At 36.4% G+C, this 246,434-nt stretch overlaps 29 protein-coding genes and 1 pseudogene across 59 annotated transcripts; 14 read left to right on the plus strand and 16 right to left on the minus strand.

Moving 5' to 3' along the window:
- The first annotated feature begins 3,127 nt into the window (after nucleotides 1-3,127).
- Nucleotides 3,128-6,721, plus strand: LOC113700130 (WUSCHEL-related homeobox 8). 2 transcript variants are annotated; one of them, XM_027220618.2, is made up of 3 exons: nucleotides 3,128-3,542; nucleotides 5,158-5,670; nucleotides 6,353-6,721. In XM_027220618.2, the coding sequence occupies exons 1-3, from the start codon at nucleotides 3,320-3,322 to the stop codon at nucleotides 6,436-6,438; spliced, it is 822 nt and encodes a 273-aa protein (XP_027076419.1). In that variant the 5' UTR covers nucleotides 3,128-3,319; the 3' UTR covers nucleotides 6,439-6,721. The 2 variants fall into 2 exon arrangements, with proteins under 2 accessions (XP_027076419.1, XP_027076418.1); XM_027220617.2 differs by having other exon boundaries at nucleotides 3,130-3,542; nucleotides 5,158-5,688.
- A 610-nt stretch (nucleotides 6,722-7,331) lies between these two features.
- Nucleotides 7,332-9,701, plus strand: LOC113698223 (uncharacterized). The gene is made up of 5 exons (XM_027217963.2): nucleotides 7,332-7,765; nucleotides 8,202-8,286; nucleotides 8,498-8,552; nucleotides 9,136-9,274; nucleotides 9,379-9,701. The coding sequence occupies exons 1-5, from the start codon at nucleotides 7,562-7,564 to the stop codon at nucleotides 9,454-9,456; spliced, it is 561 nt and encodes a 186-aa protein (XP_027073764.1). The 5' UTR covers nucleotides 7,332-7,561; the 3' UTR covers nucleotides 9,457-9,701.
- A 695-nt stretch (nucleotides 9,702-10,396) lies between these two features.
- Nucleotides 10,397-20,175, minus strand: LOC113698157 (DNA mismatch repair protein MLH3-like; annotated as a pseudogene).
- Nucleotides 20,176-23,809: 3,634 nt separating this feature from the next.
- Nucleotides 23,810-25,971, plus strand: LOC113699395 (uncharacterized). Its single transcript, XM_027219743.2, has 2 exons — nucleotides 23,810-24,128; nucleotides 24,583-25,971. Exon 2 carries the CDS (start codon nucleotides 24,633-24,635, stop codon nucleotides 25,773-25,775), a length of 1,143 nt encoding a protein of 380 aa, XP_027075544.1. The 5' UTR covers nucleotides 23,810-24,128; nucleotides 24,583-24,632; the 3' UTR covers nucleotides 25,776-25,971.
- Nucleotides 25,972-29,726: 3,755 nt separating this feature from the next.
- LOC113699158 (uncharacterized) lies at nucleotides 29,727-33,864 on the minus strand. Its single transcript, XM_027219300.2, has 4 exons — nucleotides 33,372-33,864; nucleotides 31,538-32,326; nucleotides 30,986-31,033; nucleotides 29,727-30,886 (listed from the first exon to the last, which is right to left on the minus strand). The coding sequence occupies exons 1-4, from the start codon at nucleotides 33,552-33,554 to the stop codon at nucleotides 30,566-30,568; spliced, it is 1,341 nt and encodes a 446-aa protein (XP_027075101.1). The 5' UTR covers nucleotides 33,555-33,864; the 3' UTR covers nucleotides 29,727-30,565.
- Nucleotides 33,865-39,039: 5,175 nt separating this feature from the next.
- On the plus strand, nucleotides 39,040-49,187 carry LOC113699322 (uncharacterized). Its single transcript, XM_027219608.2, has 13 exons — nucleotides 39,040-39,599; nucleotides 42,000-43,152; nucleotides 43,961-44,179; nucleotides 44,274-44,479; nucleotides 44,861-44,935; nucleotides 45,182-45,253; nucleotides 45,334-45,432; nucleotides 45,590-45,658; nucleotides 45,735-45,849; nucleotides 46,691-46,759; nucleotides 46,930-47,266; nucleotides 47,546-47,666; nucleotides 47,940-49,187. Exons 1-13 carry the CDS (start codon nucleotides 39,450-39,452, stop codon nucleotides 48,855-48,857), a joined length of 3,603 nt encoding a protein of 1,200 aa, XP_027075409.1. The 5' UTR covers nucleotides 39,040-39,449; the 3' UTR covers nucleotides 48,858-49,187.
- Nucleotides 49,188-49,525: 338 nt separating this feature from the next.
- LOC113699323 (pentatricopeptide repeat-containing protein At2g17525, mitochondrial-like) lies at nucleotides 49,526-53,105 on the minus strand. The gene has a single exon (XM_027219609.2). It carries the CDS (start codon nucleotides 52,781-52,783, stop codon nucleotides 50,837-50,839), a length of 1,947 nt encoding a protein of 648 aa, XP_027075410.1. The 5' UTR covers nucleotides 52,784-53,105; the 3' UTR covers nucleotides 49,526-50,836.
- Nucleotides 53,106-53,218: 113 nt separating this feature from the next.
- Nucleotides 53,219-56,928, minus strand: LOC113698247 (probable protein phosphatase 2C 47). The gene is made up of 5 exons (XM_027217997.2): nucleotides 56,800-56,928; nucleotides 56,139-56,340; nucleotides 55,333-55,527; nucleotides 54,717-54,922; nucleotides 53,219-54,273 (listed from the first exon to the last, which is right to left on the minus strand). Exons 2-5 carry the CDS (start codon nucleotides 56,331-56,333, stop codon nucleotides 53,715-53,717), a joined length of 1,155 nt encoding a protein of 384 aa, XP_027073798.1. The 5' UTR covers nucleotides 56,334-56,340; nucleotides 56,800-56,928; the 3' UTR covers nucleotides 53,219-53,714.
- A 1,739-nt stretch (nucleotides 56,929-58,667) lies between these two features.
- On the plus strand, nucleotides 58,668-64,646 carry LOC113700040 (glutamate receptor 3.6-like). The gene is made up of 7 exons (XM_027220459.2): nucleotides 58,668-59,908; nucleotides 60,444-60,742; nucleotides 60,891-62,242; nucleotides 62,329-62,606; nucleotides 62,903-62,934; nucleotides 63,022-63,428; nucleotides 63,954-64,646. Coding segments are annotated over exons 1-7 (2,859 nt in total). The 5' UTR covers nucleotides 58,668-59,906; the 3' UTR covers nucleotides 64,443-64,646.
- Nucleotides 64,647-65,063: 417 nt separating this feature from the next.
- On the minus strand, nucleotides 65,064-71,937 carry LOC113701877 (serine/threonine-protein kinase/endoribonuclease IRE1a-like). Of its 2 annotated transcripts, none has more exons than XM_027222758.2 (7): nucleotides 71,437-71,937; nucleotides 70,535-70,760; nucleotides 68,218-69,698; nucleotides 67,522-67,694; nucleotides 67,005-67,251; nucleotides 66,040-66,343; nucleotides 65,064-65,359 (listed from the first exon to the last, which is right to left on the minus strand). In XM_027222758.2, the coding sequence occupies exons 1-7, from the start codon at nucleotides 71,586-71,588 to the stop codon at nucleotides 65,213-65,215; spliced, it is 2,730 nt and encodes a 909-aa protein (XP_027078559.2). In that variant the 5' UTR covers nucleotides 71,589-71,937; the 3' UTR covers nucleotides 65,064-65,212. The 2 variants fall into 2 exon arrangements, with proteins under 2 accessions (XP_027078559.2, XP_027078558.2); XM_027222757.2 differs by having other exon boundaries at nucleotides 71,416-71,937.
- A 1,652-nt stretch (nucleotides 71,938-73,589) lies between these two features.
- LOC113702104 (exosome complex exonuclease RRP44 homolog A-like) lies at nucleotides 73,590-86,071 on the plus strand. Of its 2 annotated transcripts, none has more exons than XM_027223092.2 (24): nucleotides 73,590-73,864; nucleotides 74,058-74,180; nucleotides 74,314-74,471; nucleotides 74,926-74,981; nucleotides 76,049-76,171; nucleotides 76,378-76,508; nucleotides 76,597-76,837; nucleotides 77,982-78,135; nucleotides 78,802-79,042; nucleotides 79,298-79,454; nucleotides 79,631-79,699; nucleotides 79,939-80,064; nucleotides 80,171-80,223; nucleotides 80,888-80,994; nucleotides 81,286-81,340; nucleotides 81,431-81,530; nucleotides 82,055-82,166; nucleotides 82,872-82,992; nucleotides 83,701-83,760; nucleotides 83,857-83,962; nucleotides 84,042-84,137; nucleotides 85,046-85,127; nucleotides 85,254-85,319; nucleotides 85,699-86,071. In XM_027223092.2, the coding sequence occupies exons 1-24, from the start codon at nucleotides 73,811-73,813 to the stop codon at nucleotides 85,904-85,906; spliced, it is 2,799 nt and encodes a 932-aa protein (XP_027078893.1). In that variant the 5' UTR covers nucleotides 73,590-73,810; the 3' UTR covers nucleotides 85,907-86,071. The 2 variants fall into 2 exon arrangements, with proteins under 2 accessions (XP_027078893.1, XP_027078892.1); XM_027223091.2 differs by having other exon boundaries at nucleotides 73,591-73,864; nucleotides 74,058-74,195.
- Nucleotides 86,072-87,969: 1,898 nt separating this feature from the next.
- On the plus strand, nucleotides 87,970-93,166 carry LOC113699205 (vacuolar protein-sorting-associated protein 11 homolog). Its single transcript, XM_027219399.2, has 4 exons — nucleotides 87,970-88,362; nucleotides 88,491-88,676; nucleotides 89,002-91,050; nucleotides 92,544-93,166. Exons 1-4 carry the CDS (start codon nucleotides 88,141-88,143, stop codon nucleotides 92,895-92,897), a joined length of 2,811 nt encoding a protein of 936 aa, XP_027075200.2. The 5' UTR covers nucleotides 87,970-88,140; the 3' UTR covers nucleotides 92,898-93,166.
- Nucleotides 93,167-93,548: 382 nt separating this feature from the next.
- On the minus strand, nucleotides 93,549-97,856 carry LOC113701965 (protein PIN-LIKES 7-like). Its single transcript, XM_027222888.2, has 11 exons — nucleotides 97,717-97,856; nucleotides 96,390-96,694; nucleotides 96,199-96,278; nucleotides 95,892-96,016; nucleotides 95,675-95,796; nucleotides 95,217-95,438; nucleotides 94,984-95,103; nucleotides 94,787-94,887; nucleotides 94,562-94,614; nucleotides 94,287-94,472; nucleotides 93,549-94,020 (listed from the first exon to the last, which is right to left on the minus strand). The coding sequence occupies exons 2-11, from the start codon at nucleotides 96,522-96,524 to the stop codon at nucleotides 93,896-93,898; spliced, it is 1,269 nt and encodes a 422-aa protein (XP_027078689.2). The 5' UTR covers nucleotides 96,525-96,694; nucleotides 97,717-97,856; the 3' UTR covers nucleotides 93,549-93,895.
- A 5,777-nt stretch (nucleotides 97,857-103,633) lies between these two features.
- On the minus strand, nucleotides 103,634-107,711 carry LOC140010469 (uncharacterized). The gene is made up of 5 exons (XM_072057576.1): nucleotides 107,529-107,711; nucleotides 106,179-106,293; nucleotides 105,353-105,452; nucleotides 104,749-104,835; nucleotides 103,634-103,966 (listed from the first exon to the last, which is right to left on the minus strand). The coding sequence occupies exons 1-5, from the start codon at nucleotides 107,587-107,589 to the stop codon at nucleotides 103,832-103,834; spliced, it is 498 nt and encodes a 165-aa protein (XP_071913677.1). The 5' UTR covers nucleotides 107,590-107,711; the 3' UTR covers nucleotides 103,634-103,831.
- Nucleotides 107,712-109,508: 1,797 nt separating this feature from the next.
- Nucleotides 109,509-113,143, plus strand: LOC113698474 (MLO protein homolog 1). Its single transcript, XM_027218304.2, has 14 exons — nucleotides 109,509-109,747; nucleotides 109,862-109,919; nucleotides 110,046-110,299; nucleotides 110,383-110,499; nucleotides 110,594-110,654; nucleotides 110,727-110,812; nucleotides 111,001-111,075; nucleotides 111,266-111,354; nucleotides 111,503-111,552; nucleotides 111,647-111,687; nucleotides 111,812-111,985; nucleotides 112,079-112,114; nucleotides 112,213-112,341; nucleotides 112,510-113,143. The coding sequence occupies exons 1-14, from the start codon at nucleotides 109,625-109,627 to the stop codon at nucleotides 112,897-112,899; spliced, it is 1,683 nt and encodes a 560-aa protein (XP_027074105.1). The 5' UTR covers nucleotides 109,509-109,624; the 3' UTR covers nucleotides 112,900-113,143.
- Nucleotides 113,144-117,207: 4,064 nt separating this feature from the next.
- LOC113698052 (RING-H2 finger protein ATL80-like) lies at nucleotides 117,208-118,706 on the plus strand. The gene has a single exon (XM_027217721.2). The coding sequence runs from the start codon at nucleotides 117,585-117,587 to the stop codon at nucleotides 118,248-118,250; it is 666 nt and encodes a 221-aa protein (XP_027073522.1). The 5' UTR covers nucleotides 117,208-117,584; the 3' UTR covers nucleotides 118,251-118,706.
- A 5,122-nt stretch (nucleotides 118,707-123,828) lies between these two features.
- Nucleotides 123,829-127,177, minus strand: LOC113697822 (uncharacterized). Its single transcript, XM_027217410.2, has 6 exons — nucleotides 126,720-127,177; nucleotides 126,425-126,491; nucleotides 126,167-126,302; nucleotides 125,726-126,050; nucleotides 124,946-125,074; nucleotides 123,829-124,806 (listed from the first exon to the last, which is right to left on the minus strand). The coding sequence occupies exons 1-6, from the start codon at nucleotides 126,838-126,840 to the stop codon at nucleotides 124,340-124,342; spliced, it is 1,245 nt and encodes a 414-aa protein (XP_027073211.1). The 5' UTR covers nucleotides 126,841-127,177; the 3' UTR covers nucleotides 123,829-124,339.
- Nucleotides 127,178-128,923: 1,746 nt separating this feature from the next.
- Nucleotides 128,924-134,946, minus strand: LOC113698107 (monosaccharide-sensing protein 2). 3 transcript variants are annotated; one of them, XM_027217797.2, is made up of 6 exons: nucleotides 134,710-134,946; nucleotides 133,946-134,116; nucleotides 133,161-133,727; nucleotides 131,630-132,528; nucleotides 130,070-130,257; nucleotides 128,924-129,736 (listed from the first exon to the last, which is right to left on the minus strand). In XM_027217797.2, exons 2-6 carry the CDS (start codon nucleotides 134,022-134,024, stop codon nucleotides 129,295-129,297), a joined length of 2,175 nt encoding a protein of 724 aa, XP_027073598.2. In that variant the 5' UTR covers nucleotides 134,025-134,116; nucleotides 134,710-134,946; the 3' UTR covers nucleotides 128,924-129,294. The 3 variants fall into 3 exon arrangements, with proteins under 3 accessions (XP_027073598.2, XP_027073597.2, XP_027073596.2); XM_027217796.2 differs by having other exon boundaries at nucleotides 134,665-134,790; XM_027217795.2 differs by having other exon boundaries at nucleotides 134,499-134,734.
- A 4,218-nt stretch (nucleotides 134,947-139,164) lies between these two features.
- Nucleotides 139,165-141,433, plus strand: LOC113699480 (transcription factor DIVARICATA-like). Its single transcript, XM_027219849.1, has 3 exons — nucleotides 139,165-139,550; nucleotides 140,044-140,107; nucleotides 141,269-141,433. The coding sequence occupies exons 1-3, from the start codon at nucleotides 139,165-139,167 to the stop codon at nucleotides 141,431-141,433; spliced, it is 615 nt and encodes a 204-aa protein (XP_027075650.1).
- Nucleotides 141,434-145,053: 3,620 nt separating this feature from the next.
- On the plus strand, nucleotides 145,054-146,813 carry LOC113699481 (transcription factor DIVARICATA). The gene is made up of 2 exons (XM_027219850.1): nucleotides 145,054-145,394; nucleotides 146,336-146,813. The coding sequence occupies exons 1-2, from the start codon at nucleotides 145,054-145,056 to the stop codon at nucleotides 146,811-146,813; spliced, it is 819 nt and encodes a 272-aa protein (XP_027075651.1).
- Nucleotides 146,814-146,921: 108 nt separating this feature from the next.
- On the minus strand, nucleotides 146,922-148,761 carry LOC113699482 (serine/threonine-protein kinase 54-like). The gene is made up of 2 exons (XM_027219851.2): nucleotides 147,885-148,761; nucleotides 146,922-147,060 (listed from the first exon to the last, which is right to left on the minus strand). Exons 1-2 carry the CDS (start codon nucleotides 148,751-148,753, stop codon nucleotides 146,922-146,924), a joined length of 1,008 nt encoding a protein of 335 aa, XP_027075652.1. The 5' UTR covers nucleotides 148,754-148,761.
- A 708-nt stretch (nucleotides 148,762-149,469) lies between these two features.
- Nucleotides 149,470-153,219, plus strand: LOC113699483 (mitochondrial phosphate carrier protein 1, mitochondrial-like). 2 transcript variants are annotated; one of them, XR_011817759.1, is made up of 7 exons: nucleotides 149,470-149,826; nucleotides 150,930-151,279; nucleotides 151,389-151,432; nucleotides 151,854-152,068; nucleotides 152,153-152,277; nucleotides 152,695-152,830; nucleotides 152,985-153,219. XR_011817759.1 is itself a non-coding variant. In XM_027219852.2 (6 exons), exons 1-6 carry the CDS (start codon nucleotides 149,683-149,685, stop codon nucleotides 152,765-152,767), a joined length of 951 nt encoding a protein of 316 aa, XP_027075653.2. In that variant the 5' UTR covers nucleotides 149,471-149,682; the 3' UTR covers nucleotides 152,768-153,219. The 2 variants fall into 2 exon arrangements, 1 of the variants encoding a protein (XP_027075653.2); XM_027219852.2 differs by having other exon boundaries at nucleotides 149,471-149,826; nucleotides 152,695-153,219.
- Nucleotides 153,220-154,103: 884 nt separating this feature from the next.
- On the minus strand, nucleotides 154,104-156,804 carry LOC113698597 (eukaryotic translation initiation factor 6-2). 2 transcript variants are annotated; one of them, XM_027218467.2, is made up of 8 exons: nucleotides 156,516-156,804; nucleotides 156,355-156,411; nucleotides 156,140-156,236; nucleotides 155,959-156,044; nucleotides 155,802-155,846; nucleotides 155,334-155,464; nucleotides 154,667-154,777; nucleotides 154,104-154,531 (listed from the first exon to the last, which is right to left on the minus strand). In XM_027218467.2, exons 2-8 carry the CDS (start codon nucleotides 156,362-156,364, stop codon nucleotides 154,274-154,276), a joined length of 738 nt encoding a protein of 245 aa, XP_027074268.2. In that variant the 5' UTR covers nucleotides 156,365-156,411; nucleotides 156,516-156,804; the 3' UTR covers nucleotides 154,104-154,273. The 2 variants fall into 2 exon arrangements, with proteins under 2 accessions (XP_027074268.2, XP_027074266.2); XM_027218465.2 differs by having other exon boundaries at nucleotides 156,556-156,803.
- Nucleotides 156,805-160,396: 3,592 nt separating this feature from the next.
- LOC113698598 (eukaryotic translation initiation factor 6-2) lies at nucleotides 160,397-163,006 on the minus strand. Its single transcript, XM_027218468.2, has 8 exons — nucleotides 162,911-163,006; nucleotides 162,710-162,766; nucleotides 162,495-162,591; nucleotides 162,314-162,399; nucleotides 162,155-162,199; nucleotides 161,687-161,817; nucleotides 161,036-161,146; nucleotides 160,397-160,900 (listed from the first exon to the last, which is right to left on the minus strand). The coding sequence occupies exons 2-8, from the start codon at nucleotides 162,717-162,719 to the stop codon at nucleotides 160,643-160,645; spliced, it is 738 nt and encodes a 245-aa protein (XP_027074269.2). The 5' UTR covers nucleotides 162,720-162,766; nucleotides 162,911-163,006; the 3' UTR covers nucleotides 160,397-160,642.
- An 11,991-nt stretch (nucleotides 163,007-174,997) lies between these two features.
- LOC113699997 (plant intracellular Ras-group-related LRR protein 4) lies at nucleotides 174,998-178,296 on the minus strand. Of its 2 annotated transcripts, none has more exons than XM_027220388.2 (5): nucleotides 178,091-178,296; nucleotides 177,009-177,731; nucleotides 175,875-176,788; nucleotides 175,639-175,799; nucleotides 174,998-175,274 (listed from the first exon to the last, which is right to left on the minus strand). In XM_027220388.2, the coding sequence occupies exons 2-4, from the start codon at nucleotides 177,706-177,708 to the stop codon at nucleotides 175,653-175,655; spliced, it is 1,761 nt and encodes a 586-aa protein (XP_027076189.1). In that variant the 5' UTR covers nucleotides 177,709-177,731; nucleotides 178,091-178,296; the 3' UTR covers nucleotides 174,998-175,274; nucleotides 175,639-175,652. The 2 variants fall into 2 exon arrangements, with proteins under 2 accessions (XP_027076189.1, XP_027076188.1); XM_027220387.2 differs by having other exon boundaries at nucleotides 175,629-175,799; nucleotides 178,091-178,278.
- A 6,779-nt stretch (nucleotides 178,297-185,075) lies between these two features.
- On the plus strand, nucleotides 185,076-192,574 carry LOC113699056 (uncharacterized). Of its 3 annotated transcripts, none has more exons than XM_027219104.2 (16): nucleotides 185,076-185,333; nucleotides 185,460-185,644; nucleotides 185,941-186,024; nucleotides 186,126-186,197; nucleotides 186,294-186,365; nucleotides 186,499-186,735; nucleotides 187,614-187,724; nucleotides 187,810-187,914; nucleotides 189,539-189,664; nucleotides 189,746-189,814; nucleotides 190,000-190,103; nucleotides 190,346-190,429; nucleotides 190,597-190,684; nucleotides 191,256-191,375; nucleotides 191,528-191,712; nucleotides 191,890-192,574. In XM_027219104.2, exons 2-16 carry the CDS (start codon nucleotides 185,525-185,527, stop codon nucleotides 192,221-192,223), a joined length of 1,911 nt encoding a protein of 636 aa, XP_027074905.2. In that variant the 5' UTR covers nucleotides 185,076-185,333; nucleotides 185,460-185,524; the 3' UTR covers nucleotides 192,224-192,574. The 3 variants fall into 3 exon arrangements, with proteins under 3 accessions (XP_027074905.2, XP_071913681.1, XP_071913682.1); XM_072057580.1 differs by having other exon boundaries at nucleotides 185,093-185,333; nucleotides 186,499-186,543; XM_072057581.1 differs by lacking the exon at nucleotides 185,076-185,333 and having other exon boundaries at nucleotides 185,588-185,644; nucleotides 186,278-186,365.
- Nucleotides 192,575-193,028: 454 nt separating this feature from the next.
- Nucleotides 193,029-207,580, minus strand: LOC113699108 (uncharacterized). 5 transcript variants are annotated; one of them, XR_011817760.1, is made up of 17 exons: nucleotides 207,356-207,579; nucleotides 205,932-205,980; nucleotides 204,057-204,138; nucleotides 203,424-203,577; nucleotides 202,598-202,736; nucleotides 201,954-202,326; nucleotides 201,611-201,794; nucleotides 200,112-200,213; nucleotides 199,689-200,018; nucleotides 199,527-199,610; nucleotides 199,271-199,429; nucleotides 197,728-197,811; nucleotides 195,809-195,946; nucleotides 194,860-194,972; nucleotides 194,411-194,562; nucleotides 193,447-193,730; nucleotides 193,029-193,332 (listed from the first exon to the last, which is right to left on the minus strand). XR_011817760.1 is itself a non-coding variant. In XM_027219216.2 (17 exons), exons 1-16 carry the CDS (start codon nucleotides 207,518-207,520, stop codon nucleotides 193,624-193,626), a joined length of 2,415 nt encoding a protein of 804 aa, XP_027075017.1. In that variant the 5' UTR covers nucleotides 207,521-207,579; the 3' UTR covers nucleotides 193,029-193,446; nucleotides 193,599-193,623. The 5 variants fall into 5 exon arrangements, 4 of the variants coding, with proteins under 4 accessions (XP_027075017.1, XP_071913680.1, XP_071913678.1 ...); XM_027219216.2 differs by having other exon boundaries at nucleotides 193,029-193,446; nucleotides 193,599-193,730; XM_072057579.1 differs by adding an exon at nucleotides 205,542-205,635 and having other exon boundaries at nucleotides 193,029-193,730; nucleotides 207,356-207,446.
- Nucleotides 207,581-209,855: 2,275 nt separating this feature from the next.
- On the plus strand, nucleotides 209,856-214,669 carry LOC113700133 (WD repeat-containing protein 55-like). Of its 4 annotated transcripts, none has more exons than XM_072057584.1 (15): nucleotides 209,856-210,136; nucleotides 210,235-210,267; nucleotides 210,380-210,444; nucleotides 210,568-210,655; nucleotides 210,865-210,937; nucleotides 211,558-211,664; nucleotides 212,004-212,046; nucleotides 212,135-212,191; nucleotides 212,642-212,718; nucleotides 212,878-212,926; nucleotides 213,036-213,082; nucleotides 213,173-213,246; nucleotides 213,325-213,373; nucleotides 213,499-213,554; nucleotides 213,710-213,817. In XM_072057584.1, exons 1-14 carry the CDS (start codon nucleotides 210,042-210,044, stop codon nucleotides 213,509-213,511), a joined length of 870 nt encoding a protein of 289 aa, XP_071913685.1. In that variant the 5' UTR covers nucleotides 209,856-210,041; the 3' UTR covers nucleotides 213,512-213,554; nucleotides 213,710-213,817. The 4 variants fall into 4 exon arrangements, with proteins under 4 accessions (XP_071913685.1, XP_071913684.1, XP_071913683.1 ...); XM_027220626.2 differs by lacking the exon at nucleotides 213,325-213,373 and adding an exon at nucleotides 214,094-214,669 and having other exon boundaries at nucleotides 209,857-210,136; nucleotides 213,710-213,827; XM_072057583.1 differs by lacking the exons at nucleotides 210,380-210,444; nucleotides 213,325-213,373 and adding an exon at nucleotides 214,094-214,669 and having other exon boundaries at nucleotides 213,710-213,827.
- Nucleotides 214,670-215,508: 839 nt separating this feature from the next.
- On the minus strand, nucleotides 215,509-224,216 carry LOC113699096 (uncharacterized). Of its 2 annotated transcripts, none has more exons than XM_027219191.2 (9): nucleotides 223,633-224,216; nucleotides 223,422-223,486; nucleotides 223,173-223,287; nucleotides 222,960-223,083; nucleotides 221,898-221,978; nucleotides 220,765-221,103; nucleotides 219,909-220,078; nucleotides 218,953-219,785; nucleotides 215,509-217,368 (listed from the first exon to the last, which is right to left on the minus strand). In XM_027219191.2, the coding sequence occupies exons 1-9, from the start codon at nucleotides 223,971-223,973 to the stop codon at nucleotides 215,897-215,899; spliced, it is 3,540 nt and encodes a 1,179-aa protein (XP_027074992.2). In that variant the 5' UTR covers nucleotides 223,974-224,216; the 3' UTR covers nucleotides 215,509-215,896. The 2 variants fall into 2 exon arrangements, with proteins under 2 accessions (XP_027074992.2, XP_027074991.2); XM_027219190.2 differs by having other exon boundaries at nucleotides 218,953-219,788.
- Nucleotides 224,217-224,868: 652 nt separating this feature from the next.
- LOC113699192 (uncharacterized) lies at nucleotides 224,869-230,780 on the minus strand. 13 transcript variants are annotated; one of them, XM_072057588.1, is made up of 7 exons: nucleotides 230,600-230,780; nucleotides 230,279-230,494; nucleotides 229,542-229,665; nucleotides 228,723-228,858; nucleotides 228,617-228,647; nucleotides 226,616-226,699; nucleotides 224,869-225,685 (listed from the first exon to the last, which is right to left on the minus strand). In XM_072057588.1, the coding sequence occupies exons 2-6, from the start codon at nucleotides 230,480-230,482 to the stop codon at nucleotides 226,676-226,678; spliced, it is 519 nt and encodes a 172-aa protein (XP_071913689.1). In that variant the 5' UTR covers nucleotides 230,483-230,494; nucleotides 230,600-230,780; the 3' UTR covers nucleotides 224,869-225,685; nucleotides 226,616-226,675. The 13 variants fall into 13 exon arrangements, with proteins under 13 accessions (XP_071913689.1, XP_071913687.1, XP_027075155.1 ...); XM_072057586.1 differs by adding an exon at nucleotides 226,353-226,429 and having other exon boundaries at nucleotides 228,509-228,647; nucleotides 230,279-230,780; XM_027219354.2 differs by adding an exon at nucleotides 226,353-226,429 and having other exon boundaries at nucleotides 230,279-230,779.
- Between the last annotated feature and the right edge of the window lie 15,654 nt (nucleotides 230,781-246,434).

Genomic DNA, 246,434 nt, shown 5'->3' on the forward strand with positions numbered 1-246,434 from the left:
TAGTACAGTATAGCAGGCAAGTTGAACGTTGATGGCTGCTTCCATTGCAGCCCCGAATCCACACCAGTGTTGACTGGATTGAATTCGTGAGAAAGGGAAGAAAAATGAAAAATAGTGGGGACAAACGGAGAATTATAAACGTAGAAGTAGCCTGCCTCTTAATTTTTCGCCATAACGGGCGATAGATGCGCTCCTGCTTTTTGATACTGTGATGGCAACGCTGTGGTCGTCAAAAACACTCGTCAACACAGCCCAACACTGAATGAATGAGTACTCCCGGTCTCCTACTCCAATCCGACCAAACATTTCATTTTCTTCATTCTTCTAGCTAGAAGGTTTTCTAAGGGCTATTTTTGTTTTAGGATAATAAGAACGCCACACACGCTATAATTTTAAGAGTTAGAAATAATTTTCAACGATTAATTCGTTCTTCTCAAATCTATACCTATCTTCTTTTTTTGGGATAATTTCAGAAACCTCCCCTGAGGTTTCCATTAATTACAAATAGCTCCCCTCAAATATTCAAAATTACACTTACTACCCTTACTTTTACTATTTAGGTAACCATGTAGCCCCAATAACCTAGATTCTTTTTCAGTAATCCTAAACTACCCTTCTACTAAAATTGTGAAAATAAAAAGGAAAATAATTTAGTCATCACCTTCCACCTATACACTTTTGCAACTAATCAAGCATTCCCAACTCAATCCCTCCCTACAAATATGATAGAGTCTCAAATTCACTCCAACTCAGTCCCCAAAATTTGGGCAGTTACAAAATCCCCAACCTCTACTCAAATGCTTTCAATGCAAATCAATTATAACAATCACCTCAAATATCCAAATGTTTCTACAATTCATCTATTTCATTCCTTGCTCAAAATTAACCAATCTCAAATTCCAAACTGTGATTTCATTGGCTGTCATCTTGCCAAACATAAAACAATATCCTAGCCTACGACCACCAATACCAAAGAGCAATGCTTTTACATAGCAAAGCATGTAGTTTAGTAATATTCCATCAACATCTAGGGATCTATACCAACTTTGATATCCATAGCAAACTACTATCAACTATTGCAAATCAATTAAAGAAACCCAAATGCAGCTGTTAATATACAAGAAAATTTATCTTTATGGAAGTCAAAATTGTATGCCCCTCATCTAGACCTCTTTCCCTTTCAACCATTAGTTTCTTTTTTTTTTTCTTTTCAAATCTATCACTAGTATCCTTTTCGTATTTATCTATTTCGACAATAAAATTGACTCACCTCAATTTATTATTTGGCAATTTCAAGTCATTAGCATCAGCAAAGCATAAGAAAAGTTGGAAAATCAAAAGGTTCTAATTACTGAGAATGAGAGAGGCGGACGTAGCTTTGCTGTCATTATGGTCAGTGCGAACAGGTTATGGGAAAAACAAGAAAAGAGATAGGACTCAAGAGAGATGGGAAAAACAAAGAACTATAAGTAGTTGGTGAATTTGTGGCAAGATAGATAGTAGTGACAATTTTTTTTTTTCCGTTTCACCATTTTGTTTCATCGCATGGTATAGATTATCTATTTAATAAAGGACATTGTTGTCATTTCACTGCATCAATGGAGGGTGGTGTAATTTTCTAAACCTAAGGGGAGCTATGTGCAAATGCAAGTAACCTCAGGGGAGGTTTCTGAAATTATCCCTATTTTTTTTTTTATCAACAATTGCCAAGCACATGAATTGAATTCTCATTTTCTTAGCGTCTTACATGCATGTTAATGTCGTGTTGGGATAATTTGATTGATTTTCACATGGAGTCCTCACTCCAAAGTCTCTAATTCGAGTTCCAATTGTTATTGTTTTGGGTATTGGCCGGACCTGCTCAACCCGGGTACTGTGAAATTAGTCGAGTGTCGATCCGGATATCCAGAAAAAGAAAAAACATGCATGTTAATGAATAATTTGGTAAATTAGGCTTCTTCTTTGTACGGCGCACGGTACACCGTATACGAAACTAAGCTCTGCTAATCAGAATCTTCCTGAGATCACACGTGCCACATTGGATGTGATCTTGACGTGATCAGGACGGTGTGTGTAGCACGGTCACGGTGTTCCTCGAAGTAGCTGAATATCCTTCTATTTTATTAATGCTAAACATCAGCGTTTGTGACTTGTCAGTTGTCCAGAGGCGGGAACCTCACCCGCCCGGCGCGCTAGGCTGCTGCCAGAATTATTGCCCGGGCAAATAGAAGAGTATTATTATAATACAGTAGCAGTAACTAGTAATTATTTTTGTTATAGTGAAGTTTAATCTGGTTGAGAATTGATTAAAAATGTTTACCACGATCGAACAAAATGTCACACAAGACAAAACAAAGCAAGTATGTGAGGGAAAAAGGTAATAGGGATTGCATTTTCCGTCATTTTTCATGGAAAAATTACTGTAACGATTTGATGTATGTGAGGGAAAAAGGTAATAGGGAAATGTGATCACCGAAAACGACGTAATTTTCTGGCAGAAAATGGCAATCCAAACAGGGCCATTTTGGAGTGCATTAATTTGGACGACTTCTCCTCACTATTTTCTTTTTTTTTTTTGTTTCAACTAACGAATGAATGCTTGCGTGACAACTTTACGTGCACTTCTTTTCAATTTCCTAAAATATAAGGAGACTTTCAAATTTTATTAATGTATTGCTATGCAAAATTCATGACCAAGACTAAAAAATTAACCCATATAGAGCGCGAGGGAAAAAATTATAGAATTTTTAAATAAGTGCTTAATAGCAGTCATTAATACATTTATTTTAAATATAATTTATCATTTAAATACACATATTTACTTTTTTTTATACCAAACACATTTTTAATTGAAAAATAATATTAACACTCCTTAAAAAAACGTTATAGTACGAGGTGTTTTGAAGAGTGCTTGTATCATTTCCTTTCAATTTTATTTCACTTACTTCAATTCAAAGCCAACATGTGAGGGCCTTTTCAACCAGTGCCAATTGGCACAGTTTGACAAATGCGAAACTATATCCCAAAACAAGAAATGGAAACATATTCAAATACAGGAGAGACGTGCAGAAGAATTAAATAAAGAAAAGATAATTGGAAATACGTCCAACTCTTGTCTTTATTATGGTCCAAATTTCTTGCCTTTACTTTCTCGCTACCTTTTCTCTCTGCCTGCCCCCCTTACTGACTTTAGTCTCTTCTTTACTTCATTCAAGAAAGATAAAAGCCTCAGATTGCAGAGAGACATAGATTTTGTCTGTACAATTTGTAATGAGAGTACATAACTGAAGTCATCAAACCAAGCAAAGTAGCATTCTTTATGGAGTGGGATAAACAACCACCTCAGCAGCCACAAGCAACAACAGCTGCTGCTGCAGCAGCAGCAGCAGCAGCAGAGGAACTCAATAATGGAGGAATGTTTGTTAAAGTTATGACTGATGAACAAATGGAAGTTCTCAGGAAGCAAATTGCTGTTTATGCTACCATCTGTGAACAGCTTGTTGATTTGCACAAATCTCTCACTTCCCATCATGATCTTGCAGGTTTTCTAGCAGCCCTTTCTCTCTTTTTGTCTGCTTATCATCTTTACTGTGTGAATGTGTGTAAGTTTGTGTTCATGTTTGATCGCAATTTTGTTTTATGTTCATTGAAATTAGAAAATAATGCGACCTTTTAACAGGTTTGGTAAATCTTGGTAAAGGGTGTTGTTGGGATCATATCTTGCTTGTTGAATTTCGAGACTTGTCTTTTACTGCTGCTACTTTACCATTTCTTGCTATTCAATTGATAAAAGTGCTGTTTTTGGTTTTTACAAATGTATATATTGTCTTAGTTTTCTCACTTTTCTTCAATGGGTTGGGTGTGAGAAGCCACCTCAAAGGGGTATAAGCAAATATTTTGACAATTGTACTTCGTCTAGAGTTCAAAGCGTTCACATTCCTTGGTATCTTTCAATATGTCTGGTCAAAGTTTTTTAAATTCGTTCATTGGGTTTGTTTATATACATAGTGTACGTTTTAATAAAATTTTGAAAAATTATTTATGATTTGATGGGGATTCCAAAGTGGAGAAACCTATTTCTTAAAGATTCCCGGCAAGCTAATGGCAGCAGCAGAATTAAAGTATCAATATTTATTTAATTTTGAGAACAAGTACAATATCAATTTTCATGTAAATAACTCGGATTATTTGTGCTCTTCCAAAGTCCTACCTCTGACTCTTTGATTTTAACTAGCAGCGATTCCTCATCTCTTATTTCTCGGCAAGTTATTGAAGAGTATTCCACTTGTGAAGCCATTACAACCTTAGTCTTCCTTATGCTTCTGTGATTTTAACTACCTTCTTGATCGCCATTTCTTCCAGAAACACGGTTTTTGACTACTTTACATGTTAGCCAAATTTGTTTTAATGGCCTGGTCATTGCAAACTTTGGCTTTCAAAACGTTCATCTAGATGAAGCGGACTGACTTGGCTGTATTTGTAGCATTAGACTGCAGTCAATGAAAGGTAGTCTGCATCTTCTATGCACTTTTTTCCAGCCCAGTAGTCTTCTTGTCCACAAAACTGTAAGCAGAGAAGATGTTTCTTGAATTCCAACAGTATGTGAAGGTTCTATCATATCTATACTCAGCCTATTTAATTTAATTTGGCACATTTAGAGGGACTCTTGAAACTGTGATGTTTTCTTCTAAGGTCCCATCTGCAAACAAACCATGCGATATTCTGAAATTATAGTGAGGATAAATAACCAACACAGTTGACTGCATGACTGGATAACCTGAAATCTTTGTGCACTGAGTAGATCTCGTGGCGATTACAATTTTCAGAGTGTGATCTTTCTTTGATGTATGTGAAACAGAAGACGTTTCATATCTTTGCATTCCTCATTATCTGGAATGAATCTGCCCTTAAAATGGGCAAACTGATTTTCTTTTTGCCGTAAGTTGAGCTCTGCATGTAGCAGTTATCTGTTAACAAAGTATACTTTGTTGATGACAGTGGCAAACACCAGAGGATTTGTAATAATTCAAAACTTGTCATAATCTCTTCTTCCTTGCATTGAATGTTGAAGAGGACGAAGTCCAATTCCTGTTTAACAAGCCCCTTCATCTTGATTCTACTTTTTGTTGAAGGAAGATTGAGTTCCTGTTGTTTCAGGTGCCAGACTTGGAAATCTGTACTGTGACCCACTAGTGACATCTGCTGGTCATAAAATTACTGGTAGACAACGTTGGACCCCTACACCTGTCCAGCTTCAGATTCTTGAGCGTATATTTGATCAAGGGAATGGAGCTCCATCCAAGCAGAAGATCAAAGAGATAACTAATGAATTGTTACAACACGGTCAAATATCTGAAACAAATGTCTACAATTGGTTTCAGAACAGGCGTGCTCGATCAAAGAGGAAGCAACAAGCAGCTGCATCAAACAACATTGAATCGGAAGTGGAGACAGAGGTTGAATCACCCAATGACAAGAAGACAAAGCCAGAGGATTTGCAGTCTCCACACATTCCAACTTCAAGGAACGAGGAACTCTGCTTTCAGAACACTGATGTAAGCTCAGGGATGCTTTCCATTGACCCACGTAGCAGTAAACCAGAGCCGATGTTCCCTTCAGATGGCAGTTCAAAGTCAGCTGGGAGTTTTGGCCAGATGTCCTTCTATGGAAGTATGTTATCAAACCCAAGTATGTATTTCCTTTTAACATCCTACCTCCGTTTAGTCACTGAAACGAACACTTGTCATAACCTAGTTAAATTGGTTGACTACATTCTCAAACTTGAGATCGTCAACTGGTTGTATTTTGATGATCCAACATATCTATCCTACCGAGAATATTTTTCATAGCACTTCTTAGCAAGAAGCATGTTAGCTATATTCACATTCTTAGATGTACATGCTTGCTATCAGAGATCTGAGCACCATTTACGAGCGTAACTCAAACTCCAAGTTAGCTAAAGGCCAATCTCCTACTTGGAGATGGTAGAACTATATATTTGACCCCAGCTAGGATTACAAATTCGATTCATTTGCAAGGCTTTCTGATAATTTCACTTTCCATTTGTACTTTCTACAAAATGAGTTGCCTCAACCCAAATAAATTGTCAGTCGAATTGAAATCACGATCTATAAGGAAGATTTAGCTTCTATAATACATTCAATAGTCGAATTGAGAGGGCTGATGTTGAGGTTCTTACAGAAGGTGCACCTATTTCGAGAAGTCATAAAATGTTGTATCTAATTGAGCACGTATGCTTGCATATTATGATCTTGATAACCCTGGATAACGGATATCTTTGTTCTGCATTTGTTGTGCATTCGATAACACCAAGCATATTCAATGGGTGTAGGAATGGACCAGTTGCTTGGGAAGATGGAGGTGCCGGAAAGCTACAGCCCTTATCTGCATGCAGAAGATTACAACATGACAGGCTGATTTATTGTGTTTCCACTTGTTCCTCGTTTGTGTTTAGCAAAGAAAAATATGGAGGGTTGTAACTGAAGACATTGTACGCAGTCCCAAACACAAAGTGAAATGTTCGAGAGTTGTAACTGAAGACTTTATAGGCAGTCCCTCCTCTTTGCAACCTGATGCTGATTATTTTCAGTGATGGATGTTAGAAGCACATTTGATCATGTCTAGAATATATGCTCAGAGCTGAACAATATGGTTAGTTGGTTGGCTTTATATATCTATATATATATTTCAGGATTGTGGATTTCTGATCTTCTCTATCTGGTGCCAACCTACTCTATTCTAATCTAGGGGGAAGGAGGAGCCTAAGGAGGCTGTGGTTGGGGGGAGTGCTATGACACAACTCTTAGATTTTTTTTACTACAGGTGAGGTTTGAACCCTCACCTACAGTTCACCGGTCGAGATTAGCCCAGTGGTTTGTACAGGGAATTAGCCCAGTGGTTTACATTTTCTTTTACTCTACATCAAAAATATAGTCACGTTTCTTTAAATCATAAGAATCAAGAAGACTACACCTGGTACTGGACTACTGTAAATTTTAATCACCTTTTGGCTAACAAGACTTTAGTCTTCTAGTAAAAACAATCAAGATTCATGTTTCAAAGTTATAAATTGTACGTACTTGGTATACGTTCCTTCAATTGTGGATTGAATTGTTGTGACCAAAAAAAAAAAAAAAAGAAACGCACGCACAAACACCTTTGGCTTTTTTTTTTTACATGCTTTAATTTTTTTTTTTTTGATACTTAAATCACATGTAACAAACAAGAAAATACAGTTTTAACTACTGGAATCAACATGAATTAGGAATTTGTGCAATTGTCATGCCCAAAACCATATATATACTACTGTTGCCCAAACCCCGTGTTTTGTAAAACATTGAGCGTGAAATGTGGAACGTGATAAACCTAATTAATGAGCCATAGAAAACCTTTAAAACAAAATGATGAAGTGGTCATTTTAAGACGGATTTCAACATTAGTCATTTTATGCTTGCTTCACTATTCATGGAGCAGAATTTGTTAACTCCCCAGAAAGATTCCTCCCGAAGCCCACCTCCTAACTTCCGAGTGAGGAGTTGAAATGGGTGAATCCTCTGCAGCGGCTGATGCGTACGAGAATGGCAGATACAAATACATACACGATATTCACAAGGGCCCACCTGAAGCCATAGACGTTCATCACATTGTTCTCCAAAGAAGCAGTCAAAAGAAGCTCTTAATTTTCTGCTTCCTTACTTTGCTTCTCTTCGCAAGTTCTCCCTTCTTCTTCTTCTTTCTTCAACAGGTATTTATTTCTTTTGGGCCAACTTCAGTCTTTAATTCCTTTTTTCTTTTTGCTTTCCAAATTTTTTTCTTCTGGGTTTTGATTATATGGCAAGAGACATTTAAAAAAAAATTCCGTTCTTATTGTTTGTTGGAATGTCAATTATGTTTCGAATTTTGTTCATTTGGGATTCGGAATATCAGAAGTGTCATATGACTTTAGAGATTGATGATTATGCAATTTTAGTGCAAAGATTTGTTGGAGGAACCAATATTCAGAACGTTAATGGAAAAATCTCTGCTGTCAATGAACGATTTCATGGCTTTGCTCAGAATTCTTGCTGATTTCCTTGTTCTTGAAACGTCATTGACCAAAATGCGGTGTATCTAAACTGTAATTTATTGAGTACAGAGTTGATGGTTTATTGTGTCTAACATGATGGGAATATGAAATGCAGCTTAATTTACTTACCACACTTCCATGGAGTCTGCTTTTGGGTGGATTGTTTGTCAGACTGTTATCGCAGAAACTGGTTAAGAAAGGTAAAAAGCTGCAAAACTGGCCTATTAGCACTCACCTTGCAACCTCTATGGAGCAAAACAAACCAAGCATGAAAGTTGCGTAGGAAAAAAATGATAAGTGCGCTTTGTATTTACGGCTGTGAATGATGCAGCTGCTAGTTTTCATTTCACGCGTGTAAGGCATCAGGTGCCATCAGTTATTCAGAAATTCTTTTTATTCTGCTTACTGCAGAGTCTGTTATCATCCTGCCAGCTTTTGGGGTTCAGCTTGAGACTCAATATGGAAGGTACCTTTCAATCTTGCACACGGATGTGATCTTTCATTTCTTGCTAGGTTATTCAAAACAAACCTCTTTCCTGTGGTTCCATGAGTGGGAATGTAGATATGCAATTCACAATCTGTTCTAAAATTTGAAACGCTTAATTTAGGACTTCTTAGACCACAAAAGCTGTGTTGTTGGAAGAAGTTTTAATGGCATGATTTTTCTTAAATGAAAGTAAATCTTCTGGTAAATATATCTTCCACAAAACTCGAAGTCATAATATATAGGCATACAATTAGCTTATATATTGAAGGCAGACGAGTACTTAAATATTTCATCAAAGAGTTTGCTTTTGAGCATTGCTATTCATTATAACATGTTTGACTGAAAAGTTTTTGACTTTTTAATGAATATAATCGGGTTGGATTATATAGTGAATTCTGATGGAAGAAACATCACGATCATTAAGTACAATGGCTGCTATGCATGAGGCCATGTACCTAGGAGCAGTCTTGGCCGACCTCTTGTGATCAACATCGAATGTGAGCATATTTTACCCTTAAATCCTCATCCGACAATTTTTTGACTAGGCATTCTTTTTTGGCAGTGGAAGAACCATTCGCCGCTTTGTTCCCATTAACAAGATCTTGAAACCTGTGCTGAATGAGTGTGTGACCCCAGTTACTTGTTACTGGAGCCTAGCCCTGATTATACGTGGAGAAGAAGAACTCATGTTGGTATTTAAGGTGAAGGAGACTCCAAGACTCTTCAAATGGTCACTGTTAACTTGCACTTTCCATACCCCTACAAAACCTGCTCACTAACTATTTTAAATGAAATTATTTTGCAGGAACTCTATCCACCTGTAAAAATGTTAGTGCCCATCTGGAAGGCTGTCTGTGCTGCTATTGATGTTGAGGAAACATGACAGCAGTCCCATTACACTTTGGGAACTCCAGAAACAGCTCTTAACTCTCTAATTTATATGTATTTTTGGTCTAGAGTAAACTATGAATACCTTTTCAGTTGTTTACTCCCCTTCGGTGGACAGAATATGCTAATCATGTTCTTTGGTATGCATAGAATATGTTTCCTGTGAAGGAAAGGAATGGCTGCGTTAATTTTTATGCCTCTTCAAGGCAATTAATGCATCGAGTATCTGCTTCCTCTGAACTAGTGAACTTTATAGTTGGTAATTTTTTTTTTTTGCCTGGTTTTCTTGTGGCTACACCTTTTAGGACTTCAACACCCACAACTTGGCATGAATTTGTTCTTTTTCGGGTCAATCGGCAACTCTGCTCCTACTCTAACCTTTATTAGGGGGGGACCCAATTGGGCCAAGGGAGGCGAGAGGATCCCGCCTTTGATCTGCTGATTTTGTTGCTCGTTTTCTGTTAAAGATGTTTATTTGATGATGAAGTTGAGTTTGTTATGATCTATCATACGCCCAGTTAGCTTTTCTTGAAAAGACACCAGAGACGCTTGCAGCATGGGTGATCTAAATGGAAATCAGTAGATTCCAAATGAAGCATTTGGTTTATTATATCCTAACACCCCTATCTAACAAAATGCACATTTTAAATGAGGCCGGAATTATGCATCTTATTCAAGCGAATTGTTGGGCAGCACCCGGGGCACCTTTAAAAGCACTCAACTCCAATCTCAGTATTCCCCACAATAAGATTGCAGCATATGTCTCGGCACCGGTTGAAAAGAATTTCAGTTCCCTATATTTTTGGGGTTTAATTATGTTAATATCAATGAAGAGAATCTAATTTTATTTGTACAGTAATTGAAGGACAAATGTACATTTTCTTCCTGTATTAGGAGCCAACGGACAGCAACCGTACAGCTCTAACCCTATGCAATTCAAAGAATGGTATCATTTTACATTTTGAAGGTATTGATGTACAACATGTACAATATTTGTACTGAGTCTGGAAGTTGGCTGGAATTTTCATATTCAGCATCTCTATCACTTTCTAGACTATTTATGTCGACTTACAGCAAATAACAGCAAACAGCTATTGCTATCATATCCCAGATTTAGCTAGCAGAGGGATGTCGACTGCGGAAGCAGTCTCAATTCTCTGACATAAATTCTGATAGACCAGAACAGAGGTAGATAACATTTCAACTTAATCCCCGAAGCAGCAGTTCAAAAACCATATGGGAAACCAGTTCCAGCCATCTTGAAACTACTCCATGGCTGAGGTTAACCGACTTGCAGCACGCTCTAGGCTGATTTCTTGCCTGCACAAACCTTGCCACAACTCACATGTACCACTGCTGCGTAGTCCAAGTTTATCAATTTGCTTATGCAAGATGTCCAAGTTGACAAGGGGAACTGTTGTTGGTCGCCCATGAGCACACTGCAGATTAAACCATGATTAGCATTCATGCAAAAGTCAAGCACACTAAAATTGAATTTTGGGCAATGCATATCATATTATATCTACTACTTTTAACTCACTTGAAAACACAATGAAGCCTGCTTCAGCTCTTCAACAATGAGTGAACATTCTGAAGGCAGTAATGTGTCACCAAACATAATTGCACCTAGAGTTCACAATTTGACAAAAAAGATCAGTCCGGAAAAGATTGCCTGACTATTTTTTTAATCCACGCCCAGTATTCAGTCTAACTGGAACCAAAAGGTCAGGAAGCTAAGATGCAATAAACCTATAAAAGTAAGCACCCATTGAGGAGCAGCATTTAGCAACTTTCTGCTCTTCCAACTTCTTTTATAGTGTTTCACATTCATCCATCCATCCATCTAGAGCAGAACTTCATTAGCATTTTAAGTCACAAGATTGTACCTCTGCATGCCTTGCTGTTAAGGACTCGATGAACTGAAGGTGGTATTGTGGATGATCCGTCTGTATCAGCAAGCTATATTTTGCAATGGAATCAAGTTGAACGAAATTTTAGTTTTTGAAAGAAATACAGTTAAACCCCCCCCCCCTCCTCGTTTGTTGAATGAAAAGCAAGCGACAATTGAGAACCAGGTCAAAATCACTATCAGGATAGGGCAATAATAACTGAATTACCTGTTGAAGAAATTCTAACAGATCAATATCTGTTAACTTAACCCCCAAAATACATGGCACCTGCAGATTAAAATAAAATAATTTTAAAAAATCAGGTTTCTTAATGAAAGCCAGTGGAGGAAATGCTGCTGACTTGCATGGCAACAATAGAAGTTTCCAGTAAATTCAATTTTTAACACTTAATGAACTTTAATGGAAATCAACAAAATCAAAGGATAGGGCATGTCAGAACTTTACCGCAACGAGTTTAGCAACAGTTGGCTGCCTGCATAGCACATTCAAGTTCCTGCCCGATAAAAAAAGAAAATTTGAATGTGCATAGCACATTCAAGTTCCATTTTGCATTCTGGTCAAAAGCTGAACCAGGCATCAGAAGCCAACATGAAATGAAACCAGAAACTGAAAATGTAGCAGCTTTGAGCTATCTTATGAGCAATGACACAGATTAGTGCTGCGTAAGTCATAGAGATAAACTGCTTGATAGAAAAAAGAGGATCATTACTTTCCAAAGGAGCTTGCGCCTCGACCACTGATGTTGCAGATCCAACCCCAATTTTCAATTAGACTGACATAATTGTGCAGTAACTGATAACCAATTTCAGGCAGGACCTGCAGCATTGTGGTTGGAAACCATAATAATATGCAAAAAGTGAGAAATTTTCTGATTAAAATCAGCCAATCATCCGCAGAGAAATGAACATTAAGAAAGAAAGTACCAATTCTTGCTCAGCTTCTAGATAGGCAACTTGTTTCATTTCTCCATCTAGAACCTAACATTTACTGAATCAGTTAGCTGCAGTTCAGATAGCAATAGATGCTGAGCAACTCGAAAACAATTTTACCTTCTGACGCAGTTCTTCTAATCGGATCCTTTCATCTGCAGCATGCTGTAGGAAAGCATCAGTGAGGTCAGGGAAAAAAACATTTATTTCAACCAATCAAAGGATGCTTTAACTCTCCACATGCATCAATGTCGAAAGGTATTTGAATACTGATTTAAGCAGAACAAGTCACCAGCATCCAAACGTTGCCTAAGTTCATGGTTAGGCACCACTTAAACTTTTAAAAATCGAGAAGCTTATTGGGTTTAAAAATTTTCGACAGATCAACATCCTTATCCATTCTGAAGACCCTTGCATTCTTTAATTTAATAATAGGTGAAACTCTACCTGAAAACACGCACAATAAAGATGATCACATAAACTCAACATTACATAGACATCACGTCACATAAAGCAACATTAGCAGATATCTCAGAGCAATATGCATAACAGGCACTCTGTGCCATAAAAGCAGTAAACACAGACCTGATCTATGATGGCAAGTATTCTGCCAGCCACAACTGGAATGAATTTCTTATCAACCTGCGGAAGAACTTTGGCATCCTTAAGGCAGTTCTTGTCAATAAAACTAGGAATCAATGAATCCCCAGCAAGGTGCAGGAAGCCAGACGACACGTCAAGTATGCAGTCATGATCTCGAGCTACTTGTGACTTCATTACATCCTGCATGATAGTATAACATTTTCAGGCAAAAATTCAGATAGCACTTCGCTAACAAGATAGAAAATTGGCAAGTTACTGACCACAGCTTGTGGGGAACTCTTACGCCACTTCAGGCCAGAATCTAGATCATCTCGAGTTTCCTTTGATGTGGAATCTAAAAGAATGAGTAAATTATGATGGGATTAAGTCATTATTAAGGCCCAAAGTTGATTTTATAAATTTATATGTTCAAAAGACTCTTGAAAAACTGTTATTATGGACTACCCAAAAGGATTTCAACACTAACATTTTGCTGGAAACTTCACTAATGATACAATGTCATGCAGGAAATGAGTCCCCAAGAAAGATGGTAACAAACAGGGAAAATGAATTATCACATGGAAATACGCATCCATCAGCTCCCCAAAAAGAGCTTTGTTAGCTACAAACGATAAAAGAGTTACCTTCAACGAGCTTAAAATTGCAGCAGTTGATGCATTGACCTTTCTTTTGGAAATCTTTGCCATTCAATCTGACAAGAGGATAGCATTGTTGCAAAAGCAGAGATCCACTATCAAAATTAATATTCCCAATGGCACAAATTTCATCTAATATTCTATAAGAAAATTAGGAGAAAAGATGAATTACATACCTGCAAACAGATGAGCAATTATTTGCATAACTTGCCTTTAAAGGAGAATGACACTGACCTAATGATTGTTGCTGATGTAGTGAGTTGCTAGTCTCTGCACAACGAACATGTCAATTTATTTTATCAGTATCCTATTCTTTCTGCAGATGTGCTGATTTACATAACACTTGAATTTACGATGGCACCTGGAAGAGCAGAGTCATTATTCACTGCAGGAGAATCAGTTCTTCCACCTTCCATTTTCCATGAGTAATTAAGACCAATAAACTTCCTCCGAGGCCTGTAAAATGGTGGAGCTGAATGGCTTCTTCTTGCTCCTTTCTTTTGACCTATACTTTTTTCCATTTGATGTATGGATCCTTCCAAATTTATTCCTGTCAAACTGAGCAGGTAATGAAGTCTGATCTAATGGATTTGAAACTTTTGGAAGACTGTTTTTGCCACAAGACTGCATAAGCAACCAATCCATTTCATCAGGAAAGACACTGGAACAATTTGCAAAGGTAAAATCATTGTGCTTACGTCCTCTAGCTTCACTAACATCTCCCAGATGATCAGAATAAAACTTGAACGAGGATAAGTCTGTGCAGTTCTCTAGTTCCCAACTATTTACAGAAGGATCACGGTTAAAGTGGCCGTAATCCCCTTCTTGATCTGGAATATAGCCAGATGTAGTACCCTTACTATAGTCACAACATACATCTTGACCGATGAGATGATCAACATCTGGAATCTCAGTACCAAACAAGGATGGTAGCACCCGTGGAGACCATTCAGAAGTAGATGACAGCTTATCTCCATCAGATTGTTTAATGTGTTTAAGTGAACCGGACGGAAGGTTGTTCTCTTCACCTGAACACTCTCCGGCAATCATGGATGACCTCAAATCTTGCGATGAACTGTTAGCATTGGTTATTTTATCAGGTTGATTGGTGCACCTGGAAAGGGACCACAAAGATTTTACTCTTTCGTTCCTTGACAAACTTTCTATGAAGATCTGGTCAGTGTCATATTCTTTTCCACCATCAGACCCCTCATCAAAGTTGATCCACTTATGCTGAGTTCTAAAGTCATAACTTCCAAACCCAGTTTCCACTTTGGTCAGATGGGATGAGCCCACATCTTGCAGGCCTCTTCCTGTCAAGCAACTGAGCTGGGATGGTCTTCTGAACAGCTGGTTGACAAATGCATCCTCACCGTATTCTTCAGAATGAGTATAAAAGGGACTCCTTATTGACATGTTCATCTCGTCATCCATTTCAAAGGATTCATCTTGCCATTGTGAATCAAAAAAGTAGTTTAATTTCTTTTTGCCGGTCCCTTTAGTGGACTCCTCTTTCACCAAAATATCATCTCCATCAGAAAAATAATCAGCAGATGACTGCATGTGATTGCGAATCTTTTTATTGGTTGTCACTCCGCAATGAAACGGAGAAGCATTAAATGACTGAATGTCACAGTCCTCAAATAAGGCATCTGTTTTGTGCTTTTGTAATTCAGAAGCATCTCCATCAGACTTCTGACGTGATGATAAACCCTCTTCCCAGGCAGGCAAATTCTTACATTCTCTCATTAGTTTCTGTGACTGTGAACAGTGAACTTCAGGTGAAGCCAGCCAATCTTTGGTCCTGCACCTCTTTCTTCCAGTTTGATCTTTTAGCAGCAGATCTTAAAAAGAAAAGGCCCCATCAATATCCCATGACAAAAGAACCAACAAGCATATGGTTTCTTGAAGGCACAAGCAAGACTGAGGCAAGTACTAAATTCGCAGAAACTTCTCCAACAAAACTAGCTTAAGAAAATCAGTTATCCAATAGTGGTTAGAAAATATTCTAGTTTATCTAGTTTGACAGAAACACAGAATTCCTTGCACAAAAAGATTTCTTTGTTCCTACCTCCCACAATCCATTTTTTACCTGGCAGATCACACTTGGAATAACGATTCTCTTCATAGCATATACTATACCCCTTAAAGTTTCTATGCCCCCCAAAGCTTCAACATACAAATTAGACAAATGAAATCAGCATTTACCATTAGAGATACTTTCACTCCAATAATGGGTGATTGTATTCTGAATGAATACAAGCACAGGACCCCATTCCTGCAAGGGAAATGAAAGAGGAGAATAAATTGCCAAAACGAAACCAGAGGACTTTTCCTAATAGAAAAGATGATTCAGAAATTAGCCATACAAAGTCCACACAAACAATACATACGCAATATGAGATTAGAATATTACTTTCAACTTTGTGTTTTAGTCAATTGAATCACCCACAAAAGCAAGTCACATAATAACAATTGAAGAGAAAATGGACTATATTAATTGCAACACTGCTTAGCAAATCAACCAATGCATCTCATTGCATGAATATGAACAAGTCATTACTTTTCTAAACATGATAAATGGTGCTGCACATGTTAAAGTTAACTACAGTATTTCAACAGGCCTATGGTGGTAGAGTAAAGTAGGCTCTAGCAGCATTGAGGTTCCACAATGCCCTGCTGGCAAAAGATTCTCATAAATAAGAACAAGAAACGTGTGAACTCAAGTCTGCACGTTTAGCACACATAACACCAATTGTGTCCCAGACACACCTGATGCATTAAGTGGATTTCTGGTATATAAATGTCAATACCAAAGAAATGAGAAGAAAAATGAACATATTTGTGCATATATTACATTGAGACAGTGAAATTCACAAATAAACAATTACATGCTTCTTTATGTTTATCCGTCTGTACATGTTGAATGTCTTGAAGCCTTTAAACAACTTATATAATAAAATAGCACAAGAAATCATAGTCATTAAGACATTTAATATCAGAATTCGTAAAGCATCAAATGAAATTCTTACTGTAAATTCAACAGAGTTCTTTAGTGGTTCAAAAGTCATGTCATAGTAAGATCTTGGGCAAGAGAGGTTCAAAATGAATGTTGGACATGTCTGAGATCTACTTTGCTTCTCATTTTTAGCCCCAATGTTAAATCTCTGATCATCCCAATAGCCAGAAGCCAAATGATTCAGCAATTTATGTATCGGTCCCTTGCAGATAAACCTTGAATTGATGTCTGCATCAGTTGATGTTAAAGAAAATGGATGCACAAAATGGTCGATCCTCCCCAATCCAACCATTTGCCCAAAGCATCAGCTTATATACATTATCGGTAGGCAACAACAAGAGGGATACAGATATACTGAAAAGCCTGTAAATTCCAGTAGTGATGAATTAGAAAATCTGACTACAAACTATAAAGCTATACAATTTCATAGCTCATAAAAGTCAGCAGTCTTAAATTTGGTACCTTTGGAGACAAAATTCCGAATGGACTAGACAGGTATCCAAAAAGCTTGAATTCTCTTTCAACAGCTTTGATTTCATATAGAGAACAGGCAGCTTCAATGCCAAAATTAGTGGATAATAGTGGCAAAGGAGAAGGAGAAGAAGATGTACTGAGCAGTTCTTCCTCACTGCGGTGCATGAATGGATTGTAAATGTGTACTAAGACTAGCTATAAGTTGTTTTGTTAAATTAAAAGAACAAACCTCTCGATATCAGAAACTCTGAAAGAAACCCTGGGGTGCACCAGTGCAATTCGTAGCACACATTTCTTGACCAAATGTAAGACCTTCTTGGGGCTTCCAAGGCAGACCATAAGTTACAAGTAGCTCAGATCAGTATTTGTAAATATCTATAAAGTAGACTTTTTTGTACATCCAGAAACTTTCACCAGTCATCTAAAACATTAATGGCCAAGTCAAGCAGGTACCTGGATTGCATGAGCTTCCTCCGAACTGGTTGGTTATAAAACAAATCACGAACAACAACTGCAAATACCAGGAAGGTAGGGCAATCTCTCAATCTCAATAAACATAATAAATGGAAAATATTACAGATGCTAATTGCTAGTCACTTCAGTCAAATCAAAAGCTTGACTTTGATGTTTAATCTGCAAACTTTTTGCTTCCAAAAATCACGTAACAACTAGTGCAGACAATTTCAAAATACCAATCATAATTTACAACAATAAGTGCTAAAGTGAATTGGCTTTCACCGCCGCCCTCCATCGAGCATTGAAGCTTGTTGGTTGACATGTTAGCTGCAAGGTGTATGCTTGCCTGTATTTCATTGTTTTGCCCCTTTTCTCAATCTAGCAATTCATTTCATATCACAAAATGATGCCGAATTGTTTAACTGATTTGAAGATTGACATAACCTCCGTGAAAATATGCAGTCTCTTTTTAATTTTTCCGATTTCAAGATACGAGTGGATAACAACATGTATTTCATTGTTTTGTCCCTTTTCCCAGTCCAGCAATTCAGTTCATAAACTTGATAGATATTGAAACACCCAAGTGATCTTGAAGATTGTTGACAACAACACCTTTATAATGTGCATTCTCTTCTTAAAACTTCTCCTCCTCAATATGGGAGTAGAAAGGTGCAAGAAGATCACAAAAAATATCTTTCACAGGGCAATGTGTCTTCTGACTTCTGAGACAATGGTAATTAATAGTAAGAACTCGTTACCTGTTGTACCCGCATCATGTCTATCATCACTGATTCCAAGGTATAAACACTTGCAGTCCTACAAAAATATAACAAGAACAGCAATGGTTCATCCGGAAACAGGCTGAAGGATATTGAATACGAAACTGAAACAAGACTGCAAACTCATTATACCTTCATAACCTTCCGATATCCATGAGGCCTCCCATGAGCTTTGGTAATTATTTCAAGCAAAGAAACATCGGAAATAGAGCACAGTGCTTCTCCACGAAAGCCGAAGTTTTGATTAGCGGTGTCCAAATCAGCCAATTGATGATGCTTTGATGTTGCTGTCTTAGCCAAAAAAGGACACAATGAAGTACACAACAAGAAGACAGGTCCCAAAGAAAGCTTTTCTAAAAGGGTCTAATTGTATTGCTTCAACTATATTCCAGAAGTCTTTAAATGGAATGCTTACCCACCTTATCTTTAGGACCAGAATAGAGTGCCATGTCAATCATGACTTTCTTATTCTTGATATTAGCTCTTCAAAAATTACATCATAGGCCAGCTTAGAATGTTGTATTCAAGTAAAGAAAATAGCCAACACTCACCAAGACACAGGTAAAATGTTTTCAAAACAAAAAGGTTTTCTACTTAAAAACTATTACCATGTCTTTCTCCCAAAAGCACTAATCCATCTCGATCAACACCAGATCCTATAAAATCATGGAATGAATGAATGAATAATTAGAACAGGTGGATAGATGAACTCCAGCATCCAAATAGTAGCTAAATATAGTTCACAGTAGCAAATATTTGTTGTTCAGATAATCATGCTACTAACCATTGTCCATTACTTTGACAGAACATGTCCCGACACCTACTGAAACAGATACCTAATGAAAGAACAAAATTTCCAGAGTTAGTTTTTGGAAGAATCAAGAACTGGGATGAAATGGCAGCTATGACAAAGCAATCAAGACATCAAAGTTGCTGCAACTTGGCAAAAGAAAATTTGGTATCTTGAGAAGCTTCAGAATTATACAGGTAAACACAAACCATAATTGAGATTGGTGGAACCATAGTGTTTCCAGGGTTTGAAAGTTGCTTATAAGCCGTTTATATCATTTTCTCATAGCATCATTAAAATTCCCCCCCCCCCCACCCCACGCCAAAAACTACTCATACCTACAATATTAAAGGGGAAAAAAAGAAACAAACAAACAAAAACACTCGCAATCGGCACCTTCTTTTTCAGCATTCTGATTTCCAACCTACCATTTAGTTGCAAAAAATTCCACGTCTTCCGGATTACACATCACAGCTCATTATTCAACAAATAAACGATATTACGAAAAAAAAAAAACCAAAGTAATTCATTCCAATCTGAAATAATAATCCCCAATCCTCCCCTAATCCTAATTGCAGATAAATCGAAAATTTACCATAAGATTGTTCAATAATAGAAGTTACCTTGGTCGCGCCAGCATCGAGACTGTTAAAAACCAGCTCTTCCACAACTCTAGTCAAGTCACACACAATAATCCCTGACCGCACCGAATTCCGAACCGCCTCCGGCAAGGGCTTAATTTTTCCCATCTCTTCATTCGCTTACATAAACCCTAAACCCTAATTCTGCATTTCCCAAGGAGAACGGAAACCAAAAAAAAATGGCGGGAAAAATCGATTTAGGGTTTTGACTTCAGAATATTAAACCTTTGATGATTAACTGAAAAAGAAGCTGCTTTACTCTAAATTGCGCCCGTGGGGTGGAGGTTAAACAGCTCTAATTCTCTGTTCGATTATTTGAACGAGAAAATGGCGGCAGGAGAGAAATGTGTCGCCCGAGGTTCTCACTTCTAAGTTGCGCGCGCAGTTACAGATGAGTATTTATAGCTTGGTTGTTCAAGGTGGGCCCCGTTTGGTCTCAAGGTGATGAATGATAACGTCACTTGATCAAGATTAGGTAGCATTATACGTGGAATTTCGATACAATAAGCGAGTGCTTTGTAAGAAGTCCGTTTGGGTAATTTGATTGGTTGAGGTGAAGTAGATACGTGCCCTGCGGGTAACTTATTAATTGTGTCATTACATTTTTGCTTTGGAAACTTTTATGAAAGGCTATCCCGTGGCGTAATTTTGCTGTTAGGAGTGGAAGTTACAAAAATGGCCCCACATTTCTCACTAATTTGATAAAAATAGGTTATGTTTAACAACGACCTACATTAAATAAGAATATTTTAAAAAAATTATAAATTATCTAAATTTCAATTGAAAAATATAGTATAATTTGAAATAGATAAAAATAAATGAATATATCAAATAACGGAGGAACAGTATATTATACTTTTAATGCATAGAACAAGCAAATGTCGCCAGAAAACGAATCATGTACTAACTATTGAATAGAATAACCAAAATCCCTGTCAATGGTCAAACAATAACATGTCTATGTTTGGATCCTTCAGTTTTTCAAATATCTTTAAAAGTTTTAAAACTTTTAAACTTTTAAACAGCTAATCCAAAGTTTTAAAAGGTACTCTAAAAAGTAGTTTAAATTTTTTTTAATGTTTAAAAAATATTCCAAAATATATTTTAAAAACTCTACTACTCTTAAATATTCTAATATATTTTCTAAAAATATCCCAAAATATACTCTATGTTATAGTAAAATTTTTCAAAAACAACTAATCTATCATGTTTCTCCTTTTACTGATTAATTCAAGCTTTTAGAGCATCTTTTAAAAGCATGAAGACATACATGCAAATGCATGCGTGATTGGAGGTGTCGACATCCGAATTGACATGTAACTAGGACTGCAAACGAGTCAAGTCGAGTTGAATTTTAAGCTAATCGAGCCAAGTCTCGACTACATTTTACCAAACTCGAACTCGAGTTTGAGCTCGATGAGCCGGCAATTTAAAGCTCGAAAAAAATAAAAATAATTATTTTATTTTTTAAAAAAATAAAATAATATTTTTTTAATAAATAATAAAATATTAAGGATATATATGTAATTTTACTATTAAAACAATAAAATAAAAATATATATATATACTTAAAATAAAATATATATATACTTAAAATAAAATATATATATACTTAAAATAAAAAATATTATTTATATATATATATACTCGAGACGAGCTTAATATTTTGAGCTCGATTTTGACTCGAACCAGCTCGAACTCGAGCCGCTCGCGAGCTCGATTCATTTGCAGCCCTACTTGATGTAATTGGATTTTCCCGATCATATCTACAGGACAAAAGTTATTCGTGCTCTTTGGGAGGTTAGCAATTAGACATTGTTTAAGTAACTAAATGTTTAAACTGCTTACAGTAAGATCTCTATAAATTAATAATTTTGTGACCATATAAATTTTATTAATTTATTGTGCATACTTATAGTACAAATAAGTAGTCATTTAATCAACTAAAGCTTTATTTTATTTTATAAAAAAAATATGCATTGTTGTATTAACAAAAGGAGGATAAATTTTATGAAATATAAACCAATCCACATCTGCTTGATGTGCAAATATAATTTAATTCTATTAATGTCTTCAATAAATGTAACTAATAGGCTAAGGAATAGTTTTTCTATTATCAAGAGGCCAAAAAAATTAGGAATACTAAATTTTAGATATCTACTTCTATTTTATTAAATGCATACAATGAATTAGATTAATAATATATTATGTGTATAAATGATAAGGAAGTCTTCTTATAATAAACAAATACAAAGTATTATTACATATCTCGTTATTAAACTATAGGAGGCTCTATCTAAAAGGCTTTCATAAATCAACAATAAGACTTATATTTTAGGAAAATATGATTTGTAATTCTAGTAAATTATTAATTTATAGTATGAATGGGACTAAACAATTATGTAAGGTTTTCAAAAAAATCTATTATCTTATTATTTTATCAAAATTATTAATTTAACTCATTAGCTTAAGTTGGACTCAGGAAAAATATTATTTAAAAAATAATTAATTTATTGAGTATTAATTTATAGATATTTTACTGTTTATGAAAAATTCTTAATACCACAGTGAATATGAGAATTGCTTAATTTCACGATGAATTATTACTTCATATTTCCACTTTATAAGAGGAAATTTACCAATTGTGTTATAAAAGAGAACTAGATAATTATGATATCAACTATGTCAAACATATCGTGTTTTGCAAGCGTTACAGGAAATTATCTATTTTTCATTATTGCAAGGTGACAAAAAAGATATTTGTCTATATGCATATATTTTCTCAATCTCGATCAGCCTCTGACAAACATGTTTAAATGGAAAGAGTGTTCTGTACAAAGTAGATTTAAATATATGCGATTTTTCAACGACTTCAAAAAGAAGGAAAATAAAATATGAAAAGATTATTCTTGATCAAATTTTATGTTTGTCAATTTGTCTGATAGGGGAAAAACAAATAGTTGTCATTTTATCTTCTACACCATATATAAAAGGAGAGAGAGTTTTCTGGTGTAAATAAAAAATTGTTATCTCATGATCTTCTTAAATATTCTTAAATTATCTTTTAAGTACAACTATCCTCTAACATATCTACTCCTGCTTAGGGGTGCAGTTAAATCCAATAACTTTACTCAAGCTCACAAGTAACTCGATCAACTGTTTGTTAAAGTTCGGTCAATGCTGAGTTCGAATTGAGCTTGAACTACTCGATTGAAGTTTCGAGTCAAACTCGAATATGTATATCATATATTCAAGAACTCGTCGAACTATATCAAGTACTCGGTGTAATATTTAATTAATATATTATAAATAATTAAATTACCTTTTTAATTTGCTTATTTGAAATATTTACGATCCTAACCATTTGTCAAGTTTGAGTACTTGAGTTTGAGCTCCCCAACTTCTCGAACCCTATTGAGTCGGGTTCGAGTGTTTCCAGTATAACGTTGAGTCGAGCTCAAGCTTTGTTCACATAACTCGCTCGAGTACTGCTACTAGACATTGAGTCCAAACTGGAGTATGGCAAATAATAGCATATTTATATATTTTATTTATGTAAATGTCAATTGTCTGCATGTATTATAAAATTATAAAACCAAATCTCATAAAAATAATTTTGACAAATATATTTAAAACATTTTAAAATATTTATTTATTATTGTACACGCATTGAGTATGTCTTAAGCACTAATTATTATCATACATATACTATATATAAAGGGTGAGGTGGGAGTTTGGAACATAAGTTTTTTTGCCACTTTTTATATTTCCAACTTTATTCTCGTGAAAGTCATTCATAAACTTTTATTTGGGGGTGAATAATTATTATCACTTTATAAATTTTCATTCTTACCCTTATGAAAACTGTTATTACTTTAATTACCTACATATGTTGTCAAGATAACCACCCATGACCATTTTACTTTTAGCTATTTAAGCATATATTTTCAACATAACTATCTCTAAGGATTATAACTTCTAATATAGAATTATTTTATGAAATAATTTTTTTGGTCAAACTTATGAAATAAATTTAAAAGATCAAACTTTGTTCCAGCAATAAAATTTTGCGAGTGTGCATATAGCACTAGTTATTATTACGGCGTGGAATTGAAGCTTTTATGAAATAGAAGGAAATTAGGTAAAACAACTATTGAGGGGAAAAATGGCATTGATGGAATTTAGCTTAAAAAACAAGGCTGATGCATGAGGCAATATGCTTAAAATTTTTACGGAAATTGCGTTGTGGTTTTCTAGAATGAGAGCCAATAGAATTCTTTTCTGACATAGTATGATCTTCAAAAATTTATTTCTTTCTCTCTCCTCTCATTCTAACTGGTTTTTAACACAGACCATTTTTCTTCATCTCTCTCTCTCTAAAAACCCTAATTCAACACTTTCTCTCCTCTCTTTCAAACATGACAAGATCAGGTATTTCCGTCTTCATTGTATTTCCATTGCAATTAATTTTTGCTTATATTTTGTCACATGTATGATTGAATTGTGTACAAGCACTTCTAAGCTTATTGAGATTTGTATAATTCTGTTGAATCAAGTTGTTGATTGTCTGAATTGTGGTTGTTATTGGTGTAATTAATCGCTAGTTGTGTTAAAGATTGGATTTTGGTTGTTAAATCACGGGTTTGAATGAATTTTGGATTTTGGAGGTTCTAATTGTTGTTTGCTAATTGGTTGCATTGGATTGTTTTGTGGATGCTGACTTTATGATTTGATGCGGTGTGGGGATTGCTTAGATGACGAAATTTCGGTGATTCATGGAAAATCTGATGTGGGTTTTGGATTTTAGTGATGAATATGAATTTTTTGTTTAGTGGAAATTTGAATTTTGTGCTAAATAGGTGCTTTTGATTTTTGTGGTTTGTAGAGTGAATGCTGTTTGAGCGATCAGTTGTTGCTGCGTAGATGTAGAGAGAAATGGAAGCTAATACTTGTGATATAAATCACTTGGATGCTGATGTGCTTTTACCGCCTCGAAAGCGGCTTCTTGCTGGGCTGAAAAGACAGAATTCTGATGTGAATCCGCAAACTCCTACCAGTGCTTCTAATGGTGGGAGCGAATTTGATTCCCGCGTTAATAATTTAATGAAATCTCATTTGAGTAACCCTAACTTATCAAATGAGGAGATTGTGGAGGCGTCTAGATTGGCTGCCGTAGAAGCAGCCAAGGCAGCACAGGCTGCTAGGGCCACAGCTGAAGAGAAAGCTGCAAAAGCAGCTAAGGCAGTGGCTGCTGCAAAGAGTGCCCTAGAATTGGTTGCTACTGTCTCTGAGGAGATTGATAATGGAGAAAAATACTTGAAGAAGAACAAGATGAAGAAGCATGTACAAGTCCAAACTTTGTATAATAAGCCGAGAGGGTCTCAAGGATGGAAAACAGATGAAGAATTAGCTCGAAAGTTGCATCGGGCCATCAACAGTTCCCCGAGAATATTGAAGAACACTTCTACTTCTGACTCCAAAAGTCACAAACATAAGAAACTTAAAAGGTCATCTTCTTTTGAGAAGACAGCAGTTAGCAATGGTGGTACTGTTTTGCATGTAAACCAGGCTTTGGCTAGCAATGGTAATGGTATAGCTGGTGGGATGGATCATGATGGTTCTGTCCAGGATGGTTACAGGGCAAAAGTAGATTTAAACATACCAAATTTCAATAAAGCTGATGGACAGAAGATGGAAAGTAGGGAAATGTTGAAACATAGTAAACCTGACTTACTAATCATGGAAAATGGGGAACCAGATGCAGTTCAATCGAGTATGAAAGTTGGGGTTGATGATGATTCTGGCCTTGGTAAAAGGAAGGGGAAGATTAAGCAGAAAAAGTTGCCTTTGAGCATTTGTAGTATTAGGGATCTAGAGAACCCTAAGGAGGATCTGAAATCTAAGAGCTCGTCTACAACTGACAACAATAGGGCCAAAGTTATTGGCAATAGTAAGTCCATCTTTTCTGTAGGGCCTTCTAGTGAGGGTGTCATGCCAGTTGAGAGAACATCGATGTGGAAGTGTCAGGCATTCAAGGCTCCTGCTTGTGTCAAACAAAATAAAGTGATGCAGTCTTAGTGTTCATATCTGAATTTCAGCAATTGGCGGCTGCTATTGTAGGAGTTGTGAGCTGTGGTAGTTTTTTAAATTTATGCGTTTCATATAGATTTGATCCCCCCTCTCCCTCACCCTGTTGGTTTTTTGCTTGTCAATGGCGTTGTAAGACTTGAAGTTACTTATGTGTATATTGAAGTTTTTTCAAATTGCTTGCTTATACATTTTGTACCAACATCATTGTTTGGTTTTGCCCCAAAGCTTGAGGTCAAGGCATACATAAAATTTGAAATGTTCTTGATTGTTTGATGGTCGTATCTGCCGGAGATGATGTCAGCTTGTGTAAAGTATTGCTGCATCAGATGGTTGAAATTATCATCATTGGTCAAGTGCAATAGGGGAAATGTCTAGATTTGTGGCCGTAGCCTCCATCCTTGATCACAGGGCTATTTGTTAAATCAGTTCAAGTTCTTAGTGAGTGGAACTTTTTGGACCTGTTTTAGGTGGTCTGTACTGTGGCATTTTTGTATGGATTGTAGTTTTTTGTTCTAGTGTTTGTTCTCGAGTTGTTTCGAGTTTATGCTACTATAACACACAAGCATGGCAGATGGCAGATAAGTAATAAAGGATATAACATGTGCGAGTCTTGAATGATGATAGCAGTTCTGACATTGGGGATAGCGGTTTGTGGCGGATTTCACCTGGCTGTTTATGGATGCCCACACAGCATTGCTATTTGGGTGGTCTTCTCGTGGTTTGAAGCATAACTGCCCAAATGTCCTGTTGGAAAGCCCCTTAATGATGATCTTCCTGCAGACGTAGGGAGATGAAATGTTGAACAGACATGGGGGAGAGGTGTTGCTATCCGTTGCTTATGTTCTGAACCCGAACTCAATCTGCTTTGCTTTGACAGGCAATAGAAATTTGTCTCATTGGCTTCAATTCTTCCACTTTTAGCATCTTCTCGATCAGTTTGCAACATTAGGTACTTTGAAGTCGTGTTTCTAGAATTCAACCTCTGTTGAAATTATCACTCTTTAATGGTGCTAAAGTCAAAACGAAGGAAGATGGTGTTGGGACCTTGGGTATTAACAGTACTGTCATTGTGCATGTGCGCTTTGTTTTTAAGGCAAATTGAAGGAGTGTAATTAGGCCTATCCCCGATTTTTTTTTTTTTTTTTTTTAATACTCTGATAATTATGGAAACATTGGTTTTATTTCTAAAAACATAAGAAATAACATCCAATTGTTGTTTGGTGTGCCATCACAGCCACCTCTATCAAGTTGGTCAACCATGAAGTTGAGTGTTGTTGATTAGGTCATTGATAAAATCTTTAAAACTATAGTATTGCTATTATCTTATAAATTTGAAACTCATAACATCTTTTTAGTCTTTTGGTAGCTAGTTGCCGTCCACTTGAAAACATGAAATGTTATGCAGAACTCTGAAATTTTTCAAAAATTCACTTATGGAAAACGTCATTCCAACTTAAACATTATTGACTTGCTTCTTTAATATCTTTATTTTTTTCAACCAAAAAAGTTCCTAAATGCAAACAAATTCTAATTTTTAAAGAATGATTAAAGTTGGATAATCTATGCTTTACCGTTCAATGTTTTAACTCGGAATATTCTCTAGTTAGCCTGCTGTGAGGTTTATCTCAATTCTCCAATCACATTTGTTTAGAGAAAAAATAACGGAGAAAACAAAGATGGAGAAAAAAAGGAACGAATTTAAAGACTGCCGCTTCCTTATTCACTTCCTTTTTTAGGTTCTTATTTGTAAGGAAAAAAGATTATTTTGGTCCCTCGTTTTTGGAATCTTGGCCACTTTAATTCTTTATCTATTACCATGATTATTTTAGTCCCTTATCAGTAGCCAAAAAAAAAAAACTCAATCTAAGACTTCTAATGAAAATTTTAAAAACTCTAACGGAGTTAGTCACGTGCACAATATGTGCACCGTTGAAAATGACCATGTTGATTCATTATCTTCAGAATCGTGTCCAATTTTACCTCTATGTATGCCGCCACATTCCAATTAGGTGTGTGCGTGTGCGTGTGCTTTTTTTTTTTTTTTTTTTGTTTTGAAGATAAACTTATAATGTGCGGAACCAACTCTATTCAGGTCTTTTGATTTCCTATTAAAAGTTTATAGTGACTTTATTTTATGAAAATGACGGTTCAAGTGGTCGAAAGGATAAAATTCGAAAACACCTTAAAGATAACAGACCAAAACAGTTAATTTTAACATTGCACATTTCGAAAACACCTTAAAGATAACAGACCAAAACAGTTAATTTTAACATTGCACATGCCCTAAACGTGACTAACTCCGTTAGAATCTTTCAATTTTCTATTAGAGGTCCTGAATTATTATAATTAGTAGAGGTCCTAGATTATTATTATTTTTTTTATAAAGATAAGGGATTAAAATAGTCGTGGTTATAGATAATAGGCTAAACTACCAAAATCCTGAAGGCATGGAACTAAAATGGTCGTTTTCCCTATTTATAATCTTGAATCCTGTTTATATTTAGAGAGAGAGAGTGCATGAACAAAAAGAGTTACTCATAAATCGGTAAGTCGTTGCTTGAAAAAATATGCTACTAGTAGGTGTATTAAATTTAATAAAAATGCTCAGTGTATTCAAATATTTCACAAAAAGCAAACCTCAAAAAGAACATCAAAGCATTTTCGGAAAAGAATTGTATAGATTTTCAAACGATATTAACCCTTTGCATGAAAAAAAACAGAAGTTGTACAATGATTCAAATTAATTAATTGGTAACAATTTTTATTTTGAGTTCAATATGCAAAACTTTACCTAAGAAGTTTGTCTGTTTACTTCATTTTGACTACATTCATACCTCTTGTAGAACATTTTTACATGAAATGCATGTATAACAAGTAGAAAAGTATATAGTGAGCACGAAATTAGGATAGAAAATTTGTGAAAAACTGTTAAACATGATTTACTGTACAGGTGTAGTCTTCACTCTTCAGATTATTGTGATATATCATTCTAACAAGGATATTTTATTTTTCCTCTCAATTTTTGACGCTAAATTTAATTGTTACCATCTCTCCACAAAAGTATTTTAAAATATTCATTAAAAATAAATAAATAAATCTTATATACACTAACACTATATATGCGATCATCATTGGATTCAAGACATGTGTGCAAAAGTTGGAATTTAATTTCAAATTTTACATAATTGTCATTCAGTAAAAACTGACAGTATGTACACTATTATTGTAATAAAAATTAATCTAATTTAAGCACTCACATACAACTTGTTGCAAATTATAGTTGACAATTTTCGTAATTCGTCTTTGAGAGTCCTATTTACATTATAATTTCAGCACAGTGCAGTTTGGACGCTCAACGACAAGAAAATGTCCTGGTAAATTCCGCAAAATGTTCGAGGAATACAGGTAATGTATCAGGAGTTGGGAAATCATCCAATTTTGCAAAAGTTGAGGATAAGATAGCTTGTCAATAAGTGTGGTTACTAAAAGAAGAACATCCTGAGTGGGTTGCCAAACAAGAAAAGAAGACTCGTGACAGTTGTATCTGTGATCCCAGAAGGGATTCCGAAGTCCAAGCTGTGCAATGCGCGAACTGGGCTTTCGTTGTCAACACTTTCCGTAGCAGAAATGCAATTTGCAAGAAATCACTTGCGCCCGTGCATTTCCAAACAATATTTCGGGGCATCTCATTTTCTTGAGAAAACTACACAAGATTATCCTGTTCCAATCTCAAGTATGATAGTGAAACTACAACCGGGCTAGAAAAGGAAAAGCTCTCTTCCAGGTCACGAGCAAACCAGAGGATAGCGTAAACGACACTTCATTCACCTGGCCTACGATTTCGACGCATCTAATTGGCTTTTATCCGATATTGCTAATATTTCCTCTTTTACTTCTAACCGTATACTGCTGAGTTTCAAAAACATTATTAGACATTACTTACACAGAACAAATGCAAGAATACATTATGTCAAGTAGGTAATCAAGGTCAATTTGCAAAATTTCAGTTACAGTTTCAAATTCCCAAAGATACAGCACTTGTACAAATTATGAATTAGTTGAAATTTAGCAGCCGGACCACCCCAAAGCGAGTCAATAATGTCTTTCCATAACTGAGATATCTAAGCATCCATAAAAAACACAAAGTTGATCGTGAAGGCAAAGCAAGCAGCTGCGATCCCATTATAGGACACCACAGGCCAATTGTTCAACTGCCGGAGGACCACTTCAGTAACGCAACAGCGGAAGAAGCTTACACTTCCCATCTCAACATTCCACTTCTTCCAGTTGCCAGCTCAGGTTCCTCATCAGGCAATCATTGTCTTCCACTAGCCAGTTCCTCCAATATATTTGAGATACAAGGCAAGAACTCAACGTCAAAATCAAAGAATACTTGCACAGCCACATAATCTGTCACTGAGTGTAGTCATATGATGATATCGAGTCGTTGTTCAGCTTCCTGTTCTCAAGAAGGGGAGAGTTTCTGTAAGCCACAATTAAGGCTGCCTTGCAAGTAAAAACGTTAAAGGCTAACCAAATTTGTGGACAGAGGTGACAACCATCTGGAATGCCTTTTCGCTACATAAATCAGCATCCAGGTCAATCTTCATGCATATCATTTCCTTGTGGAAATTCTTAACTATATTACATCTTAGGCAACAAAAAGATCAGGTACTATTACGACTTCAAAAAAACCCAAAAATAAACCATATGGAATAGTTATACTGGTAGACACGGATGTAAAGAGGTACTGCAACCACCAAACCAATCCACCTACTTCACTTACCCACCTTAATCTGTAGGTTTCTCATCCCCACACTCACCTTGTCAATGGTAGGCTCACTTTTCACCTCATTTTTTGTCAGATTTTCCATATTTAGCCATGGGTGTTGTAGACACTGCTGAGCAGTTGGTCTCTTCTCTGGTTCAAAATCAAAAAGAGGACAAAGGAACTCTGCAAACTTTTTAGCATCTGTCTCAGAAAATTTGTACTTATCAACAAGTAATCGATCAAGTGGCCAGTATTTTAGCCTTCGGATTCTCTTTAAATCTCCATATCTATCAAAGTAATCCTTGGACCGAGCCCCACCAGTGGCAATCTGTCTCAAGAATAAATTTGGAACAGAAAATAAAATCAGAAATTAGATTTCTTTATCAATGGTTTTCACCAAGAGAGAGGAGGCAGTATATATACTCACCTTCCTAGGCATCTTACCAAGGAGTTCCATCATCAAAGCAAGATGATCCTGCATGCAAAATAAACAATAAAAATGCAGACTCAGATGATAAATCAATAGTGAAGATATACTGCAATGTTAGCTTAAAATAAAGGAGATTTGAAAGTGGTGAGAAATCACTGGATAATCGTTGGGCTCCTAGTGGTAATGTGCAAGTCAGCAGATTTAACCTTTGGCATTACTAAAAGCATCGAGGTGTTTACCTCTAAATTAGCTTGAGTTTTAAAAATATGTACTGAGAATTTTTCTTAAAAAGCAGAAAAAACAACCAAGATCAAGACCATAGGTTATCCATGACAAGATGTTTTTATTAACAAAAAAACCCATTGAACTATCAATATGGCTTTCGTGTAGAAGCAAACTTTCATCCTTTGTTCTCATTTTCTCTTTGCCTCTAAATTGCCTCTAAAGAAATCCAAGAAACTTAACACCTCACATGCAGGCAGGAAGAAAACTTTTAAATTATTGGATTATGTAACAAGACAACGCATGAAGTCAAAATATTTCCACTACCTCATCATCACTGTAACCTTGTCCTTCTTTTGGAGTAAACAGCATTTCACCAGTAGCAAGCTCAACAGCAGTACAAGCGAATGACCACATGTCAGCAGAAAAAGAATATCCTGATCTAAGTATGACTTCTGGAGCTCTGTACTGTCTAGTTTGAATTTCTTCGGCAAATTGCTTATCCGACCAACATGCGTTTCCAAAATCCACGACCTTACATCTGACATCGATTCCATCCAGGGATCTATCTGGCTTGGGGGTTGTTCCTACCCCACCCATTGAAGCCCTTCTTTCTGATATCCTAGCCACTGCTCTTCTTGCCCTTTGTTTGAGCTTCTTCTCAACAAGATTTATTGCTGCACCACCATTTTGGTTCCCCTCTGGCCTTTCAAGAATGGGTGTCATTCCTGATTTAACTGGGTCTTTGGAAGGATTAATGGTAGAACACAGGAGAATATTTTCAGGCTTTAAATCTGTATGTATAATTCCAAGCTCCCTATGAAGGTAATCAAGTCCAGTCAAAATGCATTTGCATATTTCCCGAACCTTATTCAACTCAAGGCCTTTGTAGCGGTTATATTTGATCAGCCGCAGCAAGCTATCACCGAGAAATTCCAGGACCATGCATAAATGCTGTCCATTTGGGCCTGCGTGCTTAAAGTGGTCTACTAAGCGTATGACATATTTGCTATTAGAGGCATCACCATCAGCAATAGCAGAAAGAATTTCAATTTCGTGGAGCGCAGCTTGAGCAAATTGTGGAGCACTTTTTTGGATCTTCAGAGCAACATATCTCTGTATAAGGATGGAAAAAATGAAAAACAATGATCAGCACCAGAAAAGCATCCAGCCTGATATAAATAGGACACTTTAGACATAGACAAGTGAATTTACCAAAAGTTTATCTAAAACATACCATTATGCAAGGCAAGTTGAAATGGTTCAGAGCTCCTCAACATATACACATTGTGCATTACCTCAAAAATAGAAACTAACAGGCTGCCGACTAATGACAATATTGACATTATTATTCTTTCATCATTTGTCCATTTTAGCTAAGACTGACAAGAAACTGAATTTGCAAACCACTTTAATCCAATTAAAAACTTGTTATCAAGAATTCAGGCATCAGCACCAAAACTGCTTCACGATGCCTATTTACATCACTATATTTAGTTTAAATCCTCAGCAACCAGTGGTCGTGATAAATGCTAGAAAACAATTTCAAATGATCATCAAACATATTTGGGGAAGGGGGAAGGGGGGAGGGGGGAGCTTTTAGTCCGCAACCACAAGCACCAGTAACTTCGTACGTAATTCAAAGCTATTCCAACTGCTAAGGACCTCTAAGCTCACATTTCCAAATCCAAGAAGAAATTAGCGCAGATATTAAGCATTTAAGCCGCATCACAGGTGAAACACCGACACAGCATGCATTGAAATCTTCAGTGAAGCTTAAGAAATGATACTACTAATACCTTTGTACCTAATTTAGATACGGCTGCCTGCCAGACGAATTTAAAATATTTAAAACAAAATAAAAGAACTAGAATCCAGCTCTCTGATCAAATGATTAATAAGGAAAAGGAAAAAATTCGATAACATTATCATATAAGCACCTGATCATTTCAAATAATAAATTCATAGCATATTTCCGAATTTGGCAGCAAACACAAAGATTCCGAATCAAATCAGTCCACAATAATTCTAAAAAAAAATTACTTTCATAACTGCAGCAGCATACACGGTGATCTCCATTTAAATAATTCTAATGTCATTCAGTTTATGAATTAAAAACTACAGTATGCAAATTAAGTCAAGAATTAAACGGAAAACGTACAGATGATCGAGTATCATAAGCCAGCCAAACGGTGGAGAACTGTCCCCAGCCGAGTTTACGCTGAGCGATGTATCGTCCACCGGCGAACGAATCGCCGACTCGCACCGCGTGGTATCCACCTTTTCTGTAAGAGTCAATTCCCTCATCCTCATCCTCCGACGCCGACGACGAAGAACAGGACATGATTGATCGATGTATATAATTTACTGCAAAAGCCGATCTCTCCAGAAATTGATCTTCTTCGCCTTCTTATCTCCAAATTACAGCAGAAATGAAGCTGAAGCAAGCTAAAAATCAGAAAATAATTTAGAACGGAATGAAAGACTTGAAAAAAAAAGTGGGAGAGATATATTCAGAGGAAACTGAAAAGAAGGAAAAGAACTGATTTATGTTGCTTTGCGAGTTAACTGTTTAGTATGGCATGTGGCCTTCAACACAAGGCTTCTCCTGTTTTTGCTCTTGTTTTTTCTCTCTTTTTTCCCCATTTTTCTAATATATATTTTTTATTTTTATAATTTTTAGTGGAACTAAATCAGGGTGAAGGGGTTGAATTTGCTTTCCGACTTTACCCATTTTGGGTTAATGTGGGAAGTCTACTTTTTATGGTCCTTGCATCTACGATTGTAAAATACTTCTATCTACTCAAGTCATACACCCATATATTTTTACGATGGATTATTTATAGACATGAAAATTGGACTTGGCTCAACTAATTTTTTGGATCTGATTTTGGCTTTTGATTTTTAAAAATCTCAACTCCTTTTAGAAATCTGATTTTAGATTTTTGTTGGTCCAAAAAAAACTAAAAGTCATAATCAGGTTTGGGTTGTGTTTATGGTTCTAATTCTAGATTATTTTCTTGTGTAAATAAAAATACCCTCACAATTTTAGTATAATCACTAAAGTGTCTACAAGTCAGATAATCTCTCATTCCTCCAGTACTAATCCCAATCTCTTTTATATTAATCCAATTCTCGTGTATGTTTGATGGCGGAATAAAGAAGGTGTATTAGTTGGGGTGGAGCGATCGATGGGGAAGATGTTGATATGCCTTAGCCAACCGCCATCTGCTTTAATTAAATAGGGAAAACAAATGATTAAGGTGGATACTATACCATTAATTAATGATAATCTATGTATGCTGAAGACACAGAAGAGCGAATTCAAATACAAAATTTTGTTGCACGCAACGAATAAAAGATTGTTGATGTGGAGTTTGTGCCTTTAGCTCTTTCCCCCCCCCCCCCCCTTTTTTTTTCTAGGTAACATTTTTTTTTCCTAACGAAGTGGATGTTCGGGTCAATCCTTACAGGATCCGATTAATCCCACTCCGATCCGGAAAAAGAGGCCCCATCCCTCGAATACAATAATCACAGAATTCGGACCCTTACAGGCACTGGACACCAGTTCCTAAAGAGACTTGCTGAGACCAACCGAGTTATCCACGAAGGACAGACAATTTGGTGGGAGACAAGGATTGAACCCCTGACATCCCACCCCATCAGGAGAGGTGGTGGCTACTAAATTCAAGCAGGAGAGGCAAGGTTTTTTTTTTTTTTTTTCTAGGTAGCATGGATTGATATCTTTTGAGATTCGAGATTTTACCAGTACAGTCACTTCTACCCCGTATTTCATAGGTTCGTGCATTTGCGGTATTTGACAGACGACACTTGTGTAATGGAGCCTAATTCTGTCGTGTTAAAATTTGGCTTGATCCATTAATCATTTCTAATAATTGTGTTGAGGTTGATTGCACTTTTTCTGCGGCCAATTAATTTGTTTTTAATATGTTTATGCTTGTTGAAGCAAGTTGAACCCAACTTCGATATTTAATGACTAAGGTGAACCTTGACCGGAATTAGTTGGATTAGTTCAAGAACCAACCCTTAATTAGCATTTAATGTATAGTCTCCGCTTGAGTCAAGTGTCAAATAAAAGATCCCGTTTAGATTATTATCTTTAACATTTTTTTATAAAAAAAATATTATAACGATTTGATGTATATAAGATAAAAAATATTAATTTTTTTCTCAAAAAATAGCAATTCAAATATCCAACATCATCCTTGACTGCATTAAATAACAAACAAAGAAATAACTTTAAAGGCCAATTGCAGACTAGGACAGGAGATTATTTGCTCAAATTTATTTGCTTACATCATTGTTACAATTTTCAATACACCTTTTTATCTTCCCAATTACCTTTTTATCTCATATATATCACATCACAAAAAGTGTTACAATAAAAAATATCTCAAATAATTTACAATTCAAACACACTCTAGAGGTTTGTTTGGATAGGAAGTTATTTGAAATGTTTATTTGATTTGGAAAGTAAGTTATTTGAAATAATTACTGTAGCACTTTTTTTACGATTTAATATATGTGAGATAAAAAAAATGACTGGAAATTGTGTATATGATGCAAATAAAACAAAATCTGAAATTTTTATTTGAAAATCTTGCAATCCAAACAAACCCAAGAGTGTGACTCCCGATATTTAAAGGTCATGATAAATCCTCGGTAATTATATTGAACCGTCTAAAACTATTTGTCCATTTAAGCCACTCACCCCAAGGGGAGGGGGAGTGAACAATTAGCTGTTCAATTATACCAGAACAATATAACACCTTCTGTAGTCCATCGTAAATTGTTTGTATAATATTATAGCAAATATGTTAAAATTAATTATTATTTACGTGAATTCTATATATAATTATGCGTATCAAAACTTCGTAAAGTTGTTATATTCATTCTTACATTTAAAAATTTTGAGCCATCATTGAATTTGTTTGAATTTTAGTTTAATTTTTATTTACTTGTATCATTAACATACTTTTAATTATCTGTTTTATTTCACGTATATTATGTCAAAAAAGTGCTATAATATATATATTTTTTAAAGTTATATCCAATAATCTACTATCCAAATTATTGTTTGGAACTAGCCCTTTGTTCTCATCCTAAAAAGGGCGCAGCGTTGCAATGATTAACATTTTGTATTTCGAGTCATGAAGGTCAAGTCACAGATAGCGTTGAAGCTGAAGTGTATAGCTTTTACATGGCCAGAGCGGTCCTGAGCTTTTACACTTGGGGCCTTGAGCCATAATGACGATTGGAAACGTGTTACTTGGATAAAGTTTAAGAATAATTTAAAGCTCATCTTGTTCATATCAGTGATAAATAGTCCAGGTAAGGCAGTTTTGGAGTAGTTAGTGCTAAGGATTTTTTTAATAACTGCTGTTGTGTGGCTTAATCTATTGCTCTCATCCTTTATCAACCTATACTTTATGCAAAAGAAAGAAAAAGAACAACGATAGTGGGCATAGTTATGCACTAATTGCTAAAGGGGAACTTCTCAAGCTTGATACCACTGTGGCATTACTAAGAAGAAAATGCCATATTCTTATGCTACAAATACACTCTGTTTGGATTAGGTTTTATATATACACTACTAGTTTTTCAGATATAAATCCAGAATAACACTTCTAAATGTATCTCAAAAACACCTGAATACATCAATCAAAGATACTAAAAAATAATAATTAGAAAAAATTACGATTCATTTTTTTCCTCTATTACCATTCCTACTTCTGTCACCGCCGCTATCACCATCCCTCTTTCCATTCTTCACCTGTCCATTTTCCCTCTCCTTCTCCCCGCCACCTCCACATTTGTTTGATCTATCTGTCAAATCAAAGGACAAAAAAAAAAAAAAAAGACTTAAATAGTGATTTGTTTCTCTCTTTCATCATTTTTTTATTTTATTTTTTTACCTTTTCATATATCTCTACACCTTTCTCATTCCAACTATCAGATTCAGAATTCAAAATTTGAACTTGACAATAAGAACAACTCTAAAAACCCTCCTTGATGAGAAGAACTCTTCCATCTTTTTATTGTGGGTAAAAAACAAAAAAATCCCCTGTGGTTAGTCTAATACACAGAAAAGTCCCCCATGGTTTCAAAATATACAACACGACCCCTCATGCTTTGAACTAAATTGTAAAGGTGACAAAATCCGTTAAACTTAACGGAAATGGACGAAATGACCAATATGCACTGATATAATTAAGCAAAAGACAGCTAAAAAAAATCATTTGTTTTATTCTCTAAGTAGAGAGAATTGAGGGTTAAGGGGTAGAATAGGTATATTTGATAAAAATTAGGCATAAAAAATTTTTTTTAGGTTCCGTTAAGTTTAACGGATTCCGTCACCTTTATAATTTAATTCAAAATATGAGGTATTGTATTGTATATTTTGAAATTATAGGGGGTTTTTCTGTGTATTAGGTTTATCACAGGGAGCATTTTTGTTTTTTACCCTTTTATTGTAATCTCACAATTGAGAATTTCTTGTCTCATTAATTTTTTAACCATTACTCTCGACTCATCTGACATGGGCTGATCTTGTGCAAGTTGGACTATAGAAGACAATTCGAGCAATAGTCCAAACGATAAACAAGTCCAGTCCACGACATGGCGCTACGGACAATACTGAACCAGACCATTTTCTTTTTAACTCCCACCAAAAGAACCATCGTCCCAAAATTTTGCTAAATAATAGTATGCAAAACCATCCCTCCCAATCACTTTTGGCAATTTTATCAGTCGAATTTGACACTTTTGCCAATCACTTTTGGCAATTTATCATTAAAAGAGATTTTAGGTGTTAATTTTTGAAAATACGTGATTAATTTGAAAAATTATTTAAGGGATTCAATATTTGTGATTGTGCGTATTCCAATGATTTATTAAGTGTAATTTAATTGTATTAACTAGTGCTCACTAGAAAAAATTATTTCCTTTTTATGTCTTTTTTTTTCAATATTGAAGTAGTAGGTAGTACCCCTTCTTTAATCAAAATTAATTGTCTAATAAAACCAAGGAGCGTATTTGGAATTTTGGATAGACAATTTTTTGGAGAAACTTTTTTAGTTGCGAAATTAAGTCGATTCATAATTATTTTTAAGATTTTTAATCATTTTATCTCATACAAAATTTTCATTCCCACCACTCTCTTGCTAAAAAAACTGATATAAATTACATTTTTTCAATCCCACTTATTTTTTGTTAAAAAAACTGATTTAAATTACGTGACAAGAAGTGATATATTATCGTTACAGAAAATTGTTGTTCCAAACAATCTTCCGTCCAAACAGAGTTAGTAAATTAAAATCGCTATCGCCCCTCCAGGTTCGGTCCCATGGTTGTAGTCCCAGTTGGGGAGAGTCACGTCCAGGGATCGAATCCCGGTTCTACCGTGACCGGTGACGCTTGGGGCAGGCCTCTCCCAACCCGTAATGGGATTAGTTGGGTCGTACGGTAACCAGTCCACGGACCCAGATACCCACTATGAAGAAAAAAAAAAAATCGCTATCATTTGCAAGAATCCATATGAAAATTTCCACTACTGCAAAAAAAAAAAAAACTGCAATAAACAGGCTGTCCTACACTCCTACGCTCCAAGCCCAATTTCCAACACTACCCCTTTGTACAACTCGATTTCATGCATGCATCATGATACATCCCTTCAGTCACATCGAACAGGAAACCCCACCAGCCACCCATTACATCAGTTCCCCATCAGAACCAGGGGTACATCTGTAAATCTATCCACCATTATTTCCTCCAATTTGCTAGATCCTTTTATTTTTCTTCGCCTCGCCCGAAACAGAAAATAATCCAAAACAAACCCCCAGCCTGGGTCAAATCTTTCCGTCAATTGTCAAAAATTAAAATAAAAACCACGCACCTTCACCATTGCACTGTGATTTGTGCTCTCCATCGAAAGCACCAAATAAAAAAAAAAAAAAGAAAAGAAACCAATCCCCTCTTCCATCGCCGGCCAACCAACGGCGGCGCTCCGCCGTCAATATATAGTCTTTCAACATCAATTCACAATTACATCATTCGTCTGTTGAGACGGTGTCGTCGGATCGTTTAAACCCTTGCTTCCTTCCATTTTTATTTATGCGGAGAAATGAATTTGCATGGATTCTAATTGAGTAGATCCTTCTCGATCTTCGGAATCGAATTGAGCTGTTTTTTATTTTTGGTGACGATTCGATTGGGGAAAATGGCGCAGAGTCAAACGCAGGCTCCGAATATGGATCAATTCGAGGTATATTTTAAGAGAGCAGATTTGGATCAAGATGGTCGGATCAGTGGAAGCGAGGCCGTGTCCTTCTTTCAAGCCGCAAATTTACCTCGACAAGTACTCGCTCAGGTTCGTACTACTTCCCTACTAGGCTACTGCTGCTTATGTTTTGTTCCATTCTCAATATACTGAATTTTGCTGCTCTTTTATTTATTTATTTGTAATTTTCCAAAATTAGTTCTTTTTTGGTGTATTTCTTGGTGGTTGTATTTCATAGTAAAATCACGTGCTTTAGTATAAAGTGTAAAATTTGTGTTCTTGTATGTGAGAACCGGGTGAGAGTGGGTTAACTGTGATTTTTCAGCTTCGTAGCTACTTTGACAGAAGTGGAGCTCGGGAAATAGGTGGTTAGGCTACTGGGATAAGTTGCAATCTTTTATAAATTATGGCTGTCATCCCTAAAGGAAGAAAGGTAGAAAAAGAGAGATGTGCTAATAAGGAGTATATCGAGATGCACATGGTGCAAGAAAGATCGAATATGGCAGTGTGGATTCTTTGTGCGCTCTTGGAGATAGACCTTAAAGCTTGAAATTTGTGGTTTTTACCCTTTTTCTGAAATTGGTTTTTGTTTTCTCATATTTTTAGTCCTTGATGAGAGATGTAAATGGTGTGGTGAATGGTTTTTCTGGATTTGAAAGTCGTAAATAGTAGTATGTTCAAAGTGGTGAATTCCAGATTGCTAAAGCCACAAATGTTGGCATGGATGGAAAGGGAATAAGGGATGCATCTTGCTTACCTTGCTCCCTCCTAAAAGAAATGGAAACACGCAATAGTCTTTGCTTGATGCTACATGTAGGATAAGTTTGTTTGGTCGATATAAGGTTTGCAATAAATGGAACAGAGAAATAGGTGCCTTTGACTTAGTTATGTGCTCCTCTTGCCCTTGCGGTGGCAAATATCTTCTTCTGTTCATCTCTTTATATGTCTTCCTTTTCACAAGTGTGCCCAGCTACCCACCCCCCCCCCCCCCCCCCCCCCCCCCAACAGACAGAGATTTTGCTCAAGACATGCATGTTTTTCTGATTTCACTTTCGGTCTAAGTGAATTATGTAGCATTACTGTATGATAAGGTTATGTAATGCTTGATTCCACGAGATTTTATTTTGAACAGCATATAACTGTTTAATAGATGTGTATACTTTCGTGTAACAGTTGGCAATATTTGATATGTGACTAATATTCAGGATTTCATGTGATTTTATCAGCTTTTGATGGTTTTGTCTTAGGTAAAACTCTAATACGCAGAGAGTCCTAGAGGCTTGTATGGGCTTATTTTATTGTGTATGTAAATGTCCCTCATTATTTTTCAATACTCTTGCTAGCACCTGCTTTTTTCCTGTTAAAAATCAATACGGCACTATTGTTTACATATTCCTCTCTTTCTTGCTAATGTTAATTACAGTTTCATTTTCAAATTTTTGTATTTTTGTGTTAATGGTGTAAAGTTAATCTTAAGTATTCTATCGTATTATTTTAGATAGAGGACTACCACTATTAACACATCGCTCAAATACTGTCCTTTGTCTGTTCACAATATCATGGAAGAGAGAAATAGGTAAATACTGAGTTTGCTACTTATTTACGAGTGGGAACAGGTAAGGACTAGCAAAAGTGGTTTGTTATCTTATTTTAGTAGTGCTGGAACTTATTGCTGACTTCTTTCGAGTGTGATATGTGCTTATGATTGCACCTGTTGCAAAACCACGCTCCAAAATGTGTATTTAGTATGTTAGGACTCATATATACCAAAGTAATTGTTATTTCACCATGTGGTTCATGGTGCATAATCATGCCCATGCTTTGTTAGAAAGTTTAAGGTAGTGAAAGTGATAATTGCTAGTTGTGTTCGCTTTTCATGCTACATTTATTATTATTTTTTTAATGCGCAAACAGTGATCTGGTGTTCTGTGTCTCATGGAGCATTCTTTATTAATGTAACTTCAACTTAATTTTACTCATTCATTTTTGTTTGGTTGCCATGTTCCAGTTAGTGATTTGGATTCTCAAACTGCAGACCTGCAATTACCTTTATTAAACAGATCGTTTTTCTGAAGTGTAATAATAGGAACAGGTCAATTTCAGTTTTATTTCTATTTGCATTTAGTTCTGCTTTATGGCCTAGGCAGGGCCAGTCCATTAATGATATTGAGGTTTGAGCACCTTTTTGGGTGATTTCCATCTGAACAATTGGATCTCATTTCTAATATAAGATCTTTGTCCTTTATCCAATCAATTATGCTGTTGTCTTGTCGAAATGTACTGCTGTTGTTTAATTCTTTTTCTAATGAGGCATGAATTTAAAATTGTGAATGAGTTTGTTATGTATATATTTGCAAATGTTTAGTGATACTACATTTCTGTTATTTTCAACTTTGTTTACATGAAATAGAATTGTTTACAGTTCATATGCTGCTTTTTGAGATTTGAACATTACATATTTGAAATGACTACTTTTGTGGTTTTTCGCAGATATGGACGATTGCTGATCAAAATCGAACTGGGTTCCTTGGTCGTCAAGAATTTTATAATGCTCTTAAGCTTGTTACAGTAGCTCAAAGTAAGCGAGAGTTGACACCAGATATAGTAAAAGCTGCATTATATAGTCCAGCTTCGGCAAAAATTCCTGCTCCCAAAATTAACCTTACACCTAGCCCAGGCACTCAATCAAATTTTACAGCAGGGTCTGCTGTCCCACCACAAAGTGCTACCGCTGCAGTGCCACCTCAAACTATTGGCATCAGGGCCTCGCAGGGACTTACATCTCAGCAAAGTCAAGTTATGAGGCCGCCTCGACCCCCACTTCCTAGTGCTACTTTTCAATCTCCACAAGTTGTTGGCGGTCCACGAATGCCTCATCATGGAGGTATCGTGCCGGTTTCTAATCCTCCAAGTTCCTCTCCATCCCTTGGTGAAAACAATGGTGTCTCCCAGGCTGGACTTTCTTTTCAATCAAATAGAAGTGTGGGACCTGTAGGGCAGGATAGTTTTGCGGTGGCTGCATCTGGATTACCACCTTCTACACAACCTGGAGCACAAGCAGCCTCTGTCTTGCAACCTGCTTCATCTAAACCAAGTGATACTTCAGTCAGTAACCTTGTGGAAGTGAAAGATTCCAAAGCAGTTGCTGTGGCTTCTAATGGATATGCACCAGACTCACTTTTTGGAGATGTCTTTTCAGCTGCACCTATTCAAACAAAACAAGATTCTACCAAAGTTACATCTGGTGTTAGCAGCTTACCTGTATCATCTGCAATTGTTCCAACATCTATGGGAGTGCAAACTGCAGTTACATCTAGTCCCCTTGATTCTACCAATGTTACAGCTGGTGTTAGTAGCTTACCTGTCTCATCTGCCATTGTTCCAACTTCATTGGGAGCACAACCTCCTGTGGGTAGTCAACACCATCAAGGACAGTTACCAGTGAAGCCAAACCAACAATTTTTGACACAAGCATCCCCTGCATTGCCTTCTGGAGCTGTAAATTCTGCAGGTTGGCCAAGGATGACTCAGTCTGATATTCAAAAATATAGCAAAGTGTTTATGCAAGTGGACACTGACCGAGATGGAAAAATCACTGGTGAACAGGCTCGCAACCTTTTCCTCAGTTGGGGGCTGCGAAGAGGTGTGACGGCTTCATTTGATGCAGAAACAAACACAAGCACACATGCACATATGTTTATATGAATTTTTCTTCTTTTGTTGTTTCTATAGTGTTGTCCTTGCTTGTGGTTTGCGGTGATTGTATGAAGCAATGTTACTTTACTGGTTCAGTGTGTAGTATCTACTTGTGCTATCTGCTGTCCACGAATTCACCATTTCTTGTTAGTTTTAAAAGATCATCTAACTTCAACTGGTGCATTATCTCCATGACTTAATTTTGATTATCACTCTCCTATAAAGCTTGGATTGTTGTATGGATGGTAACTCATGGATGTGGTCTTTCAAATGAGACATTCCTTGATTACAAATAGATCCTATCTTGGCGATTTCATTTTATTGCAAAAATAACCAGTGACTGGTGAGAAGCTATTGAACCTTTAACAACCCCCTCAGTTCTATTTTTTGCTTGAGATATGCCCTTTAAAACACTGATATCTTGAGTGAACTGTCCGTAGCATCTGGCACAATCCTTTCAACTCATTTGGTTTTGGGGCATGTTTTATTTTAGTTAGGAAAATTTATGAGGTTCAGTCATAAGAAGTTAAGGTATAGTGTTCTTTCTCCTCTGTTCTTGTCAGTTTTGGTCTGAATTGTCTGTTTATTGTAAAAGGTGTGACTCAGTTGTGAAATTAAATTGTTTTGATGTGGCTTTTATTCTTGCCGAATTTGGTTCTGATTCTTCAAATGTTTTTCCCCTTATGTGCTGTCATTAAGTTATTCGTTTTTGCTAAATATCTTTTGTTGAATATTAGTATCTCTTGGTCTTTCAGAGGTGTTAAAGCAAGTATGGGACTTGTCTGATCAAGACAATGACAGTATGCTTTCCTTGAGGGAATTCTGCGTTGCTCTCTATTTCATGGAACGGCACAGGGAGGGTCAGCCCCTTCCTACTGTGCTCCCAAGTGGTATCATGTTTGACGAGACAACATTACCTGTCATGAACCAACCTGTTGCACCTCAAGGAAATACAGTTTGGAGAGCTACTTCAGGTAGTCACATTTATTTTTATTTTTATTTTTTTTTCCATTACAGATGATTCTATCCAATGTTAGCTAGATCCATGATCCATTTCATTTGTATTAGCTTTTCAGCAACCACATTCTACGAAGCCGCCTCCTGGGAAGCCACCTCGTCCCGTTCCTGTTCCTCAACCTGACGATTCCGTGCACCCAAGTCGGCAAAAACCTAAAGTTCCTGTTCTGGAGAAGCATCTTTTGGATCAACTTAGCACAGAGGAACAGAATGCACTGAACTCAAAGTTTCAGGAAGCGTCTGATGCAGAAAAGAAGGTCAGTTTTGATTTTTCTATGACACGCTATTGTTAGCCCATCTCCTTGTTCTATTACCTTTTGGGTACACAGCAGTCATGAACATATGCCAGCAGATGTAATGTTATCTGATTTTTATTCTGTTTTTTTGTTCTTTTTTTGTTTTTTTTTTTTGGGGTGGGGGTTTCTTGCTTGATGAAGTTGCTGGATCTGTAGCTTTGGTTCTGCCCTCTGAAATACCTATGTGGATTTGTAACCTCATGTAGTTGCATCCCTTTTCATCTTAACAATATAAGAACTGAATCCAACTATTGTTTCCGATGAAATTGGTCTGTTTTGCCACCTGGAATAACAGATGATAAGCAAAATTTCCACATTATTCTTCTGTTTTGTCAATTTCAGGTAGCAGAATTGGAGAAGGAGATACTAGATGCTAGAGAGAAAATTCAGTTCTACCATGCAAAGATGCAAGAACTTGTGGGTATCTTTTCTCCTCTGTTGGACATCATTTGTCTGTTTAAATTTATGTCCTGAACATTTAGCAGATTTGATTTGTCCATTGTCATAATTTAAGTTGGTCTTATTTCTTGTTTTGAAGTGGGTTACACAGTATAAAAATCTTAGTAGTTGAGGCTTCTTCAATATCAAGACTCAAATATTACACTATTGATATCGGTGAAAGAGCATTAATGGCATCTATTCTGTTCATTCCATTGATTCCAGATCCTGTACAAAAGTCGATGTGACAATCGACTGAATGAGATCACTGAAAGGGTTTCTGCTGATAAGCGAGAGGTAGTCCCTTTGATTGTGGCATCAGTTACTCTCTCTTGTTTTCACTGGCTTTTGCCTAAGAGAAGTGTATTGTTGTTAAGGTGGAGTTACTGGGGAAGAAATATGAAGAGAAGTATAGGCAGGCAGGAGACGTGGCATCCAAATTGACAATAGAAGAGGCCACATTTCGGGACATTCAGGTAGCTTTCTGGATTCTTTTGCTAAGTGCTTCTGCTATATATGTCTGCTATTACCTTCTTCATGTTTCTTTCAACTTCTAAAATCTAATTGTACTATTCTTAATATTGCTTGATAAAGCGCATTTACAAATGTAATATTGTGCTTAATCCTTTGCAGGAGAAAAAGATGGAGCTTTATCGAGTAATTGTCAAAATGGAACAAGATGGTGGCGCTGACAGTATTCAGGTACTTTTTACAACTGAGAGGTTTCTTGCTAATAAGATAAGCTTATTTTTTCTGATCCCAATTTTGGCATTCACAGGAACGTGCTAATCGTATCCAGTTGGATCTTGAGGAGCTAGTAAAATCACTGAATGAACGTTGCAAAACTTATGGATTACGTGCCAAACCAACCTCACTAGTTGAGCTTCCATTTGGTACTTTCAGAGTCATAATTCCCCTTGGCCTTGCTGCTGATCTTCAATATTTTATTTGATTTATTTATATACTGAGTTGCAGTCCTATTTTACAGCTAGACAAGCAAAACGTAGATTTAAAACTTAAGTGTAAAAAGTTTGAGTTATAGCGTATCTCTTATTGCCTCAGTCGATGATTCTGTTTCCTGGTCAAGATGATTGTGAATATTTCATGGCTGCAGAACATCTAATCAAATGAAAACTTGTCAGTGCCCTTGCTGGTTTGATTTATTTGGAAATATGTTATCCCCACCTCTGGCATCCCCTTCCCTGTTTATGAATATGTCCAATTTATTATTATTCCTAGAATCATGCATGTGATTTTCTTTATTGAGGCTGACCTGTTTGCCTGTTGAATTTGTTCAAGAACACATGAGTTTGCTAGTTAAAATTCAAGTTATTTAAGTTTTTCTTGGCCATTTTCTGAAGTAAACCAATATAACCAATAAAAGGACTGAAACTGCTGAAGATGTTCTATACCAAGCTGGGGAAGTTGTAGATCTCTCTTTATGATGATCTTAATACTTGTTCTATAAATAGTTGCCTTTTCATGTTATGGTTCTGTCTGTTAAAGTTGTAAGTTGATGATTTCGCTTGAGATCCAGTATCAGTACAACTGGTATTTGGTAGCTAGGTTGGGGATTGTAGCTAATAGGTGAATCTGGAAAAAATTGTTGACCTTTTTCCTGTTTCCAGTTTGCCAGTTTTGACTGTTCCGCTTTATATTTTACACTGCTGCACATTTGTTTGAATTCATCCATAAATTGTGTATAGTGCTTTACATGATTCAATTATCTTTAAGGTTGGCAACCTGGCATCCAAGGAGCAGTAGCTGATTGGGATGAAAACTGGGATAAGTTTGAAGATGAAGGTAATTTTGAGTAGTCATTTTTAGTACTTAGTTGATATTCACTTACATTAGAAGTATGTCTTCATGGGGTACTCGTCTTTGAGACTCTAAAACAGACTATCCAATACACTTGAAGTAATTTCCAAATGATGAGTCCTACTCATTGGTTGGTTGTTTTTTTGACACTTCAGGGTTTTCATTTGTCAAAGAGCTCACCCTGGATGTGCAAAATGTCATAGCCCCACCTAAACCCAAGTCTTCTTTGAGAGAGAAAGAAACATCAGTCAATGTAAATGGGGATGATAAATCATCTGCTGATGCTGATGGTAAGGCAGAGAAGGCACGGAGCACTAGCAATCAGAGACCTGAGGATGATGGAGCGAATGCCCAGGGTGAAGAGCACAGTGTGAGTAGTCCACCTGAGAGTCCAGCAAGAACTAATGCACTTGAGAGCGAATCTAAGGAGTTTGAAGATTCTTATTCTAAAAGGGATATCAGTTATGATGGTTCACCCCATGCTACCCAGAGGTAATGTGGTTCCCGCCCCTCTCCCCCAAAAAAATGGAAAAACTCAAATCTGTGGTAGCCCCCCTACTTATTCTTTTTCTTCTTTCTGCTTTAATGTTTGATAAATTGGGCATGACCAAATTAAAAAATATATATATACCAAAATTGAAATTGTCGTTCAATCGTCTCTCATGATGCACATTTAGCCTGCTCTTTATTGATTTTGGTTACTTCCTTTTAGTTTTATCTTGTAGTCTGTTTTGTGGGAGTATCAACCTTCAATATCTCTTGCTATTGCAGTGAACATGGGGGTACTGAATCTGTGTTCATGGCGGACAAAGGTTTTGATGAACCAGGCTGGGGTACGTTTGACACATCATATGATACTGATGCTGCATCAGAGTTCACTCATGTAACTAAGGTATCTGATCGTTTACTTTAGTGTCTTTTAATCATGTTTCTATTTTCGTTGATTAAAAGGTTCATAATAGGCATATTCAGCTGGCGAGATTGCTCTTAAGTTTTATGAGGACTAAAAGATCTAGTCAATGTGCGTAGTTTCTTCATTTGTAGTTTATCTGACATCTCTTCTTTCCCAAAATCAAATATTTGGTAGTTTTAATTTATTGGTTGAACATGAGATATTTCGGGGTGCCAAAAGCTGCATTATTTACCCGCTTTAATATTCTTACAGGATGTACATTCTGAGAGGCAAAGTGATAATTTATTTGGTTCTGATGACTGGGGCTTAAACCCAATAAGAACTAGTACAGCTCGTGCGGATAATATGTACCCGAAGCAAAGCCCTTTTTTTGATTCCGTACCGAGCACCCCAAGTTACAATGTGGGTGGCTCCCCTCTTGCAGACAGCATGTTCCAAAAGAAAAGTCCGTTTGGCTTTGCTGACTCCGTTCCAAGCACACCAATGTACAGTTCAGGTAATTCCCCACAAAAATTTGGTGATGGGCCAGAAGAACGCTCTTTTAACAGTAGCTTCTCAAGATTTGATTCCTTCAATATGCAAGATGGTGGACTGTTCACACCACGCGAACCATTACCCTTTTCAAGATTTGATTCTATGCACAGCACCAGAGACTCTGAATATGATCATGGCCTTTCCGCTTCACGTGATTCCCTAGCAAGATTTGACTCCTTCCGCAGCATGGCAGATTCTGATTACAACTTTGGCCTCTTCCCACCTCGTGAGTCGGTTGCTAGGTTTGATTCCATGCGCAGCACCAGAGACTCTGATTTTGGTCAGGGATTTTCATCTTTTGATGATGCTGATCCTTTTGGGTCAAATGATCCTTTTAAGACTTCATTGGAAAGTCAAACACCGAGGAGAGACTCTGATGGTTGGAATGATCATTTTAAGACATCATTTGAAAGTCAGACTCCGAGGAGAGATTCAGACGGTTGGAATGATCCATTTAAGACATCGTTTGATAGTCAAACACCGAGAAGAGATTCTGATAGCTGGAACGATCCATTCAAGACATCATTTGATAGTCAAACCCCGAGGAGAGATTCTGATAGCTGGAACGATGCATTCAAGACATCATTTGAAGGCCAAACACCAAGGAGAGATTCTGATAGTTGGAAAGCTTTTTAGTACGGTGTTTTCATATTTTATTTGATGAGCTTTGTGTTTTCAGTAACTGTTAGCTTTTTCTCAAGGTTTTTGCCGGTGGAGGTTTTGGCAAGATGCTTGTTTCGTTTGGTGCTGCTAGTCTAAGAGAATCGAGTTGAACTCGAGAGAAGCCCTGGCCCTCTGTAATTTTACCAATTTGGTTCTTTTATTGTTAATTTTTTCTTATCAATTTTCCAAATTGACGAAAACTTTAGTGGTGCTTAGGCATATTCATTCCTTGGCTGTGTAAAATGTGTACGAGCATTATGCTGTATTTTTTATTATGTTGGTATAGATCAATATTTGCTTGAACTATGGCTTATCTTACCAACTGCTAGCACTTGTTTCTTGGACAATTATCGCATATTCCTGGCGGATATGTATACTTCACAGTTATATTTCTTCTATTTTAGCTGCTGTTAGGTGCGATGTCGTGAATGAAAGTACACCTTATCTTTCCATCAGCAGAAACCACAATGACAAATAACCGGATCTGGCAACAGTTTTTGTATGCCTGGTACTTTCCCATGGTATTCGCGACGTGTTTCACCAGTTGAAGTTTTCGTGTGCGAGGTAATCTGACAGATGCAAGTTTGTGTAAGGTTGAGTTCAGTCGACATTAACATATCAGGCCTCCGGACTAAAATGAATGGTTTTTTATGGATGCTAAAATTTGAATTAAAAGAAAAGTTGAACACTTCATCGCAACAATGATTTTTCCCCATATCTTCGCCCTGCACATGCAAACACTAATCCACACCAGAGACAGAGAAGCAGGACAATCAAAACAATGCTAGCACTACTCCACATCAGAGACAAGAATCTGCCAAGTCGTCACCAGAAGAGCCACCGAGTCAAGAGCCAAAGCGAGTCAAGAGCCAAAGCCATAAACCCTCTGAACCACAAGCAGATACTTCCACCACCTCGTAGAATGGTTTGATCACGGGTGGGAAAGCAAGAAATAGATAGGCATATACTCAACGGAACAAGGCTGCTCAAATGTACCTGCACCCAAAGTTGGTTGTGCTTACATCTTCTTATCCACCGAACGCAAAATAAACCAAAGCTTAATGATGTTAAAGCAGAAGCCCAAGCTTTTCCATAGACAAACACATTCGACCAACAAAAGGTTTCCAAAATAGGCCAATTTGTTAGAAAATCAAAAGGTCTTCAGCAATCACTGCCTCCCAAGCTCCACTATTCTATTACATCAGCACATATCTCATAAGGGCCAAACGGTGTAAGAATTAAATACAACCAAGTTTGGGTCGAAAACAGCTCCACATGTAGGCTGATGCAGGTACAATATAGCAATTATTAGCTATAGAAATCATGTAGCTAATGCAAGCAACCTTGAGAATGGACAATCATTGCATCAACAGCAAACCTGCCAACAGGATCACTTACGACAAAGCCAAGGTCACCAAAAGATGAGATGCTGGGGACTCAACAATGAATTTAAGTCTTCTGTGACTATTAACGAGGAACATGATGCAGTGGTAAGCAAGGAAGGTTGTGCTCATTAGTGAAGGACAGGTGATGGCAAAGGACTCCTGCTCCAGTCATAACAATGAAGACATTGACAACGGTCTTGGTGTGGGAAGACAGGAGATGGACACAAGTCAGAACTGAGAAGTGGACTATCTTCCTCGGAACATTGAGCCCATCCGAGTATGAGCTCTCTTCATCTTTACCCAACTACATTCAATCAATAGCAGTTTCGAGTGGAAAAGCCAATTCCAATAACATGGCAATTGCAGCTCAAAATTGGATTTAGTAAGTCCACCACTGTTTCTCCCACACATTGAAACTCTGAGAAAGTGCAACAAAGAAGCCTAGAAAGAAACAACTCTTGCTTCTCAAATATTCAGCTTTTCAAATACGTGATTTGGTGAACTCCTCAGCCTTCATATTTCAAGATTAAACATGATAGCCTGCAGATTTGAAAAATGAATAAGATGTTACATTTTCATTATGCAGTCCAACTGATTCTTTACATTAAACATGTTCCTGCCTTCTGACCAAACTGTTTTGTGACATAGGCATAAAACCAAAGCATTCCACGAATCATAATCAGGGATAATACCCTTCTCCAACATTTGCAGAAACAATACTAAAGCTGTTTGGAAATCCTCTTTAGAACAACATGTATTAACCATTAGGTTATAACTTCCAGCGTCAGGCAAGCATCCTCTTGCGATCATGTCTTCCATGAGTTTTACTGCATATCCAACCTTACCTTGCCTGCAAAGTCCACTAATCAGTGCATTGACAGTTGAAACGATAGGAGAATAACCCCGACCAACCATGTCAGCCAATAATTCTAATGCTTCCTTTATACGTTCTAGTTGGCAAAACACTTGAATCATCTTTGCATAAACCAGAGCACTTGGAGCACCGCCTTCCTCAGTCATCTGATCATAAATTTTCTTAGCTTCATCAGTACTGCCATTCTCACAGAGTCTTAGAATTTTAGAGCTCCTGCTTACAGCTCTTGGAAATAACTTTTCCATCTTCATCAGAAACTCAAGTGCTTCATCAAATCGATTCTCCTTACACAGGCCATATATGATGCTGTTGTAAGGACTAATTTGACCACCAGAGCCCCATTTACTGTCCTCCATCAGTTCCAAAACCTTAAAGCCATCTTCCATCTTCTCGCCCGAACACAAACCATGGATTAGTGTATCAAATGTGACAAAGTTCCAATCTATGCCAACCCTTTTCATCTCATCAAACATGTCAAGGCCTGAATCCAACATCCCAGAGTCGCAGAGACCAGAAATCAATGCATTATATGTGTCTGCGTTGGGCAGAAATCCTTTCATCTCCATCTCCTTCATTAGATGACGTCCAACCTTCACTTTGCCTAGTCTACAAAACCCTTTAATCAGTGTGTTATAGGCTACAATATCAAGGGTCCCTCCCATCCCCTCGACTCTTTCTAAAATCTCAACTGCATCAAAAGCACGCCCTGCATTGCATAGAGTTTCCACCACTTTTGTCACTGTAACCACATCAGGCACAAACCCACTACTAAAGCTCTTTTCCAAAACCACAAGAGCCTGCACTAAGTTTTCCTCCCGACAGTAGGCAGATATCAAAGTATTAAAGGTGACATCGTTAGGCATTTCCATGTCACTCATCAAACTTCTAGCTCTCCCAACCTTACCATTCTTACAAAGAGCATGAATCAAGGTATTATATACTACAACATTAGGCCTGATGCCTCGGGTCTTCATCACTTGCAAAAGCTTAAAACCATCCACAATCCTATTAGTCAAGCAAAGCCCTTTCATCAAAATTCCATAAGTATAATCATCACCCTGTACCCCACTGCCCATCATTTTCTTCCTGTAAAACTGCCTAGCAATATCAATATCTTCCTTCACTAGAACATCAAGTATAGAATTGTATAGCTTCAAAGATGGAGTCTTTTCAAACTTAGAAACCAACTCAAGTACTCTGATCACATCTCTAATCATCCGCGCACGGCCAAGTCCCCGGACTACTGTGATGAAAATGTCCTCATCAGGTGGCGACCCAATTGAACCAGGCATTTCGTCGAGCAGTTGTTTGACAGTATCGAATCGTCGAAAAATGCAGAGCTTGTGAATTAAAGCTCTGTAGGTGGACTGACTGTGAGTAAACTTGGGAACTTTGGATGCCCATCTGAAGGTTTTTATGGCTTCGTTAGCAGATTTCTGTTCTAGAATTAGATGGGCTATTTGCTGGTGGGTGGGAACAGGTGTGGTAGAAATTGGCTTTGATTGAATGTAAAAGAATACCCTTTTATAGATTGCTCTGTTGAAGGAGTTAAGACACATTAGCGATGTTGTGCATGGAGCTGAGATTACTGTGTCTGTTTTATTCCTTCTGCAAGTAATTCCGTCTAAAATCTTTTTCATATTGTCCAGGAAGAAGATTGAGCGAAGACACAGAAAGGATCATTGTAACATTTGACAATGATTATGTGCAAATTCAAGTGAACGTAAGTTTCGTGCTTTTAGCTCAAGTATCTCAAGATTAGAGGCGGAGAAAATTCAGACTAAGTAATCACTCAACGTTTAATTATTTTGATAGTAGCTGCAACACCTAAATATTTTTCTTCTCTATAATTATTTTGTCTTAGGAATTCGTAGTGCCTGTAGAGACACTTTTTTGCACAAGATGTTTGGAAAATTTATAATACAAGCCAGATAATTTTTGCACAAGATTTGGTGTCAAAACAATTATGCCTCTTCAAACAACCAATAGGAACACCAATCTACACAAACATGGAGAATGCCTGAGAGACTTATCAGACCTTGACCCACCTTTATATAACATTACAAAAATACTACTTCAATGTTCAAGACCTGTTGTACATTCATAAACATATTTTCAAACGAAAATGTACATTGTACACACAAATGTGTGCGCTTTGCGTTGTCATGTACAATTGAAGTATTGAACTAGCAAAATTTCTCTTTCTTGGGCCTCTGTTATTTAAACATGGTCCAACACAGAGAGCTTAAGTCCATGATTCTCCAAGATACATGGAGAAAGCTAGTCAGCAATTACCGTTTGCTAGGAAGCCTGGGATGCCGAGGCTAATATTGACAAGAGCTACAATTACAAAAGCCAAAAAAAAAAAAACTCCCGCTGGATGTTTGAAGATGACTCTTAAATGCCACAATGGCACTAAAACCTCTCAGATGCAGAGGCTCTTGTTTTCACGAACGTCGCAAATTTCAGCCAGACTCAAACTGAGGGGCAGCAGTTGACATTCAGAAAAACCCCACAATAATGGTTTTGAATCCCTGTCCAAAAATACTCTAGCATTTGACGATTGCTTTCTCATACATTGCTGCTGAGGACACCCTTTAAAAGATCCAAACCTTCAGCTGATATGCTCCGCCTTCTTTGCGTTTTAGGAATTTCAATACGAGGGGGTGGATCAGGAGAGAAGCACACCACAAGAACAGTTAGATTATCACATGAATTGCGCTTGAGTGCCTCCCTGACGAGCTCCTTAGAGCACCTCTCAGGATCATTGTGCAGCATTAGCTCCTTCCTTGTGATTGTGACAGCACATTGGCTGCTCATAACGTCCCATAAGCCATCACATCCAATTATCAGAAACTCGTCTTCTTCCGTTAAGACCACCTCCTTCAACTCTGGCTCTGAGCTCAAGGGAAAACTTGATCCTTTGGAACCTTTCAAGTGCCAATCTCCTAGAGAACGTGATACTGATAGTTGGCCATTTAGATAACCATCATAAATGACCCCACCTAGTTTCTCGATTCTAATTTTTTCAGAGGTGGAGTTGGGCTTGTGGTCTGTTGACAGTTCAACTGCTCTTCCTCGTTTTCCCAGCACTGCTCTCGAGTCCCCAGCATTAGCAACCAGCATTGTCCTGTCAAAGCATTGAATAAACCGCTATGTTGAAAACTTCTTTAAGATCCACTTCTAAGATAAATGAGTGAATTATTAGCATATATGTCCTGCATTCCTCTCAAAGTCCGACCATGCAAAAAGCACAAGAAACAACTCGTGTCACAATGGGTACTTAATACACCACTCTATGTACAATTACAAAGATTCACTACTACGAAAGCTAAACTGTCCACTTGCTGACTGATTTCTTTATCCATCCTCTCTCCTCTTCTCCAATTGTTCTAGTCAGTCTATTCATTCTTAAAGCCCACTAGTCGACTAGTCTATGGATTTCACATCTATTTTCAAAAGCAACAATTACCGAAAAACCACTAGTTGTCACCATTTTTATCAATTAATTCAGCTTCAATGCACATATATTACAGTATAGTGGCACTACTCAAAACTAGTTAGATTTCTTACCGTCCTAACACTAGGGCAGTCAAAGCAGTGGTGCCAGAGGTTCTGTCAACAGTTTTAGCATCTGCTAGCGCATGATCAGCTTTAACAAAAGCATTCCGGATAGCCCTTTTTACCACAGATGGGAAATATGAATCCTCAACAATGAAGTTAAGGATGTTCTTCTTGGTAAATGCTGCAGCATCGACTCCACAGTGCCCATCAAATACCTGGAAGTCAAGTAATAACCATCCAGCTTAACTTCAGTAAAGCAATGTGGACAGTAATATCAGTAAGAAGTTTCAATTGAGACTTACTGCAAGAAGAATATTAACTCCAATATTGATTAAAATGAGAACCCATGCCCCAAAAAAAAAAAAAAAACAGAAAACAAACGAGAACCCATAACATCCAGAACTGGACTGGATCAAAATTAACAAATACATCTGCAGATAGGACCACTATAAGATGGCAAAGGTATCAGGTTAAACATAACGATGCTAGTGTTGTTTCATCAGCCAGAACTCGTCAGCCTAAAACACCAAAGAAATTGATTTCTGCTGAATCTTCCAGACAAAATCAATCATAAAGGCTTTGAGACTTGTATGAGACAAATTAAAAGCTGAATTGAGTAACACACCCCATAAAAGGCTCCAGTAGGTGGGATATCCAAAGCCGCACGAACATGTTGGTGTAGATTATCGACACAGATAAACTCATCCTCCATAAACTCTTTTGGTCCCTTCTCAGAGCAGCTTCCTGATCGAAAAACAGGTGAAAATTCTGGATTCTCACCTGATATTGTTACTCGACCAGTAAGTCCATTGTGTAATTCCTAGTTTTTAGAGCACATCAAGGAATTAGTGGAACTCGTATTTCAGAAAACAAATTACAGAAGATACACGTAGTCCAAAATTGGAAGAGAACTCGAAACAAGAAATATGTGAACAAAGAAGATCCATCGATTGTTAGACACCTCCTCTGAGATTCAATTAAGTGCATCTTGCAGTCCAGATCATTATCCTCCTCACTAAATCAGTTCATTTAGCAAAAATACATGGTAATTTGGATTTCAAATGAGTAAACCTCTGTACAAGTATCACCTGCATCTTTCAGATTTATAGTGTTATAACAAAGTTCGTTCAATTAACAGGCTACAGAACTCACGAGGATTTCATCACCATATGTCATCAAGGGCTAAAATCACAACACATAGGGCCGCTAAATTGTCTTGTCGTCAAAGATCTAAACTTTGAACTAAGTGAAATTTGTGAGTGTGTAATTGTAACAATTCACCCAAATGCCTAGAAGATCATATTTAGAAGGAGTAGGCAAGCATATGCCACCAGAATCAGGATATCGGAAATTCTAGATAAATCAGAGAATCGCATAATACAAAGGCAAATATTAGGAACTAGTATCACATTAAGATTGAGACCGGCTCACCAAAGCAGGGGTGCCCGCCAAGATTGCTTGACTGATAGAATGCCTAATAACAGGGAGATTTCTTGGTGGTTTCCCTGCCTTTGCCAGGCTCTGATCATCCAATTCCTCCTCCTTATGACTTTCATTTTCAGTTACAGATGCATTTTTCTCCCTGAACCCGTTATCCAATTCACCATGACCTGTGCCTGGAGCCATATCTCCTCTAAAAAGTAACTAATTCAGTCCATACTTTTCTTGATAACGTTGTACTGAAAATAGTTAATAAAACTCGACATAGTATTCACCAAAAAGCTACAATAACACATGGATGGCTGTATAAATAAGTATTTTTTGATACTAACTCAAGTATATCACTCAGTTTAACGAGTATATCTTTTTCCCCATAGATTTTACTATAGGCCATAGAAGATGCCCACATGACAAGACTTAAACTTTCATAGATTTCTGAGTAGAATACACAAAACCCAATTGAAAATTTATAACAATTCCCCAAAAAACAAAAAGTTTTTAGCAGAAAAACACAATCTCTTCTTATTGATGACAAGGAAAAATACCCAAAAAAAAAAAAGAAAGAAAAAGAACTAGAATTGAAAAACAACAGAGATGAACAAGAGCATGGAAGTGAAGAGAAGATTGAATGAGTAATGGTAGAAGTACTAACATTGGCAAGTGGAAAAGGGAGGGCGGTTTGTTCGGGAATGGTAATAATCAATGGGCTCCGAGGGAAATGGCGACCCCAAGTTCGAGCTTTCACGACCGTTTTTGTAGGTGGTGGGAAAATAATAGAAATTTGGTGGGAGATCTATTTAACCGACTTGTGGGTCGTCCCTTTAGTGCCATGTGGCAGGCAGATTAGTAATTTGACCGCTTGGCTTTTTGTTTCTGATCAGTGCATTAATAATTGGATTTACCAATAAAATGAAAAAAGCCAAGTGAGAACTTCTCATTTTGTGTTTTGTCAACTCTTTCCAACAGTTGACAGTTATATATAACCATCATATATTGAAGTTATTGAAACATGTCCTCAACATGATATGAGATTAACGAATGATTATGGATTCTTAATTCAATTTTCAAGTCATTTTCTTTTTCATTTGCCTTTTTTTTGCAATTGTTGCGAGAGTAAAATCAAATAACATCATACGGGTAGTAGTGTAGTAATTATAGATACAAAGAATCATATGGTCATATTAATTCATCCCGTTAAAAAATATAGAATAACTTTTTTTGGGTACAATCCAAAATTTTCACTCATTGGACATTAATTTGTTTTTACGAAAATTACTCATGACAAGTGACAAATATATGGGAGAAGGGATGGATTGAATAGTACAGGAGGAGGAGGAGCGAACATAAGTAGGAAATCTTGGACTGAAAAGTGATAATATACTAATTTATTCCTTTTGTTCTTGACAATTTCACGGAGACAAGTGACTGATATACCAACATTTCCCTTTCCCAGTCTTGCCAATTTCACGGTGCTACAATTGCAAACAACAGCTGTGAGTCAAAGTGATTAAACTTATGTAGCAAATTTTAAATTATTATTACCCTTCGGTTTTCTTCTCTTTTTTTTTTCCGACAAATATAATAGTAGTTTCGTTTTTCACAAGTTATGGATAATTATAAATTATCCTATCGCTTGTGTACTGAAATCCTCTCCTCACAACCATAATTGATGTAGCCTTTGCAAATGTTATAATAATAGGAGCGATATCAAAGATTAAAGCAGCATCATTAGCTCATTTTGTCCATGTCTGAATTAGTCACAAAATGAGAGGCCGCCAGGTTGTCAAAAAAGCAATGCCGACAGATGCATTTCTGCCTGAATTGCACGTTGCAGATTGGTATGCAAGTGTTAATCTATGAACCAATAATGACATAAATGGAATAATCAGTTGTAAACCCTATTTTTAAGTACCGAAATTACTTAAAACATACTAATAATAATGCCTTGTCTGCATACCCAAAATAAATCTTGAACATGCAAATTAGCTTAATTGGGTATTTATGTTCCAGCTGCTAACATTGCAATCTTAACTAACTCGATAAACCCTTGCAACATGAGAAAGTGAAATGACAATAGCTTTGGTTTAAAAAAAGACCCTACCGTCAATAAAATCTGTGGTTGTGCAAGGGCCGAATGCCAATCAAGAAAGGGCATGCTCATTATACTCTTTTTTTTTTTGTTAACAGTCGACAATAGTTTACTTAACATCTATTCCTACTCTTACTCTAACTTATTTTTAGAAGGGGATCCAATTTGGCCAACAGAGAAATCGACGGAAACTGAATCAACATCGAATCAAACAAATGCACAACACACCTGTCTGAAATTTTTAAAAAGCCGCTTAACGCGTCAAACCTTGCTTCCCACCCTCCAAGTCCATTGGCCACCGGTGGTTGCATGCTCATTATGCTTGAGAATGCACTTTTCAGGTTAAAAAAATCAGGGATGTGTTTCACATGGTAAAATAAAAAATTAATTAAAATTGTATAGTGTACTGTAAGTGGTCCAAATAACACATTGAATTTCTATCCTAGGCCCCTGCGCATGAAGAAAGAACCCCATTTCCTGCTGCGGCCCCGAAATTGTTCTGGTTTCACTGGAGCTGTCGTCTCTGGACCTGGGACAATCTTTACTGGACCCTTGGGAAGTTTCACTTGTACAAATGTCCAATATACGTTGTCGGACCAATCTGGAGCTTGTTTTGTTTTGTTAAAGACTTGCAAGAACAGATAAAAAATTTTCAAGAGAAAAGGATTGCCAAAATATCTTGATAGCCAAAAGTAGAAGTCCAAGAACACCATTTTCTAGCGAATACTTGTTCATGTGAACAGAGAGATCTTCATGATTGGTTTAGAATAGAATAAATTCCACTCTTGAAACGTGTAGTACTCTTAAAGAGTATTTGGTTTATTAATACCAAACTGCGCAAATGGATCTTCTTTTTTTTTCTTTGGGTCAAAAGCGCAAATGGATCTTGAGCCTCAAAGCTTTTATAGATTCTATATGTTGCTACATAAATAAGTTATCCTATAATAATATCCATCACTTGACAAGTATATTACATTCACTTTTATGTGTAAATTTACGGCCGAAAAACATGGCATGTTATCTTATTTATATCAATCTCCATCAAACCTCCATTATCTTCCAAAAACTTGTTTAAGGTACTAAAAAAGATGTGGTTGCACATAATCAAATGACAGCCAACGGACCCCTTATGGAGGACTTTTCTCTTGCTGTCCAACTAGCATTATACTCCTAGTCGTAGACTAGATTGGCAAAATCTTGGTTGCAAGTCATCCACATTTTTCTTGTGCATCCAGAGTCCACTCATCTCCGCACAATTTTGTGTCACTGTTCTGTGGTTGCACCCACATTTCTTTGTTCGTGTGTTTAGTTGTCCACTACCAAACACGCCTGCGTCTACACGGACAGCAAACGCATGCGCCATCCCGGAGCCACCAGCAACAGTGACAATTATCCCAGACCGGTACCAGTGAAAAAAGTGGGGTTTCATGAGCCGTAGATGAATTGTTATGGTGACATATCTCTAGAAGTCTTTTAAAGGCAAACCCGTACAACCATCATAATGGAGTAGCTCTTTTTGACATAGAATTGTTTTGGTTGTCCAGTTGGTGGAAGTGGGAAAAAAAGTGTGAAAAGTGGAATCCCAGCTTCTTCCAGTGCTACTTTTTGTTTCTGTCCATTTGTCATGGACGCTTTCACGGGTCGAAGTGGAGGAAGAGTAACGCCCCAATATGTAAGCTTCTTTTCTGTGACCCTTGTTGATGCATTAGATGTTCAATCTTCTAAAGTTGGATTTTGCATGCTATTTTTTTATCTGAAACCTCTTTCATAGTCCAGGTTCTACCAGCCTTATGTCCCTTTTTTATATTGCTTCCTGGTCTTTGTGTTTTTATTGCTTTAATAAGGAATGCAAAATGGGTCTCGCAGGAACGTTCTCATTTTCACAAGAATGGAACCCAAAATGAGTTTTTATGTCTATGAATTTGCTTCATGATTAGATAAAATTACGGCCTTTACTTAGAATAGGCTCATATTTCTTCTTTTTCATGGCATTCTTCCTTGCGAATTTTCATACTGTCATGGAAGTTAGTTTTACTTGATTTTCTTGTAAATTGTTGATTATCAGTGGAAAACCATTTTTAAAGTTAAACCCAGAGTTTTATTAACTCTTTTGCATCTTATTTCGTTATCCATGCATAACAAGGCGAGTTAGTTGCACCTAAAATTTTAGTTCTTTTGTATCTTATTTTATTTTTTGTGCATAACAGGGAGAGTTCAGCAGTTATGACTACGTCCATAGGCATGAAACTTTTCATGGTAATGGTGTTAATGCTTTCTGGCAATGGACAATTTTCAAAAGGGTTTGATACAAATGTGTCGGGAAGACCTGATGTTTTGAACATTGGGTCTATCCTAACATTGAATTCTGTTATTGGCAAAGTTGCAAAAGTTGCTATAGATGCTGCAGTAGAAGATGTGAACTCCAATCCAGCAGTTCTTCGAGGAACCAAGCTGAATATTACAACTCTTGACAGCAACTATAGTGGATTTTTGGGGATAGTCGAGGGTAAACACATTGCTCTTCTATGTTGCCCTTTTATACCTAATAAATATCAATTCCATGTTGAGAATGAGTTCTTCTGCAGTCAATTATTTGTCTTCTGGTCTTAAGCTAGTTAGAATCTAGTAAATCTCTATTTCACGAATTATTGCAGCTATTCGCTTCATGGAGACTCAAACAATGGCCATCATTGGCCCCCAATCTTCAGTTATAGCTCATGTGATATCCCACATTGCAAATGAGCTCCAAGTTCCTATGTTGTCTTATGCTGCAACGGACCCTACCCTTTCTTCACTTGAGTATCCGTTCTTTGTTAGGACCTCACCAAATGATCTGTTCCAGATGGCTGCAATAGCAGAACTAGTTGAATATTATGGATGGAGAGAGGTAATAGCAATCTATATTGATGATGATTTCGGAAGGAATGGAATAATTGCATTAGCAGATCAACTGGCAGCAAGACGTTGTCGGATCTCTTACAAAGCACCTTTCACCGCTGATGCCACCATCTCAGACATCAGGGATGTGCTGGTGCAGGTAGCCTTAACAGAGTCTCGCATTCTTGTTGTACACACTTATCCTAACAGTGGTTTAGATGTATTTTCGGTGGCGCAATCTCTAGGGATGATGGACTCTGGATTTGTGTGGTTTGCTACAACTTGGCTGGCAACCATATTGGATATCAAAAACCACTTTGCTTCAGAGGCATTTAACAACATACAAGGGGTTATCACGCTGCGTATACACACACCAGAATCACAAAAGAAAAGGGACTTCATCTCTAGGTGGACTAACTTGACAAAAAAAGTGTCAGCTCGTAGTCCTATAGGGATGAATACTTATGCTCTCTATGCCTATGATACAGTTTGGCTGCTTGCTCATGCCATTGATGCTTTTTTTGAGAAGGGTGGAAACCTATCATTCTCCTATTATTCAAGGTTGGGTGAAATGAGTGGAGGGAGCCTGCATCTAAATTCCATGAGTATATTTAACGGAGGCAAATTACTGCTTGACAGATTATTACAAATCAATATGACTGGGGTAACGGGAATGTATGGTTTCACTTCAGATAGGAACCTCATTCTCCCAGCCTGTGAAGTCATTAATGTGATTGGAACAGGATTGAGGAGAATAGGTTTTTGGTCTAATTATTCTGGATTGTCAATTGCTCCTCCGGAAACACTTTATACAAAACCGCCAAACCGTTCTAGTTCAAATCAACAACTGTATAATGTGGTGTGGCCTGGACAAACAACTCAGAAACCTCGTGGCTGGGTTTTCCCTGACAATGGAAGGGAAATGAAGATTGGAGTCCCAAACCGAGCAAGTTTTCGTGAATTTGTTCAAGAGGTACCTGGCGCTGATACGTTCAAAGGATACTGCATTGATGTTTTTACTGCAGCCCTTAACTTGTTGCCATATGGTGTCCCTTATAAACTAGTGGCATATGGGGATGGTCGTACTAACCCAAGTGGCACAGAACTTGTGAGGTTGATCACTGCTGGGGTCAGTACAAAGTTTAAAAGTTTCCACATTTAATTACAATACGCTTTGACTCTCTAAAATTCTATGTTCTCTCTTCTTCCTCACAGGTTTATGATGCTGCTGTTGGCGATATTGCAATAACCACCAACCGTACGAGGATGGTGGATTTTACTCAGCCATATATTGAGTCTGGTTTAGTGGTGGTCGCACCAGTAAGGAAGTCGAATTCTAATGCTTGGGCCTTCCTGAGGCCATTTACTCCTCAAATGTGGGCTGTTACTGCAATATTTTTTCTCATTGTGGGAGCTGTTGTTTGGATTTTGGAGCATAGGATGAATGATGAATTTCGTGGACCTCCCAGAAAGCAAGTTGTGACTATCCTATGGTGTGTACTGCTGGATAGTTTTGCATTTCTTAATAGTATAATCTGAAAGACTTGTCAACCCACGTTGGTTCTCTTTTATTTGAGTAGTTCCCTAGTTCATTTTCAGAGGGGCCAAGGAAAGCTATTCACTAGGTGTAGAAGATCAGTTAATTACCTTTTTTGAATTGAAAGGAAACTACATTCCTCTAAAGTAGCCACTGATTCAATCTATTTACTTCTTCTATGATAAGGTCTAGTTGCCAAGCTTCCAGCTCTGGTGTAAATTTTTTTTTCCCTGATTGTTCTTTTCTTTGCAGGTTCAGCCTTTCAACTCTATTTTTTTCCCATAGTAAGTGCTCTGGCTCTGCTTTGGTAGTCTGGTGTATTTGGCAGCCAAGCAAAATAACTAATCATCTAATTTTTCTGGCATCTGCAGGAGAAAATACTGTGAGCACCCTTGGTCGCGTTGTTCTTGTTTTCTGGCTGTTTGTGGTCCTTATAATCAACTCTAGTTACACTGCTAGCCTTACGTCTATCCTTACAGTTCAGCAACTTTTTTCACCAATTAAGGGAATTGAAAGTTTAATAAGTAGCGAAGATCGCATTGGCTACCAACTGGGCTCTTTTTCCCGTGATTATCTCATTGAGGAGGTCGGCATACATGAGTCCAGACTTGTCCCTCTTAATATGCCAGAAGACTATGTAAAAGCCTTGAAAGATGGCCCCAGGAATGGTGGAGTCGCTGCTGTGATCGATGAGCGTGCCTATATAGAACTCTTTCTCTCAACTCAATGCGAATTTAGCATTGTTGGTCAAGAGTTCACCAAAAATGGATGGGGATTTGTAAGTATATCTGTGAACAACACTTTTTCTTCTACTTTTGCTCCATAGGAACAGCAATTTCAATCAATTAATCGGTAAAAAGCATTGGGCGTCCATTACTGCTGTTTTTTTTTCAGTACATATCCATTTTCTGATATATTAGCTGTGAGCTCAATGGACTGAGAAATTGTCACTGTGGAATTGCACCTTGTCACCCATTATTTGATCCTTACCTGCGTGCTAATTTATAAACTTCTAGGGTACTGCTTTCTGTCTGTTTTTGCTGCATGCAATCGTATTATTCTAACATTATCCATCATATAGAAAGAATGACTGCATTCAAAAAAAATTTCAAGTCTTTTTGACTTCTTAAATTTGGCATGGAAGGATATGACTGTTACATATTTGTATAATCAGTCATTTACCAAGATGTCAAGTGAGATAACATCTATTGTCAACAGGGTGAATAGCAACCAAATATTGCAGATTATTTTCTTGAGATGGCTAAGAATGGTACTAACTACCAATTTTTCTGCTTCTGGCAAGGCCTTCCCAAGGGACTCTCCTCTGGCTCTTGACATGTCCACGGCAATTCTGAAGTTGTCAGAGAGCGGTGAACTCCAGCAGATCCATGACAAATGGCTGCAGAGAAGTGCCTGCAGTTCACAAAGTACAAAGCTTGTCGTGGACAGACTTCAACTGGGAAGCTTTTCAGGCCTCTTTTTTATTTGTGGATTAGCATGCCTACTTGCTCTGCTTGTATATTTCATACTCATAGTACGCCAGTTCTTGCGTTACCACTCTGAGCCTGAGTCAGAATCATCGGGTCAAAGCTCGCGCTCAGCACGAATCCAGACATTCCTTTCGTTTGTTGATGAGAAGGAAGAATCAGTTAGAGCCCGATCCAAGCGAAGGCATCTGGAGGGGGTCTCGAATTTAAGTAACTATGAAAACACAGCTGAAAATGGTTCTTCTAAGAGATACCGTACAGAAATGTTGTCAAATAGAAGCGTCAGCTTTGGCGATTTAGACTAAAAGTGTGTGGGTATTTTGTGTATTCTTGCCTTGCTTTCTGTCACAGTGTCACCCCATGATGCTTGCTCCTTTGCTAGTTTAAACTGTAATTATGTGTACCTTGGTGCGGTGTTTTAGAAATCGAATTCTGGAAGAATGTGTCATCTGGAGCTCAGGTAACAGCTTTAACATAATGAAAAGAATAGAACAGGATTGTTTTTTCCATCGTCCCGTAAATGATGAAAGGTTTCTAATCATTGCTGGCAGCTATGCAGCCATTTCATATTTCAAGTCTCTTAACTTTGACAACAATAACTACCCTCTGGCAATATAAAATTATACGACCAAATTAAAGCCAGAAGCTAAATCAGAAGGCAAATTGAGCACATTCACTAAAATCGATTTACAGGGTTGTCCTGACATTATCTATTGATTACCAGAGTAACATACAGGTAAATCAAACTCCATTTGCCCAAAACACACAAGCATCTCTTCTCCCGCATAAACAAATTATTATAAGGGTAAGAAGACAAAACTGAGAAAAGGGTTCCTTGTTGAACACCTAATGATTAGGGAGAGCTAAAATACAAGTTTAAAGAAAAATCAGTCAAGGAAAAAAAAAAAAGAGAGAAAGCAATGAAATTAGGTCAACATCATTAATTATATAACCTGATAGTAGTAATATTTACATAGTTATCGTGTATATATTTCGTTTAATCATATTTACACGCATCATATTACAGCAGAGTGTTAAAAAACTAGACCATAACTGGGTTATTGTCTGTCACAAATTACTGCATACTGCATTTGAAGTACTTGATAAAACATTCTTCTTCTTTGCAATACATGCTCATCACTCTGTATACTTCAATCAATAGTTTAGGAAATCGACTAGCAAAATACTCGTCATAACCTTCTGGTACTGACCCCAAAATCTCCTGCAAAGAACATCAAGGTTATTATCAAATTCACCATAAAGAGAAAATGCAAGTCAGAACAAGGAAAAAATAACACTTCAGGTGTCAATTAACTTAAAGCAAAAACATCTTTGGCATGTTATATGTATAAATTTCACTTTGTATGTTTAACTAGCTCCATCAATGACTACCACATAGATGCAGATTTAGATCACTCTTCAACGGATGATTTTTGGGTGTTTTTAAATTTAAAATTTTATTGGGGTACTAGAGGAACCACACAGGTCAGCTAAAACATTTGTAATTGCATCATTATTCTCGAAAGTAGTATTTGCACAATGCATTATCATCTTTGTGTGCAATCATCCGGGTGAATACAATCAAACATTGTATCTGCCAAGGATGCGAACAAGATATTGTTATAATAGCCACCCAATCATAGATGCAATATCCAAATAATGATGTACAGGATGACATCTGTACTACTAGGAAACTTTGCATACTCATGGGATATGCAATGTTGTACCTCCTATCTTACACATTTTAAACAAAGTCCAGCTCATCAGTCTACCTACTTTAAATTCTGTGATCAAATAACACTTTTTTACCAAAGGTGCTGATGGTAGAAAAGAACTTCCAGCAGAATATAATTAATAAAAATTAACTAAAAAATTCCTAGCAAAGTTAAAATGTAAAAGCACCTGAATTTCCATGGGGAGCTCTCTATAATGATTCAACTTGTTACGCATGACCCGCAGTAAGTCACGAACACTGTCATACTTATACCGCCTGTAGCAGCCAATATTATATAAGAATGCAGGTTCCAATTTTTCATCCCATTTTCCACCCAGAGCTATTGGTGCAGTAGCTTCTATTGCTTTTAATAGCTCAGAATCGGTTTCCCTATCTTCCAGTTCTACCCTATCACTTGTATCACGAAGAAATGACAATCGCAGGTCAGCACTCCAAAACAATGGATGTGCTAGAACCTCTACTGCTTTTGGTCTGAATACAAGAAGAAAACAAGAGAGAAAGAAATAATTCAGCAACCGAAATGTTAGGATAGTATCTAAAAAAAGTTCCAAAAATTGGATAAAATAGATTTCCTACAAATCGCAGAGTCAGTGGCCAACTCAACCAAAATCACTGAATCACTATGTAAATAAATTGTCTTTTTTCCAGCTGTCTTGCCCTACAATGCCTCTATTCCATACTTAGAATACTTCAAAATAATTGTTCATGAGTTTGAAACAAAGCATAGATTTCCAATTTGATTAGAAAGCAAGTTTTCCTACAATTCTATAGACTATCATAGACAACTGGTTAAACATAATCCTAAGCATGAATCTAGGACCAATCCTTAACAACTGGAAAGGTTGACCGGACTCAATTACCAGCTTGCAAGGTTACATTTCCTCAAGTGGAACAAGCTCCAGTGAAGAACAATATAAACTTTATTTCCTCTTCCAGTTTTCATTTCCATAAAATCAATTTATATCCTTTCATATCTTAAATCAACAATATATTTTAAAACTAGGAAGAATGATATTGTTTCATTTTACTTAGACATCCTTCCTGTGAGGACCCACTCCAGTTGGCAAACTAAACTTCATTCTACCGAGGAAAAAACAATTCAGTAAGGCCTTGCAGCAGCAATGTCCCTTACCTCATTTCTGCGTTAGGATTTAACAGATGGGAGAATAAATCCATTGCTTCAGGAATATGTTCGACCAAGAATAGGTCAACTTGGTTCTTTGTGATGTTGACATCACGTTCAAGACGATTTCCAAATGGATGTCTACCACCGGTGATGCAGAAAAATAGAACACAACCTAGACTAAATAAATCAACTGCTCTTGTTTGACGTCCAAGAAGAAGTTGTTCGGGTGCTTGCCATCCTGAACTTCCACAACCTGTAACAAGATATTAATTACATGAGCAAATAAATGCACAGATAATATACTTGAAGCAATGAAATTTAAGGATAGCCACATTAATTCACAATGACAGCCTTGTTGTGAATCACTTACACCAAAGAAAAATCTAAAGAACCAACATCACATGCTGATCTATAGAGCCTCAATCCACAAGTTGTCCAGAATAAGATTAGCAGTCAAGATAACCGGTCGAAGGTGTGATTGCATGCAAATTTACATCATAATAGGTAAGGTGCAACTACTTGCCTGTAGCATGCTGACCCAAGGAAGCCATATCCCCAGTGAGACGTTTGCTAATACCCATATCTGAGAGCTTTGCGCATAAAGATCTATCCTTGATTATCAAAACATTTTGGGGCTTCAAATCTCTATGAATGATTCCTAATTCATGTAGATGTACAAGTCCAGAAACCACATCCCTGTCTTCCGGATTATTTTAGAAAAAGAGCAAAAAAAAAAAAGAAACAAAAATATATGAAAATAAAGAAAAATATAAACTAAAGCTCCAAAAAGTTGCCAGTAAGAAAAGATACACATAGAAGTGCATTGACATATTATATAACACCTAAGAAGAGTCAAATAATTAAAGATGTCAATTGCCGAGCCTTTTTCAACTACAAAAGCCTTATTCTCTTTCTCTTGAAAAGAAAGCAAAAAGACGAGAGAAAACTCATCACAGAGCATATTTGAACTGTTTTCTGTACACATCACTTGTGCCATTAGCTCGTTAAAACTGATTCAATAGAAATGGAAGACTGCTGTATTGACTATAAATGGCATGCACATCAAAAATGAAAGTGGAAAATGGTCAAAGTTGTGGAATTGACTCATCAAGTATAGTCCAAACAGTTGGCACAATTATGTGGATTCCTACTTCCTAGCATGAGATTGTAGTAGTTGCAGACTAAATTCCTTAAGTATCTTTTAAACATTTTTACTGACCTCAATAATTTTAGCAAAATAGGAGAAGGGTAGCCATTTGACTTCCACAACTTGGGATCCTGTATAACAACCTTCACAGAGTCCAAATGGATTCTGTACTTAGCCATATCCTCGACATCCAAGTTCTTGCTAAAAGCAAGATTTTCGGAAATGTCTGAGAACATGTGAATAAGATCATCCAAGCTGCAAATACAACGCTCCAGTGCTAGATACACAAAATCTTGGTCTTGTTCCACTCCGTACCACCGCACTATGTTTGGATGCCTATCTGATGCAATAAGATTCTGAATCTCTTTAAAGGCAATATCATGATGAGCCCTGACAAGGCGTTTCACAGCAACTGGACGACCTTCATAAATGCCCTCAAGGACAACAGTACCATTGCTCCCTTTTGCAATCTCTTTAGTGGTCACAAATAATTTGCCAATTCTACGTCCCTCTATATTAAAAGTTGGCTGAGAGAGGTTCAACCACATATTCTTATCATCATCATCATGCATATTCGCACTATCTCCATTCGGATGCGTGTCTATGTCCTTTTTCTCTGCACTGCTACCACTCTTTCCAGATTTTCTACTCTTCTTCCTCTTTGAGGGTACAGTTCCTGAACTTGTGTTGCTGGGATTGTCAACCAACATGAATTTTCTTGCAACTAGATGATAAATCACAATTCCAACAGTAACAGCAAAAGGAAATGAAGAAATTGCACCAATCCTTTCTAAGACCACACTTAATCGACCACCAGGAGAAATTTTTAGTTCTTGCACATTCGGCATCTCACCATCTTCTGTCGCTGAAGGCAAAGAAAGTACAAATTCTTCACCACTGATGTCATGAGAATCTAAAGATTTGCCAACATTTTGTTGTGATGGAAGAAACTCTAGAACTTTGTCAACATTTGGTTGTGAAGGTAGCATAGGTTTTGGTATTGATGTTGGGAGCATTATTTCTGGAGAATGAGCCTCAGGAAGCCCACCACGTCTAAGGAAGGGTTCCAACATGTCATGATTGCGGAAGCGGTATACAAGAGCCCTAGATTGACATGGCAATGGCATGTTAAACCCGGGTTCAGAAAATCCTGAATTCAGGATAGCTCTGCCAAATGACCTCTCCATTTCTTCACAAAGAAAAGCAGCACCGATTTCAGCCACTGTCATATTCCACAGAACTTTGTTTGAGTTTGGAGCAAAAGATGTCAATGCATAATCTGTTCTAGTGATGTAAAGGGGGAGCTCATCAGCCTTAAGGTCTGTAGATTGAGAAAGTCCAAGTCCTTCAACAGTGCTGTTATGAATAACGGTATTCTCACTGTTGTTCTGCTTTGGGCATGAAGACTCAGGAGTCCTATACGTGTAGATTAGCCTTCCAGTCTTGGCATCAACAAGAAATGCGGTGGTTTTTTTGGAACCAAGTACAATACCACCATCCTCAGCTATCTGAGGTGTTGAACTGATGTACTCCTCAAGAGTCTTTGTGAGTTTCTGGAAAGCACAAGTCAAGACTTATAAAACAACTACAATAAAGGTAGATGATTATAGAGAAATACATAGAAAAAATGAGCAGATGTAATACCAGAGGATTGGTATCAACACTACTTCCGAAGGACAGCATTGAGCAATGACCGACACACTAGGACTAAGGAATTAAGTGTTCTCATGGAGAGAACCAAGCCTATACTAAGAACCAGATGCCACTCACATGGATACCTCAGAATCAGACAGTATGAGAGCAGAATCACTCAGACAGCTCTACAGAGGCGACCAGTTTGGCAAACACTCACAAAACCTGATTTTAGAGAAATTAATCTTTGAGAATAGATTGGAAACCTTACAAATAGGAAGTACCTGTGAACCACTATAAACAAAATCTTAAGGCATCAAATTTGTGTATACAGTAGTGTAGTGTAAAGAATGTTTTTGACCCAAACTATTAAACTATGTATTCTGAACAGAAGAGGCATGTACGAAATCAATCACATTGGCAGACAAAACATGTGATGAGACTATCTTAGCGGATGCCTGAGGCATACTAGCCAAACAAACTGCTTACAGACCCTGTCATCAAATGTTATATAGGCTCTAAGAAATGCTAACTCCTCGACAGTAAGATTTAGAGATATATTATTCAAAATCTGCGACCTCCACATGTGCTCACCATATTTAGTATTCACACAAAAGCAGTAATTTAAAGCAGAGTGCAGAGATACTTCATTTTAGAGAAAGTGCTATAATTGAATGTACACAGAATATCAGACTCAACATCATATCCATCAAAGTCTTCGAAACAAAATCTTAGAAATGTGATAGTAACAGCATACCAGTTTTCCAAGCCTGTTATGAGCATATAATTCCCAGTCATCCCCCAAATCAATGTAGTAATCGCTTCCTAATCCAGATGTATTTTCTTTATCCTCATCCACTGGAGCCTGATATGATGAATAAATTTCAGATCCTGATTCAAATGACCAGAGTGGTTTCATAGAATCAAGCTCCAACAGAAAAATTGTCCCATCCAGAGCAGCGACTAGTGCAGTATCAGCTTCCCTGATTTAATCAAAGATGAAATCCACATGAATTCTATGGTTCACAGTGAGAGAAGACTTTCATTCAATCAGCACAGCACAAAATCAGATTTTGCACATAAACCTTCTCCATATTCTCCAGAATGTAAAGAATATCTTCTCATCAGCCTTAACCCAATCAACTAAGGCAATAGTACGCAACTAACAAAGAATCAGAAGGGGTATAAGCAATTATGCAATGCATTCTGAAAAGACACGTTCTTGCAGTAAACTTAGCTCAATTAAAAGAGAGGGGGGGGGGGGATCCAAAATTTTTAATCTTTAATCATCAGGTTCTTTCAGCTGAAATTCAAGCGTTATACTTTTAACTTTCTGGCAGAAAATATAACTGTCCTGCCACCAATTCAAGTCCACTCTTTTTTTTTAAATGGGAGCATGCTCTAATTTCATTTACCCTTGCCAAAAACATAACAGTAAATAAAAGATGGAACTTGTCAACGCCTACATGTACAAGCTAATCCCAACAAAAATACTCCTTTAAGCTTGTTTAAAAATGTCGAATCAGCTACTTAAATTTTGACAGTCAATTTCACAAAAAAAAAACAACATAATTCTACGCTCACATAAATAAGGAAAAACAAATACGGAAATAATAAAAACTTAGCACAAAAACTGACTTGGAATCAGACAATAGAGACCGTTTGCCTGGGGTCCGGGGTGGATTTAACCCATTCAAATGTTTTCTCCCAGTTATGCTTTTGTACGCGTCCAAAGAATCGGCAGCGAACCCAGAAAAAATGAAAATCGATGCTAAAAAACAAATCAGAAGAAGCACTGAAGAGAACTTCATCGGCGATGTCAAAACTTGAAAGAGAACAAATCGGGTCAAAATATCGTCGGGGCAAGAGCTTCACATAATTTATGAGGAATAATCAAGGAGGTAGATTAAGGAGGAGGAAATCTACGGGAAGGAAAATGCTATGCGGAAGAAAACGGATATTCCAAGCTTCCGAGAATAGCATTAAACGCGATGGATTTCTCGGAGTCCGACGTCGAGGAGGTGGTGGTAGCGGTGGAATTCAGACTCTTCAGTGGTTCTCTTGCCCAGCCTGCCTAGTCGTTCCTTAAGAATTATAAGACTGACGTAGTCAAACTTCGATCGTGGGTTGTCGTCGATTAGTAGGACTTGAATCGTTTTGATTGGTTGCATTCAAATCACGCATATGAACTTTCAAGTGGATAATATTTTCCTTTTTTCACTTTTCTTTTATTGCGGGACAATTTGCTGAAAAATACCCTTCACGTTTTCAAGTCTGTTAAACCTTACTGAATTATTTCAACAAAGAAAAAAATAGAACTATATATAAAGTTCTTCCTCCGGATAATAAAAAGTTGGTTTTTTTGAAGTAATTAAAAAGTGAATTTGATTCAATTTGGTGTTTCTGGTGAAAGTATTAACCAAGCTGCGTCCATATGTACCCCCCAAAAAAAAAAAGAACCTACGTCCATATGTGTAAAGCTTTAGTAAGGTTTTGTATTCTCACCTCTGTTGTCAACTAATATTTCTTTTTTCACAATTGCATCCTTCCTTCTTTTTTCTTTTGTTAACTCACTTCACATGTCACGAAACGAGGTGCAATCTTTAAGTGAGGTGATAAGATTCCCAATGTTGAGGGTTATATATTTCTTACACTACAAAAAACAAAATAATGCACAAGATACTAGAGGTGTGTTGGCAAGCCAAACTACTCCGGGAGTGATCAAACGCTATGCTCGAACTCGATTTGATCGAGTTTTAATTTGAGTTCGAGTTACTCCGTGCGTATAATGAATCGCATCTCAATATCAGCGTTTGGCACTCAAGTGCTCAATAAGTCTAATTTAGCTATATTATTTATATAATATGTGTATATATGAATCGTGAAATGACTATCATGGATTCATGTTTTAGTAAAAATCTCGAGTCAAACTCCAATTTAATTACGACTATCTCAAGTTGAGCTTGACTTTAATATTAAGTACTTGTTCGAGCTCAAACTCAAGATCGAGCAGCATCGATATTGATCGAAGCTAAACTTGAGTATAGTGCTACTTGATCTCAACTTGACTTGATACTGCCCCTATGCGACACCAGATATGCAATATTTGTGTTTAATCATGTCAAGTATAATTGCACTAATGCTCATCATCAATTGTGAATGATTTAGTGAAGGGTTGGTTTGAGTGTTAACATTAAAGGATTATAAATAAGGGGTTTCAAATTCAAAATCTTCTATTTACAAAAAAATTTGTGAATGATTAGTTTTATATGCAACAAAACATTTTCTTGGTTAAAAAAAATTTAGATTTCGACTTTGATCACCACGATTGATCAAAGGCATGACTCGTATTATAAATTACCACCATGGATCAAGACATATCTTACAGTCATAAATTGCTTACCGATTACTCAGCAACATAAAAAAATTACTCATAAAGTAGTTGGTTTGGAGTAGTTGGCAACTAAAAGAGATTTAAGATTCTTCATGAATGTAAGTCAATAAATCAAATCCCTTGACCTGATTCTAAATCCAAGATTTTTTGGAATAATTTCACAGGTGGTTCAGTTTCCAAATTCCCCCTTGACTCCTTTGAATCCTCTCTCCCAGTAAACTTGTTGGATTTTTTGGAGTAAGCGTCCAACCAAAAAAAAAAAAAAAGATTACTCACCAACATAAGACTTTAAGAAAAACACTTATTAAAATCAGAACTATGACTCTTAGCCCAAGAAGATATGGGCTTGCTTTAAAATATTAATACGTCTCCAACAGATTTTCATACGTTAAACCCAATTGGATTTGCCTCCATCCATCCCAACTTTAATCTGGGCTATCGCCCAGTCCCCCTGTAAGGCTAAAACAGTGCCTATTGCATGCTTCGTTGCCATCCCGCTTCATAAAATTTTTAACGGCAAAAATTTATAAAATATTCCGTCCGTCGAGATCAACCGGCACAGCTGCAGCTTGTGGGCAAGCCCTGCAAAAACCCCCCAAAAAACCTCCACAACTATTCTGGAATCCTCATCAATTCATCATGCTTAAGAGCAAGACCTTTGTCCGAAAAACTAGACAAGGAGCAATTCGCAAGGTCAGTCTCTTAATCTCCTTCCCTTCAATCTACAATTTTATATGTCTTTCGAAATGATTTGTTTCTCAATCTTAGGATTCTTCTATTTTAGCTGCTGAGGTCGTAAATGTCAAGGAAACGCGAAAAAAAACTAGGGTTTTTGCTTTTGAGCTTGAATTTATATTTTTAGTTTGAATAAAAATTACACTTGCAGGAAGTCAGGGAGCACTATCTGAGAGATGATATATATTGCGGCGCGCCATTTTGCAAAGTATGTGACGTTTCCGGTGCTCGCTTGAGTGACTCTGCCTCCACACTTCTCATTCTCGACACCAATGTTGTACTTAATCAAGTAAATCGTAACCTGTTTTTATATTTGTTATGTATACTTAAAAAGAGATTGCGTAGTATACTACAGTTATTTCTGTTGTTGATTTTTTTTTTGTTGTTGATGGTTGTTGTAATATTAGATTGATTTGTTGGAGAATCCAGCGATTGATGATGTGGTTGTGCTGTCGGTGGTGTTACAAGAGGTTAAGAATAAGAATATTGGTATATATAATCGCCTTAGGGCTCTCTGCAGTAACTCTTCCAGGAAATTCTTTGTTTTCTCCAATGAACACCACAGGTATTTATTTATTTGTGTTTAGACTTATTCGTCTACGTAAAGTGCAGAAGATACATAAGCCCCAATGTGTATTCAAATTATGTTTATTAGTATCCATCAGACTATAATAGTTTGCACTACAGTTGGTAGGCTCTAGGCTTCCCTTACGCATAGATATTTTCACTTGTAACTTTAGGAATTTGTTTAAATGTCCGAGTTTTGTTGATTCACCAACTGACAGATTGCTGCCTTCGAAAGTTCGATGATTTTAGATCCCTCAAATGACTTCTTAACGTAATCAGCTTTTATATCATAAACATATTAGTTCGGTTTCATCTATGGTGCTGTGAATCTAGTTTTGAGAATAGTCAATGATAAGTTCTGAAGTCGCAGCATTGACAATGTCCTTTGTCACGTAGATAGTGTATTTCTTTTACATGGTTTTAATTCATGTTTTCTCTTTTTGATTGCAAAGGGATACATATGTGAAAGAGATGGCTGGTGAAACTCCAAATGATCGGAATGACAGAGGTTTGTTGTTTTGCATTACACAAACAGAAAACACGTGTGCTTTATCATGTTATCAGGGTTGCAAGATTCAGTCAGCTGTGCATTGGGTATTGGGATGTGCATGCCTATGAATGTTGAGTGTCAAATACTACAACTTTTCTTCCTTCTAAATGGTTCACAAATTACTTCTTGTTATTTGAATTGGATGCTAGACCACTTGTTATAGTTTTTAATGGACATAAAGGGTTTAACAGTGCTTACCTGATTACAGAAGATGCTATATTTGTGAAATTTCTGCACATGCATGTTACCACGGTTGTCTTCAAGCGAGATTCTGGTTACATCACACTTCAGAATGCAGCTGCTCCAAATTATAAAAGAAATACTCTAGTCTCTCCTGTGATTATTAAAATGCAGAAGTAGTGAAAAAGATGATAGTTGCATGTATGTTCTTTAATTGATGTGTCTGCATTTGATCTCATTTCCTAGTTCATAAAAAATTATATTTGGAAGTTTCCAGTTTCTTTTGCAGTGTTTTTTCTTGACCTGTTAAGGTTATTAAACACTTAAAACTTTGAAAGATGCCCAAAGTTCTTTTGGTCACATTAATACGAGATTCTTATTTCTTTATTAGTATCAGCATATGGGATGTTAGTTTTTTAGCATTCTCAATTTTTAATTTGGTCAAAACCTCCATGACTAATTAGTCAAATGGGAATGAGCACTTGCCTAATCTTTCAGACCGAAGTAGTTTTAGACGTTTCACCGTTCATTTAGCACCTCATGTTGATATCATGGGGAGGTGTTACATGGAATTTCTTGTCTTTTTCTTTTTTCCCTCCTCCTATACATGTGAACAATTTTACTGGCACTACATAGAAATTTTTTTGTATTGTCTTGAAGTCTAATACTAGGATGTACCACCGACTTGTTTGTAATACTCTATCAGTTATGGTAGATGTACAGACATGAAAGCATACAACTGTCAATATAAGATGTTAAAAAACCTTTGGTGCTCAAGTAGAGATGACTTATTTCAAGACCATGTATGGGTGTCCTAATAATTTGACTCTAATATTAAACTTCAGCAATCCGAGTTGCAACACATTGGTATCAGAGTCACCTCAGTAATGTTGTTCGTATCTTACTACTCACAAATGACCGGGAAAATAAAAGGAAAGCATTGGAGGAGGGAATTTTGGCAGATACAGGTATAGCATAATCTCGTCATCATCTTTGTCCTTGTCTTCATTACCACTTTATTGATGGTCATTGAGACTAAAAGTGTTGATGTAGCTGTTCTTTAGCTACTGCTGAGCCATCATTTTATATATAGTACTTCATTCTCAATGTCAATTTATCATACTGGACATCCTGTGGCCCAATATTTGATTAATAATGTCTAGCTCCTTTTCAGTTGAATCATACGTGAAGACACTTGGTCAGCCAGAGTTGCTAGACCTGATTGTTCAGCCTTCATCTGAGGATGTTAACATGGAAGATGTGGAGGATCTGAGACCTTCAAAGAGAAAAGTCATCTACACTGAGGTATACCTTGAATATCTTGTTTACTTGTACTCTGATAAACAATCTTCTGTCTATTACTGTATTTACTTGTTATTTAATTATTGTGCAGCATAAGCCCATGTCAGAGATTACTTCTGGCTTGCTTCGAGGGATATATCATCAAGGAAAACTTCGTGTTAACCGTTACAATCCATTTGAAGCATACGTTGGAAGTGAAAGCATTGGTGATGAAATAATTATCTATGGGCGTGCAAATATGAATAGAGCTTTTGATGGGGATGTTGTGACTGTGGAGCTTTTGCCTCAAGATCAATGGCAAGAGGAGGCATCTATAGCAATAACTAATGAAGGTTTTTACTTGTTCTCTTTTCTTTGAGGGCATTATCTGGTTATTGATGACATAAACTACAAAAGTAGTGCTTTGGTGTTGAAAAACTAGTCCAAAACTTTCTTACAAGTCAAACAAAAAGGAAAGAAAATTTTCCTTTGCTTTCCTTTTATTTTGATGTTATCCGAACACTGTCTAGAGGGAAGCGGAGGAGCAAATTCTTTGTTCATTCACTTATCATTGGATTTTGGAGGTAAGGTGGTTAAAATGAGTGTAGTATCTTGATACAGGATGAAGGCAGTTACTTTTCTTACCAATAAGTTAAGGATTTGTCCTTCATTACCTCCAGGGACACTATTGACTAAGCTTATAAGTTGAAGATCCCCACATACATGCATGATCAGTACTCCTTTACTATTTGTTTTATCTGACATCCAATTAGTTGCGCAAATACTCTTCTTGGGATGGAAGAAGTTTGTGGATGTAAATATGCTTAATGATATGAATAAAAAGAAATTTGTTGCCCCTGCACCGCTTCTTGGTCCTGAGCACCAAGTGATTCTTTAAGTTTAAATTGTTTGCCAGAATACTACAAACTTTTTTACTTTGAAGCAGCTGAGGAGTATCATCCAGATACGTGGGCGAAAGTACATGGACGAAACCAATACGAATAACTCTGTTGCCCTTGCTCTGCTTCCATGTCCTGAGCACTAAGTGATTCTTTAGGTCTGAATTGTTTGCCAGAATACATGAAATTGTTTGGCTTCGAAGCTGCTGAAAATTATGATCTAAATCGAAGAAGCACTTCTCTTTGGAAGGATTAGTATGTTATAGATATTTGGCATTTTTTAATATCAAGTATACAGGCAGTTTTGTATCTATATTTATGCTGTTGTTCCAACCAACTTTGTTCGGTGGGATCCAAATTCCTTCCTAGCTGATATTTACGAATTACTCTAGCTAGTTCTACATTTAGTTTACAATCAACTTAGCATATCCTTTGTTTCTTTATCTGCTTCATTTGATTCATCCATCCCTGTGTGTGTGGTTCTCACCCTTTTCCTCGCATTGTTTTTCAATGATGTCCTCTGCGAGAAAGGAGAAACCTGTGTGTGTGTGTGGAAATTTGTGTTGAAGCTATGTGTTTAGTTAATTTTTTTTCGCAGAGGATGATGAGGAAGACGTTCATCTGCCCCCAAGTAGTTCGGATGATGCTCCTAGAGCCACAAATCTTGTGCAAGGATCAGCTGGGGTCTCAGGTTCTGTGCCATCCCGTCCTTGTGGACGTGTTGTTGGTATTATAAAACGGAACTGGCATTCGTAAGTTAAATACGTTTGTTATTGAATTGCTAGTTACCTGCATGATGTTATTTTTTGTTAAATTTGGTTGGCACTCATTGTTTCACTCGCCTCTTACCTCTTACCTATATATGATTTACTAAATTACTATCTTGATGGGTTTTACCCTCAATTTCAAAAGAGAGTCTTCTTAATATTTAATATCATCTGACGCATTAGACTCCTTGTATTGCAAGTCTCTAGATACTGCTCAATTTTAAATTACTTACAGAAAACTCGTACAGATGAAAATGTTGTGTGGGTTTTTGCCAACTACCTTAATGCATTGTTCTTCTCTCATTGGGCTTTTGGTCTGCAAATTGCTGTTCGTAGTGATTGGAGATTCATTCATTTTAACTACTGCTTAGGATAGTACAGTCTTAAAGTTGCAAACAACTTTTTTATATACAATACGAATTCTGTAGTGGTCTGGGGGGCATAACACTATTTCCTAGGGATTGCAATGGAGTGTAGGAGTATCACCAATTTTACACTCATTTCAATCATAAATTCCTTTGCATATTGCATCTCAACCATCAGCTTGATATGCTTAGCTTTTTGCAGAATTGATTTACACCATAAGAAGAAAATCTTCATGCTCTAATTTGAAGGCTAAACAAATCTTATTCAGAAATCGATTATTTGCAGATATTGTGGTTCGGTGGAGCCAATGCCTATGCCAGCAGGCAGTGGTGGTGTTGCCCATGCTTTATTTGTATCCAAAGACCGTAGAATTCCTAAAATCCGCATACAAACGCGTCAGCTGGGGAACCTTTTGGACAAGAGGATTGTTGTTGCTGTTGATAAATGGGATATTTTGTCTCGATACCCATCTGGTCATTATGTGAGGACAATAGGAGTAATAGGGGACAGAGATACTGAAAGTGAGGTACGTTGCTATGTCATTGTTACACTTACAGTTCTGAAACAGAGTTTTGCATTAGCTCTGTATCTTCATGGTGTTTGTTTTCCATCTATTGTAGTTAAACATGATTTTTCTCCTTTATACTTGTCATACTGAACTTTCTAGTCATCTGTGTTCTTTATATGAGCTTGAGATGCTTAAGCCAAAACAGCTGGGTATAACATATTGATTCATCACAATTTATGTATAACAACTATATTCTCTTGTCATGTGTTTCAGGTTGTGCTGTTAGAGAATGATGTAGAATTCAAACCATTTTCCTCTCAAGTTTTAGCGTGCTTGCCAGCGTTGCCTTGGTCTGCGTCTACTGAAGATCTTGCAAATCCTATCAGGCAGGATTTGCGACAACTCCGTGTATTTAGTGTGGACCCTCCAGGTATGTAGTTCCATTTATATTTCTGAAGTTTTTCTTCAATTTCTGTTTTACTATTTCTTTTTTGATATTTTTCTAGTTGTTCATTAACACCTGTCTTATGCTTATCATGGTGCATTAGGATAGCTTTGTTGTGTATTTCTAGTTTTAGCTGACATTCTTATTTTCATCTGGTGCAGGATGCAAGGATATTGATGATGCATTGCACTGTACAGCTCTTCCTGATGGAAATTTTGAAGTGGGAGTTCATATCCTTTGAGTTACATTTGTCCTTTTCCTGTGTCACCTTACAGTACTCGTTACTGACTTTTCCCTAGTCTTCCCTGGATGGTAAGTTGGGTTTTGTTGGGGGCGGGGGCGCGGGGGGGAGGGGGGAGGAGGAGGAGGAGGAGGGGGTGATGTTTTAGGTGTGTTGGATTCTGCAAAAGAAATAATGAGCTACCATGAGTAGTGCTCGTGTCAATTTTATTCTTTAACAACATATCAAATATTGCTGATGTCACAAACTTTGTTCACTCTGGAACACCACTTGATGATGAGGCTGCAAAAAGGGGTACCTCAGTCTACCTTGTTGAGCGCCGAATTGACATGCTCCCTAAACCCCTAACAGAAGGTGATACTTGCTTTGCATTTGAAAAAAAAAATGCACCATAGATTTATGAAGATTTTGCTGATTTTCGTCTATGCAATAACAGGATAAGTTTTTGTTGATTTTGCAGATATATGTTCACTCCGAGCTGATGTTGAGAGATTAGCCTTCTCTGTGATTTGGGTAAATTGTTCCTCCGTACATGATCAAATTTCTGCTATCCTTTGTCCTGATTTTTCAGTCGAAAAATTTTCTGTAATCCCCACTTTGGCAAGTGGCATGAATGTACAAACGTGGTACTATATAGAGTTTATCCACGTGTTGTACTTAACATGGTAACACTTCCAGTATGCTGTATCTTGACATTGACCACTTATGATGGGATTTAGTTGTTTTAAGTGTTTGCTCCGTGATTGTGGGCACTGTTTTATCAGATGTCATTTTTAAGCTAATTTTTTCCTGAAGAAGTGGTTATAAGTCCAATTTCTTCCTGTGTTGTTCACTCGATCATGCTAGCAGAAGCTTATGCTGTCACTCAGATATTACCAGGTCAATGATACTAGGTCATGAACAGACCCAGAAGAGGAGTATTTTAATAGCCACTTCAATTTCCATAAGAGTTACATTCTTTTTTGGTTTTTGGAAGCAGTTATTAATGAGCTACAGTTTCATTTTGACAAGCAATAGCAAAGATTTTACAGTCAAAATGTGCAATTTAATGAGTTGTCATGGTTCTCAGTTTGTTGAATTTATCTTGTCTAGTAAATAAATACGTGTCACTACACCGTCTACAGGGACTTTTTTCTTTAACACATCAGTTAACATGTTAAACGCTTCTCCCTTTCAGGAAATGACTCCTCGAGCAGAGATTATTTCCACGAAGTACACAAAAAGTGCAATAAAATCATGTGCAGCTTTGTCATACGTTGAAGCTCAAGCAAGGATGGATGACAGGTGCTCCTATATTTTATTTCTATTGCAAATTGTTTTCTTGAACTTGAGGACAGACATATCTCTGAAAGTACCATATTACTAGTTTGTTTCAGCATTATGGTGATATTTGCTTTGAATCATAAATGATGTTTTTCAAGTAAAAATTGGACTATGTTGCTTGAATAATGAGCTGTGATGTTTATATAACATGTTGGATATTGGGGTTATTGTTTATGTTACTTATTGTACTATTACCTTTCTTAACTAACCTCCTCTTTAATATCACAAATATTTTTTATTCTTTATCTGCAGTCGACTGGTGGATCCATTAACTACTGATTTGCGAAATATGAATGCTTTAGCGAAGGTATTGGCACTAGTTGTTTCAGTCATTTTCCTCATCCCCACATTTGGGTGTGTGCGTTTATTATTGTGGACTACATCTTGAATTTTGCAGATCATGAGGCAGAGACGTATTGATAGAGGGGCACTTACTCTTGCTTCTGCTGAAGTCAAATTTCAAATTGATACTGAAACTCATGATCCCCTTGATATTGGTATGTCCACGCTCTTCTATTTGTGTTTACAATCTATACCTTTAGAACCTGCAATTAAGAAGTGCTCTTGACCTCTTGACAAGCAGATAGCAGTGTCTAGATTGGGCAGAAATTCATTTTAGTGTCCGAACTGCTGAAGTTAGTGTTGGACCAATGTTGCCAACACCTCTTCTATGATTCCTGTATAGAAGTTTGCAATGTTGAGCAAAGATTACTTAGTGTGGGTTTTTTGTTTGGCTTGTTGACATTGCCATCTTGAGATGTGACCTTGAAATTCAAATAAACTAGCATATAACATCTATTACCATCATCACACCATTATAGGACAACAAAAGTAAAAGTTAATGATCACCCCTCCCCTAATCACCATTTTGACTTGTTTGCTGTAATCTTGTATAAGAGATAGTAGATGTTCATAAATGTTTTACTAGACGTGGTCATTTACTTGTCATTGGCTTATGAATATTCGCTATCCTGTTTTTCGGCCAGAATCATAGTTATATTTTGCATTAACCATGTTTTAGGAATGTATCAAATAAGAGAAGCAAATCAAATGGTTGAGGAGTTTATGCTTGCAGCTAATGTTTCAGTTGCTGAAAAAATTCTCAAACATTTTCCCCTGTGCTCATTACTGAGGTACAGTATATATTCTTTTTAGTTGTTCTTTGTTGCAAATTCTAACACTGACAGAATTACTTTTTGTAATACTACTGTCTTTTACTTACCTTTTGGAATGAAATTGACATTCATTTTCCGTTAATTTCAACAAAACATGCTTTCGTTACTCTCTCTCTCTCCCCCCCAAAAAAAAAGTGTGTATTATGGACAACTGGACTTTTAATTAAGCATGCTGATAAGATGGATTTTCTGGGATGCAGCATTCTCAGAAATTGTAATATGGGTCGGCAACTGACTTACTGATTATTAAGAAATAAAAAGGTAATGGAATTGGATTAATTAACCGGACAAACTGCTAATACTCTGGACAATATCCAATATTTTTGACTGACAGGAGAATAGTATGCGAATCTCAGTCTACCTTCTCATTAATCTCCCCTTCTTCTGGCTGCATTCTGTTAATTACCCTGCTGTCAGTCCAAGGGTGACATGCATCACTATGTCTTATTGTAGTGTTTGAGATCTATCTGTAGGTGTGGCTGTGCAGTTCTTTAATGTGTCTTGGGCAGTAAATTATCCCAATTGTGCTTTCAGAAGGATTTCATTGGTGCATGTATTTTCCTTTTTATATAGTTAGTGAGATAGTGAAGTCTAAATACTAGTTGCTTAGGCTGTTCTGTTGATTTTCATATTATTAATCTATTGCAACTATAACATTTGCAGACGACATCCTACCCCTACAAAAGAGATGCTTGAACCTTTAATTCGAACAGCTTCAGCTGTTGGTCTCCAATTGGATGTGTCATCCTCAAAAGCACTTGCTGATTCGCTTGATCGTGCTGTGGTCAGAAAAGGATTGGATTTTTCGTACTTTTGTTTTTTGCAATTATAAATTTGTTTGCTTTCATGAATTCTTTGGCGTGTGGTTTCTGTTTGTCATTTTTTCCCCAACTTGCTACTACTTTAAAATGTGATGCATATGTTACATGAGCTTGTGCTTGTTTGAAGATACTGACTTTGACATTAATTTCCTTCTTTCTCTAGCATCATCTTTAATTTCTAGTGTAACGTAATATCTGTAATTAAGTCCCTCTTGATTCAGAAGGAAGTAGTTCCAATGAAACTATTAGTGAAAGAATGATGAAACAAGCTAGAAATACCTTTTGCATCTAAAATCCATGCACATCTTCAAGTCTCTGGGTGGGTTTTGAACAGCCACATTGAGTCTGGCTGGCATCAATATAGTTAGAAGGGTTTTAATGCATCCTAGATCCATGTGTTTAGGGGTACAACTTTGCATATAATTGGAGGATCTGCTTTTAAGTGAGTGATTCATCTCTGTAGCTTTTTAATAGCTGGCAACTGTCCTTAAATGAGGTAGTAATGGTATTATAAATCTAAACTCTATGTCTCTTTGCTTTGCTTCTTTTTACTTCCTAGGATCTCTGCCATTGCATGCATGTCAATGTGTAAGTGTTATATAAATGACACTTTCTTTGCTTATTTTTCTTGAATGATAAATAACACCACTTGACTGTTCTTTTTTCTCCAGGGTGGTGACCCTTACTTTAATAAGCTGATTCGTATTCTGGCAACTAGATGCATGTCCCAGGTACTTCCATTTCTATAAATAGTTTATTTTCATTTAAATACTGTGCTATGAGATGTTTCAGTCATTCTTTATCAAATTTATGTTCTTCAAATTCAGGCAGTCTACTTTTGTAGTGGAGAGCTCACTCCTCCAGAATTTTATCACTATGGTCTTGCGGCACCTCTGTACACTCATTTCACCTCTCCCATTAGAAGATATGCAGGTAATACAAGTCCTTTGTGATCTTTGATCAACTTGTGAAAGCTAATGACTGAACCTTATGGTATTTTTCTCCGTTGTAGATGTGATTGTACACAGGTTGCTTGCTGCATCCTTGGGAATATATAGGCTTCCTGATGTACTGCAGGACAAAGCTCAGCTTACAAGTGTTTCTGACAGTAAGAATCACATCACTTACACCTTCATAACTTGTTCTCTTTGTAACTATCACTTACATAAGGTTGCTGAAGTGCATGTAATACATCTTGGTTGATTGAGTTGTTCAATTGGGTTTCCTTTCAATCAAAGAATTAACAGTTTCATGGTCGAAGCTTTGCTGGTGGTCTTGTAATATGGAGTTTTGATTCACTTAGCTGGATATTTGTTTCTGCTCCTTATTAGCACTATTTACTCATCGCATTTTTTTCACTTGCATAAACTTTTCAAATAGAAAAGTTGGTGGGGTTTATGTACTGTTTGACATAACGTAGCTACGACTTCATTTTTGTTTCATTATTAGCTGAATATTGCTGAAGAGTTCCATTGAATCTTTCTTCAAAGCAATGCTTGGCTCTACTCTTTTCATTCCAATATGCATGGATATTTTTCTTGTGTGGATAAGTAACAGAACTGAATGGGGAAACAAATAATATGAGTTAATGAATTTCGAATATTTAATCATGTAGCCATGTCACTGTAGAAACTACACTGTCTAGCAGACTCTGGATGTCCATATACTTCTGTCCACTAGAAAAATGGTGTGACATTCTTGAAGTCAACAAAATGTGGTATTTTGAAGCTTCATTGATGATTGAAGCAGCCTTATTGGGTTCCTCTTGTTTTTATCTTCGATTAATAAAATTGATAAATAATGATATGTCCCTTGCCATTGTGAAAGTCTCATCACATTCATTGTCATCTTGCTTGAATCAGTTTGCATTTCTTATTCCTCGAATGTGTTTGACTTATGTTCATCAAATTTGGTTCTGAAACTTGCTATTGTAAATGGGTTCTTAGACTTAGTTTTGACGTTTGCATATTGTATTAGATTCTGGTAAACATTTTGACTAGTGCCTATTTCAAACAGATCTAAATTATCGGCATAGGAATGCACAAATGGCTGGTCGGGCCTCAGTTGAGCTTCATACTCTCATATATTTCAGGAATAGGCAAGTATTTTATTTTTGAGGAGTCTTTTTCTCCCCCTCTGCTTTCTTCTCCCTATCCAAGCTACCGCATGCTCTCTCTCTCTCTCTCTCTCTCACATATGTAATTTTGTTATTCTACTAATGCAGGCGGACAGATACTGAGGCCAGAATAGTGAAAATACGAGCAAATGGTTTCATAGTTTTTGTGCCCAAGTACGTTTTGTTTCCTTGCACTTTAATTTACATAATGTGCATCTCCTGTATTTTAGTTTGCTTTCATCAGTACAGGGCAATCATAAAATTTCACAACTTTAGCTCTTTTAATTGATTGGCTAAACTTCTGATCTGAGCTTCCAAAACCCAATCCTCTGTCCCTACAGTGGCATTTATGATAAAACTGTCCTGACATGGTGAAATTTGAATTTGATTAATTATTTAACAATGAGTTCTTTTTTTATTATTATTAAAATGCAAAATTAGAGCAATTTGTTTGTTTGACTGGAGTCCACCTAAAAAAAGGGAAGTAGCGGACCTCTCGTGGAAATAGTTTCAGGTTGCTTATTTTGAGAATCCTTTCCCAATTATGTTGCAGGTACGGTATTGAAGGGCCAGTTCATTTGAGCAAGGAGGGAGAATGGTTGGTTGATGAACAGCAGCAGAGGGTTAGAAAAAGTGACAATAGTGTTCACTATGGCGTTCTTCAAACAGTGAAGATTCATATGGAGGTTGTGGAGCCCCAACCCCACCGGCCGAAACTCCAACTAACCTTAATTAACGATACAGATGTTACGATAATGTGAGAAAAATGTCTGCTGATTTGTTTTCCTTGCAGTAGAATTAGCCGTGTACAGAGTTGTAGGTTTAGTCATTCTTGGTCTGGTTGTGCCGTGTTGTAGTTGTAATGATGCCGGAATGCTCATTTTTCCATGGAGAGTAATCTAATTCTTTTCCATTGTTTGTTTTCATGGAAATCCTGCAAAAAATGATTTTTCGTTTTTATTCTAACATTTTTCTTTCTGGATGGATTGCTGTTGATAATGAAGCTTCGGGTTTGACTTGGGTTCATCGCTTCGTTTAAAAGAAAAGAAAATTTTGGTTCGTTTCCTTGTTTCAGAATTAGAACTTGGTTTATTCCCACTGATGATGCTGGATTATGGAATCCTTGAAGATTGCCTTAAATTGAGCTGCAAAGCCAGGAGTATGACAGGGCTTTGTGCTTCTTTTTTAAAAAGAAAAAAAAATTCAAGTACGGAATTTAAGAAACTGGAGTAGAGAGAGGAAAGGAAGATTTGAATTAAAAAAAAATTATGTATTCTAAGGCTTCCAAAAAAGAAAAAAAAGATGGTGACCTCTTCATTTTCTCCTTTCTCTTTCATTGGTAGTCCCTCTCTCCCCCTCTATTGCATCTTTTTCTTTCCACAACAGGCTGCGGACACTCGGACTCCTCTTCCTTTAACTGACCCAACTTGGATTTTTTTTATGGGGTGAGTGTATTATTTCGATGAATTAATCTCAAATCTGTATATTTCTAATTCCATCGAGTTTTGGAGGAAAATTTTTTTCTTTCCATCACATTCTTTGCATTCTAATAAGAGATTTGGTGACAGAGGGTTGCTAGATAGTGTTTTAGTCAGAGATATGGTGGTGGGGTGAGAGTACAAGGAGTTAGACATAGAAGAAAAAGAGGATGAATAGATTGAAAAGGGAAAAAAAAGGAAAAAAAAAAATATAGGTAAAAAATGATATTAAATTATAATACTTATTCCTTGCAAATATTTGCCAAACACTAGTTATTTGAATAAACCCTCATGAAAAACCCATACTCATTTTTTAGAAATGATTCCAATTACAATTCCGATTCCTTAGGTTGAGCCAAACGCCTCTTTGTCTTATTTGCCTCTTTTTGTTGTTTTACAGAATTTACCCTTTAACAATGTGAAAATAATTTGCCTAGCAGTGCAGGGGTAATCTTGTTAAATCGGATCGACTAGATCCAAGGACGGACATGATTGGAAGTGAAGCAAGATTAATCGACATCTTTAGACAATACACCAGATTTTCCCAGCTCTGACATTTTCCGTGAGGGGATATGTGGAATTGATGGTCCTCCAGGGATGCAAAATCTTAATCCGACACTCACTCTTGCATAATACAAGTGAATGTCTGGGTAAACGGATATGGGGATCAAGAATTAATGATACCTATATCTATTGTTTGGTAGACTATATTAGGAATCATTTAATTTGGAAAGAAAGTGTTAGAGTGTATCATTCCTTATTTATATCTTGGCTTCTAAAATAATTATAATAATAAACACTTGTATTTGTTGTAGAGTTTATGATCTCATCTCCACCAGATGTGGAATAGAACTAAACATATATTGGGAGTTTACGGGTTTTGCGTTTTATCTGCATAATTAATATTTTCAAGTATCGTCATTTATTATTCAGAGTATTTCATTCAAAAGTGTATGTTTATAAATAAATTAATATATTTCTACTTGTTATTTGATTAATCACAATCAAATATTTAGAGCCATTTTTAGGAATAAGAGTGGTAAAAGTTGACGTATCATTATTCTCCACCTATTCGCTTAGATTTCAAAAATCGGCACAGTGAAGTTTATTTCAGAATTAAAAAGCCATCTAATGGAACAAATATGTAGAGATGACACCTGTTCCACTGGTGACTTTCCTGATTCCCGTCTCGATTCCAAAACCCAAACCAAACGGCAGAATTATTGGCAAATCAATTCCAAGTAAACACTACTACACCTTTTTTTTTTTTTTTGTTATTTCCTTTTTCTATGTCAACTGTAGTAATGAAAATGTTAAAAGGCAAAAAGCGGAAGGAACAGACACCTAATACACTGTCGTTTTGGTCGGCCTCAACCTGAAAGGCTGAAACCGACAATAATTCAGAAAGTCTCTCTCTGATTGTCTCCTCAATCTTTTCTGCATGCATAAATCCAGAACCGAGTAATCATACAGAAGAAACTGAGGGTTCAATACGTCGTCGCTGTGAGTTGCAAAAAATGTATCAGTGGAGGAAATTCGAGTTCTTCGAGGGAAAATATGGGGAAAGAATCACAATCCCGGAGGAGATCAGTGGCAAAATTGAATGTTGTTCCAGTGGCCGAGGAAAAGTTGTACTGGGATGCGACGACGGCACCGTTTCGTTGCTGGATAGAGGGCTCAAGTTCAATTCTCAATTCCGAGCTCATTCTTCTTCGGTCCTCTTCCTTCAACAACTCAAGGTAGCGTGGCTTCACATTTGATCAATTTTCTGTCAGATTTCGGAGCATTAGTATACTAGCAGTAAGTCTTAGTTTAATTATCATTTCGTTGGCAAACTGATTGTTCCGTTTGCTGGCTGCATGATCAGCAAAGGAATTATTTGGTGACTGTTGGAGAAGATGAGCAATTGTCCCCGCAATTTTCAGCGGTGTGTATGAAGATTTTTGATCTGGATAAGGTTCAACAGCAGCATGAGGAGGAGGGTCCCAGCACCTTCAGTCCCGATTGTGTTCAGATTTTGCGAATTTTTACTAACCAGTTTCCTGAATCTAAGGTATACTAGGATCGTGAATGTTGCTTTTTAGCAATTTATTGCATCCATTTTTAATAGGTTAATTTGGTTAAGAGACCCTGCTTAGATAGTCCTAATTAACGAATGAAAGGGCAAATTTTTGGCCTATATGCTTAACGGGTACAGAATTTACTGCTAAATTTATTAGAAAAATGTAGATACTGATGTCCTGTAAAGCTGTGCTCTCTTTATAGATTGAGTATTCGAGCTTGCCGCTTTTGACAACTTTTATGTTTTAATGTATATGATGTTGGTTTTGGTTTGTCAAAAGGAGTATAATTAGAAGAACTATTATTGATGTGTGCAGATTACGTCCTTCTTAGTATTGGAGGAGGCTCCACCTATATTGCTTGTTGCTATTGGATTGGATAATGGTTGTATCTATTGCATTCAAGGGGACATTGCTCGTGAGCGTATCAAACGCTTCAAACTTCAAGCAGATGCTTCCATTACGGGCCTAGGGTTCCGAGTGGATGGTCAGGTTCTTCAGCTATTTGCAGTTACTCCAAGTTCAGTACATTTGTTTAACTTGCATACTCAACCTCCTACTGGTCAAATGCTCGATAATATTGGATCCGATGTCCCTAGTGTTGCTATGAGTGATCGCTCGGAGCTGATCATTGGACGACCAGAGGCAGTGTATTTTTATGAAGTTGATGGTCGGGGACCTTGTTGGGCTTTTGAGGGAGAGAAAAAATTTCTTGGATGGTTTCGTGGATATTTGTTGTGTGTTATTGCTGACCAAAGTACTGGAAAGTATTCTTTCAATGTTTATGATCTGAAAAATAAGTTGGTTGCACACTGTGTTGTAGTCAAAGAAGTTTCTCACATGCTTTGTGAATGGGGTAATATAATACTCATTATGGCTGACAAATCAGCCCTATGTATTGGTGAGAAGGACATGGAAAGTAAACTAGATATGCTTTTTAAGAAGAGTCTTTATACAGTAGCCATCAATATTGTACAGACCCAACAAGCTGATGCTGCTGCAACTGCTGAGGTGCTGAGGAAATATGGGGATCATTTATACTGTAAACAAGAATATGATCAGGCTATGCATCAGTACATAGACACAATTGGTTATCTCGAACCCTCGTATGTTATACAGAAGTTTTTAGATGCACAAAGAATTCACAACCTTACCAATTACTTGGAGAAATTACATGAGAAAGGACTTGCATCAAAAGATCACACCACTCTGCTCTTAAACTGTTACACCAAACTGAAAGATGTCGAGAAGTTGAATCTGTTCATCAAAAGTGATGATGGTGGTGGGGAAACTAAATTTGATGTAGAGACTGCTATAAAAGTGTGCCGAGCTGCAGGTTATCATGAGCACGCGATGTATGTTGCGAAAAGGGCTGGGAAGCATGAATTGTACTTGAAGATTCTGCTTGAAGACTTGGGGAGGTATGGTGAAGCATTGCAATACGTCAATAGTCTTGAACCAAGTCAAGCTGGTGTAACAGTTAAAGAATATGGTAAAATTCTGATTGAGCACAAGCCTGCTGAGACAATTGATATACTTATGAGGCTATGTACAGAAGAAGAACCAGCCAAAAGGGGCACCTCAAGTAGCACATATGTGTCGATGTTGCCATCTCCTGTTGATTTTATTAATATCTTTGTTCATCATCCCCAGTCACTTATGGAGTTTCTTGAAAGATATACTAGTAAAATGAAGGACTCACCTGCTCAAGGAGAAATTCATAACACGCTCTTGGAATTGTATTTATCCCATGACCTGGACTTCCCATTCATCTCGCTGACAAATACTAGTGAAAATGGTGCTGTGATTTCTAAAGGACATTCCAATGGGAGAACATTTATTAATCGACCAGATGTAAGTGAGGGAAAAGATCGTCGGGAAAGATTTCAAAAGGGTCTAAACTTGCTTAAGGGTGCATGGCCACCAGAACAAGATCAACCATTGTATGATGTTGGTCTGGCCATAATTTTGTGTGAAATGAATGCTTTTAAGAATGGGCTTTTGTTTCTTTACGAGAAGATGAAACTGTATAAAGAGGTGATTGCCTGTTACATGCAAGCACAAGACCATGAGGGTTTAATAGCATGCTGCAAAAGACTTGGGGATTTGGGGAAAGGTGGTGATCCTTCTCTTTGGGCAGATGTACTGAAATATTTTGGTGAACTTGGGGAAGACTGCTCCAAAGAAGTAAAAGAAGTGTTGACTTACATTGAGAGGGATGACATTCTACCACCTATTGTTGTTCTTCAGACCCTTTCTAGGAATCCATGCCTCACTCTCTCTGTCATCAAGGATTATATAGCTCGCAAGCTGGACCATGAGTCAAAGCTCATTGAAGAAGATCGAAGAGCCATTGAGAAGTACCAGGTCTGTGTTCTTTATAAAGTATATACATTAGACAGCTTCTTTTTGTCACCAAAATCCTTTTGAGTGTGCGTGCCAATGGTTCTGAATCACCTTTGAGTAGGATAGATCGCTTTATGACTTCTAAGGGCTTGGACATGCAGCAAATTTGGTCTCTCTCTGTCTCTGAATTTGCAGATGGGTTAATGTTTTTAGATATCTAAACCAAACGTTAAGTTGTAGCATTCTGTAAGTTCTGGAAAGACTCATTTGTTGGATTGTGAGAACACGCTTTTGTGCAAACGTTTGAACTTTTACTTATGTAGTGTGTTTTATTTGATTTTAGATAAAGTAAATGAGTTGAGGTCATAAATATAACAATCATTTACTGCTTTTATAAAAATCTTAGTCTTAGTAAAGTGTGTGGCCTTGGGAATACGAGCAGGAGGGTGCTGGGACAAGGGAGGGGAAACATGGGAAATGTGGTGCCAATTTTGTTGAGGTTTGCAGTTGGGGATTGTGGGGTTCAGCAAAGCAGATCCAAAGATGAAAAGAAACTGAAAGGAAAAAGGCCCAAGGCTCTGGTTCTGTTTGGGTAACACAGGGTTTGGTGCTTATGCTCAAGCATTATAGTGTGCACTGACTCTAGAATGGAGAATTTGCTGAGGTTAAAGTGGATACCAGAAGAGTTGTCTATGCCAAACATTTAAATTATCTTCTAAACGCTTCTTGGTGATTATGTGACATAATCTTGGGCTGCCCATGTCAACCAATTTCAGTTTGTTAGCCTTGACGTTTTGCAGTTAGTTAACTTGGGGTCTTTTCATTTTTTTGTTTTGTTTTTTTGGAAAAAAAAGGGGGTGGGGGGGGGGTTGGTGTTCATATACAAGGTTTTCTTTTTGGAAGTACTAGGTTTTGCATTTTATGGACTCCTTTTGTAGTCTAGAAAAACAGTGCACAATTGTGTACCTCTCTTGCCACTTTTCCAATTTTTGGTCATGCATTAAATTTTGTTAATCACCCAAGTCCCAACCTATGATGGAAGAGGAAGAAAGGAGGTTCATGGGTAGGTGTTTTTGTGCTAAAATATATACACACAAGGAAGTCAGATATTACTTTCCTGACATTCAGTTTGCCTGTGTATGCCTTACAAGCAGAGAAAGTAATTAGTATGCCGCATGTGCAGTCTGCTTCATTGTTACTGTTCATGGAAATAGTTTTCTTGTTTATGCAAGTCTAATTGTTTTCTTTTGAGCTGGAAATAGTTTCTTCATTCCTTAGGATGGGTTGCAAGCATATCCAGTCTGCTCCATCATTACTATTTACAGAAGTAGCTTTCTTTTTATGTAATTCTAACCGTTCTCTTTTAAGCTAAAATAGTGTTCTTCATTCCTTAGGGTGGGTTGCAAGCACCATGTGCCTTGTACCTTATTACGACATGCTCTTGCACCATAAAATTCTTTTCTGCTGGGTTATTAATGCAATTGAAATTTTATGACATCTCTCTTATTCTGCAGGAAGAAACATCAGCAATGAGAAGAGAAATTCAGGATCTCAGGACAAATGCAAGAATATTTCAGCTTAGCAAGTGTACTGCATGCACTTTTACACTTGATCTTCCTGCTGTGCATTTCATGTGTATGCATTCATTTCACCAGCGCTGCGTTGGTGACAATGAGAGAGAATGCCCTGAGTGTGCTCCAGAGTACAGATCTGTCTTGGAAACCAAGAGAAGCCTTGAGCAAAATTCCAATAACCAAGATCAGTTCTTCCAGCATGTTAGAAATTCGAAAGATGGGTTCTCTGTGATTGCTGAATACTTTGGGAAGGGGATTATTAGCAAAACTAGTACCAGACAGGCCGGTGCTTAGATGAAATGCATTACTTTCAACCCAACTTCCATCTTATGTGTGCAAATCTTTGTTTCCCTTTGTGGAAGTTCAACAGGAGAATGTAGCAATTAATAATGAGTATAGCCAAGTCTTGATTCATTGGTATAGTCATCAACAAAAGTATATGTCGCGAGAATGTGCGTCTAGAAGAACATTAAAACATATGCGGTCTTGCTGAATTTTGCTGTCTCTATCGAACTTCAAACCAAGTTTGCGAGTGTGTTATGTATGTTTCAAGTTCCACGCAATCCCCAAATCGTTTCATTTCAATTTGAATTTAAGCTACATGGTGTATTGTGCCTTTCTCCAACTTTGGGCTGTTCTAATGGCAGGTTTTTGTCTCCAACTTTTAGGCTGTTCAAACGGCAGGTTTTTGTGATCCTTCATGTAATCATATGGTTTATATTGAAATTCTTGATTGTTCAACCATTTTTTAAAAGATTCACAAAATATTGACTGAGAAGTATTTCTAACTGGGGCTCCATGCCCAGATGAGCTATTATTATAAGCTGTGCAGATGCCTTTTAATCTTGGACCAAATCTTTACTTCTGGAGTCTTAAAATCTTCCAACATTCTTTTCTTTTTTCCTTTTCGTTCCTTTCTAAACATCTGGAGAAGGGAGCTAGAAATTGAAGCAAGTGTAAATTTCGATGCATGAAATTGAAAACCAAATACAAATGCTTGTCCGTTGCTAAAAGAGCATGGCGACTCTCATGATGAACTTAATGGACCATTATTTACATTGAAAAAAAATCGAAACAAAAAATCCAATAATCAGAATTGTAGTACAGAAATCCATATTATGAAAAAAAAAATCCATATTGTAATCCAACCAATCCTTTCGTATGCTTCGTTTAGACTGGCTACGGATTCCATATTGCCTTTTCATCGTCATCTTTTTTTGGGCATCCCCCTTCACCCCATACTTGCAAAGGGCAACATCACAACAACATTGCCATGAGCAGCACCAACATTTTTATGCCAAGATCCACATGAAGATTGTCGACCATACTGTCAGAGACAACACTGCAAACAGGTAAGTCCATAGGAGGAGGACAGAACATTCCTCTTGTGCCACGTCAACGAGCTGTGTCATGGTGCCTGCATCAATATCACAAACTTTCATCAATTTTGATCCTTGATTTCATTAGAGTCCAAGTAGCACAGTACCAAATGAACCAATGCTTGGTAAAGAAATTTTCATTTTTGAATTTTTTGTTGAATGCTTAAAATCATCGTTTTAGGGATACTGTTGAGCAGGTTATGATGAAAGTTTTTGCATGCTCTGAAGACATAACCAAGTGGTTTAAAAGTCAAATAGGGAACATCCTAGAGAATATTATTGCAAATGTGATTGAGTTCCATACCAATATTCATGGCAGGCGGCAGAGTATATTGAATCAGCAGCACAAAATGGTAGAGAGGATCTGGTGGAAGGAAGCCGAAATGAGTGGCTGCTTTAACTACACCAATTCCAATACCAGGAAGCAGTATGTATCGCACGCAGATGACTGCAACGATGATCGCTGGCTTCAATCTTGCCTTGCGTAAGCCTATTCAATTAATACAAATTGTTAGAGGAGTTTTTAATGCGCCCACAAAATTGCTTATTGTATTAGAACCGGGGTTAAGATCTTCTCACCCTGTATCAAGTTCCCTCCGAGGATAAGAATAATGCAAGGTAAGGTTCCATCGCTACAAAGTCAGCCAATTTAAAGTAAGTTTTGTGGAAAACCAAAACCAAAAAAAAAAAAAAAAAAAACACGCGAATCAATAACAGAAGCAGTGTTCAGGGTCAATGTTATTAACATCTAATATCATAGTGAAACTGTGGAATTACTGAGCAGCATTCAGTTCGATTACATACCCAAGTAATGCGATAGAGTCTTGAATGACATGGAGTGGGGCATTGTCACCAATTATGAGATTTCTCAGCCATGTAATTGCACCAAAGATTAAGCCTATTATCTGGAATACAATGGAACAGTTATTAAGCAATATAGCCTCAGAATGACAGAACTAAAATTGAGAACGATGCTAATACAAAAGAGTTGTGAGTTCTACCGCTGCAAGTGTTGCAGGTGTCGTTAACTCCTCTAGTATCTGGTATACGATTCCAAATAATTTGGTCCAGAACGATGCATTTTGCTGTTTTGGCTTGAAAGATGATCCTTGAGAAACAACCTACAGGAAGCATGTAAACTTTGGGTAACTATAACGAGAGTAGTCAGAGAACCAAAGCTCATGGAGCAGGGGTCTCACATCTATTAATTTGCATCTCTTCTACATGAACTCACATTTTGGTTTTTGACATCATCTTCGGTAGGTTCTGTTGAATCTACAGATACAGAAACATGCTCCCGAGCATTGGCCTCAAGAAGTTGAGACTTCTCATCTGCATCCAAATCTTTGTTGGGTTCTGCTAAGGTCTCCACCCAAGCAGCCTTTTCAGCTTCGTATTTGCGTGCGGAGTTTTTTATTAAATGGTAAGTGTAGGTCCATATGTAAATACCACCAAGCTGCAAAAATCAGTAATAAACAAGGACTCAGACGAAGAGCATTCATAAGTTTTTATTCAATGCCACCAATAATGCGAATCGAAAATATGACTATTTCCTAATTTCCTGTGAAATGAAGTCCTGGTGGAAATTCAGGCCCAGAGACATATTATTATTCTTTCCGGTTAATACTTTGCGTCTGAGAATCTGTGATACATGATTTATCACATAGTTCAGTGCCCAAGAGATGATCTTACCGCCATAGAGAAGGAGGCGTATGAGAGTCCAATAGTAGAGCAAGTATTATGATCGCCAAATGGGCTGCCATCCTCTTTGCAGATTGCTGGAACAATTATCAGCAGAAGGTTTCCCAAGTTTCCTGTATATTATTTTACTGTCATATTCTAGAAGCTGGAGACGTTGAGAAGCCTAACACAAGAAATTATAAGGCTGACAAATTGGAAATACAGTTACCTGATGAACATGTAGCAATGACAAGACCCTCTAAATGGGGCCTTGGTTTCACTAGTTTGACAGCAATCCACCCAAGTATTCCTCCAAAGACAAAGGTCAAGCCAATATTGACAGGCATAAACCACCTGTACAAACATAATTATGAAATTTTATGGTAAAATGGATCTTAGAAAGGTCAGCATTTATTGACCACATGTAAGTCATTCCCCTTTTCATCCTAGGAGCTTTCTTCAAGTTTATTTACACCACCACGTAAATTGATTGATAAGTGAGTGCATAATGATGTACGGCAAAGAATGAATCATACCATGAGATAATGTCATCAAGGGTGACAGTCTTGGCCAAACTTGCAAACATCAGTGAGGGAGTAAACACCATAAACACAATCTGCAATGGTCCATTATAAAACTTTTACCACCAAATCTCATTTTTTGTGAATGACCGCAACAAAAGAAAATGAACCCGTAAAGGAACACAAACAATGCAAGTCAGCATTACCTTGTTTAATGATTTTCGAGCATCAGCAGGCAGAAGATTTAGATGTTCAGTTGCCATGACAGCTCCCAATACACTTATGAGGAGCACCTGGATGATTGGCATGGAAGCCACCTCAAGCAAAGTCCAGAAGCCCATCTCTTTGTTTATTTTACTTGACAAAAGTCTCCGATATCAAAGAATGTACAACAACTGAGATGGGTTCTGGCTCTTTTCTTGGCTGGCCTTTCGGTCAGCTGCTAAATATACGGCTGACTGATAAAGGCGGTACACCTCTAGTAGAAAAGAAGGAAGATCCTGTAAGCCACCTGCAAAAGTAGTAAAGAAAAATGCCAATTTGATACATCAACCCCAAGAAACAAAAACAAAATATATAGGATTCTACGACTTCATAACATTTCTCAAAGGGTCCACATATATATGCAGCCATCATCTTGCTGGTTCATTTTGCATTTTTCTTGTTCTCTTTCCTGCTGATTGAGAATGTGCTCAGTTAAGGAAACAGCCATGAAATTTACCAGTCCTGTCTGCACCTGGGTTCAGTGTTTGTAACTTTCGACTGTTTTCTTTTGCACTTATTCGCAAAAACCTGGTGAAATCTGTGTTCTGGAGGGCTGCATATATAGCCTTTTACAACCTTAATTTGTTTATTCAAACATCAATTTTTCAATTTCTCTTTCATTCTCCATCAAGGATGACACAACATAATGAATTGGGTGAAATTGAAATCGAAATTAATAAATCGAGTGAGAGATGCAGTAGGGCCTAACAAACATAGCCGACGTCATTTAATATTTGTCCACTCATAATTTGCGTCCAAACAAAATTCTTCAATATTTAACTGACAACCTAATCTGCAAAATGCCAATCCAATAGATTTATGTGGCGACAATTAGGAAGGCAGGGATGATTATAATCCAAAAGAACTTATACTAAACCAAATTAAAATATTGAACAACAGTGAATAAGAACAAAAGAGTTAACATTCCAGCCGCAATTCTACTTTCATGCAAATCCAATCAACACGTATCCTACATGGAACCAACCAGAAACAACCCCAAAAAAACCCAGAAAAATCAATGATCTTTAGACCAAATAAAACAAGAAAAAAAATTACTTCAAATGATGATGATAAGCATATATATGAGCTTCATGCTTCTTATGATTAGTGAGAGCTCAGAAATATCAAAAAAAAAAAAAAAAGGTGACAGAAACGAAGTTAAAAACGCATGATTTGGACGTTGAAGTAGCAAAATCTACGTGGGGTTTTAGCAAAGTTCAAGGTTATAAGGACAAGAAGAAATGCAAAACATCAAGAAAAGAAACGAACCTGGAATCAAATATGGTTTGAGAAAAATGACATGAAATGATATTACAGCCGAAGATAGAAGAAAGGTTGGAGGAGAAATGCAGAGGAGGATTTAAGGATGCACGCTCCTTCGCCATTGATCACCTAGGATTACGCGCAATATGCTTATATATACATGGCTGCACAATAATACGCCGACACCTACTGTTGGTTGTTTTGTCATTGTACAGGCATATCTGGTGCTGTGAGCACGTACCTAAATATGTTGTCGTCCATTCCCCAATTATATGGAGGACTCTAGAGGATTTTCTTTTCTTTTCTTTTTTTGGGTGGGAGGGAAAAATATAGGGAAGGAAAAAGCATGATTGGTTCGTGCTCAGACGAATGATTGGATAGGACCATGTATTTGTGTGAGTGTGTACATACGTGGTTTTTTCATCATCTACTTTTGTTGTACAAAAGTAGGAATGGAAAGTACGAGCACAGCGGCCATGTTGTGCAAATAGGATAGGATGGTTCTCGCCTTCCTGGCAAGAAGACAATTTGTTAGGGGACCATTCTTGAAAATTCTATCAAAATTGATTGGTGTGCTGAAAAGGCAAATTAGATTGATAAACACAGACTTTGACTCAATTTTGTCGGATTTAGGGAACTGTACTTGGATTTGAAGAAATAGTTGGACAATTTGATATGAGAAGGAACCGGTGAGAGAAGGCCATGCTTGGATTGCTTATTTCCGTCGAAAAATATTGTCGTTTTCCGTGATCACATTTTCCTATCACATTTTTCCCTCACATATATCAAATTACTACAGTATTTTTTCCATGAAAAAAATGACGGAAAATACAATCCAAACACAACCTAATATTTGATTCGAGTTGCCTTTTATTGGGAGACTTTTTATTTGGAGGAGAAAACTTTACAATCACAAAGTGCTCGTACTATAATGTTCCAAGAATTTTGCGGGGACAAAATACGAATACTCTTCAAATGTTTAAGGGGTCAAAATAAAATTTCCTGTCTTATCAGGGTGCATTGGGCATGTTCTTCAAGTACGGCACCATAGCACGATTTTGAGCAGTTCTTGAACGCCTCTAGTTGGATTAGCGGAAAACTTTCTAATGGCATGCATCACAATTTTATTTTATTTTATTTTATTTTTTGGAGTATACAGCAAACTGATTACTAAGGTAGGATTTGGAAATTTAAAAAAAAAATGCATGAGGAAGGTGATTGGAAGTCAAGTCCATACCTGTGCGCTTATAATTCTTGTCTGTTGATAAGGGATTGGCACATGTTTTGTCTACAATTATTGTTGAAGGCTGGCAAGAACAGTTTGCCTTTTAATTTCAGAACGTGTTTTTTGATAGTAATATTTATGGACCAGAAGCAGCAGCCAGGTCTCATGTGGGGGCGTGGGATATGTTCAATTTGGAATTGTTAGAATATGATAATTACGTCTTTGATGGCCAACTCTTCATCTACTAAGCTTTAACTGTCCAATAAAAAGAACCCAGTCAGCAATTTCTGCAGTACGTGAATAGGAAGAAGAAGTGTCCCAAATTGCATCTTACACCAGCCACTTGTCATTTTCTATCCCACTTGAGTCTCAAGCCAAGCCAACCAGCTGTGCCTATTTGGTTCTTGCTCTCGTTTCTGATTTAGGCTCATCTCAATTGGTATTACACTAAATCAACTCGTCTTGCATAATTTGGCCACCAGATAAAATCATATGTTGCTTCTTTTTTTTTTCCCTGGTTTGGTGAAGGAGTATTCTGAAATCACCCAAACTAATCACGCAAACTGTGCAGAGTTCGCTCCAAAGATAAAATCATATGTTACTTACGGTTGTGAAGGCTAATTGTGGATTTGTCCATCTCGGCACTGTCTTGGGATTAAGGGTGACCCTTTGAAACCCTGGTAGTGCTTTCGGAGGGACCTTCCCAGGATTCGATCTCGGATCCCTTGTATAAGGGGTCTTGGGGATGTTTCTTGGTACCACTTGAGCTAGCTCCTTCGCCTCAAGTGGTACCAGGAAACATCCCCAAGACTCCTTATACAAGAGGGACTAGGGATCGAATCCTGGGGAGACCCCTCCGAAATCACTATCAGGGTTTCAAGGGCTCACCCTTAATCCCAAGACGGTGTCGAGGTGGACAAATCGATAATTGACCTTCACAACGGTTATAACAATAATATGTCACTTGCTCTAAGATCTAGTAGAGGGTGTCTATAATTTTTTTGCCACTCTAATCTAAAAGTGGGTTTTAGACGGAAAAGTGCAAATATTGCCGTGAAAGATTTTGAAGCCTCCGAAAACCTTCATCATGCCATGAAAGGACACAGAGTCAACAATTGCAAACCATTGGGAATTATTGAGTTGCTGGAAAGGGGTTTTGTGCGACGGATGATTTTGAAGACACAGAAGATCTTAATCATGAAGGTCAAAGAAATACACTACTAATCTGTTATAATGATGGTTCACGTTGATCGATCATGGAATTCCTGCTACTGCCACGTGCCAGTGCCAGATTTTCCTAAACATAGAGAATATCTCCAAGAAACTTGGAAAATGATTCACCGAATTTCGAGCGAAACAATCAGCCAAATTAGCTAGGCAGACTTTAAAAAAAAACCACTAAAAAAATGTACTTGTATTACGTTTTACTTTTGTTTTTATTTTATATGGAGTCATGCGTACACAAGCAAGCCAAGGCATGGCTGAAAATACATTCCTGTCTTTTCAGGGATAGATTAAATTCGCAATAGGATGGATGGATGGGAGCCTTAGTTGTCATTTCGGGGTTCGATTGCGTCCTTTCATCAACTAACTACAAGGAGGAGGAGGAGCCGCTGGCGCTTGAAGTTCCCAATGGTGATGAAATGGAATCCCCGTTCGTCCTGCATGATTGTTCTTTTGACTAAGATGTCGCTTCCACCTTCCTCTCTCTTTTTTTTTTTTTTTTTTTCCCCACAATTCAAACTTCTCAGCTTTGGAGAAAATATTTTGCCAGAATTATATTAGAAATCCTTCTTCATGACCAGCCGGAAGCCCGAGCTTGTGTTAATGATTCAAAAATCATGCTACTATATTACTAATCTCTTCCTATAAGTTAAAGCATGCATTCGATTACTTTTCCTCTAATCATGACTCTTATCTGGTTTCTACACCAACACCAACACATTCAAATGGCTTTTTTTTTTTTTTTTTGCATAGGATTTGAGTAAGTACTATGTTTTAGTAGGCAAAGTTACTACTTAAGACTCGTTTTTTAATAGTATTTGAGTAAATTAAAGGAAATTTAATAGAGACAAGGGGCGTTATTGTTAAGTAATCTTGCTTTGGCTGCTTCTTCAAATTTTGTCTTGTTTGGATCGTAATTTTCTGTAAAAATATATATATATATATATATATATATACATTTTAATATGCAGATGGAGAACTGTATCATGATCTCCCAAAATCATTGCCGACCAAACCTTGATGTGATTCATCCGATTATTTAGAGGAGCTCCAATCATCGGTGACTCACTCGATTATGATGATTTGTGTGTGGCTTCTTTTTTCCTCGTCAACCTTCCAACTTGGTTTGTAGTAATTCGATACACTGAATGCTAGGGGTCAATTGCTTGATCACGCCCCATTTACGAAACCAAATTCAATCAGCATTGCAACATGTTTCACGTTCACATCATCGTTTTAGATCCGTCCATACTTTAATCTAATGATGATTAAGGTCGGGATTTCAAAATTTAAAAGTTCTGGATACAAATTACTTTTACCCTTTCCAGCTTCGTGATCCTAGATTTAGTGCGTGCATCCACCTGAGATTTACTGAATTTCTTTTATTCAGTTCAAATCACCTATTATGCGTCTTTTTCAACCATCTTTTTAAAAAAAAAAAAAAATTTTTTTCACGGCCTATCTTCTATCACTGCTTTGTTATGTTACCCAATAATTAATTAAGGACGTAGTTTTCTTTCTCTTCTGGCTAAATAATTTGGAAGGCAGTTTAACTTGAGGAAGGCTTTAGCGACGCAAGTTGAGAAATCATGCGGGCGACGTCAGTTGCGTGGAACCAAGACCACTATGCCCCACACCCACAGCGTCGAATATGCCGATGTCGTATTTGCAACTTGCAATCAGCTTGCGTGCGCAGACTCGCCGCTGCACCATTTTACTACAACTAATAAAAAAACTCCTCAGTCATTTCAGATCCACGTTTTGTGATGTATACGCATTTCAGTATTTCAATTTTCAACCTTACATCATCAAACTCGCCCATAACCTAAGGTGCCCTTTCCCGGAATACTGATAATTAATTGTCACTTGTCTGGCTTAACTTGGTGGGCTGGCCAACTTTGGCGTGGGCTGGCTTCGTCTAGGGGAGTTTTAATGTGAACGATACAGGGAAGAAAAAGAAAAGTTTTCTATTGCGTTTGGCGCGTCAAATTTGAAAATAATTTGAATTGAGCTGTTTTTTAAGAATATCCGATTTAAATTAGACCCGCAATTTCAAGCATATATCTCTTGAATTGGCTACGATGTCATGCCTTCCTATCAATTCGAGTATAAACTTCTCCTAGGACATCCGTCTATTGCATGGGGCTTGTTTAGTGAATCTTATCCCTCTACGTGATTGGCGAACTACTGTATAGGACGGGATTTATTCAGTGCGTATTCTCAAGTAGCGATTGCGAGTTTTCTTATCAATAAGAAAAAAGATAAAGTATGAATACATATCTCTTAATCTCAAATTGAATTTGAATTTGAATTTTTTTACGTACGTGACATATATTCATATCTCTTATTTTATATATTATTGGTGTGTATAAGATCAATTTTATTATATCTTTACTTGAATAGTTTTTTTTTGGGGTTCCCCTATGGTTTGTACATTTTGAAGCCACAAAAAAAAAAAGAAAAAAAGAAACGTCCCACTGAAAAGTGGAAGTGGGCCTTAAGGACATGGGACATGACGTATCAAGAAATACATGCGAACTGGTTATAATTGAGATGTGTCGTTTTCAAAAGAGGAAAAGTTCAGATTGGGCTAGTTTTGAACTTGCATACAGATGGTTGGATTTATGCCATTGATGGTTCCAGTTGCCAAGCATCCCCAACGAAACACTGTCCATGTTGTCCAAACAAATGGCCCATTAAGGTGATATGTTGCGAACCCATCGTCACATTTACTTCCCGTATAATAAAGAGTGATTAGGCCCACAACATTGATTTGCTGATGGCTCATCGACCACTGTACTTGCCGCATGATACGTTCGTGATTAGGCCATGGAAACAAGCGTTTGGGTTCTTCATGACCTTGCAGTTCCAGCTCCACACTTGGATACCAACCCTTCGGCCTGGTGGTCGCCGTCAAGCGTTCAAGTCTTTGATAGTGTTGGGTGCCTCCCATCAAATTGTCACTATATGTAACTGTCTTCGATGGCTTTATTCGATGAAATTTCTATTCTCATCGGCTCCTCTTCCCCTTAGATTAACGTAGATTAGGTTATAAGAATGTTACCCTTGCGACAAAAAAAAAAAGAAAAAAGAAAAAAGCTCCAGACTTGGACAACTAGCACGTAAATGCATCTCTTAGTCCATTTTCACGACTCTTACGCCATAATACCACTTCTCCCCAAATCATATGGCTTGAGCCGTTGTCCCGTTGGCTCAGCCACAAACAGTTTTTTGGCCCTTTGATCATCGAGTTCTAATGATCGTCTATTTGAAAGCCAATTCTCAATCTTGGGGGGAATGCTTGAGAAGGCTTTTGTCTCTAGATCAACCCATGTTTACAACATCATTGTAAAACAAACCAACAAATTGTCATGAACAATATCATTTTTGCAAAATCATGAACAGTCTAGACTATAGAATAGCAAGAAATGTTCCTGTGTGCTAATGAATGGTCATCATTTTAGACGAAGCAAATTATCAAGTACAATCCACATCCATTTAGATTCTTTGTAATGTCTTCGAATATCTTTCTTTGACATGAAACATCTTGTTGGCCACAGCAACATCCAACAATATCCAATTCGATAGTTAGAACACAAATGCGAGTAACAGAAAGCTATAGATAATGCAAAGTGATGCTAGCGAGTAGCATATGTCAAATGCATAGTATCATCATATGGAAGCTTCGAGTTCGTCTGGGGTTACTGCAGCTCCATTCGGGGCATCATCAGCACGGAGTTGAGAAGAAACTTCATCTATTGCAGAGTTCAATTGTGCAATTTTCTCCGTCAGTACTTTGCGTGTTTTCTGTCCTCATCAAGGCAAAAACAGTGAAAATATCAGAGATCATAACACAAGTAATTAAAACAAAAAGGAATCAACCAAGAGTACGGATACTCATGTTGAACAAAGCAATGTTTTTTTCCTTTTCTTTTCTTTTTTATGATCCTTTTTCTATTCCTGAAAACATTGGACGGTCAATTTCAGTTCTAAAACCACAATTCATAGAACAAAAATAATGACCAACAGGTCCAAATGAGTTTAACTATTGATGAATGAATGTTCTCCCAGATGCAATGAAGGTCGGTAATGATGGTAAAGGTTGCTAAAAACCAGTCTCTTTTCCCTCACAAAATTGTTAAAAACCAGTCACTAGAATGATGTTAAAGGTTGGTCATACCAAATAATTCAATCCAACAAGTTATAGTAAGCCAAAATATATAGAATGAGATATAAGCTTCTAAAACCATGTTTAACTTCCACAATTTTGACAGCATAAACAAGCAAATGTGCAAAAGCAGAGACTGCTGCAGATGCAAAAGTTAGACGACCTAATAGAGCTACTCAATTTCACATAGCAGATGGCAGCTTTATGACACTCATATCTCGATTTAGGGGAGATAGAGAATGGAGAGAAAGGATGCATCAAGAGGGCATATCATATGGCAGGATTCGATGGATAGCTTTCAGTATATAACCCAATTCACCCCTGCATAACCACAACCCTCATCACATACAAAATGGCAGCCAAGATCCTGTGAGTCACCAGAAAAGTTAGTTATGAATTACATCAAAGAACAAATCCCTACCTCCAGAGCTTTCTCCTCATCATATATGAACTTTGGAAGCTTTCTCATTAGATCTTTCCTGTCAGCTCCTGCAAGTGCCTTGCTTATCTAGAAGATGACTACAACGTTAAATGTTATCAAAACGAACATGGTGCTGCAAATGACAACCTATAAATAATAGCAGACAGATTACTCTTGCTAATAGGACGTCTGAACAGTATGCTTACAGCTTTAACGTCTAAACAGCTACGAAATAATTGATTTTATTCTGCCAAACACTGATATACTGGTTCCCTTGCCTCCAGAAACAGATGAAGAATCTTCTTGGTATTTTCTTTTCTTCCCATACTGCAATTTTATTTTTTTGAGGGCAGGGGGTAAGGAAGGGGGGAGAGGGGTGGAGTTGGTTGTTAACTAGGGATCTTCATGGAAATTTACCAAAACTCCTACTCTTTGGAACTTCTGAACTTAGAAGATTTTGGATGGGCTAAGGGTTATGTTGCATTTTCTTAAGATCTCAGAGCAATCCAGTATAGAAGACAAAAGACTTCAAAAGAACTATCAGTGCTCTAAATTCTGAGCCAACCTTAATATGACATGTAAGTAAGTTGTCTTCCATCATTACCTGAGGTGCATAAATGCATCCTAATGCCCCAACAACTATTCCTCCCAAAACAAAACCACCGACAAAGATACTGGCACTACCTGGCCTTCCACCATCTCCACTGCATAGTAAGAATGGGTATTTTACAGAGGGAATAAAATTTGGTCAGGCAAAGAAAAATCATAAAGGAAAAAAATCCATTTCCATATAGTTAGATCATGGATGCTAACATATCATACTTATAAACTCGCTTTGTATTCTTGACTCATCTCTCTATCTGTGCAATCTACCCTAACAACTTCTCTTTTTCAAGTCTTTGCACATCAGACGAGGTACTGATACGTACTAGGCACTGATGTGTACGATAGACTTACTTTTATAGGCTTACTCTGCAGATCACAGTAAATTACATCTCTCCCTAGATGCATATTTAGTTCCTTTTACATTTTTACTCCTCAGCAGAATAGGATCCACATATTTCACTTAATTCCAATATCATCAAATCATATATCAAAAAGCCACCTTAGAATTAACTTTGTTTCATCAGTTATCAGAGTACCACATACCAGTATGTGCATCAGAAATTTTCATCTATAACACCTTCAGCAAATAAAGAATTCAAGGTCAATCTTTATGTAGACAGGAAGGAAAATTTTGATACCCCAAGTTGCATTTCTCTATTGAATGTAAAAGCCGAATAAGCCACATCAGGTTACTCTACTCCCCACCATGAGCATTAGTACCCCAGATTTTCTCCCAAATAGCAGAATCCCAGAGATATTTGGAACAAACACAAGCAGTACAAGGCAGAACATGGACTACCAAAAAAGACAATGGACATCAATACCTAGCTTGCACTGTCAGTGACCTCCCGCATTTCAATGGTTTCAGATTGCTTTGTGAAGCAGGGATGCAGAGCACATTATTGGAACTCAGAAAATGGTCCGTTTGCAAAGAAGTCCCTAGCGCCATAGACACAATTAGACATAGTTTTCAAGCAAAACTAAATTACCTCCAGCTATTTAAAAGACTATTGATTTCCAGTACGCCAACATCAGTTAATTTTTTTTATGTAATTGACTATCTGTAGGCAACTTTATGCTGTAAGCCTTGTTATTGAGTCAGAAGCTTGCTAAAGTAACATGCTAAAAATAATAAAATTCATAGGGCCAAGTTAACTCCTTGTACAATGGGAAGAGTTATAAAATTTTGTAGTCATAGCTTGTTGTACAAGTAATGTAGACCTCTTCTGCCAAAATAATAAGTTGGTTTCCTTCAAACAGCTCAGCATTCGAATGACATCGAGACTAAATAGAGAGCAAATGTATGTACACTAAAGCATGATATCTCCATGATAATAACCTGGAAAGCTCTAAGCCCTGAAAGTTGTTAGCACTCGTGTTCACATTTCATCTACAGCATGTTTTGATTGTGTTCCTAATCCACCTTCAGAATTAACATTATCCTTGATCATCTTTCTGAATAAACAACAACATTTTGTTTTTCTTGAATACTTAAATCCACATCACTGTAAACATCACAGACATCATCTTATTTCCTAAATACCTTCTTGAGTTACAATCGTCAATAGACGAGTAAGGTAAATAATGTATAAATTGAAAAACAATGTAAGAGCTAGTTTAAGTATGATCCCCGATCTACAGGATATTGAGTTTTGATGAGGGACAAGAGGGTTATAGCCTCTAATTACTCGGCCTAGCTGGATTTGAACCAGCACAGACCTACAACAAAGAATTTTACAGTCGGTTCCCACTACCGCTGCCTTTCCAAAGTTCAAACTGCTGTATCATATATTAAGTAATTCAAGCTCCTTTTCTGATGCGGGACTACAAGAAATTGGATAACTATATTCACAAAATTCAGGAGATATACCTCTAAATATGTAGTTACCTAGGAATGACCCTTTCTACAGCAAAACACAAATCCCAAAGTTAAATCAGAAGTTAGGCTCAAAAACTCAATATTCAGAGTGGAACTAAAATAAATTCCGACAGGAACATAAAAACATTATCATACACACATATATTAAGCTAGAAAGAATCTATCTTCAGAAGCTTATAGACGTGAATCAACATGCAAGATTTAAACAAGCTAAGACTAACATTACATAATTCAAAAAAAGATGGACGCCATAAAAATCTTGAATGAAAACCGATAAATTGGAGAGAGTTTTTACCAGTTAAGAAATGGGTCCGAGGGTGTTTGACAGAAACTATCGAGTTTGCGAGGGAATTCATTTTTCAGAATTTTTAGGTAGGGAAAATCGGAGCTATTTTCAGCTGATGAGTGAGTGAAAACTGGAAAGGGTGGTCTACTTTGGTCGGAGATATTCCAGTACTAATACTTCAGCAGTTATCGAACTAATATTTTATCTTTTTTCTTTAATTGTTAAGATTATTTCTTGTCGATGAAATTGGAGTATCTAAGTACCACGTGGCAGCATATCGAATTAAGAGACCAGTGGACGAAAGTAAAAATTTTATATGGGCTGATTTTGGGTCAGGAACGGTAGTCTGTGTACATGTAAGATGCCATCTTGTATATGGATTTTTTCGGACTTTCTGTGTAAGATGAGCCCCAAATAAAATTTCCAGCCAATACACGAATTAAAGTGTAAAATCACTGGGTTTGGGCGGGAGTGCCAATTGGGCTTTCTGAGTTGGGTTTTGACACGATCAAATTCGACTCAATAATCATATGATTTTTGAATTTTAAACTTTGGACTTCGAATTTAAATTATAAAGTTCAAGTTTAACTTATATTATTATATGAGTTTTGGACTCAAATCGAGATCGACCGAATCTCATCATTTGGGAATTTTTTTTTATAGTGTTAGTCGAAGGATTTGAATTCGGAACCTTTCACTTGCATTCCTTTTCTCCAAACCATCAAGTCCATCCTCCAACATAATTATATATAACATATATATTTTTATAATTATGAATTACTATAAATTCATATATAAATTAATTTTTAATTATAGATATTATAATATATAATTATACTCATATAGGCGTTGGGTCTAAATTGAACCTATTTTAACATGACCCAAGTTCAGCTCACATTTAGTTTGGGCCTAATATATGAGTCGAACTCGAATTGGTCCGACCCTATTGACAGCCCTAGGTTTAGGCTTAGGCTTCATGATTAAAGTAAACTTTCCTCCTTCAGTTTTGCATTTGTTCCATATAGCTATATCTCAATTATCATTTGCTACAATTGCCCCTTTAGATGACTATCTAATTAGGGCAACTAAGCTATAATTAATAGAGTTGATGTAGATGGGATTAAATAGATGATTGCACCAAAACAATGCACTCAAGATAGATTACAAATTTAGTGTCATTTTATTTTTGCTAAGGAATGTTAGTATATATATATAAGAACTTTGAACAGATGTGGCTGATATAGGGCAGTAGAAGTACGCTTTTGTTTGGTATTTTGATTCTTCAATCGGCAGCATAAATTAGCAACAAATGACTACAAGTCATTGACTGAAGTTCTGTGCAGTTGGATTTTATATCATAGACTGAAAACAAAAGAATAAACTCGATCGTTTGTTTGATTCCTACTATTGTTGGTTAATATAAATCATGGCCGGGACAGAACGAGAAGCAACAAGCAACGTCAATAAGGACCAAGTAATCAAATTAGGTAGTATAAGAAGACGAAAATAACGCGTTCATGAAGCAAAGACCGTGCACTAACTGAATTTAATTACTGTTAAACTTGCTCGGACACATAATTAAGTCATTGATTTGGTCAATCCTGTCCTGTTAAACATCACAAATCCTGCTGCAGTCTGTCGTTTGGAATTCAAGTTTTAGAAATTTGACGGGCAAGGACCAAATCAGAATTATACTTACACTAGAATAAAATTAAAGGTTTGTTTTAAATTAAAGATTTCCTTCATTTCGAATAATTATTAGTAATTTTCCATCACTACTGATTGCACCCCCAGTGAGAGATGTTCGGTTCTCCTAGCTAGCATTTACTCTCTAGTGAGTTGTCACGTCTTAGCAGATTAATTGAGGACGTCCGACCACATATCATATAATCTACCGGGCTTGTTTTGTTTTGGCTCTCCACACTTTTTTAAACTGTTGTTGGTATAATCGGCCGGCAGCTGGATAATGCATGATTAAGTCAATTTGACGTCTCTTGATATGGCGATAAAATTGGACTTGACCATTAATTTCTTGCTCAGTGTTAACACAGCAAGAATTCTCCTGCCAGACAAATTGGTTCAAGCAGAGCTGGTCTGTTGTAGCAATGGCTGGTGGCCCTGGTGACAGGTCATTGAAGGAGACTCCCACTTGGGCAGTTGCTGCTGTTTGTGCTGTTTTTGTCATCATTTCGGTTCTTATTGAGCACGGGATTCATTCTCTTGCAAAGGTAATAATTAATCACCTTTGATTAGTCCAGGCACATGTCCCTCTACTACTGCAACATTGTGTCTTGGAGTTCAGTTAACAGCTTTGATTGATTTTATTTATGTACAACTTTCAGTGGTTTCAGAAAAGCCAGAAAAAGGCGCTGCTCGAGGCACTGGAGAAAATTAAAGCCGGTAGCTTTATCCTTGATCACCTTTGTTTTGTCTTAATCGGAAGATTTGATAACGGAGTTTTTTCTTTGCGCTAATTGATTTTTTTTGTTTATTAATCTTGTTTGCATATGGGGTACAAATTTATAGAGTTGATGCTCCTGGGATTCATATCCCTCCTGATCACTGTTGGCCAGAAACCAATCAGCAAAATATGCATTTCTAAAGGAGCTGGAGACACCATGCTTCCATGTAAGAAAGTATTGGACGAGGAGGCTGCTGACACTGGAAAGGATCAAAATGACAGCCATCGGAGAAAGCTACTTTGGTATGCTGGAGATGCACTGGCACGCCGATTTCTTGCTGCAGCAGGCGGAGATGATGCCGATCATTGTTCTAAATATGTAAGTCGGCTAAGATACTTTATCGACAAAATGTTTAGCAGTCAGAATTTACTTAATGAACCATGTTATCTTGGGGATGCCAGAAGAAAGTTCCGTTGATATCTCAATCAGGGATTCATCAATTACACATCTTCATATTTGTGCTCGCGGTTTTTCATGTTCTCTATAGTGTCCTCACAATTGTTCTAGCACGAGCAAAAGTAAGTCCTAAAATCTCAGATTCTGATAATTAGTGGTTTTTGCTTGACTTTGGAAGGAGGACTATCGATTGACAGAACTGCATTGGCTATACAGGTGAAGAAATGGAAATCGTGGGAACAAGAAACAGCTTCCTTGAACTATCAGTTGACAAATGGTACATTACACTCGCTTCTAGACTCCTGTTTTTCGGTATGAAAAATTACTGACCGTAATGTTCTTGTTTCAGATCCTTCCAGATTCAGATTCGTGCATCAAACATCTTTCATTCGCCAGTATAGTGGATTCTCCACAAAGCCTGGTATTCGATGGATTGTAAGTTCTAATATGTCACTTTTGCTTCAACAAATCCCTCCGGGGAAAAGCTAAAATCTCAATAAGAGAATCGAAAAGTATTCCTTCGTTCTCTGACCATATTCTGTATACTTAGCTAAATGATGATTAACACTTTCTCACCACATTCTTGTCTATTTTAACTGTTGGAGGAAATTTTTACATTGCAGGCAGCATTTTTCAGACAATTCTTTTGTTCCGTGACAAAGACAGACTACTTGACCTTGAGACATGGTTTTATAAATGTACGTGCATAGTTTCACTTAATCACCACCCTTCTGATTCTGATGATTAGGCAAGTGATTGAGTTCTTATCCGTAAGTGGGGAGATTTTGGTTGTTGGTGATACAAAACTAACAACAAGGCGCACTACTTAGGAAGAAAGAACTCGACACTCAAAGCCAACAATCTCTAATCCCCTTCATTGGATTGTAGGCACATTTTGCTGCAAACAGTAAATTTGACTTCCACAAGTACATTAAAAGATCGATGGAAGATGATTTCAAGGTAGTAGTTGGTATTAGGTATGTGTACATGTCCATGTTTTCATGAAGATACATAACTCAATGTTTGTTTCAAGCCTGCTCCAAGGCGCACAAGTTTTTGTTTTGTCTGTCTGGAGTTTTGGGGTGTTTATTATGGACTGACTAGCAAATAATCAATTCTTGACAGCATACCTCTCTGGACATTTGCGATCCTTTTCCTAGCATTAAATGTCTACAGTAAGCGTATATCGTATTCTGGATCTTGATTATGATTTCCTTGTATTGTTAATAAACCATCAATCTGTTGACCAATTCCAAATTTACCATGCAGGATGGTACTCTCTCTTTGCCATATCACTGGTGCCGCCAATTGTAAGCATCCATCTACGATCTCAAGTATTTCTTAGTTTTAATTAGTCGTATAGATTCTTCGAACAAAAATTGCAAGAACAAAAGTAACAAGGATTTGATGTATCATATGCTATACTCGGGACAGATGCTCGTCATCATCGGCGCAAAGCTTCAAATAATAATCATGGACATGGCTCTACACATTCAAGATAGAACAACAGTGGTAACAGGAGTTCCAATTGTGGAGCCTAGTAACAAGTATTTCTGGTTCAATCGACCTCACTTCATTCTTGGATTGATTCATTTTACCTCATTCGAGGTACTACTTACGACCTAGCAATAATCTGTGAAAATATCGTAGAGGGTGATGAAAAGTTCAGTAACAAAAACCTCGCTTTGTCAAATGTTGCAGAATGCATTCCAAATGGCTTACTTTCTGTGGACATGGGTAAATCAATACTACTCTTGTGGTTACCATTCGATTGTAACATATTCATATTCATTAGCTCTTCTTTCAAATAATTAACAATCTGATCTTGAATGCAGTATCAATTCGGGCTAACTTCATGCTTCCACGAAAATTTGCCAGTAATACTAGCCAAAGTCTTTCTTGGTGTGGCAGTCCAAGTCTTAGGTAGCTATATCACCTTTCCTCTCTATGCCTTGGTAACTCAAGTAAGTTCCCCTCAGCTATAACTCCAAACCCTGTTGTCAATTTTCGATATCATATCCATAATCACTGCGCTTCAGTTCGAAATCATGCCTTTGATCAACATTTCTGAAACTTATTACTAAAACATATTTGAAAGCTTAAATGCTTTTGTACTTGTGCTCAATTCACAGATGGGATCCCATATGAAGAAGGCAATCTTTGAAGAGCAGACTGCCAAGGCACTAATGAAATGGCAGAAGGCCGCAAAAGAAAGAAGGAAGTTGAGAAAAGCAGGAGGAGATATGTCGCCAGATCTTATGAGTGGGAATACTACTCCGTCCAGAGGTTCATCTCCCATACATCTGCTTCATAAATACAAAACGAACTCTGATATTGAAAACAGTATCAACAACCCAACTCCTAGACCTTATCATTCAGATGCTGACTATTCAGAGACTGAAGGACCTGCATTGAACTCCAGCGATGATCAGAATGCAAGGAATCATAACACACCAAAGAAAGAAATTGTAGGAAAAGAACCAGAAACTTACAACTGGGATTTTTCCTTTTCCAAGTCATAGGCAGATAAATGATCCAGCCAAGCCTCTAAATTTGTCAAACACCTCTTCCTTAGCTTTGAATTATGCAGTGGGGATTATAGTATAAATGGTACTCCTGAAGTTTAAGACTTTAGCCTAAGCCTGGAGAATCCCAAATGGTGGACAGGTTTTTTTCGGTTTCTTTTTCACTTCCCTCATCAATGTAAACTTCATTACATAAACTCATTTCCCTCATCAAATCTGAAATCTAATCATTTGAAGTGAACATTATGAAATTAAATCTCACATGAATCGTTTGTTGAGATTGTCCACATACTGTCTATACCAGGACCATGATCACCAGTTGCTATACTCCCCCTATTCATATGGCATATTTTGGTAATGACAATTAAGTTAATCTTTGTGGATGGTGTTAGAGTTCTAATTCGAATTTCACACACATGGTTCAATAAGATGATACACAATTAGTAAATTGCTTCGTGCAATTGGTCTTTGTGTACTTTATGCTAAACAATTGGCAGTGGCACCACAGTTGTTTGGTCCTTTCATATGAACAATTGCACATTCCTTAATACTACAGAAGAGTGAAAGACAAAAACCGGATACTGAATGATCGTCCCCTCATCTTTATTTCATGAATGAGACAAAAAAGTTGGCTTTCTTCAGTGAACCCTAATGACAAACAAATTAATATAAACTATAAACTAAGTTTCTTTAAGGAAAATTTTATATATATTTTATTTGTGTAGAAAATAAATTTATATAAAATTAAGTTATTTTAATTATTTTTAAATGGTAAATATATTGGGTGTGCCCTTAACACTAATATATGTATATATGTCTGTATATACAAATACACACACATATACACTATGGCATGACAATTTGCATCCCATGAGGCCTTTATTAAGCCACTGTTCTAATAGTAGTATAATTAAACATTTTGTTAGTACTAGTCCTACAAAATTGGCATCAATCATCAAAATGATGAATGGTGTTACCCAAAGGGTATAAGAAGAAATGTTTCATTGCTATGAAATATTCAAGCCTTGATGGTCAATCTACGCCTGTTGCTTTAGAGCCGAATTACTTTGGACCGTTGGAGTGCTGACTTTTGTCTTTTGGACCTTGATAGAATCATACATTTTGAGACGAAAAAAAATGAACCTGTGTCAACCGAAACCCAACTAGATTTCTAGTTTGGCCCGCCCAACCGCAACTAGACTGTGTTTCACATTTTGCTGACTTGGGTTCTTACCCTGTCAAAATACAACCCAACCTGGCCTGTATCGGACCCAGTCGAAACAAGTTTCTTAAGGGGTATTTTTTTTTTTTTGTCGACACATGGGTGTCCGGGTATATTCTTACGGGGCCCGACTAATCCCCTGCGGTTCGGGTCCGGCGCCCCAACCCGGCCCGAACACGTTAAGTGCGCTGAGGAATCCAGCGGAGTGGAGACTCGAACTTGTGACCTCAAGGTTCACTGGTGAGAGGCGCTGCCGCTGAACCATTCACGCGGGGGCTCTTAAGGGGTACTTGGGATGTTCATTAAGGCCCATTTAATAACTCAATTCAAGACTTAAATTTAATAAATTTGAATCTTAACATATTCAAACAGTTTGATAATAAAAAATTGAACATCTAAATTAATTAAGTGACATTGAATTGGCTAGACAAAACTTGTTTCCAAAATTAAGCAATAAACTATTCACTTTATCATTAAATGTGATATGCATTTAAATGTATTAGATTTAATACTTAATAATTCAATAATTTATTGGATTCAGATTTCAATTTTATCAAACGCTCCCTGCCTAGAGACTTCAATTTTATCAGGATGCACCCTAAGTTTTTGGGCTTGCATCAACAAATTGTGTTCATAATATGGAAAATAAAGGATGCAAATGTAATTATATTTATATTAGAGGGCATTCTAAAGTCACCAGAAGGTTTTGAAATTATTCCATTGTACTACTAAACTTGGGTGTCAAATGGTGGGCTACAGCATCTAACCATCCTGTCAAGTTCGTTTAAAGTTTGATTTAACGAGATTGTAATCCTATGTTTTAGCTTATTTCTGATCGTTTAAGTCGTGTTTCAACTCGTATAGAATTTTCCTTGCGTGGGGATTGCATCGAAGATGTTCCGGCATGAATGAAAATGTATTCATCAAAGTCGCGATTAGCATAAAGATGATTTGGAAGATGCCTTCATCAGGTTCATGACTGACTGCATGTTCTTGAAGCCTTATCTTAAAAATCACGTCTTTTTCAGTCCACGTCCATTAATGATTCCTTTGGAAATCCTCGAGTCTTCCAATCATCCATTACTGCAGCGGTACCCTGAATTGGAAAATCTGACTCGCAATTCCACCCAACTGAAATCGACAATATGGCAGATGTTGGGGCCGGGGAGGATTGTTAAACGCTCAATACAACGGTTTCAGTACGAAAATGTCCAAACAACAGACTTTGGAGGCCTGTAATAGGTTCAAAGTTAGGGAAATTCCATTCATGGCTGTCACCATGAAATGAAAGAGAATTGAGTAGTTATACATTAATTTCACAAGAAATGCTTGGATTAATACACACTCGGGGAGTCTCGCTACGATAGAAAACAAACAAACAAACAGATTCGTTCGCCGCCCATGCAGCAGTGCAAAAGGCATAATGAACAAAAAAGAAGAGAAATATCTCAAAGCTAGTCATTATTGTTAATCGAAATTTTCACGCACGTTGGAAGTTGTCAAAAAAGAAACATTTTGGAATGGAGGAAATGGCATTTGATAGTTGGTGCATCAAGGAAGGGAGGGAGGGAGAAAGAAATATCTGGACGGGATAGAGACGGGAGGTGCGAAAGATTGAAAGAAGAAGATGTGGTGGCGTGGTGGAGGGTTCCACACTTCCACTTGTGTTGTAACAGAGGCGCACATGTTGTGGTGGGGCTGATGGGTTAAAAGCTCAGAGAAGTAAGCGACGACACCAAGTTGTCCATTTAAGCAATTTTACCATTTTGGTCCAATGTCCTCCTATAATTTCTTCTTTAAGTTAAGAGACGCACCATTTTTCACAGCTACACAGCCTATAATATATACTACATAAATCATTAGTCCTTTTTTTTTTTTCCTCCGACAACAACGATGACAATTGTAAAATCTATTCTTTTCTAATGTACATGACAGAGGAGTCTAAAGAGACTTGTACTAAGGGTTAACAGGTATACAAATCTGACTAGATCAAAGAAATATTTTAACATCACTTTTGAATTTTTTTCATTATAGATGAGATTTGATCCCCCACCTGCAACCAAAGACCGACTTAATCATTGGTTCATCTTTGATGGCCTAAATCATTAGTCAATTTCTGTGATAATAAGGTTGTTGCATAATATTACAAAACAGCAAGGATTGTCAAATCAAAGGATGCCAGCACGGGATTAATTGGAAAAAAACAAAGTGGATGCGCCCGCCGTTGTATTCGTATTCAAGTTTTGTTCTTATTTTCTTCTTCTATCTACCTTGAATAGAAAAGAAAGAAAAAAAAAAAGAAAAAGAGCGCTATAGGTAGAAGCTGACTTTATAAGAATAAGATTGCTCTTTAAATTATTAAAATTTCTAAATCTATCAGTTTCCTATCAGTTGTGGATATTTTCATCCCTGATTTGTAAATACTTTCTTTCGCGAGTATTTAACATCCCAACTGACACGAGTGAAAATGAATGAGGGATATTTCCAACTATCAAACTTACAGCGTTTCTGATACTATTAGAATCCCAAAAAAAAAAGGTAAAGAATTTTTTTTCCTTGGGGTTAGGGCTGCAAACGAATCGAGTCGCTCGCCAGCAGCTCAAGTCAAGCTCGAGTCGAATTCGAGCCAGTTCAAGTCAAACTCGAACTCAGAATATTAAGCTCGTTAGCTCGCAAGACGGCTCGCGAGTTTAGGTATACATATATATATATATATATATATATATATTTTTTATTTTTATTTAATAATAAAATTACGTATATTATATATTTTTTTTATTTTTTATTTTCATAGTAAAATTACGTATATATTCTTAATATTTTATTATTTATTAAGAAACAAATATTATTTTATTTATTTTTTTAAAAATAAAATTTTTATTTTTTATTTTTTTTTCGAGCTCGACTTGATTCGGGTCGAGCTCAAGTTAGAAATTTGCCGGCTCGTCGAGCTCGGACTCGAGCTCGAACTTGATAAAATTTAATCGAACCTCGGCTCAATTAACTCAAAACTCAACTCGTTTGCAGCCCTACTTGGTATAACAAATAGAAAAGTAAAACGCAGCCAAGGTTCATCTTTCTTTTCTTTTTGGGTTTTGAGAGTTTATCCTTAAAATCCGGTTGGGTATGGTACGTGAGCGTCCGCCCGAGTCAACAGGGAGTCGTACCCAGTGCCGACCATTTTTCTGCTTTTTCTTCTCAAAACTCCGTCTTACAAATCTCCCGTATTACCCACCGCCCACTCCCAGTCCACCAGCACCACTTTAGATAACACAACATGAACATAGTCCGTGCATAAATAAATACTCCATCGGTCCATCCTTAAAAGCACCTGGCCTGACCGATCCAACTATCCATCTTCAATTTTCCCTTCTATTTTTCCCCTTCACAACTTCTCCGAATATTTAGCCCAAAAAGAAAAGAAGGCAAAAGAAAAAGGTAAAAAATTATTCAATGAGCGATGACTCGTTCACTCAGAATTCTGTTATCCACCGTCACAACTGCCAATTCGACAGCAACGACGTCGTCCCCTCCAGCTAAACACTCGTCACCAGCGGCCGAGCCACCTCAGTCAGTCGCCGTCGAGTCCGACTTCGTCGTAATCCTCGCAGCTTTACTCTGCGCTCTAATCTGCGTGGTTGGCCTCATCGCCGTAGCTCGCTGCGCCTGGCTCCGCCGTGGAACCCCCGGTAATGGCCGCGTTCCCGGGCAACGTTCCCCTAACAAAGGACTGAAGAAGAAGATAGTCCAGTCGCTGCCGAAATACACTTACGACTCCTCCAGTTCCGCCACCGGCGCCGGAGATGGTATTGGCGCTGTCACGGGTGATTGTGCTATCTGCTTGGCGGAGTACGCCGACGGCGACGAGATCCGAGTGCTGCCACAGTGCGGCCATGGATTCCACGTTCAGTGCATTGACACGTGGCTAGGTTCGCATTCGTCGTGCCCGTCGTGCCGGCAGATCCTCGTCGTTGCTCGTTGCCAGAAGTGTGGCGAGTTCCCGGCGATGAACGTTTCCGGCGCAGCTCAGGTTGCGACGCCAGCGGAGACTCAAGTCAAGCAAACCAGATCAGACCGTCGAGCAGCAGCTGCAGCAGTTCCGAGCTCGAGCTATTTTTTACCCTAAAAGGGTAAATATAGGTAAAACAAAAATGAAAGAAGAAAAAGAAAAGTGGAAAGCTGTAACGGTGAAAACTGCTTATCTTGCCTGGTTCGGATGCATACAAATGTACAGGGATTCGGATTAGAAAGTACAGTGGAAAAAGTTTGGAGCCCGTGACGGAAAGGGCGATCTGCACGTGACCTTTTCTGGACGCAAACAAAGGGAAGGGCTAGAAAGTGCGAAGCGCAGGCGAACCGGTACCACGTGTTGCATGGCTGAAGAGGAAAATGGACCCATTGGCTGAAGCCCTGTGTCTCCCTCCCATGTCATTCTCTCTACCTAATCAATTTGTGGAAGTTATTAATTTTCTTCCAATTTTTCTTTCTTTTTTTTTTTTTTTTTAGGGTATTGTCACATTACTCCTCGTATCGTTCGTTGTTAGCTTACTAGTTTAGCCGCCTTAACTTCTCTTTGTGGCCATCGATCTAAGTGTCTTTTACTGTATTTAAACATGTAATTATATAATATATATATATATATATATATATATATATATATATATATATATATATCCACTTATCCAGAGCAAAGATTGGCGGAGTGATCTAAGCTACAATTTGTCCCCCTAATATTATCAGCAATCCTACCACAATATACCCGAATACTATCAAAATGCTCTAAAATTAGAAAAAAAATAAATAAAAAGGAAAAGACAAAAGTGCATCATGTAACCGCATTTGGCGGATCGATTGGATTAGTGCTTATTAATAAAGTAACTCCATTTTGACAAAAAAAAGATAGTAGCATTACAGGTGTAGTATTGCGAGCGTTCGAATTGGTGGTGCAGTTCTTTCTAGTGGCTATTACACTGACGCATGTAGTTCTTTTGGAATGGTGCTTTCGGCTTGGATCATACGAGGAAAATTTGTGAAATGAATCTTTCAATTAATTTTAAGACAGAAAAGGATGAGCATCGTCATCCTCACCCGACACTAGCCAAGTCTGGGCGTGAGGATTGATTGAAGGGGAAAAGCCGTTTCAGGTCCTCCCTAAAGGCTGCCTGCAAAGCTCTACACCAGAATGGATAAGGGATAAGCCTCGTTGCATTCCGATTCTCAGTTGAAAGATTTGCTTTTATTAGTAAATTATATTGTATTTAGATTGTATTTTTCATCATTTTTTTTTTGTTGAAAAATTACTGTAACGATTTGATGTACGTGAAAGAAAAAAATAATAGAGAAATGTGATCACGAAAAACGACGTAATTTTTCGACCGAAAACGGCAATCCAAACCAGGCTTTAGTCACTCCCTAGAGAAACTGCCAAACTCTTGAGATTTTTTGTCACTGTATAATGCGTACAGTCAAGAAACGTACGATGTAATTTTCGGTACCGATAATTGGACAACTCAGACCAGAAATCGACGGAACTTTCTGGAAATGAATAAAGAAGAAAAATTAGCATTTCAAACCTAGCTACTGTTCGGCTTTTGGCAAGTTTATTTGTTACAAGTTTTTTAACAACTTTAACTATAGTAACTTCAAAAAACTTCTCAAAGTTTTTAAACTGTACATTTCATAATATTAAAAAATTTACGCACTTCAAAATTTTTTTTTTCTACGACGTCTACAGTAAGTTATAGTAAAATTTTAGATAAATACCCAAAAAGCTTACTTACCAAACAGGGCCCAAATTAGTACGCTGCACAGGTTTGATATAATACAGTTATATTTGGCATTAAAACAAAATCTAGGCAATTTTCAATTGTTGGTGGAGAGAAGTATGACTAAAGAATCCAAAAACTTTCTTTCTTGTTATCACATCATAAAAAAACTAAAAAAAAAAAAAAAAACTATTAAGATTTCACCCTGTGCGCTTGCTTGATCATTTACTGGCGGAGAAGGCTAACTCTTGTTTTAAGGCCGTTTTCAAGTTAGGATGAGGGGAAAAAAATTGGGTTAAGAAACTCAAATGGTAATAGGTTATCTTTTTTTTTTTTTCAAAAAAAAAAAAGGTAATAATAGGTTATTACTTATGAGTTATGACTGAGGGACGAGAACATGCAGTATTTATATCCAAGTAGGTAAACGGATTGGGGGCACTGCAATTTGCCTGTGCCTATTACCATTTATAAACAAAAGCAACTTTAAAGAGAGTTTTTTGAGTAATGATTCCACAAAATTACCAAGAAATAATACAAAATCATTCGAGAAAGATAAATTGTGTTAATGTCTGTTTGGTCACTGTCAACCCAGAAAGAATTTAATGTTCTGTCCAATATTCCATCAGAACAACAGTCGTCTTGCTGCTAATAGTTCTATTCTTGATAAAAACCAAAGGCATATATATTTTTAGCACCGCTTTCACACAATAATTTTCCTTATGAAATTGATGATGATTGAAGGGATCATATCGTAAGCTCCCCCACATTCAGAACCAATTTTGGTACATTAGAAATCACAAATTCTTGGATTTGTGACAGAGCGCGAGCTAATTGTCTTAATCATGGATGAGGACATTTATGTGACGATTATCATGTCAAGATATACGATAAGTCAATTATTTTTGCATAACTTCTTTTTGGGTTTTCCTTGGTCTTCACGCAGGATCCGTAGACCATAATTGCATATTTTTCACTGCCTATTTTTTTTTTTACTTACTCTTTTTTATCAACAACTAGTGTTCAAGGCACACACCAATGTGTGTGCAACTAATAAGAAAATATATTGTTAAAATTTAGAGTGAATTTGTATCATTTTCAGAAGAATTGGTTTCATATTTTTGTCATTAGGTATTAAAAATATTCGCAAAAATAAGGTGTATAAATAGATAGTTATTTAGAAATAATTCATAACCATAATTGGCAGTTGATTATATTAGGTGGTTAGTAAGGGTGGCAACAGGGGCGGGTGCCCATGGGGGGAGGAATGGGGCAACATACACCTGCCCCATCTCCCACCCCGTCCCCCACATACAAAAAAAAAATTAACATAATTGCGAATATACAATTGTGAATTGGTCTTTTTACATTTCAGTCGGATGTTTTAATGTCATTTTCATGGTATTGACAGGTTGCTAATTTTCTTTAGTTATTAGTATTTGTAACTCGTTGAATGGTCTAAAATTGAGTACTTGAATATTTGGTTATTGAATATTTTGCGATAGAATAGATGATAAAATTGTCCTGTAGATGAACAGATTATTAATATATGGTAAGTTGATTTCTTCCCTCGCGGGAGAAATGGGGTGGGGGGATCCATTGCCACCCTTACGCAGTTAGTGAGGGTAGTTTATAAAAGACATAAAGTGACAAAAATGTGTTTAAACCAAAAGTCCCTCCCCGTTTATATCATGTAAGGCTGCAAACGAATCGAGCCGCTCGCGAGCGGCTCGAGTCAAGCTTGAGTCGAGCTCGAGCTCGAGCTTAGAATATTAAGCTCGTTAGCTCGCGAGCCGGCTCGCGAGTTTGGGTATATATATATTTTTTTATTTTTATTTTTATTTAATAATAAAATTACTTATATTATAAATATATATATATTTTTTATTTTTTATTTTCATAGTAAAATTACGTATATATCCTTAATATTTTATTATTTATTAAGAAAAAAATATTATTTTATTTATTTTTTATTTTTTTTCGAGCTCGAGCTCGGCTCGACTTGATTCGAGTCGAGCTCGAGCTTGAAATTTGCCTGCTCGTCGAGCTCGAGTTCGAGCTTGGTAAAATTTAGTCGAGGCTCGGCTCGATTAACTCAAAACTCGACTCGGTTCGGTTCGTTTGCAGCCCTAGTATAGTAGAGATATCTTGTAAATTAAAATTCAGTAAATTCCTGAGTTGCTGAATATGCTTACTAGATCCATGCCCTTATGAGACTAAAAAAGTCTGCCAAGAGAATATAGGAAAGTAGGAACCTTTGCAGAGAGCACAAGCACTTTTCCAAAGTTATGCATCATTATCAGTCATGACCAAACAAAGAGCACCCTCACAAAAGAGGTTCCTTTGTCTACGGTTTCTTGAAAGAGAGAATAATTAGGTACGAGGTACATTTGATATATCTTCTCCTTTGTTTTGACAGCGTAAATCTCAAGATTTCCACTACTAGTGCCCGCAGCTGCGTTAGTGGCATTTCATCCCCCTGCATCATTGTACCATGGATCAACTAAAGAAATTTGCCTTGGTCTTTCATTTCTTGAAAGGAGAACGAGAGGAAAGGGCTCAATCTGTCCGTCTCGGCCCGCATATCCTATGTACTCCATTGGCAGATGAGGAGAAAATCATCCAACCAAGGTCATCCATCCAAAATGGGTATAAAATATCTTCCACTAAGCCGGGGTTATCAAGGGGAAAAAACATATATATATATACTTTAACAAATGTTTCGGCAACAGGAAAAGTGCAATTACTAGATATTTTGGTTTTGACAGAGTCAAGAAAGTAAATTATGAGTTCGTCCTTCTAGATGCTTTAAAATGAGAAATTTACCAATATGTTTTTCTTCACCGGTTTTTACTTTCTACTTTGTTTGTCATTATTCAAGCAATTTCAATAATAAATTATGCCACAAAAAACACGGCATTATGACAGGGATGTTTTAGTCATCATCGGCTGGTATCTTTGACATTTTTTTATTATTAATTATTTCAAGTTAGTGTTACCATTGGTCGAACTCTTTCAAATATTACACCAGAAAAAAAAGCGCGTATTACAAAAATAAATATAAATAAAATAAAAGTATTGAAAGAGGGACGCCACTACTCTTAAGTAAATTTCTAAATGAATATGAAAACTAAAAATTGCTCAAGTTTACTAGGGAAAAAGCAGAAATACTTGCAAAATGAGGCCCATTGTTGTAACAATAATGTGATTGGATAAGTTGCACACACATGAATCAAGAAAATACAAAGAAGGATTCATGTAAATCTTACTTGAAACTGTATCGCCCACTGGCCAACTTACACCTTATAATAACAATTAACGTTGTTTTCGTAGCTTATTTTGGCACTAGGTAATGGCCAGTTGTAAAATGCAATCATGTCGGTTAGGCCGAACCATAATTCCACTGCCCCGATATATTTTACCTACCGGAATTGAAATCCTCGATGAATGATAGAACAACACCCCCGACGAGCAAAGTTTTGAACCCCACGAAAGAGAAAGAAAGAAAAGGGATTGCCTCAAGAGTTGCCGGCTTTTGAGGTTAATTCTGGGATTAGGTTTATAAAACAACAAAAGTCTGATTCAGGCTGTTGAAAAAAGAAAGAGAAAGAAAGAAAAAAAAAATCCCAACTCCACAAGCAACAACTTCGGCCTTACTTTCTTGAACCACTTTTTGAGTTTTGCCAAGGAAGAGGGTCAAGAATCACGGCAATGCGCTTTACCTCCCCAACTGCTCCTTTTTTGTCCCACTAGGCAGAGGGCCGTCAAGCAGAGAGATGTTGGTACTGGAACAAATTGAAATCGCAACAAGAGGAGTCAACAATTAAAACAGCGAACACTTACATTGTGCCAGCCAATCCATAATAGCACTAATCGTCTGGTATTAACTTCATCAAATGCGGCTTCTATAAGCCAAATCATACTTCTGAATAAGAACAGGAATTGGCAAAATAGTCATCACAATTTCAATTTGAGCCTTTGACAGTTGATCAGAAGAAAAGTACATATTGGTTGAATCATGAAAATGTGCATAAACTATCTCTAGACATACCCAACCTGTCACTCGCTTAACGGATCATACGAATAATTAAGCCATATTAGAGTCGGTAAGGTCCAATTATTGACACATCCTGTAGATCCAAATTTTGTCGCAGTCCTTAACAACTGCTTCATTAGCTGTACAGTGAGCAGATACACGTAGTTTTACTCTCCGAGTTTCACGTCATTTCGCTGAATCCACCAGACCCAATGAGCGACACTTCCAATGCAGAATAGCACACAGAAAAAAGGGTAGCAAAAGCTTCCCATTTCAGCATACTTGAGCAGGAGAATTAATGATTGTACTCTTGTTCTGAGAAGAGAGACATTTTTGGATTAAACTTCCAATTCATGTTTACCCAGCTGAAGAAGAATGTCGTCTGAATCTTGTAACAGGCCAAAATAATGTAACCCATCAGTTCAATCCTTCTTCATCTTCACTAGAATCACCAAACATCGCAGCCATTTTCATTGCCAGCTTGGCAGCCATCTCCCTCCTCTGGAAATCAGGCAGCAACCTTAAGCTGTTGCGCATGTTTCCAATCTCAGACATCAACTGATCCAGATCCTCAAAATCATATGTAGTACCCTCATCAGGCTCTGAGGCTGTGCCAGCTGCATGGAGCTTCATCGCTTCTTCCTCATTAGTTTTGCCATGCGTTGATGTTAAAGGTTGTGGCTGGCCTTCAACTGACCTGTTTTGGCTCTTTTGGTCGCAATCTTGTGAATCAAAGTTCTGCTCAATCACTCCACTAGTCCCTGAAGTTGTGGCATTACCTTTTGCAGATACCCATCCCACCTCTGTGTCATCCCATGGATCGGCCGAACCAGCAGATAAGATTTCATATTCAAGTTCAAAGTCTGATTCTTCTTCTGACAACTCTGAGAATGAACAAATTAAATAAGGAGTTCGTAAGCACACCTCCAACATGAAACAAAACTGAAAGAGGGAAAAATATTAACTTTTGTGTCAGTGGGGGGACTTTGAAGGAATCAAGAAACCAAGGATTAGTGTAAGAACCTTCTTGTTCTGGTAATGAGGGTTCATGTATCTTATCACCAGATTTTAAGACCATTCCAGGCCACATATGAGCAGAGAGAGCCCCATAAAGACGTTGCACACCCTGCAAATCACCATCCACGGATAAACCTGCCATGAAACTAAAAGCTCAAAAAATTTGAAAGGTGAAACTACATCCACGACCGGATAGCTAGACAGTGACCAGCATTTCAAGTTCAATTTGAGAAAATTGAGGAGATGGAGACTCTGTTGCATTAACTTAATAGAAGGAGAATCTAGCACAATCTAATAGAGAGGAATGCAAATTAGATCAAAGGATGAGAAAACAGTTGTTTCATGAACTCTGCAATATTTGGTCCTGGCAAAATTCCCCTTATTGAGCACTAAACTAGCTAACTTTACTCCTGCCGAGTTTACCATATTTAGAGGCCTAATAAATCAGGAAAAAATGTTGATAAAATCTCATTTCAAACAAATCATACTAAGCCCACATGACATAATATGGGATTAGTAGAGAGAGAAATCAACTAGTCAGCATGTACCCTTGTAGGTCTGCCTAGAGGTGAAGTGCATTGTTAAATGAAACTACATCTTACTGTTTCTAACACCCACCCAAGCATTTTATACCGAGGGCAAAGGAAAAAAAAATTGGAACACATCCATCCAACTCCTTTCTTGTTAGAATCTAGCTATATCTGTCATGCAAATATCAAGGCAGTGAACTTGTGTGGGGACAAAATCTTTGAAATTAACTTGCAATCAATGATAAAAAAGCCTTACATTTGTCAAAATCTGCATTCGTTGCACAAGCTTCGATGTACTCAATATTGTGTTCAATACACCAGTCCATACAAGACCTTTTCATCTCCCATGATGGTTCATCATCTCCCAATAAGCTACTACCTTCAGTTTCAGAAATCCCATAATCCAACTCTAGACTAAAATCACCAGAAGATTCACCAGATTTCAGCAAACATCTCCTGTACTCAACATGAGCTGGATGACCAGGAAGGAGATCTACTTTATTACCAATGCACAGCAGTATGTCAAACTTTTGAATATCATTTTGGGCCACCCAATCTTTTAGTGCACTGAAAGACGAGAGCTGCAGAAAAACACAAGAGCAACACATTTGCCACATTAACGTTGTAACTTAATGAACCTACTGTGACTTAGAGATTACATCAAAGTAAAAATCAAGCAAAAAGGATAGTGACTAACATCATTCATATCGAAGACCATAACCAAGGCAGCCAACTGGTCATATCCTGGCAAATTCTGAATAGCAAATTCATCATTAAGATGAGCCATCCAAAGAGAAACATCAGCTACATAGTACTTGGTGTTGATTGTCCAGCTGGTTGTTAAACCAAATTGCAAAATTAACAATTCATACATAATTTAAATTGTTGGAAACCACGAAAATGGACTTTCCTCGGAGACAAATAAACATAGGATAGAGTAGTATTATTAACTCACCCGTATGCAAAAGTATCAGACGATGATGAAGAATCCGAGGCAGTTTCAAAATCCAGAGAAAGTAATCCTACAATTAGAACATTTTCAAAGAAAAATGCATGCAAGAATTAGCTTAGAAAACCACAAAATTTTCTAATTCCCGATATGATTAAAAAAAAAAACAAATTTGACCAAAATTTAACTGCTAAAACACAGAATATGAAATCACAGCATACAAAGTTAATTCATTTTTGTAGATTTTAGGGTTAAATTTACAAAGCAACGAATTTAAATGTACAGATATACTAAAACTTACGGGAGAGAAGAGTCCGTTTTCCGACGGTGGGAGATCCGATCATGAGAATCCCCGGCCTTTTCTCTAGCGACTCCCGATTAAGTACTTCATCTTTCTGCTGCTGCTGTTGATTTTGATCCATTTGGATTTCGATTTTACCTTCTATGATTGATTGATTGAACCTATAAGACCAAATTCCAGGATCCAAGAATCAATTGGGCACTACTGATGCGACTTGAGGGGGATTAGCAAAGATGGAAGCTTTGAAATTTTTAGAAGGGGAATATTCTATAAACCCTAATCCAAACAGGGAATTAATGAGGTTGCAACGACGCCGTCTGCGTAATTGCACCAAGAAATTTGATAACTCGCGCTTCAAAAGGCGCTTTCTTTAGGAGTACGACTTCCCAGTTCCCACAACGACGCATGCAAATTTTATCTTGCCCTTTCCCGTATACTTTCCTACCAAGTTCATGCTTGCCAAGCAGGGTACAAATAAATCGAGTTTAATCGAGTAGTTCACGAGTTTTTTCGATCAAAACTCAATCCGGCTAGTGTTGACTATATTCGAACTTGAGTTCGAGCAGTTTGAATTATTTGACCAGCTAAATTCAAACTTAAAATATAAATTTTAAAATATCATCGACTTTAATCAAATTTAATCTAATTTCACATATATTGTCAAGTATGATTGTTCAAAACTTTTACGGTTAATTTTCTTCCTTCGACCAATTCGGAGGTTTGATAAGCAAAAACTAACCAATGTTTATTGCCATTTTATTTTTGTTTTTCATTTTTCTAGACCTACTTTTGGGATGCTGCATTGCTAGAAAGAGCCCACGAACACTTATTCGAACTGAGTCCCAATATTTTACATCATCTTTTTTGTTACACAAATAAATCTCAGCAAAACATTAGCTAATCCATGATTCTATGGAGGCTGGTTTAACTATTCATTTCCCGAAATTAATGTGGTAAAAGCTGAGACAGCCACTTTTGAGCCCATTTCTTCCTCCTGCCTTTCCTTCAACTTTCTTAATAGTGTGGGCTGTGATGGAGCCTCTGATGACTGGGAAAATCCCAAGTTTCACTACTATTTTGATGGCTTGAAAACAACGTCAGCCCTCCATTCAAACACTACTGTCCCCTGCTTTTTCTCAATCACACGCTCCCATTCTTTCACAAGTTTTACTATTACAATTCTCACCTGTTTGGAGTAAAGGAACCGGAGAGATAGCAAGTTGGTCGAAGGCTTTTAAGAAAAACAAGTTTAGTTCAGTTGCCCCTGCTTAGAAAGTGAGGAGGAGAAAAAAGTCCTGTTTAAATCGACGCTTGCACTTTTCCTAATTCGGAAGAACATCAAAGGAGAAACTTCTTTGAATAGATCATCTCCATTCCTTCATTGCTCATCATCACAACTGTATCAGGGAATCTTCTCTTCTTTATTCAACCTTCATAATGTTTTATCTGTGAACTACTCTTTTGTGCAAGCGGAATCACTATGACACTAATCTACATTAATATACTGGTTAAATATGGATTAACACCGGCTGTATATTGAAAGTTTCCGTGCCATAGGATACAGATATATTGAAAGTTTCGGTTTGAATATGGTATCGTATGATCTAGACAAGCTCGAGTCTTGATCATTACTGTGGTAGAAAACCTCCCATCAGTTGGATGCTGACTAGTCCATTTGTTTGCTTTTGCTCTGAGTGTTGTGTTGTTCATCCTACACGTTGTGCTGCTGTAGTAGACGAATTTGAGTACCTTATCTCATAGGCTCCGTCTATTAACTATACTTCACAAACTTCAAGTTTTTTAGATCAATAAATAAAATCCCCATAAAAATACCCCTTGTTCTTTTAGATGTGCGTAGCAAGTTTATGTTTGCGGAGTCTTATTGCCAATCAAAAGATTCACATTCAATTGGCTTAGTTGAGGTGTACTAGGCCAAGCGATACAGTTTGGATTGCTATTTTCTAGTAGAATTTTTATGTTAAAATGCACCGTAACAATTTAATGTATGTGAAGTAAAAAATGTGATTGAGAAATGTGTTCACGGAAATCTTAAATTTTTCTTTTTTTAAAAAAAAAGAAATTTAGCAATCCAAACAAGGGCACGACACATTTGATGATGAGACAGAAAGCAATCAACAGTAAGATGATTACACAAGCAGAAAGCATTTAACAATAAGATAAAGTGCAACAGTGCGCTCTAATCATTGGCCTCAAGCTTTTTGTGAATATTTCCCAACTACTTTAGCAAACCAAAACGAACAAATAAAGGGGGTGTGAAATGTCTATTAACTCCTATCAATGTAGGATATCTCGGCATTCTGAATTTAACTCGAAAAAGTAGCGAGTATACCTAAGAACATGCAAATGAACGAGGCAACGGCTAAAGAAATTTGTCATATCTGGATCTCAATCTTGCCTGTGATCATCTCTTTTCTCCTGCAGACTGTCGCCAACATTCTCAGGTACTGGCCTGGAGAACTATCCAACAATGTCATAACTCTTAGCTCACATTCTAAGCACCTTATATTCCAAAAAATGATAACCACATGAACCTTCAAAGCCCTTGGTATCCATCCTATTGTTCTTTTGCTGCAACTTGCTTTGCACCAACAGCAAAAAACTCAGTAATGACTTCAAGGGGCATGCCCTTTGTTTCAGGAACCTTTAAGAAGACGAAAACCCATGATATGGCACAGACAACAGCATAGATGCCAAAAACACCAGCAAGGCCGATGGAGGAGAGCATTACAGGTAGACTGTAGGTGACAATAATGTCGCAAATCCAAAATACAAGAGCACATATAGCTATGCAAAGGCCACGGGTTCGGGTAGGAAAGATCTCTGCACAGAGGATGTTTGGAACTGGACCAAAGCCCATGACAAAGCAGCAGAAATAAACCACAACACTGATCGTGGAGACAACAGCATGGGCAGTATTTCCCAAGTTTATAACATTGCCTAGGACTAGAATGACCAGAGACAATAACAAGAAGGGCAATGTACTCAGCAGAAGCAACCTGAAAAGGAAAATACTCAGTCAAATGTCACAGTTAAATCAAGTTGAACTTCTATGCTTCTACAAGTAAAAATGAGAGAACATTCCCATTCCAATTCTTTCATCTCCAATCTACATTAGAGTGTGTTGGTGCGCTTGCTTTCGTATTCAAATTGTTGAAAGAAATCAATGAAAAGGCCTACCATTGCGCAGGCTAGATGTAGATAATGAGATATCTTCTAAAACATAAAAACGTGCAGTTCTGGGTTCATGGCCTACAATTTTTAAGAACTTCAGAAAAAATTCAAACAGATACAATACTGGTGAATCTAGGTTTCATCAGTAGTGCTATTACCTCCTGCCTGCAACATCCATCAACTTCATAGCAACGCCTATGCTTGGAAGCATCAACAAGGTTGTAACACCACTTATAAGGAAAGATGAAGAATCTGAACCAATGCCCATGTTTGATAGAAGAACTCCTACACCCGCTTGTTCAAGAATTTGTGGAGTATAGTAGAGTACCCCATTTATGCCTGAAAACTGTAAAGGTACAGAAAAACCACAAATGTTCAAGGATGGAATAACAAATAATTTCATTCATTTACGCTGTTTAGAAGTTTTCAAGATATATTTGTTCAGCTCACTTGACAAATGTAATTTTGCTGAAGATCTATCAGTGCAGTTCAGAGCTTAAATTTAAACTAAGAAATCCTTTCAGTTTGCACAAGGTCATGAAAAAATAGTCCAGATAAATGCAAACAAGAATGCAGCTAGGGGGATGCAAATAGGAAATGATTGTAGGTTTATTTAGAGAAGTAAGATTGGTAAGCCAGGTTCAGAAACTTCTACTGAGGGGGAAAAAGTCATGCAGTTCAAGGAAAAAGCTCTGCAGTTTATGATTCAAGAAGCATCAACTAGTTAATGCTTTCCTATGCTTCCTCCAAATCTTTTTTGAGCAGGAGAGCTTGTGTACATCATACAGCAGGAGAACAAAAACATGCAAGATGGTACCTTCAGAATTTTTTTCAGGAATTCTTTGAGGGAACTGAATTCCAAGCCCCATCATAGAGAGACAAAGCAAAAGCGTACGAGGACCAGATAGGAAGCAAATTTCTTGGGAATAAAAGATTTTCTGTGTATACGTGTCATGTAGCATAGCTAAATCTTTGTAACAAACAGTAGAAATTACAGCCTTTTTGCTAAAGCAGATAGCAATATTGCCCACATGACTTAAATAAGAAGACAACTTTCCCTTAGGTCACAGCTATCAATCCACGCTCTGATGAATAACCAATAAAGGCCATCTATGAATGAGAAGTTCCTTAAATTTCACTCTAGTTTTGCAAGATACTACATAAGAAAAACTTAGTACTGACAATGAAATTGTACGTATTGGCCTACGAAGCCAATTCTTAATAAGTTCACAGACAAATTCAACTTGTGAGCTGAATACAACACCTAAGGCATCAGTATTGCAAAAAAATAGGCGAGTCAATGCAACATCAATTTCCAAAACACTTATACAAGAAAGCATTAAGTAAGGTTTCCTTTATTTATGCACTGTAAACTGTTTCAAATCTGTTTAGAAACTAGCAAGCATTAAAATGGTTTCCCCATTACTTTCAAAGTCCTTGAATCTTGTGATTAACTTTATTCGAGACAACAATTATATAGACAATTCTATGGTAGTAGATACTTCTTCAATTCATGCTAAATTTAGGATGCCACTCTACTGGTATACATTCAACACACGAGGAAGAAGACCAATTCTAATAAGAGAACAACATTTATTTTGGATTCCTTCTCCTCGAGGAATGCAGCAGAATCACAGGACAACACCAAAGAAGAGAATTAGACATGTCAGAATGTTATTTATGTGTTCAACTCATGCCATGCCACTTAATCAATTTACCTGCTGAAGTATTTGAATTAGTATTCCGACAATGAGTGCGTGTTTGACTCCTGGTTCAAGAAGATCCCTCCAACTAGGCCCCTTAACAGCAGACTCAGATGGTTTATCCACTGCTTCTATGATGGAGTTTTGACCGCTGACATCCTCTAAGCGGAGAACAGATTGGCTCACAAGAGCAGCAGCATGTATACATTCACCATCTACATGAACATCTGCACCTGGTAATGATAAAATGGACCCACGTTGTGACCCAGGGACACCCTCCTCACGTAAATAGATTCTCTTGAGTCCTCCTCCAGCTTTCTCGTCTTTCCTATATGCAAGCTGCCAACCACCACCAATACCCATGCTACCAACTTCTTCACCAGCATGTCCGTGCATGAAGCTCGCATTGGCTCCACGTGAGACTGCATCCTTGTCTGTATTTGTACCCTGTCTTGAGAGCAATGGACTCCTTAAGTTGTCATCAGATTCAGCACCAGAAGCATCAGATATATGATGTTCACCATAGTCTTGTGCCTCCTCATCCCAATTTTCATTTTTACCCGGATGCTCTGCCACACTTAACATGCTGCCAAAGTTGGAAAACAGCATGCTTCGCATACTGCCTGTTTCTGGCAGCTTTTCATGAACACTGCCAAATAGAGTGACCATGGGATCCATAAGAGGCACATTCTGATTTGCCAAACTCCCATGACGGGAAAGACCAAGAGTACTCTGTCCCCTGACAGGTTTTGCAATCCAGGAAAGACCCTCTTGAGCTCCATACAACTTGATTTGGTCCTTCTCAACTTCATGGTCCTGGTTGTCGTTAAGTTCATTGTCAGGACCAATTATATATTCCTCAATGGATGTTTCACCTCCAACACCCAGGCCTTCAACCAATAAAGCCATTTCACCTGTGGACAGGAGGAACCTAGCATTACTAACATGTTAATGGGCTTTTTGATTATAAGTTTCAATCTCAAAATCTTGTATGACATCAGAATTTTACAGCAAAACTTGTTATTTTGTTTCATTGATTTTCTACCACATAATGTGAATCTGAAAATGCATGACTGAAAAGCATGTACTAAAAAGACCTTCATCTCAACTGCTTAGGTACCAGAAACCGGCATCAATACAGAAATATATCACTAGATACAATAGAATGCACAGAGAAGTTCAAGTTAAGTAAATTGTATCAGAAGATCCTTTTCAAATTTTATCAGCTATTGCACTACATATCCCTCACTATATGGTAAGAGCACATCTATACACACAAACACACACACACACACACACACAAGGAATAAGAAGTGATAGACTTAGCCATTATCAGCTACAGGAAATCGAGAAATAAACATTAGAATTGAGAATGTCAATCTTGGATCTGCAAAAGAAAATATGTGTTGACATTTCAACAGTATGCATGCAATGAAAGTGCTCTGAGCTTGTAGGAAGAAAAGAATGCCAAGCTAAAAAGAAGCTCAAACGAATTGCTAAATTGTCTACCAGCCTGAGGCAAGGAATAGTATCAATCAAAACAAACCTGTCACGTCCTCCCTGCCACGTAGTCTCTGTAACACTTTTTTCGCCTCCTGCATCTGCCCTTTACTGACAAGCCACCTTGGAGATTCAGGCAAGAAAAAAACAGCCAATGCAAAATATGCTAGAGAAGGGATTGAAAGAATCCCAAGCATTAGCCTCCAACTGGGAGAATCTTGCAATGACATTCCAAAGACCATGCAGTATGACAAAAACATTCCTGCAGAACCAGCAAACTGTGGAAGAGTGTTCAATAGCCCTCTTATTTCTGTTGGGGCTGTCTCAGAAATATAAAGAGGAACAAGTGTAACTGCGAGTCCAACTCCAAATCCATCCAATAGCCTTCCTAAAAGCAGGACATATACATTTGGAGCCCACAACATCACCAACCCGCCAAGGAAATACAGGACAGATGAAATTACTAGCATTGGACGCCGTCCTAGCCAATCTGCCACAGACCCAGAGAATGTTGTTATAACTGTGGCTCCAATAAGTGACATAGCAACAATTAGCCCCTCCACCGTTGGCTGAGTTTGAAGATTAAATTCCCTCTTGATGTAAAGAACAGAACCTGAAATATAAAAGATGTAATTCTTTCAGGAATTAGCGGTCCTGATCGCAGCCATGAGTTTAGAGTTCAGAATATAATTCCCTCAAATACATGTAAGCTCAAGTCACAATTAAGAGCGAAAAAGATAGACTGCATTAGATCATTGTTCAGAGTGGAAGTCGAAGCTTGAAGACTGAAGCAAAACCTCAACTAAAACCACCTTGAATAATTATACACACCTGCTATTGTTGCATTATCCCATCCCTGTACAAAGTTCCCAACTACGGCAGCAATTGCTACCAGTACAGCTCCCCTCATTTTTAACGAATTCCACCCTTTGTCCAACTGTTGAACCTTTTTTGCAGATTCAATTATCTTGAACTCCAAATATTTTCAGCTTTGACTTGAACCTATAACCACAACAATAAAAGCTTCAGAATATGCATCTGACATTGACAGAATTGCAGGAAATTGTCATCAGGAGAATTCCCCAGTGGCAACATATAAGAGCGCTTGAAGCATGAAAGTACAAGAATCAGAAAGAATCATTCAAATAAAATTCATCAGAACAGATGCAAGATCAATAAAATCTTCACATACAATCAGTTTACTGAGATTAAAAAGGAAAAAAAATCTAAACTTGATTTCAGTTAACCTTGCCATTGCCAACCTATCTATTAGCAAATGGAAAAATCAGCTCAGAAACTCAGGAAACTAAACACGATCATAAAATACAATTCAAACCAACGTATCAAAAAAGTCTCGAAACACAGGAATATGCTATGTGGGTACCTTAGGCTCAAGAACAGCGAATTGTAAAGGTACTGATGGTAATGTTGATTTTGTATTATACTACATGCAGAGATCTACCAATGCTGAAAAGGGAATACTGTATATAAAAAGATGGGCTCTTTTTTCTTAATCTTTTGGTGGGGTTATGTTCGTTTAAATACAGAACCTGGTGGCAAAAGAATCCAAAAGCCAAAACAAAACAGAGCTGTACTTTCTTGATTGGTGAAAAGGCCAGCGACCCAATACACAAAATCAATAAGGATTTAAGACGGTCCCTGTCAAAGTCGCCCTTGGACGTGTAAAGGAGAAGGGCTGCTGTAAAAGAAGGGAAACGTGAGAGGGGAGGAGAGAGGTGCAATTTTCTGTGGTATCGCAAAACCAGTTCAAAGGGGATGATTTGCGGGATGGCAACAGAGGTAGGAACGTGCTTCGCTGATCTGTTGTGTTTCCTTTTTCTTTTTTTTTTCCCCCCCTTCCCTCTCTTTGATTAAGGGACAAACTAGTTGTTTTAAAAAATGTGCAATCCTCGGAGAGATTGATGATTCATCAGAGGATTTAATTTAATTTTTATTTTTGTTGGTGACTTCGGAGAGTTTACGAAACTGATTATTGTGTCAGAAAGAAAGACTATAGATTCAAGATCCATAACATAATAATTATTCTTTTTCCCATTTGGCTTTTGGACGAACATACGCCATAATTTTGTTGGTACGTGAAATCACTTTTGGACAAACATACCACATTTTAAGGTTTTTTTTTTTTATTATTATTATTTACACTGTGGTTTAGAAGAAGAAATGAATAGAGAAGTGAGAATGGAATAAAGATTTTTTAGTGATTGCATTATATTCAATTCTAGAGTGTAGGGATAGCAATACTTGGAAATTTCAATTTGAAAAGGAAACGCCATTTATCATGATGCATTAACAAAGAATTTAAATGCATTAACCAAATGGAGTTTTTTTTTTTTTTTCAACAGTTGCCTAATGCATAACTTACTGATTTGACTTCACTTCATAAATTGATAACATTTTGATATGACTTCACCATCTCCAAAAGCTAAGCTTAAAATTATGTAAGGTTTTGAATCTCTTCATAAGTTGCATTTTTACAATTATTGATTAACTATAGCTATTGTGTAGTGTTTTGGAGCTATTTGTTATTGTAATATTTTGCATGGGAATATTTTGATCTTAGTTTCTTTGTTGCGTAATTAAAATTATTACTTTTTTTTAATACAAAGATCTAAACGAGAAGGGTACAAGTTTTTTAAATGGCAATCAAAATTCTTAAGTATAAACTAATCTCATCACAAATTCGAACCATACTTCAGGAATTAAAATAATTTCTTCTTTTTTTATTTTTTTCTCAATTTATCTAATTTTTAATATTCATTTTGAAGATTTAAAATAATTATTGATTCAAAACTATTTATGGAAGCAAAGATATGGTTTTTATAAAATAATAAGCAAAAACTTTTTTCTATTTTTTTGGATTGCTTCAGGGTTAATAAAATAAAAATATGTTCTTTTTTTAATGTAACATGGCCTCAATAAGGGCATTTTCGGCATTAAGGGGGTTTTTGTTTAATGTTTGATCATTCAAAGGGTGAGACCGTTATTTGGACAAATTACAGGGATTGATTGGTAATATGGTCAAACCTCAGGGAGGTAAATGTAATTAACCCTTTTTTAAATGGCAATCAAAATTCTTAAGTATAAACTAATCTCATCACAACTTACACAGTAATCATTCTTACAAAAGCTACCTAGTGGCATGTTAGTCCAATTAGTTTCATTTTAGGGAACTAGTCCCAGAACCAGGGAAAATTATTTTTCATTTTTTTTTTCCTTTGCCGAGGTAAGATTCTATTCAATAATATTCAATTAAATACTCGTTCCACGTCATCTTGACGTAGCCCTCATCTCATTTGTTTCTGCTCTTCCCCATATTTTCCTCCCATACAGTCCTTTTCTGGTTCTGTCTGGCATTCTTCTGCAAGCTGCTGCATCCGTATCATGTCTGCAAAAGCTGGAATTCATCACACTTTTATGATCATTAGCTGTAAATTTCAAATATTTGAGAAATGCTTGGATGCACACTGTCCAGATCCTTCTTGTTTATTGCTAGCTACCACTTTCTTTCTTATTTGGTTGAACAATTATCTCATATAGCTAAATAGTTAGGTAATTCGATTAATCTTTTATGCATTGACAATGCATGTATATTGTCAATCTTAAATGAATGATGACTATGTAAAATTTAAAATTTATATTTATGTAAAAAATTCAATAATAATAATTTACACGTTGTCGTCAGTGTATACAAGAGTTACTCCTTAAAGATGAATCTTTCCTATAATGAATGATGGTGTATATATTGTCAATGTTTGATAAATGACAATTAGATAAAATTTGAATTTAAAATTCAACTTTTGCACGTATGTCATGAATTCAATTATGATAGTGTATACATTCTCTATGTATATGATTTGCTCGAAACTTAATTGCAGAATTTATTGCCTGATACACTCGTCTAGCAATTGCAAATATTCATAATTTCAGTTAAAGCCATCCTACACTCTTCCACTTGTTAAGTGTACATGGTCTGACTCATGCCTCCGTCAAGCATAGATGGGATGCTATGATCAATGTCACAATCAAATATCAAGTTTTTTACAGCATAAAGAAGACAAATAATTTGTAGCAAATGCAAATGAGTTGCACTGCACAAATTTCCAACTTCTTGACTTGGCTGTCGATTTTTTTTTTTTTCCTGCATCCGACTATTGGTAATCTATAGGCAGAAATAAATCCACCCCACATGTGGAAGATTACATATAAATCCAACTTGTGAAAACAAGAACTATAAACTTTGCCGAAGATAATTAAGAGACTGATTGGGTACGTAAAACAATGCACAAATCTTCTATACGTCTTCCTAATTTGCCGACAAATGTCCAACTTGGAATGCACATGCATGACAGTTTCATAACGTGAGCTCCTAAAATAATTAACGAAGAAGAAGACCGGTTTACATTCGATTTGTAGAACCAATCCAGGACCTCACAGCACCAATACAAGTATATATAGGCTTAGACATCCGGGGGTGGTAGATGCAGCAAGAACATATTTAGCAAATGGAACAATCTTGATCTCCAACTCTGATTCTGCACCAAATATTGACAACTTTTGATTTATGGACTTTGTGGTATAATTTTTTTGTTGATCACATCAGGTTAATGTAGAAACACTCAAGCATGACTATATGACTCTCCACAGCTAATTTGATTTGCTTTGCGTGGAGATGAAAATAGAACGCGTGAAATCTTTAATTTACATTGTTGCAGAAACAAAAAGAAGGGGAAATTCATGGTGTGGTGATAAGAACATGTTTATGGTATGGTGCAAGGATGGATTAATAGCATTGCCCTTCTTTGCTTTTGAGGGGTTGCATCGACAAAATTGTAAGGTAGCTCCACTAAATGAAAAGGACACTACCTTAAAAGAAGGCTGAGGGATCACTTTCAATCACACTCTGAAAACTTACTGCATTTGCTTGAACAAGAAAAATCGGTATAACATAACCAATAACCATTCTTGTCATTTCTCATGGTCAATTTTGTTTTCAAACGCGTTTAGTGATAGGAACAAAACACTTGAAAGAGTATTAACAAGCACTTAGGAGATTATTCTGAAATTCCAACCTTCAGCCAGTGAGGAGGTTGATCCCTGAGGTCAGGGAGGGACCTTTAAAACAACATTCTTGGCAAAGTGGTTGCGTTTCTCTATTATTAGTATGGCAAATGCTCATTAATTCCAAAGTATCGATATGTCTCTATTCAATCATCAATTCAGCATCTCATGCACTAATACAATACCAAGTTGCCTTAAACCATATATAGTTTTCGTGATGAAACGTTGTATGAATCCATCTTAGCTAATTCATCATGCTATACCAACCTTGTTGAAATTTAGGTTGAAGTATTTAATCGAATGCACTTAATTCGCATCAAATTCATTATGTGAGCGTGAGAACGCTCACATCTGTTATTCTTTTTCATTTAAACACTTTCTGTAATAAATCTCAATGGTTGAAAAAATTAGTCTTTCGTAACTCTCTTAACGAGTATTTTATTGCGTACTGATTAGATAAACCTAACCTTCAAGAATTGCAAAAACATCCTACAAATTAAGGTAGCAAAACATGTAAAAAAAAAAAAAAATTTTTGTTGTCGTCAAGCAAATGTTTTGATAATTATACCAACATTCTACCAAAAAGAAATTTTTTTTTTAAAAAAAATGTTGTATATGAGCGTTTTGATTTCTTGCAATACACCTCATTGATGAGACGCGCTTTCTTAAACAAGGTCGTATAAATGTTTCCCATATTTTCTTAATTTATGTTGAAATAAATATTAAACTTCATTAATTGTGCTTTAGTGATGTTTACTTTGGACTTCCTCTTCATAATTATGCTTTCTCCAACGTAATTGTGCCCGAGACTATATGTTTACCCCTAACCCACCAGAAAACTATTGTTTCAAACTCCATTTTCCTCTTAGGAATATGTATACGTGTTTATGCATATGTAATTTGTATGTACTTAAAAAATCCAAGGTACAAAAATCAATTTTGGCTTCAATTTGAAGTTTTGTTTGGTGAGAATGGAGTTATCAAATCTCTCCTGCTACCCCTTTAATGAAGATGCAATATCGTCCTTCACTTGTTCACCGGTACGATCAAAGGATTCGGAATGGACTTTTGAGGAAGAGAAACTTTTTGAAAATGCCCTTGCTGTCTATGACCTTAATTCTTGGGATTTGTTTGAGAAGATTGCTATCAAGGTCCCCGGAAAGACAATTGAACAAATTAAACAGCATTTTCAATTGCTAGTTGAAGATGTTAATTTCATTGAAACATGGAGTGGTCCACTACCTAATTGCAGAACAACCAACAATGTAGAGCCTGAATCAACTCCAAATAGCACTTTAACTTCTGTTGAAAATCGGCAGAAAAAGAAAGGAACTCGTTGGACTAAGGAAGAACACGAGTATGCATGTTTCATAAACCCTTTTGTTTTTGTTGTTGAATCCATCTTCTCATCTGTTAATATAAATACATAAGCCTCAAATTTAACTGGCTTGACCAGGCTTATGTGTTATTCTGTGTTTTCTTCTTCTTCTTGATCAAAAGTTTAGCTCGATTTTCATGTTCCTATTTCTGGGAGATAATTCAAGATTACTTTCACTTTATTTGTTCAACGGAGGCCCTTGGTTCATTAAATGGCGAATTATCAAAGTACAAAATGAGCAAAAGAGTAAGAAGTTTAAATTGTAGTTGCAAACCATTATGCCGTTTGTGGAGGTTTCATTTATAGAACCATCTATTTTCAGAAGAAACACCAGTTGCTTTGCATTTCTTGCTTTGGGGAGTCATGTGAGCTTTATCAAACAGTTATCAATCCATTTTCATCTTAGTTTTATTAGCATCTCTCGTTCAATCTTTAAGGTTGATTATTTCTCTTGTTTTATGTTTTGATGCAGGAACTTTCTACTTGGTTTGAAAAAGTATGGCAAAGGAGACTGGAGAAGTATTTCAAGGAATAGTGTATTGACAAAGACACCAACTCAAGTTGCAAGTCATGCCCAAAAGTACTTCATTCGCCTCGCGAAGTTATCAACCACCTCAAATCCTCTATTCTCGATCAGCTTCTCAAGGCAAATCTAAGATTAAAATGACTCCTCCATCTCAACGTGTTGCTGCTTATAGTGGTGCTTGTGTATTCTACCTGTCACCTACTGCAGTTACATCTATCACTAAAAGAATATAAGATGATCGATCTCCTAGTTTTAATTTGGCAGTGAAAACGAAGTGTAACTTGTCAGTTTGTAAGACACCTCGCGGTCACGAGTCCGAAGTCTTGAAAGATAGGTAAAATTAACTCCAGTAGTTTTGATTGTGCTGAAAATAAAAATTAACTTGAGGCTAATTAAGACAAAAATGCTTGTGGAGTTGGGATTTACCTCACCTCTATGTTTGTGGTAAATATTTCTCGAAAGGATGATAAACAAGCCAATGAATTACAAGTTAAATCCTTGCACTATCAGCCTACGACGAGGGAAATGTAAGAAAAGGTCAAAATCCTAGCTTGGTTAAATAGTTGTTTTTCAAGGGTACGACATAATATATAGATTCCATATATACTTATTTTACGTAGAAACTCAAATTTCATGACCATGCTATTAAATTCACAAAACGCAATTTGTTTTATTTATCTAATTAGCGTTAACATTTTCTTATGGTACGCAATTTGTTTCATTATGGTATGCCGGTCACTTTTATCTGTTTGCAGCAGCCAATTAATCGACAGGAATATTATTGTCTCACAAATATCATATTAATTTCCAAAACATGCACCGACATTTTTGACAACACGTGTATGATTGACTATATGTAATCACATTACATACATCCACGTACACATTTTATGGGTTTTTTTTTTTTTACCGAAATTAAGGATGGAAATGCATGGTCATTCACTTCTTGAGATAAATTAATGTACAAATTAATCTGCATTCTAGCAAAAGTAACTGTTTCTTTCTAAGCAAATAGATTAAAAGGTTTAGAATCAAGAATATCTAAGGAGACTAGCTAGCTCCATCCGGACGTGTTTGTTTCCTCAAATGAGACACATAATTTATTTCTTCGTAATTGTTGAAGAAACACAATTTGACATTACTCCATGACTTCTTTTATTTATGCATGCAGGATGTCCCTTCCCTAATTTTGGAAAAACATATCAAAGCATTTATATTTGTGATTACAAAGACTCCAAGGCAAGTTGCAAGCCACGGCCAGAAGTACTTCAAGAACAATCCTACTCCATTTTACAAGCGTAGTACGTACGTTATAATAGCATTCATGATCGACTAAGACCTTATTCTCTTCTAATTATGTTTTGAAGATTTGCTATGATATCGATCGATCGGTTTCTGGGATTTTGCAGCACTCTTGGATGAAGAATTCTCGATGCAGTATTTCTCAGTGGAATGGTTGCACGCACGCAGATCGTGGTGAGTATTTTTCTAACCCTTTAACGCTCAAAATTGAACTTTCATGCATCCTCATCCTGGGGCCAATTCGCAAAAATAAACCAGATTAAATTTCACTGACCAAGAAGACCAGTGCGCATACAGGAACGTCGTTTGATATGTCAATGATATTCACCTCATGACTTGGCTCGATCGATCTCGTGGTTGGAGAAGAAAGTGAGCTAATTGGAAAGGCCAGTTTCTTGATAATTAATATATGTCATCACTGCATTGAGATATCCGGAATTAAGGGTTTTCGTCACAATACTAAATATTTTTTTTGGCTAAAATCAGAACTTTCATATTGATGCACCAAAGTAATTACAACCAAGAAAGGGGCGTACCCCTTTTGCACATACACATGCCAAGAAACAAAAATTGGATGGATGGATCTTGATTCCTAACCTAAACATCGATCCCACGAAGTTAGATATTCAAAGTAATATACAAACTCGATCGAGTTAACAATGCTAGAATGCATTAATGGGCTCATACGGGAGAGATGAACTCCTATCATTAATCCCTCGTCTCGTATCGCTAATCTTTCTTAATTATCAACTGTTGTAAAATTAAACCTTTCGTCCTTCGATTCACCAAAAGATTTCTTTCTAATTAACAACGTAATTTACCAAAAGATTTGCCAATATATATGGTGTCTCCCTCTTTCTTTTTCAGCATTCTTAACAAATTCAGTTGCGTAAATAAGGGGTTTTTTTTTCTTCTAATTTTGGGTCTAAAAGTGAGTGTATCGGATGGATGATGAAAAAAGAAGGATCCTCGATTTGAGGACTGCAACGGGGTTTGAACTAACCTAGATGTACTCTTCAAATGTATGAAACTATTTACAGTTCCAAATATGTATTGGCTCCCAAGATTTAAGATACTTGAGCTAATATTGTGAAGACTGAATTTTACCACTCATTGAAAATCATACTTGTTTACCTAAAGTTGCAGATTCAAAACTAGTCTTGCAAAATCATTTCCTTGCTCGCCCTTGGAACAACATTGAAGTTTAGTAATGACAAACTTTTTGTTGGCATATATTTTTGTATATCACAAAAAGAAGGAGGCTTAAAGCATAACTACATGGGAGAAATCGATGATAAGTTGCATCCATGCAATCTGTTGACATGTAAGGATGGACTTCATCTGGATGATCCCATAGCAAAGTAACCCCCGGCCTGCTTCCAAGTCTAAGCGATCATCTTCGCCAAGACATCTCACAAAGGTTTACCAATTCCTCCAATAATAACTTAAGCAGCAATCGGTGGGCACCGTTTTCGAATTCACATTCTTTTACATATCATGTTTTTCATGTCATTACAATATATAACTATATAGTTGTACACGTACATACATACTTACATATACATACATACATAGAATTAATCTTTTATAAACTGATAGTATATATATTTTTATCACTGGATATATGACATATAATCTAAATTTAAATTTAAAATAAAAATTTTACATATGTATCATACATTCAACTGTGATAGTGTATATATATATATATATATATATATATATATATATGTAATATAACTGTAATATATGATATATATTTGTAGAGCTGTTAAATGAACCGAACTGTTCGTTAGCTCGCTTCGTTTCGCCTCGTTCGTGTTCGTTAAAGACTCGTTCGAAAGCTTTAAACGAACGAACACGAACGAATTTTTGTGTTCGTTTAATAATCGAGCGAACACGAACATGTTCGCGAATTTTAACGAGCGTTCGCGAACAAGAACATAATTGTTATTTGACAAATTTTAGGGTTACTCATAAGAAATTCTAAAACTTTCCCCTTCCCTTTCCAACCTTACTTTTGTTTTCCTTCCCCATTGGCTGCTGCCGAAAATTTGTACTTGTCTTATGGCTGAATTTTTATATTTGAAGGACAAATTACTTTGTTTTATTTGTTATTTTTATGTTAATGTTGGTTATGCAGTTATTGAATAATGGAATTTAGTCATTTAGTATTTAATTATTTTTTAGGATGATTAATGATTTGTGTGGCATATTTAAGGCCTAGAATAATCTGGATTCGAACTTTTCGAGCGTGTTCGCGAACGGCTCGTTTATGTTAAACGAGTCGAACACGAACACGAACTTTACTTAACGAGTCGAACACGAACACAGATTTAGAGTTCGAAAGTTAACGAACGAACACGAACGGAGTTCGAATCACTTAACGAACAGAGCTCAAACATGAGATACTCGGTTCGTTTCGATTCGTTTACAGCTCTATATATTTGTATATCACTAAGTAACATGTTACATACGGTAATTGTATTGGTATTTATCATATAGAGTACAATTTTCAATTGTATTCTTAATATAACAGATTTGCGGCAGGGATAATATTAGGTTTTAGTACGGTTGGTGCAATTCATGTACTTTTTTTCGCGATTTGATCAGTGCTTACAAACATGGTTGTATTTATATATTGAGTTTGTGTACATGAACAAAAGTTGCTCGTACAACAAAATAATATTAATTAGTGTACATTAAATTGTGTAAAATATACAATAATTGCACAATTGAACCAAAAACTCAATCATATATATGCACCGGCCCAAACCCAACACAAACAATCAATCAAGAATGTAATTGCCAGAATTGCACATCTGCCAATCTTGTCTTACCGAGTCTTGCACGTTGGTCCCCAAAAACAGTTGCGTAAATGTATGCATGCTTAAACACCCAGAGAAGTAAAAATAATATTATATAGTAGAAAATCCAGCGGTTCAGTTGACTGTATTAAATATATATAAAAAAAAAATCAAGAACCACAATTTCAAGAACTAACATATTATATACTACTGCAAGATTAACATTTTTAATGAGCAATAAGCTGGTTTAGTTTTTTTTTTTATAGTAGATTCTATATTTATTTTACATAGAAAGTCATGTTTGGGGACCATGCTATTAATTAAATTCACAAAAACAAAACACAATAATTTGTTTTGTTGATGATGATAATTAGTACATCGTCTATGTATTACCAACTAGGCATTTAGCAATTATAATGCAAATATATCAATGGTCATTGATGTAAATCACAATACATAGGAGCAATTAATTTGTCTTGGTTAGTGATGAAATTAATGATCAAAAACTATATTATACGCACAAATTGGGCTTCAATTGAGAATGTCAGAAAATATACGGTACCCATCTATTTTTCTAGAATATTTTGGTATTTTTCTAAATCCTTCACTCTGTATAATTAAGAACCAATATAATTAAAGGCATGCTACCTAATCAATAGCAAATTCTAAGCCTTAAAAAGGATAAAGTGAAAAGGGGAGGACTTGAGAAGTAAATCCTGGACTGTTGTTATTGCCACATGGCCAATATATACTGTCACTATATGCATTAATGGAATTGAAGGGCTGTATATAATCCCATTTTTACTACTGCTGTCTTTCCCGTCAGAATCCCCGAGTTGTGCAAACAATGGAATGGTCTCCTGAAGACGACAAGCTACTCGAAAATGCTCTGGCCGAACTCGACAGCAGTTCACCAAATTCCTGTGAAGATGGAGCTGACAAAATCCCATGGAAATCTGTGGATGAGTCAGAGGAGCTCTATCAGGATCATCAAGCCTTAGCTCGTGACACGAATTTGACAGAGGCTGATAATTACTATCCAATGCCGCTGCATACAAATGATCATGGTGTAGAGAATCCAGGCGCCCTCAAATCCGGGGAGGAGACAGGGTCTTCCTCAAGAAAGAAACAAGCAACCAAAAATGATCAGCGTCAAAAAACGATTCGCTGGACAGAAGAAGAGCATCTGTACTGTTTATCATTCCGAATAATTTGATTCAATCGATATATATATGCTTCCTCTCTATTTGAATGCCAGACATCTCTAGCTACAACCTAGTGTCAAAATTTGTTTCTGTTCATTTTCTTGATCGTTCTTCAACTTTCAGGCCACAATTCCAAAATCAATTTCACTTTACAATTCATTGAAGCACTTTCTAACAGCTATACCAGGTGGTGTGGTCTGTCCCCCAAAAATTTTTTTTTTGAGTCGCGAAATTAAGTGAAAGTTAAGATCATACTCGATAATTTTTCTTCTTCTTTTTTTTTTTTTTTTTGAGGAGATAATTTGTTTTATTCGAACTTGGTTCCTGCATAATCTAGATTTTAAGTATTATTAGTCAAGAATTTTTTTTCGCACACACTAGCCATCAGTTTTTGTTTTTTTTTTTTTTAAATTACACTAGCCATCCGTTAATAAATCCAAGCTGTCAATACAGTCAACCACTTCATTATGGTGTTGGCGGTGGCTTATGTCTTTTTTGTAGTCTTTGAGCTGCCAAATAGACCTGGTTACTTTCCCACAAATCTCATTATTCACTTCCTAAACAGGCATTAACCTTTTAAAACGGTTACATCCATGTACATAGCTAAATTTTAATCTTAATTTTTTGTTTAATCGAAAGCCTAAATATGGTCATTTACATCTTAGGAAAAAAAAATGTACAAGTTAATTGGCATTCTAAAGCAATTATTCCTTTCTAAACGAATACTTTAGATTTTTTTTTTTTTTTTTTACATCAAGAATGATAAATAGATTAGCTCCAGTTATAATAATGTTTGCTTCCTCAAAAATCACAATGAGATCATTTATTTCTGCTTAAATGTTAAAATTAATCAATCAATTTTTTTGGCCTTATGAACTGTTTCTCCACAACTTTTTTTTTTCTTCTTTTTATTTATGCATGCAGGATGTTTCTGGTTGGACTGAAACGATTTGGAAGAGGAGACTGGAAGAACATATCAAAGCATTGTGTGACTACAAGGAAACCAAGCCAAGTTGCCAGCCATGGCCAGAAGTACTTCAGGCGCCAAAAAAGCTCTACTCCAGAAGACAAGCGCCGTTCTAGCATTAATGACATCATTGCAATTGACCCAGACTTTGTTGTGCCTCATTACACTTTCCCAAGCCTTGAACAAGAAACTCCCAGTTATTCTACTTCTACTGGGCAGCCTGAAATTGCCTTGCCTTCAGAACCCGACCGAAGCTACGATGTTGAAGAGCTACTCAATTCAACAGAAGCTAGCACATTCCAACTTGAAGAATTCCCTCCTGTGGATGAAGCTTTCTTTGAAGACCCTTCATTTTACTTTCTTCCACCAGATGCAGCTTATCCAGGAGCAAGAATCAACAAGGAAAATCATGGGCAAGGACCCAAGAACCAGTAGTTTAATGCTACTAGCTAAACAGGAATCTCAGAGGGGTTAAAGGAACAAGCTTTAAAACATGCTAGGGGTCTTTCTTTAATTTGCATGTGACTGAAAAGGACTAGGATCTTATTCTCCTCTTATGTTTTGAATATTTGCTATGACATCGATTTCTGGGATTTTGTCTTTGATGAAGAATTGATTCCCGATGTGATACTTCGCATTGGAATGATTGCATGCTTTTGTGATGGGCAATTGGGAAGTATCTCTCTTAATCTTGAACACTGTACTTGATTTATCATCTTGCTTGCAATGTCCAGGTCTGTGTTCAGCCCAGTCGGCAAAGAGAAACTAGGGCAAATTAGCTTTCATAGACAAAGTGACAATTTAATTAAGCTGACTGTCGTAATAGGACTAGCATATAGGAACATAGTCTGATATGTCAATGAAATTCACCAGACTAGCTTTCTTGGTTGGAGAAGAAATTGAACCAATTAGAAACATGGTTTGTCATCGCAGGTCGCAGTCGCAACGCGGTCTCAGTTCTTCCACATCTGTCGCGACATATGGGTTAAATATTGGATTATAGGCACATTATAACACATAGTTTGATATGTCAATGAAACTCACTTTCTTGGTTGGAGGAGAAACTGAACCAATTAGAATGGCCAGTTTCTTGACAATATCTCATGACTGCATTTTTATGTTGCCCTGACGATCTTTTATGGCTTTCAAGCAGAAATCAGGGATTTTATTGATGCACCAAAGTATTTACAATCTAGAAAGGGGCATACGCCTTAATTATCACGTCCGGAATCTAGCTAATGATTATGCTACTAATATATACAACTTCAATTCTCAAATCGCAGGTGAATCCCTAATTTACTTGCTAGACTCTTCCTAGATAACTATCATTCATCAACGATCTTTAGTCCTTTACCTCTCACATCACAAATCTTGTTGAGTTGGAACTGGATGTGATCAAATTGGAAACGTCTCGTGGCCTGCCTTCATCATTGGAAAAAACATAAGCAACCTTTCATGAGCTGATTATCGCGAACTTTGGTGCCCTCTTCTAGTATTGATGCCCGCAAGGATTCTAAAACATTCACCACCTCTGCCATCTCCGGTCTTCTTTTAGGGTCTGCGTCCCAACAACGTTCCATCAACCTGGATAGATTCCTTGGACAATGCTGAGGTATTATCGGCCTAAAGCTGGTAGAGAAATCCGGTTTGTCACAACAATATATCTCCCACAAGCAGATCCCAAAGCTGAAGACATCACACTTGTGATCATAAGGACTTCCCACTAGAACCTCAGGAGCCATGTAACCCACAGTCCCTTGGGCCGATGTCATCTGACCAGGATTCAGATCCTCAAATCTTGAAACCCCAAAGTCAATGATCTTCGCTCTTCGTCCTTCTTTATCAAGAAGTATATTCTCCGGCTTCACATCCCTATGAACAATCTTCTGGGAATGAAGGTAAGACAGCCCTTTTGCAACTTCTAAAGCAAGCCAAATAACAGTATCGAGAGGCAACTTTCTAAACCTTTTCCTTCTGAGGAAGGATCTCAAAGTACCACCATGAACATATTCAGCCACCATGCAACAAGCCATTCTTGGCATGCAAGATTTACCTCGTCCTTGTTTATTTATGGTCAGGTTTGCCGCCTTTTTGGTTGCTCCGATGAATCTTGCTATGTTAGGATGATCCAACCTGTTCCAAATCAATACCTCCTGAATAAAAGCGTTCCAAACCCTAGCTTTGTAGTCGCCCACCATGTCAAGAACTTTAACGGCCACTTGTTTACCATCGTAAACACCTTTGTAAACTGAACCAAAACTACCACTGGCTATGTGATTCTTTATGATGAGTTTATTGGAATCGGCCTCCAGAACATGATTCAAGTCCGATGCTTGGTGACTTGAGCCTTCTTCCTTAGCCCTAGTCTCTTCCATCTCTTTGTCGATCTTCGTACGCTGGCGAATGGATGAATAATCTCTTTTTCGTGTGTTTTAGTTTTATATATAGGAATTAATAGCGGTGAAAATAGCTGCATTATGGAAATTCATCATATTTCCTAGTAGGTTTCGGAAACGTATAGAATTATGTCACAGGAACCGACCAATCCAAATCTTCTGCTTCTCCTAGACTTCTGCTTCTCCTGTCCAACCCAAATCTAACAAATTAGCTTAATTAGATATATCATCGTTATATGGCATAACACTCTTGTTCATTAACTTCAATTAAAAATTAATTATTGTATAGTTAATTAAATGTATGAGAAAAAAATCCCGTTCAGGTTTAATTTATCAATGTGATCTTATAGCTCAGTGCAAAAAAAAAAAAAAATTTAGGGCTCGAAGACAAAAATTAAATTACTTTCTTTAACCTCTGAACCTCATATCCAAAAAGATTGCAATTAGAGCTTTTGGGCCGTACAAAAGTTTAGCTCCCTAAAAAATGTCAATTAGTTTTGAGGTTCAATCCCCCAAAATGCTAAAATCCGTGGCAAACAAACAAACCAACGAACAAGGATTAACAGGTCGAATCAGCTAAATGGGCCCAGGAAAAGGAATCAGGAAAAGGCCCAAAACGGGAAAAAGTAAGTGCCGAAAAGTCGTTAAATACGACACCGTTTTCAAGGCAAATTTAAGGCTGAGCTTTAACGAAAGCGAAAACCCCTTCACAGTGTCGGTTCCAAGAGTTGTGGAATTGTTGGGGTTTAAGCGTCCTTAAGACCAGAGAGATCCATCCACCTTCCTGATCCCAGCCGGGCAGAAACAGAAGAACCCGAAAATGGAAACCTTGTTAAAAAATTTTGGTGCTTTTCTTGTGATGGGATGAAATAGAGGAATTAGTGTAGAATTTATTCTGTAGTGTAAAAATGAAGGGAGTGGGAGATGGAAAAAGAATCTGTGAAGAATTCTCAAATGGGTATTATGGGGTATGTGCAGTTGGTGGAATGCTCAGTGCTGGAACTACCCATCTTGCCATCACCCCTCTTGATGTCCTCAAAGTCAATATGCAGGTACGTCTGCATAAAAAGAACGATAAATAAGCACAAAAATTCTTTTTTGTAATGTGTTTGTAGGAGAAACAAGAAAAAAAAATTGTATTTTTGTGGGCTTCAAGGTTTTCTTTTTCAATTTCATTGGTCATTGTTGGAGATCGTAATGATGTTTGCTTTATGGGCCTTTTTTGGTGAAGCTTGCAGCTTGTAGTGGGTCTTTGGTTTTTTTGGTGGCTCTAATTGATTCTAGTGTGGCTATTTTGTTGAATGAGGACTAAGGAATGTGTTTTTGCTGTCCCTCCAAAAATATTAATCTGGCATAACTCTGCTTGCATTTTAGAAGCATGATGCTGATATTTGTGAGCTCTAGCATTTATACTTGGTGATGGCATGCTAAGTTGGTATTTCCAGTTAAGAGGGAGAAACTGGAAGAAAGGCACGGTAGACGGGCTTTGTGATTCGCTGTTGAGGCTGTTGTAATAAGCGAGACTAGGTTAACCCGATGATCAGGCAATGTATTATTGATTATCTAATGGATGTTTCCGCTCTAATGCTCTACCCAAGAGTTATCAGTATATATAAAAAAGTGTGACTATCTAATAAATTGCTGTTGGTGACATTACTGTTGTAAAATATCCAAGTGCATTGGCTTATATTAATACTAAGTATTCAGTGGAAGTTGGTTATTCACGTTATGAATTGCAAACCTGTATAAGTTATTATCTTACTAGTTTGCTCTTTTCTTTTTCTATTTTGATTCATGCAGCGATTTTTATCTTTATATATACATCTGTCTTTAGCAGTCCTAAAGTTTATACCAGTTATACAGTGATCGCAGTTCATGATAGCCTTAGAGAATGTAAACTCGCTGCTGTTTTCTGTGGACATTATTCCAGCTTTCTTATTAATGGACAGCTGCTCTGTAGATCTGTCTGACCAAATTTGCTATATATCTTCTGTTTTGTTCTCTCAAAAATTCTCTAACCTGGAATACTCTTTTCTCCTGATCAGTGGAATCTTATGCCTTTGATTCCAATGATTTTTTTTTTGGTTGGTTTTCTTACATTTATCCGAAGCTGTTGAAGTTGAACTAATGAAAAAACACAAATTGTACTTATTAGGTGCATCCTATTAAGTACCAAAGCATTTCAACGTCTTTCACCACTCTACTAAGGGAGCAAGGCCCTTCAGCATTTTGGAGAGGCTGGGCTGGGAAATTCTTTGGTTATGGTATGCAAGGTGCTTGCAGATTTGGCCTGTATGAATACTTCAACAAGGTTTACTCAAATGTTCTGGTGGATCAGAACAAGGGCTTTATCTTTTTGCTCAGCAGCATGTCTGCGGAAGTAATTGCAAATGTGGCTCTCTGCCCTTTTGAGGCCATTAAAGTTCGGGTCCAAGCACAGCCTCATTATGCGAAGGGTTTGGCAGATGGTTTTCCAAAGCTGTACATGTCAGAAGGACTTCATGGGTATAGACCTACAACATCATGAACTTGTTCATTCACATAAAATCCTATTTTTCTGTTTAATATTTACTGGAAGAATTACGCCTGAGTTCTCCTTTGTTTCCATTTTCAGCTTGTTCAGAGGACTTATTCCACTGTGGGGTCGTAATCTACCATGTAATTTCTAACTTCATTTATACTTTATTTTGTAATGTAATAGCGCTTGAACTTTTGAACTTCTTGTTCATGTTTGGTAAGTTACAAGGCTTCAAGTGGAGAAATATTAACATTTTACAATAGATAGTTTATATGTCCTTTTCATACATCTGAACCAGCACTCTGACATTGGAAGAGGATAATTATCAATGACATTGCACTTTATTGAATATTGAATCACATTGCAGCTGTTGCTATTTCACTCAAATGATACATCATTACATACAAAGACAGATTCAGGTAGAAACTGCTTCACACAAGTTGGGAATAATGGCGCACATAACTCCTTATAGTTGTAGATGTACGATGGAGAGTGGGGCTTACAAAAGAGTATGACAAATTATGTGTAGTTTATTCATTTCATCTCCAAATATTTGTGCAGTCTCAGTGGTCATGTTTTCGACATTTGAGCATTCGGTGGACTTTTTGTATCGAAAAGTAATGCAAATGAAAAAGGAAGATTGTACGAAAGCTCAACAGCTCGGAGTAACGTGCTTGGCTGGATATGCTGCTGGATCTGTTGGTAGCATTGTTTCCAATCCTGCTGACAACATTGTTGCCTCTGTTAACAACAAGAAAGCCAATAGCCTTAAGCAGGTGATCTCCACCTATGTTGTTTCTCTGTACAAAATCTAACCACTTATGCAGGTCTATGCTTAATATTGTCGTTTATGTTACCAGGCTGTGAAGAGAATTGGGTTTGTTAATCTATTTACAAGAAGTCTTCCAATTAGGATTATGCTGGTTGGGCCTGTTGTGACTTTGCAATGGTTTTTCTATGACACCATTAAAGTGTTGAATGGATTGTAAGTTATTCTTCATCTTTATATTTGACTCAATTTGTCTTTTACCAACCTTTTTGCTGCAGTTTTACCTTTTTTACAATCTTAAGTGGGTAAAATTTCCAGGGGTGTGGGAAAATAAGTTTGGATGTCTATCTGTTGCTAATTGTATGTACTCATTCTGAAAAAATTTTGAGCTGTTATTGTTTGTATGGCATAATTAGAAATGGATAAATTGCTGAAGAAGTCGTTAAAATCTTCTTGTTACGTGGACGGTTATAATAAATTGGCATTTTAAATCTTGTGTTAAAAGGGCTGGTGACTATAACAAATAGTACCTGTATCTTTCTTTCTTCTTGCACTCGTGCCTTTTTATTTTTTCATATATGTCGAAAACATATCCAACTGTTGTAGAAATTAATTTGCACTTGAACATTACAGGCCAACAAGTGGACATGTTAGAACAGAAGAAAGGAACACAGCAAAAACACATTTGAATGCTCCAGCTGAATAGTGGTGTACATTTTGTTTACCGGATTAAATACTGATCTAGTTAGCACAGTTCTCAATTGTTTTGGTATGCAGCCTGCTCTTTTGTTGCCAGGGGTTACTATCCTCGAGCCCTGTGCAAGCAAAACATCTTTTGTTGAGATCCATGCTTCCAATTGCTCATAACTTTCTTACTGCCCATGTATATTCTGAGACAAATCTGTTGGCATATTCTATTGTAGTTGATGAACTGATACTGGAAATGGAAAATTTGACAACAGCTGAAGCGGATACGAAGACTGTTGACATGCTCTGGGTTTTAGTTTCGGGTGGCTGACTCGTTTGTAACTTGCATTTCAATGTTTTCATATTTAAATATGCAGTTTTACCTTGTTCCACACCTAAATCTGGAGATAGATATCAACTGTTACGATTGATCAATCTCCAGCTTTTTTTATGAGTTCTTCTATCACTCTATTATTGCATGATTTTCCTCATGCATGCACTGTTGTGTATGCACCTATTAGGCTTTTACCTTGCACAGGGCGGTACACTTGCATGGTTAGTGCTGTAAAACAGAACGGAATGGCTATGTAGGTCATAGAAGGTATCACACACCATTATTGTTTGTGGAAGATTGTCGTGCATGAATTACAGGATAGAAATATGGGTTATCTGCACACGAATTGCAGGACTGAAATAGGAAAGAACACAGCCTTCGCCAGGTTACTTCACAGACCTCTGCATTTGATAAAGAGAGGATATGGGACATTTGTAGATCGTGAAATCCACAAGCCTAGTGTGGACGTGTTTAAGCCTATGTCCCGAATGGACCACAAGTGGACATTCGTGTTATAGAATGACTTGTGTCGAAGAACTGCAAATTTTCAAGCATTAACCAAAAATTTTTTTTTCTTCTCAACACCTCCCACTCATTGATCCAGCTAAGAATCTAATCATGGATAAGTTGCTCCAAAACTCTCTTCCCCGTGTTCTCCTTTTTTTTTTTCCCTGTTTTCTAATCCAGTTTAAGTTTGCCAAAATTAGACTGCTATGCTTTGTTAAGAACATCAACCACCAGCAGCAGATCATTCCTTCCTAGCGCCATTTCCCGAAACATAGAAAAGGAACACCCAATTGGTTGGACTTATATTGCATTAGGGAACAATCAGCCACAGGCACTTCAATTAACCAAGAGAAGCAACTTTCCCTATCGATGGCAAAAGCTCATACTTACATGCTTAAGTAGAAGCGGAAGCCCAAGAAGGGCCCAGGCAGAAAACATGTCAGTCAACAATTAAACGTACAAACCCAGAATGCTTAAACAATAAAGAAAACACACACACGCACAAACATGATGATTCACCAAGCTGAACAGAGTGGCCATCACTCAGGACAAGTAAACAAATTCAAAATACAGAATTCCTTTTGCTTAAAATTGTAGTTGACTCGCGAACACAGTAATTTACCAGGGGAGCTATAATTCCTGTATAAGAGACACTCACTGATACACTCAACTTGGGCATGCAGCTCATACATAGCTGTCAATCAATGACTTCCTCATCTCATCAACAATGGCACTAGGTTGAGCTTCTCTTAACTTGAAAACGCTCTCTATAACAGACAATTCTGTTGCGGTAGTGTCAGATCCACAAAAGGCTGTCCAGTCATTAACTGTCAGGCCAGCAGCGATTACTTCACTACCACGATTCACTGTCCCTGCCACCAGTGGAACCTGTAGGAGCGTAGAGAGTTCATCTAGGTCCTCTATGGACGTGTGAGGATGCACCTGAGCAACAACAGATTCAGTGAGAAACAGACACGTGCTATTAACTCTAACTTCATATTTCATTAGCATAAATCACAGAATTAAGGAGTTTTATATCCGTTCAAATGTTCACTAAGTACAAGGTGCACTGCTTACCAGGCCACCCCTATTTGAAAATGCACAATAGCTGCCCACCAAAATATTTCCAGCAATTGTCTGTCTAAAAACTTCTACTCCAAGAACATCTGCAATCATCTCCTCAGTTTCCTATGAGAAGACACAGCACACCAAAATTACCAGCTTAATCAATGATTAAAATAAGCTCATTTTGATTTAGACAGTATATCATGCTCCACCCTTACTGAAAAAAGTTATAACCAGACAGAGAAAAGCTGAATAATTAGCATAAAATTAATAAGGTAGATTCCAAGTGAAATATCAAATTGCCATTGAAGAAGCAAAATTTGAAACAAGTGCAGAAAGCATCCAGTTGAATATCACCACAACCTATTTGAGGCTTTTACCAAGAGGGAAATGCATGCATACAACAAGAACTGCTGTCAGCATTGAGAAGCTTGCATAGACTTCAGATTTGTCACATGACAGGCACAGGATGTGCACGGATATAGATAGACATAGGGAGGAAGAGTCTAGATGACACATGCAAGCGCTTCAATCAGGTCAATTGCATTCCCAGACAATATAAGAATAGGAAAAGCACTGCTTTATTAGGTAGAGCAAAATTGCCACTAACTTTTTCACATAAGATATATGGTATCCAAATCATTAAGCATGTTATTATCAAGGGAAAGGACAATATTACCCTGTCGAGATCGGTGTGTGTAAGTGCAACATGATCGTTGCAGGCAATGCAGTTTCCCAATGCAGAAAGTCTCTCATCAGTGCGCTGAACAACAACTGAATCTGGTAGACTATTCCTCAAATGCTGAAGTTCTTTATCACATATAATGTAATTCAAAGTCAGAACCTTGAAAGTCCATAACACGTCCACAAGCAAAGGTAGATAATTCTCATACGCACCACAACTTTTTTACGAACAAATAGTGATCTTATGATGACATCTAATACGTCATCAATTAAATCCAACAAAAACATGGTCAACCAACCCAAGAAGAAGACAAATGAAAAAGGAAAAGAACAAAGATTATACATTGCACTGTGTAGCCGAATCTCAATACTTGAAAGGAAAATTTCTTGCTTAAAAATTTTAAAGCTGAGAATCAAAAGATACACAATAACTGTACTAGCAACAATTTCATGAAGTTGTTACCTTGATCGGTGGTAGTATGCGGTAAGAGAAGCCCATTCTTGTTTCCTAAATGAAAAAGGGGGGAAAGAAAAGGTTAAGTTATCCTATCTAAACAGTCATTCCAATGGTACTCGTGTCTCTACAAGCAAAATAACTCTAAGCCTTCTAAAGTCCTCACCAGCACAAAGTCTTCCAATGATCCTAGTGCCACCAATCGCGGTCTTCACTACCGGAATTGCATCAGCCAATTCTGCCTCAAACGTACTACAATACACAATATATAGGTTACACACAAGAAAAAAGATTTGCTGAAGAAAAAGGGAAAATAAATTTTATCATGTTAGTAGCTTGAAGCGAACCTGTAGAAGTTCTCAGAACCTCCAATGGCGACCAAGCAATAAGCATTGGTCAACTTAGAAAAAACTCCAACTTCGCATGAATTCTCAAATTGCAATCCTAAAATTAAAAGCAACGATAATAATTATGATATTAAAGGAACAATTTTCACGCCATAAATCAGCTAAAATCAATTCTTTTTTTTAACTCAATGACTTATTTGAACTGGAATACTCACTGGTAGCCATGATTCCAAGGATATCAAACAAATATAAACACCTACTCGATATTAGATCTGAAAAGGGAAAAAATCCAAGAAGAAAGGATTGAACATGGAAAGAAAGAATAAAAAGTAGGAACAAATAAGAATAATAATGAAATCAATAACGGAATTCTTACAATCAAGAAATCGAGGTTCTGTTGAAAATTCGTAGATTACCTAAAAGGGATTTGCTGGGAGAATGATTTGAACGTTGAGTAGACGCTAATCAACGAGAACAGTAAACTCTGATTAGGGTTTTAGGGTTGGGGCTTATGACCAAATCAAAATAAAGAATCCAAACGGTGAGAGCTTTTTTGTTTGCCTGGCTTTCCCCTTCTCTTTTATTTATTTTTTTTTTTTGGCGATAATTTGCAGAGAATGTTTGGAGCCACACGCTGAAAGGGCCTTATACGAAGGCCCCTTGTGTGTCGCTGTTGAGGATTCTACTTCTCGACTAGTTTGGGCCAGATTTATTTATTCCCCTTTTGGCCCACGTGGAAACTTCACCCTTGTATCCCAAGAAAAAAAAAAAAAAAAAATTTCTCATCTTTGAAATCAATATTTACAGTCAACATATTAGACATCTCACGTTATTTCTTGTGAAGAACGTTGAAAACTTGATGATCAAGAAAAGTTGGATGTGAGCGGGCACATATTTGTATTATTCGTTTGTTGCATATAATTTCACATGGGTTTCGAAATCTACCCTGATGGAGTTATTTTCTAACTACTTTGCTTTTGTACTTTGTATTTAAAGAATCATACAAATACAGCCAATAAATAGATTGTCCATTAGCATAATTCAAAACTCATTTTGTATAATTTATGCCTTCAACTTCTTCAAAATCATGCTAATTGCCAGTCATTCTTTGCGACAAATTCAGAACATGTAATTAGGTAAACTCAACGTATTTAACCAAATGCTATCTCTTCCTTTAAAATTGTCTTACCAAATATGTCAGGTCAAGTCTGAGCCTCAAAAGATTCAAGCACCATTTGGATTGAGGGAATGGGAGAGGAATCGAAGAAATTTGGTTTTTGTTGTTTGGATTGACTTTTAAGTAGGGAAAGGGTCTAATAATTTTGTCGAAATATGGTTTTCACTCAAAAATGGGCGGAAACGAGGGAAATGAAAATAAATTAATTTCAATAATTTTAAATTTTTTTTAAAAAGATCAATTTTTGTCTATATTTTCTGGTAATTAAATACTTGATCTTTTACTTTCCTTTCTCTTCCTCTTGAATCCAAAAAAAAAAAATTAGTATTTTCTTTCATTTCCTTCCATACCTAATCCAAACAAAATAGATGGACATCACTTTTCTCTACTCTCCTTTCTTTTCTTTTCCATTAGTATCCTTTTCTTTCCCTTCCTTTCCGTCAATCCAAATGGTGCCTTAGAAATTATGGGATTAATCGAATTCAGCCTTGGGCATGCAAGCAAAAAGTACATCTCCGAGTTGTATTCATGTAGCCAAGTATACAACCTTTGGCCTTCGATTGACCAATCCAAGTCCAGCCTTTTATCCTTGAAGACCAAAAACAAATAGGAAAAAATTTTAAAGGAAGAGGAATTCCTCCGTGCTCCAGCGCAATATTCTTATGAGAATTGAAAATGAGAGAGAGCTTGTATTCTATATGCGCATTATGTCGACATGATCATGCATGTTATTGTTGCAGTATCGTTGCTCAGCATCCTGAGAATGATGAAAATCTCACAAAACCCAATATTTACAACAGAAGAATAGCCACAGAACTTTTTTTTTTTTTAAAAAAAAATTTAAACAAAAACAATGAAAACGTAGAACAGTCCAGACTGATGATCGATCAAAATCACCCATTACTACATAAAATTCGAGAATTTAAAATCGTTCTGATGGCCGTATCTGCAAGTGAAAGATTGGCTTCGAAAGTATTCCACCTCCTCTTGTTGCCACTTTCCATCATCAAAGTTCTTAGAGCAGCTAGAGCTATCATATGTAATTCAACAGCTCGTGTCTTTCGCTTTCCTTTGCACACGATGACTTCTTTAGAACTACCTACTCCCTCAGCTGTGGTGGCCTGGATTAGCCTCTCCAATAGATGTTTTATCGTACTCAGCCTTCCATTGGCTCCAAGGAAGTTACTGCCATGAACCATCTTTCTGGTTCATGCTAACTTGTTCAAGTGATTTCTTTTCCATCGCAAACAGAATTGTTTCACCAAAAGTTACTTATACCATGGTCCTGGAGGCAGTGAAATAAAAGAAGATTCCACATGTTTTTCACTTATGTGATTAGCCACCCACCCAGGAGGACTATTCATCTCCCTTACCTGGAGTAAATAGCTTTTTGTAAAAAAGATGAACCCTAGAAATCTTCTCCAACCACTACTTTCCATAATGCCAAATCCATATCTCCATCCCAACCATTTTATATTTCATCTGCATTACCATTAACATCAAGGGGTTCATTCATACAACAGTTCCCAGAGTTAAGACTTAGGAATTGAGACAAATTTAGTACTGCACAAAATCACAAATTCACCTCTAGATATTCATAGCATCTAGCTTCATTTTAAAGCAATAACTCGGCAGAATGCACAGAAATAAGCTTAAAATGCTAGCAAAAAGTTAAGGTGGTGCTTATGATATAAGAAAGGTACATACCAAAAGCTACAGTGGCGGCGGAGACGGAGTCGCGTAATAGGCGGATGGGGACGGTGGTGGAGAGCTTGAATGCGCTCGCGGGATCATCGGAGCTCATAATCAAAGCCGCAGCACCGGCTCCGCCTCCCGCGGCTGTGGCCGCCATCAACAGTTTCGCTCTGGCGCGCCACACCGATCTCACCGCCATTTATTGGCCTTCCTTTATAATTTTTTTCCCCTTGTCCCCGCCTTTTGATTGGCTTCGGGTTTTTATTTAGAACTCCAAGACAACGGGGTGGACAGAGGCGAAACTTCCTCTATTATCCACATATCTTCTGACAGCAGCTGAAGCGGATATGAAGACTGTTGACACGCTCTGGGTTTTAGTTTCGGGTGGCTGACTCGTTTGTAACTTGCATTTCAATGTTTTCATATTTAAATATGCAGTTTTACCTTGTTCCACACCTAAATCTGGAGATAGATATCAACTGTTACGATTGATCAATCTCCAGCTTTTTTATGAGTTCTTCTATCACTCTGTTGTTTCGGGATTTTCCTCGCGCATGCACTGTTGCGTATGCATGGTTAGTGCTGTAGAACAGAACTGAATGGCTATGTAGGTCATAGAAGGAACCACACACCATTATTGTTTGTGGAGGATTATCGTGCACATGAATTACAGGATAGAAATATGGGTTATCTGCACATGAATTGCAGGCAGGACTGAAATAGGAAAGAACACAGCCTTCGCCAGGTTACTTCACAGACCTCTGCATTTGATAAAGAGAGGATATGGGACATTTGTAGATCTTGAAATCCCCAAGCCTTGTGTGGACGTGTTTAAGTTATAATGCCTTTGTCCCGAATGAGCCACAAGCGGACATCGTGTTATAGAATGACTTGTGTCGAAGAACTGCAAATTTTCAAGCATTAACCAAAATTTTTTTTTTCTTTTCAACTCCTCCCACTCATTGATCCAGCTAAGAATCCAATCATGGATAAGTCAATCCAAAGCTCTCTCTCGCGTTCCCTTCTCTTTTTTTTTTTCCCTTTTTTCTAATCCATTTTAAGTTTGTAAAAATTAGACTGCTATGCTTTGTTAAGAACATCAACCACCAGCAGCAGATCATTCCTACCTAGCGCCATTTCCAGAAAAATAGAAAAGGAACACCCACTGGTTGGACTTATATTGCATTAGGGAACAATCAGCCACAGGTAATTCAATTAACCAAGAGAAGCAACTTTCCCTATAGATGGCAAAAGCTCATACTTAAGTAGAAGCGGAAGCCCCAGAAGGCCCAAGGCAGACAACATGTCAGTCAACAATTAAACGTACAAACCCAGAATGCTTAAACAATAAAGAAAACACACACACACACACACAAACATGATGATTCACCAAGAGGAACAGAGTGGCCATCACTCAGGACAAGTAAACAGTTTCAAAATACAGAATTCCTTTTGCTTAAAATTGTAGTTGACTCACGAATACAGTTATTTACCAGGGGAGACAGCATAATCATAAAAAAAAAAAAAGGAAAAAGAAGAGAGAAAGAAAAAACATACAATGTAAGTAAGAACAGGAGCTATAATTCCTGTATAAGAGACACTCACTGATACACTCAACTTGGGCATGCAGCTCATACATAGCTGTCAATCAATGACTTCCTCATCTCATCAACAATGGCACTAGGTTGAGCTTCTCTTAACTTGAAAACGCTCTCTATAACAGACAATTCTGTTGCAGTAGTGTCAGATCCACAAAAGGCTGTCCAGTCATTAACTGTCAGGCCAGCAGCGATTACTTCACTACCACGATTCACTGTCCCTGCCACCAGTGGAACCTGTAGGAGCGTAGAGAGTTCATCTAGGTCCTCTATGGACGTGTGAGGATGCACCTGAGCAACAACAGATTCAGTGAGAAACAGACACGTGCTATTAACTCTAACTTCATATTTCATTAGCATAAATCACAGAATTAAGGAGTTTTATATCCGTTCAAATGTTCACTAAGTACAAGGTTCACTGCTTACCAGGCCACCCCTATTTGAAAATGCACAATAGCTGCCCACCAAAATATTTCCAGCAATTGTCTGTCTAAAAACTTCTACTCCAAGAACATCTGCAATCATCTCCTCAGTTTCCTATGAGAAGACACAGCACACCAAAATTACCAGCTTAATCTCATTTTGATTTAGACAGTATATCATGCTCCACCCTTACTGAAAAAAGTTATAACCAGACAGAGAAAAGCTGAATAATTAGCATAAAATTAATAAGGTAGATTCCAAGTGAAATATCAAATTGCCATTGAAGAAGCAAAATTTGAAACAAGTGCAGAAAGCATCCAGTTGAATATCACCACAACCTATTTGAGGCTTTTACCAAGAGGGAAATGCATGCATACAACAAGAACTGCTGTCAGCATTGAGAAGCTTGCATAGACTTCAGATTTGTCACATGACAGGCACAGGATGTGCACGGATATAGATAGACATAGGGAGGAAGAGTCTAGATGACACATGCAAGCGCTTCAATCAGGTCAATTGCATTCCCAGACGGTATAAGAATAGGAAAAGCACTGCTTTATTAGGTAGAGCAAAATTGCAACTAACTTTTTCACGTAAAATATATGGTATCCATATCATTAAGCATGTTATTATCAAGGGAAAGGACAATCTTACCCTGTCGAGATCGGTGTGTGTAAGTGCAACATGATCATTACAGGCAATGCAGTTTCCCAATGCAGAAAGTCTCTCATCAATGCGCTGAACAACAACAGAATCTGGTAGACTATTCCTCAAATGCTGAAGTTCTTTATCACACATAATGTAAATCAAAGTCAGAACCTTGAAAGTTCATAACACATCCACAAGCAAAGGTAGATAATTCTCATACACACCACAACTTTTTTATGAACCAATAGTGATCTTATGATGACATCTAATACATCATCAATTAAATCCAACAAAAACATGGTCAACCAACCCAAGAAGAAGACAAATGAAAAAGGAAAAGAACAAAGATTATACATTGCACTGTGTAGCTGAATCTCAATACTTGAAAGGAAAATTTCTTGCTTAAAAATTTTAAAGTTAAGAATCAAAAGAGACACAATAACTGTACTAGCAACAATTTCATGAAGTTGTTACCTTGATCGGTGGTAGTATGCGGTAAGAGAAGCCCATTCTTGTTTCCTAAATGAAAAAAGGGGGAAAGAAAAGGTCAGGTTATCCTACCTAAACAGTCATTCCAATGGTACTCGTGTCTCTACAAGCAAAATAACTCTAAGAGCTTTCTAAAGTTCTCACCAGCACAAAGTCTTCCAATGATCCTAGTGCCACCAATTGCGGTCTTCACTACCGGAATTACATCAGCCAATTCTGCCTCAAACGTACTACAATACACAGTATAAAGGTTACACACAAGAAAAAAGATTTGCTGAAGAAAAAGGGAAGATAAATTTTATCATGTTAGTAGCTTGAAGAGAACCTGTAGAAGTTCTCAGAACCTCCAATGGCGACCAAGCAATAAGCATTGGTCAGCTTAGAAAAAACTCCAACTTCACATGAATTCTCAAATTGCAATCCTAAAATTAAAAGCAACGATAATAATTATGATAATAAAGGAACAATTTTCACGCCATAAATCAGCTAAAATCAATTCTTTTTTTTAACTCAATGACTTATTTGAACTGGAATACTCACTGGTAGCCATGATTCCAAGGATAGCAAACAAATATAAACACCTACTCGATATTAGATCTGAAAAGGGAAAAAATCCAAGAAGAAAGGATTGAACATGGAAAGAAAGAATAAAAAGCAGGAACAAATAAGAATAATAATGAAATCAATTACGGAATTCTTACAATCAAGAAATCGAGGTTCTATTGAAAATTCGTAGATTACCTAAAAGGGATTTGCTGGGAGAATGATTTGCACGTTGGGCAGACGCTAATCAAGAACAGAAACCCTGATTAGGGTTTTAGGGTTAGGGTTTAGGGTTAATTTCTCATACCTCCCCTGAGATTTTTAATAATTGCAAAAAGCTCCCCTCAAATTTTAAAAATTACACTTACCTCCCCTATTTTCATTATTTAAGTAACATTCTAGACCCAAAAGGTATACTTTTTTCCAAAATTTCTATAATACCCTTGAATTATAATTCATAACAAAAATGTAAAGGAAAAAAATGGTTAACAGTCTCTATTTCATTTATCTTTATTTCCTACCACTATTACCTACTTATTAACATCTAAATTACAATTAAATAAATACTTATCTTTGTTCTAATGTTTCTCTTTTACCTAAAAATTTTCGATACAAATCATTATATCAACTATAAACGCTATATCATATACCCAAAAACTTACCCACAATTTCATAACAATATCAGATTTTACTTAATATACTATAATATTCATCAATATTCCTAAATTTCAATCCATGACTGTCACTTTTTTAATACAAAATAATCTAAACCATCATTACTAATATCAATATCCAATATATTCCATTGGCACAGAATTCAAAATCAATCAAATTTTCTCTATAGGAATAATATCAATAATTGTATATCAAGAATAGAAACACAATGCAGTTATAAATACATATATCAAGAACACTTTTTTCTTGATAACCATAATAGTATAACTTATATTTAGTTCTTATTCCACTTCTTATCCTTAATTTTTATTTTTTATCACTATCACTATCTTCATCTCCATCTATTTTGATAATAAAATTAGCACTCAATTTGTCATTTGACAATTTCAATTTGCTAATACCTATAAAAAATTGGAAACAAAAATGGGCGCAAGGAAACTATTTATTAATAATGAAAAATCGAGAATTGAGAATAGATACTAAAATATATAAGTATTGGTGATTTAGTGTGTATAGTGATTTTATTAGTAGCGACAGTACACATTTGGTTGATAATAATAGATAAATGAATTTGAAAGAAAAATAGATATATGAAAAAGAGAATAGATAGTTAAATAGAAAAAATTGTGATTTGAATTATTGGTTAATAATCGATGAGAGAGTTTTATTATTTGATAGAGTTTTTCATTTTTCAATGAGTTAACAATTAATAAATAACATTATTGTCTTTTTATCATAACAAGGGAGATCTCTATAATTATGTAAACCTCAAGGGAGTCGAGTGAAATTGTCGAAAATCTCAGGGAAGTTTCTAAAATTGTTCCTAGGGTTTATAAGCAATATCAAAGTAAAGAATCCAAATAGTGAGGGCTTTGTGGTTTTCCTGGCTTTCCCCTCACTCTTTTATTTATTTATTTATTTTTTTTGGAGATAATTTGCAGGGGATATTTTGAGTCAGACGCTGAAAGGGCCTTATATGAAGGCCTCTTTTATGTCACTGCTAAGGAATCAACTTCTCGGCCAATTTGGGCCAGATTTATTTATTCCCCTTTCGGCCCACGTGGAAACTTCAACCTTGTATCCCAAGAAAAAAAAATTTCTTTTCTCATCTTTGAAATCAAAACATTCATTTGAACGTTGATTAGATGCTAATCAACGAGAACAGGAAACTCTGATTAGGGTTTTAAGGTTAGGGCTTATAACCAAAAGTTAGGCCTGTCAATCAGGCCTAATAAGCCGGACTTTCATAAGTTCAAATTCAATTCATTAATTTGAAACATTTTTGGGTTTTGGATTATGAGTTACGGGTTCATAAATATGAATCTCATATTCAGCGCACATAATATTCGGATTGTGAACCTTAATCGGGTTTAGCCCAAACTCACTTATTACTTCTTAATTTTCTTAATATAATTACTATAACTATCAAGTTGTAAAACTAATTTAACATTTACAAGACTATAATATTAAAACTAAATATGAACAAATAATAGTTCTTAAAAAGTATATAAACCAAAAAGTTTTCAACAATATTTATATTTAATTAGTTCAAAATGCATGAAAAATAGTAATTAAAGATGCGATCATAAGCCAATACATCTTTAAAAGTTAAAACTTTTTTGTTTATAATCTTGTGATTTGAATCTAAACATGTTTGATGATTTGTGTTTGTAGATCAAAAAAAAATCAACCAATATTATACCAACACAAAAATTTACTCAACCAATAAGAAAAGTTAGAAATTCAGTTATGCATTACTAATATTGACTCCCAAAAAATCTCATGGAAGAGTCTTTATATGTATTTTTATATTTTGTAATTTATATATATTTAGTATTTAGTAATAATATATTTGGATATATAATTATACATAATATCAAAATATAAATATTATATATATATAGGTATTTAAAGGGTCGAGCTTATATCGGGTTCGAGTCAATAAGGTTCAAACTTGGCTCATATTTAATTTGAATCTAATTTTTAGGATGAATTTCAGACCAACTCACTAAAAGGTCGGGTTTATCGAGCTTTTTGTCTGACCTAACGAGCCAAGTTTGTCAGCCCCATTGACAGTCCTACCAAAAGTCAAATTAAAGAATCCAAATGGTAAGAGCTTTTTTGTTTTCCTGGCTTTCCCTTCTCTCTTTTATTTGTTATTTATTATTATTATTTTTTGGCAATAATTTGCAGGGGATGTTTTGAGCCAGACGCTGAAAAAGGCCTTATATGAAGGCCCTTGTATGTCTGTTAAGGATTCAAATTCTCGGCCAGTTAGGGCCAGATTTATTTGTTCCCCTTTCGACCCACGTGGAAACTTCAACCTTGTATCCCAAGAAATTTTTTTTTTCTTTTCTCATATTTGAAATCAATATTTACAGTCAACATATTAAACATCTCACATCATTTCTTGTGAAGAACATTGAAAACTTGATGATCAAGAAAAGTTGGATGTGATCAGACACATATTCGTAGTATTGGTTTATTGCTTATAATTTCACATGGGTTTTGAAATCTACCCTGATGGAGTTATTTTCCAACTGCTTTCTTTTTGTACTTTGTCTTTAAAAGAATCATACAAATACAACCAATAAATAGATCGCCCATTAGCATAATTCAAAACTCAGTTTGTATATTTTATGCCTTCAACTTCTTCAAAATTATGTTAGTTGCAAGTCATTCTTTACGACAAATTCAGAACATGTAATTAGGTAAACTCGGCATGTTTAACCAAATCCTATATCTTCCTTAAAATTGTCTAACCAAACATGCCAAGTCAAATGTGAGTCTTAAAAGATTTAGGCACCATTTGGATTGAGGGAATGGGAAAGGAATCCAAGAGATTTGTTTTTTATTGTTTGGATTGACTTTTAAGGAGGGAAAGGATCTAATCATTTTGTCAAATTTATGGTTTTCACCCAGAAATGGGTGGAAACAAGGAAAACGAAAACAAATTAATTTCAATATTTTAATTTTTTTTTAAAAGATCATTTTTTGTCTATCTTTTCTGGTAATTAAATACTTGGTCTTGTGATTTCCTTTCTCTTCCTCTTCAATCCAAACAAAAAATTAGTATTTCCTTTCATTTCCTTCCATACTTAATCCCAACAACAAGATCGATGGAGTCCAGCCTTTTATCCTTGAAGACCAAAAACAAATAGGAAAAAATTTTAGAGGTCTAGGAATTCATACGTGCTCCACTGCAATATTCTTATGAGAATTGAAAATGAGAGAGAGCTTGTATTCTATATAAAAAAAAATATAAACAAAAACAATGAAAACATAGAACATGCCAGACTAGTGATCGACCAAAATCACCTGTTACTACATAAAATTCAAGAATTTAAAAATGTTCTGCTGCCCATATCTACAAATGAAAGATCGGCTTCGAAAGTATTCCACCTCCTCTTGTTGCCACTTTCCATGTTATGGTACAGAAGCCAGAGTGCAGAAAATGTAAAAGAAAACAAACTTGATTGTAATGATTCGATGAATAATCAATGAAACAGTGATTGTAATGAGCTCAACTTTCATTAATGAATCTGGAAAACAAATTACAAGAACAGAGGTAATGAATTCAGCTAAGAAGGTGGAAGATTTGAAGGAAATTTGGGAGGGAAAAAATGAGGATTGCACTCAGGTTACTACAACCAATTCCGGATGGAATAATTCAAAAATCTCTTATTACAATAAAGCAGACATGTTTGCTTATAAAGCTATCAATTTCTAACAAACTCCTAACTACACCAATAAGAATTAAACACGTGGCTCCTAATACAATCTAAACACGTGGCCTTCTTTTACTCAGCTCACTCCATGACAAAGCCTCCCCCTTAAACAATCCTTGTCCTCAAGGATGTCGAACAAAGTTCCAGGCTTCCAAACAAAGTCTTCGGATTGATATTTGGCAATTCGCAGCAAGCAAGTAGTATAAGAAAATGGCAAAGCTTGCTGATTCTTCTGAGTTTGATAAGTTTGGTGGTCAGCCAGGCCTTGCGGCTCCAAAATGTTTCCAACCTTTAAAGTTCTAAATTGCCCATCACTCCTAAAGCCAGGTCCTGGAATTAGTTTTAGCTGAGCAACAATAGCTGAAATTCTAGAAATAGCACCACCAACCATAAATAATCTTTTAAGAGCATCTTGATCCGGATAATGCAAACCAAGGGATTTCTCTACTGCCTTCAAAAGGTCTTACAAGTTAGCATAAACACAACCAAGCAAGGTTAGAAGTCCTACTATTTCTCCTGGATTTGAAACAGATAGGAGAATTCCTATATAGCCATTACAGGCCAAGCTAGCTAGAAATTGCAGACCAAAGTACCTATTGGTTCCCTCTTTTAATTCCAAGAAATTAGCAAGTACTGATATAGCTTTCACTGGTGCATGTACCTGTATGATATCCCTATCTTGAAACACTTTTGCTGGTAATATGCCGTAAACCAATGTGTTATTATCCTTACTAAAGTCAATTTGACTACACCATAACAAAGATTGGGAAGATTTCTCATTAAGAAGTTCACTTTCCCCAACCTCCATAATCACAATTTTACTTTTGTGACCACATATAGCAAGAGTAGAAAGTTGCCAAATGGAAATGCGGACACCATAGATAACTGTTGTACACTTCTCTACTTCTCCTTTCTGTGGACATATTCTTTCAAGCAATTTGAAGCTGCACTCCTGTACATATTTCAATTGTCCATTGCTGAAGTTTTCAAGCAAGATAACCTCACCGGGGTTGAACACGAAAATGAATGCATTTGCATCTTTTTCACCCCAAGTGCAGTGTTTTTCACTATCCAAAATGAAGACAGAGAGTAGTACTCATTCACAGCAACATTAGGATTGCAGTCCTTACTTAATTTAGGCAATCCTTTGATCAAGCAAACAAGGTGTTCAACTATTGCTATGTAAAATATACCTTGCATCGAAACCACACCAATTTTAGAGTCATTACAGTCTTTGTTCATTGCTATTTTAGTACTGTCCCCAGGATCAAATATCAAGTCATCAAGTGGCCTATTTTGTTGCGAAGGAACAATATTGACAGCACCATCATGCTTTTGTTCATCATTATTCATTTTCACAAGTTTAGATAATAACATAGGGTCTGTTTGGATTAGCTGTTTTTGGGGTTGTTTTTCAAAAACAGCACTGTAGCATTTCGTTTTTCAAATACAAGTCCGTTTGGATTAGTTGTTTTTGGGGTTGTTTTTCAAAAATTATATAAAAATCTTTTACTGTAGATGTTTTATGGATTATTTTTAGATGTATTTTTAAAACATATTTTCGAGTATTTTTATAATTTTATAACAATATATAATTATACATTTATAAATACATTTATTAATATTTATAAATAAATTTATTTAAATATTTATAAATAAATATATTTGTACTTTTATAAATAAATATATTCATATATTTATATATAAATGTATTATATTATATATAATACATAATATAAATATATTTATAAATGTTTAAATGTATATTACTATAAATATATAAATTATAAATGAATATTATATAAATGTATATTATAATTTATAATTTATAATTTTTATGTTTTTATATTTATATACATTTATGCATTTATAATACAATTATAAATATTTATAAATAAATATATTTATATATTATTCTAAATAAGTAAGTGTATTATATTTATAAATAAATTTATATATTATATATAAATAAATAAGTGTATTATATTTATTTATTATATATTATATTTATAAATAAATATATAAATGTATTATAAGTGTATTATATTATATATAATACATAATATAAATATATTTGTAAATGTATAAATGTATATTATTATAAATGTGTATAAATTATAAATGAATATTATATAAATGTATATTATAATTTATAATTTTTATGTTTTTATATTTATATACATTTATGCATTTATAATACAATTATAAATATTTATAAATAAATATATTTATATATTATGTATAAATAAATAAGTATATTATATTTATAAATAAATTTATATATTATATATAAATAAATAAGTGTATTATATTTATTTATTATATATTATATTTATAAATAAATATATAAATGTATTATAAGTGTATTATATTATATATAATACATAATATAAATATATTTATAAATATATAAATGTATATTATTATAAATGTGTATAAATTATAAATGAATATTATATAAATGTATAAATTAATATATTATAAATATATATTAATACTATGTATAAATGTATTAATGTAATAAATATAAATGTATACATTTATTAATATTATGTATAAATGTGTAATTAATATTATGTATATTAATATAAATGTATAAATGTATTATATTATATATAATACATAATATAAATGTATATTATAAATATACATAAATATATATGTTATGTTTAAATGTACATTTATATAAATGTTCAATATATAAAATATATATTATGTATATATTAAATATATATAATATATAACATTTATATAAATGTATAATAACATATCTATAATATATATAATTTATATAATATATAATATTTATATAAATATATAAAAATATATTTTATATAAAGTAAAATATTTATAATATGTATAAATAAATATATTTAAATTAATATAATATATATATATCCTATACATAATTGAAATATATAAGTTGAAATAAACATATTAAATATGTATTTGGAGTTGTTTTTGATATATTGTTTGGATATTGGTGTTTTTGAAGTTGTTTTTGAAATACACATTTACTGTAGCATTTGGATTGTGAAAAACAGTTTTTCAAAAACAGGCCCAAAAACAAGAATCCAAACGGACCCATAGATTTTAGATATGAAGAACAGTTTCCAAACCAATAACCACTACAGGATAACTGATTCCAATTGATTTTCATCTCAGTGAACTTTTGCTTTACCTTGCGGCTGACCGAAAACCAATTTCTGGGACAATAGAGCGGTGAAGCAGAGTTAAATATTTCCTTGTCTATAGAGCCTTGTTGCCAAGCTAGTTCCCCTATAAGCAATTCATAGCTAAGCCCTTGAGAGATAACACAATTGTTGTGAGCCAATCTATCAAACACTAGGTTTATAGCTTTTTCTTCTTGATAGTCCCTTGCTGATGTTTTATGTTGGTTCTCCTCTAAAAAATTCATTGGAGTCCTTTGGCACAATTCATCAAACATGTGGCTGACTACACTTTCATCCTTCAAGTTAGTGATTATATCATTGTGTTCAGCCTTTATAACCTCTTTTTTTTTTCATAAGCTGCTCTCCTTTTGGTAAATCAAGAGCAAAATCATGCTTCTCCATCACGGCTTCCTCGATTTTTGCTCGAAAATATGCTTCATACAAGATCTTGGGTGGATTCCTAAATCCCTTTAGCTTCATCTGGATATTCCAATCAAGCCCAAAGTTAAAACCATCAATAAAGTATTCCTCACTGAGTTCTGGTTTCAAAGCCAACACCTCGTTTCTCCACTCTTCAAATTCCTCATAGTACTCTACTACGTTAATTGTTTGTTTAGGCTTCTTATACTCCACCAGGAAGTAATTCAGCATTTTAGAGATTTCTTCAAGGGTCTCCATATATATATATATATATATATATATATATATATTGGTTGGTCAGAAAAGAGATGAAGATGGATAGGGAAGAAAGTGAATCAGAAGTAAAGGAAAAAATTAGGAGGAAAGATTTCTAATCAAGCAGCCAAACCCAGACGGATCGTAGCTGCTCTGATACCACTGTTATGGTACAGAAGCCAGAGTGCAGAAAATGTAAAAGAAAACAAACTTGATTGTAATGATTCAGTGAATAATCAATGAAACAGTAATTGTAATGAGCTCAACTTTCATTAATGAATCTGGAAAACAAATTACAAGAACAGAGGTAATGAATTCAGCTAAGAATGTGGAAGATCTGAAAGAAATTTGGGAGGGAAAAAATGAGGATTGTTGCTCAGGTTACTACAACCAATTCCGGATGGAATAATTCAAAAATCTCTTATTACAATGAAGCAAACATGTCTACTTATAAAGCTATCAATTTCTAACAAACTCCTAAGTACACCAATAAGAATTAAACACGTGGCTCCCAATACAATCTAAACACGTGGCCTTCTTTTACTCAGCTCACTCCATGACATTCCATCATCAAAGTTCTTAGAGCAGCTAAAGCTATCATATATAATTCAACAGCTTGTGTCTTTCGCTTTCCTTTGCACTTGATGGCTTCTTTAGAACTACCTACTCCTTCAGCTGGATTATCGCCTCTCCAATAGATGTTTTATTGTACTCAGCCTTCCATTGGCTCCAAAGAAGTTACTGCCATGAACCATCTTTAGATGAAGTCGTAGCTATTGCATTTCGATTTTGTACCTGTTTTTTGCCTTGCTTTGGCATATGCATATGATTAAGCAAAATTTCCAAGCTACTAAAGCAACAGACAAAAAAGTAACCAACCAACCACATTTGATAAAAAACTTCTGCTTCAGGAAGGATTTGTGTAGTTTGTCAAAAATGTCTCGATAACAAGAAGCCCAAAAAAGATTCTAAAACCATGTCAGCATATATATGATCAAGAATCTTTTTGACTTGTAAGGTCGCATTAACCATTGGCTATGGTCCAATAACATTATATTGATCAGTACTGTATAATGGTGACAAGTAGACTGGGCAGTTCATATCAATTTTCTTGGCTGATTATTTATGGCTATGTTTAGCGTGCTTACAATTTTCTCTTGGCTGATTAATAATGTTGAACTGGACTGAACTGAACTAAACATCGCCCTCTTGATTTCTAAGGCACTCATGTTTGTCTCCTTTTCTGAGTAGAACTGTTAATCGAGCCGAGTATTTGGCTGTCGAGTTCGACTCGAGCGTAATTCGAGCCGAGCTCGTTAGGAAAACGAGTTTTAAAATGTGTTCGAACTCGATTCGTTAAATGTACATATCGAGCTCGAGCTCGACTCGTTTATCACAAACGAGTCGAGTTTCACGAGCTCGAGTTCGAGTTCGTGCAAATTAACCTTAATAAAAATCTATAATTTTTAATTTTTATATTTTTGATTTCTACAATGACAAATATGCCCTTCATTAACGAGTTCTAATGAGCTACTCGAGTATCAAACGAGCCGAGTGCTCGGCTCGTTAACTAAACGAGCATGTTTCGAGCTCGAGGTCAACTCGTTAACCAAAATTAACAAGCCGAGCTCGAGCCTTAACGAGCCGAACTCTAACGAGTTTTCGAGCTACTCGATTGACTTAACAGCTCTACTTTTGAGCCTACTTCTGCGCTGTCCTTTCAATGACAGTTCGTTGAAAATCACAAGGGTCTCAATTGCTCATAAAAGCCAAGACATCGTTCAATTAGTTGCCTATATGTTATAAACATACCACTGGCTAAAATCGTTCAATTAGTTGCCTATAAACATATATACCACTGATTCCATGCTAGTAGTTTATCAGCATACCATGTGATTGTAGCAGCCACTGGAGTTTAGTCCGTGACTACGACAGAACTCTTAGAATTCTTCTTCTTCTCACTCTGCTAGATTCAGAGAAATTCTTGATTCGACTCTCAAAACTCTCTCTCCCATATATCTAATGTTTGTAGTTTCCGGTTGAACTAACTTCTCCCCGAACAACTCTCCCACTTAAGAACAGTAATTATGGTTAACTGCAGATGACAGCATTGTACTCAAATTTCCAACATCGGACATTTGCAGAACAAAGGAATCTAATCTGTCACATCTCATTTGCCCAAAAAATCTACCGGTATCATATCTCGTATTCCAGCCGTATCGCACTTCTCATGTTTTTTATCTTCAACTTTTCGGACAGATAATTATTCAAAAAAAGAAGAAAAAAAAAACTTTTCAAACAGACAAAGGTGGCAAGTAATAATAGAAAAATGCAGTACATGTACTACTTCCCAAAGCAATAAACTAATCAGACAGGTAATGACTAACTAGTTAGGTTAGGTTACAACCCTTCCCAGTTAAATCGTCAGAAAACAGTCAAAAGTTGCTCGACTAATCCTACTCCTATCTTCAAGCAGAAAAGGGGGCAATAAACATACTACTGCATTAATCAAGGGATAACGACAATTTATCTTGCCAGCCTGCAAATCACAATCGGCATCAAAGCATTCGTTTGACATTATGGAAATTAAAAGTTGAATAACTCAATCTCATGAATCACGACGCCCTCAGAAAGTTGCTCATTTGGCAGTTGCATCGATCTTAAGTACGTTGCTTACTGGTAAAGTCGTCAATTAATTATCTGCCGACGAGACTCACTTGTGGTATTTGTTTTAGCCTACGTTTTTACAGTCCGAGGGAAGGGATCAATCTCAATCCTTTTTCCCCTCTCTAAAGTGTCTAGTCATGCTCCACTGTCCAGTGATTTTGCCTTCTTGCAGAAGAAATGTAGTTTGACCACTGAAGATTATCATGATTTGGTTAACCTTACACACACACACACACAAAAAAGCAATTGGCTTTTTCACATTTCTATTAAAAGTGAGTGTTTATCAAGGAATTATTGATGCAACTATTGTTTTGTTTTTTTTTTTTTTCTTTGCTTCCTTCACGTTGTCTTCTTTATTTGGAAGCGCAGCCTTAAGACAATCGCCCAGATTTTAATATGACTGCTGCAAAATAATTTTGGCATATTTAAAAGTTATGAAATTAAAAATACAAATAAATTTAATATAATTTTTGAAAACTATGCTACATTTGTAAACTTGTTTGTATGTATGAGATGCTAAATTTATCAAAATTTTATCACACTATTACTTAAATATGTATAAATCTACATTTGTTATGATACATATTGCTCTTATTTTATATATAATTTCAAAAGCACGTCATTATCCTTAAATTTTAAAACTTTTTGAAAAATTGAAGCATAATCTGTGAAATTTATAAAGTTTATTACGTTTTATATATGATTAATTGAAAGGTACATATAGTTTTTAAATATACGAAATGTGAAATTTTTTTTAAATGATACGCACAAATATGTATATATTATACGGATATAATACAGCTATGTCATAGACGACCGCTCTCCTCAGGTCGAAGCCTCGTTAGGAAACTGTGGGCGGCTGGGTCCCATGGTACGATTTGACCACTAAACCGCCTGACGAAGAATCACAAACACAAACCTCCGCAACCCAAGAAGCCGCCTTTCAAATTATAACCCAAAGCCGACACCCGAATTTCTCTGCTGTTGGCTACCCTTGAGTTGATCCATAAAGGACTAGTCGCCAGAAAGGCTTAGGGTCAGAAAGCTACTATTCTGTGAGGGAAAATTAATTTTTTTAAAATAAAATAAAAAAAAAGTCAACTCCTTATAAACACGATCCTATCCAGTTTGAAGTTCAGAAGGAAGAAAAGCTCAGGACCATGGTTTATGAGCTGACTCAAGCAAAACTCTTAATCCAAGGTAACCAAGATCCATCCGGATTAGACGTACCAATTAGCAAAAGGTCCAATTATCCTAATCAAGGTTGATGTTTTGACCAAATTTATAAAATAAAATAAAATAAAAAAATGCCCGGAGATAAATTACACACACGTATGTTTCAGCCGGAAATGAAAGAAATAAACTACTACATGTAAACCTCATACTGCATTAATTTTAATTTTGGGGAAGCTGAATACTTCTTTCTCCCCATCTTTGCCGGTAGATAGTACATCTCTCTCACTTTTGGTCAGGAATGTAAAAAGTTACAAGTAAATGAAAGAGGAAACAAGTAACAAAGAATTTGGAAAGAGGGTTGAAAAAAAAATCGTGGATCAAAGCCATATCTGAAGACAGGATGATTTTGTTTAGTAGCATTATGGAAAACCAGCCATCATGTCACAACCCAATCACAGCTTGATTGACCTGTATAACAAACAACAATAGCATGTGAGGCTTCCCCGTCAGCACCCAACATTTATATATAGTTGTTAATGCAGCCAACATGTTTTGATACTCATGCTCCACATAGCATCAACTTCTTATCTTCTTTCCCCTCATTCTACATTTTATCAATTGTTCAAAACAGATTTTTAAGGAATCATGTTCAATCACCAAAAAATTGCTCCTAAATTTGATATCTAAGGTGCCCGGAAATTTTTATTTTCTTTAAAAAAATCCCGCCCGGGAGCTACTGCATGGAATCTAATATCAGCAACATTTTCCTTTTTTTAAGGAGATTAAGAGGTAAAATAATTTTGACGAAGGAGATTACCATACCAAGACATACCATGCTGCTGCGCATTAGGCTTTTACATAATCCATACCGTTGCGCTTGCGTTTGTTAGACCTTGAAAAGAAACATATCTGAGCCCAAGATTTCTTCTGCTTGACTGGTTGCGGCTTAGCATCCCTCTTCGCAACAAGGTCAACCATGTACTGAACGACAGCCTAGACAGAATAAAGTCTAGGTTAGTCACATTACAAACTGCAGAGAGTACAACAGAAGTGAAAACTAAGACCTACCTGAGCACCCTGGTCAATAACATTTTTTGCTGGCACTTCTAGAGGATTTCCTTCAACATTCAAGACGCGTAACCGAGATAACATCCTAAAAGAGTCTGGAAGGATCCTTATCTGGTTATTGCTCATATCTAACTCTTCAAGAAGTTCTAGATTGCCAATGGACCTCGGAAGATACCGTAGATCTGCAAAATTGTTGCTTATGTTCATTTTCACTAGTGTAGTAGCAAAGCATAGGCTCTCAGGCACAGCTTCAAGCTCATTGAAGCTAACATCAAGCTCCCGCAAGCTCAAAAGGGATGCCATTGTAGTTGGCAATTGTCTTATGTTATTATATCGTACAGCCAGAACCTCAAGGGATTCAATTCGGCCCACAGCTTCTGGAAGCGCTTTAAGCCTGTTATAGTCTGCCCGGAGCTCTTTGAGCGAAGAACACTGTCCGATAGTATGAGGAATCTCCTCGATATCATTAGTTTCAACATTCAAAGTCTTCAGGCTGACAAGGGAACCTATCGTATCAGGAAGCGCTGAGAGTGAATTGGAGCTGAGATTAACCTCTTGAAGGCGGACCAATCTAGCAAATTTAGCTGGCAGCGATCTTAACTGATTTCCACTCACGTTCAGAGACACCAAGTTAAGCAGATCTCCAATAGATTCTGGCAATTCAATTATCCTATTTGAATGCAAATCCAACTTTTGCAATGAGGACAGGCCTCCTATGGTGTCTGGTAAAGCAACGATTCGGTTCTGTGACAAATCCAAGGTGATCAAACTCGATAGCTTCCCCAAGGAATCAGGAAGCCATTCTACTTGGTCCATCAACTTCCCCTGAAGATTAAGTTCCCGAGTTCCTTTCTTTGATGATACTTCAATTAAGCTAGCAAGCTTTATCAAACTGAGTTTTTCACCCTCTTGACCTACATGAAACAACCCAGTCACTTCTACATCAAAATATTATCTTTAAAGCATCAAAAACACTAGAACACGCCCAAAAAAAAAAAAAAGAGAAAGAAAGTAATCACAAATCCCCAAACCCTTCCCCTGAAAGTGAATAAACAGAAAAGCTTCGACGTAAAAAACATAAATGGCCTGCTCGGACAAAGTAAATCTCATTGCAGAAAACAAATTAAGACGTACCAACATTAATAACCGGCTTTAGAGTTGAGTCAACTATCTGGGGTGTGGTCGAAAATTCCCCAGATCGCCGTCCAACCCTCAATCCCTCCACATGAAACGTGCCCTTCGCCTTCTTCAGATAACTATCATCTTTACTAAACAATTCAGAAGCCTTCACAATATCCTTCTCATTATAAAACGTTGACAACGACGACGACGTCGTGGCAGTGCTCGTATTCGTCGTGGTAGTGGCCGGAGAGTTAATACTATTCCCGGAAAACGATGCTGAAGTCGACAAGGACATACTGCTCGAATCCCTCGAATAACTCGTGGAATACGATAACGACTCATTATTAGCATTGGATTGAGAAGAACCCGACGGAGACAAGCATTTAGAAGCTCTCTGAATCAAATCATCGAACACGCAGTGGACGTGTTCGAGATCCAACAGCTTAACAGCCTCCCTCTGCTGTTCCTTGCTCTGAAAATAAACCATATTCTTCTGCATCTCCTGCAATATCTTGAACAATTCATCTGGGACATTTTTAGCTTTAATTTGCCTGGAAATTGCTTCAATCCTGGCTTGATCTTCCTTCTCAACGTTTCTAATGAGCGTTTTAGCAGCTTCCACTTCCTCAATCGTTGGCCTTGTAGGCAAAGATCTATGCATTCTCATGATCTCCGCCACGACTTCTTCAATTGACATAGCTGGTTTCTCCATTTTTTTTCTTATAATATCCCTTCCTATATTTTCCCAAGCCAAAACAAAAGCACCATGGTTAGAACTAAATGAAACGAAACAAACCCCGTAATATCAAAATCAAATAGTCAGCCCCCACAGCCCACAGGACTGAAGTTTCCTCATCTCAAAAAACGGAAACAAAATTGGATTTTGCTTTCAGTTTTCTTCTAGAAAACTATTCAACGTTGACAAAACCGGAAAAAAAAAAAAAAAGGATCGCCCCGCAAAAACCCCACAAATAACAAAACCAAAAGGAACCCGTTTGCAGCTATACATAAACTACTTCAGATAACACGCAGAACATTTCCAAAACCCATCCATTTAAGGAAAAAAAAAGGGAATAGAAATAGAAATTACCCACCACTGAGCTTGAATTTGATGACACAACAACACAATGTTGAATGAAGTTGCTCTGTTTCTCAGGCTAATCTTTTACAACATGGAATCTGAATCAGAGAAAAAGAAGAACACGAACTTAAGGGCTTGTTTTGGTCAATGAAAGAAAGAAGAACAAGAAGTATATTCATCTGCACAATGGGTTTATCACAGCTACAGTTTTCTGATGATGTATCTTCCGCATTGCATTGTATAGCTGTTTTAATTTTTTTTTTTTTTTTGTATAGGGTTTTATATTGGGACAAATCTATTTATACAATAAAAAATATTCCCACAGCTTTTACTTTACTATTGCAATTCTGTAATTGCGCAAGGATTTCTCACCGTCTCTCTTTTTTTTCACTTTTTCTTCTTGGTGGTAAATGATTTTTTGAGGAGTGAGGTGCTATAAATAGTGGGGGAAGAGACGCGCTGAAATGGGAAAACGACTGATCGGTTATCAAAGTAAGAAATGATCTGCATTTCTGTGTTCCGGCAAAATTGGTTTGTCTTATATGGGTGGTTGTTTTTCATTCTTGCGTTCCGAAAATGCCCTCTGGAATTACAGGTAATGACGTAACTGCCGCAGCATTTTTCTAGGATGCTCGGACAGCTCTGACCTTTTCTGCGGCAAAATATTTTGCTTTTGTTGGGGCTTCTATTTATTATTTTTGACAGAAGATGGCTGCTACTTTTTATTGGAGTGACGTCAGCGATCCATATTTTTTTTTTCCCCCCAATGTCTGGATAATCAGTTTAGTCATTCCCTTGAACTGTGCCCTCTCTTTTTGGAAAAGTATTTTTAATCATTATAAATGTTTAAATTGTTGTGGTTATTCCTCTCGATCTATTTAAGTACCTTTTTTTTTTTTGTCGAAACTCATCGGAAAAAGCCACTAAAAACAGTCACATATAATAATAATTTGGTGAGAGATAAGGATTGAACCGTTAACCTCTCAACACCGCCAAGACTTGAGTGCTTGGCAGAGACCACCAAAGCCAAAGGGTTGGCGGCCTATTTAAGTACTTGCTACTTGTGAAAGAAGTTTAAAAATGTAATATAAACATTTTAACTTCCTTTCTATATTTAAACCCGTTTGAATTGCTATTTTTCGGAGCTTATTTTTTTGGAGAAGATGTATCATTTTGATTTAATGTGTGTGAGATAAAAAAAAATGTGATTAGAATATGTGTTTATGAAAAACTTTTCCGTAAAAAACAGTAATCCAAACAAGATAGAGTCTACTTTCAAAATGTTGATGCGTAAAGAGCATGCATGCATCATTTCGGAATTAAAAATAGAATTTCAGATATTGCTGGAACAACTAATGAGGTAATAATAAAAGATTCATAGCTCTATGAAAACCCAACAAAATAAAAATAAAATACTAGTATAGGGAAAAAAAAAAATCTTCACACAAGAAGAACTATTAGGACAAGTTCATGGTAAAAGGGCAAAAAAAAAAATCTTGGTATAAGTTAGAGAAACTAGAAAGAAAGATAAAGTTCAAGACTATGGACTGTGGCGCACGCTGTTGGCTTTTGTTTTCAGTTTTCAGCACTTGATTGATTACGAGATTCTGCTAGTAATTTCTCCACATTTGTGTGGAAACTGTGCGATAATAACAGCTTACTTAGTATATGCTAATGAAGATTCCTCTTTTTTTTTTTTTAAATCATTATAATTGAGCATTGATTCATTAGCTGATTCATTAATCAATTTTGGAAGTCCTTTTGACAGTTGTGACTGGGGGGCGTACATGATCTTATCTATCCTTTTAGGGTCCTTTTTCCCTTTGGCCTTTTCTCTTTGGCCATTGCAGGCAAAAGTCCGCAAAGTTGCCGGACAAATGTCATCCCACGAATCACTCGCTCCACAACATTATTTATTACTATGTTACTTCTTTAAATCAGCACATCTGTTAGCACTAATTAGCAATCCATGCATCAAATCAAACGTTAAAAATCTGCATTCAATAAAGTCATTGTATTATTGTTGTGGATGAGTCTCTTTTTTTGCTTTCCTAATAATTAGTGGCCAATGTCATATGCCAAATACAGGTAGAAAGTCATGCAGCTTTTCGTGTGGGTCCGGGACGGTATCCAATACTGGATCAAAATGGGCTTGCAAAGGAGTACCTGCCATCCTAAAAAATAGCTTTTCTTTTTGTTTTATATATATATACATGAAAATCTTATATCTACAATACATTTCATTTTTTCAGAAAAAAAAAAAAAGAGAGCTTGCTGGTATAATCCTGTATTCCAAAATCCTCTAAAATCACTTAAATGTTGGGCACAAAGATAACAATATAAAAGAAAACAAATCATTTACTAATTAATTTTTTTAATGCTGTTCAATAACCATTATTATCAACACATCTAAATTTTACTGAACCTATTATGTATATACACGTACTGTACATTTATATATTTTTTCTATTTATTTTTGTCTACATTTTTTTTGTATTTATTTAATTTTTCTAACTAATCTTGTATTTAGAAAAATATAGCACTTGAAGTATATGCCAGTCAAACGCTCTGATGGGCCGTCTGCTAATTACTTGCTTAACATACCGTAAGATACTTAGCTTCATTAACTTCACTTCTCTTTCGTTCTTATTAAATGATCCCATATCTCCATAGATTATACTAAATTTGAAGTGGTTAGAGTATTGGTCATGTAATTTTCAACATCTGGAAATAATTTACTTGCTTCGTTAAAAAAAAAAAAATTTCCCCTTTTCAAGGCCTTTCTTGAACATATTTATAACAATTCAACTGCAATTCAACTCACAACGCTAGTCATTGACTTTCATTTGCTTTTGTGCCATTCTAATCTTACATTTAAAAAAAAAAAGGGTAATTTCATCAACACATCATTGAAAAATGAAACAGCACGAGCATTGACATGATCTTGTAACTATTTATGTGACCTTGTTTAGCATTTCATTGTAATTTTGGTTCCATTAATAATCTCTTAGTGGATAATACGAGGGCAGAAACGTCATTACAGCCACGATAAGAGCAGGTAAATTTAGGTGCGAGGTGAGGTCATCATTTTTTTTTTTTTTCCCCGGTTCGGGATTCACCAGCCCATCATATGAATCGCCAGGCTCTACTGCATCCAGTAATAAATGAAGCCCAGATGTCCATGTTGGTTTGATGGACACGTGTTGGAATCAGGTTGTACAGAACGCCACGTCCAACCATTTCCAGCTGGCACTGCAACTCACGCGATAACCGTTGCTCTGCGAACCCTTTTACGTTCTGTGGGGCCCCACCACATCCACGAGATGGAATGGAGGGGAGCTGTTATTGCCTGTAGACGACCTCACCCGCCATCCTGTGAGCTGTCCCTGCGTGATTGAGATTTGAGAGAGACCCATGCCCCACCGTGAATGGGCCCCCTCAGCTGAGTCTCTACGGTGGAATCTGATTGTCGGCCCGAAAATTGGGCCAAGGATTAAGCCTGGGTCGCTGAGCTACCAGCTTGCTAACATGGCCTGTTACATGATTACTGTATTTTGTTTGAATGGACCAATATGAAATAATATCGAATATTTTTTCATCTTACCAAGTAAATAAATATTTATTTATTTATTGGTTAGATGGAGGCTATAAAAACCAAAATCTATGAAGAAATAACTCGACGATGAGTCAATCCCATATAATCCGAGCCCAAATTTCGTCAGGAGGATCCGATGATGATTTGAGTCGGGATGGCATGCTCAAACTCATCTACGCTAGAACATCGGCACAAGAATTTCCTTCTCTCAAAAAGTGATTTAGTGCATATTTCCAATCACAACTAAGACCATCAATTCAGCACTTAAATTTTAAAGGAATCAGATATTAATATATTCAAACCGTTTGATAATCACAAATCGAATATCTGAATTAATTAAGTGGCACTGAATATTTTAAACAAAACATACTCTTAAAATTAAGTGATAAATTATTCACTTATCACTGAATGTAATATACAATCAAATATATTAGCTTAAATACTTAATAATTCAATTAATTTAATGAATTCAAACTTCAAATTTTAAATTTCAAACTTTAATTTTCAGATTTCAGTTTTATCCAAGGCACCCTTAAGTAACTCAAGAATACTTCAGAAAATCTTTTGACGCTTCTCCAATCTTTTCATTTGCCTCTGGACGTTGATTAAAGTCTAGGAAAGTTCTTTTTTTGTGTTTTAATTGAGGGATACTGGTTAGTGGTCTAGCCCACAGTCATCAGCCTAGCCTGATGGCTTTTAGGTCTAGTTCAGTACAACTGGACCTATTTGGTCTGTGGATTAGGGGGTGGGCACGGGTCGGGTATCCGCCCGTAACATGATTTGGCTGACCCGACCATAATATATCGGATCAACCATTTTGCGACCCTAACCCGCTCCTAATATTTTCGGGTACCTGAATAGCGGGTACTCGAAAAAAAGGGGCGGGTCATAGAGTATCCGCCCCTAAAAAAAACTAATTTTCAATAAAAAATTTTATTTTCTACTTAATATCAACATGTTTTTCAATAAAAAAAACATGCTTTTCCAATTAATATTGGTAGAGATATTGTAATTAAAGTCCATACATCACCATTCTCACACATTTCATCCAATAATCAAATCGATCTCATAAATTTAGTACATATTAGAATATCTAATAGACAAAACGAAGTTTCATAATAATTTTGAGTACATCACCATTTTCACACATTTCATACTTCTACAACACAACAAACACAAGGATAATAAATATTTGGTAACTTCCCCAAGGATAATATGGTACAAGACCGCATCTCAAATAAGTCAATTGTGAAATCAAGTTCGGAAAAGAATTGAATAGTACTAATTATTTTTGAAAAAAATATAACCAAAAATAATGTTAAAAATCTTCCCCAACTTCTTTACATCTTTGGAATAGACCTTATGGTATTAAGGTGATGAAAAAGAAAAATAAATTTCTTACACTAAATAAAAGAGACAAATTAAAGAGATATAATTGCAAATGAATAACACAAATATTTTAATTATCTAGCTAACAGAAAATTGAAACTCCAAACAAAAATCTTTGATTGAATTGATGCAAGATTTGCAGGAAAGATCGATGGAGGTAGAATAAAAATAAAAAAGATGAAAAGGATGAACAATTTTTATAACAGAGTTTCACAAATTTTTTTTTTTCATTTTGTTCATGTTTCACCGAAAATATTCGCTTTCTTCAAAAAATATGAGAAGAGTAGATCATATAGGATTATAATATGAGGTTGCAAGCCACTTCACTTGCACTTAGAATTAAAAATTACAAAATTATAAAATGATCCATACTTTTTTAATATTTATAAAATATACCCTACGGATCGGGTACCCGCGGGTTTTTATTTTTCTGATCCGTATCCGTACCCGATTATTCGGGTACCCGACCCTCATCTGCCCCGCTAAGAAAAATCGGATCGGGTATCCTATTTTTCGAATCGGATCGGATCCGGTTCATCGAATTTTCGGATCGGCGGATTTTTTTGCCCACCCCTACTGTGGATAACTGTCCCAGATGCTGTGTCGCTGGGAGGATGGGCTGGAACGGTTGTCCCAGAAGGTTCACGATCATAATTAGGTCAAAAAAATTTATACGGTTCAAATCACTCCTTGTAATTCGATTTTCACGTCGTGTGGGATCCATAAAAATATTATTCTAATGTTACTCACTGTTGTTTTATTGTTACATCTTGTACTGATGATGTTACACCGTGTGTAAATAGTGTTACAACTTTCGAAACGGTTGCTTTGACAACCGCTCCAGCCTCGGATCCGTTTTGTGGAATCTCGGTAACATCAATTGGGACTTGACTGACTAAATGCGAACTGTGAGTTGCCTTCTGTTTTGGCATCTTTCTTTATTTAGCGTATGCAAGACAAACAAGTGCAGAGCGACAAAAGGGTTAAAATTATTATTATTATTATTTTTTAACCATCATCCTTAATCTGCCTAGTGAGGCTACAATCAATCCATATGCGGACTCCATTATTTGTTAGTGGTACAAAAAAAGAATATGCGGACTCCATTATTTGTTTTACGTACTTTAATTTTATTTAAACTTTATTGTGCGCATAATTTGATGGATAATTTTGATACATTCAACTTGCTCTACGCCGATTCCTTAATAAATAAATAAGGACACGGGTAAACTGAAGCCGAAAGGCAAAAACCTGAAGACTTGTCAAGCTCTGCCATATTTTTGTTGGACGGTTTTATCCCCAGTTGGTTGCCTTTCAAAATACCTGTAACATATTCTGAACTTTTTCAATACTACAAACTCTTACACTTTTTCGCTCCAAAGAACCCGCAAAAAAAAAAAAAAAAAATTTATTAATCATTATGCTTTAGCTTCCTATCTCAAAATCCCAAATAAAACAAAAAAAAACTTGTAATTTATTTGGTTATCTTCACACTGGAAAGGTTTCAAAAAAAAAATTTTCCTGTCCTAAAGTATATTATTCATCTCTGTCCAAAAATTTAAGTAATTTTTATAAAATAGTCACAAATATATTCTTTAACATAAATTTTAATCATTCTTTTATTTTATGTGCATCAAATCGTTATTACACATAGTGAGTGTGTTTGCATCATAATTTATTTAAAATAATTATTGTAACACTTTTTATAATGTGACATGAAAAGATAATTGAAAAAATAAAAAAGTATATTAAAATTTGTTAAATAAATTATTTTTTCTCAAATCATCCCAATCAAAAACACAGTGGGTATGTTTGGACAAATAATTTGAAGTAAAATAATTTACTTCACAAATTTTAATCACTTTTTTTATCTTCTTAATCACATTTTTATCTCATATACATAACGTATCACGTGACAAACATGCTACAGTAATTATCTCAAACAAACTCCCTCTATTTCCTTTATCTCCTTCTCTTCTCTTTATCTAAATGGGCATAGTCACAGCTCCACGAACCGCTACAGATGAAGTTCAGCAAGTCCAGTACAACTTTTAAAAGGACAGTTTAACCTTCTATTCTACCGCTTTGACTACCAGCAGATGACAACTTGGGTGAAGGGCATAATTATCAACTCACTTCAACAAAGCCCTAAGCTATATAACCTCCACCGCGCCTCTCCGGTTCCCTCCTTCGCAGCCATATTACTTTCAAATTCCCGGCCGCCATCCGTCAATTCCGCTGCCGCCGTCATCTCTCTCCGAGAAATCCAACCGTAAGGATTAGCAACCTCAATACTTAAATTTGAACGAGAGAATTTTGATATTTAGCTGAGCGATACAAATTTTGTGAATAATTAGGGCAGTGTTTTTCTTGACTCAATTTTATCTTCATGTTGCAGGAGTGAAATTTGATAGTGTTTTGTTCTTTTAAGTGTAAAAAATCGAACTTTGATAGGAAAAGAGAATGGGTGTCGAATTAGCAGCTGAGCAAGCTAGGAGCTATGGAGACTTAAAGGATGATGTTAATATCACGGACTCGGAGTTGGATAAGAGTGTCAGAAATGCTCTCAAACATGCTCTTGAGGTACAATGATTCCCAAAATTTCACTTAATTTTTTACTTTTTTGCCTCTTTCTATCTTTCTTTTTTTTTTTTTTTTTGCTACCGCTTAGTGAATTTATAGATTAATTGATATTTAGTTATTGTGCTGGGAAGTGTTGATTTATGATTAAATAGCTTTTCTTTTGAATTACAATATAAACCAGTTTAGTGGAATACAAGTAAATGGGAAAAGTTCTCTTTTCCCTGATTTTTCAAACGTTAGTGAGATTGTGGTAATTCAGTGTGAGAAAGTGTTTTAACATTCATTTTGTGCCATAGGGTGATTATGACAGTTATAACCATCTTGTTGGGACGATGCATCATAGTGAACGCTTACACCCTGACGAGGTGGCTCTACTCGAGGTATGTGTTTGTTTGAAACCCATTGTTATACTATGGCTTGGGGTAATTTCAGAGCTTGCTTCCTTCTAATTTGCATTTTCTTTGTGATTTTTGAATGCCAGACGTGCTTGAAATCTTTAAGGGGGGCAGTTTCTTGTATAGATGTTGTTCACCACCGATCTCTTCTTGCAGCTGTAAGTTAATTAATAGGCATGCCTATGTTCGTTTGCTTCTTTTAAGAATGTTTAAGAAATATTATTTTGCATTTCTCAAGAGGAAATTGTCTTCAGATCTTTGGAATGAGCTTGTGGAACTACGACACTCATGTCATGGATGCTTTGGTTGGACTAGTTACATCCTTGGTATAAGAAATTGTCTTATCATTGTTTTGGTATGGCGGAACATGTACTCAAAGAGCCTAGCAGTGAGAACATGTCTCCGGTACTTGGTCTTTTTTTGACACTTTGAGCTGACCACTGTATAATGTTATTGTAGGCTGCATCAAGTCCACAATATGTTGATTTGTGCTTGGATATGCTAGTGAGCAATTTTCTGCCTCCTTATTCTTTCTTGGGGTTACTGAAGCAGCCGCGTGGCATTATAAGAAAGGATCAAGTACTTGATCGTGTGCACTCAACTTTGAAAGATATAGCCCATTTAGTTCCTCTTTCCCCTTTGAGACTAGAAAAAGTTGTGAGGGAAAGAATGCCCAATATATATACAAAAGAACCTGTGAGTTTAAGTTCACTCACACTCCCTGTTTGTGTGTGTGTTTCAGTGTGTCTTTGTGTGTTGTGGTCTGTTTATCTCTTGTATTGAAAGTTTATTCTTCTAATGGTTCCTGGGAATGTGAACAGTAATTTACAAGCCTTTCTCTGCACTATTTGTTCTTTGATGTCGTTGACACTTGTATTATGGCTATAGATGCCGCCATTTGCTTAATGTGCTTCTACAGTCATGTGGAATGGCTTCAGGCCAAGATGCATTTTCCCACTAACATGAGGGTAATGTTCCTTTAGGTGCTGGCAAAATATGCCTAATCAAGTTACATTTTGATGTTGACATTGAAGGCATCTGTTCAGGACGATCTTTCATTGGAAAAAGGGCTTGAAGTTTGATTTTCCCAGAATATATTCTAATTTGCTCTGTGAAGAACATGATATATGAGCATTTGATTACGATAGTCAAGTTTATATCTTAATTATCTTTTTCGTGGTTGGATCTTTGTGGTCCCATATGTTAGGGGTTGAAACCCTGATTTCCTCTCCTCAATCAAAAGAACCAATAAATTTGAAATTCCATCTTGTATTATTGTCTAAATATTGGTGAGGTTTCTATATCTATGCATTGTTTTCCCTTTTTTTTTTTATTCTTTTTGGTTTCTTCCTTAATGAACTGTTTTTCGGAAGATGCATGCTTAAAGAAGGATTCTTCTTTAATATATGACACATTTTGATGATTATAAATTGAGACACTATTTTTTCTGTTTATAGACTGCTGTTCTATTTCCATAGATTTTTTTTTTATTTTTTGTGTTCAATTGTGGTCTTCTAGGTTGCTCTTATTCTTGTTATTTCTATGCTGTGTTCACATTCTTTTGTTTATTGCAGTTGATCGTGATGTATGTTGAGAACATGTTAAGATTGGAGAGTGGTGTAATAGGTGAACTTGTTGGGAGCACAATGCTTATGGCAGTCGTAGATAGGCTAATTGATTTGGATGTGAGTTTTTTTTTATCTGCATCAAAGGTAAGCAAGTGATGAGAGAGTGTCTCTTAAGTTTTTATCTTATTTGGGTTCGTTATAGGTGGAGATAGCTTGGGATGACATTTTGCAAGATGATTTCAGCAAGGGCATTTTCCAGATGGAGCTAGAAGGTCTTGAGGGGCCTGCAGATGATGATGGTGATGAGGTGCTTTAGTCTGCATATTGTTTCTGTTGCTTTTTTTTTCGCCAATGCTGTGCTTTATAAATGTTCTCTGTTGTAGGATAGTGTCCCCCACACCCCCCACCCCCCCCCCCCCCCCCCAAAACACCAAAACCACCACCACCAAAAGAAAAAAAAAGGAGAAGTGTAACTTTTGGGTAATGACTTGTACAGATTTTTCCCATGCTTGTCTTCTTTGAAGCTGCAATTATGGATTGATCAGTTTCGTAGTTCATCAAATTTAGTATTGGATTGGTTAGACACGGGGATGGCAACAGGACGGTGGACCCCTGACCCCACTCCACAGATGTCCTTTCCGCCCACCCTCCGGGAATCACACTTTTTTCAAGCACACAGCATTAAACTACACCAATAGCCCGCAGCAACAAGCGAAGATCACTGCAGTGCTCAAAACCCAAAAGTTACATTTATACCTACTATTAGTGCCTTTGCCTCCTTTTCATCTCTCTGGGGCTTGATTTTCACTGAAAAAATGGTTGCTGATGAAGATTCTTTGCCTCTTCATTTTGCTGGGCCTTGATTTTCACTCTGAAAATTGGTTGCTAATGAAGATTGGGACGAGGGGATGGTGATGATGGATGAGTCCTCAAGTCTTGAGGCTAAAGATCTAAACGAGAGGGAGTTTGAATCATTGAGATGTGTGAGAGGGAGGAGAGGCGGCAGAGAGTAAGAGGGAGAAGCGGCACGGAGAGTGAAATTGTGAGAGGGAGTTGCAGCCAAGAAAATAAAAAGGAGGAAGAATAGACTAGAACATCAGGTCAAGAGTTTTAATTTGACTAAAACTAATTTATAATGATATTTATTTATATTAATTATATCATGTGGGGGATGGGAGGGTCCCCGCACCGCTGTTGCCATCCCTACTTAGACATATCTTGAAAGATCACCTGGCAGTTGTGCAATTGATGCATTGACTCTTGCTATTCAGTTTCTTTCGAGATCAAGCTTATTTGAAGCAAGCTAAAGCATTATTTTTCATTTTCATCTGTCTAATTGTATTTCCTCTTTAGCAAAATATTCTTTAAGATTTCAGTGCCAAATTAATGCCTTTCAGGGAAATAGTTACAGGTTTTTACAAGCCTTTCTATATTTTACCTTGTGCCAGTAGTTGGTGATGAGTGTCGTCCGTCTTTGTTCCTTTAACAAGGACTTTTTTTGAAGTAATGAGTAAGATAAAAATATTTATAGGTAGCACAAAAATGTTCAGTGGATTCAACTGTAGTGTCTTCTTGTAATAGAAATATATAAATATTTGGCAATGTTTCAAATCAAGAGAAACGATTGTGATATGGACAATCAGTTGTGTAGAGGTGTCAAAAAATTGGGAAAATCTTTGGGGAAATACTTATTGGAGTATCCAGTGGCACCAGAAAATCCAAAATATTTCAGAATCGCAGTTTTGAGTGATTAGATATCTTCAAGTTCTCCTCCATCTGACAAAGAACAAAAGTTTGAAAATCCATTTTGATTTCTTTTTCCTCACGTTTTAAGTTACTAGGCATGCTATTCTGGAGTTATAGGATTAATTTTTCTAGATTGGCTTCTTTCAGTTACTTTTTTGCTACTTTAACAAAATTGCTACTTCCAGCTTCAAAGGAACGATTGGATAGAAAGGTTTTTTGGCGGAAACCTGGTTGCTGAAAAGCTGGATAGCTTGTTAGTCCTCGTATTTGGACACCTTAAATCCTCGTATGAAAATGGCCGTTTGGAGCAAGTAAGTTTTCTGTTAGGCTCGCTTTATTAGGTGTTGTCTGTATGGTTTTCTTGATTTTTCAATGTTTGCCAAATGGTTTAGGTTTTTGACACACTCCTCCAGTCATTTCACAAAACAGTCTTGACAGCATACAAATCAAAATTTGCCCAGGTATTTTTCTTCTGTTAGTCATATTGGTGAAGAATTTCAACCATAGCTTGAGTATCTTTTTTTTGTTCATATTTATTCTTTTTATTCTACTTTCCCAGTTTGGTTATGAATGTTCTCAGCTTTGTTGAATAAGATTTTCAGCCATTTGTTACCATATGCCCACTAAACCGTATCATATTTTGCAGTTTGTGATGTTCTATGCGTGTTCGTTAGATCCTGATAATTGCGGAACAAACTTTGCAGTTACCCTTGTAAATATATTTGAGGGCAGTTCTTACACGGAATGGAGGTAGAATTAATAGTTTGTTCTTTGTATTCTTTTGTAATATGAATATGTTCATGGTTCGAGTTGGAATCTGTGAAATACACTTTCATGTGGAGGAAGTCAGTGCATTTGTTTAATTTTATATTGATATGATCTGTCAATAATTTTCTTTTTGGGACATTCCCTAGCAATTTCAGTTTGGTTTATTTATTTGTCTACACGTTACTTGTGAAGGTTCTGAAAACTTTTCCTTGATTTTATTGCAGAATGAGCGCTGTTGCGTATCTTGCCAGTTACTTGTCTCGTGCAAAGTTTGTCTCTGCCTCTTTTGTTATCAGTGTCTTGGAAAGGTTGTTAAAACAGCTACATGCTCGTCAAATAATTTCTAGCATTGGATGCACTTGTTTGCCGTTCTTTTCAATTACTTTTTCAAGAAGGACGATCATAATAGGAAAGATTTACAAGCTATTTTGTTCTTTTAGTTTTTATTATATATATTCTTTTTGTGTTGTTTCAGACTTGTAAATTGGTGTTCTGATTACTGCAAGAATCATCATGGTGACAGCAATCCCAAAGCTCATCAAGTTTTTTATGCTGGTTGTCAGGTTTGTAGTGTTGAGCTTCCAGAATTAAAGAGTAATTACTGCCAATGTTTCTTGGTGTCTCATGGTTTCAGAAAGGGACTTAGGATGTTATTAAGTGAAGAATCTTTCAGAATTCTTGGAGAACAAAATGACAATGGAGCTTTGATAATTTGATATGTTGAGTCACTAGTTGGCATTCATAGGTGACCTAACAATATAAATAAATATCTTAGTCTAGAGTCCAAAATTTTCTTTTCACATCCATGCAATTTTTTTGGGTATAATTTTCTGCTTGTGATTGAGTACAAGGGGAAAGGACTTCCATTATGCTTATACATCATGTTCTGATTGGCAATGTAGGATCATATGAGTTCAATGTTATTGTTTATACCAACTTTGAAGCATGGGGTAAAACAAAAAAAAAAGAAGCTCCAAGCATCACCTATGACATGGTCTGGTTATGGGCCCATTTTGCTTTTACTTAATTAATGCATTTATCATCTTTAAAGAAACAAAGTTGATAGTGTGCTTTTCTGGCTTTCATTTTAATTGGGTAGAGTTCTATCTGTTCACATCACTGATGGTACTGCAGGCCATTATGTATGTCCTTTGCTTCCGTATGAGATCAATAGTGGCTATCCCTCGACTCAGATCACAACTATTTCTTCTGCGGATAGATGATATTTTGAGGCATCCGCTTAACCCATTGAAGGTGAAACGCTTGAATTTAACTTTCAACAAAGACTCGTACTATTTATGAATTTCATTGGCTCTCTCTACCCCCTCCCATGTTTTGTTTGTCAGCTCCAACATCATTGATTCGTTGTAGTAAATTATCAGTCCTCGGCTACCCTTTGTTAACAGGTTTGTCTGCCATCAATAGTTGAAGAGTTTCTTCGGGTGGCCAAATCGTCTCATTTGTTTAATGTGCCTCAGAACTTTGTTTCTGATGGCCTACTGGAATCAGAACTTTCGATGACCTTTGGTGGTTTAGAAAGGCTCGACATGTTTTTCCCATTTGATCCATGTTTGCTGAAGAAATCTGATAGGTTTGTCTTTCTTTTATTGATACTTCGAAGTTCCACCTATATCATTTGTTAGTTTTATGACTACAAATTATTTGTTCATGTATTGTATGCTTTTCTTAGAAAGATATCCTATATTACATTAAAATATTCGATTCCTCAAACATTAACTGTTCTTGCTGCCGCCTCATTTTATTGAAGATTTATCCGGCCAAACTTTGTGTACTGGTCGATGGTCAGAAGTACTTACGAAGAAGAAGATGATGATGATGATGATGATGACGATGAAGAAGGGAACAGTGATGAAGATGTTGCTGAAGTTAGCAATGCTAGTAATCGGGTGAGAATGGTTGATGATGTTGGTAGGAGTATTGATGAGGAAGATTCTGATATTGATGAAGATTTTGAGTATTCTCTAAACAGAATGTCTATAACGCCTAAAAATCCAACCGCCTTTTGGTTAGGAGGTAAATTAAGGGACAGTGTGCAGATGCCCTCCAGAATCAGACCGTCTACAAGTCCAGAGTCCTTGTGATACCCTGTTTTGCTTGCTCAAGAATCTTGAGGTCATAATAGCGGAAGAATACAATGATATCAATTTTGCTAGAGGCGTGACTGCGCTTCACTTGGCCAGCCGGGATCCGCCTTTTGTTGCTGTATACATCCTTGTACCCACCACCGCCCAAGGGATCAGCCAGTGTGGGAACATGTGGCTGGCTTACTGAGGTTTCTGTAGCCATTACAGAAATTGATTGTAATTTAGCGGTCTATTTACTAGTATAAGAAATTGATTGTAATGTCGTGAAATGTACTTGGAAAAAAATCACCATTAATTAATTAATCGTAATATCGGCCGTCGGCCAAAAATTTACGACTTTTAAGGCAATAGGTTGGGCGGGGTATTTCATTCTCAGTTTACGCTGGTCTGGCAATGAAATTCCTTTTTGGCTTGAAGAATGCAATCTTGTGGCGAAAATGAAGGCCTAGTTTGGGATTGCGATTTTTTGTCGAAAAATTACGTCATTTTTCTTGATCACATTTTACTATTATTTTTTTCCCTTATATACAACAAATCGATACAGTAATTTTTTCATGAAAAATTATGAAAAATACAATCTAAACACAACCGAAATTTTCCTTCTGAACTAAGAAACTCTGAAGCATGGTAAACGTACGGATGCACCGTGCGGGAAGATTTTGCTTTGTTTTTCTTTTCACCGTTCCTGAGTGAGAGTTAGAAATCATCCTTCATGGCAACAGAGACCTGAAAAGCTGGTGATAGAGATAATCGGTGGACTCCTGACAATATATGATTTGGTCGGTAATGCACAACAAAGACATGTAAAAGTAGTGTTTTTATAACACATCTGCCTGAAAAATTACAAGGAAGCTGCTTGTTTGACGTATTTCTAACCTCGCATATCATGCGATATAAAGTCATTTTATGACAATATGTGATTCTGGCGCTCAAAAAAAGCAAAAAGGAAACAAAACAAAAAAAAAAGTGATTTTGGCTACTTTGCTATGAAAGGAAGAGTATCGAGGAACCATATCCACGTCAACCGCCTGGTAATGGCTGTAACACACCATATACAATGAACATTTGAGTATTTTAGCATCAGGGACCATGACCAAATCTACCGCCTGGTAAGGGCAGCAACACCATTTATAACCAAGAGTGACCATTCAATTTGCTTCGTTCTCCAGTAATATACGATAGTATTTGCAAAGGATTCAGCTATAGGATCTACAACTAACCTGTAAAAGCAACAGAATATCAACTTGGCCTGCTGGGGGCTTCGACCATGCAAAATTTTTTTTTGGGGTGTAAAGTGGGAGGTCTTGCACTCAGAACTCCCTCCTCATACCACCCGACCCCATCCCTCCCCTGGATTATGTATGCAAGGTACCTGTACAATTACAGAAGCATAAATTCTATATGTGATTCGGGTTCTTTTTGCAACTCCTCGGAAGTCCCTTTCTTCTTTTGACAGACGATTTATAATCTCCTTCCCAGCTCTGACTTGAATTATCACTGCCGCCTGAACGCAACACATGCCAGTTAGCACAATAAACCAAAGAATAGACATCAAGAGGACAACCGGAGCCTAAATGCCTTCAACCTCAATTTATGGTCAATCCTGATTGTTATAATTCGTTTAAAACAGTAACCTTACTTAGGCAAGTTTTTTCCTTTGGAAAAAAAGTCAAAAGAGTCATAATCCAAAATTCAGTTCTCCTTAAGCCAATAATTCCTTCTCTATTCTACTAAAACCTAATGAAATTTGGGTAAAGACATCAACTTATGGGCTCATTCTCTCACGCTGGACTTCCTGCATGCCTCTTCCAGCGCTCAGACTACCAATGTTAGGCAAAACAAGCCCTCCACAATTTGTGTGCTCCCAGAAACCTTCATTAAGTTAAATCTCCATAAATTTTTTACAAAAATCTACTGTAAATTTACTTTGCACAAGAAGAGCTATTTTCCGTGTTTGCAGATGTGCTATAGAAAGTTTTTTTCTCTGTGAATCACATATTTATTAATTATCAGTTTTTGTAACCTCCACAACAAAAATCATGGCCTCGCCAAATTTAATAAATCATGGTAGTGCGCTCTTCACAGTCTATCCTGTAAAATTCACAATTACTCCATAAGCACAACAGTACAACTATATATATGATCAGGAACTACGGATTTACTAGGGAATTTGTCAAGACTTACTTTCGGGGCTTTCCTTGGATGATCTGTCTTTGTTCTCCAAATCCTTGGTGCAATTGTATCCAGATCGCTTAGTAGATATTGTCACTACTCCATCTTCCACCTTCTCTTCAGGCACGCTGCAGCTTCCATTGAAAGGCTTCATATAACAAAACCTATAAAAGTGGTTCCATGATACAAGAAACAAGTCACTTGAATGCATTGCATTCTTTCATACATTACCTCCTCTATCTCCATTCAAATCTATATTAACAGTTATGCGAACTGAGCATGAAGAAGCTTTGGATTATGAATGCTAGAAACAAAGTACCATTTAAGGCTTTTGTTCTATCACATTCAGGTATATTGATATGTCACAAGCCCAATAATCATCTGAAAATAATCCAACAGACGCCTCTAGACTAGAGTGCAAAAACTGATGTTAATTCCAAATGTGCCAGAAGCATAAGTACCAGTCAGGGGGCAATGTCTTGCTATTGAACCCAGCACTTAACCTTCTCCACTTTCTGCATTTGTCACATTGCACCCATTCGTGATCAGGTTTGTGCAGGGGACCACCCTTTTCCTGTAAAAAGGAACATAACCCTTTTCAAAACAGGCAATATGGGTAAGAAAATACATTCATGCACCTGGATCACATGGAGAGAAGCTTTGATTGATTGAACTATGTTCATGAGAACTTGAATGTTCTAAATGGGCAGCTAGATTGCTTATTAAAGAACATGAGCAATCACTTTTTCCTTTTTGAAAAGGAAAAGAGCTTCATGTGTATGAAATATATTCTCATATCAGTTATCAATGGAAAATATAAATTTTTAGAGATGTCTACATAATGAAGCCAAGAAAAAATACAGCTACAATGTCCAGTTAAGATTACCAGTCGGTGTCTGACAGTCAAACTAAAGCAGGTATTTTACTGAAAAAGGAAAGATTAAAAAGGAAATTAACTAAAAAAAAATAAAAGGCAAGCAAAAAGATAAAAATTGCAATCATTTCTCACTGTGTCACAAACTAACTCTCTCTCTCTCTCTCACACACACACATGCACAGGTTATCTGTGAAAAAATCTACCCTCATATCAAAACTTTTACTATGAAATTCAGAATTTTAAAAGTTAATTGGCTCCTCAAAGCAACTATAAGTGTTTAAAGTTTCATTCTCCTCCGACAACTTAGTATCTTTTACAAAAGTATTAATGCCTTGAGAGAGCATAAATTAGTCCATCTGTCATTTATTTTGCAATAACTAGGTCATGCACTAGAACCTTCCAGTGAACATACATACATGCAACTTACTTTATGTCTGTCCCTATTTATCACTCAACAAAAGCACCATCTGAGTTGTAAACAACATGCATTGCATCCAAAGGATCAGCTAATAAGTCATGAGTCACGACATTACCACTTGCAGTTTATTGACATATTTGTCCAAGTAGTCATCTGTTTTTATAGCCAACCATTTCTCCAGTTCTGCATAAGCTTCACAGTCCTGGAATCCTTGCTTGTTATTGTGCACCCAAATATGACCATTATCATCCTTCTGCATCAAGGAAGTAGATGGGTCATAGAATAAATAAACCATTTCGTTGTATATGTTATGAGATTTGGCTCAGAGAATATGCAGAGCTAGCTGAGGGACAAATGCTTTTGACCAGGCTCCCATTTGTTGGACAGAAAATACTCCCACGAAGACACAATTCAATTACTGTTGAATCAAGCACCAAAACATTGCCATGCAGAATATTTTCCTAAGAGGGCCATTTTTGGGAAAACTGAAAAACAATAGCAGTTCACCAATGCAGTCAAAGACATTTAAGTCAGTTGCAGTACCCGGAAGTTTTGTTTCTAATTTTGCCAGCAGACCACCTAGCATTCTCGCTCATATATCACAGGAAACTATTGGGAAGATAGAGTTTGTTGATATCAAAAAATTGTGTTTCCAGAAAAAGAAACCTCTTCAACTGTTGGCCATTCCAAACTTCAGCATACAGTGCCTAATTTCACCTTACATAAGGAAGACTCTGCCATATCCCACTTGTTAACTTGATACGACCATTGAACACTAAGACCTTAAACAAACAGGTTTGATCACAAACAGGAATATAAAGAAAGCAAAAAGTATTTAACTTCACAAAAATATTCTTTACAATATAAATTAAATAAGCCAATAAAATAGTCTGTTGGAGGCTTAGAGCACAACCAGCTCAGCAATATAGAAAAGAGATGTCCTTGACACAAGCAAAAGGCTTCTTCTCTTCTATTAGCTGCTAACACACAACCCCCAAACAATTTCTGCACTCTACCAATCCATGTCTCAGTTGTAACTAGCCACATCATAAAGAGCTTATGGAATTAGAGTAACCAATTTGCATTTCTTTATACCTTCATCTGTTCCTTTCCAGCCAGTAATCACCACCACAGGCATCAAAATAATTGCAAAGACAACTGCTTGTCTATCTATTCATGTTTTTGACATGAACATTGTTAGAGCCTACATAACAGAAAAATTACTAACATGGTACATATACTTATTTCTATTGGGAAGGACAAGCTCAAGGAAAATAAATTTTCAGATATCAGGCACAGGATCTACTACATCAATTTGGATGAGAAATAAACACAGCCACATATGCTAAAACACCGGAGTTTTAAGTATAAAGTGTTTGTAAAGGAAAATTTGTTGGTGTACAAAAGAGTATGGTAAATTAACTCATTATGGACATGTCAATTACTGCTGCTTTGAAACCATTTCATAAGAAACATTGCCTTGGGATTCTAGGTGTGCGCACATAAATATCAGCAAGTATCCAGGCTTTTAGAACTCTTCAAGTATTTATCTCACTATATTTCTCCCTTTTCGTTTTGAAATTGGAGGATGATCCTACTTGAACTCATAAAATTGACCAGTATAAGTATCTATACCAAGAAGGATGCATGAAAGCACCAAAGCCTAGTTAGAGCTTGCAGCTCCTTCTAGGATGCGCAAGAGTGATTGACTTCTCTCACTAGTAGGACAAAAACCAAGGTATATCTACCGCTTTATCTCCAGGAAAAACAAACCCAAAAAAAGAAGCTGCTATCAAGAATATTCCCGCCCCCCAAAAAAAAGGAGTACAGAAAAACCCAATCTCATGTCCAAGCCTTACAAAAGAGCCACCGACATATTCTAATTCTACCAACTAACAATACTTAAGGATGATTTGCAGTGACTGAAAAAGGCCAATGCCCTTAGTATTCATCTCTGCAGGAAAGTAATCCAAAAATCAGTTCCAAAAACACACACATGCTGACAAATTGAAAACATAAGAATGGAATCTGTACCATTAAATCAGTCAGATCGACAACCCCAATAATGCCCCGACCAGCATCGCCATTATGAATCATGCTACCAACTCTTTTGTAAGCCTGTAAGATAAAGAACCAAAACAAATGGAAAGATCAAGACAAGGCTGATCAAATGCTTAAAAAGAATTCTAAGGGAAAAAAGCATATGTTTGAAAAGGATAATTTTGAAAAGCAAGCTTCCAGATGGGAAAAGGGTCTGATCTACGATAATTATCTCATGCATTAAAGTTTCAAAACCAGGAAGGCTCAAAATTTGTTTGGTAGCCATCAAACTGGAAATTGAACAATCTCAGTTAACCATTTCTAAGAACTAAGTACCATTTAAAAAAGTGCATAGAAACTAGATGTAGTTAATAAGTCAACACACTGATGCTAATCCACCAGCAAAGTTTATACATTAGTGTTCAGACTAATAATTCCAGGCACTTCACTCAAAGAAAGTGTTAAAATCACAGTCACATACATCAAAAGGTTGACATCCAGTAAACACTCCCCCCAAAAAAAAAAATGGTCCAGATCCAGGACAAAGATAATCTCCCTCTACCCCCTATTTTAAAGCTATTGACTCAAAAACTAAAACCTATTTACCATGGACATGCTAATATTTCAAGCTTGGCGCTTTTGGAGGATAAAAAGACCCAGAAGGCGGTAAAGTAATTCCGTCATCAAGTTCTTGTCATTCAACCATAGTGTTCTATTTCAAGTCATTCCTTCAAGTTTAAGATGTTATGTAAGACAGAATACAGCAAGTTAGCCACTAACTAGTTTTAGGAGCATTTTTGTAACCACACAGAGAACCAAAAATGAGATGAAGGATTAAAAATAGTAAAGGAGAAATAACTTAAAAGCACTATTAATTTCTTCCATCCAGTCCATAGACACCCCCGTCCCAGAAGGCCCCTTTCTGCTCCTATCAAATTGAAAAGACAAATTTTTTGGAAATGATCACCGAAGAATTATTAATGTTAAGTTTCTGTAGGATTCTGCATAGACTTTCATCCAGCCAGCAGTTCTCTAACAATGCCATATCAATCAGTTGGAGTTCTATAGATATTAAGTGTAGCAAATCCTGATATAGCTCTGTATCATTGTTCTCCAGACATTTTGGGCAATTCTTCCATCCACTAAACTTTGCCAAATTAAGGAGTCAAACAATCGCAAAAAACAAGCCTCCATGATGACATGGGAGCTCTTCTACTTAGAAAGAGTCAATAGTCTTGAATAAGTCTTGACAAAGGGAAGAAATTATCATCTGCATACAGATACAAACTGCACTCCAGTGCTATTTATAGCATGAATTATACAACTAGAAATGATCCTTATGTGGTCAATTATATCTTAGAAGCTAACAGCAATCTGCAACCCATCACCCTACAAGGATGTTTAATGATAGAAACTTCAAACTCCTACATGACCAATATTGTCTAAGATCAAGTAAAAGGATGGCCAGTGAATGTTTGTCAACTCAATGTCTTGCAAGACTAAGCTTACTCTATAAATATAAAAATAAGAAACCAACCTCAATCAGACGCCCATGCCAATACAAGAAAATTCCACAATTTGCCTGCTCCCATTCCAGTTGACAGCGGCCAAGAATCAGCCGAACTGGTTTTCCCATAATAACACCCTCATTTACTACAGTTTTATGCAGTGACTTGGCTAAAGGACGAGTTCTAATCTATTAAAAGAATCAAATTACAGAAATTAATATCCTAAAGCAGCATGAAAAAAGCACTTAATGACAAATCAAGTAACTCTATAAATAAAGTTACTACAAGTGCTCCTTGGACATAGATCTTCATTCGTGGATCAAAGAAGATGACTTCCAGATAAGATTTTAGAGAATAATCCAAAGGCACCTGAAGCACAAGGAAACCACAAACTTTGTTAACAAAATTGGTTAATGCCACACAAGAAACATAAAGAATATGCCTTACTGTTTCAGACATTTGGCCTGGGCGAGATCTGACACGTTTAGAATGAATAAGGATGTCACCTTGATGGAATGAACTCCCGCCAATCATTCCAGTTTCCAAACACAAGCTATAATCTGATCCCCACTGATCTAAATTCCAAATGTATATTTGTGTTCCAGTACCTCTTTCACTAAAGAGACCAGCCTTTTCTCCTATTAGATACTTATTAAATGGAGAAAACTCTCTAATTGCTTTCAGATTGTTTTTTGCAGAAGCCTCATTTTGGACATTGGAATCAATTTCCATAAATTGACCGACTCTGTGGTAGCTGACAATGGGGATCTCCAAATTCTATGACACAAGACAGAGTGATATATCAGCGTTAAACTCCAAGATCACAACAAAAAACCAACCAAGTAAACCATGATATAATCAACTGCATACATCCTTTCCATCATTTAGTGACTGGGATAGAAAAGCAACCGAACGAGAGCTCGCAGCCTGAGTAAGAACCAAAGCATCCTTCCCAATTCTCATTGCCCCAGTCTGGACCAAAGTGAAAAAATGTATTCCATGTCCAATAAGGAAAAGTTAAGAATCAGAACAAGCATGCAACACTGATTCTAGACAGAAGATATTTGAAATATGACAGCTGTTCATTAGCTTCAGAGGATATATACAACATGTAAAGCTACGAGACATCAGGATAGAAAAAAAGATGAATACTACCAGCATATCAGTTTCATCAAAGGAAAGGAGAATATATTCAAATGTTAAAACTTTGGCAACCCATGTTGTGGAAACAAAAACTGTATTTCTTCTACAAGCAGATCTGTTTTTCTTTCTTTTTCTGAAAATTAGTTTACAAGCTTGAGCTACATAAGTTCATTACCAGCATTAGTCTTGCAAATAAATGAGTTGATATTTCCATGTTAGAACAAGCTCATTCGCCAGATAAGAAGTCAAAAGATCATGTTTATTTGGAAAGGGAAAGAAAATGTTGGATGCTTCCATTGTTTACACAAATAAATTTAGAATGAGAACCTCAGAGAGAGAGAGAGAGACTGCAGGCGATAAGCCTAAGAAACTTGACACAGCTTGAGAAGTAATCCTTCAAATGCGAAGCCTCCAACTTAGTAAAGAACAAAGAGGCAGAAAGTAGATACAATGTAATAAACAGAGGTTGGCAAAAGAACACCTCACATTTTCTATATATATATATAGAGAGAGACACATACACACCCTAAAAAGCATTACATTAGTGAAAAAAAAAAAAGTATATGACAATTTGTAATTAATTCAACCCAAAGAAAATCAATATTTCGCTTGTATATCTGATGAAAAAGTCTTTGAACAGCATAGTGTTCAAGTCTTCAAAAATGGGAGAAGGTAAGCTTAAAACACATAATGAATATACTACTAATGAGTAAAAATGATCTCATTGAACCCCCAAAACTTCCATACTAACTTAACTAACTTTACTATGACAATGAATAGGGATGTTCCAGCACTAATCCCGTAGAAACATGGCAGTTTCTTCATAAATAGAATTTCCTTAAGTGCATTGCAAGGCCACAAACCATGGTTGTCTGGTATGTTGTTTACAATCAAGTTAGGGAAGAAAAAGGGACAAAACAGCAATTCCCTGAACCCCAGCTTGTCTGATGAACACAGTAAATTACAAAAGATTTTACATCCCTCCTATGATCACTGATGGAAAATATAAATATGGGCTTAAATGAACAATTTAGCCACAATATAAAAAAACAGGAGACAAAAAAAGAGCCAAAAAATCAGTAGCAATTTCATACTTGTGCAATATGTATAGCTCATTATCAGCTTTGTCTCTGGAAGAAAAGATTCACACGTCCTCTAGATACTTTTGTTCACCAAGACTGCATATGAAAGTAGCTCTTAATTAAGAAATGGTTTCAAAAGCATACCTTAAAACCAATCCCAAATCTGCCAATATGATCAGGATCATCAGCCTCAGGTTGCTTATGCCCAAAAGAAATCATTCTCACAATCTCCTGATGAGTCATCCCATGGCCATCATCTATTATTGACAGCATTGGAATGTCTTTGCCGGCTGGTTTGTAATACACCATTTCCATAGAAATTTGCAATCTATAGCCACATGAGACAAGAACAAGAAGTCTTATCAGCATAACAACAGACTGAAATATCTATACATCACAACAGGATAAATCTAAAGTTACGACAAAATACAAGAGAAAGATTTCCTGTACAATAAGAAAATAAATTACAATAGAACAAGTTACCGACTTGGTTGCTTTGGCATCTCTGGAATTGTCAACAAACTCAGCAATTGCACCAAAAATCCAGCTGGAATGAACTTGACCAAGGGTTTTCAAATAACTGGGATCTACTTGCACATAATTTCTACCCAAGGAACCATGGGGATCCACTACATTTTCAGGTTTACTGCTAACTTTAACCTTATATTGAGCTTGGCATCCATCAGCATCCGAAAGCTTATTCTCGGGAGATATACTATCCTCAATACAGTTAGAGATTGATACAGCATCCTCACCCAACGAAGATTCAAATCTACTTTGCATGCAACCTTTTGCTGATTGCACAACTCTATGTGGTTTAGCATTCAAAAGAATATTTTTTTGCTCGGACAAGATCCCAGCTGCAATTATGTGAATCCAAGCACAATAAACAAAACTAGCTTAATTACATTTCAAAAGATCACTTAAGCAGGCAAGAGAAGAACAAAGCACATCAAAGATAATTTCAGCATGCTGCTTGCCCCAAGAACAAACAGCAATCAGATAATTGCAGCACAAAAATAATAACACAGAAGCCATATGAAACAAATGCCATACAAACTACAGAGAAGGGAACAAAGCACATCAAAGGTAAGCAACATCCTTGCCCAAAGAGGTGTAGGAGTAACTCACCCAGTCTCTCTTGTTTTAGACAGTCCTGTAAACAATTCCTTCTCTCCTCCTTGTATAAAACGCGGACATGGCTTAAGTCTGAGCCTTCACAGGGAGGAATTATGTAGAATTCAAAGCTATCGAGCTTTCCTACAGCAACCTTCAAAATCATTCCAGAAGCAAATTAGGGACACAAAAGAGTGCACTATCTTACTAATTAAGCAAATAAAAATATAGAGTAAATATATAGTGCAATACAAAAATAACTCATTCACATTATTTTGTTGAAACAAATTTGGTTCTTAGTTTATTTATGGGGAACATTCCAGGTTTCTCATAAACTCTCCTGCATAATATTGTTTATCTATTTTCTTCTTGTCTCACCATGTCAGTTATCCTTACAAAACACCACCATGCTAAACAAATAAATATCCCTGTGTCTTCCTTCCCACATACATTTCAATTAACTCGAAGCAAAGCAAAAAGCATCTTGTCTAAAGGCAGGAAGCAAATTTTACAATTAATAAAGCTAACCATGTCTTGACAGTTAGACTTAAAGGGCAGATGGAACATTAGAAAAAAAATGGAACATGAAGACACAGAAAAACAATTGCATGGTGATTATGAATGGATATTCACATAGTCAACTCTCATGTTCTGCAACTACGAGCTTTTCTCAATTACCTAGACCTATGGAGGGAATGAAAAGATCGTCTAAAGATACTTAAACATTTGAGAACACTGAAGCTCTCCTCTCTTTTGGAAAAGTTAAGGCCAGGCTAACTTAAAGGATCAGTTAAACAAACAATAGAAGAAAATGCCAAGACTTTCCAGTAGCATATTATACCTTTTTATATGTCTGAAGAAAATTCAAGAACCTAACCCACTCTATTTCCTGTTGAGAGTTTTCAGAGGCGCGATACAAGCTGCAACAAGGTAACCCATGAGGAATATGAGCTTTTTCTGGCCTAATTATGTGTGATATGCTCCAATAAGTAGGCCTGTTAAAATCATAGATAACAGGTGTCAAAATCTGCAACTGGTGGTTAATAACTTCCACAGAGAAACAGCACATAGAAAACTGAGACCCTTGTATACTTCAAAAAGCTAAAGAAACAAAATCAATTGGAGAAATAAGAGCTCTGGCAGTAGATTATCTCAGTGGATAATGCATTCAAGAAACCAAAAGACATTCATGACAAAAGAACACAAATGCATCCTCCCTTTCCAGTTTTTTACTCGGAAGGAAATAAAGTTCCTGTCTCAACTGATTGGTTGATAATCTCAACATATTAATTAGTTGCCACAAATAGACAGAAACACTTCCCTGTTTTTTATAAGCATTCTTTGGACAAAAGTTGGTACAAACAATTAGAACACAACCAAATGCATGTCAATCTTGGTTCTGAGAGGAACAAGATCATGCAAGTAGCATACTGTACAAGACCAGTAGATATATTGTCAAGAAAGGCATGCATACATCTTGGAAGGAGGACTGAAGCATTGTGTCCGACAGATGGGTTTATGATCCTTTGTCAGCAGAACATAGCAATTAATATCACCTGCAAGAGTTTGTCAGCATATTGGATTCAAAGAGGGGTGAAGAGCAGCAACAGATATTCAATATCTACTGGGATCAATCACAAAAAGATATTAGATCCAAAATTGACTAACAAAATAAAAGTTACTTTCCCGGAAAAACTCAATGAAACTCAAGGCCTACCTTACCTTTCATGTTTAAAAAGTATTACTTAGAAAGAAGTTCAACCTACACTTTCAGAATGGATGTCTCAAAAGTCCAGCAATCATACACGAAGAAGTCTCACTTTCAATAATTAAAGAGAAATTACCTATACTAGTTTCCATTTCAGAATTGATAAGCTTTCAAAATTTAGATATTCTATGAGAAAGACATTGTTAAGGATAAATCCCAAACAAATAGGTGCAAATTTATGGCGTAACTTTTTTTTTCTTTCGATTTATGTAGATGCTAGGATATACTAATGTTTCTAGTACTTAAAGCACCATTGCCACAAAAAGTAAACTCTCCACCACAAAAAAAAAAGTAAAAGAAAACAAATTCTAGTATCAGGTAATGAGTATCCTTCGAAATTCTTTAGTAAAAGTATGAGATATATATGCTAAAATGATTCTTGGGATTTAATGATCCTAAAAGCATAAAAATTAAGACTTAATAATTGTTTTCCCTACTTATTTTTGTTTTTCTCATCAATGAGGTCAATTATAAACTGTTGACTTCACCAGAAAAACAACTGGTTTCATAGAGGATTTACTTTTACCACAAAAAAATGTAATTTCTGTTTCTGTAAATGTAATGACTAACAGTGCTACTAACTAGAATGGATCCAAACAAAAGGCTCTCCCATAAAGTTCAATAACATTCCTGAAGTTGATATTCTAGACTCTGTTAAGCATGGTCAAGGATGAATTATTCACAACATCATACATATGAAATCTGTTTTGTTCTCATGTTCAGCAACTATAGCAGTATTATTTAGTGGTCTTTCAAGATTCCATTAATGGTTTTTCATATGTATCTTTGTTTGTACCACATGCCTTTAATTTTCTGGAAAGACAAGTGCATTCCCTCATCCCCAATTTGATTCCATATAAATACCTCTCTCCTGAAGATAGAAAGCTCCCCCCCATAAATGATTACTTTAGCAATTATGTGAATGAAATACTTACCTTATGTTGCCTTATCGAATCATATGTAAGGATTATTCAACATAAACAAGTTAATTACTCTTGCAATCTATTGAAGCCAAGTAATTTTTTAGTTTTAATCCATGTTCATCAGCTTTTATTATAGCATGTTTTTTGGCAGTTATGATCATATTTCATAACCAAAGGTTACAAAATAAATGTCATTGCTTGCACTCCTGTTGAAGAAAAAACAAAACTCCAAAAAGAAACTACAACACAAAATAAAAGCAACCATTACCAATAAAAATAGAAAGATCATTCGATGAGCATCACTTGAAGAAAGGGGTGGTGAAAACTGACCCCAATCAGCTTCTTCATTTGAGTGAGGGAAACTTGAAATATCAAAAACAAAATTAAAAATAAATTAAGATAAAACACTTGATTCTTAATGACTAGACTACGTGTTGCTTTCTATGATATATATCCCAAACTTCCTTCATCTTTGTTATGCCACTGGATACCTAAATATTTCAAAGAAACTACATACCAAAGTGCCTATCTCATAGCCAATGCATTTTTAGCAGTCTAATTCATATTTTGATAAATGACAACTCCTCATTTTGCTAATGAAGCAGAATCAACTCATATTGGTAGCTTTTCCATAAAAGTGCAAGAATGCAAAGCATACCTTCATTTGCCAGCTCATTCTTTAAGCAAAAATCTCCCATTGTTAAAACCTGCTTCAAGCAATGAACATGTCATGGTTAGAGACATTCAAGTTGAGAGAAACAATTTGCAAACACACTTTCTTAGATGTCATCACTCTTCCCTATCTTCATATAACAGACCAATTTGCAACAGCCCAGTGATAAACCAATAACTCTAAATTGACTAATTACCGTCGCATGCATTATTAAAGTGCAAAATATGAACAGATACAAAGAGAAGTTAAATCAAACAGATTTAGAAAAGCAACTAGCAGAGAGTCCTACACTACAAACTCCAACAACTCCCCAACCCCCCCCCCCAGCCGGGGTGTGTTTGGGGGGGGGGCATTTCAAAGATCAACCCATTGCAATTTTGAGAGGTATTTACGATCATCTTTGAGTTTGATCCAAAGGTCTCGTCAAACTCTGAAAACACATGACTACTCGAAGTTGAAGCAGAAAGAGATGAAAACCATCAAGAAAGGCAACCAATGCCAACGAGCAGGGCTATGTTCTGCATTTCCTTGTACGAATGAAACTTTGAACTAGAGGAGAAACAGCATAAACCAACAAAGAAAAGCAAAACCCAAACATTTTTACAATGGAGCATCAATTATAACCCGTGATCCTCTAACCCACAACTGCCCTGAAGCTCATTTTAACACTCACCAGAAACCTTTGCTTTAGCGCCCTTTTTTTTTAGCACTTACCTATCACTTCTCTAAAACTGCATCAACAAGGTTAACCCAAAAAAGCATATTTACACTTCCAAGGATGAATTTTCTCAAGAAATTTAGAAATTAAAGTTTTCGTTCAATAATAGCAATACCAAAAAAATAATTTAAAAAAATATAACACAATAAGTCATGAGACCTGCATTTCAGCAAAGAAAAGCAAGCAAAACTTACTTATTTCTACAAAAAAAAAAAAAAAAAACACTTGCTTATGCTAGTAATACACGGACAATAAAATAATAGTATTGTGAGAGTCCAGTACGTTGCTGGTACCACTACTAAGCCTATTGGGATGGAGAACAGACAATAATGTTACTACTATAAATAGATAAGAAGGGTTAAAAAAGCAATAAGATCGGGAAAAAAAAAGGTAAAAGCGAGGAAAAAGTACAAAACCAGCAAAAACTAAGACGAAGACGAAGAATAGAAAAAATCGTTTCGCCCCAAAAAAAAAAAAAAGGAAAGAGTTGATACTTGAGTAAATAGAAACCCTAGACCCATCTTTGAACCTTAAAGGGTTAAAACCCGAGATAGGAAAAATAATCAATATTAAGCAGTAGCAGGCTAGCAGTGACTAAAAGTGCTTTGCATGCGTTCGTCGACCACACACGTTCATAAACGGAATGTCGCAACCAAAATGGGTAAAGAAGAAGATGGGAGAAGGTTATTACAGCAGCGACTTTGCCTTTGATCACGGCGACCAGCAACGGCGATAGGCGGAGAAGCCGGGATGGCGAGGAGTCGGATAGAGTAAAGAGTGTGGAAACTAGAGTGAGAGAGAGAGAGAGAGAGAAGAAAACGGGGATTGGAAAGCTTTTTGGACTTTCCACTGACATGCAGCTATGCAAGTCGGCTCCACAACAACAACTCGCGTAAAACAAAACGAAGGAAGAGAACTAATGCGACGTTTATGGGTTGGGTTGGCACAATGAACTCTTTTTATTATATTGCTATTTCTCATTCGTAAACATCATGTTCTAATTTTTTTTTACTTCTTTAACATCTAATAACTATTAATTCAATAATACACAAAATTTAACATACTCAAAAAATCAAAATACATAAAAAATGAGATTTTTTATAAATTTTCTGCTATATTTTTTAATTTTCTATTATATATTACTTTTTTTAAGCTATTATATTTATTTTTTATTGAATTAATAGTTATTGGATCTTAAGAAAGCAAAAAAGAATTAAAACATGATGTTTATGAATGAGAAATAGCAATATAATAAAAAGTGACACAGAGAGTGACACAGGATGTGGGACAGAAGATCCGTTGCGAGTGAGTAGAGACCGAGACGGTAATTTGCGATCTGCAAATTTGAAGTTATTAATTAATTGAAAAAAGTGTCTTGCGTGCATTGTCACGATAATAATTATGGTTATAAAATTAAAATTACTATTGAAAAGTGTTTAGATGCAATGACAAACGAATATGGACGTGTGCGTGGTAAATTAAGTCTAATTTAGATGTCATGTACCCTTTAAATAATAGTACTTTACTTAATAATAGTGGGATTTATCTCATGGAAAAATAGTAAGCGTTCATAGTTTATTTGAACACGTACCACTGTAATATAAATTGTATAATAAAATAAACAGTTTGTCTAAAGGGTGGTGCTATTGGCACTTGGGGTTCAATCTTAGGTTTTTTGAAAAGTATATATAGTTAACTTCACAGATTATCAAAATGACCCAAAACAAAAGGGATGCAATAATTGTTATGCTACTATATGTATTCACGTTAGTTGTAATTTAAATATATTAACGAATGTCTAAAATAAACAACACAAAATACAATTAAGTAGTTTTTGTTTTTATTGAAGAAGACTTCATGTCTTACAAAATGAAAGGGAAACAATTGTTATGTGACTTATGCTCTAATTAGTTGATCTTGGAAACTTATGAATTATAACGCGAAAAATATAATAGTCCCTTTTCCACATAATTTATTAGTGCTGATAGACTATGAGGGGGTTTATTTTTTTTTCTCCCTCGTTATTTTTTTTTTTTTTTGGAAAATTGAGCTGCAATGCATTATTCATAAGACAACTTGCTATAGTCGCACATAGATTTTGTTGATTTTTAGTCGCTGATTATGAAATTATATGCACTGTTCAACAACACACACAAATTGAAACAGAAACACTAAGGAGGTAATTAAAAAAAAATTACTATTGATTCTCTAGGGAAAAAAAAACTGAAACAATAATTTGTCATGGAACCTCAATCTTGGTTGTGTGAGTTCTCTACACTTTCCATTCTTTTTTCATTATTGACGATTTAAGTGGTTTAATAAAATTGGAGTTTATAAACTAAAATCTGAAATTTGAAATTTGAATCTATTAAATTATTGAATTATTAAGTATTAAATCTAGTACATTTGAGTGTATATCACATTCAATGTGAAGTGAATAGTTTATCACTTAATTTTGGGAATAAATTTTGTCTACAAAATTCAGCACCACTTAATTAATTCAAATGTTCAATTTTTGATTATCAAACGATCTGAATATATTAAGATTTGAATCCATTAAATTTAAGTGTTGAATTGGATTATCAAATATAGCACGAGGAAATATATAAAAGTTTCCATGTTTCGTCTTTTTATTTTTGGCCTTTTATGAGTTTCAAGAAAGAAAATAATGTATAAAAAAAAAGTTAAAAAGTTCCATGGCATTACATGATTTAAAATGTTTATAGTTAATTGGTGAACGAAAATAAGAAGATTTAAACCTTATCTCAAATGAGTGAATGAGACATGCAATTTGCTAACGCAATGTTATCCATTCTTTATTAAAATAGCGAGGAGTATTTTCAATGATTCTAGCATGAAAGAAGTTAAAATTTTATTAAGTATTACATGATTTAAAATATTTTTGCCTTATGAGACCACCAATAAAAAAGCAAAAAAATGTTCAATATGAAAACAAAAAGTAATATTTACTCTCTCATGTTTGTTAATAACACCAAACTTCTATCATCATGATATTTTTGTATCCACAATTACTGCATTGTTCTTAAAGTTCAAAGTCAAAGAGATGTGCTAGTAAAACAACAAAAGTCTGATTCAGGCTGTTGAAAAAAAAAAGAGATGTGCTAGTAATAATATAATATATAAGTGCCTATACTAGCATTTCATTGTAGATATAAACAATTTTAAGTTCTCAACTCGAAAAAAAAGAGAGAGAGAGAGATTAATTTCGAAACCCGGTTGAACCAAGGGAACCAGCCTCCTCGATAAACCCTGCACTAGCAGTTGTACCTTTGCAACCCCTCAAACTAGTAATAGGGTTTAAGCTTCTGAAGCCTGCCATTTCCTGTTCTTCTTCTGTATCTTCTTCTTCAATTGGGATGGAGATAGATTTGGGAAAGCTTCCGTTTGACCTGGATTTTCATCCTTCCCACCAGCTCGTCGCCGCTGGACTCATTTCGGGAGACCTGCTCCTGTATGTTCTATTCTATTAACACGCCTCTTTATTTTTCTGTTTATTAAAATCGTTCAAACTCTAAAATTTCTAATGAAATTGATGGCTTATTGTTGCAGATATCGGTATGCTGCTGATTCTACACCACAAAGGTAAAAGGATGAAAAAAAAGGAAAAGAATTGAAGTTTCAGTTATTGTGCATATAAATAGGCTCACCTGTACATCCATAATTTCCTGCTATTTTTTGCTTAATTTAAATATAGGCAGTTGAAAGTTGGTGCTCACACTGAATCATGTCGAGCTGTCCGCTTTATCAATGAGGGTCGTGGTAATTATGTTAATGTGCTTCTGCATAAGCTATTTGTCTAAAGCTATCTTTTATTCCTGTTTGATTATGATGGTTGTCAATTAGGTTTCTCCTAATCAAAAGTTGTTTTTTTTTTTGTTTTAGCCATTGTGACGGGTTCCCCAGATTGTTCTATTCTTGCAACAGATGTTGAAACTGGATCAGCAATTGCTCGTCTAGAGAATTCTCATGGGTAGGTATTATAGCCGACCATATTTTGTAAGATTAAAGCTAAGTTCACCTTTTGTTTGGTATGGATATGGTAATAGGGCGTTGCCGGGGCCTGTGAATCTCAGCTTGATTAGCTAGTTGATTATTAAAAGCATTATGCAGTTTTCAATGTTTGCTTTCAAGTTTCAGTCACATTGATTTTTGAGGCTAGAAATTTGTGTTTAACTGCAGGGCTGCTGTGAATAGGATAGTCAATCTGACAGAATCAACCGTTGCATCCGGAGATGATGATGGTTGTGTTAAGGTGAATTTCAACTACTAAAAGTTGTATAAACTTCCATATTCAAACAATATAATTAAAAAAGTTCAGTTTGCTAAACACATCAGCGTGAACAGCTAGCATTCTCTTTATTTTTGTATTTTTCTTCTCTTTACTATTTTTTTTTCTGACGGGAGCTTCTCAACTGAATTTTAGTAATTAATGCTTAATTTGAGATGCTCTTTGTTTATGCATAACTTCTGCATCCAGTAAAACTTGTTTGGGAGTGCAATTGCTTTTCTAGGAGCATTTGCTTTGAGTTTAAAATGTCTTTTTAAAGTTTTTGCTTACAATTCCTTTGCAATTCAATTAGTTGTTGTTTTCTATAAAAATTTCCTTTGAAGCCTAATTTTGTTGCTTTTGGATTTGAGAGGTACTTTACAAAAAATAACCACACTCCCAGACTGGCAACTGGTGACTAACAATTAGATGTTGTTTATGGTGCACTACTGGTGACTAACAATTAGATGTTGTTTATGGTGCACTACGACCCACAGCATTTAATGACCTTTCTCAAGTTTTTAATCTTGCTTAATTTACTTTTGCAATTTATAGAAGTTTCGTATATTTATTTCCTGAATTTTGGCGATCACTAATATACACAGGTATGGGACACCAGACAACGGTCTTGCTGCAATTCTTTTGAGGCTCATGAAGAATATATTTCAGATATGACATTTGCCTCTGATTCTATGAAACTCTTAGCGACAAGGTACAAAGTGAAATTGGCTTATTGATCTTTTAGGAAATTGATTTAGATTCATGGACTAGCTGAGTGATTTTAAATCAAAGTCGTAGTAGTATGGGCTGTTCTAAAATTAACTTTGACTACCACCTGTAATGTTGGTACTGTCAAACGGGAACACTTGCATCCTTACATGTTATTATAGTATCACATATGTGTCTATTTCTTAATTCTTCACGAGGATTTAAAGGAAAGTTATTTGTCAGAAATTGTTTTGTTTCAACTTTATCCTAGAATGATACCTAAATTTCTATTTTCTCCCCTGTTTTTATGGCGTTGTTACCTTTTTCTTCATTTGTAATGCAGTGGTGATGGAACTTTATCAGTTTGCAATCTCCGAAGCAACAAGGTAGTTTTTTTGGCTGTTGGTTTTGCTCGATTGTTTTTAATGCTTATGGTATGCTAAAAACTGACATCAGTTGTCTTCTGCATTGTAGATTCAAACTCAATCAGAGTTTTCTGAAGACGAATTGCTGTCTGTGGTGATTATGAAGGTAGAGCTTGTCTTGTTGACAAGATTTCTGACTTTTTTTATTGGGTTGAAAGCCCCATCTCTGTGTTTCAGTACTGACATGCTTGTCACCATTAGGGAATCAGAATTATCTATCTCACTAGTTTTTCTTTCGCAACAGAACCTGAGCGCATTTTTATTTGTAAATGTGTATGACCTTGTAACCATGCTATTGCAGACTGTACTCTTATTTAAGAAATGTGCCTCCAGATTGCTGCTATTTCAATGAAATTTGAGGGCTATGGTTGCCTCTAGGCTCTGTTGCTTGTGCTTTGCTTTGCAAGTTTACATTTAGTCTCCTTTATAGTTATTGAATCTTTCAAAACTAAGACTGAACTGAACGTGGTCTGGTGACAAGCCTGCAGAAAACGGATATGCTTGATGCAATTCTGCCTATGACATAAATGTCTTAAAGAAACTTGTTTTCTATCAGAATGGTCGAAAAGTTATATGTGGGACACAGACTGGAACTCTATTGCTGTATTCGTGGGGATTCTTCAAGGATTGCAGGTATTACATGCTTAATAATTCTTATGTTGGACTGGCCAGCATACTTGATTTTGTCCAAAACTAACACATATAACTAAAATCCTCATTTCTCTCTTTCCCTTTATTGGTTATAAATGCTGGTGTATAATGCTAATTGTTCTGTGATTCTAACATTCCCAGTGACCGGTTTGTTGATCTGTCTCCAAATTCTGTTGATGCCTTGTTAAAGGTGCGTGCCTGTGTGTTTTAAGTGTTCACTTTTAGCAGACCTTAGCTGTATTATCCTGCTTGAAGCTTACAAGATTTCTTCTTTCCCATCCAATTATTATGTCTCATAGCTTGATGAAGATAGGGTAATAACTGGATCCGAGAATGGACTTATCAGGTGAGATTATACTTTTGTAGTGTTCTGATGATTCTATACTGCTTGTCAAATCTATCATTTATTGAATAAAATTCTTTTATGTGTGTTCAGCCTGGTTGGAATATTGCCAAACAGAATAATTCAGCCAATTGCAGAGCATTCAGAATATCCTATTGAGCGTCTTGGTATGACTACAGTGATTTCCTTTTCCTTGAATTATTATTGGAATTCTGGAGAACTGATTGAATTGCTCACGTATACAGTCATGCAAACTGATAGAGAATTACGTCTCTTATTGAGCAGCTGTTCTGAGTAAAAGTTCTTTTGCTCTTGTATATTGCCTTTTTTGCATAGTTGCTTTGTATATTTTGCTTGAAGCTAAATCATTAGCCCTATATGTACTGATTGTCGAACCTTTCTTTTTTTTTTGGGGGCAGCTTTTTCTTATGATAGAAAGTTTCTTGGCAGTATATCACATGATCAGCTATTAAAGGTGCTTGCATTTCCCCTCTCTCTCTCTCTTTCTCGTGTGGATCGATTTTTTTTACTTTCTGTACTTCCCAAACTATGTAGTAAACTTAATTTGACTTTTGGAACAAAAATAAGTTCTGACATGCCATCTCTGTTCCCATGTCTGTGCCCTTGTAGCTGTGGGATCTGGATGATTTACTGCAAGGTTCTGGAAATTCCAAGACTCAGTCAGCTGTTGCAGACAGTGATGGTGACGAGATGGATGTGGATGATGCAATGGCAAAATCTTCCAAGGGTGTGTAAAATCTGCTTCCTATAGCAGACATCTCTGATTCTTGCATTTTATTCTGAAATTTCAGTTCTATAATTTAGATTTTGGGGATACATCTCAAGCTTTTGCTCATAGCATTCAACTAGTTTTATCACAGTGAGATTGATTCATGCATATTTCCTGTGTCTGCTATTACTTTTTACATATCATGATTATATATGTTTCACAATATTTGGCTGGATGACTGAGAATTTTATTTTTCATCTGACCACATCATGTATGCTGTGCAGGCACCAAGATGAAAAACACAAGTAAAGGACAAGACTTTAGCAACACGAGCAACTTTTTTGCTGATTTGTGATGGACTGAATTGTTCAGTAGCTTCATCAATTTGTACATCTCGGATATGAAAATGTTGATGTTGATGTGAGGAAATTATATAGCTGCAAAGCATAGCTGCTGGTTGCAGAATCAAAAGTACGTTTTTACCTAAGCATGTTCCTTCTAGAATATACCCCATTTTGGTGACCTGCTGCTTGAGGGCAAGAAAGGAAAAGCCACCATGCAGATTTCAGACCCTCAGTTTCCCTGTGCTTGGTCCTTGGAGGGAGAAATGTTACTCTATGCTCTCAACTTCCATTTGTATGTTGAAGAGTTTTATGCTAGAAGATTTGTGGGTTAGATCATAGCAGATGAACATTTGGATATCTTCCATCTTTCAAACATGTAGTTGCATATTCTCTTTATTTTGTGGGTTGGTTCCTGTGTGGTGGTTGCGATTCAAAAGTAAGCAGAAAGCAAAATGCTGCTTGCTTTTGTTCTTCCCATTATAAATCCAGTTAAAAAAGAGAACACCTTTCAGTCTATAGCGATGCATTCTGAAATTTTATAAACGGATGGACTGGGTGGTGGATTTGCGGATTTATATTGGTCGTGTATGTTCACTGTTCGCTCCACATTTGGGCTTCGACTGTTATTGAGAATTGAGATAGCTTTGATCACAATTTTCATGTTCTCTCTGACCACGCCTCTTCCCCCCCCCCCCCACCCCTCCCCTCTCGTCCTCCTCCTCTCCCCCAAAAAAACCCCGAAAAAAAAAAATACTTCTTCCATTTCCTTCTGCTTATGGTAGGTTAATTGTACTACATGTAAATCGCCTATTATTAGATTAGATCGCCTCTAGTAAGTAGTAACATCTGATTAGAAAGTGCATTATAATCAGTATACCTAGTTATAAATTTGCGGAAGGGAATCAAATCAGACGAGGGACTTGCTAACATGATGTTGGCAGTTCAATCTTCACTCTTTTTTTTTTTTTTTTTAATTGCAAGTCAGACATTGTACGTATATAATGCTGTTCAGTATTCAGCAAGTGTACAAATTATTAAATCGCAAAAGATGCTTTTTTTTTTAATTGCAAGTCAGACATTGTACGTATATAATGCTGTTCAGTATTCAGCAAGTGTACAAATTATTAAATCGCAAAAGATGCTTTTTTTTTTTTTTTTTCTCAAAAGAAAGCTAAACAAATGAAGTTAATGCCTCTCGCTGATCCCAAACGTCCCAAAATGCAGGTCCTGCATGACTGTTGCCCATATTCTGGGAAATAGTCATGCAACTGGAAGCACACTAATATAGGGCTCACATAATTCCATATTAAGGTAATCAATTAAATCACGCCCTAGAGCAAGAATACCAAACAAAATTGAAGAATAAAAGACAGTTCCGTCTGTTTTTTTGAAGAATATAAGATGGAAACAAATAGCTGCAGTATGCGTATATTTTCTACTCGTATAAAATCAAAACATCAGCAAAGCATGCACAGAGATAGAATGATCATTGGTCAGCCAGAAATCAGAAATTTGACTTCCTGAAAAAACTCAGGGATCCGTATGGGGGGGGGGGGGGAGGAACACCCAATCAATAATGATTCCACAACTTTTCCCTTGTGCACCCAGAAGCGGCCAAAATTTTCTCGTATCTCTCGAATGCTCTGAGCAAGGCTGATTATATTGAACAGATTGAATAACCACCTCCAGACCCATTTCAACCTAATCCATTGAGGACTTCCAAACTAGGAGTACATGAATCTATCAAACTGCAACAGACCCTAATCTTGTATCTGTTGTATCACTCAGCCTAAACTGAGGCTTAGATGGGAAAACAAAAACAAAAGATGAAGCAATTGAGGGCTGAAAGCCAGCACTATATCTGACGGAGGTTACAGAAACTCGAGGTAGCTGTTGTGAACCCGAGGCCAGAGGAACAAGCTTGAAACTCAGTATATGCTCGGATTTGGGAAGAACAAAAATTGTGTCACTATGAGACCCAGACAACACAAAACTTTGTGAATCTGTAAGTGAGTATTTAATCTCTTGGAGCAGTTGGGTTCGATTATGAATTCTAATGGGAAATGTAAAAGGGTCTCCAAGAATGGCATGTGCAGGACACTCTAAACTCACAATTATTGGGGGTTGCTCCACATATACATCCGGAAGCCTCTGTTTTGTCAAAACTTCTGTAGTGCAAGAACCAGATTGTTCTTTGTCGCCAGAATCTCTCCTCCATCTCAAACACACTGTTCCAATCTTCAATTTTGCAGGATTTACCTCAGGAATGACAGAAAAGATTTTCTTGAACTCCTCACCTGGCACTATAGGGGCAGGTTCCATGGGGTCCTCAGTCTTTTGTCCTACAGTGCAACTGCCATCAGTCTCTGACTCTATAGACATTGATAGCAACCGCAATGGGACTTCCGAACAGTTCTTTGCACTAACAAGAAGTATGCTTTTTTCCTTCAAAGGCAGTATTGGTGTCAGATCAAAATCCCCAGTTGCTTTAATCATAGATGGCAAAAGAGGGTCCTGCCTAAAAGGCAACATATACCTATGGTTGATTATCAGGGCAGTCTTCCCTTCAATCTCCAAGTTTTTGTGCACATGAACTTTTTGTGAGCTAGTTTCACTGCTACAAGGATTGTAACCCAATGACACATACAGCATAACAGGTTTGGGGCGATTCCATCTAATTTCCAGCTTGCAGGACCATGACTTGCCTTCACTGAGAACTGGTACAGAAATCAATCCAAAAGAAGGTTGAATTTTACGAATATTGTCAGAACCAGCATCGGATTGGTCCTCACACTCTTGGCCTGAAACTCCTACAAGCTCCACATGAAGATTATCTGTTGAAAATGGTTCCACATCCCTGGGACTAAGCAAGCCTCCCCCTTTTGTATCCACCAGGTTAATCTTCAACTCACCAGAATGGACTGAATGGCCCTTTGAGGTAACAGTCACAGGTACAACAAAGTTCTCCCCAACTAATGCAGGGCCAGAAGAACTTAATTTCAGATCGACTTGTGGATCTGGTTCTTCAACCTGGATGGCTTTCTGACCAGAGGATGCCAAAGCAGGATCTTTGATTGGTACAGTTTCTAGACGGTTTTCAAATTTCCAAAGAGGCAAGTCATTCATTGAAGCAGGACTCTCTGCTCTGCAACAGATGGTGAAGTGTGGTCCTATTCTCGCAATAACATACATGCACTCAAGCTTACCACTTTGCTCTGCATCCATTCGCAAGATATCTTACTTTCCAGTGGCAGTAAATAAATTAAAAAAACAGTTGATATAATGAAGGGTCCCAAATTAAAGTCAAGCAAAGCAAACGAAGAAACCTAATATTGGAAGTAACAACGTAGAGAAAGAGAGTAGACAAATACACAAGTAGGGGTCTGAACCAATAGATCTCCTTTTCATATTTTAACTTTTGTTTTTTCCCTTCGCATCTTTGGGTTAATGAAGCTTATTCTGGACAATAGACAAGTGTGAAACTGCAGTTCGACAAGCCAGAAGAGCTCTTTCTACAGATGAGTGGATAAACAACGAAGACTTCTCTGTCAAAAGCAGCAGCCATAACTAACTTGCACACCAAGTTAAGAGAACAGAATGACCAAGGAAGCCAATAAACAGCTACCAGGGAATTGTAGCAGGACTTGTGGAAACAAAAGAGAAATCTTGGAGAAAGGATGGTGGCCTTTGTGGGGAGAAAGGGTGGTTGGGAGGGGCTGTTTTGAAGTTATTGCACATACCGTAAGTGTATAACAAGTAACAGCTAAAATTTTGTGATGGAAAGAAACAATTTTGACCTTGAAACTGCAGTTTCACACTTGTCTATTATTCAGAATAATTCATTAATCCAAAGATGCAGCCGTAACTGGCTGGCACACCAAGTTAAAAGGACAGAATGACCAATTGAAGCCAATGAACAGCTAGTAGGGAATTGTAGCAGGACTTATGGAACCAAAAGAGAAATCTTGGAGAAAGGATGGCGGCCTTTGTGGCGAGAAAGGGTGGTGGGGAGGGGCCATTTTGAAGTTATTGCACCTACCATAAGTGTACAACAACAGAAATTTTTTTATGGAAAGAAACAATTTAACTGGATCAGACAGGATATGAAGTACTACTACAAACAACAAAGAAATATCATATTTCATCACTCAGTTTTAAGTAAGGATGAAATATGATCTAACTAAATTGAACTTTTGGTATGAATAATATAATTACAATCAACTTAGATATGTAATGGACTCAAATGCAATAATATTATCATGTAGCAGTAACAATGGTTTTTAAATAACATATCCATTTTTCAGGGTAAAAGAGAAATAATATTCTCGATGTGTTTATATGGTACCATGAACCCAAAATTCATGAACTGCAGTGTGACACTGACTGTAAGCAATGAAGGTACATTAATCAACTTTATCTAATTAAGATATATTCTCTAAATCACATACCTGCATCAAACCAATACAAATCAAATATAACTATATCTACCTTATCAATCAACCCAATTGATTTGAGCCGTCAAAGGCACAATAAAAATTAGGCCAACAAACAATTGCAAGATGAGATGACAACCAAGTTCACAACATTTAAATGACAACCTAGATCAAATAGTTTACAAAAGCCACAAAGTCTAATCTATAACGTTTTGCCTAAAAACTAAGTACTCTAATAGAAAAACCCAAAAAGGTGTTGGATTATATTCATCTTTCACATTTCCTTTTTCCATGGGAGCTAATGGGGCAACTGATTCACTTTTACTTGTTCATCCGATAAAAACAGAGCTGAAAAAACTAGCTTACCAGATTTTATGTCATATGTCAGCCGCAACCATTTGTTGGTAGCAATTTCCAGGGCAGGAGCCATCTCCACTCTGCGACCAGGCTGTACATTGGAGATTGCAGCTAACTGGGGCCTCTGGCCATTTATAATAATGAAATTACATTCGGTTTGGTTAAATTGGATCTCTAACTGATCAATTTCAAACTTCAGAGGCAACCGTGTCAGAAGTGAAACTGTGAGCATGGTCGATCTACCAGGCTTAATTATTTGCTCATGAAAAGCAACTGATGCAAGAAGTGCCACTCTTAGGGGGCTCACAAGATCAATCTCAAGATAAAGAGGATGACAATCAGTTACTTTAAGATGGTTATTCTCTTCATTCAATGCAATTTCTGATTCTCCTCTGATAACTCCAAATACTTCCTTGTGTATCATTTCTCTCTGGAGAAGGCTTGGAGGCCCAGCTGGGCCACAGTCCTTAAAGAACTGGGCATCCTCAGTATTTGAAACTGGCAGTGCAGCCATTTCAAGTGATTGCTCCACGAAATCTTTCACGGAACCAGTTTTCCTTGAGCATTCTCGAAGGTAGCCTAAACCCTCCCACAACAAAGCTACCCAACCCTCCTGTCGATAAAGATTTGCAACATTGTCCAAAATCTGTTTTGCATCAGCAAATTCATTTATTGAGAAATATTCCCGTGCCATCTGGACCCCACAATAGGAGGCCATCCGCAAGGTCTTATTCTTGTTATATGCTTCAAAACATCTTTTCAGAAGAGCTATTATTTCAAAGGAATCTTGGAACCTTTTCCCCTCAGCAAGAGAGTAGCGGATGAACTCTTCATCAGTAAGACTGCTAAACACACAAGATACCATATTATATATACAGGAAGCTTTGGTGGGGGAATTCAAAGGTAGTCGAGCGAGGGACAGAGAAAGAGAGAGAGAGAGAAGAAAAAGCAAAAGATAAACTCACGGTTGCATTGTAAATGCCTCCCCACCATGCTCAAGTACTCTTGCAAACTGACCAACATAAACAGAATCAATCACAGATTCGTTACTTCCATTCTTCTCATCAGCAATTTCTGACATTGATAATGCAAGTTCCAAGCACGAACTCTTCTGTTTCAAATATTGAGCTGCTGACTGTTTCAGGGTAGATAGTAAGATATAATTAAGATAAAGAAATGTGGAAGTCCAACTACAAAACTGATTTAATGCTTAAAAAGAATCAGGCAATTAAAAAGGAAAAGAAGCAGGCCACATATTTGGTCTAACCCTATTCTTCTGTGCAGACACTAATTTAGCTAGCCATTTCCAATAATCTGAGAATGATCTGGCTATAGCTAATTCTGAGGTTCAGTAGCTAGGACTTTGAATCGGCAAGAGCCAAGTATCACCCCCCCCCTCCCTTTTCTTTTTTCCCAAGGAAAAATTTCCCAAAAACACCTTTCAATAGTCTTGAAAGGATTGAGGCATGTAGAGGTAATAGAGATGTCAATTTGCTATTTCCTGTTATTAGGACAAAGAAGAGTGAAGAGTTCTCCCAGATGACATATGATAGTGATGTTCACATCTCTATTTAGCATTCTTACATTCAGTGCATTTAATTAAATATCTATGACAGAGATATAAAGGGATTGAGAAGCCAACTTTGGTTTTTTCTTGTATGCAAATACTTTCCTCCCTTGTAATAAATTCTTTTTTTCCAGCTAGAGAATATAATGAACACTAAGACAAATGCAAGATACAACACTTTTTGAATCAAATTATCCTACTATGAGTTTAGGGCCCATTTTAATTGAAGTTGCATAGAAAGGATATCCACAAACCTGGTAATAATAAGCTGGATAGAATTCCCATTCAGTCAATTTATCTGCAGTTCCTGAAGTTGGAGATGAAATGTTTTGGACAGCAGCAGAGCTGCTCTCTAAAAGTTCAGCAAACACCAAATATTGCCTGCTTAACCACTCCCAATGAAGAAAATTAGCATCTGGTGCTCCCACAAGCCTCCTATAAGTATCAGTGTGGCGGCGGAACCATATAATTGCTTCTGCTAATTTTCCACTATGCATGAGCAAAGTTGAAATTTTAAAATTCAACTGCTCTGCCACAGTCTTGATTTCAACTAAGCGTAAAATTGGAGACAATCTTGTAGAAGCCCCAACCATCTGCAAACAAGCACAGAAATAACAAAATTATGATTCCTAACAGCATATTCTATATGTTTTCTACACACACGCTAACATCTATGTCAAGAGAAGCTGATAAAGACGTAATATGAACCAATTGAACTCGTCTTGTGGTAAAAAACAACAGCTGTTTACCAAAAGGAAGCAGGCTTCCTCTCCATAAGCGTCAATATGACCTATTAATGTGCACAATACCATCCAGCTTGGAGAGGTGAATAAATCAATATTCTCTTCTACTTGCATTGTAATGAACCTAAACTAGCCTACACAGCTGCAATCAAAGTGCAGAAATTTAAACTCATTCTCAAGTATTTTGAGATATGCTAAATACATCTTTTAAGTAATTGATTTTGAGGCTGCAAATAGACTTAGATTCCATAAAGCTAGATGGCATGTGTTAAAGTAGTAAATTTCTGCATAGTTGGCAGGGCTTGGAGGAGATTTATGAGTAATTTCCACAGACGTTAAAATGAGTACTTTAACATAAAAAGGAGGACCCATATTAGCTCACCATTTAACTACCGTAAGAACTCCGGGGTGAAAATTTCTTTTTCCTGTAAGCTTGCCTTTGCCATGGATAACTGGGTATTATAGTCTAAGTTGCAATTGCTTTCTAATGGCAACAATGTCATTTAGTGCATAAAAAAAAAACTGTATCCTACTATTCACCATTGCATATAAAACAGAAGACAGTTGCCTAACCAAGGTTATCATGAGCTAATAATAACTTTATGAGACTAATTAGATTGTTATCTTATGAAAGAAAATTATACCTCTCGCACTGAATGGTAGGCTTCGTCATATAGCCTCAAAGCTTCAGCCCAATCTCTACGAAATTCTGCATATACCCCAACCTAGCAATACAGAAGTTCAGGCAAATAATCAGACAAAGAAGAAATATGAAGCACAAGAGAGGAAAGATGGCAAGGTACTGAGTTCAGCCCTTCATGTTCTGATCAAGTGTTAGCTCTTTTGATGCATTAATTTAGGAACATATTTAATCAACATAAAAAGTTAGCCTGCATTGAATACCATTTGAGTATGCAGGGATAAAGTTTCATCCTATATCAACTGAGGAAAGGACCTCTACACAAAAACAACTAAACCCCGATCTGAAAGTGAAGAAATACTCTACTGATGAATCATGATCAATACTTCCAGACAAATCCTGAATCTTGCGGATGACAAATTAAATTTCTAATTTTGTCAGCCTACTTTAAAGGCTCACAATTGCTTTTGTAGCTTGACTTGCATCTAGTTGCAATGCAAAAATTTTACACTACCATAATAATGGTTCTGTTTCTTCAGGCATAATAGTATGCTCCATGTTGATTTCAATAGAACGCAAAAACTCCAATATCCTTGCATTGGCAAAGTAAACAAGTAAGTAAACTACTAGAACGAATTTTAAAACATGGAATGTAAAGGGAATATTATTTCACCAGTAGTGCTTAGACAGCAGCTTATTTACCACAGTAGGATAAATTTGATTGCAGGAAGTTTCAGAAGACATGATTCTACCTTGAAGAACAGGATTTATTATTACATTTTCCTCATACTCATTTTAGGCAGATGTTAGTTCACAAACTCATCGAATGGAAAATTGAACAGCAAAAAGAATCCTCTGCCATATGTTGCACCAGGAAAATAAAAACTATATCAGATTGGATCCTAAGCATTGCATTGTGCTAGTTGTAGGTAATTTGACTTTCAAAATGTTAGGTATCCGTGAATGTAGTTATTTTGTCCAAAAACATGGCTTTAAACAAGAAATATAAAACAAATATGAAAAGCACAGAGAAAAAATGAGCCATGATAGACTAAAAATTACTAACTTTAAAACAGTAGCGGATGTGTAACTCTATGGAGATCGAGCTCTTCCTATCAATACGTGTTTTAACTCGCCGCCCTTCATCTCTGTAATATGTATTTGCCAGTTCCCCCAATGTGCTCCGGAGTCTGCCATTGAATTCTTGTTAAGGAACCAATATACAACACAAGCTATATTGAAAGACCATCATCCTACTATTATCGATGAAATGGCGTGCCTGGTTAGGGATTGTTTAAGCTCCCCTGGATCATCAGGAACAAAGGCAATTATGTACTTTGAATCTACTTCTGCCCTCTTCCTAAGAGCAATCATTCGATCTTCACTAATCTCATCTGCATCAAATCATTACAAACAAATCAAAGAATTCAACAACTCCCCAGCATCCAATTTTACGCCAATAAAGTCACGATGTATACCCAATCTCAAAACGTGAAAATTACATTTATGCACGTCGTGAAAAACTCACCTCTAGAGCTTGACTGGGTTACCACCACCACGATAAGTTTGATGTTCCTTCCTTTAGTCACTCCCCTGCCCATTTCCGAATTATCAAAACATAAGCAATTCATCTGGACCATAAATTTAGTTACCCATAATCTACAGAAATATATAAATCAAGTCCATTGAAAGACACAGTCGCGTAGTAAACATAGTTATGATGTAAAAAAGGACCATACTTGAGGTTTTCGAGGTCGGTGCAGACCTGAAGCCACTGAGCAGGGTCACCGGAAATGTGGTCGGAGCTGAAGAGAGCGGCAACAACAGCGGGAATTTTAGTCCGGTGCTTGGAAAGCCAGTCTCTTTTCAAAATACCATCGACTGGCCGTCCCGGACCGGCGTTTTCTTTGGGAGTTCTCGCGAACAATGTGATTTTGGAGAAATCGGGCAATGCCAGGGCGTTGATTGGTGGCTGTTCGGCGTGGAGGTGAGAAGTGATCCGCGAGTGAAGCTCCGGGCATCCGACCAAAGCTGCTAGAGCTACCGGCGGAGTGCGGAGTTCTCCTGGGTACTCCTCCATTGCTTTAATTGGTTTATTTACAAGAAAATTAATATTTTTTCTCGGTAGGGGTGAAGTGAGGGGAATATGTTGGAATGGGAAGACGGAGAGTTTTGCGGCGGAGATCGGAGGTTTTGGGTGGGACTCGGGCGAGGCGAGTTGACTCGGGCGGGAGTTAACTAACTAGCGAGTAGCGAGTAGTTATGCTTTGGACTTTTGGATGGAGATCTTTAGATTAGCCCACCTTCATAGTTCATTTCCTCTATTGTAATATATATGTATACATACATAAAATACAAGAGCCCGCCCGAGAAAAGAAAGAAAACAAAAAATTTTTGTACAGATGGGGTCAACGCCCTGGAAAAGTAAAATCATACATCTTCGATTAATCATTGCTTAAAAGCCACCACCTAAGTGGGTGGGGTGCGAGACAAGGATTCAAATCTTGCTTCTCACCAAAAAATATCACATTTAAGTAATTTATTTCTAAAAAATTCAGACGAATGTGCTGTACACCCGTCTAATTCAATTCGGTGGTAATTCAGTCCCTCTGGATTATTCTTGGACCTCTTTAGATCCATCCATTCCCTCTTAGTGTAGGATAGAATAGATTTATCATTTTTCAAAAAAAAAAAAAAGATTAATCATTGCTTGGCTGATCCTTTTGGACGCAAACGATGCCGTTAAATTTTTTTTTTTTTTGGGGTAGTTCAATCAATACCCACAATTGTGGTGAGTTGGAATTCCCAAAATTGAAGAGAAAGAAAAGGAAAAAAAAAAAAAAAAAAGAACAGATGGAATTTGGCCTGATTATTTGTTGAATGTAAATTCTAGCTGAACGAGATAAAGACATAGCCAAGCTTGCAAGATGGAGCGATTCGTTCGCATTAGGGTCCAGGAATGGGTTCAATAAAGGTAGAAAATAGAACATGATCATTTTTTATATATGAATGCAATATCCAGTTACATATTTATACTAAGAGAGTACCAGCAAAATTAGACAAGAAGAAATTCAAAGACGTCCTGAAACGCAATACAGTACTCGAAAGGTAAATCCCCTCTGTTTATATTGGCCTATGTTCCCAGAAAGAGCACTCGAGAAAAGAAAAGGAGCTAAAACTCAGCTAAGAAGTAAGAACCTAGAGACCTGACCTGCCTACAGAATCATATCTTGATCCAATAGAATGTGATTGCAAGAAACCCGCATCCTGCAACCTGTTGCACTAAATTTAAAATCTGAACAATGTCAAAGGACTTGTTTGCGCAGAGTTTTACACTGACTGCGAACAACACGAGCTCTGGATCCTCATTAAATCAGTCATCGTCTCATCCAGTTATGACAATAAGAGGATGGAGCTGTAACAGTTCAACCCCGCCAAGAGACGGCTAAAAATTGTTGCAGTGACCACCTTGCCACAGCAAGCTTGAATATGCACTTTGGACTCATCAGACTCGATAGTGAGAGATGCAATAGGAGCTACCCCTCCTAAGTCAGTTAAATGTAGCAAAAACAGAAGGAAACAGAAAGGAAAAGTTCAAAAAGTTTGCCCCCTAAGAACTGCCCTTTGCACATGCTGACAGAAGAGCAATCCACGCCCTTCGCTTTTCTGATCCGGGTATCGGAGCAGCTTCTTTTTTCTTTCCTTTTTTTTTTTTGGTTATAAGGTATCAGAGCAGTCTCATATTATACAGGATGATCCGATGTACCCTTGGTGATCATGACTTCAGAAGACCTGCAAGAAACATACCAAGTTCAGTTGTTGAAATTCACATGATTATGTTTGACGACTTGACAAAGTAATCCAGGTCATAAGTCCCACATAAATGGTTTAATATCGGGGTTAATAAACTTGGAAGGCTAACACACAGCCCTCAAATTTTAGTCTAGGGCCAAGACATAATGAACAATATCACAAGGAGGGCAGATATTTAACTATTTGGTCCCAATTTTGAGACATAACATTGCAGCCCCTCTTTAGCACATCAGGACCTGCCCAATCATTGAACCCGTGACAAAAGCTCTGCCTAAATTAGGCGGCCTCTAATTTGAACCAACTGGAGGTCGCCTGCTGAGAACTACAAGCAGTACCATCCGAATAGCCATTCAGATTAAAGAAATGAGAAGTTTATGAGTCAGTTTAAGCGGATGAGTCCAGATATTATTTACTGGAAAACAAAAAGAAAATAATGTTGAAGTTGGTATAGCAGTTAAAGATCTCTATCAGGTGTCATGAATCCTTATGGTCAAAATAACATGAATTTGACTGACCATGTGATTCGTGAAAAATGAAACTATCAGGAAGTAAAGGACTAAGCATTTATAATTTTGTCGAAAGCCACTTTACACAATCTGTTAATATTGATCATTGAACTCAACCAAAATATAAGCACAGTATAGACCTCTCAGCACATTGCCTTGGTGATAGCCTGTCGTTTGTAGGATTTAATACTGCAAAAAGTACCTCAGCAAAATAAACCTACAGAATGAAGACCATATGGAACAGATTTGGAAAAGACCAGAAAACCAAATAGATCCGAAGTAGCACAGTTATTTAAAGAAAGTAATTGGTTACAAAAACAATTGCTAACTGTCTATTCGCATGTTGGTTTCAAACTCTTCAGAACTCAATTTCTCAGAATTCAAGCTGCAATAGAACCAGTACCTCTTGAATGCAGGGAAGTTAACTTGCAAGGTCAGATTTGAAGCCTGCTACCTGGGTACCTTAGTCCTCCATGTCAAGAATTACCTGCATACCACTGTGGAATTAGGAGACAGAAGAAAAAGATAAGAAATGAAATGAAAAATTAGATGGATGTCTCATGACAAGGTTATCTTGTTTATGTATGAAAAATTCTGATAACAGGACTATAAGAAAAAGGTCAATGGTGATAGTATCTGTTTTCTTGCTCTACAGAAACGAAAACTAAAGAGTTGCCAGTTTCTTGAACCAAACAAAATTTGTACTACCTCCAAAGCTCGCACAAGTGGTAAAGTTAATTTTCTTGGGGTCTCAACTGTCAACACCAGCTGGCAAATATACAGGCAACAAATTCCAAACTTTAAGCAACTTTTATCATTTTTAGGCAGAGTCAGAAACTGGTTGGCCAATTTCCCTCTTCTTTACCACCACCATAGTACCACCTCGCTTGGCCCAAGCCCACTACTCTCCACCAAAACAAACAAAAAAAAAATCTCAAACCTCTCTCTAGCCTATCCAAGCTCTCCAGCCCTACTCACGCAGACAAACACAGTTAATTCTTTGCAGAAAATTCATTTGTTTGCCTGTACAGAATGTTTGTACAGGAGCATATACAAATACTTGGATACTATGATAATTCATTGTATCCCTCACATATCATGCCATGATAAGCACAAAATGTTCTTTACTGATCTGATTTTGAATTGCTGACCTTAGCATATTATTAAAATTCAGGTAAAAGATTTTTAGTTGGCCGATTGGTATTGATGCTCATCATTTATAAGTTGATGTTCTTTAGCAAAGAGAAAGCTTGAAGTGGCAGACCATAAAGAAAAATAGAGACTTTTATCCAGTTTTTGGGGGGAGGGGGGGTGGGGGTGGACTTTATTTATAGCTTTTCCATACTAAGAAATCAATTTTCCTTTCTAATTTGCACAAGCTTCAAAAACCAAAGCTACTGGTAGTCCTGAAGGGGATGGCATCCTCTTATAATAGTTAGCAGAAAACATGTCCAAAGCACATTTTCTGTGACCCTCCACTTGAAAAAGACCTAAAATTACATATGCTTGTTGAGAAACGTAGACCAAAAACACAAGACTTTAATCAATCGCCCTAAAATATAGAAACTATTGAGCAAGTTTTTTTACTGACTTGACATATCAACCAACCAAATATTGAATGACAGAGATGAGTTTCACAACATTTAATATGGATCTCTGAGAACTAAGGATGCTTGAGACATGTAACTGCTATAAGCCTTCACAAAATTATCTATTAAAAAACTCAAAAAAAAAAAAAAAAAATTGACAGAGATTCACATAAATCTGCTACAGGATAAGAAGCACTTGCTTGAGACTAGCATCTTATTTCAAGCCATCATGCAGTACAACTGCATAATTAGTCAATCTACTCACATCCAGTTAATTACCCAGTAAGGCTCAACAATGAGGCACAATCTAGAGGGGAGAACAATTATCTCTTTTGCAGAGACGTTCCCCAAAAGTACAATATCAGAACAAGATGCCATTTACATATGCCCAGAAGGTGATCAACAATAGGACAAAACTGATTTAGGTGTCTGTGATGCATATGCATTGAATCATAATTCATATACTGCTAGCAAAGATTTGAGACCTAGAGCATGTTATTGAATCCACCACAAATCTGTTGAATAAAGGTAGCAGCTAAGATATAAAGAGTGGTCTATGATCCACTAAGGATGAGTCATTTTGGACAAGATTTTCAAGGCACTACCCACTACAACAATTGTTAACTAAATTAACTTGATATACTAAGCTAGATCTATAATAAACTTCTAGTTTCCAAGTGCGTTTGAAGTGCCGGAGACGAATATACCAAATTCAAAGATAATCAGTTGTCTGGGCCACACTTAGCACCTGGAAAACGTAATGAAAAAAACATTGAATCAGATGATTCTTCACAAATGGGAATTTGAGTGCTTACTCGACTCACATAGCACCTAAAATGTGCAAGACTGCATCCAGAAAGCCAGCCATCAGAGCAGGAAACTAATATTATGTAACTGTCCAGGTAAATTACCAGAGCTCACCTATACGGAGGGAACTGCAGTCCTGGTTGGTAGCCATAAGTAGGTGGTAGCTGATACATGGGGTTTCCAACGTACAAGCTCCTGGGACTTTGAGTTTGTGGACCTCTGAAATAGGGTGCTGCAGACCTTATGTGCCCTAAAGCAAAAGAAAAATGTCTGCATATAACTCTTGACTACAGCAATTTGAAAGAAAGATTAATCCAAGAAGGCAGCAGGAGAAAGGAAGCATCCATCACTTTTCTAGATTAGATATTTATTGAATAGTTCTCCCTAAAGAAAAAACTCTTACAAGAAGATGGTAGCTAATCTTTTGTATTTTCTCCACAAGAGAGTCACAAAAAGAGGATATCACCCTAAAGAATGAAAATAACCAGCACATTGCTAAAGTTCTCCCAACATAAATATAAGAGATATCATGTGGAAATAGAAATTTGATGACAGAATATCACAACAGAAAACCTTTTGCACTATCTATATACTTGTTCGTGGATTTATTTACTACTTTTTGGTTGGCATCATCCTTCCCTAACTTGAAAGTAACCGTCTCTTTTTGACAATCACCGGCTGTGGATTATTGGCAAGTGACCACCAAGCTATCAATGCATTCCCAAGCAAAATTTCACCAGTTGCTTCAAGAGACCTCACAAACAATCTTAGCTTAGTTGCTAGTGAACCCATTTTATAGGAACAATTAGACGAAGCATTTAGATAGATTAGTGAAGTCCATCCAAAATTAGCAGAGGAAAGTTTTACATACAGGTGTCAGTTTTTGTTTATCTTCACAAACAATCAACTTATATCACAGGTAAAAGAAAGTACCGGAAGGCAAAATCCGCATTGGTCGTCCTAGTGAAGCCAAATTACAATTAGCCCTCCGACCATCAATGACTGGATTTGGATTTGAACAAGCTCTCTTTGCAGCTTCAGGGTCACGAAACGTTACCTAACTTCCAATGAATTGACAACCAATTATTATATAATATATAGAAAATCAATTGATAAATAAGATTTGCCAAAGCAGAAGTAAAGGAATGAAAGTGATGAAGAGTAATTAACTACAATTAGGCTCTAACATCATGTACTGTAATAATCGAAACATATATTCCATCACCGCCAAATAATTTAACAATATGTTAACTTTTTTTTGAATTAAAAATCCAAACTTTCTCTTTTCAATGCTGAGACAATATTTGATGAGTTTTATATGTGCAACATAGGCAACTTTTGATTGTAGCTTAAGGTGTCACATGACTTCATGCAAGTTGCAACAAAGTCTGGCAACACATCACAAATTTCATATACATGACACTTTGCATGTTTTATATAGAAAAAAGCATATAAGTATTTATCTCTCATGTTCCCCACCACCTCCTTAAAGACCAAACACTAAATTATTTGGACAAGCCTCACATAGTCTACCTTTCATTCATTAAACTCTTGTAGGGTTAAACAGCTGAGTAAAAAACAAAGCAATCTTTAGTGCCGCCAAAATTAAAATCAATAAAAAATAACTAAAAACCAACAATTCATATGGTAGCCCAAGAAGAATCACTTACAAAACCATAGCCTTTGGAACGACCAGTATTCTTATCAGAGATGACAACAGCTTCAAGAATCTCCCCATACGGCTCAAAATACCGGCGAAGAGCATCACTCTTAGTTTCCCAAGCCAACCCTCCAACAAATATCTTGGTATAAGTTGTATCCCCAAAGGGTTGTTGTGGTTGCGGTGGTGGTTGTTGTGGACCCATGAATTGCATGCCTGGTACCACCTGAGGATTAGCCATTAAAAACCCAGTTTTGAGCTAAAAAAGATTGGATTTTTATGATGCCCAGAGGGTTGATCAGCGAAAGAAATAGGATATATAGAGCAAAACCTGCAAAACCCTTGTAAAACCCTAGAGATTGAAGGATTATAGGAGGGTTTTGGTGGGTCAAACTCAAAACTGAAAAGGTGGGAAAACAGGAGCGGGGAGGAAGCAAGGGTTCGTGCCAGAACAGTGAGGGGTACGCGTATGTTATGCGGGAGAACCTTCCAGTGGAATAAAAATGAAATAAACTACAATGATTAATGACTATTATTGCATTATAATATTCAAAAGCATTATTCATGTTTATCAAGGAGAAATAGAGAGTTTTTTTTTTCTTTTTTTTTTTATTTTTGTTTTGTTTGTTTCTTTTCTTCTTCATACTTTTCTTCTATTTTTCTTTCACCAGAGAACGGTGTGTCAGGATTTCGAAATTTATTGTTTGACTTGCATGAAAATTATATACTGTTACTTGGCGTACAAGGTTTCTTGTTTGCTAGAATTACTGGTTTGCATCTACAATCCATAATAAATCTACCGGAAACATTTTATTATTGGAAGTTTTGCGTTCCAAAGTTTTATGGTTAGTTAAATGTTGACTAAATTTATATAATTTTTTTAGTGTTAGTTGAGTTATCATTGCAAATAATCTATAAATGAAGACTTTTTTTTTTCTATGATTATATTACAATACAAATTGACGTGACAAGTCATTATTGTATTTTAGTTATCACAGAATAAAAATAATAGGATGATTCTACAATACCTTTAAAGTGCCATAGCTTAAGTTTAAATTCACGTTAAATGGTATTTTAGACTCTTGGATTATAACGATTTCCATCGTTGCAGAGTAAAAATCACACTGCTTTCTTCATTGAAAAATACAGATTGAGAGAACAATAACCTTAGTGATTGACCATAGATCATTCCTAATTGTTCAAGATACATTTTTATTGGTACTGTTTAATAAACGGATTAATTATTTTGCTTGATAACATGCATTCAAAGAATTTATGAAGAATTATTAGCATATGTTTTTTTTCCCCCCATTTTCTTAATGGCTAAGGGAATGCAATTCTTGATTCAGTGACAAATGGACGACACCAGGGGACCCAGGATATGCAAAGTCCACACCCCACAGAGAGTTCAAACCATCATGATAGCGATGTTTTAATTCATCAATATGTTCTTCCTTACCATGTCGACTTGCGTATAACTTTTGTCCAGAATTTGTCAATAAACTTGAAAATTGTGTATATCTTGAACTTGATTTTTAGTCAAGCAAAAGAAGAAACAAAATTTTTTTAATTGGCCAAAGCTCGTATTTATATAGTTGGTGTTCTAAAAACTTTAACGAGGTGAGCAGAAAATGAGGTTAACGAGTCAATAAAAACTGCAAATTTGTTTAATCTTCTTTAATTAAATCGGTTAACTTAAGGAAATGCTAGCGAGTGTATGGAGCTTGACTGGAACGTCCAGTAATTAACTTGCTCATATTAATCAAATGTATGTATGTATGTATGTATGTATTAAGACTAATTCTGCCATAGGAGGAGACGTAGTCCAGTAATGCCAGCTGCGAAAACAGCCTCCAGAAGATAAAGATGAGGAAATTGTGTCTGTCTGTTGATTCACGAAAGCGACTAAGAATGACCTTTGAACGGCACCGTAGGAGACTGGGCGTGGGTCTGTCTGCTTCATCATTTAGATTATGCATTAATAACAAGAACAAGAACTCCGAGATGATAAAGAAAGTGTCACACTTGATCTACCACCACCTGTGAGGAAATGAGTTGGATATAATTATACACTATCAAAGGAAACTGCAAAAACATTGACGAAATTGACCGACCAACTCCGCCCCCTAACCCCACCACACACACCCAAAAAAAAACAAAAACAATATGGTATTCCAATACCAAATGATGATGTATAAAATTAAAAGTGAATTCTGAAATTAAGTTAATTCTTCTCACTATTAGTGTTCGAATTTTGGGTTTGATAGTTAGAAATGGAGAGGAATGGGAGGCAAAAAAAAGTCTCGTACTAAAAAAAATTAAGAGTTGGTTTGGAGTTGCGATACCTTTGGTTGCAAAGCACTTTTGAGTGCCAAAAATAATTTTTTGGAGGCGTTTGGTGAATATAATCTCATAAAATTAGGGGCGAACCTTCTCGTCACTCCTAATGATAAATAACTCCAAAATGATAAAGAAAGTGTCACATTTGATCTACCACCACCTGTGAGGAAATGAGTTGGATATAATTATACACTATCAAAGGAAACTGCAAAAACATTGACGAATTGACCGACCAACTCCGCCCCCTAACCCCACCACACACACCCAAAAAAAAACAAAAACAATGGTATTCCAATACCAATTGATGTATAATATTAAAAGTGCTAATTCTGAAATTAGGCATACTTAATTCCCTTCACTGTTAGGTTCATGACTCGAATCTTAAATCTATTAGTTAGAGATAGAAATGATCGCGGGAAGGGCGGGAGGTAAAAAAAAAAAAAAAAATCATACACTAAAAGAATTAAAAATAAGGATGTTGAGGTATGAAGTTTTGGTTTGTCAAAACATAAATATCAACAATACTCTGGCTATAACGAAGTAAAATGAAACTGAAAATGAGTTTTGAATTTACTACTGCTTCTATCCTGGATAAACTTTGGCGTGATTTGAAGTAGTCTAATAAAGAAAATTGTAAATGAAAATAATAAATTTCATAAGCAGAAAAAAAAAAAAAGTATATCGTCCAAGAATGGGATCGATGTGTCTCGTATCTCTGATGGGCTCCATTTTGGGCTTTAATTTGGTGACTTTGAAGAGGTCTGTGGAAATATGGGCCTCCGTCCGCCTCTCTGTCTTTCTTTTCATTTTTTAACACGAGCCATGTATGCAGCGACAAGGAACAAACCAAAGCCTGCTATCTTATACTATTAGATCCAAAGATTGATTTCGTTTAACTCCTCTAAGACTATTGGGAATGTTAAACTATGTCAATTATTGAGCGCATTTTAATATATCTTTAATCATCCATTTGCCCCTGAATATACATAACAATGTGTGAATGGTACACTTACATCAAATTGGCCCCTTAATAGAGTAAAAGATTATCGTATCCAACTCTAGCCTTTTCACCAAGGGCGAAATTAAATGGCTGAATTTAGATAATCAAGCAGTCTGTCACAATTTTTGAAGACTCCGATTTCACAAGTCAAAAGTCACAAGTAGTGCATTAACTAACCATTAGAGTTGGTTTAATGGTTAGGAGAGGGCTCTTAAAGTGCCTTTCATTGTCAAATTCAGGATTCGAATTCTGGACGTGACAGTTGAATGTAGGAAGGTTGTATAGATGGGTGGGAGGGTTAAAATAAAAAATTGGAGGTAGGTAGTACATTATCTGTATAACTTGCCAAACCTTTGTACTTCGAGTTGGTACAGGGAAAGGGTTCCAAATTGATTGGCCGGTGATCCCAATCTTTGGACCGAATTTGATGTTGAATGGGCAACTACAACCCACATGGAAACATTTGAACAAGCAATCAGCCCATTAAGTAACCGGGACATTGGAGGATGCCCTTTATTATAGCCCCAAACGCTAGGTTGTCTCTATTGAATTTTGAAGCCATCTTTTTTTTTTTTTTGAAGCCATCTTTGTAGTTGGGAGTTAAAGCCGAATATGCTGAAACTTAATTTTGCCATTAAAAAAAAATAGATGGCAGTTGGGAGTTAAATCCGAATATACTGAAACTTAATTTTGCCATTAAAAAAAATAAAATTTGATCTATGAAGAAGTGAAATGGTTTCATTATTATTGGTGAGCGGTTTCATTATCACTAGACCTTTTGTGGCATTTCCACTATGAGGAAGAATATTTAGGGTGCATTTAATAAAATTGAAGTTTGAAAATTAAAATGTGCTAAATTACTGAATTGTTAGATATTAAATCTGATACATTTGAGCGCATATCGCATCAAGTGATAAATAAATAGTTTATCACTTATTTTTTGAGTAAGCTTTATATAAGAAATTGATTGCCACTTAATTAATTCAAATGTTCTATTTTTTATTATCAAACGTGTCTAAGCATGCTAAGATTTGAATCCATTAATCTTAAAGTATTAGATTATCAAACACGGCCTGAGCAGAGCATGTGACATTATGGCCAGCCACGGATTTAAGGGGGGGCTGGTGGGGGCTTAAGCCCCCCCCCCCCCCCCCCCCCCCCCCCACGAATTTTTTTTTTTAATCCTACAGGTTACTTTATATTGAAAGAGATAGTCAGAACATGGAGTTTTTACATCAATGATGTTGTGTTCTGGGTCATTTCAATCACATGCTTATTACTGGCAACCAGAAGTTGAGGTGGAACATGGAGTTTTTAACACCTATGCTATGCCACTACTTGAAATTTCTCACTGATTAAGGTAATTGTACTCCTTAAATTTTTTTTTCAAATAAAAGTTAAAATTTATTAAGTCACTTGAAAATAAGTATAAGATGGAGCAGAACATAAATGTTACCTCCCGATTCTAATGAAGTTCAAAATTTTTTATTTATTTATCTTCAATTCAAATGTTTTGGTTAAATACCATTTATATGCATTACAAGCATGAGTTGGTTTGTTTATGTGATAATCAATCTATAAAGGGCAAATTCCACTTTACCCCCCTGTGGTTTAGCGTTTTTTCACATAACCCCTCTATGGTTTCAAAAGCTATACATAACCCCCTTATGGTTTGGATTAAAGTGTCAAAGTAACGAAAATAGTCACTCGTAACGGCGTCATCTAAAATGTCAAAAATACCCTTATGTAAGGCTGAAATTTATGTATTAACCAAGGGGGGTTATGTGTATATTTTGAAAATCATAAGGGGGTTATATGGTAAAGTATTAAACCATAAGGGGGTTATATGGTAAAATATAAAAATCATAGGGGGTTAATGTGTCATGTATTTATAAGGGTAATTTCGACATTTTTAGAAGTTCCGTTACGAGGGACTATTTCCGTTACTTTGACACTTTAATCCAAACCATGAGGGGGTTATGTATAGCTTTTGAAACCATAGGGGGGTTATGTAAAAAAAGGGTAAACCACAGGGGGGTAAAATATAATTTACCCATCTATAAATCACCATCGCACTGTGGTTGATTTTTTTAGATAAATTTTCTAAATCATTTAGGCTGAATAATTGTTTAGGCCTCTATTGCCGAACAAGTTATTCTTTGCCAAAGTTGATCCACCACAGGTATTAAGACAAGCAAAGAATATAATGTGGGGTACTCACTGATGGCGCCACCACCAAAGTTGAAAAGGCTCAATGCTCAACAATATCAGAATCTGAATTACAAAATAATTAGAAGCCTAATAGCTTTTTCTATTGAGAAACAAATTATGTTCTAGCTAAGAAGCAAAATCCAACAGAGTTAGTGCGGGTGCGTTAAGACCAAATCAACTACCAATACTTCAAGTGTTAATCAATAACAAATTTTTGGGTATGTATAATTATATGTTTTTATTATTTTTATAATTATTGATTCTAAATTTTACTTATTAAATATATTTATTTCGTCACAAAAAAAAAATTTTAATACACTTCAGCCCCCCCAAAAATAAATTTCTGGCTCCGTCCCTGATTATGGCAAAGTACTTTCATACTTGTGGTGGTGTTCATTAATTTCGTTTCGGTTGTCCTCGACCCTCTCTGGTCTCTCATGGCGTGCTGGACGCCGTCTTCCCACCAACACCTATGCACCGAACTATTGACAGTCAGTTCCAACTCCATCATCTGTATGTGATAATCACTATCAAAGATAACTACGCCACAGAATTGAAAAACATCATTGTTTTTGGTCATCAAATCATAGTTACACTGTGCCCGTTATAGGTTAGACGAGATTGTGTGCAGTGAAATCATGTTCTAATGCATGCATATATAGGGCGATGCAAAATGATAGTGAGGTTTGTTTAAGTAAGTTGGCACTAAATGAATTCTTTTTGGAGGTAAAAAAATATCTTCATGTCATTAAATTCTCTTGAATGCTGAACTAATCAAGCAATTACAGGCAGACTAAAATAATGCACGATGTACTTAGCTTCAAGGAAAGGTGCAGGTCATTGTTCACTGAGATTTCCATGCCCATCCCTTTCTTGTTTCTCATGATGAAATTGCCTAGTTACCTTGAATTGGTATGGTTTCATGGACAAGGACTTCAGCCCACCGTTCATGAATAGACTAAGATGTAAGGCCAACAACAATAAATTGTTTGTTGAATTTTGCGAAGCGGTATCGATTTTCTCCCCAAGTAGTTTAAAAGAAGCGACTCCTAGGAGTTTAACAAACTTTTGTCTTTGTTTATCTAGGATTCATTCCTTCGTGGTTTATAAGTGCGAAGGTTAACTAGCTCAAAGTACAATCAAGTTAATTTAAATTTCAGAGACTTAAATACTTGCATAATGATATCTTGGGTAATTAGCGTTTAGCGGAGAATAAACACATTTGGTTGACAATAAAAGAAAATTATGGGTTGAAGGGCATGTGGGTAATTAGTCCTCTTTTATTATAAATTTTTGGTCTAACAAAGTTTTTTTTTTTTTTCAAAATTTTCAAAAAATTAGTTGTCTGCACATGACACTACGTGCGGGTTTCGGTAGTAATTGGTAAAATTAGTTAATGGGACTAAATATGTTTAGGAATTGAGACATTTAAAATTGTATTTGTTTCCATCCAGACATTTTTGGACATTAGGAACTAGAACTACTCATGTCCTAAATATTCGGAATCGTAACTACAATTTTCTCATTCAAAATATCACATTTTTTTTTTATTATCTACCATATATGAAAAAGGATTGCTTTCTTGAAAAAGAAATTATACACGTTACCATACTAAGCAGTCTCTAATGGGATTTTGGTTTCTTATGCATCATCTCACACATTGAAGAATAATCAAAATTACTATTTCCAAGGACCTTTTTTTGTGAACCCAATTAAAGTAGAATTTGTGTTATTTCCTGGAATTATTTATGCTCTTCTCTTCTTTGGTAGAAAAGGGTTTAGATGGATTCGGTTCCAATCGCCACCATGAATTGCTTATAGAAGTTTTTATAAATCACTCACCAACACAGTACCCATATCAATTGCGAGATTCGAATAACACCATACTCACATCAACTGCCAGATCTCAACACATAATTTTTTGTGAAAAAAGTGATCTGTCCTTACCAATTGAACCAATTTGTAATAGTAAATTATTTCCTTACTCTGATTTTAGAGCAGTCGATCGCAAGTTTGACAGACGCAATTCTGGACTGGCGCCAGCCGTCAATAATTGAAACCATTAGTGACTTCCACACACAGCTGCTGTATCCGTTAGATATCCACTTTGACTATATGATTTAAAGTCAATAGCTGAATAAATCAGCTAGAATTCAATACACACTGAGCAAGTAAGCAGGGCTTGATTGGGCGACTCTCCTTGACCATTTCCGCGTATTTGGGCAATTTCAGTAGAAAATTTGTGCAGAATATAAATTATCTATAGCAACTTGCACTTATTGTGGCAGGACTCAGTCAAATCTTCGTCACTTCATGGTATATGACCTTACAAACTTCGTGGGAAACCATATGAAAATGTTTGAAATACAATAAAGAAACATGCATTCATTACCAGCCAAAAAAAAAAACAAAAACGCACACACAAATTAATTAACGTACATCTTGGGTATTTTCAATTTTGATTACACATGCAAGATTTCCTAAATTGTCAAAAAAATTCAGCAAACAAACTTCGGGTTGCTTGTTGCATATATTTTTACTGACTGCTCAACAAATTTCTGCATAGACAACATACACTTAAACAACTAGTTCACTAAAGGACGGCTGAAAAGGTGAAAAAAAGGTTTGCCTCACATTAGAAAAAAAAAAAAAACCACCCATTTGGATTATTATTGTATGAAGTTTTTATAGAAAAATGTACTTTGATATATGTAAAATAATAATATGATTACGAAATATATTCACGAAAAATACAAAAAAAAATTCTTGAACGAAAATGGCAATACGAACTAGGCTATGCATATGGTAGTAGGCTAAATTTGACATATGGTAGTAGGTAAGTTTGCTTTGAGTCCACCACTCCATCTCAATTATAGTATGCTTGGGATGGATACATATGGTAGTAGGTAAGATTGTGCCAGTGCAAAATATTGACATTTCAGGGACAAAAATTGGCTTAAGCCAAGACGAGGAAACCACCGCCCAGTAGCGGAGTCGTGTATTTGTAACCATCATCGGACCATACGAATGCACTACACATTCGTATGCATATTTTAGAAGAGCCACTTATTGTGGCAAATGATGGGAGATAAGGTTCGAAACCTTGACCTCATACCCTCTCAAGCTTGGGCTTGATTGTGTGTTTGTGTATATAGTTGGTTGAGCATTTGCTCACTTTTTGTAAACCTCACATCCTCAGTGAAATATCGATATTATCGTTTCAGAAAAGAAAAAGAAAAAGGGCACAAAGTTGGAGAATTTGTGTGGTGGTTAAATTTGTATTGTTGACAATTTTCAGTGTCTAATGAGTCAACTAGTTCAAACCACACAAGATACCAAAGTAAATTAAAAAAAAAAGAAGAAAAGATTGACTTTGACGTTGGGTTGTTGAACTGGGATTGTTCATGTCCCCTTACCAAGTTAGAGTCGTTCCAAAACCTTGGTCTTGCTCATTGTGATTATGACTCAGCTAAATTCCATGTATAAGTATTTATATATACTAACAAATACTGATAGGATTAGAGTCATAATATTCCTTTATGTACTAAACAAAAGTTTAGTGTGACTGCTGTTACATAGCTCAAATTCACTGATTTAAGTATAAAACAATTAAGGCAACTTATTATCAGGTTGTCCAATTGGATTGAAGGGAAAACAAAAATCGAAACATTATCAAAATCCATTTTCCAAGTTAAACAATAATATTATTCTATTACTTTTCACTTTCTTGCACAACCCCTCCTCCACCATGATATGCCGGGCAACTCCCCGCCACCAAAATTACACTCTCCTTTCCCAGGCCAGCAGCGTTAACCCGCCTCCTTTGTCTCTACTGAATCGCTTATTCCCTCTTTTGTCAGATTCGGATTAATTAGATTTGAGGTGTTAAAAACACCATAGGGTCGTTGAGAGCCCTGTTTGATTTGACCTTGTGAAAATGATTCTGTTAGGCTTTCTTTGGATAGAGGGATTTGACGAAAGATTTGAATTTCTCTTAAATCCCTCTAATTGTTTAGATTACTTAAATGGTATTTGAATTTATAAATCACTAATTGTTCTAGTATTTAAAATATATCTTTCTATATATGATGCATGAGTAACAGGTTTGGTGTTAAAAAATTTTGTCATCATCTGTTATTTCAATTTTGTTACATGATAGAATAATAAACAACCAAAACCTCATGCTCCACACTCCCCTTGTTTATATAACTGCTACTGCAATATCACTCCCATGTTTACGCAATTGCTGCTATTATATTTATCTACTATATTTATATTTATCCCAAGTCTTCCTACCAACTTTAATAATAAAAACCAGAAAATCCCATAATTAATTCCTTTGCTACAACTAATTTATTATTGTTCAGTTTTTTCATGATTTATTTTTTCCTAAAATATGCACACACATAGATTGTGCCTCGCCCACTCGTTTTGATAACAGGTGAATTACAAATTTAAATACCCCTTAAGCAATCCAAACTATTAAAGCGATGAATTTCAAATCATTCATCAAATTCCGTGATCAAATGAAACTCAAGTTCTGCACTTTTTTTTTTTTTCATTGAACACACGTTTGCATGTGATACATTCTTTCCTCATTTTTTGCAAAAGTATTCTACATACAAAGCTACAAAAACACGTCAAATGTGTCCACCGGCCACTATCGACTGATGTGGCCTTTTTATTTTGTTTGATTATGGTACATATAGAACTTTTGTACGTGTACAATTTCATTTTGTACATTGCTTCTTGTCTTATCGGTGGAAGAAAATTGAGGGAGACGCAGTGAACAACCTTTTTCCATGCTGTAGAAATCTGAATTGATTAGTGCAAGAACCCTCAATAATGAAGCAAATGGCGTGAATTTAGTGTGTTTACTTCAATATTTTGTCCCAATATGGGAAGGAAAGTTGCACGCCAAATTCATTGTATCCATTGCTGTAATAATCCAAAGATTGGGAGCGCCACCTCAACACAGTAAAACCTGTCCCCCTAAACTCCTCATCTTTTTTTTTTTTTTTTTTTTTTTGAATGAATGAATAAGAAAAGATGTCCGTTGTCCTATTAACTTTGATCGACAGTCTTCTGAAGCAAATAGTCCAATTTAAGCTAAAAAAGTAGTACTAGCAAGTATCTTCTTTATGTACTGTGAATGAAAACTTCCGGAACCCTAGCACAGACTATAACACATCAAGATGGCCAACAACCGCAAACCAATGCATGAATTTTCACGTGTTTTATCAACTCCTCTGCATCCAGACACAAACCTCAATCTCATTTTTTATTTTTCTCCAGAATGATACAGAGGCATATTTGTTTTCAACATGATAGCTCTTGCATGGTGCTTATGAATCCGAAAGCCTCTTCAAGAATCTTTTGCAATGACTTGGCAGATTTTTCTTCGGACACAGAGAAAGGAAAGGAGTAGTACTAACAATGCCCCTTGTTCGCGTGATGCAGTTATAGGTCTGACTTTGCATGCATGCAACAACTCCGTTATTGATTAATGCTTGTCGTTTATTTTGAGCATTTTTCACGTCAACTTTGCAAAAGCAGCTGAACGACGTAAAGGGCAGCAACACTAGTATTTCTTTTGATGGTAGGGGAAGGGATGGTGCCGCTGCCAAAGTGCCAACTGCCAACCACGGGCACTGCACCAAAATCTTGATTTCACATTTGAATTGTAGAAATATATATGTTAAGTCAATTGAGTATGGCAGCTTTGCCAACCTTTCTTTAATGAGTTGTCCTCGACTACTTTTTGTGTTTTCAATAAGAATCAACATAATGAAATGACAGATTTTGTGAGTGACGTTAAACCATTATTTAAACCATCATTTATAGCTCTGGAGTTGTTGCTTCATGAAGCTGCAAAGGAGTTTATTAACATCACCCAAAAAAAAAAAAAAAAGAGGAGTTCTTTAATACTTTTTCCTTATAGAAATTGATAGATGAGCATCAAGTTGGACTTCTTTTTTTTTTTGGGAGGGGAGGTAGGGGGAGGGGGTGGTTCTTTTTCCATTTCATTTTGGCTTAGAACGTGAATGCGAGGCTTATAAACAAACAATTACATTAGGGGTTATTGTTGCATCTAAGGAGATTGGCTCCCAAATCATTGAGAGTGCAGCAATCTCTACTAAGTTTTGTTGGCTAAAATTATCTGAATGATTGTGGTCTCGTTCCAAATTATGTCAGCACATACGCATCTCCGGTTCATATAATGAATGATTAGTATCCAATCCCAAACTCTTTTGAAAGTACACGATAAATAGTTTGAGATAGATAGATAAAGAATTCTTGAGGCCCTAATTAATGTGGGATTAATTGTCGCATGGTCATACAAGCTTTTGGTCATGTGATACTAACTACTAAGAGGTACCGCCAAGAACTATGCGGATTGCAGATCTGTTATTTCAAATGCATATTTAACGTACCTGTCATTAGGAGAGAGATGTAAATCAAATCGTATTGGATAATTTCAAACGATTCGTTAATGACATTTACTTTTTATCAAAAAAAAAAAAAGAAAGAAAGAGGTATGCGTACCAATTCAATTTGGCCAGCATGGAAACAGGTTAAGAATTATCCTGAAATTTGTCAATTAAGTCGGTAGACATTAGCAAACAAAAGCAACATTGGAGGTGCAAGCCAATTATGCGTACATCAATTGATTGACTATAATTTCCATTCTTGTGATCATCAAAATCAACGCGTAGAACATCAATGTTGCATTCTATTGTTGTCCAAATTAATGATCCGCCACTGTAATGCTTGATTGGAACACATGAAGAAATTTTAGTATGAACTCTCTTCCATTACAACTATGACAGGACTCGGTCAAGAACAAAACAAAAACTTGGCAACAGTTAGAGCCTTACAGTATGAACGATCTTTAATTTTTCTTTTTCCTTCCTTTTCTTTTAAAGTCTATGACATGATGGGTGGTTGAGTATGAGTACAATATGGTTGGCTATCCTTGTAGTTTTTCCCACTTAATCCATATATCTAGCATACTAAAACAAAAAAATATTAGGAAAATTTCTGAGAAGACCTCTGCTGGTAATTCTTTCAAGACCACCGACTTAATTATACTTGTTATAATGTGTATTAACACAACGTTTTATTTTCTGTAAGGTTTCATACTATAATGTCCTACCTTGTACTACAGTACAAAAAGTTAAACGTAAAAGTTAGGGTGCGTTCAATAAAATTGAAGTTTAAAATTTAAAATTTGAATCCATTAAGTTATTGAATTGTTAAGTATTAAATTTAATACATTTGAATATCTATTACATTCAGTGATAAGTGAATAGTTTATCATTTAATTTTATGAGCAAATATTACTGCTCATAAAATTCAGCGTCGCTTAATGAATTCAGATATTCAATTTTTTATTATCAAATGCGTTTGAATATGCTAAGATCTGAATCCGCAATTTTGGTGTTCAAAGTAGGTAGACGCTGAAAAAGCTAATTTTGGAATCTAATAGAGCATATTTGGCAAGGATCTCCATTCTCCACTAGTCTGGCCAAGCGATTAGACCAGTTCTTCAACGAATTGCAATGCATTTTTTTGTTGACCAATTACTCCAACATATATGGGCCACTAGTTTGCCCTAAAACCGAATGTTATTTGGTTGATATTGGAGTAAATATTAGCAATAATTATTGATCGAGAGGTATTGATGGCATCAGATGAGGTGGTTCTAAACTTTGGCATGATAATACATCATTTGAGTATCAAGGGAAGAGGAAGAAGTATGGGATTCCTGAAACTATGGTGACAGAGAAAACAAACTATCGAATTAGCCATAGTAATTGCAGACAGGAATGGGAATTGGTTTAATTGGTAAAGAAGAGAAGAGCAAGACCCAGAATGGCAGAGAACAAAACGCTGCAAATCAATGGCGGAGAACAATCAAATAGCCAGCCAAACAGCAGTATTAATTTTACAAATCATCAACTACAATAAAAGCGCAAACAATAGAAAAAACTTCGACCAGCAAATCTTCAGGTCTTCTGCCAAATCATATGCCCAGAATATGTGCTTACAAACCCACTCCAACTGCGCATGTACCAGCAAAGTGTGACCGTAGAGACCACAGCTTATATATACATATACATCTTTTCGACGCTCAGATGATCACATTTTTGTAGTCCGATAACATAAGCATGCACATTAATAAAGCACGGCATTACCTCTTGTGCTGACTGAAATTTTGAACTGCAAATTCCATTTCTTTTTGGAAATCAAAAGGCAATCAAAATTGGAGCAATTTTATCCACCTCATTTCTTGGTTACTACGTTTACCGACAACCAGGCCTATGTGCTCACTTTTCTAGTGGTGGGATTGATAAATCTTCCTAATCGGACGACTAAATTAGAAACAAGAAGGCACGCACCACCTTTCCAACCAAACCAAAATTTGACCAATTGCTTGTCATAATGGGATGCGAAAAAGAGATGCAAGCCACTCCAGTTTCTCTACTCTATTCCATTGACACCAAAGGCAAAAAAGAGACAAAAGGGCCTGATTATCAAATAACGTTGCGAAAGGAGGGCACTATAGTCAAACAAAAGAACAAACAAGCCATCTTCAATCCAATTGTCAACAAAGCTGCGGTTGACCAACACTGAAGGTCAGCTCCAAATTCACCAAAATATTCACACACTGAAGGTGGGGCATAGGGGACCGTGAATCACTATTCACAAACCCAACTCCCTTTTTTTTTTCTTTCTCGGCTTGGTGGGGATACAGCCTTCATTAGCTTTGCTTTGTCACCTTTCCAACATGAACCCGGTAAGAAAAGTTGCGATCACGATTAATTTGTATGTCAAGCAATAAATTGGTGTTCTTTAATCCAAGCACGTAATGAGGGTTATTAAAAAAAAGCCACTCGGGTGAGATCATGGTTCAAAGTCGCGATCGCGACCTGGACCGTTCCATTTCGGTCTCGGCATATCGATCGCGGTTTCGGCGAGACGCGAATTTTTGAAATATTTAATATTCTAAAAATTATAAAAAATATGATAAACAAAAATAATTAAAAAATTTGTAAAAACAATAAAAAATCGAGTTGACTCGGAGTGGTTCGATCAAACTCGGCCGTTTCAACCTTTCATGGTAACGTCTTGGCGAGTCACGTATCTTAGTATTGTTTCGTCGCGATCTCATCTCGAACTAGGTCGAGACGGTGACGACTCGACCGAGTCTTCGAACCATGGGTGAGATGAGACCTATAAGCTGGAGTCGACTGGGCCAAATGCATTAATGCTAGGTTTCGGTTGCTTGCCTAAACAAATGTCTATTCCAATCGTGTCAGGAGATACCTAAGAGCTTCCGAGCACATAATAATTTCTCTTATGAGTAGCCATAAATTTTTGATAGATGCTGGAACGTTTGGTTTAGGAATGAAAAAGACAGATGACAGATTTAGTTAATTGATTAAGCCAAAAAGGTTGGTTGAGCTACACTAGTCATATCCGTCTTGCCACACGCTTACTTTTCTTGCCAAGCACAAGCTTCCCAATTAAACGAATGCACAGGATTGATAAACATTTGAAACATGGGAGGTGAATACTTCTTCAAAAAAACGATAGAATGGGAATACCCGGTAAACGAAGCCATCACATGTTCCTGATAAAATTGATTCTTAATCTTGTTTTATGTGTCGACGAACCTCCTGTACCCTGCAGTTTGAGAAACATTAATGGAATTGGTTCTTTGGTGTGTTATTTTTGCATGAAATTTGGCAATGGAAACGTTTAAATGCACGTGAAATTTGGAATTTTTTGGACATTTTGTGAACGAAATTATCTTCTTTAAACTCAACTTGGGAACGAAATGTTTACTCAAGGTAGTAGTAGCATCACATCCGACCAAGCCATCAATCTCAGAATATGCAGTGTATTAGACTGTTTTTACTTATAGAAGTCTAATAATTAGCTGTGCGCTGTATTTTTGGAAGAAACATGTATCCACTTTTATTGATGGAGGGCCGGCGGAGTTGATCCATCCATTTGCAAAAATAACGTGATAATTAGGCAATGTTCAAGGACATAATGCCATCAAACTTTTGTACTCTGGTAAAGATTTAGCATGCAGCCAGCGGCGTGTACTTCCTAGGTGGAATACTTCTTACGAAAGAGGGTTGATTAGAGGTTAAGAGTGAAGGATTGTAAGTAGGAGATTCTAAATTCAAAATCTTCTATTAAAAAAAAAATAGAAGAAGAAGAAGAAGAAAAATAATAAACAAAAACAAACCTGGAATACTCATGCATGGGATGTAATTGGTCTCTCTTTGATTTACTAATATATACATTTTTTTTTTGTCAAAACCTTTGATTTACTAATACGGTAAGGAGAAATTTTATTTCTACAGCAGAGAGAGGACACGAATAACAATGCACACACACAGTAGCACACGCTCTTTCTTTCTCAAAATTAACTACTGTATAAAGCCTAATGGTATTGCTTGTATCTTTTGACTTTCTTCTATTCAATGAAAAAAGTTTGGTGCGTTTTCTTTTCTCTTTTTTTTTTTTTTGTTTTTAATTTTTTGGTTTGTATTGAAGGTTATACGTGCGGAGGAGAAAAGAAGAGGAGGGAGGACAG

Source organism: Coffea arabica, chromosome 7c (assembly GCF_036785885.1).
Source record: "Coffea arabica cultivar ET-39 chromosome 7c, Coffea Arabica ET-39 HiFi, whole genome shotgun sequence".
In the NCBI taxonomy this organism is placed as follows: Eukaryota; Viridiplantae; Streptophyta; class Magnoliopsida; order Gentianales; family Rubiaceae; genus Coffea; species Coffea arabica.

Bases quoted from the DNA above. Each gene is read 5' to 3' on its own strand.
- LOC113700130 (XM_027220617.2), top strand. From the start codon at position 3,320: ATGGAGTGGGATAAACAACCACCTCAGCAGCCACAAGCAACAACAGCT. The intron at 3,543-5,157 runs GTTTTCTAGCAG...CTGTTGTTTCAG, and splicing joins TTCCCATCATGATCTTGCAG to GTGCCAGACTTGGAAATCTG. The intron at 5,689-6,352 runs GTATGTATTTCC...CAATGGGTGTAG, and splicing joins AAGTATGTTATCAAACCCAA to GAATGGACCAGTTGCTTGGG.
- LOC113698223 (XM_027217963.2), top strand. From the start codon at position 7,562: ATGGGTGAATCCTCTGCAGCGGCTGATGCGTACGAGAATGGCAGATAC. The intron at 8,553-9,135 runs GTACCTTTCAAT...CTTTTTTGGCAG, and splicing joins CTTGAGACTCAATATGGAAG to TGGAAGAACCATTCGCCGCT. The intron at 9,275-9,378 runs GTGAAGGAGACT...ATTATTTTGCAG, and splicing joins AACTCATGTTGGTATTTAAG to GAACTCTATCCACCTGTAAA.
- LOC113699395 (XM_027219743.2), top strand. From the start codon at position 24,633: ATGGAAGCTAATACTTGTGATATAAATCACTTGGATGCTGATGTGCTT.
- LOC113699158 (XM_027219300.2), bottom strand. From the start codon at position 33,554: ATGTCCTGTTCTTCGTCGTCGGCGTCGGAGGATGAGGATGAGGGAATT. The intron at 32,327-33,371 runs GTACGTTTTCCG...ATCCTTATACAG, and splicing joins CTTATGATACTCGATCATCT to AGATATGTTGCTCTGAAGAT. The intron at 30,887-30,985 runs GTGAGTATATAT...TTCTTGAGACAG, and splicing joins TTGGTAAGATGCCTAGGAAG to ATTGCCACTGGTGGGGCTCG.
- LOC113699322 (XM_027219608.2), top strand. From the start codon at position 39,450: ATGGCGCAGAGTCAAACGCAGGCTCCGAATATGGATCAATTCGAGGTA. The intron at 45,850-46,690 runs GTACTTTCAGAG...ATTATCTTTAAG, and splicing joins ACTAGTTGAGCTTCCATTTG to GTTGGCAACCTGGCATCCAA. The intron at 47,267-47,545 runs GTAATGTGGTTC...TTGCTATTGCAG, and splicing joins TCACCCCATGCTACCCAGAG to TGAACATGGGGGTACTGAAT.
- LOC113699323 (XM_027219609.2), bottom strand. From the start codon at position 52,783: ATGAAAAAGATTTTAGACGGAATTACTTGCAGAAGGAATAAAACAGAC.
- LOC113698247 (XM_027217997.2), bottom strand. From the start codon at position 56,333: ATGGCTCCAGGCACAGGTCATGGTGAATTGGATAACGGGTTCAGGGAG. The intron at 54,923-55,332 runs GTGTGTTACTCA...CTTGACTTCCAG, and splicing joins CTACTGGAGCCTTTTATGGG to GTATTTGATGGGCACTGTGG. The intron at 54,274-54,716 runs GTAAGAAATCTA...ATGCTTTGACAG, and splicing joins ACTGCCCTAGTGTTAGGACG to GACAATGCTGGTTGCTAATG.
- LOC113700040 (XM_027220459.2), top strand. The intron at 62,935-63,021 runs GTAAGTGCTCTG...TGGCATCTGCAG, and splicing joins AACTCTATTTTTTTCCCATA to GAGAAAATACTGTGAGCACC. The intron at 63,429-63,953 runs GTAAGTATATCT...GCTTCTGGCAAG, and splicing joins CCAAAAATGGATGGGGATTT to GCCTTCCCAAGGGACTCTCC.
- LOC113701877 (XM_027222757.2), bottom strand. From the start codon at position 71,588: ATGAAGTTCTCTTCAGTGCTTCTTCTGATTTGTTTTTTAGCATCGATT. The intron at 66,344-67,004 runs GTAAGGGACATT...TCTTGTATTCAG, and splicing joins AATCCTAACGCAGAAATGAG to ACCAAAAGCAGTAGAGGTTC. The intron at 65,360-66,039 runs GTGCTTTTACAT...TGTTCTTTGCAG, and splicing joins AGCTCCCCATGGAAATTCAG to GAGATTTTGGGGTCAGTACC.
- LOC113702104 (XM_027223091.2), top strand. From the start codon at position 73,811: ATGCTTAAGAGCAAGACCTTTGTCCGAAAAACTAGACAAGGAGCAATT. The intron at 83,761-83,856 runs GTACTTCCATTT...CTTCAAATTCAG, and splicing joins CAACTAGATGCATGTCCCAG to GCAGTCTACTTTTGTAGTGG. The intron at 85,320-85,698 runs GTACGTTTTGTT...ATTATGTTGCAG, and splicing joins TTCATAGTTTTTGTGCCCAA to GTACGGTATTGAAGGGCCAG.
- LOC113699205 (XM_027219399.2), top strand. From the start codon at position 88,141: ATGTATCAGTGGAGGAAATTCGAGTTCTTCGAGGGAAAATATGGGGAA. The intron at 88,677-89,001 runs GTATACTAGGAT...TGATGTGTGCAG, and splicing joins ACCAGTTTCCTGAATCTAAG to ATTACGTCCTTCTTAGTATT. The intron at 91,051-92,543 runs GTCTGTGTTCTT...CTTATTCTGCAG, and splicing joins GAGCCATTGAGAAGTACCAG to GAAGAAACATCAGCAATGAG.
- LOC113701965 (XM_027222888.2), bottom strand. From the start codon at position 96,524: ATGGGCTTCTGGACTTTGCTTGAGGTGGCTTCCATGCCAATCATCCAG. The intron at 96,017-96,198 runs GTATGATTCATT...ATGTTTGTACAG, and splicing joins CTTGATGACATTATCTCATG to GTGGTTTATGCCTGTCAATA. The intron at 95,797-95,891 runs GTAACTGTATTT...AATAATATACAG, and splicing joins CATTGCTACATGTTCATCAG to GAAACTTGGGAAACCTTCTG.
- LOC140010469 (XM_072057576.1), bottom strand. From the start codon at position 107,589: ATGAATTCCCTCGCAAACTCGATAGTTTCTGTCAAACACCCTCGGACC. The intron at 106,294-107,528 runs GTAAAAACTCTC...CTATGGCGCTAG, and splicing joins TCGGACCCATTTCTTAACTG to GGACTTCTTTGCAAACGGAC. The intron at 104,836-105,352 runs GTAATGATGGAA...GTCATCTTCTAG, and splicing joins GATGCATTTATGCACCTCAG to ATAAGCAAGGCACTTGCAGG.
- LOC113698474 (XM_027218304.2), top strand. From the start codon at position 109,625: ATGGCTGGTGGCCCTGGTGACAGGTCATTGAAGGAGACTCCCACTTGG. The intron at 110,500-110,593 runs GTAAGTCCTAAA...TTGGCTATACAG, and splicing joins TTGTTCTAGCACGAGCAAAA to GTGAAGAAATGGAAATCGTG. The intron at 112,342-112,509 runs GTAAGTTCCCCT...CTCAATTCACAG, and splicing joins TCTATGCCTTGGTAACTCAA to ATGGGATCCCATATGAAGAA.
- LOC113698052 (XM_027217721.2), top strand. From the start codon at position 117,585: ATGACTCGTTCACTCAGAATTCTGTTATCCACCGTCACAACTGCCAAT.
- LOC113697822 (XM_027217410.2), bottom strand. From the start codon at position 126,840: ATGGATCAAAATCAACAGCAGCAGCAGAAAGATGAAGTACTTAATCGG. The intron at 126,492-126,719 runs GTAAGTTTTAGT...TTCTAATTGTAG, and splicing joins AAAACGGACTCTTCTCTCCC to GATTACTTTCTCTGGATTTT. The intron at 126,051-126,166 runs GTTAGTCACTAT...GTTTTTCTGCAG, and splicing joins TGGTCTTCGATATGAATGAT to CTCTCGTCTTTCAGTGCACT.
- LOC113698107 (XM_027217797.2), bottom strand. From the start codon at position 134,024: ATGAGGGGAGCTGTACTGGTAGCAATTGCTGCCGTAGTTGGGAACTTT. The intron at 133,728-133,945 runs GTGTGTATAATT...TTTATATTTCAG, and splicing joins GGATAATGCAACAATAGCAG to GTTCTGTTCTTTACATCAAG. The intron at 129,737-130,069 runs GTAATAGCACTA...TTTCCTTTTCAG, and splicing joins ATGGATGTTGCAGGCAGGAG to GTTGCTTCTGCTGAGTACAT.
- LOC113699480 (XM_027219849.1), top strand. From the start codon at position 139,165: ATGGAGTTATCAAATCTCTCCTGCTACCCCTTTAATGAAGATGCAATA. The intron at 139,551-140,043 runs GTATGCATGTTT...GTTTTGATGCAG, and splicing joins TGGACTAAGGAAGAACACGA to GAACTTTCTACTTGGTTTGA. The intron at 140,108-141,268 runs GTATTGACAAAG...TTATGCATGCAG, and splicing joins GAAGTATTTCAAGGAATAGT to GATGTCCCTTCCCTAATTTT.
- LOC113699481 (XM_027219850.1), top strand. From the start codon at position 145,054: ATGGAATGGTCTCCTGAAGACGACAAGCTACTCGAAAATGCTCTGGCC. The intron at 145,395-146,335 runs GTACTGTTTATC...TTATGCATGCAG, and splicing joins TGGACAGAAGAAGAGCATCT to GATGTTTCTGGTTGGACTGA.
- LOC113699482 (XM_027219851.2), bottom strand. From the start codon at position 148,753: ATGGAAGAGACTAGGGCTAAGGAAGAAGGCTCAAGTCACCAAGCATCG. The intron at 147,061-147,884 runs GCGGGCATCAAT...CAAGATTAAGAG, and splicing joins GTGAATGTTTTAGAATCCTT to AGATACTTCCCAATTGCCCA.
- LOC113699483 (XM_027219852.2), top strand. From the start codon at position 149,683: ATGAAGGGAGTGGGAGATGGAAAAAGAATCTGTGAAGAATTCTCAAAT. The intron at 151,280-151,388 runs GTATAGACCTAC...TTCCATTTTCAG, and splicing joins ATGTCAGAAGGACTTCATGG to CTTGTTCAGAGGACTTATTC. The intron at 152,069-152,152 runs GTGATCTCCACC...TTATGTTACCAG, and splicing joins AAGCCAATAGCCTTAAGCAG to GCTGTGAAGAGAATTGGGTT.
- LOC113698597 (XM_027218467.2), bottom strand. The intron at 155,847-155,958 runs GTGAGGACTTTA...TTTTTCATTTAG, and splicing joins CATTGGAAGACTTTGTGCTG to GAAACAAGAATGGGCTTCTC. The intron at 155,465-155,801 runs GTAACAACTTCA...TATGTGATAAAG, and splicing joins GCATACTACCACCGATCAAG to AACTTCAGCATTTGAGGAAT.
- LOC113698598 (XM_027218468.2), bottom strand. The intron at 162,400-162,494 runs GTTCTCTTCAAG...TGTGTATTGTAG, and splicing joins GGTTCTGAGAACTTCTACAG to TACGTTTGAGGCAGAATTGG. The intron at 161,147-161,686 runs GTAAGATTGTCC...GTCTTCTCATAG, and splicing joins CACACACCGATCTCGACAGG to GAAACTGAGGAGATGATTGC.
- LOC113699997 (XM_027220388.2), bottom strand. From the start codon at position 177,708: ATGGAGAAACCAGCTATGTCAATTGAAGAAGTCGTGGCGGAGATCATG. The intron at 176,789-177,008 runs GTACGTCTTAAT...TGTTTCATGTAG, and splicing joins AAAGCCGGTTATTAATGTTG to GTCAAGAGGGTGAAAAACTC. The intron at 175,800-175,874 runs GTAGGTCTTAGT...TATTCTGTCTAG, and splicing joins TTATTGACCAGGGTGCTCAG to GCTGTCGTTCAGTACATGGT.
- LOC113699056 (XM_027219104.2), top strand. From the start codon at position 185,525: ATGGGTGTCGAATTAGCAGCTGAGCAAGCTAGGAGCTATGGAGACTTA. The intron at 186,366-186,498 runs GTATAAGAAATT...ATGTTATTGTAG, and splicing joins TTGGACTAGTTACATCCTTG to GCTGCATCAAGTCCACAATA. The intron at 187,915-189,538 runs GTGCTTTAGTCT...TGCTACTTCCAG, and splicing joins CAGATGATGATGGTGATGAG to CTTCAAAGGAACGATTGGAT.
- LOC113699108 (XM_027219216.2), bottom strand. From the start codon at position 207,520: ATGTCAGTGGAAAGTCCAAAAAGCTTTCCAATCCCCGTTTTCTTCTCT. The intron at 201,795-201,953 runs GTCGGTAACTTG...ATGTGGCTATAG, and splicing joins AGAGATGCCAAAGCAACCAA to ATTGCAAATTTCTATGGAAA. The intron at 193,731-194,410 runs GTAAGTCTTGAC...TGTTGCGTTCAG, and splicing joins ATCCAAGGAAAGCCCCGAAA to GCGGCAGTGATAATTCAAGT.
- LOC113700133 (XM_027220626.2), top strand. From the start codon at position 210,042: ATGGAGATAGATTTGGGAAAGCTTCCGTTTGACCTGGATTTTCATCCT. The intron at 212,047-212,134 runs GTAGTTTTTTTG...TCTGCATTGTAG, and splicing joins GCAATCTCCGAAGCAACAAG to ATTCAAACTCAATCAGAGTT. The intron at 212,927-213,035 runs GTGCGTGCCTGT...TATGTCTCATAG, and splicing joins CTGTTGATGCCTTGTTAAAG to CTTGATGAAGATAGGGTAAT.
- LOC113699096 (XM_027219190.2), bottom strand. From the start codon at position 223,973: ATGGAGGAGTACCCAGGAGAACTCCGCACTCCGCCGGTAGCTCTAGCA. The intron at 223,084-223,172 runs GCACGCCATTTC...ATTCAATGGCAG, and splicing joins CTTAAACAATCCCTAACCAG to ACTCCGGAGCACATTGGGGG. The intron at 219,789-219,908 runs GTGAGTTTATCT...TTGTGTGTTTAG, and splicing joins GAGGCATTTACAATGCAACC to CAGTCTTACTGATGAAGAGT.
- LOC113699192 (XM_072057587.1), bottom strand. From the start codon at position 230,509: ATGGCTAATCCTCAGGTGGTACCAGGCATGCAATTCATGGGTCCACAA. The intron at 229,666-230,278 runs GTAAGTGATTCT...ATTGGAAGTTAG, and splicing joins GTTCCAAAGGCTATGGTTTT to GTAACGTTTCGTGACCCTGA. The intron at 228,859-229,541 runs GTACTTTCTTTT...CTTTTGCTTTAG, and splicing joins AATGCGGATTTTGCCTTCCG to GGCACATAAGGTCTGCAGCA.